The 278776-nt window shown below is 33.7% G+C and overlaps 6 protein-coding genes and 2 long non-coding RNA genes across 37 annotated transcripts; 2 read left to right on the forward strand and 6 right to left on the reverse strand.

Annotated features, from left to right (window-relative positions):
* Window positions 1-15895: 15895 nt before the first annotated feature.
* LOC143256808 (endonuclease/exonuclease/phosphatase family domain-containing protein 1-like) lies at window positions 15896-60156 on the reverse strand. 14 transcript variants are annotated; one of them, XM_076514516.1, is made up of 11 exons: window positions 60042-60156; window positions 54681-54759; window positions 51292-51668; window positions 34588-35604; window positions 30522-30573; window positions 29962-30066; window positions 28771-28896; window positions 27678-27792; window positions 26953-27006; window positions 22731-22856; window positions 17421-17629 (listed from the first exon to the last, which is right to left on the reverse strand). In XM_076514516.1, exons 4-11 carry the CDS (start codon window positions 35538-35540, stop codon window positions 17424-17426), a joined length of 1737 nt encoding a protein of 578 aa, XP_076370631.1. In that variant the 5' UTR covers window positions 35541-35604; window positions 51292-51668; window positions 54681-54759; window positions 60042-60156; the 3' UTR covers window positions 17421-17423. The 14 variants fall into 14 exon arrangements, with proteins under 14 accessions (XP_076370630.1, XP_076370631.1, XP_076370629.1 ...); XM_076514514.1 differs by lacking the exon at window positions 17421-17629 and adding an exon at window positions 18051-19133 and having other exon boundaries at window positions 22755-22856; XM_076514509.1 differs by lacking the exons at window positions 17421-17629; window positions 51292-51668 and adding exons at window positions 18051-19133; window positions 54038-54100.
* A 9258-nt stretch (window positions 60157-69414) lies between these two features.
* Window positions 69415-75507, reverse strand: LOC143256798 (protein unc-93 homolog A-like). Its single transcript, XM_076514486.1, has 3 exons — window positions 74435-75507; window positions 71269-71536; window positions 69415-69894 (listed from the first exon to the last, which is right to left on the reverse strand). The coding sequence occupies exons 1-3, from the start codon at window positions 75404-75406 to the stop codon at window positions 69668-69670; spliced, it is 1467 nt and encodes a 488-aa protein (XP_076370601.1). The 5' UTR covers window positions 75407-75507; the 3' UTR covers window positions 69415-69667.
* A 5122-nt stretch (window positions 75508-80629) lies between these two features.
* On the reverse strand, window positions 80630-129705 carry Fen1 (Flap structure-specific endonuclease 1). Of its 4 annotated transcripts, XM_076514489.1 has the most exons (13): window positions 129568-129705; window positions 117331-117400; window positions 111101-111203; window positions 99750-99852; window positions 95416-95479; window positions 92853-92962; window positions 92283-92419; window positions 90848-90914; window positions 87776-87907; window positions 82334-82420; window positions 81537-81601; window positions 81309-81426; window positions 80630-81160 (listed from the first exon to the last, which is right to left on the reverse strand). In XM_076514489.1, the coding sequence occupies exons 3-13, from the start codon at window positions 111175-111177 to the stop codon at window positions 81083-81085; spliced, it is 1038 nt and encodes a 345-aa protein (XP_076370604.1). In that variant the 5' UTR covers window positions 111178-111203; window positions 117331-117400; window positions 129568-129705; the 3' UTR covers window positions 80630-81082. The 4 variants fall into 4 exon arrangements, with proteins under 4 accessions (XP_076370604.1, XP_076370603.1, XP_076370602.1 ...); XM_076514488.1 differs by lacking the exon at window positions 117331-117400; XM_076514487.1 differs by lacking the exons at window positions 117331-117400; window positions 129568-129705 and adding an exon at window positions 115335-115576.
* LOC143256801 (uncharacterized) lies at window positions 129331-131646 on the forward strand. Its single transcript, XM_076514492.1, has one exon. The coding sequence runs from the start codon at window positions 129548-129550 to the stop codon at window positions 130007-130009; it is 462 nt and encodes a 153-aa protein (XP_076370607.1). The 5' UTR covers window positions 129331-129547; the 3' UTR covers window positions 130010-131646.
* Window positions 131647-137312: 5666 nt separating this feature from the next.
* Window positions 137313-165331, reverse strand: LOC143256802 (uncharacterized). 12 transcript variants are annotated; one of them, XR_013031493.1, is made up of 4 exons: window positions 165080-165331; window positions 164103-164193; window positions 156143-156358; window positions 148524-153456 (listed from the first exon to the last, which is right to left on the reverse strand). It is a non-coding gene; the product is annotated as an uncharacterized LOC143256802 (long non-coding RNA). The 12 variants fall into 12 exon arrangements; XR_013031487.1 differs by lacking the exon at window positions 165080-165331 and adding an exon at window positions 164855-165039; XR_013031492.1 differs by lacking the exon at window positions 165080-165331 and adding an exon at window positions 164780-164960.
* Window positions 165332-189503: 24172 nt separating this feature from the next.
* LOC143256803 (uncharacterized) lies at window positions 189504-190629 on the reverse strand. Its single transcript, XM_076514493.1, has one exon. The coding sequence runs from the start codon at window positions 190524-190526 to the stop codon at window positions 190065-190067; it is 462 nt and encodes a 153-aa protein (XP_076370608.1). The 5' UTR covers window positions 190527-190629; the 3' UTR covers window positions 189504-190064.
* Window positions 190630-202010: 11381 nt separating this feature from the next.
* LOC143256804 (uncharacterized) lies at window positions 202011-218534 on the reverse strand. Of its 3 annotated transcripts, none has more exons than XM_076514497.1 (3): window positions 218300-218534; window positions 212984-213043; window positions 202011-211230 (listed from the first exon to the last, which is right to left on the reverse strand). In XM_076514497.1, exon 3 carries the CDS (start codon window positions 211174-211176, stop codon window positions 204601-204603), a length of 6576 nt encoding a protein of 2191 aa, XP_076370612.1. In that variant the 5' UTR covers window positions 211177-211230; window positions 212984-213043; window positions 218300-218534; the 3' UTR covers window positions 202011-204600. The 3 variants fall into 3 exon arrangements, with proteins under 3 accessions (XP_076370612.1, XP_076370610.1, XP_076370611.1); XM_076514495.1 differs by having other exon boundaries at window positions 202011-211264; XM_076514496.1 differs by lacking the exon at window positions 212984-213043 and having other exon boundaries at window positions 202011-211264.
* A 354-nt stretch (window positions 218535-218888) lies between these two features.
* Window positions 218889-221137, forward strand: LOC143256805 (uncharacterized). Its single transcript, XR_013031499.1, has 2 exons — window positions 218889-219270; window positions 221075-221137. It is a non-coding gene; the product is annotated as an uncharacterized LOC143256805 (long non-coding RNA).
* The last annotated feature ends 57639 nt before the right edge of the window (window positions 221138-278776 follow it).

Here is a 278776-nt window from a genome sequence, read left to right on the forward strand (position 1 = left end):
AGACAAAACATTTTGGCATCAAATATGGTAAAGCTATATTAAAACTTTAGACTCATAAATCATCCCCTTCATGTAAAAAAAACAACAACAAAAAAGAACAAAAATTAAACATTCCCCCTCTGAAAAAGTAAAACAAGATAAAATAACCATCTTTTAACATTTAAAAATAAGGGATTCTAATCATGGATATATATGTATACCCAAGATAATTTTACTACAAAAATATATAAACGCATTTACATATTTACAAGAGATTACACGTGCACTGAAACAGAATTAACATTTTAAAGTCACAAATTACTGTTTTACATTCATAACTCCATCTCTTTAAAATATATAATTCACTTAAAAGTGTTTGTTTGTTTTTGAATTTCGCACAGAGCTACTCGAGAGCTATCTGCGCTAGCCGTCCCTAATTTAGCAGTGTAAGACTAGAGGGAAGGCAGCTAGTCATCACCACCCACCGCCAATTCTTGGGCTACTCTTTTACCAACGAATACTGGGATTGACTGTCACATTATAACGCCCTCACGGCTGAAAGGGCGAGCATGTTTGGCGCGACCGAGATGCGAACCCGCGACCCTCAGATTACGAGTTGCACGCCTTAACACGCTTGGCCATGCCGGGCCATTACACTTAAAAGTGATTCACAAAATACACTAAGGATGATGTACAATACACACTCATGTATCCAACTTTCATGTTATTGTTTGTTTTGTTTTTTTAATTTCGTGCAAAGCTATACGAGGGCTATGTGCGCTAGCCGTCCCTAATTTAGTAGTGTAAGACTGCAGGGGAAGGCAGCTAGTCATCACCCCCCACCGCCAACTCTTAAGCTAATCTTTTACCAATGAATAGTGGGATTAACCGTAAAATTATAACGCCCACAAGGCTGAGAGGGCCTGCATATTTTGTGCGATGGGGATTCGAACCCGCGACCCTCAGATTACGAGTGGAATGCCTTAACCCACCTGGCCATGCCGGGCCTTCATGTTATCATATAGGAAAAGTTTAGTGTCTATATGTACACCTAAATCTTAAAACTGATAAGTAGCAGATCATCACAACGAGTGATTATTTCACACGTTGTACATTTTGACACCAACACTCAATTCCTGAAATATAGGTTACAAAGAACAAATGGTAAAGTCACCTATTTGCATTATAATGTATAATAAAATTAAAGGTAGTAGAAAAAAAAGGCAGTCTAAACTGTCTACCACTCAGTTTAATTCAAACCAAACAACAGATGCTCTAAGGTGGCAGTGAACATTCAACTGATATTCATTGTATGGCAAATGATTTATTTTGCTTTTCACAAAGCTTCGTTTGTTCTGGCCAGCTTAAAACAAAGTTGTCGTACTCATTGTCCAGCTGTGATGATGCACCCCCCTCCACTTCAGTCTTACTCTTGTTTTCCTCCTTCAATCGACTTTATAACCTCAGTCCAGCAATACCATTTCACTACAGACAGTTGATGAGGCATGGATCAGAGAGACATGGTTCTTGATGTTTGGTGGGAAGCTTAATATTTGCTGACCATTTTAACCATGAATGAGTCTGTTTGGGAAGAAACTTTCTTACAAGCTTTATGAAAGCCATGATACATATGATCAAAATGTTACCTTTATCCAGGAAAGGAAAAATCATAACATTTAACTCTAACTTATTAATTCATAATCTATAAATGTAGTTTTCTGAACCCTCCTTTGATTCTTTCTTCATATAAATAACAATCTTCCAATCATTAATTTTTTTCTAAATGTTAGATAACTGTTCCAAATAACCCTTAAACACTCCAATAGCTTTTTTCTATGCTTCTTTAAGATTTAAGGATAAATTTCATTAAAACCAAAACTTTCGTTCTCTTCAAGTTTTCCGAAACAACCTTTATAAATTAGAATAGAAGGTGTAGCAAATCCTCCTCACCTTAAAGACGTTGGTCAGCTTGGAAAGTTTCTGTTAAAGTAAAAACTAGTTGCCATTTAAGATATGTCCCTTTCATAGATATTAACAATGTCACCTTTAGAATTTCTAATACGAACAGTAGTACCCTTGATACTTTGCAGATCACGGTAAGTATAAGTTATTTTCTTTTTTTACTACTCACTATGTTTTTCATGGCCCTTTTAAACTCTGCGAATCAATGAGATTTGGGTGGACTACAAAGGTGTGTCACAGTTTCCATTATTAAAGTGAGAATAATAATATATATACCGATAAAGAACTCGTTCTGTTAATTAAGTAATACACACAAGTTACTGCACAAGTAACTCAATAATGATTGGTTACAAAGGTATGATATTTTTGCCAGACATTGTCTATTTTCTAAAAAAATAGAATTGTTCATACTGGCATACCATGACTAGTCAAATAAGAAGTGCCCATGAATATTAGATCTTAACTGATCCACAACATAGCTAAAATCATGCTGGCGATGCTTCCCTGATACTACTGCTGTTGCTGTTTCTGCTATTAATGTTACCATTGGTACTATTACTGCCCTGCTACATCTACTGTCTTTACTTCTACAGCATTCACATACCAGATTATCTCCTGTAACTAATTTGGCCAGTATTTGCTTGCGATTCCAAGCAGAAGTAGTTACAACAAATATATAACGAGTGGACATACCAAAATACTACTTTTGCACACATTGGTGGTATGTAATGTCAAGAAAGGGGAACTTGAAACTCAGTATTACCAAAACATTTTATTTCACACTAAGAATTTCTCGTTGTCTAACAATATGTATCGATAAAACTGACGAAAACTACAGATAAAATGATTTTATGTACCTGAAGAACCAGGTCTTATATTCCATGATCACAATAAACCCACTTGAAGTAAAAATATATAATATATTCTAAAGACGTCTTGTATAGGTATTAAAACTTTAATTAGAATAAAGTACAGAACAACGTTCGAACCTTTTTATGTCATCAATAGTTGTTGTTTGTTGTTGTTGTTAACCTTAAGATGATCTAAGAAGATCTTTAATTTTAATTAAAGTTTTAATATCCATACCAGCCGTCTCTAGAATACAGGTCTTGTATTGCAAACAAGTGTGGCTATTACTGTGTTTTTTTTGTGTGGGGTTTTGAATGGGAATATAAGTTTTTCTCCCTCAGCCTGGAAAGTAGTGCATGCGACCGCACTGAAAAGCAGTTCAGGTTACAGATAACGCAAGAAGCTCAAATCTATATTCAGGATTTAAAAAAGAGAGAACTGGAAAGCTTTATTTGAGAATCAACCATCAAAAAATGTCTTTCTAACTCGACCCGGCATGGCCAGGTGGGTTAGGGCGTGCGACTCGTAATCTGAGGATCGTGGGTTCGCATCCCCGTCGCACCAAACATGCTCGCCTTTTCATCCGTGGGGGCGTTATAATGTGACGGTCAATACAACTTTTCATTGGTAAAAGAGTAGCCCAAGAGTTGGGTGTGGGTGGTGATGACTAGCTGCCTTCTCTCTACTCTCACACTGCTAAATTATGGACGGCTAGCGCAGAAGCCAGAAATTGGGGCAACTAGTAAAATTTCCATACACAAACTGGAAGAAGGCTGTTGAAGACTTCAAGACACATGAATTGAAACAGTACCACCAAGACAACAAAGAAAAAGCTAACAATTTTCTACAGGTCGTAAACACAAGTTCATCTGTTCACTTGCAGCTTGATGCAACTTACAAGCAAGAAATTGAACAGAATCGGCAATATTTAATGCCTATTATTTATACTGTATTGCTGTGTGGGAGACAGGGTTTAGCTTTTAGGGGAAAATATGATTCTGGTCCAATGTTTGTTGGTGAAACTGATGAGGAGCCCATCAATAATGATGGAAATTTTTGGGCAATTTTTGCTACAGGGCAAAGGGTGATGTAAAGCTTTCAGCAAGCCTTAAGAGTACAAAGAGGAATGTTACGTATCTGAGTCCTCAAATTCAAAATGAAATCATCAATGCCTGTAACACTCGTGTTCTTGATGCTTTGGTCAACAGGGTTAATGCTGCAAAGTGATTCTCAATATTAGATGATGAAACAACAGATATTTCAGGCAATGAGCAGCTTTCACTGTGTGTTAGATATTTGCACACCAATGACAACTCTGTTGCAATGAGAGAAGATTTTTTTGCAACTTATACCTGTTTATGATGTGACAGGCAGAAACTTGGCTGATGTTATCATAACCAATCTAACAAAATATGGTATTGACATAGCTTACCTGCGAGGACAAGGGTACGACGGTGCTGCCTCTGTGAGTGAGAAATTCAATGGTGTCCAGAGACACATAACTGATAAATTCCCACTTGCACCCTATGTACACTGCAGTGCCCATTCCCTAAACTTGGCAATTTCTGATGCTTGTAAAGAAGTTCCTGTGCGAAATTGCATGGGAGTAATTTCTAGCATTGAAAACTTTCTCAATACACCCAAAAGAAAGCACGTTTTAGCTATTTCGGTTGAGAATAAAGCACCTGAATCGGAAAAAGGTTTGAAAGGTCTCTGCCCCACCCGGTGGGTTGAGAGGCATGATTCAGTCATTGTCTTTCTATAATTAACCCATGCAGTTGCAGATGCCCTTGAGACCATATCAGGTTGGCAAGACAGAAATTCTGCCACGCAAGCCAATCAATTGTTGTGTTCTATAACACAGCCAGAATTCATCATCACTCTACTTACCATTGCTAAATTGTTTTCCTTCAGTTTACCTCTGTGCAACTTACTGTAGCAACAGAACATTGATTTAGGTGCTGCGATGCATCACGTAGAAATAGTGGAAGATTTAATCCGTTCACTCAAAAATAATACTGTGAATGAAATTAACAACATTTTCTGTGAGGCTCAAACTCTGTGTAGTGAGCTTCAAATTAACATCATAATGCCAAGGCAGACTAAAAGACAGATGTACCGTGCTAACTCACAAACCACAAGCCCTGAGGAGTACTTTCGTATTGTTGTATTTGTACCATTTGTTGATCACTTTCTTTCACAAATATGTGACCGTCTGTCCAGTCACAAAACTCTCCTTACAAACTTCGTGTGTCTACTACCATCAGGATATACCACAGAATGGTCAGAACCTACAGCACAACAATGTAACCAAATTAAAGAGTTGGTCAATATATACAAGGCTGACATTGACAGCACTTCATTAGCTGCAGTAGGTGACTTAGGGTTTGGTACAAATCACTTGCGAACAACAGACCAAAAAATGACATAGATGCATATACAATGTGCAATGCAGAAATGTTTCCAGTCATTTCTGGACTGCTGAAAATATTTGCCACGCTACCTGTGTCAACGAGCTCAGTGGAGCGTTCGTTTTCAACTCTCAGAAGACTCAAAACGTATTTGAGAAATACCACCACTGAAGATCGATTGAATGGCCTGGCCTCATTATACATTCACCGTGATATTAAAGTTGAGCCAAACTGTATTGTAGATGTCCTGGCAAGAACGAACAGGCGTTTGAGCCTTTCATAAATATTTGATTGTATTTCTCTAGTTCTGACAAAACTTGCTGTATTAAAAGTGTTCAATCTGAAATTTGCATTTGACTATTTGTTGTGTGTGAAATTATCTGCCATGCAATCACGGATCTTTATGAAACTTCACAGGTGGCAACTGAACTTGTCTAAAAAGTTTGGGTCCATGGGGTGAGTTACCCCTCAACCCCCATTGGCTACACCCCTGATAAAGACCATCTATACTCAGCCCACCATAGGTATCGAAACTCGGTTTTTAGCGTTGTAAGTCCGCAGACATGCCGCGTGCCACTGGAAAAAGAAGTGAAAAACGTACCTGATCCTCCCTAGTCCATAATGACCTAAAACATAATATTTTACATTCTTAATAGCATTTAGACACTTTTTAGCCCTAATAATAATGTCCAAAAATTTTGTAGAAATCACATGAAGAACAAGAATGAATAAGAAAAGCAGAACCTGTTTGTTTTTTGTATTAAACACGAAAATAAGTGGGTAGTTTATAAAATAAGCTTTCAATTGAAACAAAGGTTCTGAAATTATATTACATATAATTACATATAATTATTTTATTCAATATTTGTTTTGAATTAAGCACAAAGCTACATAATGCGCGAGTTGTACTCTTCCTGTAGTGGATATTGAAACCGGTTTCTAGTAGTGGGAAGCCGCAGACATACTGCTGTGCTATTGAGAGGTATATTATTGAATTTCTGAAAAATAAGAAAATTAAAAGTTATTTTGAAATTATACTTATCAATGAAAACATAAATTTTGCAATTATTTCCTAATTCAAGTTTAATTTATCAAAATTTACTTTCTTTAAAGCCCGGCATGGTCAAGCGTGTTAAGGCGTGCGACTCGTAATCTGCGGGTGGCGGGTTCGCATCCCCATCGTACTAAACATACTCGCCCTTTCAACCGTGGGGGCGTTATAATGGTACGATCAATCCCACTATTCGTTGGTAAAAGAGTAGCCCAAGTGTTGGCGGTAGAGCTGCCTTCCCTCTAGTCTTACACTGCTAAATTAGAGATGGCTAGTGCAGATAGCCCTCGAGTAACTTTGCGAGAAATTAAAAACAAACAAACTTTCTTTAAAATTTTCCAGGACTGATAGAATCGAGAAGCATCACTTTTAGGAAGTGAAAGTATAACAATCCAGTTGTATTTGAATTTTCATTTTTTCATTGTCTTTTAATTGTGACACAAGAAACTTATAGCAGATCAGTCAAATTAAAGATTTTCCACTGGATGTGTTGAGGCATCTGTATGTCTTAATTATAAATTAAAAAAAAAAATACTTAAACAGCTATAGTACATAGACTTTCTCTCTATGTAATCGCAGCATATATAAAACAAATATAATGATGAGTGATGTATTTACATTTCCAAACCATGTTCTGTCTGGTTAGATGTTTCGTAAACAAACCGTTGTGTCGTCAGAAAATGATTACAAAATATATACATAATTTGACAGGAATTGACTCCCACTAGAAAGAGAATGTTTGAGAAGAAGTTGGAAGAATGGATTTTCATTAATGCATTAAATAGCTCCCAGAGAAAAATGTGTGGTTCAGACAAGAACCATTTACCGCACCCCCAGAACAAACTTTGGAAGCCACTGATGACATCATATTCAGAAAAGAACATGGTATTAATATATGCTTTATTGGTCAATTACCATACCTATTTTCTGGCTTGCTTTTAAAATGGTATTAAAGACAAGGTTCTTATGTAAAACTGCATAAAATAAAAGTAAATGGAAAACAATTTAAAATTCTTTATTTGTACAAGATAGTAGAAAATGTATATCACACTTCTCTTTTATCCTCTGTTTCGGAATTTAGCTCAAGCGAGGTTGGGGTCCTTCAACTGATCTTTTTAGAGCTTCTGAAGAGTTAATTGTGGCATCCATCTACTAGTAGTATCTTCCACGTTTCGACTTGCCATTGCTATGGTGAGAATGATTTTTACTCCCACATGATGTCCAGAATCAAGACATTTCATGAATGGACAGGGCCCTACTGTGTAGTGAGATGGTATATTCACATTTTCTTGTAACAGGATCTGTCAGTGTACTATGAAAAAGGCATATTCTTGTAATTTTGTTATCCAAAGTGATATCGTCGTTTTTAGATTTTTTAAGATCATCAGCCATTTCACAGATACATGGTCCTCCTGGATAGCAAACCTATTATACACGTAATGACAATAGTGTTCCGTGAGGACTGCAATTGCAAGTAGTTTTTTCTTTGTCTTACAGTATCTGCACTCAGTAGTGATGAGCATAAGACTGATGTATGTTTATACACATTCTTCTCTGTTTCACAACTGTCACAGTTTCATCGTAACTAGTGTCAATTTCCAGCAGGAGCTCACTATCTCGTTGTGACGGCACTGAAGTATCTACTAAAGCAAGTTTTACTGATTGGAATACCTCGTCATATTCCTCATTTCATTCAAAAAGCATCTCAACTTCAGTGAGAGCAAACAATGTTATGATTGTTATAGAACTTGGCCACGACCCATCAGTAATAAGACACGAGATTGAGAAAAATGTGGACTTCTTGCTTGATTACAAGTTTAGGTTAATCTTTTACCAAAGTTATGCAAGATGGGCCCATAAAGCCTTCATTTCTTCCTACAATGGGACTGGAAAATTCCACTTCCACGGAAATGAGCACACATTTCCACGGTTTGAGTGAAAACTTTAATGAAAACTATTATGTCATTTACAAAACTAAAAAACAACAACAATTTTTTCTTCTTCAGGGCAAAACAAACTTTAAGTTCGACCAAATTTGTACCCATAATAACATCCTATGCTACATAATTTTGAATGAAAATTTCTCGTTTTGAAGACTTTCTAATAACTTCCTTTATTTAGAAGTCTATTAAACCTTACATAGCCAAAATTTTCACAACCAATAATTTCTTTAATATTGGTAATTTTATGAAACACTTTTCATTTTTTGAAAGCATACATTGAGTGCATCTTTCTAGTCCGGTAAATATCTAAACAGAAGTGTTACTAATTTTTTTTAAATAATGAGATAGTTTAATGAAAAAATGCTTTTTTTTTTAAAACACGCCAAAATTTACGTATTTTAAACCCAAGTTCAGTATGCAATCTCAGATTCTCTTAATTTCTTAGAAAAGCTTAAAAGTAAAATATAACGTCTTAAGTGAAAAAAGATTATATTGTTTCTAAACCAACAAATTTCTCTGGACCGGAATATAAACAAAGGTAAAGGTGAACTAAATTTCAAAAGTAGTCGTAATAGATTTCTAGATTTAATAACATTGAGTAAAAAAAATCTTTTTGAATCCGTTTTATTAACTATGTTACGTTTCGAAAATCGTACATCAAGTGTATTTTCTAGTCCATTAAAATCAAATAAGGTGTGTTTGTAGTTAAGCAAAAAATATACAATGGGCTAGCTGTGCTTTTCCCACTATATCGAAACCCGGTTTCTGGTGTTAAAAGTCTGCAGATGTACTGCTGTGCCATTGGGGTCCAAAATAAGGTTTTTCATGAATGTTCTGACAAATATTACGGTCATTGCCTTGATAGTTTTGAGGAAAAAAATTAATTTTTCTAAATAGGCAAAAAGCGTATTTTGATCCAACATTTATTGTGAAATATTTAATTCTCTTCATTCCTCAGAAAATTTGAGAATAAAACATATTGAATTTAATGAAAAACATTACATCATTTATAAGTCTAAAAAGCGAAAACTTCTCCTACACTGAAGAAAAACAAATGTTAATATGGCCTAAATTGGAAAGTAGCAGTAATAATACCATACATAGCCTGTATAATTGTGAACAACAATGCTTTTATTTAAACCCCTTCCATTAACTTTCCATTCACGAGAAGTATGTAAAAGCTTTCATAACTGAAATTTTCACAACCAGTCTTTGCTTTAATAGTTCAATTTTGATTAAACGAGTTTTATTTTGAAAAGCGTACATTAAGTGCATCTTTTTAGTCCAATAATATCAAGGTAATTTGTTTAAAGGTTTGTTGTTGTTTTTTCTTTGTTTCCACTGGCACAGGGATGTGTGGATTTAGAACGCTATAAACCGGGTTTCGATACACTTGTTGGACAGAGAACAGATAACCCTTCGTGTAGCTTTGTGCTTAACTTAAAAAAACAAACAAATTTATTTAAAAATACCAATAGTATATATACTTTTCCTAACCAATCACTACTAAAATATTAATAGTTTTGGTTAAAAAGAGTTCCATTTTTAAAATCTCTCAGTAAATGCATCTTTCTAGTCCAATAATATAAAAATTAGGTTTTCATGAATGTTTTTAAAAATACAGAGAACATAGCCTTCGTATTCTTTTATGAAAAATAATGATGTTTTGAAACGCAAAAAAGTATGAAATGTGCTAATTTCTCAGAAAACCTCAGGAGTAAAACATTATGACTTTAACGAAAAAGATTATGTTGTTTCTGAAACTAAAAAGTAAAAATTTCTTTTATTCGGAATAAAATTAAAGTCTGACTAAATTTGGAAAGTATCCTTTACAATCTTCTACACTGTATAATTATGAATAAAAAATGTATGACCTCAAGCTTCTAGAATCCTTATGATATTTTAGGCCTATCTTATCCTAACCAAAGCCATCTCTGATCCTTTCGTCATCTATACGCCATCGAAGCTAACAAACAAATCACAAGAGTACGAATGTGTGTGTTTTTCTTATAGTAAAGCGACATCAGGCTATCTGCTAAGACCACCGAGAGGAACCAAACTCCTGATTTTAGCGTTGTAAATCCGTAGACTTTCCGCTGTAGTAGCGTGGGGCACAAGAGTAAAAAAAAAAAAAATCTTTATAAGTTGTAGATATACACTTGTTCAAGGATTCCAGAAATTTCATGAATAATCTGACCACCTTCTTATAAAACTGACCTTTACCTCATAACTTAAATAATGAAAGGTTACTTTCTACTTTATTAAACAAATGTACATACAACGCTTGAATAACTATTTAAACTTTTTATCAATCTCCCAGGTAAAAAAAAAAAAGGTTTTACATATGAGTAAGTTTATTATTATCATTCAAGTGTCATTTACCACAAGGTTTTATTTATAATTTTTATTTTTAAAAATGTTGACTTGGTGTCTACTATGCTTTGAAAAGAGCATTATTTTTAAAGATACATCTCTGGGGTGTATATTTCACGTTATGCATTACCAAGCACTTTATTTTCTTAGGGTTTGGTTTGAATTTTGCGCAAAGCTACTCGAGGACTATCTGTGCTAGCCATCCCTAATTTAGCAGTATAAGCCTAGAGGGAAGGAAGCTAGTCATCATCACACACCGCCAACTCTTGGCTACTCTTTTACCAACGAATAGTGGGATTGACTGTAGAATTATAACGCCTCAACGGCTGAAAGGGTGAGCATGTTTTCTTAGGAAATTTAGTTGATACCCTTCCTTTTCGAGTTTAGCCATACTTGAGCTGTTGTAACGGAGTTGATATGTAACATGTTTTCATTTTTAAACCCGGTTACGATATCTTTATATAACAATAATTGTGATTCTCTTGCAAGGATCCTATATTATGGAGTAAACTACAAAAAATAAGATCTAGAAAGAATTCTTTGTGTGTAAATTTAGCACTAACAAAAAATCCGAATTTGTTCAATTTCAAAATTTGAGGCATTATTGGGTGTACGTAAATTATAGCAAAAAAAACAAACAAACAACAACAACAAAAACATATAAGCAGTTATGGTTTAATAATCACTGATATTTAACATGCGGGTCATTAAATGCCAACCCATCTAGGATTTCCCAGATCATGTCATAGACTTCCTTGAAAAAAAAAAAAGCAAAAAGTTCATTTTGGTTTATTCAGCCCCATAACACCATGAAAATGATGTGTACATGTATTTATTACACCATAACAGTCTTCGTTTGATAAAACTGATAATATAAGTAGGCTATAGACCACTATTGTACATTTCCAATCCCGGCCAGCCTGATAAACCCTGTTACTGGTGCAAAAGGCCTCATAAGCACTTGAAATGGCACATACAGTTTGGCTGATGTATTTTAACCCTATTCTTTATTTATACTTTTAAGGTATTAGAATTAGTACTTGATTTGAAGCTGAAATCAAAACTGTTCACCAACAGAAACTAATGATTAGGTAACAAAAGCAAAATTTAAGTGCAGTTATTGTTTATCACTTATTATGATAATGTTAAATCACAATCTCAGTACAATATCTTGTTTCTTTATGAAACCTATACTAAAAGTGAATTATACTTATCTCTCAGATGCTGTGTTGTACAGAAAAGCTTCTTATTGCCATTGAACCTCATCACTAACTGAAGTCTCTGTCACACACTTTATTTCCTTCTATGAGCAAGTCTTGCTGCATTGAATATTATTTAAACAGTCTGTTATGTAATACCCTTTAATTGGTTTCATACACATACACTAGAGGGAACTTTTTCAAAAATGAAACATCTGTCTTCATGTCATCTGAAATTTGATTGTACACATTTGGTTCCCATTTGCTGTACTCTGTACATAAAAACAATCATATTGTATTCACTTGAATAAATATCTGCATACAAAAAATATCTGTTTAAACTGTAAGAAAGGAAGGTTGATTTTTTTCAAGGCTTTGGCTCAATTTTACTTTGTTTACAATTACAAGAAATATCCTCACTTATTGTAGCAATAACAATTTCCACTTAATTGTTTAGAAGTGTCTTGTATCATTTAGTGAAATGTTGCTGAAATTTCCTAACAGTGTTTTACATTTTCATTAATTATATGAATTGTGATTTTGATTCCATTATTCAGATACATGTTTTGAGTTGTACATCAAGTAACAAAATATAACCTCATAGCAACAAATACATTCCCTCAACAGTATTTATATTTTTATTTCTTTATTTAGGCCCAGCAGACTCGTAATCTGAGGGTTGTGGGTTCGAATCCCCGTCGCACCAAATATGCTCACCCTTTCAGTCATGGGGGCATTATAATGTGATGGTTAATCCCACTATTCGTTGGTAAAAGAGTAGCCCAAGAATTGGTGATGGGTGGTGATGACTAGCTGCCTTCCCTCTAGTCTTACACTGCTAAATTAGGGATAGCTAGGGCAGATACCCCTTGAGTAGCTTTGCGTGAAATTCAAAAACAAACAAAACAAACTTTCTTTATTTAGATAGTTATGTTTTCATCACTAATAGTGTCAGTGAATTAACCAAATGCTAATGTATTCAATCTTTTGAAACAACTGACCAGAATGTTTTATTTTCTCACAAAAATTTTGCAAGTTTTGGCTCATAGTACTTTATTTCTGAGGATATATTTTAAGTAACTTACTAAAGCAGTTCACAATAGGAAGTAATTATTCTGGAATACTTTAGATAAGTTGCTCTGTTTTGTCAGATATTTTCCTTACAAGTGGGTAATAAAATTAATGTTTTGTTATTTATTATTCATCCCACTTATCTAAGGAATATTCCCCAATTTGGTATAATATATTTTACTGTACTTTACTATCATAATCCCTTGGTTTTTCTAAAAGACTGGAAGATAAAACTGTCTTTCAAAAATTTTATCTTTACAGGAAGGTTGATTTTATAAACAGGTAATCCGTTACCTCCATGTTATATAAACATTTCTAAGAGATAAAACTTGAAAAGTCCTTGTTCATCTCAGTGACATAATAAATGATGTAACTATTAGGTAAGATTCTTTTACTTTAGCTGAGAGAGATGACAAGGATTTAATTCTCAAGTCTTGTAACTAAACTTTAATTTCAGTTCTGTTTGCAAGTGTCTTTTTCTATCCTCCAATAGCAGTGTGTTAATGTCTTAAGACACAGTTACAATTCTCAGACTTGTGTCTTTTTGTATCATTGAATAACAAGTCTTAACAACTGTTCCTTATGTTGCTAAAAGCTCACTATCAATAGGTTCAACAATAACAGTCTATATTTTCTTGAAAATAGTTTCTTCAAAAAACAGGAGATTTTTCTATGAGTTTTTTTTTTATTCACTTGAAGCATCATAAAACAGAGGTACTCAACAAATTTACACAAAGTTATTCTTAATTTCTACTGAGTTTGAGAACTGGAAGTGTAGTAATTTATCCTAAGAACACAATTCTAAAACTAGTGGAAAAATTACAAACTGCTGGTGTCAAGAACCCAAAGAAGACAAATGGCATGATCAGAATTGGAACAATCAAAATAAAATGAGAAGAACTAAATTTCAAAATTTCTAACCAATCAAAAAGTTAGAATTTTGCATGTTCTGAGTCCAGAAGCTTTTGAGAAGACAATTTTGTTGTTTGGTTAGAGTTTTTCAAATTTTTTCATAAGACAAGGACAGCAAACATAATGTAACACCACACTTTAAAGTCAGACAAAGAGGTCGTAGAGTGATAATCCATTTCCCAAAGGTTACTTCCCTGATTATTTCAAATGTGTATGTGTTTACCTCATGAGAAGGGCTGTCCCACTCCCAGACAGCTGACATAAATTCAAGGTCATGTAAGCAGCAGTTTTTATGTGGAATAACTTTTCATGCACAATCTTTACTTATGCAAAAGGATTATCAGATGTTTGCAATCCTTCAATATCTGATTCCCAGGATCTCATATCCAAATGTTATACATATCTTTGGAGCAATATATCTAAGTTTGAGAGGCTTTTCATGAGTTTGAGGGATAAAACTGTACCATGTAGATGTGTATGTATGTGCAACAATTCAATTAGGTGTTAATTTCTCCTTATATAACAATTTTAGAATTGCTTTTATTAAGATATATTTCAGTAAATCTTAAAATAGTTATATAAGGATAAATTAACACTTAATTTAATTGTGGCACATACATACACATCTACATGGTGCAGATGACATCATCTGTTTTTGTTATATCACTTCAAAAACTAGGTTTCATTTCTCAAGCTCATGGATAGCTTCTCAAACTTAGATATATTGTTCCAAAGACAAATAATTTATATTACTTTTTCTGGACAGATAATTACTTACTTTTTCTGATTAAATTACAAGTTTTTAAAGTACAAAATTTAAGCAACTGCTCAAAAATGATCCTTTTTCTGACATTGCAGTGTTATAAAGCAAAACTACTGCTTTCCATTTCACCCCAAAATGATGTTTTCTACAAAAAATATTTTGCCTTAAGTATTAAAATAATGACTAAAGTTAGATTTCTATTACAAAATTAACCAGATACTTATTTTTGGCAGTAAAATTAAAGTTATAGTTTAACTGTTTATCTAAGTAGAAAAATGACAGTTTTATCTTCTCACAGAAACCAACATACGTAATGTGTAATTATTTTTAGTTCAGTTACTCAGCAACACACACCTTCCTAATTGTTACAGCTTTCCTAGTAAAAGGGGGATGCATTTGGCTACCAATATGTGAATGAGCCAATTTCCTCACCAAAGTCTGTAGAATTTTTTTTTTAGGCAACTCTCTGTTCAAGCAAAAATCTTGGTAATTCAGAAATTAGAGGGAAGAATGAGCTGCACTCTACTAAATTAGAGTTCCTCTATACAACCTTTGTTGATTCAAACCTTTTGAGTACAGTTATACAAAATATGGCCATCACAGGTTTAGACGTGATTATGTTAAATTTATTCATTTTTTTACTATATTTATGTACAAGTACATATATTATTAGAGAACAGTAAAACGAAAAAAATAAAATATATTAGTAATTATTTTACATAGATATACTTATATATATTTTATACATACAAATTTTCCATTCAAAACTATATTTCTGTTTCCTAAATAATAAAAGTCATGTGCCAAGATATTGTCATATTTCATTTAAAAGTACTTGGCTTCCATTTGTTTTTTGTAAATGTGACAATATTTATATGTTGCACAGTTACAAAACCATTCCATAACAAAACAACTACCTCAGATTATTCAACATTTTAAGTGCAAAGTTGAATAACAGTCAGTTGAGTCTGTGATCTAAAGAAATTACAATTACTTCACTTCTGATCTTTTTTGGGTATTATTGCAGTGAAAAAATTATAAGTTCTTTTCCTTTTAACTGAAACTTTCAAAAATGTATTTCAAGTGACCAGCTGATAGTTAAAGGCAACTACAACAATAAACATTTTACTGATTGACGGAATATTTGAATAAGAGTAATAACAGCTAATTGACATAATATTTTATATGGTTGTCATGTGTGAAATTTAACTCAAACCTCTTCAAGGGTTATCTCTAATTTTGAAGTGATAAACTAGAGAAAAGGCAGCTAGACAACACCATCCACTGTCAACATATGGGCTTATTATAATCAAATGGTGAAACTTGACCAACACTCTAATAATGTAACCATAACCCCAAGGTATGAAAGCATAATTTTTCCGCCTATAATGAGGCACAAACCAGAAAATCTCTGTTCCACAGTCTGACATATTATAATCATTGGGCCCTTCTTGCCCCACACTCAAAATGAAAGAAAAGAGGAAAAGTTCTCTTCAAATGCTTGGCATGAGATAATTGAACTAAGTCATTGATTTTGAAGAATTAATTTGATTGATAACTGGCTGAAGAAAAACTTATGGTACCCAAGAAAAATAATTATTAACATGACTAACATGTGATAACACAGAAACTGTATACAAATGACTAATGTTACTAAAATAAATTATCAGCACAGCTCTTTATCTTAAAAATGGTAACTTGGTTAATACTGAACAACATAAATGAATGGATTCTCTAAGAAGGACAATACATAAAAGTTGAAAAGCCTGACATTACTATGTAACACAAATTTTTTTTCTGGATAGTATGTGTTATTTCTTAAATGCTTATGTTGTAAAAGAACAGAATACAGCCATTATTCCCTTAAAACTTTGCTTTTGTGACTTGAATAATGAAATTTAGAAATTAACCTATTTTCTATGTAAAAATGGTCAAATTTGCACATTTTCATTTACATAAGGTCTGAATAAAACAACATATGAATCAAGATTTCATGTATTTATACAAAAATGTTTAGAAGTGAGTAGTTTTTTGAGATTTGCAACTGTAATGTAATTTACTTTCACCCATCAGCCCCCAAATATAGTTTCCCCGTCATGTTTTCGTTATACACTCCTTGGTAATGGCATTCAAAGTCCATTATATCTTCATGGAAGTACTCACATTGCTCCTCTAAGTATGCTCCCGTGTTCTCCTTGAATTTATCAAGTGTCAAGGATATGGACTTTCAGGGACATCCTGCAGCCTATTTTGCCATAGTTCTTCACCAGAGCCTCAACCAATTCCACATAATTTTTGGCCTTGTGATTGCCCAAGAAGCCCCAAACCACTATGACAAAGCTGCCCCAAGCTTTTTTTTCCTTCCTACTGGGCTACTTGGGGGATTCTGTGCACTCCAGAATCTTCTTTATTTGTGGTCCAAAGAAAACACCAGCTTTGACCTTTGCCTCAAACAGCTTAAGAAAGAACTCTTGAAGGCTGCAGATTCCTTATGAAGAGCTGTGACAAATTGTTTCACAAGATTCAATTTTATGTGCAATGGTGGGGACAACACCTTCTGGAGGTCCACTAGTGGCTCACACTTGACATTGTACTTCCCCACAAAGAACTTGGTCCATTGTGGCCAGTGCTTCCTGTTGTAGTGTGCTGCAGTGTTCCTGCTGTCCCAAAGGCAAAAATAACAAGGAAACTTGGTAAAACCTACTTGGAGACCCATCAGGAATGCCACCATTTTGAAGTCTCCAATAACCTCCCAGCCATGCTCATCAACTTCAAGGCTTATAGCAACATCTTGATGATGTTGCATTCCTCTTTAGGGAGCACCAAAATATATTTAAATTTTAAAAGGTCTAAAATTTGTATAATATAAAATCTTACTGTTCAAGCAAACAAATTTGTGTGTCTTACCTTCTAGAATTTTTTTGCAGTTCTCGCAGGTAAAATGAGGTGCCCAGGGTTTGTCTCAATCCCTATAGATATAGTGAAATATGTCTTGTAGGCTTCACACATTTCAGCAGACGCTGTTACAGAGTACTTTTTCGCTCTTGTCTTGATAAATTGGCCACATACATAGCAACATGCATCTGGAGAATTCTTGCAGTTTCTTGATGCCATCTCTGATAAAATCAGATAGATCTATGTGTTCACTTAGGCAGCTAGAACTAAACTGAAGTGGTGAGTCCCTATATATATATTACTATAGAAAGTTCTAGAAAATTCTAACTAAAAGGTTCTTGAAAATTCTTGTAAATTCTACAACATTCTAGAAGTTCTTGAGAATTCTTGTACGTTTGAGAAAATTCTTTATCAGCTACTCAGCACTGAATCTACCTGGAATGTTCTAGAAAATTGGTAAATTTGAACATTTCATTACCCAGGTTACAAAAACAAAGTTTGAAGAGAAAAGTATGTCTTTTCAATTTATTTTAGGCATACGCAATTGGAACAAGAAAAAGTAATAATTTTGTCCCATAGTGTAATTTAGAAAATGCAATACAATTAAATAAATTATTAAATTGTAAAGTGCTCAAAGACGAATAAATAATGCAGCTGTTTATTAAATAGACATGAATGAACTTTCTACAATCAAAGAAAACATCTCATTTAAACTTCAGAAGCAAAACCCTAAGTAAAAACCAACAATATACACAAAGCTAAAAAAACTGTCCTCAAAATATTGCATTTTTATAATTCTCTAAAAAATTGTATATTTTATATAATACTATCCACTACAAATATAATTCATATTTACAAAGTAACAAATTTGTCCTGTTAATTACAAATACATATCATATTTCATTATTTTTCATAATTTTCGAAAAAAATACTTTTCATGACAAAAATCATTTAGTGAAAGATAAAAGTAATTACTCTGACATACGTATTTAAAAGTATCTTTCGTTCAAAAATGTGTAACATCTGTTGCTAAAAATATTGATAAATGTTCAGCTTAAAAGTGTCAGAAATACATCTCTCATTCAATGAATATTTATTTTCACTAGTTAATTATAAAACTATACAAACCTGATTTTGTTTTTATCACAGGTTAAAACATTTTTGTAACTGCTTATAAAAGACGTAACTAAGAAATTTCATGAAATCCCCATAATAATAATAATTGTGTGTCTTAGACTATCATATTTATAAACCTTATTTCTTTTTATTGCTGGAACCAAATAAAAAATGATTAGAGAATTTAAGAAAAATATTTTCATGATTGAAAATAATCTCTTGCACCAAGAAAGAAAAATTACGTACTTTTTGCATTGGTAGCTATGACACAGATAAGATTATATTTCCATTTGTGTTTTTACATCATACTAAAATATTACTATTTTTATGATTTTTCTGCTTTTGAAAGCAACTCTTAATTCGTTTTGACTATTCAGCTAAAATTTTTTTTTCTTCTGTCTCTATTTATTGATGGAGAATGACCAGTTTTTCCAGATGATAGATGTTTTTTAACTTCGCCATTGGACAGCTGTTCATGCTTGTTTTCCAGATTATTTTGGACATACATCTCTACCCACAATGGGCAGTGCCAACTTACGAGCCCACCCAGCATCCATCCATTAGGTATAGCAGGGTGACACAACCCATCATGAACAACACCCCAGTTTCCTAACAGAACATTAAAGTAATAACGTAATAAACATTATCACCAAAATCAAACCATAAATAGCACCATACTACAAACATTTATCGGTACTTTTCTTTGTAACTACTCAAATTACTTTAATCGAAATACAAAAATGTTATTAATTACTTTAAACTGCATGAACTATAATCACAGTTGAAAAGACTATCAGCCACACCACAACCCTAATACAAAATGCATAATAATACAAGCAAGCAACCAGTAACTGAATAAAATATGATTAATGAATATAACTCATCACATTAACCTATGATCTATATATATAATGTAAAAAACAACAATGGTTTGACTGGCTACAACATCAAATTTTCATATGTTAAATTTCAGTTCATAAACTAACTAACACATTTCTATTTTAGCACCAGTAAAAGCAGCTTGAGGACAATCATGAGACTACATTTGAATTTACAAAATATGAATTAAACCTTAAAACAGAACAAATGTATTTGATTCTTCTTTTTCAGTCTGATCAACAGTACCACTGGTTATTCTGAAAATTATACACATTAAAATATCTTATAGTCTTGCACATCTTGGTGCCTTGTAGCTGAAAAATGATAGCCGTGTTTTCTTTTATGTGCTTACTGTTGATAACATGCAGTATTTTTCACAATATAATATGCTCCTAGCATTTGGATTTTCATTGTTGTAAGTCCAAATTATACTGTTAAGTCTAATTTTATTACTTAATGTCAGATTCACAATAGAACTGATAAGAAACAGATGGTTTTATTGCTGTCCCTGTAACACAAAATGAAAACAAGATTTATTTATCCAGGAACACAAAACTAATGTACATAGTTGCATTTAGACACTATGACATATAAAACAGTCAATCAGATGTCTTTCCAGTCTTTTAGTCCAGTATACTGTGTTTCCTGTATCAGCTAATAGAAGCTGTGTATAATTGTAACATGTTACACACTTACTGAGGCTTTTGAAAATTTTATGTGTATTATTTTACTGATGTTTTATACATTCTTATATTTTAGTCACTTTTGTTAAACATATATACATTAAATAAGAATTTGCAGCTTGCTGCATAATTCACCTAGTTTGCACTGGAGTAACAATTGCAGATGGTTTTCCATAAGCCTTGTTTAGTGTCAAAAATATAACTGATGTAGCTTTCAAGTATGCATTCTAGAACACAAATTATATATCAATCACTAGGACAGAATGTACCAAAACTACTGTAATTTACTCAACATTCTAATTAAACTATAAATGCATTACAATTACTAAAACACCTTAAATTTTCAGGAGAGAAAAATTATGGTGGCTAATTGTTCATGATAGAAGAACTTTAAAACAAGTCATAGAATTTATGTTGAGGAGAATGTGCTATATTAAGAGGTCATCATGAACCACTAGAATTGTAAGTACTGTAAACATGGATTCAAAAATATGGACCTACATGCTATTTCTAGCCTAATTTCTTTATGTTTTTATAGAGTCCCTAGTTGTAGGTTTGAAAATATAACCTTTGCATTTAAATTTGTTTCTGTATGTTTTAGTGATCCCTATTCCACTTTGTAAATTAATTACCTTGTGAACAGATCCCACATAGAGTTGATTACAAAGTAAATTGGTAGGTCAGAAAGAGAGACATGTAAGGGGTCTCTCCAATTCGAAAATTTTCATTTGTATCTCAGCAAATCAAAAAGGCAGGAGGTTCAAACTGTAAATTCTTTATTGTAATTATTTATAGTTTGTGTTTATAATTGATTGTGAATTGTAGAAGCTTTTAGGAATTCTAAACTGGAGAAATTGAAGCATAGACATGTCACAAGTCAAAAAATGAAAACTGAGGATGTGTAAAATAGTTCTTTTTTTAAATTAATAAGCCTAAAGATAAATAATAATTATATTTGAATTACACATTTAAGTTTCATGCAAAATACATTAACATCCATTAATAATAAAGTTGTTTTATTAAATTTAACACAGTACTGGTTCATAGCATACACACAAGAGCCAAGTCTAGATGTGAAAGGATAAAAAAATCTCATACACCACTGTTAAATCTTGCAGTGATTTAGTAATACACACATATATCAACACTATTAACTTAGTTATAAATCAAGGTTTTTGTTTGTTTGTTGAATTATGCCAGCCATCCTTAATTCAGAAATAACAGACAAGAGGAAAGGCAGCTAGTCAAAAACCACTTATTGCCAACATTAGGGCTACTCTTTATCAATGAATAATGAGATTGACTATGACATTATAATGCCCTCATGGCTGAAATGGCAAGCATGTTTATTGGAGAATTTCAATATGAAGTCCACAGAATGTAAATTGAGTGTTTTAACCACCAAGCTTATAAACTAACCATCCAAGGTATTCTAGCTTATGCTCACAAACATAGTGTTTGAAGGTTAATGGTTAAAAACAATCTACTTGTTTTGTTTCACTAAATATTTTGTAGTTTTATACATCCCACAACAATATTCTAACCAGTTTTTTTTAAGATGGCACACAAAAAAGTTATTTTAAAGGTAACCCACACCAACATCATACTTTAATCATAACACAATCCATTAAATATTTTTTAAATGTTTCTTTAGTAAGAAATGACAACATACTGATAAATCAAATCAAGACTCAACTCTTTTATTTCACCTTGTAGTTCATTGATGTAAACAAATGTATGATTCTGCACTCAAACTAAGAGTGAGTATGGGATCATTGGAATACAAATTCTACATATTAAAAGGTCATGCACAATGTGTATTTATTACCAGTAAATAGCTCAAGGGAATGAACAAGAAACTGGGTTAACCTATATGCTTATGTGACATAACAGGCCTAAATAGACAATCTGTCTGTGAATATCTTGGGAACCTATAAAATATTTTGCTATTTATATGACAGTTGGCCTAAACATTTTCATATATTTTTATTCATGCTGACAGATATCCCTACAGCTTTTTACCATGTTTTACAGTTGTCTAAGTGTCCCTAATCTTAATTTACCTTGTTCTATCAAATATGACAAGGCTTATTTATATAATCTTGTCCTCAAATTCAATTTAAAGTATTTTAGTTTGGTCTTCAGTGGTATTATTATTAAAACATTTAAAATTCTCAGTACAATTTATAATTACTAGTTAAGAAACAAAGAAGCTAATTTCATCCATCTCACCTGACCAATCTTAAATAAAAACTTCAATGCTGAGATAGTGCTTTTAACCAAGTAAAATGACAAACCTGCCTCTTAGTGTCTCAACAGTAAGTCTGGGGACTTATAATGCTAAAAATCAGATTTCAATACCTGTGATGGGTGTGGCACAGTACAGCCTATTGTGTTGTTTTGGGCTTAGCAACAGACAAATCCAATTTATTAATTTATAAAATGGAACAGTATTTGTTCCATACATTTGAGACCTCCAAACATTAAACCATTGTTTTAGCTTGTCATAAATATCCTTAACTTAAATATTTATAAGAATAAAAATGCAAGAACAGAAAAGAAGAAATTTCTTTCAGTCTGGAATATAAAAAGCATCTTTCAAATTTAATTGAGCTTAAGAACTTTAGAACCAAACGATATTCACCTGTAAAACTTCTTGTAAACTCACCATTTGCCCAACAGTGAGTGTCTTGCTTCTTTGTCTTTAAGTTGGTAACTGTGTTAGATGGAATCAACTGACTATAATGGTAGTTGGTCAAGACTTCTAGTGCTAAAAGAAGAAGTACATTTTTACTTATATTTCATCAAAATGGATTTAATTAACACAAAAAAAACTGCACAAACCATCCTATTTGGATGAATACCTAAACGCCATGAGAAAATAATGAGGCCCATATGCAGAATGTTTGAAAAGAGGATTATAATTTGTGAGATTAAAAGCATGCTAATACTATGTAGGCCTGGGGGCATGCCCCCAGAAAATTTGTAAAAAATGGGTGCTACAAGATTACTTATGCATACACAGATATATATTAGTAGAATAAAATACATATAAAAAACAAGCTAGTAAAGTGGTTGATTTTGTGTTCTGTAGCTGGGGGATTAACAATATTGTTGTAGTGCATTTTATCAATGGATATACTTTTTACAATTATTTGTTAACAATAATACCAAGTCCATTCCAAGTAAAGATAACAAATCAATTCATTTCTTCAATATAATCTTGTACAGGTTGCATGTTCACTCCCAGGACTAATTTCATAAATGAACTTTATGGCATAAACTCTGCAACTAAATGTAGGCTTAACTTAATCATAAAATTTTCAGTATAAACTACATAACATATGGCTAATTTAACTAAAACAGGTAAACAAGCATGTAACTCACCAAGTAACTGGACAGCAGAATAAATGCAATAACTCACAACTACTAACACTCACTAAACATATATTCTTAAACTAAACTTAAAATTATATTATACTCTTATTTCTACATAGTCCAGGAACCCTTTCATTTCTTAACTTATCACATTTTGACAATACTATAATGACAAGCTCCCTCTAAGAAACTTTTAAATTAAAAATATTGAAAATATAGCTTATGACAACATAATTGATTACCTACAGGCATTGACTGTATTTGTTAGTTACGTGTAAAATGATCAATTTATTGAAATTATGATTAAATTTATGAATACCACAAATATAATCAACTATTCTTACTGATTATTCCAACTATCCAGTAGTTGAAATTACAGTTAATTCAGTTAATGCTACAAAATAATCAATTAATTGAAATTAATGTTCCTAATTACTATTAATTAGTTTTGATTATTCAAACTATCAAACTAATCCAAATATTATCATTATGTTAATTTATCATAAAATACAAAGCTAACAGAAATGGCTATCAAAACAAAATTTTTAGCACTGCGAGTTGTTTTTTTAGCAATTCCACAAGAATAACAAATTAGTTGAAGATAATCAAATAATAAGTCCCCAAAATCAGTTGATTAGCAAAATCCAATAATCACCCAACTCTACGAATATCAATGGTTTGGAACTATGAATAATACCACACTACCTAGACTGCATACTGACAATGTGCTGTGACAGGACTTTATTACTAGAGGATGAAGAACCTAAATGTGCTTTGGCTTGTGCTATTCCTCCATTCAGATTTTTAATTTAAATTATTATAATGGTCCATAAGTTGTTGTAAAGGATCTTTTTTGGTTGTTTTTTTTAGTTTTATTAATAAGTACTAATTTACCACATGATTAGATACAGGTTTACCCACACATTTACCAACTACTAAGTTACACGTATAAGTAGAATACCTAAACATAAGTTTAGTTTAAGTGCACTGCAGACTGGGTTGAGAATGAGCTATTATGTTTAACTATAGAGTTAGTTTATGTTTTGTTTTCTTACTCACAGTGTCACTAAGTGTTAATTATAGCTCTAGAGTTAAGTTCTAATTACAATTAGAATTACTTTGAGTTGAGGGTAAGTACAAGTTCAGAATTATCACTAATGTTGGAGTTAGTTTAGTTTTAGTTTATGTTCAGGCATCAGTTTGAGATATAGGGAATAATCTATTGAAAATTGGTCCCAGTATTAACAATCTGGAACCTACTTGTATGCAATGTTAGGGTATTTGAATCTCTCATTATATGGATCAACAGCCAACACAATGTAGCTATGCAAGCTGTACCACAAATACCACACAGTTTTACAGATAAGACATTTTGCCACAGTCTACTAGTAGAGTATGTGGAAACAACACAGAGATGTCTAGTTGTCAGGTACAAACAAAGATTATCTATATAAAGTTCAGTAGCAGAATGCCTTCTTTGACAGTGGAAGAGTATTTTTATGTCCTATTGACCAGTGTTTGCTCAACTCAGAAATGACAACCTCATTCTACTAGGCTACTGCCCTGCCACTACTTGCCTACCCTGACAGGACTAGAAATACATGTTTTGAAGAATGAATGATTTATGTATTGCATACAAACAGTAAAAAAATAGTACCTACATAAGTGGCTGTGGGAGCAACTAAGATTGTATACTGTGTGGGATCCTCAACCATCTAACAGAAAATGAGCAAGGAAACTAAGGCCTAACACTGAGTAAATGATGCATCAAACTCCAAGAGTCTCACATTATGATAGGTTACTGCAATGTTAAGGAAATTAGGAGAAGTAAACACTTTCCTGAGAAGCTCCCTGAATTTTATCACACTGCACTCGTTCAAAAGATTAGACTCAGACTATAAGGAGTTCATTTTCAGTAGCTTTAACTTCATATCACATGCTGAACTAGAGCAGCAACTATTATGACCATTATGATAGCTTTCAGTGGAATAACCATAACTGACCATTGAGATGGGTCACTCAAAGTTAACCATATATGAATTAGAAACACCAATGTCTACATGAAATCTAAGTAGCAAAGCATATCATCTGACAATTGAAGGTTTCTTTCAGGTATATCTAACAATACTCCTATGTATTTAGCATAAGTAGCCTCCAGTGCTGAAAACCCATATCTGTGGCAAAAGAGAAAACACTGACAGCAAGGTTTGACTTCTGCCCTCCACAGTAAAGCCTACAGTATACAGGTAAACTCAGATAAACCAACAAGAGTTGTCAAGTGCCAAAGTGATAGTACCACACTTCATAAAGAAGAAGACAAAGGCAAGATTTTCATGTATAGATACATTCACAAATGTGACCACCATGACAAGCAGAAGAGCTCAAATTAACAGAAACACTAACTGAGCTACAACTACATGTAAATATTGAATTCATCTTTAGCTTACACAAATCACAAATAGATCTAAAGATGAAGCTCTAGATATAGATGATGTAAGAATCTCAACCCTCAAGAAACTTACAGAAACCACTCTATTGAACTTAATCTTGGGGTTTCAATGTCACTTGGTAACAAGAAGCATACCTGAAATATGAACTGATGCCTTTATCGGATCTTTACCCTACAAATCAGATTGAATCAGAATGATTAACGTCATCAGGTGGTTATTACACTAAAAGACAAACCTGGATCTCTGGTGATGGTACATAGGAAAGCTTTCAGTTATATCAGGAAGATGCCTGTAGTAAAGACCATCCATTAATTCTTGCTGACAAAAATCTTACAGCAGGCATCAGTGTAACATATGCAAGATGTGTTTTAACTGCACAAACTGTCAAATGAAGTATCATTAAACAAAGAACCTGGCTGGATCACCATCAATAGTGATTTCTACTCTTCAACATCTACACCATGGATCTAACCTACCTTGTTAGTCCATCAAGATACCATTCTAGAATACAGCAGAGGCTTTAACAAAGCTGAAATCAAAAGCAAGACCCAGCCATCCCTTAATAGGACGATCAAGTGTTGCAATTATACAGTAATGGTAATCAATTCTGCCAAAGCTACAGCTTTGTTTTGCACATTAAACAACAGACACAAAGATGAGGAAAAAACCATTATTGCAGGCAGTACTATCCCATCTAGAAGAAACGAGAGCTACCAAAAGAATCAATGACTTGAAAGTTGCAACAGGAAAAGCAGCTGAAGAATACCACAAAGTACTATATGTCATATCTAGGAAAACCAATAGTTGAAGAAGCAATAGGATGTTGTACAGCCAGTGACCATTAGTAACAATAGAAAAGCAACCTTTTTACACCTCTTGCAGTGCAATCAGTCTCCAAATGATAGGTCAGTGCATATTGGCAACCCATGAAAACGTCAGTTAATATTCAGCAATAATTTAAAGCATAATGAGATTGTATCGATTCTGGCTAAAACAAATTGTACAAATCAAAATGTGTATTTCTAGTCTTTTACTAACCAGAATTTGTTGTAGGAAGACAGAAGTCTCCAACTAAGGCAACACATTTGTGACCTGCAAAAGAAGACAAAATGTTCCAATTAATTTGTTTCAATACTCCTGTAGAATGTACATAAAATGAACATTATTGTATTGATTCTGTATGTTATTCTTTACAAAGCCACCAAAGTTCCAGATATTCAACCAGGTAGGATAATTAAAAGATACAATGTATGAACATCAACAGTTATGAGTCAGAACACCTTTGTATGTAATAGTGAATAGTTTTTCTTTTTGAAAAAAGCAACTGTGAACTTATTACAAAATTTATTTTAGATTTACTTGCTTATCAAAGACTACATTCAATACTTTCAAAGAACTTTCTCTAGGCTGTACTGAGAAGAGGGAATCAAGCTCTTTTTTCTTATGATCAATTAATCTAATGATGGTCATAACCAGGTGCTCCTTAATTATCAGATTTCATCTACTAATAAAATAAGTGTATTAATCTGTTAATTCAGTTGCACATTAAAAGCCTAAAATACCTTAAGAAATATTTTAAAATAGAAATGATTCTAGAAAGTTTTCAATACTCACATAATATTTATTAAAAAACAAACAAGATTTATAATGAAATTGTATTCTGTAAATGACACTAATCCCACAAGTTTTAGATGGTTGTCCATATAATATATATTTCATTACAAGAAAAAAAATGCTGTTGCATCACTCAAATAAGAACTTACTATTTAGTTCATTTGGAAAACACTCCATTAGTTCAGTTACTAAATTTTCTATTTGGTTATCAATACAACTATCCTTCATGTGATGGTTAACAAGTGTGAGCTTCATCCCATCCACCTACATATCACAAAGACATGTATATTAATGGTAAAAATTGTCTGATTGTAAACTCTAAATTATACTTACTACATGTTTTTGTCTCATATAAATACTATGTAATTAATTACATCACTGGAAGTCTTGAACTCAAACATGTACGGTACAAGGATCATAGTCAATTAAAAAGTAATATCTGGTATTTTGTATTTGAAAAGTAAATAATTTATTTTCCAGCAGCTTCATAAGGAATATAAAATAAATTTCCAGAGAAACATAAACAGTGTTGATGTACTGTAAAAAAGAAAACACCTTTCAACAACAAAACTTTCTAGAAAAACTCAAATGATATGGTTTTTAAATTTACCTAAGACATCACGTGACATGTTAAGTTAGTAGCTGTTATCCTGCCATAAAGTATTTTCAGATATGATGAAGATGGAATGAAGAGTTAAAATACATAGAACAGCAAACACTACTTATGTCTAAATTTTGCCAGTAATTTTATATCCCTATGATATTCTTTTTTCTAATTTATTATCATATAAATGATTCAGCTATAATAATTTTAAATAAATACTTCAACTTATGATTTACTTTTAAGTCATAATAAACTTGAGAAAGGTTTAGAATGTTGATATTTTCTTACAAGAATTTTGTGTCTAATACATAATATCAAATTTTCTCCAGAGTTTTATGGAATATGTTAAGAATTCCTCTAAAGTATTTTAAACTACAAATATAGACATTTATAGGAAAATATATGGCATCTTTGAAGCAATTATTCAGATATTTAACTTTTAAATAATGATCCACTTATTGGAAGGCAAAAAAATCTCGCATAATGAGTAACTTTTTTATCTTTTGTTTGTTACTCTTAATTGTTCTGGACAATGCAGTTACACTAAACATTAAAATTTAATTTTTACATCTATAAATTTCAATACAAAAAGCATATACATATTTGTATTTTGTTAAATACAAAAATAAGAAACAAACCACAAAGTTTCCTACACACACAGATGGAAGTGGTTGTAAATACTCATCATCTTCTTTTGGTATAATCAACAAACTGGCATCTTGCAGTTCAACACCGTGGCTTGTGTCAAATAGAAACCCACTAGTCTGGTTACAGATACAAATGTTTGTATTAACTCAACATTTACTCATTTTTATTATGCATAATTAATTATATCATTCGTTTTTAATTTTTGTTTAAAATCTTGATGTATAAACTTTATAGAGTGCAATAAAATCTCATTCAAGCAACTGATGTGAAGAATGAAAAAGTTATTTTGGAAAACATGGGATAAGTCTCTGAAAAAGTTTGTGTAAACTTCAATGAATTACATTATATTAGAAATCACATTAGCCTACTGGCATTTTCTACAAAGTAACTAAAAACTTGCTAAAACAAAGGTGATTTAGGTGTAATATTTTGACTGAGCTTTCTATGTATTTATCTTTCCATTTCTCAAATTTGAGATTTTTTAGATTCATGTTCAGTCATTTATAATTATGTTTAACAATGACATCAAAAAGGACTTAACATGAAGCTCCATAGATTGTCTCAAAGTTAAAAGACAGAAATAGAAATATTTCTACATGTGAGTAATTACTATATACACTGTTTAAATGAGGCAAGAAGGAAAATGAAATAATCATTGCTAAATATTTATGATCATTTTAACTTATGAATAAAATGAGTTTGTATAGTGACATTTCTGTCATGAACAAAGTCTAATTTTTCTGGTCAATATTGTATAAAATAAAGTTCCCATTTAATTTCAGTTTAGTATTGTTTTTAAAACACTTTTACTTAATTAAAATTTACAAATTGTTTTTTTTTCATTGGGTATAATACATATTAAGATGTTATTTAATATTAAATAATTAACAAATCTCTTACTGGTATATACTGTTTTACAGGTTTATGAACCAAAACCAAAAATTGATACTTGTTGTTTATTACCAAACATAACAATACAAATTATGTTGTTGTTTTTTAAAACACAGTTACTCACAATTGAATTTTTAATTACACACCAAGCAATACACGTCACTCAGTTGCCTTCAGTCATAATATAGTATAACAGAAATATTTATTCTTCTAAATAAAGAGAGAGAAAAAGAGAATATTATAGGATTCACAACTTTCATGGATGAGCTTTTTCAATGATAATAACTTACACCAGATCTTGGAGAAAGTTCAGGTATGACACTGCTCCATTTTCCTTTAACTCCCATCCAACTACGTACTAGCTTCTGTTGGGGATTATTTAGTTCAGTCACTAACTGTAAATATACACAAAGGACATTTTAAAAACCCTGAAATATCATATTATTGTATTCACTTCATATACACAATATCATCATGTTTATATCTTGATTATACATGCTTTACGGTATACAACTTCAGTAAAAAAGTTAACTTTTAAAAATATAAACTTGTGTGAGTTGTCTCACAATTTCGAATCTCTTAAAATTCAGATAAAAGTTGACCTTTATCTCATTTTTCTGATGTTGTTTTTTTCTCTCTGACAAATTCGCTTCATTGTGTTTTGTATCTGATTCATTATGTCCAACTGCAATTGAAAAGCCACATCACATCAAAATATTAAAGTATTTGATAGATCTTACTTAATGTATTTGTTAAAGAAAATGTTAACAATAATGAAACACACTATGACTATAAACAATTAATGTTTTAACAATGTTGTACTTTTTTAGTATCAAATTATAAAACTTACTAAGGTAAGTGCAACCTCTGAAGGCACATCTTGTAAGGCAATTATGGTTAAGCTATAGCAAAAGAAAATATAATAATGGCATTTTATTTTGTAGATATTTAATTATTAAACAACTTTATAATTATCAAGAGTTGAAAAACTATTATATAAAATGCAGGAAAAGTAAAATCACTATTTCTGTTACAAGTTTTCTTTTTCATAATAATGAAAAATATATTTTAAAATTTCAAATGCAAAATATCCAGTTCTAACAAGACAAAATATATAGCTATAGAATGTTTCTGCTTATTTATAGGCAATATTTTTGTTTAAAACTTCTTTGAAAGTTTTAACTTAAAAAATACTGAATCCAAAAAAACATTTGTAAATTGGTGACAACAGTCACTATAACCTTCTACATTTTCTGGTAAAATATTTTAGAAAATAATTGAATAATAAAGTTGTTACTAAATAAACATTTCATCTTCTGGTTTTGGATACAAAACTTTATCATAACTTTGCTAAAATGTGTAATAAGCTTTTAGCTTTAGTAGAGTACCCTAGTCTATTGAATACAATAGTAACTCCCTATGATATTTGAACTGAAAAGGAAATTCCTGAGCTGTGAATGGTTGGATTGATCCAAACCAAGTGTGACCAACATTAACATTTCAATGGAGAAATACCTTACCTTTTTGTCAGTATTAAAGTACTATTCTTAAGTTGCAATATTTTAGTATTTATCTAGATATAGAAACCATGATATTCCACAAGTGATATAATCATGAACTATTGCTTATAATTAAAACAGTTTTGTTTATTGTTACACTTATACAGACCTACATGCTTGCAACTCTGCCTTTTTTAATATAAATTTGACATCTGAAATTGATAAAATTGAATAAATGTACATGTACATGAACATACACATTCTTGAAGTGGACCAGTAAAATTTGATAATAACCATTTAGAAGTTTTCTGAAGCACCAACCAGAAATTTTGCAAAATTTTAATTGAGAAACCAACAAAATAAATTTATTTAAATGATTGCAGAATACATCATAAAATGCTTTACACAAGCTGATCCATGAAAATTTTTATAGTAATAAAAATAAACATGAGTTTGGGTCTGCTTGACATAACCTTTGATCTTAAAGAATTATTAAACCTTTTCACATGAGAAATTCAAAACTTCCATTATTGTATAAAAATAAAATTCACATATTTTCTTACGTATTAAATGTATTAATAAAAAATATACCATGTGGATAAATACATGTACTCATGTATTACATGTATTAAAAAAAACTTCAACTACTATGAATTAGTAAGTACACACCATGTGGATAAATACATGTACTTGTAGGTTTGAAAAAAATGTAAAGATAGGAGATGCCAAAAATTGAGAAAGGTGTAAAACAATTATACCATTTGGAGAGTTATATACTGAATATTTAGTCCATACCATACACAAACCTTTGGTTTTATTGTTTAATACATAAATTTAATTTTTTATTCAGCTATATTTTGTAAGCCTGTAATATGTTTCTTGTGCTTTAGTGCAGTATGCTTAGCAATAAAGAATATGCCAGGTCATCTATATACATATTTATACGTGACACTAAAGAAATGGTGTCGTTTAATTAACTCCCTCAGTACACACTATTTATGTAATATTTATCTTCTCTTAAAATATAATTTAAACTAATTCCATCCCAGTCAAAAAGGTACCTTAATGTTGATGGATTGGATTAGTCAAGTCCCAACTATAAAGTTTATGCTAGATATATATTTTCTGTTACACACCCATACTGTTCCTAAAACACTTTTAAAATAACTTTCTCATTTAGAAAAGTAGCAGTTAGAATTATGTAAATATTGATGAAATTGTGAAGAAAGTGATAATCAAATAAGTAGCAAAGGATGCTGTATTCACATTCTTAACACTTCTCTACAGACTTCACAATGTATCTATCACTCTCGTCTCTTGTTAAACTTTTTGTTACATGTAATATATGTTTATAAATTCTTACAAATTTAAATTTTGAATAGTTTAAAATAACTTCTGATCAAATGAAGTATATTATATATGTCAAACTGACTAGAATTAAATAGAATTATAAATCAATGCACAAGGAAACAACAGTTATAGTAATTGAAAAAAATATAATCATTAACAATATTTTTGGCAGGTATGGTAATGGAGTTGCATTTGCATTTATCTGAGATTTTGGCACTTGATATTAAAATTTAATTAATCATGGTAACCTTTTGTACCACACATAAACATACAAACATACATGCATGCAAATACTATTAATTACAAATCCAAAAATAATAGTGTGCATATATATGCAATACTGAAAATAAATATTGAAGTGGTGAACAAAAAAGTATAAAAAACAAATGCTGTGGAGGTAACAATCCTTTAACGTTTGAAAATGAGCTGCACTTAAGTGCAGTCACATGCTGTTAGTTTACACTGTGATTGGCTATTATTGAATCAATCACAAAACCACACCAATATAAACTCTTACAAAAATATGTGCTGTTATACTACACTCAGTTGTAGAGTAATTCAAGCCATGAATTCAGTATCTCAAACTGTATATGACAAATGTATAGAAATGAAAGTTATGGCTGGTGAATGAAAAATTGTGGCAAGACTGCATGCATGACAACAAAAATGGTCCATGAAACTTGCACTGTTCATAACAAAAGTAGTCAAAATATAAAACTGATACTGTACATTTGAGAGTATGTTCTTTACAAGATAAAGTAACAATTCCGTAAATGTAGAAGGAAGTGTTACCTCAAGAACATTAAGATGCACATTAACATGAAATGCAGTAACGAAGGCAACATAGCTGCTTGAAAACTGCTACTATGAAGATGTAACTATACCAAAAGTTTAAAATGGGCATTGGACCACAAAGATTGGAATGAGCAAAGCTAGAGAAATATTCTCTTTAAAGACAAATCTAAGTTTGTTTAGGTCAGTAACAGTTCATGATAATTTGTTCAACAGTAGAGAAGAGCCCAGTATAATAGCTAATGTCTAACATCTAATGTGAATGATGCTGATGAATTAGTACAAGTCCTGTGTTGCATCTCAGCCAATGGTATTCATGACATACACAAAATATGTGGTATCCTGATTGCTGATGGGCAGAAGCAGATCCTTTTAATCATGTCAACCTTCAGGAACTTGATTCACTGGCAAAAAAATCATCTTCTAATAATAACTCTCACATTTATAGTAAATGTGCAATGATGTCTTGACATTAAAAAGATCAATGGAATATCCAGAATCATGGCTTGACTTACACAAAGTCCCAGAATGAACATTACTGAGACTATAAGGACATGTATACAAACTGAGAAGATCAAAAGATGATGAAGCAACCTGGATGAACTATGGAAAATAACAACACATTCCGAACAATATTCGAAAATAATATCTTACTGAACTGTATGGTACCATGAAATAAAGGTTAATGTTTCATACAAAGCAAAGAGATCTCGTGCAAAATACTAAACCATTATACAACATTATGTTTTTTTGTAGTTTCTGTTTTAATATGTTTAACAATTATTAAATCCACCATTTAGTTGTTGTTATCACTTTTACTCCAGTATTCTTTTCATTTGTGTGTTTCTATATAATTATTTCCATTATTGTTGTTCACTCTTGTCAGAAAAGCCTTCTATATATTACTACTTTGTTCAATCACATGCAAGTCTATCAAAATTTGTTGTGTATACTGGAAGAATTTACACTTTTTGATAAAGATTAAGAATAAATGACCTTTATATTCCAAGTAAATATAAAATAATATATTTGTATTTAAACCAACAAGTTTGTTCTTAACTTTTATCAAAACATACAAGTAGTCAAAATTCAAATGTTTGGTCATATTTGTGTTATCTCATCTTCATGTAATTTTTATTATATGTAATTGTTACAACTTAAGTAAGTACTGTTAATGCCATATCTTTCAATATAGTTACAGATAAATAGCTTTTTTGTTAGTGTACTTATCACAACTTTCCACATTTGCATCACATATTAAGAAAGATAACTTACCCATTTTCAAGTATTGTTCTACAGATTATTTCCTGGATACCAGGGTTGCAAACTTTTTCTAGAGTCAGACCTTCTAGGTTCCAGACTCCAATACGTATCACTGGCTTACCATTTCTTAAATAATTAAAAGTTTCTTCTATAATTGGTCGATGGCAATGATCAGATAGGAAACTGTAGAGTTCTTTACTTGATTCATCTAAATGTCTAATTCTCTCTATACCATATTTACATGGTGCTGACAATGTCCTTCTGTGATTGCTGATTCCACTTATTCTTGTATTTCTACAGCCTAGTGGTGTCCCAGTTGGTAGAGACAAATTTTCTCCATTTAATGTTGGAGGGTTAATGGTAATAAAAACTCTAATAAAAGCAAGCTTTTGGGAGTTAATCCCTTTTACTTTTAATAAGTCATCCATTGATTTGAATGGCCCTTTTCTTTCTCGATAGTGGATAATGTTGGCTGCAACCTCCTGACTCACACCTGGTGCAGTCATCAACTGGAAAACATTAGCTGTGTTTGCATTAATCATTTTTGCTGAAGTTCGAGAGTAACGATAGTTATTCTCTGAAACAGCAAAAGAATCCAAGGAAATGTTGCCAGAAGACGCATTATTTCCTCCCTTACGAGAACCAACACAAATTTCAGGACGGATATGTTCCAGTGTGCTTGCTCCTACTCTAGAGACCAGAGCCAAATCTTCTACTTTCTTGAAACCACCAATAGCTTGTCGATATTCTATAATATTTTGAGCAATGTGACGAGTTATGCCTTGGAGCGTCATTAGCTCCTCCTCGGTGGCTGTATTAATATTAAGCAAATCCCAGTGCAAGGTATTATCATGAACATGAAAAGTTGCACTGAGAGGTCTACCTTTAGTTTTGTACATTCGACTACGTCTTTCCTCTCTCTCAGAGCTAACTACACTCTTAGAAACACTCTTGCACTGTCCCATATTCACTTCACTTCCTCATATTCACAAAAATGTGTGCACAAAACTTCAAAGAAACTTTTCCTCTCTATGAAATAAAAAGTTGGATAGGTCTTAAAAAAACAACAGTGACACTGAAACAAGTACAAAAGAAATGCAATAAAAGATTATATTTTAAAAGTTCCATTGTTCAAAGAAAAAATAAATAAAATCTTAAGTTACAAGCACAATTATTACTTTTTGTTGAAATGAAGAATGCTATGGAGGAAAATAATCTCGCGTAATTTGCATGATCGCATACGTAAGGACAAAAATAAAATGTAGCCCATGTTACGAAAGGAAAATACAGGTTACGGTTTTTAGGAGACCTGATGTTAGATTAACTTACAAGAACAAAAAGAAACTAATCTTTCTTTCGTAGCTGAAAACAATGGCATATTTCTTGTCTTACGTTCTAAAATTTCAATTATATAATATATCATGTGAATTCTATAAAGCCACAAACTAAGATAAGAATATATACACATGCACACACTGATTTGCATAAAAGAAAAACGAATCTTTCTTTCATAGTCGAAAACAAAGACATATTTCTTGTTTTATATTCTAAAATTTCAATTATATGATGTATCATATGTATTCTAGAAAGTCACAAATTAATGTAAACAGATAGAATCAAACTAATTTGTATAAAACATATACTGTTGAACAATGACATTTTCGTAATCATTCAATATTTTTTTACAAAGATTATTGACGACTTGTTTACGTAAATAAAACACCATCGTATGCACTACTGGATTAATGCATAAGCCACCTAGGAACTCACAGGTCACCAAAAAAATAAAAGGTTTGTACACTAGCAGAATAGAGGCAAGTTAGTATTATTATCACTCCCAAATGTTACTTGAGCCTAAGGCCTCCCTAAACATTAATCCGGCATTGATCATATGGTTGGATCAATATGAGCATGAATGTTACAAACAAATAAAATACTCGCGATAATACAATCTTCCTGGATAAAAGTGACACGATAGAGAATGAACCAGTATGTAAGCCATCCCAGTAGGTTGATTTGTTGTAGCTAATCAAGTAATTTGTTACGTTGACGAAGAACAAATTACGGCAGTGTGCAAGTGTTTACCTTTGTAGAAACGTTAATTATATGTTTCTTTCAAAGCAAAGACACAGTGGGCGGTTGTTTTGCTAGCCGTCCCTAATTTAGCAGTGTAAGACTAGAGGGAAGGCAGCTAGTCATCACCACCCACCGCCAACTCTTGGCTACTCTTTACCAACGAAAAGTGGGATTGACCGTCACATTATAACGCCCCACGGCTGGGAGGGCGAGCATGTTTATGCGATTTAAGGAATCGAGCATCAGATTTTAGCATTATACCATTTCCCACCAGGAAGAAAAATGTTAAAGGAGGAAATAAGAAATAACGTGATTTATTTTATCACATGGAACGAACATTGAATTATCACTAAATAATGTGAAAGAACAACATCATAATAATATTATAAGGTAAATATTAAACTAACAATACCAAAGAGTAAAAACGTAGGATAAATAAACTTAACAGAATTAACAAAGTAACAAATTTTACTGTTATACACTTGCAAAATTGTACATTCTTTAACGATACTTTAAGCTAGAAATTTTATTTAAACTTTTATCTTTTATCTTCCAATAAAAACAAAATACTGCTTTAAAAGTTGTTCACAAACATTTAAAAGATCAGTAAACAAATAAAAAACGTTTTTACCTTAATTCTTTTTATGTCTTGTTCCGTCATAAACCTAATCATATATTACTACATTCTAAACTACGTTTTTTTATTCAGATTATAATTTTATTCAAATTTAAAATTAAAAGTGTCCACTCCGAAGAATTGCATCTGTTCATGTAGGATCATTTACTTCTGATAAAATTTTGTATTTTTCCACTCACCTTCGCAATTTTTGACAAACGTAATACTTGATGCTTAATATATTAGCTAAAATTTTGTTTTCCGTTATAATTTACCTAACATTAAATCTGTTTAAAAAATACAATTCTTACAGTATATGTTCAGTCAACTATATCGCATCATTTGCCACCTTTTAAAAATTTTCTGTAGACTAAATGATTAGGTCTACCTTAACTAATTTGTGTAGAACGAAGATTTCAGTACCGTTACACGTAATATTATTCAGTTTTTGATTGTTCATAAAAATCTGAAAAACAATACACTGTAAAAGTATTCAAAAGTGTTACTGTGTGTTGTAAATGTAGGCCCAATTTATTACTACTATATCGTAATTTGTAACCTGGTTTGTTAAAGCTATTTTTCCCTTGTATTGTGTCTTTTATAATGATAAATTATATTTCTAATTGGTAGATCGGTTACGTACAGTTTAGCTTATCCCTACTTTTGCAGTTATTTCTCGGTGAGACGGCGCTATCTTTCAAATATTACAGTTTAAACGTCGAATTCTGGTGAAACATTAGATACCAATAGACATAACATTTCAGACAGAAATTATGTAAACTGCAGAATGTATTTTATATATATATCGCTCTTAATTTGTCCTTTTGCTGTCCTAAAATCAGAGGTTTGTAAAAGTAGAGTTTCAGAATTATATTTTTAAGCTAAAATAAGTTCTGGTACTAAAAGAACAGGTTTCTTGAGCAGTGATTTGTGGACGACAAAAGACAGATCTCGTATCCTATTTTAACTTGCCTATAATTTGGAATCCGTAATTGACAAATTCACATAAGTTTGATGTTTAAAAATGAAAGTGCAGTTTATGAAATTTCATCCCAAATTTTAGGCTCAGTAGTTTTAATAACTTGCAAGTTTTAGTTTTTTAACTCTCTTATTGTAAGAATGTCGAACACTGTTGGCTTATATTGCTAAGATAATTTATGGACACCTTTCTTCAATGCTTTAGGTGATACATCTGAGACGTAAGGCAAAAACAGCGTAATTATTTGTATTTTACTTATTAATATCAGATTCTACACAAAAATATTCATATGGTAGTTAAATATTAAATCTAATGTGAAAAGTGTGAGTACTGATGTATGCTTGTTAGTAATAAAAAGTTTAAAACTGAAACGTTGACTCTTAACGTACTGGAATTATAATGTTATCTGTAGTAAACTTCTGCAGGATAAAGAGAAAAAACAAATTATGCAACAAAAAACTTCAGAAAAGAGTAAGAGCTTAAACATGTTTAACATACAAAATATGTATATATCAGCAGATATTTCTCCGAAAAGAGATTGATGGCAGCCTAAAGGAGTCACCTGTTTTAAGCTATAAAGTAGTGTTGTCTGTCAGTCAGTAGATATTATCATGACGTTCCATAAAGGGTGCTTAAAGTTATTATTTGTACTATCGTGACGTCAGTAAAACGTGCGCATACCACAATTCACGAGAAAAATTATGCACGCTGTAGATTACAACACAGCATGACATATGAATTTCAAAAGCAAGAAATAAAAATATTTATTACTCTTAATTTTTAATACAAATTCTTGGATCTAAATGTTCTTAATGCGGGCCAAATCCTCGCCGACTTTAAACCCAGGTTTTTATGTGTAACATCGTAAATTCTAGTGAGACTATCAACTGATTTTCTTTGTGCTTTGGTGACAAATGCCTATCTGAAGTATCTCTTTTTATGAAGTAACATAACTTGAAACTCCTATGAGCATAGTTAAAAACATGACTCCTAAAACTTTAAATTTATCTCATCTTGTAGTCACTGTATGGATGAGAATGTGTTTATATCTGATAAATCGAAGATTTTTTTCATGAAAAGTTCAAATCATGATGGAACTGTCATTTTAGGAACAAGAACTGATTACAACTATCCGAGTTTTAGCTAGAACTGAACTATGTTGACTGAAACTTGAAAATCTGCTTCTTACAGATTAAAGACGGCACCTTCGACGGATCAGAAATAATGTCACGATCGTACAAGAACCGGTTCATATACCGCAAAATCACCCGGAAATGAAATTTTCAACATGTTCACGCAATCTAAAGTGTGAGGATAGAAATCTTAAGAAATATCTAACTTTGAAAAAATACTGATCGGATGGAAATTAGCCAACCACAAGTATTTGCCAGCACAAGGTCTTTGTCTTACTCTTTAAACCAAATAACAGGATGGCCTTTAAAGTTATAATGCGTTCATAACCAGCAGTGTAGAATACGTTCAGTAGCATTATGTATCACACATCGGCAACCGCGAGCCGCAGCCCAACACACTAACCACAAAGTTATGTCTTCCGATCAGGTGAACTTTCTCTTATTCTTTGGTCTCAGAAAATTTATTGGTCACGACAATAAGGTTATCTAATAAGTTACAAATTTATTGTTTAGGATGAAATCCAGTGATTTATTAACATGAATAATTAAGATGTAATGTCGGAATAGACTAAAAGGTAAAATTATCAAGTATTATTCATGAATAAATCTGGTGCGTTGGCAATTAAACGATTGAAAAGAATAATTTGATTTAGACAATAATAGCTGAAGCTAACCTCACCCAACTTTTACAGAAAGGCTTCTCCTATGTCATTATTTAATCATAAACACAGCGTGTTAAGACTTCTAACAGACACTGTCTAAGATGGTTGTATCCACATCAAAGATCAAGGTCTGGGTTTATTTTGGATATCACGCAAAACTACACGAGAACTACCTGCGCTAGCCTTCCCTAAGTTAACAGTGCAAGACTAGAAGGAAAGCAGCTAGTCATCACCACTCACCGCCAACTTTTGGGTTACTATCTTACCAACGAATAGTGATATTGACCGTGGAATTATAATGACCCTATGGCTGAAAGGATGAGCATGTTTGGTGTGACGGGGGTATAAATCTGCAACCCTCAGACTGCAAGTCGAGCGCCCTAATCAACTGGCTATCAAAGGACGATCTCTCCAACAAAGACCGCCTTATTAGGTTAGAAGGAATAAGTGAGAACATATTTTGTAAGTACTGATAAATCCAGCTTTACGTACGTCACTTTATAAACGCTTCCTAAGCTACAAAAAAATCTATATCTCTCTACTCGTTCAGATACTTATTGACTCAAGACAGGATATTTTTTGAACTAATCTATCTACTCGTTCAGATACCTACCGGCTCAGGACAGGATATTTTTTGAACTAATCTATCTACTCGTTCAGATCCTTACTGGCTCAGGACAGGATATTTTTGGACTTAGGTTATCATATTTGGTGTTTCAGCGTAAATCAGATATTAGCACTATCTGCATCGCAGGGATTGAATCTGAATCTAGTATTCTGGTTCTCAAGCTTCCCATACACTGAAATTGCTTAAATTCAAAACAAATATTAATGAGAAAAATACGTTTTTGTTGCCATGTACTGTAAAAGTTCAACCATAAAATATGTTCGATAAGTTTTTCCACATATATTACTTTATGCAACTTTTGTTTATAAATATGGAAGATGTCAAACAGAAACAGCGTTGTTCAATGTACTATACAAATGTAAATACTGTATATTATCAATATCATTAAGAATGGTGAAAATACATTGCTACGAATTCTTTGCTTTAACATTTCAATAATTTTTTTTGTTTGTTTTTTTCCGCAAAACTACGCAATGAGATAACTGCGCTCTGTCTACGATGGAAACTGAATCTCAGATTCCAGCGCTGTAATTCTGTAAATTTACCCTTGACGGATTTTAGAAATATTTTCATATTTTGTTAAATAAAATTACCTTAAATAAATCTGGTTCTTGAATAAATATTTTTATTTCTGTTTGTTTCAGCTTTCGGTCAAAGCTACACGAGCTCTATGTGCGCTAAAAGTGAAGGTAGCTCGTCATCACCACCTACAGCTAAATCTTAGGCTACATTTTTACCAACGAATAATAGGATTGAGCGTCACATTATAATGCCCTCATGGCGAAAAGAGCGGTCGTGTTTGGTGAGAGCGGAATTCGAATCTGCTAGTTGAGCGCTCTAACCACCTAGCCTTGTCAGGCCTTTTAATTCTGAAAAGCGATGGAATATGCTATAATGGCCCTTAATTTTGACGAGAAGTGATTTTGTGCTGACATAATTCATGTCAGAGAATTAGCTACTTATTGAATCGAGCTATTTTTGAATATTTCTTGTTTAATTTAAAGTCAGAAAATGACTTTTATTGTGACTGATACTGAAATTGGTTTTCAAAATATTTACACTTTGTACTGCTTTAAACATTCATCGTCGTATAGTTGCATACAATACTTTAAATACATATCTACTTTCTTGTTGTTGTTGTTTTTGTTTTTTAATTAATTAAATCGCATAGCTAAGTAACACTACAAGTCGGGATAATTCTTTTTCAGTGCCTTGTTCCGAGTATATAAAGTTCCCCTCTAGCGTAACACTAAGTGCTTGGAACTTCGTACAACCATGAAGCAATAGTAATTCCCTTCAAAATTCCAAGTGTTTACCCGTTTCAAGTTTAAGATAAAATATTAAAATAAGTGTTGTTATATCTAAAAATAATCTGACGCTGGGAGAGTTGTTTATCTATAAACATGGCAATGAAAGAGTTAAACGGTTTCTCAGAAATTTTATTCAACGAGTAATTGAGTAGTTTTAAACTAAGTTCCAAACCATCATGAAAAACTTGAAACAAAACAGACATATATTTATAAGTTTACTACCCTTGGCCACTAACAACAAAAATTTCCCGACAGACGTTGCGATGCAACGACAATATTGAAGTTCTTACACAAAATATTACCGTTTTTGTTTATAGCAAAGTCTAAGAGTTCGCATATGCTACAGTCCAAGTTAACCAATGAATTACGACCTTTAATCTTTAGTATGCTATTGCCAAGTCTCCACATAATTACTTCAGTACCGAGCACTTTGACCTTCCTCTATCCCACGCCTTTTCAAAACAGGTCCTCAAATAAGATTAATTTACATGTTTTTACAGTCGTGTGATCGTAACCAGTTAGTCATATCGCCTACTTACACGTAGGACAATTTTATACGAAACAGGAATTCATATTCAGCTGACATTAAAATTCAATATTTGAATTAATAATCGGTGCGGTAGTTTCAAAGATCCAAGTTTTGGACGTATACATTGTAAGCTTCATTATAAGATACTAGTTCTATAAAGTACGGGTTTCGATGTTAAAGGATAACCTAAATATGCAATAAAAAATCGGTATTTCTGTTTACAACACTAGTAACCTGGTGAGCAGAATGCAGATAATCCATTGTGTAGATTTACATTAAGAAAATGAGAACTTTCTCTTTACCTGTATAACAACGACACCAATAAAATCTTTATCCCGCATAACTCAAGTTGCATAGTTATATTTTGTTCGCATTCGCAAACTTTCTATGTATTTCAAATTAAAATCATTTTATGTTTCGATACACAGGATTAAAATAAGGAAGCGATTTTTATCTATCCCCAGCCAAAAGTGAAAAGAGAGTGGAAAACTAGGGCAAAATAAAATAATCTGAGGCAACAGTTGTACGCAAGTATATATTGCCTGTTATAAGTTTTTCTTTTGTTTGTTTGTAATTAAGCACAAAGCTATACGATTGGCTATCTGTGCTTTGCTCCACCACGACTTTCTAGCGGTGTGAGGTCGCAGACATACAACTGTGCCACTAGGAGGCTGAAAAGTTCGTAAAAATACAACAACAACAAAAACGTTATATCACTATATACATGTTTAATTAAAGACTGGCAGAAGGAAGTATACTTATAACTAATTTCTTATGGCCGATTTGTTTATAGTCTTCACTGTTTTTTATATAAAAAATTAAAACAATGTTTTCGCATTTTTGTTTATCTGGATAATTTTCAGACTAGAATATGAGTAAACGAAGAATTATTTATTCATGATGCCAATAAAGACAAATAAAACATGGAAGATCAAAAAAAGTTTATTCGGTAAGTACTGCCACCCCAACAAACGAGTTCAGAAATGCATTAAAAGTTGGCTTATGAACAACATTAAAAGCTCATAAATGATTATATTTTTTAAATGTCTGACAATAAAAAATACTGAGCTCAAACATATGTCCAGCGTGAAGATAATTTAGAAAGCATATATAAAGAGAGAGAGAAACACATAACTTGGTTAGTAGGTATTTTCAATCTGAACAGCAAATTATATGCAAGTGAACTAAACAGACAGGTCTTAGATGTCTAGGGTTCAGATATAGTAGCCCCTAATGTTGAACTATTGACCAGAAGAGAGGCAGCTAATCAGCAGAACTCATCGCCACAAGGGCTCTATATGTCTGTTTTTGAACCAAATAGCAAGATTGATTGTCACTCTTATAATGCGCTCACAACTGATAGTGTTGTATGTTCAGCGCTGTAAACTGATAACCTTCCAACACGCAGCCCAACTTGTTAATCACTAAGCAAAGAGATTAGTAATATAACATTCTATTATAAGCTTGCAATAGTGTGCATTTTAATCTACCGGTATGTTATACTAGGGCAAAGAAAGCTGGCAACGCCTATACATTGGGTACTGTTATTTCCTCACAGTTTTAACATAAAGTTAGCTATTTCTGTGTATCAATAGAATAAAATTAGAAGGAATATGAACACGCCCAAACAGCCTTGAAAATATCGTGACGCTAGAACTTACAATACATGATGTATATTCACATGCTATGTTATCTTTATTCTGTCATCCTTCTCATGAAAACAGAAGTTGTTTTCGAATGTGGATGAAAACTTGCGAGTCTCTGTCAACTTCAAATATTTAATTGTTATATCATTTCAGTTTCATTTTGCCGATTTCTTGGGTCGAAAAATTCTCTATCGTAATCATAGGGAATAGGAGTGTTGCTTCGGATTGGAGGGGATATAGTTTCAGAACCACTGTATCCCTAAACGCATTGCTGTGAAAAAAACAACAAAACAACCAGTTTACACTGAGAACACCGAAAGTTCCCTTCCTCGCAATGTTGTCCTTTGGCTATGCTTCTTTTTGCATTCTCGTTACATTGTATTTTTTTTGGGAAAGCCCTCCTTCCAGTTGTATGCCTGTCTTGGCCATATTGCACTATTAATCAGTAAAGAACTTGTGGTGAGATCGAAAAATATACCTGCTAACAAGTTGACCATGGTGCGAAGTACAATTAAACTTGTTTATATTCATCCGAGAAAATGCTAAAACTATTCTCAGTTTGCAAAAAATATTATTATTATGCAATCACTTTTTAAAGAGTGCACTTTTTGGTATTGAACCATATCAATATGAGCCCGGCATGGCCAAGTGGTTAGTGCGCTCACTTGATTTTCGGGGGTCGGGGGTTCATATCCATGTCACACCACACATGCTCGCCCTTCAAGCCGTGGGGGTGTTATAATGTGACAGTCAATTCTACTATTCGTTGGTAAAAGTGTCTTTCAGTAATAAATTAAGGACTGCTAGTGTAGATAGCTCTCGTGTAGCATTGCGCGAAATTTAAACAAAATCAATCATCCAGACAATTTTCAAAAATAAAGAAGTTGATTTGAAGATAAATGAATGGCGAAACGAAAAGTATATTGTATTCATATCCACATAATGAATATAAACTAGCAAAACACATTGAAATGTAAAATAGGCTAGTCTTACACTGTTCAACTAGGGTCGGCTAGCACAGTTAGCCCTCGTGTAGATCACTATTGTAAGCTTTAATTATTTTATTTAAAAAAATAACGTCGAAGAAAATAAAACTTTTCTACAATAAATTTTACAATTAGCGATTTAATTTTTTCGGCTGTTGAAGAGATGAAAATAAATAATAGTCACTCTACTTACAACTGATCAACTCAAGGTTACAAATACAGTGAACCTACGTACCTTAAAACAAAAAAAAAAAAATGAGCATATCTAATTTTTTCACCCTACTTTTGTAATCCTTGACATGAATATCAGCAAATACATATAAACCTCTTTTTAAACTTATGACACGAAAAGTGGACCGCACTTTGAATCGTTCCAACTTTGTGTGCTCAAAGCAAAAGAGAAAAAATGTACTATTAAACATATGATAAAGTAGTGCATGAGAGCAGCAGTTGTCACAAGGTCAGTCCAAATACGTGCACGTCCTATTTAATAAGACTGTGATATTTATGTATTATTCGAATTTAAAAATCTAATATATCAAGTTTCAAAGAAAGGGAAAAAAATCTTTCAAAATCATATTTATGAATGTTTCGTTAACAGTAATATTTAACGTGGTTAGGCTACGACCCCATTTTACTGTTCTTTATAGTTTGTCTATTTTAGAGAAGCTTTATGTGTCCATTGCGGTGAATCGAACCACAGATTTTAGCATTTAGAGTTCGTAGACTTATTGTTTCCTCACCGGGAAACAGGTTTTTACAGAAATAGTACTTTATTCACAAAAAGAAAGTTGTATTTGTCATTGAGGGACAAGGGAAGGCCATATCTTGATATATACATGTCAAACCTGCGCTATAAAACAGTTGAGGAAAAAAGTTATTTGTTTTGGAATTAAGCACAAAGTTACACAATAGGCTATCTGTGCTCTGCCCTCCACGGGTATTGAAACCCGGTTTTGGGTTGGTTTGTTTTGAATTTCGCGCAAAGTTACTCGAGGGCTATATGAACTATCTATCTCTAATTTAGCAGTGTAAGACTAGAGGGAAGGCAGCGCTAGTCATCACCACCCATCGCCAACTCTTGCGCTACTCTTTTACCAACGAATAGTGGGATTGACAGTCACATTATAACGCCTCCACAGCTGAAAGGGTGAGCATGTTTAGTGTGACGGGGATTCGAACCTGCGACCCTCAGATTACGAGTCGAGTGCCTTAACCACCTGGCCATCCCGGACCTATCCGGTTTTTAGCAGTGTGAGTTCGGGGACATGTCGCTGTGTTACTTGTGGGCTTCAGGAGAAAAAAAACAAACACTAAAAACGTCAGACCTGATTGTCAAGATTTTATATTATTTATAAATATCTGTGGCTTTTTTACAATTGAGATTTGTTAATTTTTCTTATTCTTATTTTTATTACTGAATTTTAGTTATTTGTTTTCTCATCTTCAGTTGTGGGTATACCATATTTTATATATTTTTTTCATTTGATTTACTTTTAGATATTCATCAATTTTAATGATTCTGATGTTCTGTTTTGTTGATTATTTGGTCAGTTTTAAAATCAAAACAGACTTCACAGAACTTGTATTAAATAGTCTGTTTCAGAACACACTAACATTGGGCTATCTGCTGTATCCACCGCAGGGAATGGTTTGTTTTTGAAATTCGCGCAAAGCTACATGAGGGCTATCTGCGCTAATCGCCCTTAATTTAGCAATGTAAGTGAAAGACTAGAGGGAAGGCAGCTAGCTGTTCATCACCACATACAGCCAACTCTCGAGCTACTCTTTTATCAACGAATTGTGGGATTGACCGTAATATTATAACGACCCCACGGCTGAAAGGGCGAGCATGTTTGGTATGACGGGGATTCAAACCCACGACCCTCACATTACGAGTCGAGTACCTATATGGCCATGCCGGGTCTGCGGGGAATGGAACCCCAGATTTCACCATTGTGAGTCAGTAAATCTACCACTGCCTCATCGGGGAACTTTGAATTAAGTACAAATAACATACTTAACAAAATCGTATGACGGGGATTCAAACCCACGACCCTCAGATTACGAGTCGAGTGCCTATATGGCCATGCCGGGCCTGCGGGGAATGGAACTCCAGATTTCACCATTGTGAGTCAGTAAACCTACCACTGCCTCATCGGGGAACTTTGAATTAAGTACAAATAACATACTTAACAAAATCGTATGACGGGGATTCAAACCCACGACCCTCAGATTACGAGTCGAGTGCCTATATGGCCATGCCGGGCCTGCGGGGAATGGAACTCCAGATTTCACCATTGTAAGTCAGTAAACCTACCACTGCCTCATCGGGGAACTTTGAATTAAGTACAAATAACATACTTAACAAAATCGCACTCTATAACTCAGTTGAAAAGTTCTTCGCTGACAGGGTTTACAGGTATAAATAAGCCACGTAAAAATTGTTCGACTAAACATTTTACAAAAGAGAAATTTGAACAGGTTTTTATCACATAAATACGACGTGATACGAATTATGATATTTTTTTGCTTTAGAGCTAGAAGACAGAAAGAAATTAGAGTTCGAGCAAATTAACAAACCAGGTTAAACATTACGTAGTAACAATATGGAAGTGCAGTTAGCCTTCACTGGGTCTGAAAAACGTAATTTAGAAAAAAATGCAAACGTGATATATTGTCAGTATAAAGAAAGACGTTGATTATATTTTTAACAAAAGGTTATATCTTTGATTTTATCTGAAATCCCGAACGATACAAGTCTTCGAGTTTTTAAAAGTAATCACGTGTATAAGCTGGAAACAATAAGAAGTCTTTACAACTTACAAGCGCAAATGATCCAACAAACAATAAAGTATACTGTACACGGACTTTAAATATGCCGCTGATCGTAAACACACGATTAACAACAATTACATATCCTTCTGTACATTGTTAACGAACAAATACACAAACATCAAGAAACACGCTTTAACAAAATGAATTTAACTGCAAAAAATATATTGTTAAAATATAATATGCCTTATACCAATGTCTTATGACGAGTATAATTAATCAAAACTTACGTAATTAAAAGGGAATCGTTCTAATTATATGAACAGTTCACAATTAATGTTTGTCCCTTTACGTTATATGAATTCAAAACTTTCCAAATTATTGATCACAAAGAAAAATAACAATACACATGAAGCTTCATTTATATTAATTTTCCCCCAAATATTTCATGGTATGACTTGTGAGAAAACGTTCATAAAGTTATACTAAAACACGTACACTTTAGTTTCAGTTTTAATGCAATCTCAAAAACCACTGTTCCATTTTCATGTGATGAAAACATCCTGACAGTTAAATAACTCTTCTCCATTTCACACTCTAGTTATCAGGAATACCAAGAGGGGGCTTAACGTCATTTCGCAGAAACACTGAACAGGTCAAATGAATCATTATTTTGAATTTTTTTTCTATCATCATAAAATTTCGTCCAAGAGTCATTACACTTGTGAACAATATTTTTCAACTATATGGGCGAGACATGGCTCAGAAGTTTAGCGTGAATCCGAAGATCAGTGATACGTGTCCCCTCATTACAGATTCACACGCTGTATTTTGTGGGCGTAGGTATGTTAAAACCTAATATTCAGTCAGAAAAGAGAAACGGTGAGCGTTGAGACTAGCTAGCTTCATTCGCTCCGGTGTGTCATATAAATATTATCTTCTAATTTATTTCACATATTCGCGCCAGGCTACGACAAACAACAGATATCACCTTTATTGCTAATAAAAAAAGTCCTTTTAAAATACTTTTGAAACATACACGTTAAATACTAAAGTATTTAAATACAAGAAATACTGACTGAAATAATAAATAGTGTTTGTTTTGAATTTCGCGCAAAGCTACACGAGGGCTATCTGCGCTAGCCGTCCCTTACTTAGTAATGTAAACCAAGAGGGAAGGCTAGTCATCACCACCCATTGCCAACTCTTGGGCTACTCTTTTATCAACGAATAGTGGGACTGACCGTCACATTATAACGCCCCCATGGCTGAAAGGGCGAACATGTTTGGTGGGACAGGGATTCGAACCCGTGACCTTCAGATTACGAGTCGAGTGCCTTAACCACCTGGCAATGCCGGGCCAGTAAATAGCGCAGAACATGCTTAAAAATAAGGTCTGTCAACATTTGTAAGCAAAATCATTTTATTTCACAAAATAAATGAAAATATTCATGTTTATATGTTTACAAGAATTCGTTTCCAAAACTCAGGCAACATATATTTACCAACAGGACGCTTCCCACCCGTGCTCTCAACAGTTGACGTTTATAAATTATTTAAGATTTCAAGTAAACATGCTGGCGTTAGTAATTGTTTCTGTAATAATCGCACCAGTAAATAATTATAGGTCCAGTAATAACGTGAAGCGAGAAAAATTAGTGCCATTTTTATCATCCCCCCTTCATTATTGCAAGTGCAAACGCCCCCTCCCACATTTAGCATTAATATCAGTGTTATCGAAGACGATAGAACTTTTATTGTGAACGTCAGCATTATTAACGGTCCGTTATTACTTAGCGCTAGATTTAACAGTTATCAAACATTAACCGTAACGAAAGGTTTAGCTCATTGAATAAGATTAGAAACACAAGTTCATAAAGTTGGTTTTAGTTTTGATCTATGCAGTTAGCTTATTTTTATCAGAAGATGTAGAAAAGAGCGAGATACAATTTACAAAGAAAATTGGCGTAAAACAAAAATAATTTAACAAACAGGATTTCATTATACAATTACGACAGCCAAGAATTATTTTCTCATTCATTATTTAAAACCTGTGAAAACATTATTTTTAACATTCGTCCTAAAACCTGTACCATGGAACAAACACATACAGGGAAACTATGAAATGTATACACACACACGTTTTCAATGAAGTTTTAGCATGCTGTTGGTATTATACAGCTGGTACTACAGAATATATTTCAGAGACAGCTGAAGTTAATCTAATTTTTGTTTGCTTCAAAGTAAGACGTCAGTAATTGTTCTACGTGAAACAACTGTACACTTAATTTTATTCTACCCTGTATAAGTGACAATCACAGTGATTTACGCTTATTATACTATTATTGATATCGTTGACGTTTCATAAACATAAAAACTTTTTATTTACAATTAATATATTAAAGGATAACCACCTGACTTATCTTTAAATCACAGGAAGTCCTACAATGATATAAGAGAACAATTACAATAAGTAAACGCTACAAATAACGGAAAACAAGCCCTTGGTGCACTGAAATTGACAGAAATATGTACTCTAATAAATGTAACAGACGATTTATGCAGCTGCTATTCCGAGATCAATTTACATACTTGTAAAATTGAGATTAAACAGCATACTTAATGATTTTCACAACGTTATGTAGATGACATTATTGACTTTAAGTCGAGAGCTTACATAAGTGAAAAATGCTCATATTAAATGTTTTACGTGAATAAGTGTGGGTACAGTCAGTTCTAAGTATCCTTTTAAATGTTATATGATAGAACGTGATCACGTGTCATTTGTTCTGGGGTGGTTTAATCCTGATTGAAGTATATGCGATATATACATTGTTCAAAAATAGTTCTATAAACATATGCTCTCGTCTGCTACATAACGTGCACGTATGTTCTATCTCGGATATCCTCCGCTTTCACTCAGTGAGTCTACAGTCTACACCTTTCTCAGTCAGACCTGTTAAATCTAAAGCGCCATTAAATACATGACAGAACTTTAGGGGCATTCTTAGTGTACAGTTATTTTTTTAGGTTTAAGAGAAAAACACAAAAACTAAACATTGCTCACGGATTAGCAACGGTTATTTTATTAACATAACAGTCCGTCTGATGCCATTTCTTTAATCACGTGTGGAACGTTTGTTTGTTTTTGACATACGACATGAACACTTATAAACGATAGATATTTAAGAGTACTCTTGTAAAATGTTACTACACAAAGAAGTTACCCCAGAAATAATGAAGATTAATTCAGAAGCAACTGGAATTCCAAAGAAATATGTCTAAAGAATAGGTATTGTAACAGATGATGAAAAGCGTAAAAATTCTAAAGTTTTACGTTTGTTACTTTTGTAATACATAACGTTAAATAGCTTACCATTCACCTATCCTGGAGGAAAAATCCTACAAAGTAGTAACTACCACTGTAAACCTACTTCTGTGTTTCAAGAAAACACTAAATTGATATAAGTAGATAACACAAAGCTGAGGTGATGCTTGATAAAGCACGTGAGCTACCAATTCCTGATACCTACACCCACAAGCCGTCCTCGCGCACGCCAACTAACACTAAACCACAAACAAGTTTATTTCTGAGGCAGTACTTACAGTCCAACTTCCAACACATATTGGCCTCCTTCCAAAACATGCAGGTTACTTTACAAGAAAAGTGTGACACACGAGCATGACGTGGTCATCACCATCCCCCATCAAGGAAACAGATCATTGCTTCGAAAACGCGGATGGTCGACCCACCTACTTTCAAATTAAACTAGTTAATAAAACATCTAAATAAATTAACCGTTAACACATTTTAATTTTCTTCAAGCAATACCCTTGAAAATTTATAACATAAATGTTCTTTCTGTCAATGAAGTCGATATATTAATGAAATTACACAGGTATTTATATATCAAAAACATAATTTCAAAACTTATGGTCATAACAGCTATTTCACACATTACTGTTATTTGTCTCTACATTATAACACGTAGGGTCTGCAGTTACAAAAACTGACATATGAAATATATCTATTTTTCACTGGATTTTTTTCTTTTGGATTAGTTTGTTTGTTTTAGATTTTGTGCAAAGTTACACAAGATCTATTTCTACTGACCGTACATAATAACGTCTCAAAGACTGAAAGGGTGAGCGTGTTTGCTAGGATGTGGACTGAAGCCCTCAACCCTTAGATCGCCCCTAACCACCTGGCCATGTCACACCAACTTCAATTTAAAAATAATGAGTCACTGTATTAAATATGTGAAGAAACACCTCAATAAGGTTTATCATCTGTAATATAAAAGGAGAACAAAGAAAAACTATAAGTCTCCTTGTTCGGGTACCATAATTTTACAAACAATGTTGATAACATTTATTCATGATGAGAGCCATATTATGAAATATGAATATCAAAAGTAGTTGAATAAGCAATCAAAATGTTTCTTCACATCTTGCTGAAATGTACATCTGGGGTTGTAAAGATTTTTCCAAAAATGTAACAAACCAAACATGTATCATAGTTGGCACTAGTAAAGACACTAGCCATTAATTAATCAGCCTCTTATGTGGACTTGTGTTAAGTTTTCACCTTCACATTTAAAAAAATTTATGATTTCAGAGTTTGCAGCTGAAATTATAATTAATATATCATCAAGCCGAGGAATCATCTTAATTATTCAAGCTCATTTTTTATCACTTTATGATATAAAATTTTGTGCAACAATACACTATAAAAACAAATATTCACTACAATTGTAAACATTCGTCTCGTATGCCTTAATAACTAATGATATGATGAAATGATTTTACGGCCATCAAATATTACATCTCGGGTTAAATGCCAGCTTTCAATTACAATTAGTTAATACCTTAGTTTTTGAGAGTAACTGTGTCTTAATCAAGTATATACATTCACATAAGGTAAAAAAATTGTGGAATTTATCAAATTTAATAAAGATATTCATATAGTTGTTAGCTTATATCTATCTATACAAGATCAATACAATATAAACCATGAAAGAAAAGATTTACAAATAATGAAATGCAAAATATAGTACTTCATTGGCTGAGTTATTTCATGTGTATATTACTCAATACTTAAAAGTGGCATTAAGATCATTTTTTCTTTCTCTAGATAGAAAAAGAAAATGTTTACTTTTCTAATTTCGATATAGAAAGTACATTTATAATGACACAAATAATTATATAATGCTTATGTAGAAACATTTTCAGACTGCCCTTTCTTATTGCAAGAACACGTTGAGCTATTTTCGACATAAACGGAAGACATGGTGATGTTCTCTGCCAATTACTTTCTTGAAAACAATTAAATTTGTTTACAAATAAAACTTCACTGCAAATTACAGTTTTTATCTGCTCTATGTGTGCATGCTCCTAACATACTACATACCCTCATATATGTGTATTCAATTTGATGCATAAAAAAGGCAACCTCATTACTATATGATTCAGTATAAAATATTTGTTGTAGTAAAATATTACTTTACTGACATTTGAAAAAGATATATGACTATATCAATGTCCTTTCATGATTTTATTATCTCTACAGAATATGGGTTAATACTGAGCATTAATACAGGGTGTTCGGAAAGTCACTGTGCACTTTTTTCTGTTAATAAATATATAAGTGCACAGTGACTTTCCAAACACCCTGTAGAATCATTATATCTGGCACACATGCAAACATTCTGTATATATGATGGATTTTAATCAATTGATGGTGCAATCTAACAAACACTATAGACTATAAGGTTACATTTACCACATTTCATAATTCATTAATTTAGAAGGGTAACTGTGAATAGGTATTATAGTAAATTCATAAATTTTTGGAATCATTAGCATTTGAACTAAGAATTCATTTCTTCTGAACATTTGTTCAAATAAAAAAAAACCTCATTGTTGAATGAACAGAGAAATTGTAATATTAACAAGTAAAAACACGTGGACTGTGAAAATTTCTCAGCTTGCACCAAAGTTCAAAAATAAAAGGATAATACTGGACCATTAAAGTGGAAAATTCAATGTGGAAAATTATAACATTATCTTAATCAACAGTATTTAGTGTTTTAAAAAATTTGAGAAAATATAAAGATATTTACCATAAATTCAATAGTTGGAAAGAGTTGTTTTGAACAATAAATAAAATGGTGCCATCTGTTGTGCTGAAATACATGTTAATCACCACAATTAAGGCTTATCAAATATGGCACCATCTGCTGAATGACACCACAAGGAAAGATCCATAAAAATGTTCACACTTTGGGTATTAAAAGAGTCAGATAATTAGAAAAATAATTACGGATGTGCAACAGCCATTTCTTTATAACAAAATAGTTTTAAATAGAAGTACTTTCTTCACAACTTTCACAAGGGCTGTGCATGAGGGTTTGATTATATATTTACTGATGTTTAAATGTAGTACTAAAACACTGGAGTTCTAAACATTTTTTTTGAAATAAAGAACAACATTTTTAATAAATAAAAACATTACAGTTTATATCAGTAAAATTTACAAATATTTTGAGTTGTGTAGATTGAATCATCTTGATAAAATGAGATGCATATAAATATAGAGCACAACCTAAACAATTTTTTTCATACAGTACTACCCAGAAATAAATCCTTCTATTTTTTTATACGAGATATGAACAGTACAGTTACTAATTACTAACAAAAATAGGCACCCATAGGGTGGTGTTTTTGCAAGTTGGAGAAATTACTGATGATTGGTAGACTTCTTACCTGATTCATATCAAGTTTTAAAAATGAAAGTCTGGTAAAAACCTAGGCAATTAGAAGTCTATCACATTGATTTCCATTTCTGAAAAGATGAAGAAAGACATTTTAATATTACCATGAACAATAATTGGGATGTTTTAATACATGGGTTTTCCCATCTTACTACAGAAATATGTAAGGGTGATATACTATCCTGTAATATTAGATTTTTTTCTGAAGAAATTAAAACTAAGTTATGCAGCTTAGCTTATAATGCTCAGAATCCATCTATTGCTACTTTTGTTTTTGAAACCATAAGCACGCTTAGGAGTGACACTTGCCTCAATAATTTCAACTATACTTGTCAAATAGTAACTTTGTTGAGGATATTAATATGCTGGGTACAACTAATATTTGTGAAAACATATTTTATTCAAAAAATCTGTATTACATAATTCAATAACAAGCAGTGAATTATGACAATGCAAACAATGATAAAAGCTATAAGCTTTTGTTTGAATATTTAAAGATGGTAAAATAAGAATAACAGTTTCAGGATATATTAAAAGAATGAACAATTAAAAAGAAACCATGCACACAAGGGATGTTAAAAGTTCAAACATAATAAAAAATTAAGTTAAAGCATTTATCATACTTTCAATACAATGTATGTTTGGATTTGTAAATAATCAAGCAGGTGCTAAGAAAATATCGCAAACTGAGTATCCAAAACAAATAGTAATAAACATGTTAATGCCAATACAAATATAACTTAAAAAGTAGGATATATGGTTATGTTTATCAAATCAAATTATATTTCCTCCTAAATGTAGTTACACTTGCAGTAGTTTTTACCTACTAATGTACAAAATCCCTTCAGAAGAGACTATGATGTCACAAGAGAAACCTCAATATAAATATGTCAATTTTAAAGCTATTCTGACAACAGTGCCACATCATAAGCCACAATTAATCAAGTCAGTCATTGATCATACTACTTATGCATTGAAACATTTAAGGTATGAAGAAAGATGCAAACAAAGAACAAAAGATTCCCCAAGTTAAATGTTTAGAATCAATAAGGACTTGAATAAAATACCCATGGGACCAAATGGTATTCTGTCATCTAGTTTTTGTTAATATTTGTAAAACAATTTTTTTTAACACAACATATTTTTGCACAATTATGATGTTATTGTTTAACCACTATGGGCCCTGAAAGTATACACATTAAGAGAGAAACAGCTTAATTTTCCCTCTTCAATTAACGTTTTCTAGACATAGTATGCTATGTAAACTTCAGTAAACCAGTTCTATTACTGATAACATTTTTCATACAGCAGTAGTGGAAAATACATGTACAGTTGATAATGAATAAATTATGATTATTACTATGTCCATTTGTTTGTGTGATCAAATATAAACTGAAATACAGAATTATTATTTAAACAGAAAATGTTTTCAATTATTCTGGATGTGATTAATGTGTGCAAGTTTTTGACATAACTGAATAGACAATTTTCAATCTTATCCTTATTAATCTCTTGAACTTATTACATTATTTCTCAAACAAAGCTCTGGTTAAGCCCTTTTAAAGTAGCATGTCCAGTTTTGGATTCTTTACTTTAAAAAGGATAATGAAACAGTGAAGGTGTTGCCTGTTAGCTGCTTCATCTTTAATATTTGGTAGTTTAAAAACCATGCTTATAAATGCAATGAGTGATGTTGAAATTGATTTTTCTGGCAGTTTGATGAAATATTCTGTGGAAAATTATCTTTTTTCACACAGTTCTCTTCATACAACAAAAGTACATTTTCTGTGCCAAACACACTTCAGAGTCACTGTCCTTTCATTAAGCATTAAACTTAACTTCTCCTATGTGATTATAAAATATTCGTAGTATCTCTTTTCCTTTTCTGTATGCTCTGAAACTAAGAATATGGTTTAAAAGTTTATTCTTGAATCTTGTTGTGTGGATTCTTTAGTCTGGTTTGAAACCTTGCTGTTCAAGTTTGGAGTGTCTCATATCAAGTCTGTCAATTTGACATAGGTGTATTTGGCTAATCTAATTGTGCATACTTTACTCAGGAAATTAGTTGACCTAGCATACTTCTGTAAGTCATTGTTTCACTGTCCTCCTGTAGTGACTAATGTTTAATCTTCTCTCTAGTATGGTAAAGATCAACTGTTATGAAGTTTCTTGTATCAAGTTTATCCAGATGTTTAGCATTTTCCAACTGAAGAGTCACAGACCAAACAAGTGCATGCTTCATTCAGATCTTCTACACATGCAACCTAATCACAGCTTGTTCCTTCTGTGCAATATCTTTCTTTGGAGCACTGAGTTGGCAGATGAGTCTATTTGAAGGGTCCCAGGAATTCTTTCTCTGGATCAGCATCTAGAATCTTTCTTTGCATCATTTCACATAAGTCTCATTTTATCATATTAATCTTTGCATGACTCATGTCATGGAGAACATCATTTGAGAAATTTCTGCCTCTTTCATCAAACTGGACTAATTTTAAAGTTGTTGGAGTAATTTCACTGACATTATGTATGCTTAATCCATTACAAACACTCCCAGGAATTCTTTCTCTGGATCAGCATCTAGAATCTTTCTTTGCATCATTTCACATAAGTCTCATTTTATCATATTAATCTTTGCATGACTCATGTCATGGAGAACATCATTTGAGAAATTTCTGCCTCTTTCATCAAACTGGACTAATTTTAAAGTTGTTGGAGTAATTTCACTGACATTATGTATGCTTAATCCATTACAAACACTGCCAGAACTACCACCATTTTGTTGTTTTCTTATAATTCTGGTTTTAATTACATTTTTTTCCTACTTTTGATACCAGTTTCGCATGCTTCTTTCTACAGGGTGTTCGAAAGTCACTGTGCACTTATATATTTATTAACAGACATGCTTCAATATAGAATACAGGAGGTAAATATGAATGACAATTGTAAACAATGTTGAAAGTGACCCCGTTGGCATCAATACAGACCTGGATCCTTCTTATTTTGTTTGTAAACACCGCTATCAGTTGCTAGCTTGAAATAGACTGAATAAAATATGATTACAAAACTGCACAGTGACTTTCCGAACATCTTGTAAAAGGTTTGGCTTCTAGTGTCTTGTTAAATCTCTTCTTCTGTGGACATCTTTAATCACAAGTCATAGTTAAAGCACTCTACTTGTTTTCGTTCTCTTCTAAAGTAATCTCTAGTAAAGCAGCCCTGTAAATGCAACTAAAATATTTTCTGCTTAATTTTTCTATATTATTCATGACAATTACCTTGTCAATTTTGTTTGTTTTTCTAATAAACTGATCTGGAAACACTTGGGACCACATACCAATTTCTCACTAAGCAGTTCTATTGTAGTTACTTCAAATAAATCTAGTGATGTTTTTCTTTGGGTGTTTTTCCATTTACAGATAACCCTATTAAATTACTAAGTAAACATTATCATTTAGATGTTAAGTCTTCTGAAACATCTGGAAAGCCAATTTCTTTGGACTCCTAAATGCATAATGTATGGTTTGAATATTACTGGATGTTCAGGTTCCCTTAACTGGAGCCTGTCATTAAGTGAGCTTTTCATATGAAACCATGAAGTCAACTTTAGACACCCTTAACCATCTTTGCAAAATGTGGAAATTTTCCCCACTTAAAAACAGAAAACCATAATGAATCAATATATTATCATCTTCAAAACTGGTAAGACACTGGTAAAGTGGAACTTTCTTACATCTGAATTATGATTTCCTTTTCTTTTATGTAAGAGCATTTGTAACCATTGTAGTTAGGTTTCAGATATATTTTGATCAATGTTTCCACATGACACCATGGTAGATAGGTGCTCTAGCAAGTTGTTATTGACTGTCACCTTCTTAAATAAACATGGCATGTTGGGCTTTTTTCATTGAAATTTGTCAAAATTTGTTCTTCTCTGGCATTTTTCTTATCAAATCCTTTGCTTTCTTGCCTAAAAATAAGCTGCCGTTACATATACCTTAATATTAAGAATTAAGTACATAAAATTACACAAATATACACATTACCTGGAAGTTTGTAATTAGCTGCATTGATTTTTGAGCTTTTCAGCCTCTTTATTATTATGTTTAAGTGTTTTAAAGTGATTATCTATATTTTCTTTTCCTCAACTGTTATATTTCAACTCAGTCTCACAGAAAAGGTACGATACCTTTCCCACATCATGCAGCTTCTGAATATATTTTCCAACAAAACCCTATTTTCTTCCGTGCCTAGTTACTTCCACTTTCACCTTTCCTTAATGTTCTTCTAAATTTACTTTATACTGACATGTTGGTCACTTTTTGTAAGTAGCCTTAGCATTTTCAAATCATGAAATGCCACTAGCAGAAACAAAGAGAAAGATTTTTTTTCTTTACACAGGTGTGCCCCTGCATATGGCACCCACAACACAGTGCACCAAAATTATCATTGCAGTTAGCAGTTCTATTCAATTTTAAAGGGGCAGGGGCATTTAACAAAAAGTTCACATGGGCCACAACTTTGCAAGAGCGAGCTTTCCATGCAAGAACAGATTATTATCTCAGGAAAAAAGAAAAGCCACAGACAATGTTATTAGTGTTTAAGATATGAATAAATGTTTTTCAGAGTAATACTAGGAGTCATCTTCAACTGAAAGTTTTATTTTTCTAACAGTATGATCAGCTTTTAGAATGGGATACCTTCAAATACAGGAGAATAAAGTTAATTTAAGAAATACATAAATATTTAAATGATAAGGGCTGACTTTGAGCATTGTATTTTAAAGTTTAGTGGGTATGACAGGTAAGATGGGTCATCAAGTCCATTGTGGTTAAATTATGTACTTTATTAAACTTATTAAAAGTATTATAACATGTTAAATAAGCATTTGGTTGTGCAATAATATATTGAACTTTAGGTTATGGGGTTATCTTGAAAATAAACTTCTATCACCTTTCTTGTCCTTATGGTCTCATTTTGGGATTACGAAATTAAAGTAAAAAGATAGTAAAACTTAAATTCTAAAAACGCCATTTATTTAATAATTGGTCAACAAATTTTGAACTTAAATATCAACCTGATTATGTACATGAAATTACATTATTATGACAGTTAATATTAGCTTATGTGAGTTTTGTTTACTACTTGGAAAGTTATTATAAAAACTCTATGAAAATTCAGTAAAAATAAGTTTACTTTAGCATAAGTCCTATATCACCTGTCACATAATATTTTCATTCATCTTCTTATTACACAGTTTGGTATGGTACTCTACTGACGATTGTTTATATCTAGCAGTAATACTGTCACAAGTGAGTCTAAATTCAGTATCTGCTACGTAATGATTATAACTTACACCGTAAACGTAAATATATACTTTCTGAAGATTTGGCCTACTAACAGTAACTAACTAAAGATCAAGGAACATCCTTCTATCATTCTTAAACTGTAACACATGATGTACTTTAGAGACATCTGGAGGACAAAAAGCAAAAGCGATAATTTAATGTAATTAAAGAGGCCTTTAATCTAAATTGGTTATATTTGATATACAACTAAGATGACATCAGTTAAAATAGTATAATTTTCAACAGTTATCGTAGACCCTCAAAATCTTGGTATTCCATTATTTTTATAAGAGCGTGTATCCAGATCTTTTTTGTAAACTTTTGGCAAGGCTTCTTTTAAAATATGTTCACTTTGTCCTTCTTATAATAAGGAAGTCTAGGTATTGGAAATTGAGCAGAAAAACAAACTATCAAAATAACAGTTGAGTTATTTATCCAGGTTTAATGAGTCAGATTCGACGTTCTTTGAACGGTAGAAAAAGAAAATGTAATGGTTCAGGAGTTATAAGGGACTGGATAAACTTTCCATTAAGTATGGAAAAAGACAGGGGCTCGAAGTATAGACTAAAATATTTTTAGGCTCGGCATGGCCAGATGGGATAAAGCACTCGACTTGTAATCCAAGGGTCGCGGATTCGAATCTCCGTCACACCAAACATTCTCGTCATTTCAGCTCAGGGGCGTTATAATGTGACGGTCAATCCTACTATTCGTTGGTAAAAGAGTAGCCCAAGAGATGGCAGTGGGCGGTGATGACTAGCTGCCTTTCCTCATGTCTTACACTGCAAAATTAGGGACGGCTAGCGCAGATAGCCCTCGTGTAGCTTTGCGTGAAATTCAAAAAAAAAAAAAAAACAACTTTGGAAACAAAGATCTGAATTTATTTTCTGAGAAACTTTAAAAATTTTTGAGTGTTTTGTTTCATGATTCAATGTGCTTTACTAGTTTCTATTCATTATATGGATATAGAATCAGCTTACCTTTGGTTTTGCTATTCATTTCTCCTAAAATAAACAAAAACAATTTATTTGTATTTTAAAATTGTCTGGATGGTTGATTCGGTTTGGTTTAAATCTCGCGCAAAGCTATACAAGGGCTTTATATACAAGCAGTCTTTAATTTAGTTCTGAAAGACCAGAGGAAAGACAGGTAGTCATCATCACACACCACCAACAAATAGTGGGAAAGAACGTCACATTATAACGACCCCATAGCTGAAAGGGTGAGAATATATGTTGGGACGGGAGATTTGAGTCAGCGATCTATAAACTGTAAATCGAGCTCCATAACCACTAGGCTATGCCAGGCCTTGGATGACTGAACACACGAAAAATAGTTATAAGGGTCTCTTTTGACCCTTCTAATTTCTTTGTTATTTGTATTAATGATATGGACATTTGAGTCATAGATATAATTTATCTAATTTTCTTAGTAATTACTGAAATATTAAATAAGGTTAACAACAGAAGGTTTCACATGTTATAAGAGTGACAATCAATTCCTTAACGTGGATATTGAGTGGTAGTGTGCTGCTCACTGGTTGCCTTCTTTCAGTTCAGCAATTGAATTAAGGACAGTGGCAGATAATCTCAATAAATTGGCCATAAATATGAAATACAGTATTGTGTTTACTGCTCACCATAGGTATCAAACATTGAATCTCAACATTATAAGCATTTAGTTCTATCTCTGAGCCACCAGAAAGCCAAAATATAAATAATAATACATGGAAAATTCATGTTTTCGTAAACTATCCTGAAAAACAATTGATAAATGTTTTATTATTTGTAACAATAAATTTTAGTATATATTTTTGTAATTTTAAACACATTTGTAGAACAAAAATACAACAGACTGATATAAGAATAAGAAAGTTGAATACGAAAAATCCCATACAAACGTTTAAAAATTTTAATTATGGAAATCTTCCATGGATATGCTTCTTCTTGCCATTTTAAAACTGTACATCTTAAGATTTAAACGAAGAAAAATAATTAGTTGTTTTCATGCAGGTGCAAACCATAATGTTACAACAACTATTAAAACTTACAAGTTTGTTTTAAGACAAATTCCTGACCAAGCAAAGTGAAATGCCATTCAAGGTTAGGAAATAATGGCATAAACTATTCTGAGAAATGATATTCAAATAACGAGATTTTTTTAGCTATGCAAAGCAGAAGGACACAAAATTCTAAATAGGAGAGTCTTCGGTATTACTTGTGGAAGCAGCGAATCTCTTAAAGTAGAGTATTTAGGTTAAGGCTGACATCTTTCTCTATAGCTTTTGAAAATGAAAAATGTGGTGTTGGGCAATGACCACCGGACTTAACCTGAGTGACGATGGAGAAAATACAGTTCTAAGAAAAGCATGGAATTTCAATATATTGTTATCATAAAATGTAATTAACTTTTAGTTGTAGAATATAACATGAAAGGAAGTTGAATTATCACACTGTGATACAATATCTCCCTCCATATTATAGTGAGGTTGTCCAATCTAATGCTATATTTTAGTCACAAAAAAGGCAAAGTCTTCCAGTTAGAAGCAAATTTCTATAGTTTATTATATTAACTAACACGTGGTTTGGGAGACAAAATCATAGTATTGTGTCTGCTATCCCATTAGTTCAAATATAAATTCAAAAGTACTGTCTTTTTCATAGTTCTCGTTTTTTTTATAATTTAAATATTACACCAATAAATATATAATCAAACTCTCACGTACAGTCCTAATGAAAATCGTGTTCCTATTGTGAGGAATGTACTTTTATTTTAAACTGTGTTATGTGATAAAGAAATTGTTGTTGCACTTACTATAGTTATTTTTCTAATTGTATAAATCTTGAATACACAAAGTATGAATATTTTAATGAATTTTTGTTTGTAGTGCCGTTTAAGAGATGGCGTTATATTGATAAGCCTTAATCACCACTTCTGGCATTGAGATCTTGTACTTTAACGGTATAGATGGCACTATAATATTTATTATTTCGATAACATAGATATATAGAAGATTACGCCATTGCTCCGTTTTAGTAAGATTACCAATTTTATTCAAGCCATTTACAAATCAAAATTAGAGTAAGGATTAATAACACAATATTATTTATTTATTTTAAACACCGATTATGTATTATTGTTTGTTATTTGAACCAATTTCACTGTGATTTACAAGAACTGGAAAACTAGCAACCTACTCTTCTTGTTCACACAGTAGGCCAAACAACTAGTGTCAATGGAGAAAAGCCATATTAGCATTTCTAAAAACTTATGAGTGAAAACAAAAAAGGATGTGTAATAACATTTCAACCACACGCTCAATACAAATAATAATAGCGGTTACAATTTCTCGTCTTCCTAATAAATAATAAAGAAATGCATATTTTTATTCTCAGTTTACAAAATATGTAACAATGACTTTATCGAACAACGCTACATGATTGTTAGATCTCCCAAAAAAATTGTTTTGGTTGTTGTCAAACGCAGATATACACAATTAACTGTCCTTTCTCTGCCTACCACGAATATCGAAACCCGAAATGTTAGCATCATGAACTCTTAAAATGTATATTTTTGTTGCAAATAAATTTGTGATGTAAACCAAGTAGCCATGGTGTACCCTCTATCTTCAGTTATTCACTAAAAATGCAGATGCTTTCAATCGATTATAAGGCGATTATAGCTCGCTATGTTAAAACAAATGTTTTTAAACATTCATTATCACTTTTATGTATTATTTTATTGCATTTTAAAATTAATTTTTTTAAATGATTCTACATCTACAGAGTAGCTGGATTTTGATTTTGATAAGCCACTATATACAACTGAATGCATACGTGTGTGTTTTATGAGATAGAATTAACGTTATTACTTCAACTAACTTGATCACATGCTTTGTAAAATGCGCATTTAAAACTTTTATAGCTTTTTAACTGTAGAAATTGTGTTAGATAATTTATCAAAACAAAAGAGAATTTGAATTTGACTAAAATATTTTGTTCTGATGCAGTTAAAATTAATCATTACTTTTTTACCTTAGTTCACAAAGTACAAACGTACCACAAAAATTTGGGCTTTCAGGCACCACTTAAATAAAACAAAATGACTAAATACTACTATTAGCTAAACTAAATGTGTGTGTGAAGTATAATGGCAAGCACAGATAAATTTTGTTGCAGTAAGGAAGAAAACCTATTTTTCCTTTCATCCTGATAAATTAAAGAAATTTATTAAAGGAGTAGTGATGGGTTGATGAACTTAAAAGAAATACATCAAAAAACAACAGAATGTCTTACTCCAACCAAACTGGAGATGCATTATCTTCAGTCATATACACAAACATATAGAAACAGATAAAAGCGTTTGTATATAAACAAGAAAAGAAAATGGAAGCATTAGTCCACAATAATGCACAAAGTATAAAATGTTTAATAAAACAATATATTAAACCAGTTTTAAAATGCTACTATTTAAATATATAGTTAAATTAATAATTTTCCTTTCAGGCTTTACACAATTCACTAAATGTTCAGGCATGTATATGTAGAACTAACTTATTGCTGAATAAAACTACATGTGTCTTTTATTGACATGTTACCTTTATATATAGCTGAATTTTGATACAAATACAAGGGTGGCTCATTCATAAAAGGATGGGGTATATTATCAACCATTCACAGTGTTATTAATACTTTCCACCTACGTTTTCTTAACACCATGGAATGCTTTAATAGTAAACACTTTGCATCTATTTTTTTGAGCTTATTTTACTAATGCGTTTCAAAACCAAAATATCGAATTATTTCTGCAAGTAATGCCTGATATTTTTGGCAAATACTGTACAATACTCAGTCAGTAATGATATAGTTGTTGTTGTTGTTTTGAATTAAGTACAAAGCTACACAATGGGCTATCTTTGCTCAGCCCACCACGGGTATCGAAACCCGGATTTTAGCGTTGTAAGTCTGCTGACATACTGCTGAGCCACTGGGGGGCAACGATACAGTCATCCTTTTAGTGTAACACGAAATTATATGCCTTCAAAACGACCATATTTTTATTGCATCTTTGGAATGAGTGATTTCTTTCAAACAAAATCATAGCAAAAATATCCTAAAGCTAATTTTATACGCATGGTCCCCTTGTCCTAACAATATATCAGGACTTCTATATAAAGTACTTAAAACAACTGTTGGTGAGGTATGGAATTTATTTTAGTACAACGTTTCATCCCTAACAATGAAACATGATCACGGCAATGTTCAAAGTATATCTTGTAATATGAATGTTGTATGTGACCATGTCTTAATATTGAAAGTGAACTGTTGTTACCAAATAAGTTTACTATTTCACCAACAGTTGGCTCAATAACTTTATAAATATATGCGTAGTGTATATATATGTGTGTGTATATATATATATATATATACTCGATAATTAAACTCGTAACTCTTTGAAAATAAATATCACACTTCTTAATACTTTTTCTCATATAAATGTCCTGTAATATGTCTTACAGTTTATTAAGTCTCTTCTATACTTTTTCTGACTTAATAGTTGCTGTTTTTTTCCAGTCCCAATATTTATATTGTTCATGTCCAGATATAGTGTGTGAATTTCATTCTGTTTCCGTTCAAAAAAACTTATATCAACTTGTGTTCCAGTTCTATCATGCATCATTTTAGTTTGAACATCCGTCAGGATACAAGATACACACGTGGTATACTCAGGCAAAACTGAGTTAACTTTAGAGGAAACAAATGGTTTAACAATGTATCTCAAGACTGCTGGTATGGGTATTAAAACTTTTATTAAAATAAAGTATAGAACCTGAAGATGACCTAAGAAGGTCGAAACGTTGTTCTCTACTTTATTTTAATAAAAGTTTTAATACCCACACCAGCTGTCTTGAGATACATTTTTACTTCAAATAAATGATTTAATCACTAGACGCTTTCTATTATCTTTACTTTTTAAAACGACAAAAACATATTTGTATCAGTTACAGTTTTCAACACGCAGTGTATGAACACGTTTCAGAAAATATTAGTCAGTACTGTGCCGATAGTCCTAAACTTCACATTCGACTTTTTTTTTTTTTTTGAGCAATAAATATGGAGACATTTCTCCTTAATATTATTTGGTCCTATTTATTATCAGGGTGATTAATATTCTAGTTATAAAGTACTGCATTTTTGGTTTAGCTAGCCTTAGAGTATGTCGTGGTCTACCACTGTGAAGATGCTAAGTGGATCTGTTGTATATGCAGAGAGGGATGTACGGAAGGAAAAATGTTAATTTTATTTAGGTTAATTTGTCAATTATTGTTGAATTAACACTAGTTTTAAAATAAATGATATTTGAAATAATTCAAACGTTACCGGATTTTCATTAAATTTATATAACAAAGAAACAAAACTAGGTACTTACCTTTTCACCAGAGTTGACGCTGTAACAATATGACAATATGTATCTTTACTGCCTTAGGGTATTTTCGTGTTTGTTTGTTTTTTAATTAATTCCCTCTGAAGGGAGAAAGTACAGAATGTTTAAGTACATTGTCAAGCATTGAAGTACCCCATATCTGCAAAATTCAAAGCAGACGAGAATTTTCTCTCGTTGTTAGGGTTCATCAAGTTGGGTGAGATACGACACACCCACACACACAATTTGTTTGTTTGTTTTTGAATTTCGCACAAAGCTACTCGAGGGCTATCTGTGCTAGCCGTCCCTAATTTTGCAGTGTAAGACTAGAGGGAAGGCAGCTAGTCATCACCACCCACCGCCAACTCTTGGGCTACTCTTTTACCAACGAATAGTGGGATTGACCGTCACATTATAACGCCCCCACGGCTGAAAGGGCGAGCATGTTTGGCGCGATGAGGATGCGAACCCGCCACCTCTCGGATTACGAGTCGCACGCCTTAACGCGCTTGGCCATGCCGGGCCCCACACACACAATAATGACTAAATGTTGTTTGTCTTATCAAATTGCGTAAACAACTTCAAGGTGTAAACGAGATTAGGCTGATGCATCGTGACGTTTATTAATTTTTATGAGTTATTCATGGTTTAGGATAAAGGAAAGGATAAATAACACAAAATTACTTATTTAATTTAAGAACATTTATTTAATCATTATTTATTTATTTTTACTTAAATGACTATACTCATTATTCAGGCTGATTTTTTTCTAAAGTGAGGTCTTCCAGTAGCACAGCGGAAAGTCTGCGAACTTACAATGCTAGAAACCAAGTTTTGTTACCCGTGGTGGGAAGAGCAGAGATCGCTCATTGCGTAGCTTTGTGCTTGACTACAAACCAACCCACTCAGAGTGAGTTAAGTTACCAAAGTGCCAAACTGGAAAGAACCGCACTAGTAATTTTAAAAACTTAAAGGAGGCGAAAGTAAAAAGAAAAACAAAAAGTGATGTCTACAGCGCTGTGTTTTCTCCACCTAGTGTTGACGAAGTCTTCGCCTAATATCAAGGCTGAGATAAAACAGACCCAGTATTGACTGAGACACTATATGTGTTATCAAACTTCATTAAACAACTGTTATGGTGTGAACTAGATTACGTCAGTGAAGAACGATATTTTATCAGTTTTAAGGTGTGTATGTTTTCTTATAGCAAAGTAGCATCGAGCTCTCTGCTGAGTCCACCGAGGGGAATCAAACCTCTGATTTTAGCGTTGTAAATCCGTAGACTTACCGCTGTATCAGCGGGGTACTTTTAAGATGGTGTAGGAGGTGTATGCTTTTTTATTGCAGACAAGTGTGTGTGTGTGTGTGTGTGTATGTGTTTTATAGCAAAGCCACATCAGGCTGTCTGCTGAGTCCACCGAGGGGTATTGCAAACAAACTATGTATAAATGGATTTTACAGTTGTTGTTTTCTTTTTCAAAGAAAAATCTCAGAATAGGAAAGATCATACTACTGCAAAACCATTTTTAATTTCTCAATGTCAAATTTTGAAAGTACAAATAAAATCAAGAAGCCTAGAAGTCAGCCAGAAGGTCAAAGCTCAACATAAAGAGTAAGTTTATTTTTGCATCGACTTTATTGTAGGAACAAAGTCATATATATAAAACACCAAAGTCATTTGAGTGTGGTTTCATATTAAAAACAAACAAACAAACACTAATCATGAGGAAATACTGACGTTGCATTAAATTAACAAATAGAAACAAGTCACTTAATGGTAGACCGTTTAGACATTTAATATTTAAATAATTTTCTAACATTTATTCTCATAATAATAATTAAAGGATTTGTGTAAGTTCAACACAAAGCTACACATTGAACTATCTGTGCTCTTACCATCACGGTAGTGGTTAAGGCACTCGATTCGTATTCTGAGGGTCGCGGGTTCGAATTCCCGTTGCACCAAACATCATTGCCCTTTCAGCCGTGGAGGCGTTATAACGTGACGCTCACTCCCACTATTCGTTGATAAAAGAGTAGCTCAAGAGTTAGCGGTGGGTGGTGATGACTAGCTGCCTTCCCTCTAGTTTTACACTGCTAAATTAAGGACTGCTAGAGCATATTATGTCTTGAAAATAATATACTCGTAGTAATAAACGACATCGAAATGAAACTACTCACCTAAATGCAAAAAAAAAAAAATGTAAAAACAATAATATCATAACATCAAATGCAAAGATGTTTCCAACAGAAAACATATTTCGTTTGTAAAATTCAATAAATTATACAGAAGTAAACCTGTATCAGAAAACGTAGTAAAATAACTTTACTTCTGCTTAAAAACAAATCACTTTCTAGTAAGGCATACTTCAGTTACACTTTACTGGATAATTTTATCAAGAAAAAATCTTATTAACAAACGTGGTTCAAACGACTAGGCTAAGAGAATTATTGTGGGATCGATAACATTCGTTTATACGTCCCGTTAGTTATATTTGAGTGAAGAAATACAGAACAAAAGTCTTAGAGAGGATTGAATTTATTCTATGGTGTGACTTATAAATGTGTATAAAAATTAATTTAATCGTGGTGCAGTATAATACATAAGCATTTCATTGTTTCAAATTAACGTTGTGAAGAGAAACAATAAACGACTTTTACAGATTATTTGGCCGTATTTTACTTATATTAAGTACATAATACTTTAATTTAATCCTTTGATCACTACGAAGAAAATCAACGATACAGTCAGTGCAACAATCAAGTTCCGTAGCAAATGTAGTATAACTGTATACTTCAGAGAATGGTGTTTATTTGGTAACATTATATTGTTGTTCTGTGACGCATTTGCTAACCCTTCATGGTTCAATAAATCGCGGTAAGAAGACCAAACAATTACCGAAAATACTAAGGAGCAGCAACCCCCTCTAGCAAAGTTCGAATCATGAAAATATAAAATGATTTAAAATTATATATTTTAATATCATAATCAGAGCTCCGACGTTGTTGAACGGTACAAAAAACAAAGTATATTATGTGTTATATCTACAAAGTATGTAATGGAATAGAGTGTTGTTGTTGTTGATAACTTAAAAGTCAATTCCACAGTGTACTCTTAGAAATAATGAGGACACCATTTAAAATTTAAATTAACTCGTGATCACGTATGCAAACACACGATGCACTTTCTTTTGCAACAGTAACAAAGTATCTAATGGTCTATAGAAAAGGTTCCTTTGTAGTAGCACATCGTACGAATATCGATGATCAGGTATCCTAGAATACCTACTGATAGAAAGCCTAGGAGGATATAGATCTTTATGTCAATACATAAGTAGGTACTGTAAGCAAATGCCATACTGAAACCGATAGATTCCCAAAGTCTGTAGTTGGAAAACGCTGCCTCTTCATCATTCTTGAATAAAACTCCATATAAAGCTGTTTGGAAAAAAATAAAACAAAATAAAAGGAGTTATATATATATATAGTTATATATAACTAAATACGTGGTACACGATTTTTTTTTTTAAATATTAGTTTAGCTACATATTTAACGACTGGTCTCATCCTATATCAGGACTTTTGAGTCCATTTGAGCAGCAGAAATAAATCGAAATAAACAGTGATGTCGAGAAAACCCACTTGTAGAGAAATATATATGTAAAAATACATATATAAATCGAAATAAAGTTACAGAAGAATGAAAGGAGAGTACTTATATATTTTTATATCTTATAATGAAAACTGTACGGCTTTTGTACATCGTTTTCTCATAATGCTGTTGTTAAGGCTTCGTTATTACTATGAACGTTATTGAAATGAAAAGTATGCTTGACTATTTGATATGTTCGTTCTGAAGATGCCATTCTATAATATATTGTACAAATATTTTACTATATTGCTTAATGCATTATTTTTAAATATTTAACTTCGCTATTAAGCACACTGAATTTGAATATTCTGTTTATTGTTCAATATATTACTTGATCAAGGTTCTTTTCTAGATAAATTACAAATGAATTAGACTGTTCCTAAATGCCCCACACCTCTAGTGGTTGAGATATAAATCTGAAGACTCCTAATATTATAAACTGGTTTTCGATACACATCATTGAGCCAAACAGCCCATTGTATTGCTTTGTGCTTGACAGAAAACAAAGAAACCATCTGTAATACATTAATACTGAAATTTCCATTTATTATTTAATATCGTTATATTTTTCTAACAAAACTACAGGTTTTTCGAATAAATATTTTATTCCAAATATCAATCATAGAGGATTAGATATAACTTTAGGTAAAAAGAAATAACAAAGTTTGAAACAGATTATAAAAAATCAAGCATTATATAGATGATAATTATTTAAATAATTCATGAAATACAGAGAAAAAAACAACGAAGTACTATGTGACCCGTCTTAAAGATAACTAAACGTTCTTTACTTCGAGTACAATAAATACATTTAGAGGTTTATCATTAATAAACTACACCAGGTAGCACTGTTTTTCTCTCTCTATCTCTTTCTTCAATTTATATATTTAACAGCGTTCATTTCTTAATAACACGTATGGAGACATTAACAAGATAGAAACAATATACTATTTAGTAATGCATCGAATTATTCATAATGACCTTCTATATTTTGGTAATAATAAATTTTATATCCTTTTATACATCTGTTAGTTCAAAATAAGATCGATGAATATATATAACTGAAAGAAATATATAATATTTTACACCTTAGCGTAAGCGTTAAGAACTGTCTGCAATTTTTCTTTATTTAAACATTAATTTTAAGTTTTGAGGCTTACCATTAATTTGAGTCTGCCAGATTGCATCACCCAAGCCCCAAACACCAGCCAACACCAACAAAATGATAGTTTGATCAGGGTTAGGTTGCCAGTAGAGAAGAGTGATAGTGACACCTAAATTTGCCATAGTACCCGTGATAAAAATAGGAAGTCGAGTGAATAGTCTTACAAGAGGCCCCGAGAGCAAAGAGAAAATAGCATTTACAACACCGAAACAGATGAGGACAAAACCAATTCTGTGAATACCCCACGAACAGGCAATGTAAGCCTGGAATAAGAAAAACATTTATCAGAACGATAATGATATATAGTATGACAGATTAAATTCATATTTCACCAACAACTTACATACTCTAATTTCTTGTTCACAATTCTCAGTTTGGCATATAAGAGATTGTAGAAATCTTTTTTTCGTCTACCATACAAATAAGAAATTTAATGTTTTATATTTTTTGTGTGTTTACTTCTGATGCATTATTATCTTTCGAAAATGAATTTCATATAAATTCATAATAAATACAAGACAGAAATTACTTGTATATTTAACCTGTTAGAAAATAAAAAGATGGTCTCAGAACTTGAGAAGTTATTAAATATTTATGATTTAATTCAAAGTAATTATGAAAGAGGAAATGTTAATATAATGAGTTTTAAAATTAAATAAATACGATTCATTAATAGTTGGCGTAACACTCCTTCATTAAACCGGTTTTAAAAGTTAATTCATTAAATTCTGAATAATCAATAACCTATTACCATTTTCGTAAGTTTTAGTTTAAGATTCAAATAAATTCAATGTATAATTGTAATTTTTGTGTTTATTGTAATAATTTATTGATGGTGGTTATGTGTGTATTCCGAAATGTCTAATAAATATGTTGTTATTCTTCATTTTAGCTTATTGTGGCGAAAATACAATGATTTGACAATATTGGCGACTCCACTTAAAGTTATCATATCGCTGTGGTTGGTGCTTATATATAAATTAATTGTTTGTTTGAAATTAAGCTCAAAGCTACAAGGTGGGTTATCTGTGCTCTGCCTACCACGAGTATCGAAACCCAGTTTCTGGCATTGTAAGTCAGCAGACATACCACTGTGTCACTGGAGGGGTAAAAATTAATTATTAATGAAAAAAAACACATAACTATATTGGACTGCAACACTTAGCATACAGTTAATATAATATTATTCAATATCATGCCTGTTGTCCCTCAGTAGATCAGCGATAAATTTACGGACTTACAACTCTAAAATCCGGGGTTTTCTGTAGTGAACAGAACGTAGATAGCTTATTGTGTAGGTTTGCGATAAAACATACAAACAAACAAACCACGCCTCCCATGTTATCAAAATAGCGATGCTAGTATAAAACCAACAATACATTGAATTGTAACACAACACTTACATCTTTTGCCTTCATTGGAAGTTGGCGTTCTTATACGTTGTGTTTCAATTACAACAGAATAATGAACTTGTTTTTAGCAAAGAAAGACTAGAGGGAAGGCAGCTAGTCATCACCACCCACCGCCAACTCTTGGGCTACTCTTTTACCAACGAATAGAGGGATTCACCGCACATTATAACGTTCTCACGCCTGAAAGGGCGAGCATGCTTGGCGCGATGGGGATGCAAACCCGCGACCCTCAGATTACGAGTCGCACGCCTTAACACGCTTGGCCATGCTGTGCCCAGAAATGATAGATTAGATTGTTTAAAATTAAGACCTAAACAAGGAGCTCGCCTAGGACCCCAAAAGAGTAGCTAAAATCTGCCAACAATGACACTCAAAGCATAGCAAAGTAGTTAAACGTCAAAGTACGCTTGCACTGCAATTGTTCAGTTTGTGAAACGAAATAGTATTATTATGCAAGTGTTACTACGAATAAAGCAACTTTTTAAAAAAATACAATGGCAAACAGCCTCCTAATTTTGTTCTATTAAACATTGCTGAAGATAGTTGTATAACAAAGTATGAATTGTTTATTGTGAATTTCGCGCAAAGCTACGCGAGGGCTAGCTGCGCTAGCCGTCCCTAATTTAGCAGTGTAAGACTAGAGGGAAGGCAGCTAGTCATCACCACCCACCGCCAACTCTTGGGTTACTCTTTTACCAACGAATAGTGGAATTGACCGTCACATTATAACGCCCCCATGGCTGAAAGGGTGAGCATGTTTGGTGCGACCGGGATTTGAATCCGCGACCCTCGGATTACGAGTCGAACGCCTTAATACACTTGGCCATGCCGGGCCCACGAAGTATGAAATTCCATAGAAATGCTTTATACATATTATACCTTTTAAACTTATATCCTTACTTCGTAGTATTCGAAAGAAATATAGTACTTGTTATGAAACACTTTTTACATGTAAAAAAGCAAAGAACTATAGTATTTGTACGGCAATAACGACGACACTTAGTGCAAGTCGATTATACTGTATGTCATGTTAGCACGTCCAAACGTTTAAGAAAATCTATGCTGTCCTACTTGTTTTATCACGGCTTTTAATAAACAAGTCGAATATTTTCCCAAATATTTATATTCTTTGCATCAAAACTTTATCACCGTATGTATATGATACATTTAAATTAAAAGATAGTTGACTTTTCGGCTGTGAAAGTTATTACAAATATTGCTTATTTATGCAGTTTTAACTATTTGTAACATCAAACAACGTATTTGGATAAACAAAAACAATAATCTTTTGGGATAAATATAGTTTTTAAACTAGAAGTGAGAGTAAAATTTATACAAACAAATAACACTAAAAATTATTATAAGCAGGTAATCGAGGTGGTGTTACAGTTAGAAATGAAAGTTATATATGCATGGAAGAACCATGTTAATAATATTTAACACCATCAGTATTTTAAAACAACAGTTTTTATTAAAACAATTCCGAAAGAAAAGTAATGTCGAAACCAGCAAACGAACTAACGAAATAAATTTTAATTCACTAAAAATTACTGTAATAAATGTTTAACAAAAAGTAATATATATAAATATATATATATTATAGTAATTAGTGAAAACTGCCGGCAACATTTTCAAGACGAATTTCAACTTTTAAGCTTTGAACCGCTTATATTATTTTACATAACTCGGAAATTTTCATTTATTTTTATGTTGCAAAGCCGGAATATTTGAGATTTCAAAAACACTTACCTTCGTATAATCACTAAGAAAAAATGCCTGCTCTAAACCGCTATAAACTGTAAGTGGAATGAGTAGAAGCTGACGGGGATTTTTAAGGTGTTTTAGTGTTGCAAGCAGAAGTCGAACACCTGTTAACCTCTTTCCATAATACACATTTTCTCGTTCTAGGGGATCAAGAAATAATCCCGTTAAAAGTGCACCGCAAAGAGCAGTGGAAAGATAGATTCCAATCAGCATGTGTACTTTCCAATCTTCTGGCTGTTCAAAAATTTCACTTTCAATTTGGTTACAAAAGTTTGACCCACAGAGTGAAGAATTGAAATCTTTACTGTTTACAATGAAACTGGTTTCATTTTCTGGCCGAAGAACATAGTACGATATCAGATTTCCCCAAATTTGAGAAGACTGAAAAAACATAAAAAAGACGCCAAAAAATCGAACAATTATCGTATCTTCAGCTGTCTGGGCAATGTCGGCATATTTAATGCTTATTTCATTCAAATACGTACATTTTGCGGACCATAAAGGAGCAGCCCCAAGGCCCAAGACAAATCCTCCTGGTATAAGCGTTCCCCAATGAGGATAAAAATTTGCTGCTATAAAAGGAACGTAGCACAAAATTGCCAATACTACTGTCCGTTTACAACCCAAATTTTTTATGAGAAAAGATGGGACGAACATTGACGATAGGATTAAAGAACCATAAATAACACTCTGTGAAGCCACACCAACTCCCTCTTCACTGTTTAAAGTACTCTGAAGGTTTGCAAGAGCTTGAAATGTGGTAAACAAGAACAAAAATCCGAAACATATGACTATCAAATTCTTAATCAACCTTCCCCTGCTGACGGAAACACACTTTTCAGTAGATAGGTTTACAACTGGGTTGCCATTAGACTGTGGCGTCTCCCCCGTTTCTTGTTCGGTTATAACAAAAGTAATGTTATTATAACCGTCACCTTTTATATCTGAATCCGCCATGACTGATTTTACCGTTTATAAATTACATAAAATCAACGCCTGACTGGAAGAGAAAGACTGAGTAAGTTGAACGATATATCAGTTTCGTAAGTAAGAGGATTTGTAACACACCGTTAGAATATAGTGGTTGTGTAATGCTGATAAGGACCTTGGTGTTATGATAAGAGCTTAACATGTATATATATATATATATCGCTGTCACACACTTGGTAACCCAATGGTTAAGTGTTAACACCTCGTTGTTGAGTTTAAGAAAATATTGGTGGAGGTAATCTCGTTAAACATTATAAGATGATTAAACCGCAGCAATAATTGTCTCCCTTGAGAACGAGTGAAAATTTTTATTCAAGGAGGAAAAATAAGTCTAACAAAATATATATATTTCTTTTATACAAGTTAAAAATATTTTCCCATCTAAAACTATCATTTGTTGAGAAGACGAGAACTGGTGAAGCATAGTTTTCTGAAAAAAATTAGAAAATGAGAAGTGAAGGTATGTTCTTACATATAACTATTGCAATTTTTTATCAATTCAAAAATTGCACAGCTATGAAAAGGGAACGGCAAAACCAAAAAGAAATGCGACCTAAGGATGTCAACTACTATGTCATCTGGAGCTAAATCATTAAATGATATGAACGTTTCATCTAAAAAAATTGAGTGACGTATTCCTTCACGCACGTACCTACCTGTTGTAGCTCTGCTTTTATCAACTGCTCAAGGAGTTATGAACCAAGTACGTAAACATGCCGGTAGCATTGTCATGCTTTACATCTTCATTATTCTATGCAAATATTTCAACTGAAGTTTTATTAACCATCTGTGTTCTTGTTTCTGAAGAAATACAATGTTCTAAGAATTACCTACTGAATGTATATGGTGGGTAGAAACATATGAAGATCAGGTCAAGGATTATATACAATGGAAACTCTACAAAATGAAAGACACAGTACACTATTTGAACAAATCACTAGTTTCTTTCTTGGAATATTCTAAATGAACTTTGTTTGAATATCTGGACAGCGATACTATTATATTTTGAAACATTTTAGATTTTTCTTCAAATTGAACTTTCATAATGCAAACTTTATGCTGAAGAACCACTTAAAAGTTGACCACTTAAATTATGTTTTGTCAACTTTCCTGGTAGTTATGACATCATAAACAAATATCTCACTACGTTGTCAAAACAATACTGAATTAACCAATAACAATTTGTATGCATAATAACAATTTTATTTGTGTGGAGAACAAACATTTCATCAGAATGTTAGTTTGTTTTCTTCAGGTATGTTATAAAGTAAGGAATATGTTAGTTTGTTTTCTTCAGGTATGTTATAAAGTAAGGAATATGTTAGTTTGTTTTCTTCAGGTATGTTATAAAGTAAGGAACATATTTCTACTTGAAGAAGACACACCAATGTTTCGTTGATGCGTTTCACACACTCCATGTAAAATTTATTGTATTTATAAATTGCTGTTGGTTAATCACAAATATGGTCAAACTAGGTACATCCTCACAGGAGTTTTGTTAGTTGTCGGTGAACATAGTAAGAGGTGAGCATTAAAATATCAACATATATGTACTGTGTATATATTATGTTGCTCCCTCTTTTTTAAAAAAACAAAAACATAATACAATGTTTCTTTAGAGAAATAAGTTACATAAACCATCATATGAACATTGCAAATAATTAAGTACGTTTTTCTCACTTTGTTTCAGTAACTGTGTTTTACTATTTTAGCTGTGCTATTTGTTCTACGTTCCTTTTAGAGAAGCTTTCTGCTTAATACTATAGCTACACAGCATTTAGATCATAAAATTATATTAATCAGATAGTGTCTCTAATATTATAACTGTTCATATCACTTTTGAACAGAGTTAATTCTACAAACTAGCACTTAGGGTGGTGATATATTACACAATGGAATACAAAAATGTTACTTTGATAGCATTCTGCATATTTATAGCAATCCAATTATGTCTAGAACAAAAAGGTAATGACTGGTTGTGTCTAAGAGGCTATAGCATAAGCACCTGAGTGCAGAATACTGATTCGTGAAAATAAATTTAAAACTAAGAAATACTAGATCTAGCAGAATTTTTGATACGCTACAGAAATATCATGTATCATGAAAAAATCCTATCTGTTGGAATGAAGCAACTCTTTTATATTTCCTTTTGTCTTTTTAGATAGGTTTTCTCATCAAACCTATATTAAAATGTAGAACTCGGTAAGAAGGTAAAACCAAAACTTAGATTATTATTATTACACCATGTAACACAAATTTTGTTATTTCTTAATTGCTTATGTTGTAAAAATACAAAAAATGGCCATTATACCCTTCAAACTTTGCTTTTGTGATCTGAATAATGAAATTTAGAAATTAACCTATTTTTATGTAAAACCGAGCACATCTTCATTTATATAAAATCTGAACAAAACAACATATTAATCAAGATTTACATGTATTTATACTAAAGTTATACAAAAATGTTTAGAAGTGAGTAGTTTTACGTGATTTGCGACTGTAACGTAAAATCACTTTCACGTATCACTCCAGAATTTTATTTATTTGTGGTCCAAGAAAGACACCAGCTTTGACCTTTGCCTCAGACAGCTTAGGGAAGAAGTCTTGAAGGTACTTGATGACTGCAGACTCCTTATCAAGAGCTGTGATAATTTGTTTCATGAGGCCCAATTTCATATACAATAGTGGGAACAACACCTTCTGGAGGTCCATTAGCAGCTCACACTTGACATTGTGCCTCCTCATAGAGAAATCGCTCCGTTGTGGCCAGTGCTTCCTCTTGTAGTGCGCTGCAGTGTCCCTGCTGTCTCAAAGGCAAAAATAACAGTGATGCTTGGTAAAGCCTTTATGTAGACCCATCAGGAATGCCACCATTTTGAAGTCTCCGATAACCTCCGAGCCATACTCATCATACTTCAAGGCTTCTAGCAAGGTCTTGATGCTGTTGTATTCCTCTTTGAGGTGCATCGAATGAGCCAGATATTTATTCCTGTTATGGAGCAGCACAGCTTTGAGGCTTCTGGATGAGCTATCAATGAAGAGGCACCACTCATTCGGGTTACAGGCAATTCCAATTGCCTTGCACAGACCAGATAATATATTGTGGCAGAAGCAAAGCCCATCTTGACGAGTGAAGAAACTTGAAAAATGTCGGTGACGCTTCCTCTGACTTGCGATTGCACACTCATCTAACAAATCCCACTCCTTGAGCCTAGATGTCAAAAGCTAGGCATTCGACTTTGTTAGACCAAGACCTCTGATCAAGTCATTGAGGTCTCTTTAGCAAATGCTGTCACAGAGTACTTTTCACTCATCTTGATAAATTGGCCACATACGTAGCAGAATACTTGAAGCTTCTTGATACCATCTCTGATAAAATCAGATAGGTCTATGTGTTTACTTAGGCAGCTAAAACTAAACTGAAGTGGTGAGCCCCTGTGTATATATATATATATATTACTATGGAAAGTTCTAGAAAATTCTAAAAGGTTTTTGAAAATTCTTGTAAGTTCTACAACATTTTAGAATATTCTTGTAAGGTTGAGAAAATTCTCTATCAGCTACTCAGCACTGAATCTACCTGGAATGTTCTGGAAAGTGGGTAAATTTGAAAATTTCATTACCCAGGTCACAAAAGCAAAGTTTAAAGAGAAAAAAAAAAGGTATTTTCCATTTACTTTAGGCATAAGCAATTGGAAAATAACACTTTCTGCCCAGGAACAAGTAAAAATTTTGTTACATAGTGTTATGGATATTTTTTTACATTTTAAGTAGAGGTACAATATATGCATTAACAAATATGGACATTAATAATTGTTGAATTCACACCATTTTGATAGTCCTCAGTAGTATATATTCATATATTTTTTAAATATACGAGTTCAAGAAATTCGTTAATATTTCTAATATTTGTTTTTCTTCCCAGATTTTACTTTTCTGCCCTCCATTTTTTCTTAAAACTCACAGTTTCAGTTGTCTTTTTTTTCTGTCTAGCCACAAATCATTCTTTATACATTTATATAAAAGTTCAATATTAAGTTACAAGTATTCTCAGTAAAGCTTTTCAGATCTTCTCTCTACTACAGCTTTTAAATTTATTCAAAAAGACATAGCTAAATGGTATTTAGGTGTTTGTAAAGAAGTCAAAATGGATGTACACTCACCAGCAAGAAAATATTTAATCATTGTGCAAACAAAAAAACAAATAATGATTATGAGAACTAGCACTAATAAATTTAAATATTTTACAGTTGAGATGTGAGAATTTTTTTCTTGTATTTGAGCAGCTCTTATACAAGTGGTTTTTCACTATGAGTTTCAAGATTCCTTTGTTACCAATGTATAACGTTATTCTACAAAAATTAAGACAAATAATTTTTATCTTATTAATATGTATTATATTTTAATTTAGAACAATTTTTATTAATGCTGAGCAAGATTCTTTCCCCATAGATATATAAAAGTGATATATATATATAAATTAAATATGTGATATATATATAAATTAAATATTCTTCTGCAGTTTACAAGAACCTTAAGATAGGACACTGTATCAAAATCTTCATTCAACCATAAAAACAAACAAGCAAGGTCTTTCATGCAATGAAGACAGTCTATAAAAACCTTTTAAATGACTGGAAATGCATTAATTTTTAATTTTTTTTAATTTTAAAGTACAGTTAGGGTCATGAATAAAAATCTTTATGCAACAGAAATATGTGCAAAGATTTTGAGTATAAGAACCTTCATTAGCCAGAAATATGTGAAAGCATATGTTCTGTCATATCAATACTGCGTACGAGAGCCTGTAATTCTGCTAGAACTGTGTGCAAGAGCCCGTAATTCTGCTAGAGCTGTGTACAAGAACCTGTAATTCTGCTACAAGGGCCTTCACAAAATCAATAATTTAAAAAAAAGTAAAATTAAAGTTGTTTTTTTTATTACGACATATGACTTTAGATTACCAGGAGACCTTTAATGCAAATATAAGTAACTATTCTGAACTAAAGGAAGCAGTAGTTAAATAGTTGGATATTATTTTCATTATCAATAACATTCTCTGGTAAATACAAGTCAGATGCACACAAGCTAGCTTTGCAAACGTTATTTAATAATACACAAATTACATCTAAATTTGTTCTTATTGTATGCTTATCAATCAACTTGAAAAATTAAAGAAACAAAATCTTCTTAATGACAATACAGAATTTTATTTCCCATTGAAATGTAGTAATTACATACTCACATAAGATGTTCCAATATAAAACAATGCTATGGAACATTAACACAATGCTAGGGTTACAAATTTGCATGATCATACTGATTTTTAGAACACCTTACAAAATTCTCATTTAAGTTGGAACAGTCCTATATTACAACTTTTAAAACATACAACAACCTATTTATAGATTTGTATGTTTAAAACATACAACCTGTATTTACATTTGTATGTTTAAATGTTGTTACTAGAGGAAGTGTAAAAGAAGCTGTAAAAAAAGGTGATAGCATAAGTAACCAATATTCTGAGGGCTTGTAAATAATCAATTATACTACAAACATATTTGAATTAGAGATGGAGAATTTGTAAAATAAAAATTACTGGTAAAAATAAAATTATATATATACAGGTGGATAGTATCTCATCTACTTTGGTCTTCTAAACTTCTTGTTACTTCCAACAGTTTTGGATTTCTTCTTACCAGATTCTTTTGTTTCATTTGCCTGAGGAGAAAATTAGAATAATAATTTATATAAATTTTTGAGTTATCTATGAAACATGTTTATTCTGAAAGTAAGTCATGGATGACAATTAATAATAATGAAAAACAGCTGTCCCACATGAAAATGCCTTCTACTAAGTTTTATTTACCTTTCTTTTCACTGGGCTATTACCAGGAATGACCTTGAAGAAGGAGTCCAGTCGGCCTTGTGTGCTACCTTGACGACCTTTAATAAGCTTCTTTGCTCCATTTTGTACTCTCTCTTCACTGTAACGTATCAGTAAAACAGATATAACCTACCACGTTTAATAAAATTAAACATTTTTTAAAACACCTTTTATAATATTTTGAAGACTTGCATAAATTTAACTATGTACCTAAATCCTTTATCTCCACACAGAAACTTCACAAGACCTTCTTCATCTGGCTCGTTCCACTTCAACTGATCAATAAAAAAAACAAAAAAACAATTAAAATGCAATCCCTGCTCCTAGTTATTTCTAAAGATAACTAAAAAACTGAAAAACTAAAAAACATGAGAAATTAATAATGTTTGTATGCGTGAAACACTAAATAATTATGTCAGAAAGTCATGTTTACCTTATTCATACCTTTATTCTTATTTAAGGTTTTAAAATCTTATTTTTAATTGCAGTAATTATGTCAAAAAATTAAATTATAGGACAATTAGAACAAACTGTTAATACCTTAGATGGCAAAACAATATTTTTAATAGAATGTATGTGTCTTAGAAAAATTAACTTAAACTGTCTCTCAAATATTTGTAGGTTATAAAAGCCTTTAAATTATTAAGTTGTATCCATGTTAAAATTTTCTTTTCAGTTGACTTTGGTATCAAATTTTTAACCACAAACATGCCACAAACAAATCAATAATTAATCCAACAGGTTTTTCTGCAACAGTTGTAGTGTTACAGATAACAAAGCACAAATCACATTAATAGTAACAAGGGTGAAAAAACTGCAATATAAGTTTTATTCAATACGTAATGAATAAGCCTAATACAAATTTTCACTTGAAGCATTTTTTATAGCAGTTATTATTATTAGTGTTCCATTTTCCTGAATAAATGAAACCATGCTATATACGCATACATAAAAAACTTAACTTTTATGCATAATGCATTTAGACGAGTAAACATTTATTAAATTACCTCAGGGATTTCCGAGTCAGCCACTTCAGGTTCTTTAAACAGTTTTCTTGCTTCATTAAACATCCAGTCAGAAGGTATGGTATATTTCTACATAACACAGTTGAACTAGAGATAACCATGTTCAAAACATACGCATGCAGATTCAAGTTACACTTAAATATAAATGTGATATTTCTGAAGAAGTTTATCAAACTAAGAAGTATTTCATCTATAAAACCACACTTTAAATAAGCTTTACAGTTAATTTCAAACAACAGTGTGTTACATAAAAGTAATCAAGTATTCAATTAAATCGCTTTCCGTCTTTATGAAAAACATTCTGCCATCAAAATTTTGATGAAAGTTAACATTTTCCTAAACTCAAAATGTGTCTTCAATGGATACTTATCTCCTCATGCAAAATTTGCTTGTCACTGGTCTTGACACTCCCACTTACCTTTGTATATTAACATGCAAGTGATTATAAATCAACCTTCCACCAATAAGAGAGACACTACTTCTATAGTAACTAATGCCCTCTCTTAATCTTGTAGCTATTAACCACTTCAAGACTGGCCAAACTACATCAAACCACACTGGAAGTGAGGGGGACATATGGGAAATGTGAGCAGAAGCAAATATCTATCAGAAATGCATTTTAAGTTTTGGAAACTTTTGACTTCTGATACAATATCAAACCTCTTCTCACAAAAAACTAAAATACCACTTTGAACTGCTGGAAGGTTGGAGAGAAGGCAATCCTCCTTTAGGAAATGCTCAAATGAAAACCATGGGCTGTGAGAAGGAAATAAAAACAACATATCCATGAAAGACCACACCACTTCTGAGCCAGGTATACTCTTCATCTTGTAGTAGAGTGTTACTACAGTGGGCAGAAACATGAAAGAACCACAAGAAAAGATTACAGAAATAAGATACCCTAGTATAAAAATATTATGGTGCAACAGATCATAAATGAGAGTTTGATTTTTCACCACCACCTGGTGGCAGCTAGAATTGCATATAAGGTCCACAGTAGAAAGAAGGTTCTCTACCTTCCAACAAGGAAGAAAATCTTCCATGCCAAGAAATCCACCTTCACAATCATGCACCTGCAACATCAAATCCACCAGAAACCAACATACAGCAGATGGTATGAAGGAGGGGAGTCTAGGTGGGTTTTTCTCTCCAGTCCGAAAGCAGGTGGCACTAAAAGTTTTGCCCTGTCCATGAGGAGGATACTCAGCCTTATACATACAAATTTATTTGCCTCATCTAGCTACAACCAACACCAGATTCAATATAAAGGGGATGGTAGGAAAGGGGACTTATATTTGTAGTTGCATCTCCAGTCAAAAACCTGGTAGCATTGGAAATTTATCATCCAGTCTGCAGTACAAAAAGTGTACCATCCAAAACACATGAAAGAAATTATGTAGCTGGTCCAGCTCCAACCAACAATCAATCCCCAATGAACATACATAAGGTGGACTGTATGATGAAAGGTGCCTCATCCACAGGGATCAACTACAACATCCAACACCTCACAACATCTAGAACTATATATCGGTTGTGGTAGGGAAAACATCATGCCATCTATACCAGCAAAATGCTACCACTCTACTCTGAAGTAAATTATATCTTGCACAGTCAGGAGAACAGGTCTTCATGGTTCATCATCCCACTGGCTACAAACTATTAAGTGGCAAGGACCACTGTACTCCACTAGAAGATGTAGAAAAAAATACATTGGAGCACAGCACTGCAATGAGCGACTACAACGCCCTACCTTGGAAAGCAGAGCAATCATGTCAACTGGCAACATATGTAACTGTATATTGAGAAAACAGTAAGGAAAGCCTTGATGTCACAGATCATCAGAGATAAGCAATAATCTGTCTGGTTTATTTATGTTAGTCTATTAGTGTACAATCTTGGAGGAACATATTTATAGAGCAACAAACCATAAAAAATACCAATCAGTGGTTCTGCAGAACTCCCCACCTCAGAGTGTTTGTGATCTTGTTTTGATACTGTATTTTGAACCACATATTACACAAAGGAGTTGATCACCCAACATATGGAGGCATCTGGAATTGTATATAAGATCTGTAGTAGGAAGAGCCTGAAAACTACAGTCAAACATGGTATATGATCACAAGTTGTACAGTACAGGTTCAAGACTAAGAAAACTTGGTCAGGTAACATTTTCCACAGAGTGAAATCCAAATATACAATAACAGGCTCTTGCAAAAAAAAAAAAAAAGAAAAAGAATACTTATCATCAACAAAAAATTGTTACAACACTGAAGATGTCTCCCCAAAGTGTTTGGAAGTGTTATGCCAGGGACAAGGTAAGGTGATGCATATAATTGAAACAAACCATGAAAAAGGGGACTATCATCTAGAGGAAGGGAAAAAAATCAAGCAAATTCAACCTTGAAGAGTAATTGAAAACATATCACATAAGATTTGAAAATTTCATGATTGAGCTAAATGCACTCAAAAACCATGAAAGTGAGTGACATGTATCATACACCAAACACCAGGATTCTCACTGGGCACAAAGGAGGAGAATGAAATCAAACACTCATAAAAGTGGGAAAAGTATCCTCTTGAGTAGCTGAACTCTTAAAGACATAGGATTTAAAAAATAAAATGAGTCAAACATCAACTGCAAACACATCAAAAGGATAACAAGAGCAGTAACAGGAACTTCAATGAATGATGATTTAATGACCATTAATAAAAAAAGTTTCAATGAAGACTGGGGAAGAATACAAGGATCACACAGAGGTGTAATCATGAAGGGAAGCAGAGCAGAGGATGGGATGAATGGAATGAAACAACATGGATAAGACTGATAACTGCAAAACACACACAAAGTCAGCATACCAAAAAGTGGCAAATAACACTGTCCGATAGCCCATAACAGAGGAGACAGAAAAGCTATGTACAAAAAATAGCAATAGGAAAAGGGATGATAACTCTTTAGAACAGACCAAAAGTAGTATATGTACCACATAGGTTTTCAATCATGGAGGAAGAAGAACAGGAAGAAAAATAGGCAACATCAAAAACTGGTGCAGCAATGGAAACATGCAAGCCAGCCAAAACATACAATAATCAGAACACTACACAGAGTGGTATGAAGTATATGTGGGAGGAGATATATAGGAAGATATGTATATGGATACCAATGTAACCAATCCCAACTGACAGCATTGACTGTTCAGAGAATGAGAAACAGGAGATTAAAATTGGGCAACTGGTGTATTGAAAAAAGTGGCAAAAGCATCCAAACCTGAAACAGCCAACAGAACACACAAAACATAACAAAAAACCACCAACAACAACAATGTAGGTAGATCTGAAAACCACTCTGGAATGGAGAATCATGTCAGGACAGATAACTGATTGATTTGCACCTCAACTGTGACATGCTAATAAAGTGATGGAGCAGCAATGGGCTCAAAAAAGAAGATCTAATGTATGATCACAGAGTTCTATCAACCAAACACCCCTTGCTAGATCTGTACAAGGCTATTGTAGAAAACTCTAAGTGAACCACCACTAATAGGCCCCTAGAATCCTGCAGGAAGCAAAGAAAAGCCCAAAAAGCAGCAATAATTTCAGAGGTAGATAGAGAGGATTCAGAATGAGGAATCCATTTCAAAACCTTCCATGTGGCAAGATACACAACTCAAAAACAAAAAAGAAAGCATCCATGAAATGTGACACTTTGGACAAGGAAAAATCATCCACAGTAGTATCATTTCAATCTAACCATTAGTCAAAGTCAGTCTGTAAGGGAAAGGAAAAAGAAAGATGGGCATACAAAGGATCCCAAACAAGGCTCCATTAATCTATCAAAATCACTGATGGTGATGTATATGTATGGAACTGAAAGGAAAAAGAGCTTCAAGAGAAGCCCGTGTTCCTAAAAGACAGACGATCTCTCATGCACTAGGAAAAGGAGAGGATGATATGCTGCATGTAAGGCATTCCACAGCTTACAGAGAGGATGATATGCTGCATGTAAGGCATTCCACAGCTTACAACTGAAGTGTAGCAGGTAGAGCCCAATGGAGAAAGGAGTTGAAAAAAAAACCTCCACACAATCCAACCCACTATGAGTGTCATGAAGAAAAATTGAGGATGTAGGACTGACTAGTCTTGTGAGGAGGCAAGAAGCAGCCATACATCCATAGAACAATGGGAATGAAGGACCTGCAATGAGACAGGCAGGCAAAAACAGGATCCACAAAGAAGAGAAGGAATAGACATTGTGAGAAAAAACAGGAGAGATGAATGGAAGTAGAGGGCCATACTTACTGAAACAACTTTCAGAACTAAAGGATTGAACACCAAAAGTTTCCAAATGTGGGCAAATTCAAGAAGTCTGGCTTCCACTAACCTTGACCTGAGAAGGGTAGTCAGAGTAAGACAAGAGAAAAGGTAATTAAACTACTGGTGTATGAGCCATTATAAAGGAGAAGTAGAATGAAGTGATGCGAGTCCAAACGAGATAAGTAGGAAGTATGATAATTAAAAGCATGATGTCCTGATGTCCACATTATGTGGGATTCCAAGCATACTGACCTTTGAATGTAAATGCTCCCCAAAACAACTTCTGTGAATCCTAATATCAAGGAGATGGGGGAAACACTAAAATAATGACCCAAAGGTTAGTCCCCAAGAAATGCAGGGGTAAGAGATCTGGACAAGACCTTCGAAATGACAAGTGACTGAAAGCTATATTCAGGAGGGTGAAAATGGTTGTCCAAAACCAAATCTTCCCAATCATTGATAATTTGATAAAATAATCATGAGTTTGTTTTGATTGATGCATGAAATTGGTCAAACCCCAAGGGACCAGAGATGACACTTTTTGACTTATCTGACTTGGTCTATAATTCCACTGCAACAGCTGTAGTCATGACTACCTGAAACTTCAGGTACAAAACTCACAAAATTGAAAATGGAGAGAAAATAAAATAACTCGTAACTTGCCACAAAAGAGAATAAAAATGGTAAAAAACAATGAAATTAAAGTAGAAAAATTAAGAAAATAAAAATTAGTGAGTAAGTGAATCAAAATGCGAGTAAAATACACCTATTTAATAAGACTGTGGAGGAATGATGTACATCTGAAACACGATGTTTGATTTATGAGAAATTAAATCCTAAATATTACTTTGCCAATATTACTATGCCACAAAGAAACTTTATATGTTTCTCTTGTCACTTTAGCCATTTTATTTTATCTTTATAATCAAAACAACCTGGAATAATAACTAACAACTATTCTACTTAATGTAATTCATATGACAGTGAAAGTGCCAAAACAACTTAAAAGTTAGGAATATGCCAATCAGGCAGTCTTAGACTCATTAGAACAATTAATATTTGTAATAAAAGGTTCATTACTACTGATATAATTTTCATTGAATTTACTACTACCTTTCCATCAAGATGCTTAATAATTTCTTCAATGTTCTTGTATTGTCTGGTAAGTTCGATAGCACGTTTTGGTCCAATGCCACGGATGCTCTCACAATAATCACAGCCCAAAAGAATACACAGATCAATGAACTGAAAATTTAAAATATTTTTTTATAATTAGCATATAAAAAATGCCAAGAGGAAAACTTTAAATATAATTATTCAGTTTATCTTTCTAACATGCTTTTATAGCACATGAATATTAAGATAAATGCACAATTTTACTGACACAGGGGTAAAAATATTCTAAATTTTCAGCAGGACACATGTCCTGCTGGACAGTGAAATCTGCCAGACATTTGAAATTTTAGCAGGACACCTCAAAATTGTCCCGGACAGTACTGAAAACATTAAATCAAGTAGAGACAATTATTATATAAAACAGAATCATTTTATTTATGGCACTGAAACATTATTTCAAAGCAGGTGACAACAAGCCTTGTATCCATTAAAAATGACACATCAATCAAACTGGTAGATTTAGTCATCCAGCATTAAGACATCAGCTGATGTAGACTCAGTATCTCTATTGTCTCTATGTGTGCGAGTTCCATGTGGACTCGCAAATTGTCTGGTTTTTTTACTATCCTTCCACCAGGATTCTACAGACTTGCACAGCAATTCTGTGCTTGCAAGATCACAGGTCTTATTCTTAGCTAATTTTATTGTCATCAAGTCATTAAGAGAATCATTTATTAGTTTGGACTGCCAGTCAACCTTAATAACTGCCATCTAGGAAAATCCACGTTCTGGTTCAGCAGATGATGTGGAAATCACCTGCATGAGGCATAACAAGGCCAACACTTTTGATCCAGAGAAAGGTTTACCGTCCTCAACAGTAATTTGACTTAACATGTGGGCCCACAGTCCACTTGCACTACTTGCCAGGGACTCATCTGATTTGCAAATCTTGTGGCTTTGAGCAGTGTCTCGTGTAAGTCAGCTTGGCAAATATCAGTTGCAATGTTGAAACCCTTAGCTTCTAGCAGAGCACCAAAGTGGTCCAATAGTGTCTGGAGTTCATTATGGCCATAAGATGACAATGCTTCCTTGCTTTTAGACCAGTTGCTTGGTTCAAAAATTTGAAAGGCACCAATAAAATCCTTATCAAATTCTTCAAATCTCTCATTGAGATATGTGGCAATTTTACCTATCAAGATGGCAGTTTCTTCAGCCACGGATTGAGTACCTGTCTCTTTTGTGGCACTTTTTGAGCCTTTGGACCTTGTCTTACCACTAACAGCAATCACCTTTCCTCTAAGTAACCACTTGCCAGTTTGTTCACATGTTGTGAGCTCTTTAACAATTTTCTGGGATCTCTCAACATGATTCAGATTGCCCAGCTTCTCTTTGCAAAGAGCAAGTTTGTCAAAAACAATGTTCACAGTAGCAAAATTGTCTTGCATTTTGAGACTAAGAGATGTCAAAACATGCAGAACTGCCAAGAGTATGTCCATGTACAGGATGAATTTAAGGCTTGTCAAAGTACTGTATAATCCTGCAGATTTCTGTCCACTTTCCCCTTTGTCATGCAGCTTTACTTGATACAAATGCTCTGCTAAAGCTGGCCAGTTATGAGAAACTGACTCCAGAGCAGCTCTTTGTAGGCCACCCACCAAGTTCCTGTCCCTTTTGTTGGCTTTCTAACAACAATGTTGTTGGCTTTACCAGCTTCTTTGAGGCCTGTGAAGCCTCATTGACACATCTATTGTAGATAGATGTATTATGACCACAATACATAAAACTTCCATAGGTTTTCTAAAAAGGTTTGGATACTATCAAGGTAAGGGATGTCCTTGACAATCTTAATTGCAAGTTCCAATATGTGACTAACACAATAGATCCCTATAAAATAAGGTTTTTGCACCTTCAATCTGCTAACAAGTCCTTTATTTGTGCCAAAATTGACAGCTGTCCCATCAGCTGTCAGGCATACAATTGATTCAAGCCAGCCGGGAAACTTGCCATATATAGTCACATATTGGACTATATATCAAGTTTGCCGGTCAAACTTCCAATAGTCACATATTGGAACTTGCAATTAAGTGGGTTACTGGATAACAGTCACTGTCCAAGTATCTTACACAGACTATCTCCTGCTCAATGTTGGCAGTGTCTGTTGAGCCGTCAGTTATAATGCCAAAGAATAATGAGGTGTGCAGACAAGATCTGACATTAATTCTAATTGTTTCTGCAATATTCTTCGTAAAGATAACTGCTTGTTTGTCATTGGCATAATGTTCTGTTAAGTTCATACCAAAGTTTTGCTCCTGCAGCAACAGAAGCTCTTAAAAATCGCTGAATGGTTTGGCATTCAAAGCCATATAAATGGCAGTCCTGAACAGTACAAGAAAACTATCTTTCTCGGTCTGGTTAAGTTTGCTCAATTCTTTCATCATGGGAGTTAAATCAGGTGTTTCTTTTGCTGTCTTAGCTTGACAACTTAAGACTGTGGGTTCAACTGTTTTCATTCTCCTTAACAGCACTTCCTCCCAGGTTGGAAGATCCTGTTATGAAGGTGTTCTTCTGCCTTCCACTACTTTGGTCATATTCCTGACAAACTGAGCAAAGCATCAGTCCGGTAGTGTTATTATACTCCAGCCATAGTCAGCCTCTGTTCCATTCATCCACTCATTATAGAAAATACTTTTAAGCAAAATCTTTGGGCTGTGCATAAAGCGACATAAAAGCATTTGTGAGCATTCATGACCTTTTAAATTTGCTTTTCTTGTCTTAAATTACATCTTAAATTTTGCATAGAAAATACTTTTAAGCAAAATCTTTGGGCTGAGGGGATGATGTATTTGTGTTCGATATGTTAAAAATATGACCACCAGTCACAATGTCCAGTGATAGATGGGAAAGTGCCGGTCAAACTTGATATTTTAAAGGACATGTCCGGCTTTAAATAGAAAATTTTGAACCCTGTGACAAAAAAACTGGTCAAAGCCATGCCTTTTCTGGTTTCTTCATAGAACTCAAACAATATTTTTATTGGTTTCATATTTAATACATCAAATAACTTCTCACCTCATCCATGTTGAGGTCAAGTTCATTTAAAACCTTCTGCAAATGAAACTCCTTGATTGGCATCTTTCTGAAACAAGAATTGAAAAACAGAACTTTCAGAGCTAAAATATTTAACTTATTAAAATATCCATCCCTATGGCACAAAGCTATAAACACAATTTACCTCATATGTATACAAGAGTAATAAAAAAATAAAAGAGGTAAGTAGTGTGAGCATATTCTACACTTTTCTAATTTACTGTCACTACAAATCTGAAAATAAAAAGCTGTAATATCAGTCTTTTACCTCCAGCTTTTGTAAAAAAATGTCAAGGCATAATTTTTTTTTTCTAAATGTACATAATAAGCTCAGTCAAGGTGTTTAAGAAAGGAGTGTTCACAATATCAAAGTTTTCTAGGATATTCAATTTGAGATTAAGAAAAGAAAAAGACAATGACTGGCAAGTTTCCACTTTTTCACCCAATACACTTTAGATATTATTTACATGTTTCAGTGTGTTTTAGGCTATCAAGCAACATATTAATTTGGCAATTCAAAATGTTTATAGCTTCACTTAAAAAAAAAAAAGCAACAGAAAAGTGAAGCTAAATAAACTGTTGAAACGACTATATTGTAGTTCCAGATTATATTAATTCTAAAACTTGAAATATAAGCAAAACTACAACTAAAACCAGTTCCACAAATAGATGACTCATGACTTTATGAAATAAAGTGCGTTTATTATTAGAGACACATTTTGATTTGTGAAAATTAATCACACTTTACAAGAACCCCATCACAGAATTCATACTCTTCTCACAAAAACTTCATTCACTGTCACTGTTGATGGCTATCAGCACATACAACTGTTATACACTGATACACTAATTTCCATTGTAAGAAAATTCTGCAAACTATGATGAAGTGAACCTCAGGACCACATACCTTGACAATCTTTCTACACAACTTCCACTGTAAGTGAACAGTAGGATCTAAGATCATCTTCAAGTAAATCAAATGCATACCAAAAGAAAAAGCATTGGTTCAGCAGCAGGGGACACAATAAATGAATGATCAAATGAGTTGATTGTGATGTCAGTTTCTGTGAATATCTTTCTCACAAACACACCATTGGTTCTGAGATGCGACTAGACAATTTTTGTTTGTTTTATGTGATCTTGTGTGTTATCTTTCTAACAGTACCAAGAGATATGTCCAGGTTCATCATAAGTTTTTTCTTTATAATCACAGCCTTCACTTTGTATATGGTGTTCCACAATAGCTTGATATGACATTTATATATTACTATCCTACAAATTGTTGTTAGTTTTTCTACCACCATGAAAAACACTAAAGGCTCTTGCTTTTTTTTTTTTTAATGTTGTCTTTGGTACATTTAGCAATTTTACTGTCTGTAAATTACAATTGAGAACAAAATCAAATGGCAGACTGTACCTGGCTTCACTAAAAGTCATATGTCTCAAGAGAATGTTAGATCCAAATGTCAATCCATCCATATCTTCTGTTGCTGTGGCATAAACCTTGCCAGATTTTACCAGAGCTGCACACTGTGCTTCAGCTTCACATGGAGCCTATTAACAAAATTAACAAGTTATTCAAATAGGTGTATAACTGTTTGAATAAAATATTTTGCTACTAAAACTAGCTCAGTGTTTCAGAATATGGAATTTTCCATAAAATATTTCAAATCAAATCCCTATCTGTACATCTCATTTAAGCAATGCTAAAAACCTGATAATTACACAGTTGCTGTAAATAATAGATAAAATATTGTCAAAATTTCCATATTAATGTTGCAGTAGTTTTTCATAATCCACACACTAAAGTAATGCTAGACATACTATTCTGTTTAATGTTCTCGTTAAATTGAAAATAAATCATAAGGTTCTATATTCTCCACTTTAAGGTTGTTTCTTTTATAAATCTTTTAAAAAACAATTATTATCACACTAATATGAAATAAGATAGTGTTCTACTTCTAAGCACAAGTTTTTTTAACTTTACCTCCACATAAGGGACACCCATGAGACGAAGTAATTCCTTACAGTCATCATTGTGCTGTTTCGTAACTTTTACAAGTCGTCGTGTGAACTTGTTCACATCTTCAGCAACACCTAATGTAACAGTATACAAGTCAACTACAGAATAACCATACAAGATCTTATAAATTTTTAAACTATGGCTCATTTGAATACCAGTAAAACAACTTTTTATAAATACTTTTTGATACCCCTCTTACCCTGGACAATGAAGAATACCAGGATAAACACATGAATTTTGATACATTTTCCTTCTCAATAACAGTAACAGTGTGAGGAAACTTTGGCTCTTTCAGGTAAGAAAAATATCACTTTTTCTTTGTATCTGCTTGTCAGTATCAAAGCTTTGAATATGATTACCCAGTAAACACTGTCAACAACATACATGTGTAACATTTAGGTATCTGGGTTAAATAATCTTGTTACTGCTTGTAAAAAATAAATGATGCTTTAATATATAATTTAACAATGAAGAAGTAACAAATACTTAAACTTTCCATAAAACACATGCATTAGTTACTCCTGTAAATATCTAACACAAAATAATATATTAGTATAAACACTCACTCCCTAACAGTACTATTTACTGACTGATACGATCTTTTCACCCATTTTACAGTCAACTATGTTTCACTTCAGTGGAAACATTTCATTCTTTTAAGATAAATAAATGTTCAGTCATGTCAGAAGTACACAGTCACTAAAAGTCGTTCCGGAAAGAAATATTTTCAATGGTAAGTTGTTGTTATTATTATTTTTTTCAAAACAATCATTTGATGCACATCTAAGTTATGCACAAATTGGACTGTCTTGAATGGCAGACTAGTCACTTGTCTAAAACCACTAATGAAATGAAAGACTGTGAATGTTTGAAACTCCACATATGTTCTGTGTTTTACAATAGTCAGATTCTTCAGAAAACTACCTTTAAACAATAGCACAAAGCATTAACTGTCTTAAGATGAAAATAAAAGTAATATAATGTGAAATCATAAAATTTCCTTTTCCATCATGGGTAAGTTACTGCTTATAGCTAATTATATTTCTATTCGGTTTTTCATAATTATTTTCATTTATTTGTATTACTTTATGCACTTGACTGCTTACAGTTATCAATAGCATTGAATGATGAAGAGGCACTAGAGCAAAATTTAAAATAACATTAAAGGAACTTTTTGCTTCATCTTGGCCATCCAATCTACTAAATTAGACACTAAAAATCTCAGATCTATACTCTATCATTCAAATATTTATTAAACTTTCCCTTAAATTATTTTAACTGTACCTACTACATCTGAATGCAATTTGTTACCAAAGCCAAAAACCATTTTTAGAAAAATAAAGCTGACTTAGCTGAAGATGATTCTTACCCTGCCAAAATTTATACTTGTGTTTTTAGTCTAAAAATTTATTTAACATAAAAGCTAAATACGAATCCTACAGAAAAAAGGAGTCTTAGTAACTGCAAAAGGTTAACTTGACAAGCAGAGCATACTAAAATGACCAATTATCTCTTCCAATACGTAGCACAAATTGGTAAGTCACAAAACTTAACATGCAAAGATATAAAAGCCACCCATATTCACAGCCCAAAAGGTAATAAATAATTCTGAAACCATAATAACATGTATACACTTACACTGTAGACATGCAAAATCATATTTTACCACACTGTCATTGAAAAACGACAGTGCAACAAGATTATGAAGTATTTTAGGTGCATACAAAAAATATTTAAAATGAAAGCAGAATGTATATCCAACAACATGACATTTCTTGATTATACACATTTCAGTAAGAGGTAACCAATTAAAAACCTTTAAAGAAAAAAAACAACTTAAGATAACATAAAATGTTAAGTAAACTTGCACAAATCGTGAAACCTTGAGAGTTAAAAAGTTAATTAAGTCATTAGCAAATATGTTAGTGTAGACAAATGTTAACACCTCATACAACTAATCAGGCTTAAAGAACGCAAGTTCAAATGACTAATTCCAATACTGTTAGTACAAATGTGATACAAATTTTAAATTAATATTTATGCACACAAATCTAAAATTATCTTCCTAAATAGTGAACTTTATAGATTGGTTTGTTTTGAATTTTGAGCAAAGTTACACGTGGGCTATCTGCTCTAGCCATCCCTAATTTTGCAGTGTAAGACTAGAGGGAAGTCTAGTCATCACCACCCATTGCCAACTCTTGGGCTACACTTTCACCTAATGAATAATTGGATTGACCACCACATTATAATGCTCCCACGACTAAAAGGGCGAGCATGTTTGGTGAGACCGGGGGAATTAAACCCACGACTCTCGGAATATGAGTCAAGTGCCTTAACCACCTGGCCATGCCAGGCCTAACATTAAAGATAATACAAAATGTTGTTTTGTCAGAACAAATTATGAATAATAATAAAAAACACAGAAATTCTGAGGCTTACTGAATGACTTATTACAAAATAAGCACACCAAATATTTCATCTGTTCATGTACAAGCTTAAAAGAAATAAAATTCAACTGATTCACCTGCTTCTTCTGCAGCTTCAAGTTGTTTCTGGGCTTCTTCTCTTCTCTCTTGCCTTTTTTCCAACTGGACATAGAAATATATATAGAAAATTAACACTTACACAGTCAAGCAAAATAAAGTCAATAGGAAGGATAGCATTAAAAACACAAAACCCACACCTGTGATAAATGTTATTTAAATGAACAAAACAAGCCCAAACATAAAAGCAAAGTTAAATAAAAAACATACAGACTAACAGTGTATTATACATTAATTTTACACAATTTATCCCAAACTCAATTTTTATTAAATGATGATTCTATTCTGTACAATTATTTTATTAAATTATCAGTGCAGTAATTTCAACTAGTCATAGAACTAAAAATAAAATGTGAATTAAAGGGTATAATTTTTTTAACATACACTTGCTGAAAATATTTTGCTCAATAAATGTGTGTGACAGTCAAATGTGAATGATTATACTTGAAATTTTGAAAACAAATCAGTTATCACAAATCTAAGGTTAAAAGTTGCCCTCTGGAACAATGAGAGTACAATTTAATTAACTCTTTTGCTATAGGCTTGGTATAACATACCAGAGTTCGTCAACACATATGCACACGTTAAGTATTTGCACTATAACCTTTGATACAGCATATATATCCCCAGTAAATTTGGTAGATTTTTACTAGAAATTACAAAGCATTTTGTGTACAAAAAACCTGATTTTTTAATGAAATATTTTCACTAAAGATTTGTTTATGAAACTAGAATTTGTTTTGTTACTAGTCTGAGTGCAGTGTCTTCATGTTATGATTAAAAAAACTATTCTTCGTCCCAAAAAATCTCAAATATTATTTGCATAACCTCTAAAACCTCCTAATTACATTTCAAATGTTTTTTTCAGCAAAACTTTACATTCTATGTTATACTCTAACTCTGTGGGATCTGTCACTTGACCAACCTTGTAAGCATCATAAAAAATTAAGAAATAAATATAAATTATGCTTTTTATGTGATAGAATAACTACATATAACACAAAAATACAAATGTTTAGTTTAAGTAGCTCAGGTTTCATAATGCTGTATTTAAATATATATTTATTATTTTTTTTATTGACCTTTAGTTGTGCCTAGCTAACATTATGTAACTTGCATTGAGACAGTTCACACAACTTATTATCCACTAATATAAAACTGACCTTTAATCTTCTGTGTCTGTGCTGTGTTTAAGTGGGATATAATTTAGTGATATACAGTCACATTTCAATTATCATACATTATATATACACATATATATAGATTATCACCATTTACAAATAAATTATTAAACATTTTTTTAAAATATGGAACGATAAATCAAGAAGTATAGCAAACAATTACCTCTTCTGACTACAACCTTTGTACTTGGCTGCTGTTGGACATAAGTTGCTATGTCTTTTAAAATTTCACACGTGAAGGATATCAATTGTTTTTTTAGGTTTTACATACATATATAGCTGAATAACAAAAATGATAAACTACACTGGTACCATTGAATTCCACTACAACTTATTAAGCTTAGTAACTGAAATGTATTTAATGTAAAAAATAAAACTTTAATCAAAAATATGTAGTAGCCTTTCCAAAGGTTAAAATGGCTGAGAAAACCACTGGGGACATTCTAAGCTGTTGACTGGTTATTCATGTGTCATATACTGTAGTACTAGTTTGTAAGTGACAGTTTCAAAACATGAGGTTCTAATTATATATTCTAGCTTGTCAATATCAGTAATTTGAGTTCCTAATTTGCACAAAACAATAGACTTTGTATTTTGACATTACAAGTATTTAATTTTAGAGTGCTGCATTCAACATACCACATGACTCACTAAAATCTATACTTCATTGTGTTCTTTTACTATTTACTTTTAAGGTAAGAAATTAACTCATATATTATTAAAGTTTGAATTATAATCTACAACTTGATTCCAAACTTTTTGACATCAATTCATAAAATAGTAGTTCAATAAAATTCTGAATGCAAGTCAACAAATGCGATGACACTGTCTTTGACTCTTGACCTGACATGAAAGGGTTAATACCTGGCTTTTTTGCACACAGATAACTTGTCTAGAATTAAACAAATCCTACATCACTGCTTAGTTGTCTGCTGACATAACACTGCTACATAATCACTAATTGGCACTAAAAATTAATGTGAAAATTCCTTGTCACTGTTTGGCAAAATACTACTATTAAAAAAAAGTCACTTACCAATAATAAACATAACTCGTGTAAACACAAATAAAACAAACAGATATATTATTTTTAATGACATAACCAATAAAAGTATATATAAAAGAAAGAATAAAATGTGCAATTTTTGTAATTTTCCATTATTCTTTTCTAATTAATTTTATCTCATACTTGGCTACTTTCAATGAACAATGGAGGATAAATCACAGGTGACACATCAAGATTTATTAATCTTCATATTTAATACAACAGAAACTTGTTGGAAGTGTTTGAGTTCAGCAAACAGTTAATATTTTGTGTCCCTTTTGTGAGTCAGGCATTGTTGCAACATATTTAGTGTCCTTTGCAATTTCACTCTTAATGTCTTTAACACACTCTCATAAAGTTTCTTTGTAGGTAACTTTTGATTTGGCAAGCTTTTGATCCATGAAATTCCAGATCTGCTTGATTGGGTTAAGATCAAGGTTGTGTGGGGACCATTGCATCATTTAATTGACTAGCAGCTTCTTTCTTAGCTAAGTAATTTCTGCACACATTGAATGAGTGTTTTCTTTGTGGTAGAATCATTTTTCAATGATATGCAAACCACTATATTTAGATCAGTCAGATGGTACTTGCACTGGTCCATTATTCTATCTATTTTGGAAATATCTCTTGTTGCATTAGCAGAAAAATACCCCAAAACTGATGAAGTGCCTTCCCATGCTTCATGGTATGTGCTATGCATTGATATAAGAATCCATCACCTTTCTTCTGCTGAACATACAATCTATGCTTTGAACCAAATATTTTAAACTTGGACTCCTCCATGTATAAAACCCTTTTACAATCATTAACAGTCCATTTTTTGTATGTTTTAGCAAATTTCAGTCTCTTGACAATATTTGGAGATTGAGGTAAAAGGTTTTTTAACTGCTACACAACATTCCATTCTTGTTGAGTCTTATTGATACTGTAGATGTGGACACTTTTCTATCATTTGATACATGGTTATCTCATGCTTGAGATCAGTGGCAGTCTTCTTTCTGTTCTTAAGGCTGCATGATTGAACATACTTAAAAACAGTATCATTAAGTTTAGATGTTCTTCCTCTTTTCAAATTTATCTGTCTCAGTCTCATGATCTAGGGTGTACTTGACAGTGTTTTGGAAACAATTTAACTCTGCAGCAATTTATCAGAGAGTCCACCCAGCATCCTGTAAAATCTTTATGTGAATCTCTACTCTACTGACAATTCTTTATGCTCTTTTTGACTGTGGCATGACAACAAGATAGATAGTTTTAAGCAATGTTTTATCAATGGTTTATTTGTGGAGGGGTATTATATTGACTTCTTTTAGCATATACCAGTTTCTTGTGAAGTTCTTTGTGCATAGTTAAGACAATGCATGAAATAAAATGACAGTTATTTTAGGCCCTAAATTTAATTAATATGTTCATTGAAGCAGAAATCTTATGGCATTCCCATGGTACAACTATATATGGGAATTTTAAAGAATGTGAAATATTCTCACCCTGGCTCATTCAGTTGTCAACAGGGTTCAGTGAAGCATTACCACAGTGATGAAATTTACATTCTGTAATGACACTGAACAATTAGCCTCATAAAACAGAAAGAATGACAAAATATGCTCTTGTCCTTACACTTTTGTACAGTACTGTATAAATAAAAAACTATGTGAAGGGAAACCTCTAAATGTAATTTACATCTGATAATTTAAATTGTATCATTTGTTTGCATAACTATTTGTCATGCTATGCCAGTTGAGGCAATCAAAACTTTATGACTTTATATATGTAAAAAACGGCTTGTTTGGGTTGAGAATTTTTTTTTAATGTAGAGGAGAGAACAACATTTCTACCTTCTTCGGTCACGCTACGAACTAAGTTTTCCTTTTTTTAAATTTACTTATAAATTAAGTAATTTGTAACTTACGGTTGTCTAATAGTTTAGTATAACCACCAACATACATATAGTGTGTAATCTTAGTGTTCAAAACCACGGTTTGTACCGTTTCTCCTTGAGTAAGATTGCATAGCTGTATAATAACATCTGATATTACTGCACTCTTTGTCCCATACATATCTGAATTAAAAAACAAAACTTTTTCCATACCTCTGAACTTTTCAATTGAGGAGGTTTTCCATCAAAAACATACACAGGCTTGATACCATTTTCTATCATACGGATTGTTCTATAAAACAACCCAACCAAGTGACTGAAAAAAAGATAAAATGACATTAGCAATTGCTTTCTTTTCAAATAATTTCATAGAAGTTCAGTTATACCAATTTATCAGCCTATTTTATGTCTTGTATATGCACATTCAGCATATTTCAAACATTCAGTTGCATGAACCTTAACACAGAAATAAGAAGAAACTGTTTGACAGAAACATCCAGTGCTCTAACCAAGTGCTGTAACTACTAATAATCTACAGCTCACCATCAGAATATTGCACTTAACATTTTAAAAATTAAATTGGACAAAGAAATAAAGTGCTTCTGAAAAAAATAAACAAGCCAATATTTTCCAATACACAATTCCACAAATCAAACATTCAAAATGAGATTTTCTCTCTGCAGATAGACTTCCAAAGCCTACAGACATGACATTTTCACATTTAAAACACCATTTCTTCAATCTGATGACACCAAAAATTCTGAGAAACTGAGTAAAGATCTTGTACAGGAGAGAAATTATTGACAGTTGGTAATGTGATACTCACTTAGAAAAAAACAAAAAGGTCTGAGAGTCTCAAAAATTAGAATTATTTTAGTTGCTAACCTATTGAATTAACACAAAAAATTAATTATTACAAATCTAATGAAATTAGTATAAAGGAAATACAAAACTGGCTAATTTATATCATAAATTTGAATTTTTCTGAATGCAAAAACTGACTACTGAAGATCTATCAGTGACTTGCAAAAAGTATTGAAGCAATGATAAAAAAAAAGATGTTAAAAAAGGCTGATTACATGGAGCAGTGGTGCCCAACCTGTGGTATGTATCTCCCCTGAGAGTACATGAAGACTTTTCCAGACACATGCAAGAACCTTTGAAAAATATTAAAAAGAAAACCAAACCATCCCACCTTAAAATTGTAGAGTAACACTGGTAAATTACTAATATATATCATTATGCAGCACTAAACATTTATGTATTGACTCACTCTTGCAATACCTGTTTTGACTTACTTATTTCTTAATAAAAATCATTCAAATTTACTTCTCAGATCATATGTTAGGGGTAAGCTATTGGTTCAAACATTTGACTAGAGTTATGCAAGATAGAAAGATTGGTGCTACACTAAGATCTACCTTAATTTACAAAGATTTGTAAAGTGATAGTAAGTTGGTAGTAATGTGGAAAACGAGTCAGCTTTAAAAAATTATAAATGATGCTCTCTTGTGTAAAATAAAAATGATTTAGGCGTGCTCTAAAAATGGATGAGAATAGCAAGTCTAACATTTGGCTAAATCCTGGATCCCACTAAATAAATGCCAGAAGACAAAGGAATCTATATGCCCTCTGGTGTATTCTAGACCAGTTTGAGGCACTAGAACCACATTATTCATTATTAGGATGATCACCCTTCAGTGGCTGAACATTAAAGCACTGAAGGTTGCTTATACTAGTATTTTTTTCTCTGGCCTCAGCTGCTCCACCTCTTCCAAGATTTTTCTCACCAGATTTAAACAATTAAATGGTAAAAGTATGCCAAAAACTAGCTACTTCTCATCCCTGGCTATATAGTTGATAAATAACTTAAAATATTTTATCATGTATTTGGTTACAGCTGAAACAATCAAGTTTGGTAATCAACTTTATAGAAGAACTGTAAGAGACTTAAATATTAAATATGGAAGAACTGTAAGAGACTTAAATATTAAATATGGGGCTTCGTTAAACTCTATAGAAGATTTGTACTATGTAAAGTAAAAATCTGAATTTTAAGATAAATTAAATGAAACATTATTTTGCAAGAATTATGTGTGTGTGTTAAGGTGTGTGTGTGTGTGTGTGTGTGTGTGTGTGTGTGTGTGTGTGTGTGTGTGTGTGAAGGTTAAAATGTAAATTATATGTGATTAATAATAAATGGACATCTCTTATGCTTGTTGGGCTTCCTGTCACCCCTTTTCAAATTTTCATATTTGTTTATTATTATTAAATTTAAAACATACTTCACAGAACCAAAAGCAAAATCTGGATAAGAAAGAATACTTGTCTATTTTAATAAAGTAAAACAAATCCCTTGTGTATCATTACATTTTGTTTAACTTACTTATCCAATTATTCTGCAAAAAAAATGTAATTTCCATAATTTAGTTTTTAAATGTTAATATTTTCCTTAGCTGAAAGTAAACACATTCTAACACTAAAGATGTATTTCTGTTACATACTTACTAACCTTGAGTCTCCCACATAACATTACATGTTTAGAATATGATATAGCTACACTGTAGCATGCAAATGAGAATGCACCAATCCTCCACCAACAGAAGTGCAACATACTTTCCTAGTGCAACTATCTATCTATACAGTAGAACAGAGGTTCCCAGATTGTGGTCCATGGCCCCTTGGGGGAAGTCAACTAGAATAGTGTGCATGTTACATTCCTACTGGTGGAGGGTTGTTGCATGCTACATATACCACATGTAAACAAGTGACGTTAGATATCAAAAGTGAGTTTCAGACAGATACCTCTCTATGCCATAAAGAGACATTACCTTGTGCAGAACTGCCATAAAATTTTCTTTACATTCCAAAAACCTTAAACAAACTCACATTCCTACACATGTCTGCATGCATTGTGCCAGCATATGATGTAACCATCGCAATGCTGTAGCCCTCCACAAGCAGGAAGGCCAACATAAAATCCACATGCAGTAATCCTGGTGAGTACTAGAACTTGATCATAACCTCCTTTGATGAGGTAAACTAAATGCACAAGAAGTATGGAAGAAGGGTAGAATCCTATACTGCAGATGGAAGGTTGTGTTACTCTCACATTGGTGAAGAGCTCCAGTATTCAGATAATTACATCAAAAGCTAGCTTAATTCACATAAGACTCTTGCCAGGAAAAGAGTATTTTTCAAGGCTCCTGGCATGCACAGGAAGTTCCACAGCAGTTGCACATGAAGTAATAGTTCTTAGTGATGTAGAAAGTAACATTTCTGAACAGGAATTTCACACTCATTATACTAACTCTTATTTTCCTAACAAAATTAAAGGAAATTATGATTGTTAGTAATGAGTTGCTCCAGCACAATGTTTCTAACCATTATTAACAGCTGAACTTAGAATTTGTTTTCTCCATTTTAGCAGATGTTAACACTTATTTGTTGAACAAAATTTTCATTTTTTACCCATCTCAGGAATGAGTTGATCATAATTTGAGTTACACAGATGTAGCCAGTTGATCATTCAGCTTAGGTGAATGTCACTATCTCAAACTATGATCAACCCATTGTGCCCGAGATGAGTAAAAAAGTGAAAAATGCATCCAACAAACAAGTGTCAATATCAACTGAACTTAAAATTGAATATCTGAAAGTATTTCCATAATTCATTGATTGATTGAGTGATTGATTTAGTGTTTTATGGCACAAAGCAGCTAGGCTATCTGCGCCAAACATCCGGTAAAAAGGTAAAAATAAAGTAAATGTAGTAAAATACATAAAAGGAAATGAAGGTAAAACAAAACATCATTGAAAAACAGAAAAAGTATAAAACCAATGTTGACACCTAGTCTACAATGTTAAGAGAGAAAGCAGAGTAAAAGAAGTTGTAAAGTACTTACTCTAGCAAAATGGTAATGATCATAACCCACCAGGAAGACTAACAGGTAAGTTCAAGAACCACCGTCAGTCACCTGAAGTTGGCCTTTCCAGTCCTGGTTCTGGGTTATGTGTCATAGCAGCCATTATCAAAATGTAAAATAATAGAAGTTTTAAAAGACACATAGCAAAATTGTAATAATGAGTAGCCAAATGTCCAGTAAAAAGGTAAAAGTAAAGTAAATGGAGTAAAATTTGTAAAAGTAAATGAAGGTAAAAACAAAACAGCAATTAAAACAGAAAATGGCGTAAAACCAATGTTGACATCCAGTCTACAAAGTTGTAAAGGACTTCCTGTAGCAGAATGGTAATGATCATAACCCGCCAGGAAGACTAACAGGTAAGTATAAGAACCACCGTCAGTCACCTGAAGTTGGTCTTTCCAGTCCTGGTTCTGGGTTATGTATCATTATGGCCAGAACTAAAAGGTAAAGTAATAAAAGTGTTAAATGACATGCAGCAAAAGTGTAATAACAACTACAAAGTTGTAAAGGACTTCCTGTAGCAGAATGGTAATGATCATAACCCGCCAGGAAGACTAACAGGTAAGTATAAGAATCACCGTCAGTCACCTGAAGTTGGTCTTTCCAGTCCTGGTTCTGGGTTATGTGTCACTATGGCCAGTACTAAAAGGTAAAGTAGTAAAAGTGTTAAATGACATGCAGCAAAAGTGTAATAACAACTTGCCAGGACGACTAACGAGTAGTTCAAATAGCAGCGTTAGTCACCTGAAGTTGGCCTTTCCAGTCCTGGTGTCGAGTTATTTAATGTTCTGGCCATTTTCCAATGTCAAATTGAGCTATAGAGAATGAAACTGTAAAAAAAGAACCACAATTAAAAAGGTGTAATGAATAAATATGCAACACTTAAATGAGGTTAAAAAGATTAATGGCCATTAAAAAACTAAAAACTTTATCAAGGTGGAGAGTGTCACCATCACCAATAACACTGTCCAATGTTACAGATAAACCCTGGGACAGAACATGTTTAAAATATTGCCGTCATTGAGAATTGTAATGATGGCAAGAAAGTAAAATGTGGCTGATAGTGATTTGAGTGTTACACAAACTACACACTGGTGCATCAGTTCCAGATAAAAGAAAATGATGAGTTAAAAAACTGTGACCAATGCGTAGTCCAGTTAGAACAACTTCCTCCTTCCAAACTTCATGGAAGCTAGATGGCCAAAGCCAAATATAGGGTTTTATTTGAAAAAGCATGTTGTCGCGTTGCTCACTCCAAGTGGACTGCCAGCTGGCATGGAGCCGAGCCTTGAATACAAGACTATAGTTCATGTATGGAATATGCACAGTGGTGATAGTGCCAGAGCAGATAGATTTAGCTGCCCTGTCTGCAAGCTCGTTCCCGTGAATACCAACATGGCCTGGTATCTAGAAAAACTGGATAGAAGTAGCAGTTAATGAGAAATGGGCCAGTCGATTTTGAATATCAGTGAGAACAGGTGTGACCAACGTGTAGCGATTCCAGGGCCTGTATAGAACTAAGTGAGTCAGTATAAATAGTGCAGTTGGAGTACTGCTCAGCTGCAATATGATCTAAGGCAAGAGATATGGCATACAATTCAGCAGTGAACACAGAAGCTGTAGAGGGGATTCTACGCGCAACTACCGAACTGCAGCAAACCATAGCAAAGCCCACTGAATTACCTGATTTAGAACCATCTGTATAAATGGGAACGGAATGATTGTTTAAAAAATGTTCATTAAATAAAAGATGATACTTCCAATCTGGAGTATCTGCCTTTTTCAGATGGCTGAAAGAAAGGTCACATTTGGGGGCTGTAATAAGCCATGGTGGGATGAGTTGACCTGTGGAATCTGCAATGTTATCCAAGGACAAACCAAATTCATCCAATTGCTCCCGGATGCAAAGGCCAAACGGAGCAATGGCAGATCGTCTGTTCTGAAAAAGTACGGCCCACCGAGGAAGGAAAACACATCCCCAGATGGGATGCTTTGTTAAGGAAAGAAGTTTCGAAGAATATTGTAAAGATAGTTGCAAACGGCGAAGGTGCCGAAAAGGTTCATGAGATTCAACGTATAGGCTTTGAACTGGAGAGGTACGGAAAGCCCCAGTGCAGAGTCGAAGTCCTTGGTGATGAATGGGGTCCAGCATCTTTAAGGCCAAGGGTCTGGCAGAGCAATAGACCATTGATCCATAGTCGAGTTTTGATCGAATAAGAGCACAATATACCTTTAACATTGAACATCGATCTGCTCCCCAACTGGTAGAAGAGAGGACACGGAGGATGTTCAGTGCTCTTGTGCATTTGACCAGAAGCTGCTTTAAGTGTGGTATAAAGGTCAGCTTACCGTCAAAGATAAGCCCCAAGAACTTGGTCTCAGGGTGAATACTCCGTTGGCGGCAAAAATGCGTGCATACGGTTTTAGAGAGAGAGAGAAATAAAAGCCGTTCGCCATAGTCCACTTCAGTACACGATTGAGGGCAGTTTGTAGTTGCCGCTCAATATATCTCATGTTTGACAACTGACATGAGATGTGAAAGTCGTCGACATACAGCCCATTCGCAATAGTGAGAGGGAGTTGTTCAGTGATGGTATTTATCTTTATACTGAAGAGTGTGACACTCAAAACACAGCCTTGAGGGACTCCAAGTTCCTGTACAAAAGAACGGGAAAGTGTCGAACCCACATGAACTTGGAATCTCCTGTTCATTAAAAATTTTTTAATAAATATGGGAAAATGGCCACGTAACCCATATGTATGGAGGTCTCGCAAAACGCCATACCTCCATGTTGTGTCATAGGCCTTCTCAATGTCAAAGAATATTGATACAACATGTTGGCGTTTGAGAAAGTCTTCTCTGATTGATGTTTCAAGACAAATTAGGTGGTCTGTGGTGGAGTGCTGTCGTCAGAACCAATACTAGGTGGGCGAGAGGAGGTTGTTTGATTCGAGGAACCAAACAAGACTAGCATTAACCATCCTTTCTAAGGTCTTACAGAGACAGCTCGTCAAAGCAATTGGACAGTAGTGTGAAGGAATCTTGGGATCCTTCCCTGGCTTAGAGAAAGGTAAAATAATAGCCTGCTCCAGGCATCAGGAAAAACATTCTCCTGCCAGATCCGGTTAAAGACAATCAGAATGACATCAAGAGAAGCAGGAGATAGATGGTGCAGCATGTTATAATGAACATCATGAGGTCCAACAGATGTACTGGCAGACCGATGAAGGTCCATTTTCAGTTCCACCAGTGTAAAGGGACAATTATAGTCAAAGAAACAGTCAGTTCAAAAGGAAAGAGGGGAACGCTCTGCCCGAGTCTTGATGGTCAAGAAGGTGGAGGAACAAGCAGAAGTGCTAGATACCCGGCAAAAGCTTTCACCTAGAGTATCAGCGATGCTTCGGACATCAGCCACCTCCTGACCATCAGAGAGTAAGATCGAGAGGGGAACAGAATTGTAGTGCCCATTAACCTTTCAAATCCTGTCCCATATGATCTTGGAACTGGTGGTAGAAGATATGCTAGTGGTGAACTTAATCCAAGATTCCTTCTGGCTTTGACGTCTTGCCCACCTAGCATGTGCACGGGCCAGTTGGAAAGCGACGCGGTTTGAAAGTGTGGGATATCTACGAAAAGTATCCCAGGCCCGTTTTTGAGCCTTCCATGCTAAGTGGCAAGCAGAATTCCACCAGGGACAAGAATATCGTGGAAAACGTGTTGAGGTTTTAGGAATACACTGAGCAGCTGCTTGTATAATACAGCCAGTCACCGCTGCCACACAGTCATCTATTGATGGCTGATTTACGATGGGAGGATCAAGTTCTACGAGAGCAGTAAAAGTAGACCAATCTGCCTGATCCAGCTTCCACCGGGGCACAGGGGTAGGGTGGCATCAACCACGGCCAGTCTCTCTTAAAAGGATAGGAAAGTGATCACTGCCTAGTGGATTACTCTCAACCCTCCATGAAAAATGAGAGAATGATGAAAGGGAGCAAACCGAGAGATCAATAGCAGTAAAGGACTGACTAGGTGCATGAAAATAAGCGGAAGAACAAGTATTGAAAAGAGAAAGATTGTGATCAGAGAGCATACGCTCTACAGAGTGACCCCTCTCATCAATAGCAGCACTTCCCCAGAGGGGATAATGTCCATTAAAGTCCCCCAGGACTAGAAAAGGAGACGGCAACTGTTCAACGAGAGCATCAAGGTCTGATTGATCATATGTCTCTCCAGGGGACAGGTAGAGAGAACAAACAGTGATGGTATGACCCAAGGAAACACGGATGGCTACGGCCTCCAAGGATGTGTTGAGTGACAAAGACAGGGTGGGCACATGCTGATCAACCAATAGTGCCACCCCTCTATGTACTCGTCCATCACACAGCCTGTCATTTCTGTACAGAGAAAACTGCTGAATGGTGACTGTATCAGCAGGTTTGAGAAATGTTTCTTGTAAGGAAAGACAAACAGGATGGTAGGAAGCAATCGGTGTTTTGATATCATCCAGATTAGAACGTAAACCTCGATAGTTCCATTGTATCAAGGTGGCCATTTTTAATGATGGGTAAGTGAAGTGGCTGGAGAACCCTTCTGTTTACGACCACGTCTTTTTTCCTTACTGTCCTTAGTCGGAGGAGGTCTATCAACCTCCATGGATCCTACCCTGGGTCGAGTGGGCAGGTCTTTGTTATTGAAAGGGGATTCCAGTGACTGAGGATGCGAACAAATGATTATTTTGCCTCTTGGGGTGGAAGAAAAAGATGTATCAGAAGAAATGCCTGTATTTGAAACTGAAGGATGTGGATCTTGAGGTTTGTTGGAATGTATGGGAGGAACAGAGATGGGTGTGGAAGTCAATTCATCAACCTTTTTAACCATGGAGGTCAAAAGGCTTTTCATTTGTTTTAAACACGATTCTCTTGGAGGCACAGAAAGATCTGTCTGCACTTCCACTGTAGTTGTGAAATGAAGTGCAGCAGCATATGTCCGAGATGGAGTGGTGGACAGCAATTTCCGAGACTCAGGATAACTAATGTTATGTATCGTTTTCAAACGTTGCACCTCTTTTTTCCTCCAACCATTTTGGGCAAGAACGAAAGTAGAAGGGGTGAGAACCATTGCAGTTGACGCAATGTGGGTCCATGTCACATTCATAGCCATTGTGGTCCTTGCCCCCACAACGAGCACATGTCAGGGAACCACGACATGATGTTTTTGATTGGCTGAATCTCTGACATTGGAAACATCGGAGAGGGTTTAGAATGTATGGCTGTACCCTGCAAATGAGATAACCTGCCTTGATGGTGGCAGGTGCATGTGATGAAGTAAATGTCAAAACGAGGGTATTTGTTGGCAGTGTAATTCCATCTTTGCGAGTGGAGATGTGCCTCACTGCAGAAACTCCTTGAGTGGAGAGACCAGCGAGAATCTCTGACTCTGGGACGTTCTTCAAATCCCTCTCAACAATAACTCCTCGTGAAGAATTCAAAGTAGCATGAGGTGTAACCTCAATAAGTATATCCCTGATTGCCTTTGAATTCAAGATGAGTTCACTGTGTTGGGATGTGGATGTTTCAACCAATATGTCTCCAGATCGAAGCTTCTTTATTGACTTTGGAGAGCCAGCAAGTCCCTCTAGTCCCTTCTGGATAAAAAAGGGGGACAATTGCCCTAAAGGTTTTTCCAAAGAGAATGTAATATAAGAAAATGAGGTACATGTGTTACAGATGTTGAAGATTGCTGTTCAGAGTTTTCAAGACGTGGTCCCTTACCCATTGACTGTTTTTTCACTATTTTATTTAAATTTTTGAAGGAGGATCCATAGGAAAAAAGAAAAATTTCGGTACCCACTGACCACACCCACCATGGAGCCCTACAAGGGGACGCACTACAAAGTCATGCAAGGACAATGCAGCAACGCCAAGGTTTTGTGAGCACTATACCCAAACACCAGCATCAGGCACAATGTTCACAACACCCGTCGAGAACTTCCAACACTGGTACTTGGTTGACTCTAGCCCAAGTGGACCAGCCGACTGACCCAAAGGCCGCCCGTCTACAGGAATTCAAGGCCAAAGTGGTGTGTTAGGGTTGGACCCCTCAACCACCAGGATCCTCTCCTCCCCTTCACGGGTCCCCACACACGGCAAACACGTGGGTGGATGTTTAGATCCCAGAGAAGGTAACCAGACAGAACAGAACCTTCCCTGGGAGGTCCCCTCACCACGTATAGGAATCCACACCGAGGGGTTTCCATAATTAACATTAAAATAATAGAAGGAATATATAAACAACTAATAACCTTATCAGTGTTTAACTGACTGAACTTCAGTCAAAATGCTCTCCACAGAACTACTTTAGCAACCTTAATAATTGTCTTTCAAAAAACCTCAGTCTGTCTATGAAATATGACTTGTTTTTTAAAATACTAATACTTTACTGATGTACAATTGTTTCTGCTTGCATAGTGAATCCAGAAATTTCCTTCTTCAAATTGCTGTCTTTCAGCCTTACTTCACTTAATAGTGTATCTGTATGACAATTTCCCTTCAGAAAAGGTTTTTTATATTCTTTCAGCCATATGTTTACCTTTGGTGCCATGACTTGCATTTGAGATGAAATTACAATGCATTATTATATACAAACTGTTCAAACACAGGGTGATTACCATGTAATTTTCAAAGGATTTGTTAAATAGTGAAACAGATAATATATTAAAACAAATAATGCACAAGCTTGTGTTTAGGTTTTTGGTGAGCCACAAAGTAAAACACCTTATTTATTCTTACAAAAGTTCTTTAGTTTCCTTAAATACCCTTCCTACTTCTTGATCAATTTAAGGAAAAACAAAACAGCATTTTATAGCAATTTCTTTGATTTATTGTATTAAGAAACTTGTATACAAGATTGCATTTTCAGTCAGAATAGTACCTGCATGTCAAAAATCTAAGAATCAGGCATAGCCATTTCCAATATAGAACTGCCAACCAGAAGGTGAACAAAAAGTAGTAGCATTTGCTGCCTTCATAACTACTCTTGACCAAATAGTGGGATTTACTGTCAAAGCTAAACTGCTGTAAAAGCTGAGCAAATGAAGCATGTCCAGTAGCATCATATGCCAAGTTGTGGATAAGATCTTAGGATTGGCACCGTGTATAGAAGTTTATCTGAACACAGAAATTGCTACCTAATAAAAGTACACATATATAAAGTTAAATTATTTATTTACCTGCCCCAATAAAGTGGGTAATAATGACACAACAGCATCTTAAAAGAACATGTGTGATGAATGCCACTGCCAACAAGGTCTTTCACTTAATATCAGAATTCACTAGGTCAGCTTGTCATGCAATGTGTCTGGCTAGTAAAGTAGTTTATATTATACTACATACAACACACAAGATTGATGACCCCGTAATAGCACAGCAGTATGTTTGCAGACTTTTTGTGCACAAAACCCAGTTTCGATACCAATGAAGGGCAAAGCACAGATATCCCTTTGGGTAGCCTTGTGCTTAATAACAAACAAGACTGATGAAAACTTGACAACTTTCTTTACTAATCCTACAATTTTCTAGTAAGAATGACATAAACCTAACATTTCAACATTAATATCCTGAGAAATTTTGGGTTCTTACCTTGTAGTTTCACCCTCACTATTTGTTAACACATTTGCTTCTTGTCTTACAGCTATAAGAAACTGGTATATACTCATTGATGCATCTATAGCTATTTTTCTTCCTGTAAAGATATGTTTCGAAGTAATTTTTAAAATGTTCAAGAAAACTAGTAATGTGTTTCACTTGAAATAATTATAAAAAAACATTCTCAGTACAGTATGTGTGTGTATATATATATATATATATATATATATATATATATACACACACACACACACAGAATGACATACATAAATGATTTTTTTATTTTTCAGATAACATTTCCTATATAACATCTGAGAAACTTTATATTCATGCAAATTAATAAAATATTTACTTAAGAAAATATTAAATAAAACCATTTGAAAGAATAAATATTCTATTCAAAAGCATTAAATAATGAATAAAATTCATCAGTAGAATGTTATACAGCAAAAATTGCCTTAGTTTGCTCAAGAGAGTGATAATAAAAGTACATGTTTGGTAAGGTAATGGGAGAATAAGGTTCAAGTGTTATATAAGTGGTAAAACCTTAAAATATTTTGCTAAATGTTATGTTGTAGTAAAAACACCAGTTTTGGCCCTGTTTACACTTTTAAAAACATTCTGATTTAAGAATAACAAAATTATTTGTAGAAGAGTCTGGTGAAATTTCATTTGAAATACTGAATACAGTTTAAGATCCTATTAAAGAAAGGTTCTTTAATTACACTGTTTGTTTGATTTGAATTTTGCGTAAAGCTACTTGAGGGCTATCTGTGCTAGTTGTCCCTAATTGTGCAGTGTAAGACTAGAGGGAAGGCAGCTAGTTATCACCACCCACCGCCAACTCTTGGGCTACTCTTTTACCAATGAATAGTGGGATTGACCATCACATTATAATGCCTCCACGGCTGAAAGGGCAAGCATGTTTGGTGCAACCAGGATAATTACAATATCTAACACAAATTTTGTTCCTGGATAGTATGTGTTATTTCTTAATTGCTAATGTTGTAAAAGTACAGAAAAAATGGCCATTATTTCCTTCAATCTTTGTGCTTTATGACCTGGATAATGAAATTTAGAAATTAACCTATTTTCCATGTAAATATGAGCAAATATGCACATTTTCATTTACATAAGGCCTGAACAAAACAACATGTGAATCATTTACACATATTTAAACTAAAGTTATATAAAAATGAACAAAAATGTTTAGAAGTGAGTAGTTTTTCTAGAGTTGCAACTGTAACATAAATCACTTTCAGGTATCAGCCCCCAAATATAGTCTCACATCATGTTTTCGTTATACGCTCCCAGGTCACAAAAGCAAAGTTTGAAGAGAAAAATAGGTCTTTTTCCATTTACATTAGGCATAAGCAATTGGGAAATAACACTTTCTGCCCAGGAATAAGAAAAAGTAAAAATTTTGGTATATAGTGTTATTTAAAATGTGAAGTACTGCATTTAGGTTACCATAATTTAGATCACACATAATATGGACAGGAACCAACTCAATAACATGACCGAAGAAAAGGAGTTTAGCACAGTCATGAATAAGTTGCTCAAGTCCTCAAAGCAGTGCTGTTGTCAGGATATTAAATAAAATTTTTGAGTATTTTTATAGACACACTAATTACAAGTAAAATGGGTAATTATCTCTCTGTACAAATGGGCAGTTAAGACTGACTTGGAAAAATGTATAGTTTCGATATTCCTATCTCAGAAAGTATACTGACTTTTTGGAAAGTGTTGAAAGTAGAGTAAGTGGGATTTTTCTTGGCATGGAAAGGTTAAGAGTACTTGACTTATTTTTTTCTTCAGAAAATGGTAAGAGTCTCTCATTTAAGTTTACAATATATCTGGAAGATAAATAAGATAAAAGCTTCTAATATTTTTGCTGTATTCTGTATACATTAAACTGAGGTAACACAACTTTAAGACAAGTGAAACACATACTTGGCTCCAACTAAAACATTTTTCTGACAGAGATTAGCTTATGATATGAATTTCTGTCAACAGTTGTGGAGAGCAGCATTTTCACAAAGTTTAAGAGAAAAATTGGTGACTTTCTAAAATATATATCAACATATTTAAATGTTTAATTATTATATTAATATGTTGTGTTGAAAGAAGAAAAAAATATATATATTTTTTTAATTAGGCATGACTATTAACTAAAACCTAAGTCTTTAACTCAATTATTTTGGTGAAAAAACAACAAAAACAACCAACAAATTTGGAATTATGAATGGATCTTTCACCAAAAGATGACTGAAAATGAGCCAAATGGCTCTTTGCCACTTTGTTATCTTGTAAGAACAAAAGAAAGATGGCAAAGATGATCCTATAGACTAATATACACTCTAACAAATTCAAAATATCAGTGGGTCATAATGAAATGGACTTGCATACATATGGATAACAACAGAACTACAATATAAAAATAATTTTAAGTATGACAATACTTATTCTTCAACAAGTTTTTTCTAGTTAGCTATAAACTTGTGCAGCAATTTGATTATAACATGTGGTCAACATAAAACTACTTCGTTTTCAAACCTCAAGAAAAATAAAATTACACCCAACATTTATGTCTTAGAAATCACTGATTTCTTAAACTCCTGTAAAGTGCCATCCTTCACAACTGCTAACAGTAATTCATTCCATAAGCAAACCATCCTTTACAAAAATATTAAAGAAGGGTGTATAAAGTTTTAACTTTTGTTGGAGTAAGTACATTGATCTGAAAAGCTATTGTTTCTTTGTTAGGGGAAAAGATAACCCCAATATACCAAATGGATTCTGTTAACTTAATACCTTAAATGTAAATCAAGTTAAACTTACACATTGCTTTTGCAATGTTGCACCTATTTAACAAATATTTCAACATCATAGTTCTTATATCTAACCTCTTTAAACATTACCATAATTATAGAAAGCAACTGCATAGAGTATTGTGATATCACTCTCGTAAACATGAGAAAACTTAACTTTGTATCTCAGAATTGGGTATTAAAACTTTCACTGATAAGGTAGAGAACAATGTTTTGACTTTCCTAGATCATCTTTTTTGTTAACCTGAGCACATCTGGCACTCTTCTTTGTTAAAGTAGAGAACAATGTTTAGACCTTTCTAGGTCATATTTTTTGTTAACCTGAGTACATCTGGCACTCTTCTTTGTTAACCTGAAGATGACCTAGGAAGGTCAAGACATTGTTCTCTGCTTTATTATTAAAAGTGTTAATAACCATGCCAGCTGTTCCGAGATATATTTTCATTTCAAGCGGGTTTCTCATCATCAAAAATCAAAAAAAAGTCTCACCAATCCCAAGTAAAGGTTATCACTCTTGGCTTCAAAATTTACAAAATACGTTCCAGAAATATACAAGCTCTTTTTGACACGTCTAAACGCTCAACTCATAGTTTTAGACACTAATATTTATCAATAATCACATCTAATCTTTTTTTTATCCACACAAAGATGAGTTCAATAAACTAAATTATTAATGACTTAATTTCTTCAGCATTTTGAATTTCATGTTTCAATTCTCGCAATTAAAAAATTAAGCCTGCTTCATATTACCCTTTGTTATTCATCACAGGCTACTTCTCTGTCACTTTTTAACTTTTCCACCAATTTCACAAAAATGTAGGTTAGTATTTAACTTTATAATAATATTATCAAACTTATTCAAATATCTTCCAAAAACTTGAATTTACAACATACAATACAATACTATACTATAAGCCCCAAAAATCCTCCGTCTTTGCTAGCAACAGCTATAAAACTAGAAATTTTCAAGTCTTCACTTCATTAACAAATCAATAACTATGTTTTGTTATTAGTTTTTCTTCTTCCAGATACTTTTCAATTGACCACCTTTCCTTCATAAGTTCATTTCTTGACAGACTGATTTGAAACTTCCTCGAATATATTCCAATACGTTTTTTATTTAAGTATTTTGTAGGGTTAAAAGTGAAACAAACAAAACATGTGGTCATATTTACAAGAACATAGACGAACATTGGCACAGATACAAATGCACCCAACACGTTGACATATTATTAAGAAAACCCTTAACATATCGTGATGCCGTGATTATGATGAGCATGAGAACATAGGAATAACTATTTAATGTACTAAACTACTATAACTGTTATAAGTCCTAATCGTTTTCTTTTGTTTATCTAATATTAACGTATGTGCCAATATTTATGTAATTTGCTTACCAAAGTAATTCTTTATGTCATTTTCCTTGACGGATGATGGAGCGTAGTCAGCAATTAACTTGGCTAACCCATGTATTCCCATTGTTCATGTGAAAACAAAACCATATAATACTAATGGAACTATTAATATGTTTTGAGAGTAGGACGCATAGACACCAAATATTGCTCCAAAACATCGACGGTGCAGTCTGCGACAGTTTTCCCGCCAAGTTAATACCAGGTTTTCCAGCGCTAAGAAATATTATATGTTTATGCTCTCTCTCTTTTTTTAAAAAATAAAATATAAACGTAAAAACAACAAAATATAATTAAGACGTATTTTATGTATATAAACATAATACTAATATTTAGTTATATATATATATATTTCCACAGCACATTTTTATAATCAATTGGGCATACCCGTAATTATCATATAATTAGCTTTATATCAAATAGCTTATTTTGATAAGATGTAAGGGATAATTAAAGAAATCCACTTTATATGGCCAATTTTGACAACAGAGCACAGAAAAATAAAAAAAACTGTTTATCTTACTGCTTAGAATCTGCAAGGAGGTGTCTTTGTATCAAATCCCATGCAAATTGGTCGAAATACAGCTAATTAATTGTCAAAAAACAAAACAAACAAAAACTAGTTTGTTTTCAGTGGCATCTTGCCCTCCCTATAATTACGAAAAATGAAAAAGTTTATTATTTTGTTTGTCAATGTATGGGACCTTGAAATGGGTAAATCCAACTTTTAAGAAAATGTGTTCGACACATAAAAATCTATATCTGTATGAAATTTCTTCTTGATTCTTGTAGATATGGCCCTAAAATATGAATTTTTGGGTTGTTTCACTTTTAACCTCATAAAATCCTTTAAAAACCTAAATTTAAAAATTATCTGGGCGTATTGAATCAAGTATCACCCTACCAAATTTCAGGTCAATCTGCCTAGAAATGAAGGAATGGTGGTCGACTGAAAAGTGTTTGGAAGAAGAAGAAACAATAGAGAAACAGCATTCTCTTTATGGAATCATAATTAACTGAAGACTCTAATATGTTTACTTACACACAGGCAGTTCGTCTAGGAAGGATTAAATCTGATAAAGTTTCTACATCATTACAGAAACATTGTCTGGGTATAATCTTTTCTAGACAGCTTGTCTTCTCAGAATTAAGTTTGTTTCTTTGTAAGTAAGCACAGAGGTACACAATTGGTTATCTGTGTTCTGTCCATCTTGGATATCGAACCCAGTTTCTAGCGTTGTCCTAAGACATACTACTATGCCACTAGGGGACCAGAATTAAGTAAACACCTAAAGTGATATCTGATAATAAAATTTAGAAAATAATGTGGACCATGAACATTTTTATAATAATTTACTCGTCACAGTAACCATGTTCTTTTCATCACAAATTTTAATTAAATTACTATATCTTTTATACTAGTTACCTGGACTGAGTATCATCAAGGTGTTAAAAACAAGATATGCATGCATGTAAGAATCGTAAGAAGGTCTAATGACACAGAAAAAGAAAAAAACTCGCAATCGGAGATTGTTGTGGAGACTGGATAAAAGAATAAGAGCAATATAAATGACATATTAATTTGTTAAACGGAAAAGATATAGAAATAACATGCAGTATTTGCCTTGTATAACTGCTGTATCAATACATTGACCACAAGAAGTTTCTGATTTTAGGTTTCATAGATGAGTTCTTAGGCATGGCACTGATCGCCTAAAATGATTCTGATAACTGTCTCCAGGTGCCCACCTTACCTCTCCCCGTCGCGCCAAACATGCTCGCTCTCCCAGCCGTGAGGGCGTTATAATGTGACGGTCAATCCCACTATTCGTTGGTAAAAGAGTAGCTCAAGAGTTGGCGGTGGGCGGTGATGACTAGCTGCCTTCTCTCTAGTCTTACACTGCTAAATTAGAGACGGCTAGCACAGATAGCCCTCGAGTAGCTTTGTGCGAAATTAAAAAATCAAACAAAACCACCTTACCTCTATCGCGAACGCCCTTTGAGTGCAGAAGAGGTCTGAATATCTAACCATACCACTTAGCCATTGATAGCTATGGGATTAGAAGACGAATGGAAAAGCTTAAGTTCAGAAGGTTGGTTTAGAGAGTAAGATATAATAGATAAAAGTAGCCGCAGACCCTAAGAACAGGCGAGGACAGCATGCTTGATTAATATTGATCAAAACATGCAATTTTATATCTAATTTTCAATTAATATTTTTGTAATTTGAAAAATTAAACAGTAAAATAATTTACAAATAAATGTTTTAAAATACAGATTTAAAATTTAGAATAAAACAAAATATTTGAACAGTTAGTTCCGTGGTGCTTAAATAATTGCCAAATTCAAATAATTAGAAGTTAAAACCTTTTGTTAATTAAAAATTATAATTTCAGTAATTTATTTGTATGGCATGCTGCTTAGTTTTTTGTTTTTTTATAGTGACGTCGTTTAATGGACTTCCTTTTACGTTATTGACGTGTGATATTCTCATGCTTGGTGATTTTTCACAGTTAAGAGTGATCTTCTAAATAATTAAAAATTAAAACGGAAAATGATGTACGGTATTAAAGTTGAACGTTTGAGTTGACTAGGAAAGCTACTCTAGATAATATTGAACAATAAACAGAATAAAATCAGTCGTTATCAACAAGTGACAATAACAGATGAGCACATTGGACATTGGACGGCGCTTCTAGAGATTCTGAAAGCATTTTGAATAATCATTTAGAGTTCTTAAGATATTCTTGAATAAATAAATTAAATGACATTCTGTTAGAGAATGAGAGAGTATGATGTAATATACATAGAACAATAACGCCATCTCTGTTGAAGGGCAGGTACTAACCATGTCATTGATTTTCCATAGGGAAAGTAGGGATAGTTTAATCTCCATGCATTTCTAAATACTAGATAATACTAGAGGACAAAAGACACATCTTCCTTCACATCATTCATGAACGATGAAAACCTCTAAGTTGGGTGTTCACCTTAACCGTGTATAACTAAGCACATAAAATAAGGAAATTTCTGCACACATATTCTTTATATGTGAAACTTAACAATTTCTTTAATTAAATATGCATATATCTTGTACGTCTAATTTAACTATGAAGCTAATTTTCCTAAACTAAAAGTTCTCTGCTGAGACAGCGGTAAATCTGCGGATTTATGACGCTAAAACCAGGGATTCGCTTTCCTTATGTGGACACAGCAGATAGCTCAATGTGGTTTTGCTATATATAAAAAAAAAGCACTAAAACTTTTTTACATACGTGTACGATATCTTACATTATTTTATTTTTAGGCCGTTCTTGGCTGTACTTAAAGTTAATTTTTAACACGTAATAAAATTTAAACAAAAGTAAACAAAAAATTGAAGATTCACAACATAAAATACGAAAGCGTCTGTACAGAATGAAAAACATGGTTTCAAGAAGAGAAAACAAACTAAAATCCTGGAATAAGCCTTTCAATAATAACAAAACGTAAAATAATAAACTTATGGAAACTCTAATAGAATCTTCAAAAATGAAAAGTAATACCCATACAAAAATTATTGGCATAATTACATGATATAAAACAAAATTTCATTTAATCATTAAATTTACAACACGTGCAGTTTTAAAATTTATAACACACACACACACTTTCTGTAACGAGATTCACATATATATAAGTAAATATATAAATATATAAGTTTATATATATATATATACATACACAGAAGTAACAGTAAACATAAAAACGAAGAATAGAAAGTAAAGAGATTTATCTTTTTACTAGTTACCTGGACTGAGTATCATCAAGGTGTTAAAAACAAGATATGCATACATGTAAGAATCGTAAGAAGGTCTAATGACACAGATTATATCATATACATGTATCATATACAGGTGATCACAATTTGCCATAAGTCTGGGTTAGCTGCAGGTGATCGTGCTTTTTACAAGAATTGAGCAACAGAAAGGCTTGTTTCTCGGACAAAATCAAGGAATTCTTCGTTGGTCAGTTAGTTTAAACAAAGCATGTCACAAATGGTCCCACTAGATTACATAGACGCTGGGATTTTGGCTATCAATAATATTTTGTAGGGTCCATTTAGTGGGAAAACGATGCCCACGAAAGATCCTCTTTTATAGGCTTAACTTCAGCTGCAGTGAGACAAGGATGCACCACAGAAGTTATTTGTGTTTATGTTTGTTGAACAGTCTTCCATGATGATCGTATAGGTGAGTTAAAGGGTAGAATGAATGTGAGTAAAACTTCCTAAAAGGCCGGTAAGAGACAAAGTCGCTAAAATAATAAAAAACTTAATCTTAGTTGGAAAAAAAAATCCAGAATAAACAAGCTTGGATAAAGTGGACTCTGAGTGACCAGAAATTCAGCCTAGTTACCACTACTAATTACTGCAATGGTGAAGCAACATTTCTACAAATGTAACATATACTTGTACTTATTTTGTTTATAGGAAATGTCTCCCCTGTACCTGTGGACATATCAGTCCATCATCTTCATCACGACCATAAAATTTATCAGTATGTTATTGTGATCCTACTGCATTATTACAAAATCACAACAGCCATCACAGCTACTTCTCACATGTGCATGAGTCTTCTACCATGAGTGGACGTTATAATAACTCAGCCTGGGTCCAGTTGGGATAGAAGTAAAACTGCTAGTGCTGCTTTCAACAGAAGTAACTGAATCTGAATCACTACTGTGCAAGGTCTGTCTTTTCATGCCTGACAAGAGATTTATTTCATACAAACATATTGTCTCCACATCATTTTGCTGTCACACAAGTGTAGTAAAAATTAAAGTGGCCACGAAACAATACTGTGCAGTTGTTACCTTCTATCTCAGGTCAAGCACTCTCAGTCCACATTATTAAACTGTATACTAAAATAAAAATGTAAAACATGTTTGGTAGAGATTTTATGAAACATTTAAATTTACATTATTAAAAATATTAATTTAAAACTGAACAAAACATTGCAACCATGTTTATTGTTCTTTTGGTTTGACTCATAAAGTACTTCCAGTTGGTTTCATTTATATAGATAATTTCTCTAACCCATGAATTTCTAAGTTATATTCAACTAAGTAACTTCCTCATGAATATTTTCAAAAGTATTAGGTAAAATCATGTTTTCATTTAAATGTGGTATGAGTCCCTCATTACTTTTACCTCCTAAAAAACTTCCATTTCAACTGATACTCACAAGTCATCACAGTTTCACTTCACATTTTGCACTCTTAACATTTTGCCCAAATCCTATACTAGTCTGTTAGTTGACAGTTGTGTTCTCTGTGTAATTTACTCATGAATTGAACATAATATTAATCAACTAACTCTTATAATGTCTGTATATGTGTGTGTGGTACATTATACACGTATAATAACTAAGGTAATGTCACGATTTACTTATGTGAGTTGTAACTCGATAACTACACTCCCAGTACAGTAACAAGAGCTACGAGTTGATCAACTCAACTCTCTCTTTCAGTATCAAGAAATAAGTAACCATAAACAGAATTCAGACAACCTAACACTTTTTAGCTAAAATGCCTTCAGCCAAGAATGATATTTATGCAGTCTACTTTCTGACTATAACATACTTTAATTAATACACACTCAACAAACACGTGCTGAATACAATACAAAACAGTAAAAATACATTTGCTGTCTTAAATAGTTACAAACAGAGTCGTTATAGAATCATGATATTATACCACAATATGTGTGTAGATCCAACTACCATAGCTGGCATAACAGAAATATAAATAAAGGTGAAATCTAGCAAAACCAGTTTTCAACTAAAATTATCAAAACCTTATTTATATTATATGATTATTAAGAATACAGTTTCTTCACTATGTATGTGGAAACCATGTACAATTCTCATACAGTTGTGTGTAAATGCTAGTTATACTTTGAACTTACTACATGCAAGTCATCTTACGTTGTATTTGAATAAAAAAAAGAAGTAATATTTATTGTAAAACTCCATCTTTATTCTTGGAAAGCAATTATTGAAGAAATATTTTAGTCTTGGGTTGCATTAGAAATCCTAATTTTCCAGCCTTGCCATATCAAAATATTCTAAGTATTTCATTTATTATTATCTCTTGTCCTATCTAATTATCTAGTGAGTATTCAACATTTTGCTCCATATAAATACTGCTTTTATTTTTGTAGAAAGCAAGGGTCACAACTCCTAGCAATCATTTCTAGTCGTGAAAGCTGATGATGATGTTCTAGTTATCCTTTGATGTAGTGTGCACACACTTTATAATAAAACTTTACTTCATAATTTGAAAAACAAGAAATGGTGTTTCTATTTAAGCTGTTAATTTACTGATTAACCTGCTATCCTAACTTCTGCTCTAGCAACTGATCTCAGCCATAATTACCAAAAGGTCTCTTTCAACATTTTGGTCAGTCAACCATGAGAGCTTTCACTAAGCTGTTTTAATCTTTTGATTCTCCTCTCAGACCTCTGGATAAATATTTCTGGCATCTACCTCCTCGTTAAGTTGATGGAAATGATAGACAATAGTACTTTTGCTATGGTCTGATTTAGCATCATTAGCCTCTGATTCCTGACCCAAATAGCTTTTGAAAGGGTTATCAGTAACACGTGATTTCAGTACAGGCCACTGGTAAACCACGTACATGTGAATGCTATAGCTCGTAATTTGAGAGACTGAATTGTTAGAAAATGAGATGTAGACCAGTCCAAGTAGAACCATAGGCTTGTAAAAATTCATACCTAGCTTCTGCACTCAGATTTTTGTTCCCTGAGTATTTTATCATTGCAAGTTTTCTTCCATAGGACAGTCTATTTTCGCTGCTGTTGTGCAAATATATATACATGAACCAACATAGATCTCAATTATTAAACATATTTTCATGAAAAAAATGTGGCAAGTGCAATATACAAAATGGGCCGTATTTACATCCACAAGAAGTTATATTTCTCAGCCTTATATAAGCATGTTCATTAAATAGCTAGTTGACTGCGGTTCTATTATATAATATGCAACAATGACATACAGTAACTTTTTATCTCAGTCACTTCAGTTGGCATCCGCTCGATAGTCTGCAATATCTATTCTACTAAGCTTTCATAGTGGGAGTGATATGTTGAAGTACATGCATTTAATGTTTCAACACTTTACAAAAATCGGGCAATGACTGGCTATTGAAATTATCCTTTTGGCCATGTGGCTTTTCTCAGGTTCTCTAAATCATGTTTTCCCTAAATTCCACCAACTGGCAGTGATGGGCTAAGTTTATGTATGAGCCAATGGCTAAGCATCAGCTAACTTGATGAAATAATTGATAATGAGCAGCACATACTGAATACCTCATTCTCTTCCACGGAGAACACTAGCTATACCCAGGGCTATATTCTGTAATGAAAAATCAACATCTCTGTGTTGGATAGATTTTACTCTGATCAGCGTGCATAGTACAGTGTTTACGCCATTGCTCAGCATCTTAACATGAATGTAGCCAGAAAAAACATCTTACATATTAGTACACGTGTCTGTAATATCCTAGTGACCTAAGTTACTAGTCCCTACAGTAACATGGCGGCATGTTTGTAGATTCACACCGCTAAAAACCGGGTTTCGATACCCGTGGTGGGAATAGCACAGATAACCCATTCTGTACCTTTGTGCTTAATTCTAAATCAATCGGTTAAAAACAGCCTAAGGTACTTACTTTTATCAAAGTCTCATTATTCTAGGCCTGGCATGGCCAAGCGCGTAAGGCGTGCGACTCCTAATCCGAGGGTCGCGGGTTCGGGCCCGCGTTGCGCCAAACATGCTCGCCTTCCCAGCTGTGGGGGCGTTATAATGTGACAGTCAATCCCACTATTCGTTGGTAAAAGAGTAGCCCAAGAGTTGGCGGTTGGTGGTGATGACTAGCTGCCTTCCCTCTAGTCTTACACTGCTAAATTAGGGACGGCTAGCACAGATAGCCCTCGAGTAGCTTTGTGCGAAATTCCGAAACCAACCAACCAACTCATTACTCTTGAAAACAAAAATAGACCTCTCTAAGTTTGTCGGTATACTCCTTACTCTATATATTGAGTTAGAAATTATATTCAGTTATTTAATCTCTAAAATTTCCACTTCCTTTAACAATTTTACTGGAATCTCATCTGCTTCCTTTAAATTCCTTTCCAGAACTTGGTTTTGGTTTTGAATTTCGCCCAAAGCTACTCGAGGGCTATCTGCGCTACTCGTTTCTAATTTAGCAGTATAAAGACTAGAGGAAAGGCAGCTAGTCATCACCACCAACCGCCAACACTTGGGCTACTCTTTTACCAACAAATAGTGGAATTGTCCATAACAGTATAACGCGCCCACGGCTGAAAAGGCGAGCATATTTGGTGTGACGGGAATTCGAACCCGCGGCCCTCAGATTACGAATCAAGTGCCTTAACCACCTGGCCATGCTAGGTCCTTTCCAGAACTAAACGACTGTAATTGAATTAATCAGTAGTTCTACAATTTTTTGTGCTGTTTTATCTTCCCTGACATCGTTTTACAATGATTTAACATGTTCTATTCACCTCTCTTTAACATCCTCAATTTCGAAAAATGTATGTCCATTCTTACGTTTGATGATTCTATTGGAAGACAAAATAATCATCTTATTCAACTCGGGCCCGGCATGACCAAGCGTGTTAAGGCGTGCGACTTGTAATCTGAGGGTCGCGGGTTCGCATCCCCGTCGCGCCAAACTTGCTCGCCCTTTCAGCCGTAGGGGTGTTATATGTGAGGGTGAATCCCACTATTCGTTGGTAAAAGAGTAGCCCAAGAGTTGGCGGTGGGTGGTGATGACTAGCTGCCTTCCCTCTGGTCTTACGCTGCTAAATTAGGGACGGTTAGCACAGATAACCCTCGAGTAGCTTTGTGCGAAATTCATAAACAAACAAACAAATTATTCAACTCGTCCTCTGTTGGTACAGCGGTAAGTTTACGGAATTATAATGTTAAAATCAGGGATTGGATTCTCCTCGATGGACTCAGCAGATTACCCAATGTGGCTTTGCTATAAGAAGATAAACACACACACACACACACTTATTTAACTCTTTCATTCTTCCATGTATTTCACGCGTGTTATGTACTGACTCGCACTTCTCTACTTATGCACATTTTTTTTTCAGATAGCCATTCTTTGATTGTATAAAATCACTTGATTTTAGTTATTAGTCTACATAACAATTTTTTTGGATATGCTGTTTTTCCTCAATTGCCCTGGGTGAAACCTCCTTGCTCACTTTCTTCAATTTTAATACTTTTTGTCAGATTACTGGGCTGTGATCAGAACCTCTGACAGCTTCAAGATGAGTTCGAACTATTTTAGGTTTTAGAAACGTTCTTTAACAAGAGTATAATCTCTCCGATACTTCACGCCCCCTCCCACCCCCAGTAGCATAGTGGCATATCTGAGAACTCGTACCGTGAGAAACTGGCTTGCAAAACCCGTAGTGGACATAGCACAGATATCCAATAATGTAGTTTTGTGCTTAATTCCAATCAATCAACCGATACTTTACTTTTTTTTTATATCCCGATGTGACCTAAGAAGCTACGAAAGTTAAAGGCGATGCTTAAGCGAAGTACTGCTTGTCACTAAGCCTTCATTTTCGCAAAACTTATGAATCCATCTCCTATCTTCTTGCGTTTTCTAAACCCATGTGGTTCAACTAATAAGTCATTTTAACCTTTGATTCAAAGTTAATCTGTTATCATTAGGAGGTTCGGCATGGCCAGATGGTTAGGCATTCTACTCGTGATCTCAGGGTCGCGAGTTCGAATCCCCATCATACCACACCGTGGGGGCGTTATAATGTTACAGTCAATCCCACTATTCGTTGGTAAAAGAGTAGTCTAAAAGTTGGCGGTGGGTGGTGAGGACTAGCTACCTTTCTTCTAATCTTGCACTGCTAAATTAGAGACGGCTAGCTCAGGAAGCCCTCGTGTAGTTTTGCGCGAAATTCAAAACAAACCAAACCATTAGGTAGTCTTCTATTTTCACTGCCTAAATATGTTCCTCAACGTCTTGATAAAAACTATTGATTTCCTCTTATTTACTTTAAAATATTGAACCATATATGAGGATGATGGTTAAAATAAAGGGTTTTGCTCAAAACGTGACTAACATATGTTGTATGAGATATACCAAAAGCCTTTTACACAGTTTCTGAATTCCTGTTTCACTAACACACCTATATCTCTGTGATGTTCATCTTCTTTTGAAATACATATATTTATAGCCTTCACTCATAAAAGTCACTGAATGAATCCACTCAATCCAACGTTATTACATTTCAATCTTTTTATCCCTTGGCATACGTTGCTTAAACATCTAGTTTAATAAAGAATTCTCAAGTTTCCATCTTTATCTTCACGTTGACATAAGATTCGATGTTGCTATTCTTATGGAATCAAACATCAGAACTGCGGAGTTCCATAGCATTGGACTTTGCCCGCAGTCCATCATCACAAAATTCATTACTTAGAGTAAAGCCAGAACTCTCTTCAGTTAGCAAACCTTATGATAGACTACCCAGAGGTTGCACATCTTTTTTCGAACTTCCAATAGCCAACTTGGACTACGTAGTACTGTTGAGTGACCAGACCCTTCTGCACCCGATGGATGTTATCAACACTACTCAAGTAGGTAGTAGAAGGAGTTTATCTAAATAGTTTCACACAACCAGTGGTACGCCTAAAAAACTCTCGGATGGAAGGCTCCAGCAAATATCCACCTTTCTATCCCATTAATTTTAAAGATACTCTTCAGAGTGATCTAACGTGTTAGAATATTTATTATACTTTTAAAATGTAAAATATATTGCGATTAAGAAGTTAAACTTCTTACCAAATTACGTGTAATTTGCCGCACAACATTTCATGTAACATGAATGATGAGTAATTACGAATATTTATTACAACCTCTGGTTTGATCATTATTACCTTTAGTATGTAAATACATATTCTGTATTAAGGCAACATTGTCATTTAATCCCTTTTTAAGTTTTGATAGTTTTTACTTATTTAATGAATTTTGCGGAAAGATACTTCAAGCCTAGCTGCACTCGCCTTTCGTAATTGGCCGTGCTCGGTCCAATTTAAACTGTCTTATATGTTTTCAGTAAAGTACGAATTATAATAATTAGATCAAAACTTATCATACAATTATGTAAGTTTCTAAGAGTTCAAATGTAGAGCAAATGCGTAAAAACTACATATGAAATGTATATCAATTCTCCTCGATTTAACGTATTTATAATGGCAATATAAGTTCTGATGATATACTGTTGACTAAAATCTTAAGGCCAATGAACATAAAGAAAAAATATGGATTTTGCATTGTTAGACCTAACCACTTATTTGAGTAGAGCTTCGAATGATGAAAATAAGAAGATGGAAAATAAAATAAAAACGTTTTTAGCATTTAATAGGGAAAATGTAAACACTATGAAATTAGCCTAAATACTAGCTGGTCAAAAGTTTAAGACCATACTAAAACGAAGCGTTAATCGGTAAACACGTAATGAAATTTAATCATTTGTGTTCAAGCATTAGCGTTGTCAACATCTCCCACTAATATCTTCTGTGTTAAATTGGGTAAAAACATTGCAAAGGCTAAAACGTTGGCAGAGTTTGAACGTGGCAGAATTGTCGAGCTGCAAAAGCAAGGTCTTTCTCAACGTGCCATCGCTGATAAGATTGGGCGTAGTAAAACTGCTGTTGCAAATTTCTTAAAAGACCCTGAAGGTTACGGAATGAGAATTTCAAGTGGTTGGCTTAATAAAATGTCGTCGGAGTTGAGCAGGAGGATTCGACAGGTTGTCCGGCAAGACACCAGCCGATCGTCGAACCAGATTAAGGCCCTTACAGACGCAGAATGCAGTTCAAAAAGAATAAGACGGCATCTTCGAGAGAAAGGCTTTAAAAACCGTAAACATCTTTAAAGGCCAAGCCTTCTTCCACACCCCGAAACAGCTCGGTTAAACTTTGCTGAGAAGCACAAAACATGGGACGTGGAAAAGTGGACGAAAGTTTTGTTCTCTGATGGTCCAGGTGGCTTCCAACGTTACTGGCACGATAAGGCTATCTCACCGGAGATATTTTCTACACAACACAGTGGAGGATGTTCCATCATGATCTGGGTGCTTTCTCCTTCCATGGAACAATGGAGCTTCAGGTTATACAGGGGCGTCAAACAGCAGCTGGTGACACTGGCATGTTGGAGAGAGCATCCTTATTGACTAAAGGCCTTCGCTTGTGTTGAAATGACTGGATCTTTCAGCAGGACAACGCTGCAATCCACGATGCACGCAGGACAAAGGACTTTTTTATGACGAATAACGTGAATTTTTTGGACCATCCGGCGTGTTCGCCCGAACTGAACCCCATTGAAAATGTTTGGGGGTGGATGGCAATGGAAGTCTATAAAAATGGACGTCAATTCCAAACAGTGCATGATCTTCGTGAAGCCATCTTCACCACTTGGAATAACATTCCAAGTAGCCTTCTTCAAACGCTTATATCGACCATGCCAAAGCAAATGTTTGAAGTTATTCGCAATGACTGCCCTGCAACTCACTACTGAGACCTCTTGTTGGGCATTTCCTACCCTATTTAGGACTTCTTTGTGGTATGGTCTTAAACTTTTCACCAGCTAGTATTTAGGCTAATTTTATATTGTTCAGATTTTCCCTATTAAATGCTAAAAAAAGTTTTTATTTTATTTTCCCTTTTCTTATTTTCATCTTTCAAAGCTCTACTCAAATAAGTGGTTGAGTCTAACAACGCAAAATGCATATTTTTTATATGTTCATTGGCCTTAAGATTTTAGCCAGTAGTGTATATTGACAAATAGATATGTTAATTCAATTCATTCTTTTGTTAATACTAGCAAGTGGTATTGCAATAGTAGTATCTCGTCAAATACTTTTCGCGCACAAAAAACAGTTAATTTATAACAAAGGGATAAGCTATGTAAAGATGGCTATCAAAGAGAATCAATTTATATTAAAGGGTATAAATAAGTACTTTAAAAGTTGATTATTTCAATTGCAAACAAAAAATGACTAAATTATTTCCATTTTTTTCTTGTTTAATTGATGTCCGCTTTTGCATTAGATCTTTACAAGTTTAGTCCTTTTGTATAAATTATTTTTTTGGGGAGTAGCACATTCAAAATGTTTTGATCAGATACATATAATTCTTTTGCTTTATTATCTTAAAATTTATTAAAAATGAAAGTATAAAATCGCGATTTTAGCCCCACCTATCAGAAAAATATATTAATACAGATCCATTGTTTCAGACTGTTTCTCAAATGTAGCATTTCTGTTCTTCCACCTACCCCTAGATTTTTAAGTCATCAGTTTTAACCTGGTGGTGGATAGCAATACACCATTAAAGTATCTTTTTTTTTCACAAAAGCAAGTAAAAATAAAATAATAATAAATGTATATGTTACAGTTCTCTAACCCAACTTAAGACTATTATTTTATAGTGTTTGGTGCCAGAGTAAAAATCCCGCCCTAATCACAAGTTATTATTATTCTTTAATCGCTGAAAAAAACTATATCAGCGTTGAATGCGTGTTCTTGAAATACATCGATTTGTTCTGTATAAAAATTCTTTATCGGTTGAATATGAACGTGTGTTGTTTTACAGAACCGTGTTTACCATTTACCAATGTACACGTAAGAAGTAAACACCGCGATGACTCCCTTGTATATTCTGACGAGACATGAGCATGCGCAGTAGAACATCTCACCCTGCTGTGAACTGAAGGCCATCACTTTTCGAAATGTATTCAAACGCAGTAATAACTTGATGACATCATAAATTAATGCGTTGAAAATTAATATGTTTTAGGGTTTATATATATATACATAGTGTAAAACCTATAATATAAAACTACTGTCAGTGATTTATCTACAGATCAGCTCGAAATATTTTATTAAATTATGTCGGATCTATTTTATTTTGGACTAAGTATACAGAGTGATTAACCACGCTGCCGGTTCAAAACAAAGTAACGTAATGCATTGATAACTTTCCAAGCTCGAAGGAAAGTTGTATGTATGAGAAGGTAGTATGTTAATAAACAAAGCTCGGAATTTGAATTTCAATACTTATTAACAATGCCATGCAAAGAAGTTACCTGCGTTGTGGATGAACGTATAAAGTCATCCAAAAAAGAAAAGTTCAGGCCAGAATGCGTGGAAGAACTAGTTGCAGCTATCAAGCACAATCTTCAGCTCAAAGCTCGTCCCTGCCACGTTTTGAATGGAAAACAAAGACGGTCCTCACCTTATAATGTGCCGTTGCGAACTATGAGTAGGCCTACTTCGTGTAATAGTATGTCTTCGCCAATGAATAGCTCAGAATTTCCTTACACTTGCAGGAATTGTGCCAAATCAGAGTCCACTCACTCTGCATGTGCTATTACAAACCCATACGATCTTTTGCAAGAACTTTTGAAAAATGGAAACCTGATCAAAGAAGCTGTAAGCAGATTAGCTTATCAACATAAAAAAAAGATAGACTTTTATGATTCCGATTCGGAAGAGTCTTGTCGATGTCCTGTCGCCTTCGATCTGTAAATATTAATATTTATACTGTGTTTTGACTTTCCCTCAAACTGCTCATCTTTGTTCTACAAGAAGTTTTATGATCAAGTATTTGTTTTTCTTAAGTCGCATGTTGAAATGTAAACCCTGTAAAATATTTAAAATATGTGTGCAAAAAGAAAAGATATTTGAAATATAGTAAAGTACTATTAGTACTAATCAATCAGCGAGAGTAGATTACGAATATAATTTGTGTAGTAACACTTCTCAATGCTTGTAAACTTCCCTTCAGCTTTTGTTTTATTGAAAACTGGAAATAAGTTTTTGAATTTTAATATTCTGTGAATTGTGTGACGTCTTTTCCACCTCTGTTCTGGGAGATACAAAAGTACTTTTCTCAGCATGTTGAAGGTAAAGAAATTTGTTTGAAAACGACACAACTGTTTATTGCTTTATTACACTTTCAGATGTGATAGTGTGTGCGGTTGATCGATTGTAAATTACGTTATTAAAAGTGCGTGTATTGAAATATGTATTATATTCAAACTGTACTTCTTTCAAAGTTTGTCATTTTTATTATTTTTGACATTTCATGCAATACAACGCAAAAACTCAACTTTACTTATTGGACTTCAGAAGGTAACCTTATATTTCATAGTGACATTCCATCAAAATGTTTTTCATTTATTGTTTCATCTTGTACTATTTTATCAGAATATTGTACAGTCCAGGAAGTTATGATATAAAGTTCGTTATATAGTAAATCACCTGCTATTGAGACAGCTTCATCCCCCAGGATTTCTTACTAATCTTTCGGGCTTCGCATCGTAACAGTGTATAACTTTATAGTAAAGACTAATAAACCCATTTAGTGTGACGAGCATAGATTGTATAATTAAACTTTTCACATTAATATCTGGTATTGAAGCAAACGTTAAGTTTAGCCAATTGACCTAATCTTTACGGACCATTAGTACGTTTGTGGAATATTTTTCAAAAATCGATATAATATGCTAACGTTTTGATTAATGTATGTATGTGTGTGTGTGTGTGTGTATGAAAATTGCTGTTTTGATTACATACTTATCATGTAAATAATGTTGTTATTAAAATATCTGCCCAGAAACTTTGGGAATTTCTTGGAACAAGACTCGTTAAATATGGTGATAAGTATACATACTTGAAATTAGACTATTTTTTATGTCGCATCTAAATGCTGGCAATAAGTAGTTAGCGTGTTAATCGTTAGACCTACCGTTCACCTAATCAGAACTTAGTTTTATGAATTAGTCGTCTTTAGGGTTATAAATTCTGTAGTAAACCATGATTCTGAAATTTGTGTGAAATTAATAGCATGTGTGATATGAATTTTTGCTTGAATGATTATTTTAATACTTAATACCAGAATTTTTGTGTGTTAAGTACGTACTTGTGTAAAACAGTTGAAGCATACTTTTAATTTTCAAAAGAGTGTAGTGTGTGTACCAATCCTAAGATAATTATGTAGGAAATATTTTGACAGCTGTGATACTGTGCATTTCCCAATAGTGAAGTACAACGTTTTTTAATCGTGAAGGGCATGCCATTTATTATGGTTTGATCTCGTGTAAATTTTGTCAAACAGTTTCCTTTTAAGCTTTCGGACACAAATAAATTCAAAACGGATGTTAATAAGTTGTGTGTTGATTACTTAACTAATTTAAAACACATTGACTAGAATGATCGTTATTGTTAATTACGCTAGCACTTCAAACAATTTCTAATTTTTCTATTTATATTTAGTTGTTCTGTCTGATAAGCACTTGGAAACGGGAAGATGCTTAATTACTGTAAATGCAACCGCGCTGATGAGAGTTGGGAAATTACGGCGGGACTTTGAAAGTGGCTTTAACATGAGTATGCTGTCATGTTGGTTTTGTTGAGCTATCATTTTATCTGATGATAAATTCAGTTTGAAGTGAAAAAAAAATAAAAACGTGAGTGTCAGGTTATTTTTGGAACAAAAAAATATTGTATACAAGATATCTGAAACATGGGACAGCTTTCGCAATAAATCATAAAGACAATACATACAAGTAGTACATCATAAGAACGTTAAAGTGAAAAAAATTAAAGCTCCGGGCAAATTCGGTATTTAAACTGTAGGAATAGAAATCGTGTTAAATTATCTAAACATAGATATATCAATAGTTGTTGTTACACTGAGGTTAAAGGTTACGTGAACAAGTCCAAAATAATTTATATGATGTTATATCGTGTTAAATTATCTAAACATAGATATATCAATAGTTGTTGTTACACTGAGGTTAAAGGTTACGTGAACAAGTCCAAAATAATTTATATGATGTTATATCGTGTTAAATTATCTAAACATAGATATATCAATAGTTGTTGTTACACTGAGGTTAAAGGTTACGTGAACAAGTCCAAAATAATTTATATGATGTTTTCACTTAAGTTGAAAATTACATGTGTGACGAATCATTAGTTTTCAATAATTTATTATATTACCTATATGGTCTGTCGTACTAAATCTAAGAAAACACCCTTCGCGCAGAAAACAAAATTAACTTAAAACTATAAATTAAAATTGTGTGGATAGAATGTCCTATTGCTTCACAAAATAAAATGGAAAATTCGAGTTGTGTCAACAGCTTTGGGTAGTAACTAACATCAAAATGCCATTGATAAATTAAAAATTCATATTGAATGTTATTAAGAAAAATTATAGTTCTTACTAGACAGCTAAGAAAGTATCATTGATGCACCAAAAACGTGGCACTGACAGTGTTAAAAGGAACAGTACAACCACTGTTTGTAAAAGAAAAAAAAGTCTGTTATACGAAAAATCGATTCTACTATTGTTGATAGAAATAATAGTCACTGACGTAACAACTGAGATAATATTGTTGGTACACCGAAAAGTTTCTATTGATTATTCTTGCTGGATTGTACTTCAAATAATTTCATTCGTATACCAAAACCTTGGTAACAAGACTCGCACTTCTTTTTCTATGTGGGTTTTCGCCTCATAAAAAGATACACATGAGTCCACGCACGTGCGTGTGATTTTTATTTGTAATATAATTAATTACTTCATTTCTATGTGGTTTTCTTTAGCTTGCCTCATTATGGGTACGTGTGGATAAGCAATAATACCCAGGTTGTGCACCTTATGGTCCACTTACCACGGGTGCAGGCTCCAGTGGCATGTCTGCTATACTGCTATAAACCGAGTTTCGACACTTGTGGTGGGCAGAGCACAGATATCCCTTCGTGTAGCTTTGTACTTAATAATAAACAACAACCATAGGTGCAAAATTTGAGATTTCTAGATTTTTTTCTTCTTGGAACTATGGCGGTTACATATTCTTTTCTATGTGGCTTTTCGCTAGCTTAGTAAGTAGTAATACCCAAGTGCGCACTGCGCACGCAATTGACTGTCTGTCTCTATGTGATTTGTATTTGTAATATACTACTTATTTAAGTGCATATGCACATTTCTTTACGCGAAAAATTACACAGCGAAGAAATGTGCCCGCCATAGCTCCAAGAAAAAAGAACCTAGAGATCTAGAATTTGCACTCAAAGTGGACTTGAGGGTGTGATCTTGGGTATTATTACTCATCAATGTGCATGCACACACGTGCAATTTTTAATAAGGCAATCTAACGGGAAAGAAAACGTATAGAAAAAGAAGTTATTATTTATATTACAAATAAAAATCACAGATAGAGAAATATGCACGTCCATGCGTGTGTGAACATCTTTTTAATGAGGCAAGCTAGTAAAATCCCATATAGAAAAGAATATGTGATCACTATAGTTCCAAGAGGAAGAACATCATACTTTTACGATAAAACAAGTTCAGAATCATAAGGGTCTGTACCTGGATATTATTAGATATATGTGTGTGTGCACTTTTTGTGCTTGGCTGTGTATGTGTTACCATCATATTTACAAAAGGAAAGAACCTAAAAACCTTAAGTTTTGCACCAGTTCTTAGTGGACCCTGAGGATTTGTGCATGGATATTAGAAAATAAAACGTGCCAACAACAGCTTCAAGAGTGAAAGAACCTAGAAACCTAAAATTTTGCGCCCGTACCTAATGGACTCTTAGAGTGTGTACATGGGTATTATTACTTATGTAATAAGTATGCATCTTTTTATGTGAAAAACCACATATTAAAGGAATGTGATTGCCATAACTCCAAGCGTAAAGAACCTAAAAACCTAAAATTATGTACTGACACTAAGTGGATTTTGAGGGTGCGCATCTTGATATTATTAGTTACCCTTGTATGTGTGGTAAAATTTAATATGGTAGATTACACACCAAGAGACAACATAGCATTCCTACTATCTGTAAGTGAATGAGGAAGAGGAAGCATCAACAGATAATAAAAACCCAAGTTCACAGTCTCAGGGTCTACTTAGTAAGGATGCACTATTTTAGGTTTCTAGGTTATTCCGCCAACGAGTTATAGTAGTCACGATTCTTTTCTATGTTGTTGTTTGTTTTTTTACATAAAAGATGCGCATGTGTTATGAATTTATATCATAAAGAATAGTTTGTTTATTTGTTTCTCTATACTGGGAGAGAGCTCAATGATACTAGCAGCACCAGTTTAGTGATGCGCTCAGCATAAGTGAACTCCTGACCCAACACACCCCACGAGCTGTCAGAATCTGCTATTATTGGAACAGGGACGTGGTGCTGTTTTACGTCTCTTTGTGGATGGAAGACAGCATGGTGCTGTTGGAGCCAACATTTCAAGTGCCATGCAGTCCTATGTGGCTTCTATGGTGCTAAGGGAAAAAAAAACTTCTGTCTATATAGTGTGGAAAATTCAAGATTCTTGCAATGGCAGGCGTGGGCGTCTGCAGAATTTTTTTCCAAGGAGTAGAAGATTAGTGTGAAATTGTGAATTGAATAAAAAAATCCATGTACATATGCTAAATGAATAAGGAAAGAATTATGTTTGTTATTTTCCAGGGACGTAAGTACCCATCTTGCTCCCTCTCCGGAAGCCCATGATAGCAAGCATAGACATACCAAGGTGGCATTCGAGTTGAGGGAAGGGGCTGTTGTTCAACGGGACATTATTCTGGTTTAAGTTACCTCAGAAGCTCAGACCTAAATACACCTATATATATACATGGAAGTAGAAGGGTATTGACACACAACATTTCTACCTCTTCCAATACCAACATTATACTCATTGTAGCTAATCAGGACTGCAATTCTTCTAACGACAGTGATGCAGATGATGACTGAAACGATTGGTAGAGTTGGGTAGATTACATGAAGCTAAGGTTCATTTTAAGTAATTACTGAGATAATACACAGCTAACACAAATATATTTATTTCTATGTTGTTGTTGTATTATTATTGTACGAACTGCTGTATTATTTTTATGTGCAATGATTTCTCCACAAGGATAATTAGTAAGACTGGTAGATGTGTTTATTTGCTGTTCTGAATTTCGCGCAAAGCAGTCCTTAATTTAACAGTGAAAGATTAGAGGGAAGGCAGTTAATCATCACCCACCGCCAACTCTTGGGTTTATCTTTTACCAACTAATAGTGGGATTGACCATCACATTATAAAGACCCCACGACTGAAAGGGTGAGTATGTTTGGTGTGGCGGGGATTTGAACCCGCGACCCTCAGATTACGAGTCGAACGACCTAACCACCAAGTCATGCCGGACCCAAGACCGGTAAAATAACAGTTATGTTTGACTGAAAATGTTTCACGAAATCACTCTGAATTCATTGACTTTGTATTAGTTTGATGAATGAAAAGAGACTTGATTCAATGCGTAACAAAATGAAACGACCTTTATTCGCAAGGTAAACGCAGTTAAAGTAAAAATATTATGTTTTGTGCACTATCTTTACTGAAGATGTGTGGTACTGTTAAATACGTTTGAATAATTGTTCCAGACTGAGAAAATATAGCGTTATACAAACGAAACAATAATGCTATTCCTCTCATTGCGTGTGAACTACTGTCGTCACCATCGGTTACTCCCATTAAAAACATAAGCGAGTTCCTATCCCCATGGTAACACATGAAGCTCCAATGGAAAATAACACTTTTTACTTTATGGTATAATCAATTAAAAACAAAGAAGGTGCATATGATTCCATAGGTGGCTGAAACAGAACAATGGATAGCAAGGGAGAAAGGAGCTCACTCACGTCATTGACCAACATTCAGTGTTAAAGCTACAAACACTACAAAATTTTGGAAAGATTTCAAATTAAATAAGAGGTATAAAACACGTAGTATAAAACATTGCCATGATGAAGTACGTTGTGTGTTAAAGTATGTACTTCAATGTATCACTATATATATTTTCAAATCGGTTAAACCTAATGTATACATATTCTGCAACTGTTTGATAAAGAATTATCATATAAAATATATTCTGAATAACAGGGCCTGGTGGTCAGGGCATTTGACTCACAATCTGTGGATTGTAGGATCGATATCTGTCTCCCGAACATGCTTACCTTTTCAGACATGGATCCTTTATAACGTGACGGTCAATTCCATTATTCTTTGGTAAAGAGTTCAAATATCCTAGACCTGTTTAGTTAATAAAACAGTGAAGATAATTTTGAATGCTATGAGAATAGAACTTTAAACACTGAAAAATAAACATATTGGAAAGTTGTCATTTCATGCACGAAATCTGTAGTTCTTTTACCCCTGATTTTCAGTTTTATGATTTATCAAAATATGTGAAGTTACGTTATCATAAGATTGGTAAAATTGCTATGTGCAATCATGTAGGTTATTTTTAAACGTTATATCTACCACGTATATCAAAACGTTTAACTTTTCAAAATTATTTCACAGGCAAGTGTATCTTATGTTTTGGTATCTATTAAGATAAAATATTGTTTTTTGTGTGCATAAAATAAAAAGTAATTAAAGTGAATGTTTACTACGTCTTTACTTACGTAGTGACAACTTAGCAAATTTTATCGGCGTTAATATTGAGCAAGTGTGTGTGGAATCGACCAGCTAGCAAGGAGGGCATTGACCTTGCATTCTGCCATTTCTCTGAAACTGTATTGCTAAAGCATTAACACGAATAGAACATTACATGGAAAAATAAATTTCTGCAAGAAAATGTTACAATCGTCATAACGTAATACTTCAGCACATGTATATATATATATATGTATGTATGCATTATGCATACATCAAGTAAAACAAACCTTGAATACAAAAATAAATTTACATATTCTGTGAAAACGTTTCTTGAAAATATAATTTTTACATAAAAACATCATTCACAATTACATATTGAAGATAGATAAAAAATTATATTGAATATTTAACCTTTTTTAAACCATGGAGTAATTTCTAAAATTCCTATTATTTTAACAAAAATCATGCAACGTTAGGGACATCTCATTTCAGCTTAAAGAAAAATACATATAGAATACAATAGGTTGTTCTACATGGTGTCTACCTGTCAAGATCTGGAGTCATAATCACTTTGAATAATTTTATGGAATGTGTTCAACATTCTGTCTTTGTAATTCGGAACAAGTCTGGAAACAATATTTCTTTTCCCTTTGAACACTGTGACATTGTCTATGGTCCGACGCTCGTCGTAAAATGTTGTTTCCAGCGTTCTGGGTTCCTGAACTTCTCTTTTCATATAAGTGCCTTGCTTGAGCAATTCCCATAAAAACAAATTTTATTAAATTCGGCAGCAATTTTCTCTGGAACCAAACTTCTCTGCCACTGAGTTGGATTAACTGGACATTCTCATACTTTAACAGCGTAATAATCAGTCACGTACATGTAATTTAGAGGACACCCTGTACTTGAAATAAATAATTTGATTTGGTCATGCACACATGGGATAAGATTATACTAAAACCACTGGAATGGATCAGCATTCAAACAAATACTTTAATAATACGATTGTTTTCTGAGCAAAACTGTTTATGTATATGTCATATTTGAATAATATTGGTTTATAGTTAAGAAAGTAAGTCATAAGCTGCATAATTTACCATATTTGTACACTTTTTCATACATTGCGACAGTTTCTTTATCCATGTAACATTTTAAGAGTTCATTATTTTGTTTATTCACTGATGATGCTTTAGGCACACAGTGGCTAAACTGCCATCTGAAAAACCGCTATGGTTCAGAAATAGCCATCTGTACCTTTGACCCGTGGACCAAAGGGGTCAACGGAAGCAGTTGGCAACATCTGCTGTATGAGGTGGCCACTCTTTTTAACGAAACAGCTGGATATGCTGTCAATCCTATAACGTATTTATGGCTAAAACCACGAGTCGTGTTTTGCATCGTAGCGTTGGAAACTAAGATACTTAAGGTCCCTCCCCCTTCTGATATTATTAACCAAACGTCGCTTGGACCTTAGCGTGTAAATAAAGTCATTATACTCTGTTATTGTTGTTTTATTCGTGCAAAGCTACGCAATAGGCTATATTCACTCTCTTCACCACAGAAAATTTTACTTCGGATGTTTGAGTTGTCAATTTGTAAACCTACCGCAGACCACACCCACCAGAGGACGTAAATGAAATTAATTTTTCTATTGTGACGTGTTCAGAAAAGTAGGAAAAAATAATAATAAAACAATGCTGCATCAAACAACGTACAAACACATTAAAATGTGAAGTGTGCAATCGTTTTCCGCATAAGAAGCCCCTCTGTGGCACAGCGGCATGTCTGCAGACTCACACTGCTAAAAACAGAGTTTCGATATCCATGGTGGGCAGAGCAGAGATAGCCTATTGTATTGCTTTGATACTTAATTGCTAAACAAACAAACCGAATAAGAAAGTTTTAAAACTAAAAACAACAATGAGCAGAAACACACAAATGTTGAACTCGATGTATTAGAAACATTTGTTTAACTAAAACATCTTCTATAATTACGTATTAGATTAGTCAAAGCCTTGATTAAACTATATCACTTTTTAAGTTGACATGAGTCATAGACGATTCTAAGAAGACGTGTTTTAGCTGGAAAGTGATTCTAAACAAGTTGGAGCATTATAAAATAGAAAAATGTCAGGTTACTGAAACATGTGAAATGGTAACTTAATTTATTTTGATAAATGAACAGTAGGTTAAGAAATGTCATTTAACTTTCATGAAAGTTATTTCAAGTGTTTGATAGTTTGAACCAAAATGAAACAGTTTTGATAATACTAAACTATTTAATATAACCATGGGTAGAAAAGTAGATCACCATTAAATTCAAACTGAAAGAGTTGAACGAGTTTTGCAATGTCTTCAAAATTGGAAATTCCTTTAAATTTAAGCATCTTATAACTTGACGTTTCCTATTCTCCAAGTCGAACCATTTCTTTAAATAACTGATGGCTGCATCGAGAAATTTTTTAGAATCAATCTCGTTTAAATTATTGCATTTCTGTATCAATTGCCGAAGCAAAAGTCAACAAAAAGTTTTAGTCTTTTTCTCATGTAACATTTGTAAAATATTACTCATAATTGTGTATAACTCAAAAATTATCACTTCATTTCATTGAAGATTTTTAAATACTGGCTGAATATTGGTGCAAAGGTTCATTACAAATCCTAGATAGACTTCTCATAGTTCATCATCAAAAACATTTTTAAAGCAAGTGGTACTCTCTGTCAAATAAGACAACAATCTTTCTATTGCTGGCAATTGAATGGGTACATGACGAAACAATTTGAACTTATTGGTCTCCAATCAATAGAAAAATTACTTTAGTTCGGTGATTTTTTGTAACTTTTTATGATGATTGCCTCTATATCATACTTTAGACAGTTACACACTTTTTTTAACAGCATTGTGTATTTTATGCAAATTAAAACCAGCTTTGATGACGTGTTAATTATGGTTTTACAACGAAGTAAACACAGTGTTTTTACTTCCATAATTTACAATGGTATTATTTACTCCATAAGCCACTATTTACTTGATCGATAATCCGTTTGTTTCTAACGTTTGCCAGGGTGCTGCAAAAATTGTGTCAAAATTAACAGAAAAAACGACAATAACGACGTCCCAATTTCTTGTGAGGTATCAAAATATCATAGAACTAACATGAACGACTTTATATTTCCTTTGTTGGAAGTATCAGTACAAAGATAAGATACATGACTACCACTCAAGGATTTAAGTGTAAGCTCCTAAGAATGTGGATGATCGCAATTTTGGTATCTCTAAACATACCTTTAAACAAATTACCACCCAGCTGAATTTTAACTATGTGAATGATAAACGGCGAGATAACAGTAAGATGCTCCAGCGAGAGTCACTTCATTTTCGTTTTGTGGATCCTTCCTTGCAAAAAAACAAGTCTGTGACTATTCGTGAGCTTCACATCTTCAATGTGTGCTTTGGACTTCAAATTTTGCATTACATCATTTTAACCACCGTGAGTTATTGTAAACGAGTGACTGTTGCATATCTTTCTTCTTACTGTGAAGTGATATCTTCCAGGCTGAATCCAATCGAATAAAAACGTTTTTGTCCAATCCTTACTGTAAGTCACTAGACTTTTTGTTTTTTGTTTTTTTACGAGGAGTCCTTAAACTAGCCATTTTCTTGGAGACAAAATAGTAACTAATAATATTACTATTATAAAAATAAAAAACGTGATTGTAACTAATTAATTCAAAAAGTATTTTAAATCTTATAAATAAAATCATGTGTGTGTGTGTGTGTGTGTGTTCTCATTTCACGCAATACAGTAATTTGCACGTGAACGATTTCTTATTAAAAGTAGAAATACTTTGAGATTTTACTTAAATTATATATCTAAAGTTGAATGGTTAAGCAATCGCAGAATTTACCATCATTCAAAGCTTACAGTATAACTACACGCGAAAACTGCCAACTCGTGGTCAAACACAGCAGTTCCTAAGAGTTATGTCGTTTCTAGAATCTTTTGGAATATTCAACATTAATCTTTAACATTTTAAAGGATCCTGCATAATTCTAGAAACTTGTAAATCAGTTCATCTCGAAAAATCTTGTCCCTAGTCGAAATAAATTGTTTTCATTGTCCTTCAAATGTATCCAACTGCTAACGTTATTTCATGACTGAATCTGCTAATATTAGCAGGTCTACCTATCTGATACTTCTAGGGAAATCATTTCACCTGAAAATATGTGTATTTTTATTTGAGCCTGTTTTTAATCAACGTATACATGTACTTTTCAAATCTCTTTAAACTAAGTTTTTATTCTTGGTGGACACTACAGAATTGCACTGACTAAAAATTAGGTATGTTTTACTGGAAGTCAGTTATCATTGTAAACTCAAAATATGCGAATTTACATTAAAATTATTAGTTTTCACAGAAAATTAATTATCACTGCATACCGAAATTGGCTTTTGTTTTGCGTTAATTTTAATCAAAATTTCACTTCATCGTTCTATAGAACGATGTTGTCTTTAATGTCCGACAGTTGATGTGGATAGTAGTTGTTCAATGCATGTTGTAGAAGCAGCTGACTACAGCATGACCTTGTTACTTTTGACACTTGCCAAATTTCCAAAGGTTCCCACCCACGGTGGCTCAGTGGCAAGTTGACGCGCACACAAAAATAAAAATTGGGTTTTTGGTACCTGTGGTTAGACAGATCACGAATGAGTTTGCGCTTAACAACAAAATACTGAAAGCTTTTTGAAACCGCATCAACTATTTTAACATTCTTTTAGTGTTTTTCAATAAACAGTAATAGATTATTCACTCCGCCAATGACTCCAGAGATAAAATTACTTTATTTTAAGCCTCGATTTTGAAATCTGTTTAAGATTTTGTATAACCATGAATTGTATTAACACTATCAATTATTACTTTCAAAAACTTCTGTAACAATAACAAGGAAATTAAAAGTCTGTTACAATCATGTTAAACTTCCAGTTTTTATTTTCCTTCTTATACCCATCCATTTTATTTAGGTTGTAATTATTCCTATCGAAATTTGACTCATACCATTGTCAACATACCAAATTGCTTTTTATTACACTATGTAACAAAATATTTACTTTTTTCTTGTTCCTGGGCAGAAAGTGTTATTTCCCAATTGTTTATGTCTGAAGTAAATGGAAAAGACCTATTTTTCTCTTCAAATTTTACTTTTGCGACCAGGGAGCGTATAACGAAAACATGATGGGAGACTATATTTCGGGGCTGATACGTAAAAGTGATTTACATTACAGTAGCAAATCTCAAAAAAACTACTCACTTCTAAACATTTTTGTATAACTTTAGTATAAATACACGTAAATCTTGATTCATATGTTGTTTTATTCAGACCTTATGTAAATGAAAATGTGCAAATTTGCCCGTTTTTACATAGAAAATAGGTTTATTTCTAAATTTCACTATCCAGGTCACAAAAGCAAAGTTTGAAGGGTATAATGGCCATTTTCTGTACCTTTACAATATAAGCAATTAATAAATAACATATACTATCCAGGAACAAAATTTGTGTTACATAATGTTATTGGTAATCAATAAAAAAGAGCCCTATACATAGATTTTGTTTCTTACAAGAACCATATTACTTTTTTCCTTCACCTCTCTCTCGATTTATTCATTCTCTCTCACGTCACTTGGTCTTCTTCTTGTTCAATTAACTTATATTTGTTATACTCATTTCTCAAACTCATGCTAAACTGATCCTTTCTTTCTGGTTTTGCAACTGTTTCATGTACATCTGATTATAAAATTTCATAGCCATAGAGGGTTCTTGTAATATTCATACTATCTAAACTTAGAAAGGTGACCACTATACTTACTCATTCCAATAGGTTTGTAATCTCTCTTCTTATTTACAAAATCACTCTACAGAAAGGTTTTCCTTACAATTCTCAGTAACTGATGAACCAATCTTATTTTGTTGTGTTTGATTTTAACTTATTTTACAGCCACACGTTTCCTTCTCAATACATATTCATCTATGTTAGGTGTGTTGGCTGGCTTCCTATCTTTTATCATGTTACTAACTGTGATGGTAATTTTGTCAAAATGTCTCTTGTAACATCAAATCTCTCTTGTCACAATCTCCAGAATACTTTAATACTTTAGTCCATTTAATTAGTAACTTACGCAGCTTTCTTCTATATTTTTGAAATGTTTTAACGATCTGAACTGCCATTTTTTTCTTTGAACTACCTACAATAAGTCTCTGGACTTAGCTCAGACATCTCAAAAATAGCTGATTTCACTACATCCTATTGTAATTCGTCACAATATTACTGTATGCTGCTATATCTTTTATTCAGTAATGCAGCTGGTAATTTCCTCACTGTATCCTATGATTACCATTCCTCTACCATGATCATTTTGTCAATAGCACAGAAAAATACATCTACATCACGTTCACAAAATTTAGGCAACTACGTGTCATGCTTGTTTTATATACGCCAGCCTCACCACCAGAATTACTGTCATGCTTGTTTTATATACGCCAGCCTCACCACCAGAATTACTGTCATGCTTGTTTTATATACGCCAGCCTCACCACCAGAATTACTGTCATGCTTGTTTTATATACGCCAGCCTCACCACCAGAATTACCTTCTACTCATGATCAACTCGAATTCTGTCTGCTTATGTCTCACTTCTTATTCTACCTTTAAAACTCAGCTTCTGTTTTTAAGCATTTATTCACAGCTTCCAAACATTTCGTTTTTAACTGCATCTTAGCAAGTTATAAATTGTTACCATGATAACATTTTGGAACACCACTCTCGGTTTATGTATTTTCGCAAAGTACAAGGTCATAAACCATCATCAACTGTAACTCACACCTCAACTGAAACTTTATTTATTTTCTAGTCACTACTATGTGTTATACCGAGTTCTCTATATTTATTTAAAAATTGACTTTTTGTTGGTAATTGCCAGTTCTCTTCCTTGCTAGCGTTTATTCTCTACATTTAAACAATCAACGCTCACTTTATAACCACTAGAAATTAACTGAACCACCATCAAAACCAATACAGGCAGGATAAGAACAGAAAGGAAACTTCTCTTTTCCACCTTCACCACTTCTTCCAGTTGACTTTCCTTTTCAGCTCTTGTTCACGTGGTTGCAATTTCAAATTCTTTTTTATTGAACTGATTAACTCTGCTTCTGATAACACTTTGTTACCAGTCGTACTTTAATTGCACGTTGAATTCTCTCCTTATGTTTATCAATTTTATTCAGATCGTACTTATTTCTATGAGGAGTTGGTTTATACTAATGTGTGTGTGTTTTTTTATAGCAAAGCAACACCGGGCTATCTACTGTGTCCACGGAGTGGAATCGAACCCCTAACTTTAGCGTTGTAAATCCCAAGACATACTGCTGTCCCAGCGGGGAACACATACCAATGTAAACATAACAACCTGCTATTTGAGGCACTGCATGGCCAGGTGGGTTAAGGCGTTCGACTCGTAATTTGAGGGTCGCGGTTTCGAATTCCCGTTGCACCAAACATGCTCGCCCTTTCAGCCGTGGGGGCGTTGTATAATGTAACGATGAATCCCATTATTCGTTGGTAAAAGAGTAGCCCAAGAGTTGACAGTGGATGGTGATGACTAGCTGCCTTCCCAAGCTACTTGTGTTGCTTTGCGCGAAATTAAAACAAACAAACAAACAAACTGCTATTTGTTACTGGTGGCCAAGAACACATCGATTTAGAAAAGGTTTTGTTTCTTGCTAGTGATATATTACTTTCTGCCTTCGCCTTTCTCGATTAATTGTTCTTTCTGACTTCTCTTTGTTTCCATTGAACTATTGTCTTTTATATTTTTTTCTCAAACCCACGCAGGATCAGCTCTTCTGTTTGCTCTTGTACCTATTTCTCGTATATTGTTTTATAACGTTTCATAGCTATAGGGGATCGTTCAGTCTTCATACTGGATAAACCTAGAAAAACGGTCGTTATACCCGATTATTCCACTCATTTTCTAAAGCCTCAGAGTACAGTAATTCCCTAATTCTTGAATTAAAGACTGTCCAAAGGCCAGCCGCTTTCCCATACTCTCTAAAATCCATAGTATGTGTTCGGCTACATGTGGTAGAACAAAACTGTTGTGAGTTGTACGCGGTTTCTTTTGATGATAAAGTACATTCTGAATTTTCTGGTCATATGTTATTTTGAAACTTCCATTATAAAATTTACTGAATAAAAATTATAATTAATAACATTCTATCTAAAAATCTGCACACCGGTGTTAAATGTTATTCCAGTTATTTATCCAAGGGCCCGACATTGCCAGGCGGTTAAGGCATTCGACTCGTAATCTGAGGGTCGGGGGTTCGAATCACCGTCACACCAAACATGCTCGCTATTTCAGCCGTGGGGGCGTTGTAATATGACTGTAAATCCCAGTATTCGTTGGTAAAAGAGTAGCCCAAGAGTTGGCGGTGGGTGGTGATAACTGGTTGTATTCCTTCCTGTCTTATACTGCTAAATTAGGGACGGCTAGCACAAATAGCCTCCTCGTGTAACTTTGCGCAAAATTGAAAACAAACAAACCACATTTATCTGAGCATCGGCTAAGCATAGCAGCAACAGCATGACGGAAAACTATTTAAATAGCGTCATAACTTCTTAGTGACGTTTACATTGACGAGAGTTGTCACTTCAACGAACGAATAACAACGATCTTCAATTTAAAGATCGAGATAACCAACGGAAGAGGGGAGGGGGAAAAAAAAGAGTGAGAGAGTCGTGTTATTTTGGCAAGTAGCCAAGAAAACGGTGTCACTTTCAGTTTCACTGTAGAAGGCATTGTTAAATACATTATTTTCACGTGTAATGAATTAATGTGATAAACATTAGTAGCTATTTAAGAACATTTAATTATTGTTTTCTAACACAAATATTGTTTTGCCCAAATTTAAAAATGTTTGACACGTTAGTTGTTGAATTATGCTTATATTACTAACATGCTCTAATTGATTTTAAAGTAATATCTGTTTAACTGTTCATTTGCACTATGTATGCAGAACTTTGATAACCATAGATATCCTTTTAAAGTGAAATGAGAAGAGAAAATACTGAAAGCGAACACTAGAAATATTTCACCGTTTATGTAATTCGATTATTAGAGTATAAACGAAATATACATTAAAATAAAGTTCTTGTAACTCTTAAGAAACAAAAGTTTACAGTTTGACTAAACATTTTTTTCACATCTGAGTGAAAACAAAACGCAACAAAAACCTTTATAAACTCTTCAAAAAAAGAAATGCAAAAGGCAAAATTTGAGACAAATTGTTAACAAGTTTATTCCGGGTAGTTTTGTATGACATGTGTGAAACTTTGCACATTCACTGCTGAACATCCAAAGTTTGCAAAGGCGAGTCCACGCTCACTAGTTGAAGTGTAACTTCACTCAACGTCAATAACGAGTATGCCCCCCGTGAGCATCAATAACTGCTTGGCATCTCCTGCCCATGGAAGCGATGAGATGACGAATCACATCCTGTGGATGGCTGTCCACTCAGCCTGCAAAGCTGCTGCAAGCTGAGGTAGAGTCTGCTGTTGAGGTTGCCGCCGTCGCAGACGTCGGTCCAACTCGTCCCAAAGATGTTCGATGGGGTTTAAATCTGGTGATCTGGAGGGCCAGGGAAGAACGTTGATGTTGTGGTGTCTCAAGAAGACAGTGGTGAGTCGGGCTGTGGGAGGACGGGCGTTGTCGTGTTGAAAACGTCGTTGACGCTCACCATGATGGGTTGCACATGGGGTCTAAGAATCTCGTAGACGTATCGTTGAGCCGTACGATTCCCTCGAATGTGCAAAAGGTCTGTTCTGGCATTGTAGGCGATGGCGGCTCACATCATGACGCTGCCACCACCAAATCTGTCAACTTCCTGCACACAGTTTGCTGCAAAACGTTCACCTCGGCGACTGTAAACACGGGTCCTTCCATCCTGCCTACGAAGCATAAACGTGATTCATCGCTGAACCAAACATGCCTCCATCGTCGATGAGGCCATACCCGATGTGCCCGAGTTCACTGCAGCCGTGCTTGACGATTTTGCTGGGTGAGGATGACGCCTCTGACTGGACGTAGAGGTCGGATTCCTGCATCTCGTAAACGGTTGCGTACGGTCTGATCGGAAATCCTACACAGCCCTGGTATGGTTGAGGCAGTAGACGTCGCAGTGGTGGTCCTATCCCGAAGGTGACGTAACCGGATGTAGCGATCTTGTGCGGGCGTAGTCACACGAGGTCTGCCAGATCGTGGACGGTCACGAGTTGATCCATGTTGTTGGTGACGATTCCATAGCCTTGTGATGATGCTTGGGTGGACATTCACAGCTCTGGCAACATCTGATCGAGATTCGCCTGCTTCCAAGCGACCAATGGCGTTGTTGCGTTGTGCTTCTGTCAGTCTTGTCGTAACTGTATTGCGTGTCGGTGACTTAACACTGAGCTACGGAAACCGAGAACCCGCCACTTTTATAGGGATTTTGCACATGTTGCACTTGCAGAACATGCAGATCTCTCAAACAAATTTATTGAACACGAATGCGTTTTGGCGAAAAATCCGATGTTTTCCTCCGTTTTCAAAGTGCACAACTTTTATTGTCATTTTGGTCTGACAATCAGTGCCTTAACACGTGTAACATCACATACTCTGAGCTTGTAACGTTATTACATATATTTCTCTTTAAAATAAAGAAAATATCCCTTTTGCGTTTCTTGTTTTGAAGAGTATATATCTAGACAGATATTTTAAGTAGACTACTTAATTAGTTATTGGTAGATGTTATGTTTTATTTTTTATATTTTTTTACAATGATGGAATTTCTACCTTTCAAGTATTGTATATGTTATTTGTAAACAATTAAGTTCGTATCAAAATAATTAATTATTTTCATCCCACACGTTACCGCTTCTAAAAATGTCCCAACCATTTAATTTCCAGCTCCGTAATTATACAAGATAATTTGAAAAAAATCTTAAGTTTAAAAAGGGAATAGGGGTCATCAAAAAAGTACAGAAAGACGTTGAACCAGAATACAAGGATTATATTTTTCAAGCCTACAACTAGAGACCCAAGAAGAATTACACAAACTAGGTTGGAAATAGTGTCTACATTATTTTATAAGACTACAAATCCCTATTTTGACTTCATGTCTACAATACTTACCAGTTTTATTGGATTCAAAATAGGGATTTGTAGCTCGAGTTTGTTTGTAATTTAGCACAAAACTACAAAATAGGCTATCTGTGTGTTGTCCACGAGGGGTGTCGAAACGCGATTTCGAGCGTTGTTAGTCCAAAGACATGCTGCTGTGCCACTGAGAGGGAAGGGGGGCTGGGGCTTGTAACTTGAAAAAATAATGGAGACACTATTTACAGCCTAGTTTGTTTATTTTTTTAGAGTCCCTAGTTGTACTCTTGAAAATAAAATGTTTGTATTTTGATTCAACTTGTCTCTGTACTGATTTGACGATTTCTATTTCCAATTTTTAAATTAACAACTTTTAATTATTCTGTTTCTTAGGTTTTTATGACCGTTCATCGCGAATAAATTTTAAGCTGCATACTGCACGTGCAATCAAGTAAATGTTACATATTTTTCAACAGTTTACTGCTGCGTTGGCTTTTTTTCCCACCCAACTTTTATTTACTATGTCAGTTGGTTTTGTGCCTGAGGTTCCGTGTAAACACGTGTTTAACAAGCGAAGTACGAAAATAAATAGAATAAATCACTACTCATAAGCGTCGATAAACTAACTACAGTAATCATTTATTGTTAGAAAACTCACTGAAATAGTCATAGAAAACCACGAAGAGACAAAGTACGACAGAGAACTTGAGAAATGATGGATCCTTAACAGGGCATTTTCTAACTAACGTACTAAGTTGTACAGTTTATTTTACAGTTAATGTGCATTGGTTAAACACCGAATTTTTTCAATGGTGGAAAAATAAAAACGAAGAACTTAGATAAGTTCTTCAGAGCGAAGATACAAAGACACTTGCACTAATTTTAAAGCTACCCTATGACATACTCAACACTGCATTCATAACTAGTGTCCAGATCTCAGCAAAATATTCTTGGCCGTTTTTGCTCTAACTATTTGTAAAGTTGTAATCAATAATATAAAGGCTGTAGGCACTGTTATAAATACACACATTGTTTATTCTAATAAAACAATGCTTTGGTGACAAGTATAGGACTAGCATGGCCAGGTGGTTAAAGCACTCGACTCATAAGATGAGATCGCGGGTTCGAATCCCATTCGCACCAATCATGTTCGCCCTTTCAGCTGTTGGGGCGTTATAATTCTATTATTCGTTGGTAAAAGAGTAGCCCAAGAGTTGGCGGTAGGTGGTGATGACTTAGTTGCCTTTTCCCTAGTCTTACACTGTTAAATTAGGGACGGCTAGCGCAGATAGCCCTTGTGTAGCTTTGCGCGAAATTCAAAAGAAACAAACAAACTGACAAGTATAAATGAGTATTTCCGAATACTCTAATGGTGTTATATGGTTTCTATTTTTCTGTGATGCTTGAATGACTTTAAGGAGCTTGTGGCGACAGCGAAGAATCAACTTAAAATTTTCCCTACAAGCTTCACGGGAGTTTTTTAAGAAGCTGTATATAGGTTTTGGCGTACGTAGTATAGCTAGCCGTTTTTGCTGCACACTTCGGTGCTTGAATAGCTTCGAAAAGAAACTTGGCTAATAGCAATGAAAAACTGATAAAATCTCTTTTTATATTTTAAGAAGCAACATAAAAATACTCTTGTGACCTACATAACTATTATTTTTGATAGGTTTTCCCATCTTTGAATAAAATATTCATAGTAATTGTTTCTATAGGTTTATGAAACAAAAATAATGTGAATAGTAAGTAATATGAAGAAGAAATGGGTAAATTTTTAATTTTGTGTATCAATCAGAAAATCAACTTGTTTGTTATTACCAATAATTTAGGAGCCTTAGCCGTTGAGATAAAAGGTATTGAGTGTTGTTTCAAGAACAAGTCTGCTCTTTAATATTGTAATTGCCTGTTTGTTATATTATAAATTTGTGAAATTCCCAGGTGAACCCTATTAGTATTATTAGTCATTATCGTAGTTCAAAATTTATAAAGATTTTTTAATAGGTTGTGTATGATACTCAGGTCTGATCCCTGGTGTGTTTGGATGCAACATGGATTGAAACAGAAGCCTGGTGCTGTTTGTCAGTTATTATATAGGTGCAAACATACTGAAAATGTTGAAGTAAATATGTATCTATACGTTAATAGCGAACCTATGGAATAGTGTTTATCTGCCTTTTTCGTTACAGAGTCCCTCCAACAAACAATGAGTTACTCCCTTCTAGTAACTTTTTAATACAAATAATGAAAATGGCTTCAAAAGAGATATGCTCAAGAAATGGACAAGAAGCATTGTGGTGGGCGTTGTTTGCGACAAATATACACACAAAATGATTTTGAAGCATTGGGGTGGGCGTTGTTTGCGGCAAATATACACACAAAATTATTTTTACTCAAATGTGTTAAAAGAAAACAAAAACACCAATTTTTATGGTTTAATTTCAACAAATATAAGTTTTAAACCCTAAAAACATTTCTCATGACACCCTCAAAGTTTATTGTCCCCTGAATTTAAACATTTCCACTAGGGGGCAATACTACCCATCTTGGGAAACTGCTTTAGAATGTCAAAATACCCTCAGCACGGTTAGCCTTTGGAGGTGTGAGACATTGACACTATCACAGACACAAGAAAATTTCCTTTAGGCCTAGAAGGCTATTAACTACTGAGAAGAGGTCGAGAGATGGGTAAGGGGGAGAAGCAACTCTCGTCTTTGTTTCAACTGAATTGAGAACACAACCTTGGCCTGACTGCGGGCAAACAGTGAACCTATCAAATGATTTATGAAACAAAACGCTTATTCTTGAAAACCTATGCAGGCATTATGAAAGAACTCATGAATGACCTCACATGTAGAAAAACAAGTAGGAGACTTGAAAAGTGCCCTCAGGAAACACAATGTTCAATACAAATTGGTTGTTCTTTTACAAGAGGAGAACATAAACAGGGGAAAGAAAAGACGTAGTCAGACGGTTAGAAATATACACATTTACAGTGACACGGTCCCTCTATATTCAAGTTTAAAAATATCTAACTAAAGATACCAAGAGCAAGTACCACTTACATATATGTTTTTTGTACAGCAATAAAAGAATTGGTGTGATGCTAGCTGACAGCAGCTTCATGAGGCGGTCAACGTAGTCTGATGATAAACAATACAACCACAGAAGTGACGAATAACAAAACTTTAATGAACATTTCGAAATATACACATCCTACTTTATGATTGGTTTGTTTCTTTTACATTTCGCGCAAAGCTAAACGAGGGCTATCTGCGCTAACTGTTCCCCATTTAGCAGTGTAAGACTAGAGGGAAGGCAGCTAGTCATCACCATCCACCGCCAACTCTTGGGCTACTCTTTTACCAACGAATAGTGGGATTGACCGAAACATTATAACACCCCCACGGCTGAAAGGGCGAGCACGTTTGGTGAGACTGGGATTTGAACTCACGACCCTCACATTACGAGTTAAGTGCCTTAACCACTTGGCTCTCCTACTTTAAGAAATTTCGTACATGAAACACAGAACTATAACTACAAATAGAATATTGAAGATCAGCGTTCTGTCAAAACATATGGTATGTTCTCAGCAAAATAAACCACTTCATTATACTTGTAAATTTTTGTTTGTCAAGTGACTGCTACGTTAGCATAATGTGATTTCATACCGAAATATAAACAAGAACCTGAAAATTAAATAGAAGCTTATGTACTGCGAAAAACATTTGGAAGGGCAATGATAGGACTTAAACCAGAAAAGATTGTAAAAAAAACAAAAAAAACAACAAGAAGAAACACAGACACAAAACACAGAAGACAAACAATAAATAAACTTGTTTGTAGACCCAAAATAAATAAATTAATGAATGTGATATCCAAATTAACTTTGGAATAAAATTAAAGTCGTTTTTAATTACAAGCCTGGAATTGAACAATACAATTACAATAGTGTCGAATAGCAACGTACAGTGTATTTGTGAACAAATATGTTTTTTTACTGGTCAATTACGTGATGAAACTTGACAGAGGCAGTGCGTAGGCATCTACATTTCTGTATCTTAACATAAGTTAACACCAATCAGTTCCTTTACCACATGATTGATAGTCACATATACCTCCTACAACTGCGCACCTAAAATGAACTTCTGTTACCATTGCAAAAAAACAACAACAGACGTGTCTGTGAAGGTACTGTAGGAAATGTTCCAGGTCAGTGGTCACACCTCAGCTTCACGAGCAATCAGAAGCACGTGGAAAGAATTCATGGATGACTTTGTGCTACAGTACTTTGACTTGTTTGTCGCGAGAAGCTTCGGTTTTCAATTATGCAAGGCCGTTTGATCAGGTGTTGTTTCAAGGTGGTAAAAAAAAAGCCTTTTTACTTTCCATGATCACCTTAGATCTATATAAGCCCCCAAACAGTAAGTGCTCCTATGGGCAGTTGTAGTAATAACGGTATATATCAGAGTGCTATAAGTCTACGCTTATAATGCTTGATAATTTAAAAGTATTTTCAAGCCCTACCTGGCATAATGATAAATATAATCAATTACATGAAAAATAGTAGTTTCTAGGGTTAAATAAACCTACCATAGATTATCTTCTAGAGATGGATGCATTTCTAATACGAAATACAACTAATTAGATATATGTAAAGTATGTAGTAAAGTTACACACATCACGTTTTTCGTGAAGTTATGCTGATAATTTAAAGAGCTTGTTTAGAATTAATTATTTTGTACATGTAAATGATAGACACAGGTGTACAGCCACTGATTTGATGCTAGCCAATGACGATTTAGTTCAGTTACATTCCTAATCAGTGAATTATGAGATGATTATTTAATTATCTAACCATAAGCCCAAAGTCGAAATGTTTATACGTGAGACTTAGAACTACGTATCTGTACTTCATGACCAAGTGATAGAATTCTTCTATAAAGCCTAGAAATTTGCTACTTATTTTGCATTTCAACTTTATCCTTATTTGCTAATCTATCTTCCATCATTTCATCTCTGAGGCATTTGTAAATGAAAAGTATATGATTTGTTCACATCATTCATTCACATCGTAAAATTAAACAGAAATTTCTACTGATTGCACACATAACTTATAATAGAAAACTTAGTGAAAGTAGTTTGCCACACCAACGATATGTCTGTTCTTGTTGTTGCTGATGGTTCACTTATCAATATCGAACAAAGCGACAAGATAGAAACTTTATTGGTCATATATACAGGTCTTTGGTGAAGCTAATGATGGCTGTAGGTTCAGATGGACATATTTACAGCATCTTGTGGTTCCTACCTTGCTGATGGCAAAACAATGATGCTTGCATCTGGAAATGTATGATGCCATTAAATATAGAACAACTTATTTATTATTAATTAATCTCCATGATAGCACACAATATAAACACAGGTTTTAGAGTTAATATGACAGATTTTCTAACGAAAAGACAAAGGCAGCATCCATAGAAGCGAAACAATCCATTTCATATGGATTGTTGAATCTAAAAATAAAATAATTTAAAAAGGAAAGAAGAGCTTTACGTGAAGTCTGTGACTCACTTGAAAACATCTTTTATTGTAAATTACCTAAGACGTGTGTTTTATATTCTGGCTAACATTGACAAACACGAGAAATAAAAAACGCTTCCACAGAAAAGGTTATTACTTTTGCCTTAATCATTTCAGCTGTAGGATAGAGTTCATCAGAATAGTTTAACCTCACAGAGTAAAGTGTGCAACTGCACACGGCTTCTCCTGCATCACTTGATATCCTCACACTTTACAAGCAACACCTTTACGATTAATCACTGGTATTTACCATCTCTAAAACACTTCTCACAAACTCTTCGATAATAAGCAAGGAATAATCTAATACGGATCAAATTCTAATTACCACATAGCAAATATCATCTAAGGTCTACTCTCTATGGATCTTTTGAAACACAACGTTAGTTGACCCCTCCATATCTGTCTGGTATTGCCACATGAAGCTTACGTTTGTTTTCAAAGTAGGTATCAGGAAATATTATAGGCAATATATGACATGTATTTTATCTGCTCGTTCCGTATTACAAAATGCCGCAATGAAATGTGAATATGTAAATGTCTCTATCTGTCATCATATGATTTTATATATGTTATATAATTCATTAATAAACATATACAACAGTGTCTGTAAATATTTCAGAAGTAACTAGCACAAACATAATGCTATTGTTAACATTTTTAGGACCGCACACGTTAGTGGTAACCATCTTGGAAATTAAGAAATGTTATGTATGTGTTTTCTTATAGCAAAGCCACATCAGACTATATGCTGAGTTCACTGAGAGGATTCTAAGAAATGTTAAAGACATAACACGTCATGAACAATAAACCATGTAAGACACTAAAATAGCTCAAATTTCTATTTTAATCTCATTTGATCCATTTCATGTTGTAACAATTACCAACCTTTCATAAATGTAACAAGATATTTCAACAACAACATGAAAGGACTAAAAATACAGAAAAGTTAATCGAAGGTCATGATATAACCCTATCTAAACCACCAGCATAAGCCTAAAATTAGCATGCAGAAAACTGCAGACGACCCTGTGAGCCTGAAACTTACCATTACTACAAAGTGTTGTTGAAGATAGTGTGAAGGAAATCAGAAATATATAAAAGTCACTGAGGCAAGGCTTTATGTTCAATGTGCCCGAATAGTGAGTCTCAGTTTTAATAGTTCGAGCTCAAAACTTTGCTCCGCACATTAGGTGTGTAGATACGTTACGAATAGTGACGGTTAGCTATTGGATAACAAGTAAAATCACATACATAAAATTTCTAATTTGTTATTATATAAATGTTGTAGTGCCACCAAATATTGATTGCTTTTGAGTAGAGTATAAAACAGCTCTTTCTGACTCAAAATATTCATACAAATAGGTCATAAACATGAGTACATATGTTTTAGAATTTCCTAGACGGGGATATTAGTCGCACTTAAAACCTTACAACTATGCCAGGAATATTTCTATAAACATTGAAAACAGTGACATGTGTTTGTTTGTTCTGTTCAATTTCGCGGTAACTATCTGCGCTAACTATATCTAATTTTGAAGTGACAGATTTGATTAAATTTAAAACAGCTAGTCAACACCCACAAGAATACTCTTGTCAACTCGAAATGAGGGATTTGACCGTCACTCTTATAACGTATCATCAGCCACAAAGTAAGGAAAACAATCTTTAATTAGCAGTAACGGGATGCGAACCTCGGGCTCACAGTGCGAAACCCTTGTCAAAGGAACCCACAATGCTGTGGAAATCCGGACAGAGTTGACCGGTTTCAAAACTAGCTAGCAAGTTGATCAATACAAAGTATATCTTTGTCAGTGCAATGAAATTCAACCACGTCACTGTTACGTTCTCCAACTCTGTGTTATTTGGAGTAATAACATCTTGAAATAAATTAGCCACCTCAAGATTATAAAGCTTAGATTTTGGTTTGGTTTGTTTTGAATTTCGTGCAAAGCTACTAAATGGCTATCTGTGCAAATCGTCCCTAATTTAGCAGTGCAAGATTAGAGGGAAGACAGCTAGTCATCGCCAACTCTTGGACTACTCTTTTACCAACGAATAGTGGGATTGACCGTCGCATTATAACGCCACCATGGCTGAAAGGGCGAGCATGTTTGGAATGAGGCTTAGGAAATAACTTCTACCTGTACGTGACGTGTATAATTCCTACAGATTAGGATGAACTAATACTGTAAGGAGAATGTAAAATGGCTTCGAGATTTTTTTTTGCAATTAAGTCGATTAAATTCTAGATCTCCACATTTATGTCTTACAGATTGGATTTGCCCTTACAAAAAAAAAAAACACACATTATAGAGGAAAAAGAAGTGACTGACAGTCATTCCTGTCTGGTGTTTTGAGGTAATTTAAAAAAGATTGTAACAACCCAAGTCCAAGAACAAACTAAAAAAGAAATCCTCTTAGAACTTCTCAACGAAATACACCTACTTGATTTACAACAAGTAATCAGTTCACTGAAGTCACTCAAGATAAAGATCGGTAGAAACTAATACATTTCAAGGAAAGGGTTTTCGACTTGCTATCAAGTTGTAATGAGTCAACTTTACTGATTGAGAAATCCCAATCCCTATAGAATAGCCGATGTCAATCTGGTTTATGACTTGGCAGAACACGGTGAATTTTCTCAGAACTATGTATCTAAAACTAGAAAAAAACAAGAAAAAACATGTAGCATTATAAATAGAGTATATTAATGTTTCAAATGTACAAATACAACATATTATACTTAAGACCACATTGAACAATATTATATGGTAAATTACACTAGCTGTGTCACTGACATCAGTATTGTAACCGACATTATTGCGTTGAAAAGTAAATTATATCGTGTAGCTTTGTGCTTAACTTCAAACAAACAGAAAATTGCTCGCGTTTGATGAGCTTTACCTTGAATTTAGACTGATAATAATGTAGTAATAAAGAAATATCTTTCCTTGTGAATGATATTTTTAAAGGTATTAAATAATGCAGATGAACCGAAGAATAATAACACATTAAACAGTGTAAATGAACATAAGAATCATTGGACTCTAAAGAACAACACAAGTATTTCAGTTTTCAACTACATCTCGCACTTGTATACAAAACCAATGTCTTTAAAGCTTTGTATGATGTCAGTAGAGTGTATATATACGCATCTATTAGCTCAGTGGTTTATTATTTACTTTACTGATACAAAGATACTGATGCATAGACGTTTTCTAAAAGAACAAAATCCACAGTATTTTTAAACTCGAAAGTAAAAGTAGTTAATGCAAACTGTAAACTAAATGTTTTATTTATTTGCTCATTTATTCTCATTTATTATTATTGCTATGTTTTGAAAATTCAAAATAATGTATTTATTTTAGGGTATTTAATAATACAGTAAACAGGTTTATAACTTCCGTTCATATGAACAAACATTGATTTGTGATAATTTCTCTAAAATGCAATTTTATCGCAAAGCCACAGTTTTTAGAAAAAAAAATAATCAAGTACATAATCTCATATGTTAAAGCGATAATTATTAGAAATAACTGGGTAAGATAAGCAGGATTAGTGACAGAGCGATTTTTTTGCACTACTTCGGTTTCCTTACCGGTATAATCTGGATCAATACATTACCACCACACATCACGAACTGCGTGCTGCTTTGCGCGTGAGTTTTCTCACGTAAGCACGATCAGGAAACGAGTTAGAAAAACTGAGATAAGCGTTTAAGACTTTTCAAAAAAATTATATAAACTAGGGCATGGGCATTTGGCTTTATGAACATCATAGTGTAGTGTAACAAAAACAAATATTCTTAAGTGGAATATTCCTATTTCGCGAAACCAGGTCATGCCCTTCCTTCAGTTTTGCTCCCTATGCGTTATTATGTATATTATACTAGCTCCACAAATGATGTCAAATTCGGGTAAAACAGGCTTAAAATCAGTGCGTGATCTTATTCTAAGTCCTACTGTAATATTCACAAGTATATGATTTAATTTGTTGTATTACTGAAACACACACTAACAACGTCACGATTAACAAAAACTCGTCATATAGGGAAAAATAACATACATCTGTTCAAGGTGTGCTAAATACAATACAATAGGTTTCATGACTTACTCTATGAATTATTCTAGAAAACCAAATACAAAACCTGTGACAAATGAAGAAAAAGCAACTGAAAATGTTACCCTCTTTTTTTTTTTCTTACTTTCAGGAATAGAAAATGAAACAATTTATGACGATATAGAAATACTCGAATCTAGTAGCGTTTCTAGTAATTTTCATTTGAGGAGAAGAAATTAATATTTTTCATGTTAGTAGAAGTCAAACTGCAGAGAATTTCAAAATCATATGCGTCAGATGGGAGCCAGATCTCTGGCATGGTTTGGTTTGATTTGTTTTGAATTTCGCATAAAGCTACACGAGGGCTATCTGCGTCAGCCGTTCATAATTTAACAGTGTTAGACTAGAGGGAAGGCAGCTAGTCACAACCACCCACCACCAACTCTTGGGCTACTCTTTTACCAACGAATAATGGGATTGACCGTAACATTACAACTCCCTACGACTGAAAGGGCGAGCATGTCTGGTGTGACGGGAATTCGAGCTCGCGACCCTCAAATTACGAGCCTTAACCACGTGGTCATGCCGGGCCACCAGATCTCTCCAACTCAGACACGCTCCTGCACAAGCCCACAGTGACATACATTTTAAAACTACTTCCTTATTTCTGCAGCCAAGTGTGGGCAAATGGTTACACATTAAAGTATTTTCTGTGTACTACAAAATAACATTGTCACCTGTCTGTTTTGACATGCAGATTTGATGTGACATTTTTCGAAGTGTGTTTTGTACATTTTAACTATATAGACAAAGACTAAATATAAAACTGATGTCAGCAAAATAATGGGTGGTCAATTATATTCGTGTCCCCATTTTGGGTAAAAAGTCCGAGATTGTTTTATATTTATTATTTGTTATTCCGTGGGGCATGCTCTGTCGAACAGCAATGGTAGAGACATACTAATAGTGCTATTTGATACCAACACTGCTATAACTGAAATAGTGCTGGTTTGAATTATTTAAAACCGTTGATATGATTTGTTATAATAATATGACCAATGACTCTTGGTCGCTTTTCTCTGTGTTTCATTTTTAGACCTTTGTTATATGCCTTACAAGTGAGCACTTGATAAATGTAAACATCTGACGCAGTGTCATCGTTGGATAGTGCTTCGGCTAAATCCTGCACTATTCCACTTGTTTATAAAAAGTCAGTCTATATCCTAATTACAGTAAAGCACAAGCAACTAGAACCTCGAAAAAACGAAGTCTGAAATACTGATGATAAAGCTCAGATTGATGACTAGTTGGAAGCTGCTTCTTTAGCCTTACGTATGCATCCGATAATTTGAGAAAAACTACACTTACTCTACCAGTTCCTTAGCGTTTTGACATGGCGTTTTCAAAACCCTTTCTCTACATTGAAGATGGGTTTGCCATTTGTCAATATCAATTTTCATGTTTAAAATCTGGATTTGATTGTTGACTACATTTATTTGTAGAATTTCGTCATACTAAACTATTAAAGAAATTGGGAGACTGTATTGTATCCTATTTTTTGTACCAATTGAAAAATCGTAGACAGATACTTTATTCTCACTTTTGTATCAACTGGAAGGCCATAGAGTCATAGACAGACACTGTATCCTAACTCTTGTAAGTCTCACTTCCCTTTTGATCTTCCCTATCTTTTACATCTTATTCTTTGGCAGGGAGTTTGAGAGTGATAGTGCACGTTCTAAATACTGATCTCAGTTATATTTGTGCTCCAGTAAACAACTGTGTTATATTGAAGAACAAATATCATACACTATATGAAACTATAATGTACATGGAATTGTTATTACCACCGCACAGTCACCCTGTTCAGCACGCTTTTCAGTGAAATCACGAAGCCTTTAACAATCCATACAAGACAGTTAGACATTACACGACAAAACATCTAAGTGGGCAGGAAGGTTGAAACTGAAAGACTATAAAACAACGCAATAACACAGAAAAGATGCACAAAATAGAACAATATTTAGCCTTGTGGAGATGTGTTAAATGACTTGATCCAGCCAATATCACTTCAGTTCAAAGATACTATGGCTGACAATTTAAAGTATCATTGGAAGGACCTCTACTACCACAGTGCTGTGTGACGAATACTAGTAAACTCTGACTGAAAAATTGAAGAAGAAACGCGCATGTGGGATTTGGCAATGCATCTAGTTACAGAAGCAGCAAGGGATTCTGTTAGCTAAACAATGAAAAGCGAAATTGACGGTCCGATAAGAGACCTTAATATTCTACCCGAATATTTGGATAGAAGTTACGTCTACTTAACTAATCCAATCAGATATCTCGTTTCTCGTGATGACCCTCTTTAGATCTGGTGAACTGTAGGAAATAAGAAAGTTATATTTCGAGCTCGTATAGGGGATATTCGCCTGATCAGAGTCTTCCGACTTTCTGTATATATTCGCATAATGGTATGGCCAGAGGTAAGAGACAGGCTGTGCAAATAACAACAAAGAAAAATATCACCTCATATAAACAAGGAGCCTCAAGGTAACAACACATTAAGCAATTCCTAAACTACACTCTCTTTTTTATTCCCTTTTAGCTATACGATTAACAGTGCCTAAGCAACTACATTTTATCTTAATTTGTTGTTTATATATTTCTAGTGTTTGTATAAATTATTCGACAACTCCAAGTAGAATTTGTAAAATTCTTTTTCCATGAAATTATCAAATCGCACCAAAGTCACGGGATCAAATATCATAACTGATTGAAATATTCAGGGAGTAAAACTAAATATGGAGTGATTTTCTCCCTTTACATAAACCATCAACAGATTAATCTAAAAACATCTTATTACAGATAACAAACAACAGCTGCAAATTCTTTTACTGGTGAAGCTGCCAGTTGTTAACATTCTTATTTTTGTTCTTTCAATGAAATAATTTATTATAACTTAATGTATAGTGAGTAGGCAAAAGTGTTAGGACAAGCTCAAAAATAAAATTTCAAACTTCTTTCGAAGAACAATAGAAGGTAAGTCAGGTTAAACATCAAAAGTTTGTAATCCTCGTATTAAGTACAACTGAAAATCGGTGGAAGTGTTTGAGTTCGGCAAACAGTTAATATTTTGTGTGTCCCCAATTTGCTTTATTAACTGCAGGCAGTCTTTCAGGCATTGTTGCAACATATTTAATCTTTGTAATTTTACTCCTGATATTTCTAACACATTACCATAAAGTTTCTTTGGAAGTAACTTTTGATTTGCCAAGTTTTTGATCTATCAAACCCCAGATTTGCTCAGTTGGGTTGAGCGTTCTGTGGGGATCATTGCGTAACTTGAATGACTCCAGCAGTTTCTTTCTTAGCTAAGTGATTTCCGCATAGGTTGGATGTGTGTTTGTGGTCACTATCTTCTTGGTACTAGAATCCTTTACAAATAATACATAAATCACTGGATATATCATGACACATCAGTATCTGATGGTACTTGCACTGGTAAATTATTTTATCTATTTTGCAAATATCTCCCGTCGTCTCAGAAAAAAAAAAAATCCCCTCAAAACCATCACACTGCCTCCCCATGCATCCAAAAAGGTGTTACGCATTGAGGTAAGTATTTTCCGCCGGACGTACAACCTACACTTTGAATCAAATATCTCAAACATGAACTAATCTGCACTTAACACCATTTTCCAATCATCTACGGTCCAGTCTTTGTACTGTTTATCAAAGTTCAGTCTCTTGTTAATATTTGGAGATTAAAGTAAGGTTTTTTTTGTGTGTGTTTGTTTTAATTGCTACAAGGTCAAATATTCCATTTTCACTGAGTCTTCTTGATACTGTATATCTGGAGACTATTCTGTCATTTGGTACATGGCTGTTTATCTCATGCATGATATTAGTGTCAGTCTTCCTTCTGTTTCATAAACGAAGATACTTAACATCAGTATCATTAAGTTTAGGTCTTATGTCTCTTCCTTTCCTATCTTCAAAATTATGTCTCTTGGTCTTACGATCTAGTATGTACTTGACAGTGTTTGAGGAGCATTTCAAGCCTGCAGTAGTTTGTCGGAGAGTTCAACTAGCATCATGTAAAGCTTTTATGCAAGCTCTCCGCTCTAGTGACAATTATTAACTCTGTTTAGGCCATGGCACGATAACGAAATTTAATATATGGTGTTAAACACTGTCTTTATCAAGGTTTATTCGTGGAATGCTATTAAATTGATTTTTTTAGCATATATCGGCACCAAATCTTTGTTAGCTTCTTTCTATGGGGTTCCATGACAGTTATTTCAGACCCTAAATTTGATAAGTATGTTCATTCAAACAGAGCACCACTGACATGCCGTTGATATAAGTACATGCATGTGAGAATTCTAAAGAATGATAAATATTCTCTCCCTGGTTCATTCAGTTGTCAACAGGGATCAGTGATGCATCACCATAGTGTTGAAATTTACATTCTGTAACGGTATGGAAAAATTAGCTCCATAAAATGGAAAAAAATGTCAAAGTACTGTGTATATATATATACTCTTGTGCAAATTAAGTGAAACAAGACGGAAAATTACGAGTTTTTTAATTTTTTGCGTTTTATTTCTGAGATTCTAAAAATTACTCACAAATTAATACATGATATGACCGACTTTATTTTTCAGAAGATCATTTGGATCAAAGAATCCGCTTTGGCATCGAGTTCACGAGTTTACTGCAATCTTTACTGATTTTTGAATCGCGGTACCACACCCCTCAATTAGCTTATGTTTCGTAGTACAGTCGTTTTTCTTAAAGACTTTCTTTACAAATCGCCCAAAAATTTTCAATAGGATTTAAGTCCAGAAAGTTTCCAGGCCAGTCCAGCACCTTTATTCGCGTTGTAGTCATAAAATTCTTCACAAGTTTCGATGTGTGGCACGGAGCTAGATCTTGCTGAAAAAATGCCAGATCCATCTGGAAATCTCTTTTTCAATTCTGGAACGACTCTTCTCTGCAAAACTTCGATATACTGTGGACCTTGCATTATACCTTCTACGGTATGTAAGCCTCCGACGCCATAGTAGCTGAAAAAGCCCCAAAACATCTTCTTCAAGGGATGTTTTATGAACTGATGGATGTGAGATTTTGGCCCGGCATGGCCAAGCGTGTTAAGGAGTTCGACTCGTAATCCGAGGGTCGCAGGTTCGAATCCCAGTCGCACCAAACATACTCGCCCTCCCAGCTGTGGGGACGTTATAATGTGACTGTCAATCCCACTCTTCGTTGGTAAAAGAGTAGCCCAAGAGTTGGCGGTGGGTGGTGATGACTAGCTGCCTTCCCTCTGGTCTTACACTGCTAAATTAGGGACGGCTAGCGCAGATAGCTCTCGAGTAGCTTTGCGCGAAATTCAAAAACAAACAAACAATGTGAGATTCTCAAAGTTTCTCACCTGGAGATCTGTGAACATGCAGACTTCTTTGACCCTGTACGAAGAAATGAGTTTCGTTACTGAATAACACCTTCGTCCATTGTTCTTGCGTCCAATTATTGTATTTCAGACCCCATTGATACCGTTTTTTCTTCATTGAGTTGATAAGAAGTTGTTTTTTGACTGGTCTCCTTGCCCTTCTAACGCAATTTGAATGACGTAATATTCCTCAAAATTTCGTCATATATTCCAAAAATAGATCGACCGTACAGCAAAACACAACTAATGACGCCGTCTGTGTGAAAAATTGACTATTAAAGGAAATCAGCGAGTCCAGCGAGCCTACACCGGCCGCCATGCTGAAAATATTGTAAAATGACCATTTGTTTCAATTAATTTGCACAAGGGTGTATATATATGAGGTATTAAAGAAACCTCTTACAATGTTTTCTGTTGTCTTCTTGGCCGATTTTCTTTACAGGAGCATGTAAACATATATTATAATAGCTGTCGCATTATCAGGCTTACAGGATAAATTACGGAGTGATGCTGAATTTCTCTGAAAATAACTGAGGTTGACAAAGAAAGACAGTGAATAAAAATGTATAAAACACAAGAAAATAATCTTTAGTTAAACTTCCAATCAATATCAATATATGTGTATAGAAGAAAGGACAATGACTTTACTCTACAGTTATGTCTCTGAACTCTCAGTCCCCGCCCTTCTCAGTGGCACAACGGTATATTTGAGGACTTATAACGATAGAAATCGGGTTTCGACACCTGTGGTGGGCAGAGTACAGATAACCTACTGTGCAACGTTGTGCTTAACTAAACAAACAAGCTGAGCTCTCCTAAGATATTATTACAATGTTAATTGAATTTCAGGCGAGTATTACTATTTAAGGAAAGAATTTAAACTTCACTTACCAAACTGATGGCCTGAGCTTTATTCTCAGGGTGCGTGCGCTATGTATGTTACTGTTGATCAATTCCACGGGAACATGAGAGATGTTGTAACCTGTAAGATGTACACAGAAACTATTCAATAAATCATAAAAGGAATTAAAGTTTAGGAATTAGGAAAACAAGAATAACAATACTAGACAACTTGTCAGAATACTATAAAAACAATAAGTTCAAATGAACAGGCTGTATACGTTTTTAATTTTGATCATTCCCACCTAATTATTCGAAGAGAATTCGAACCCGCGACCCTAAGATCATATAGGAGTTCAGTGCCCTAACCACGTGTCCATGCCAAGCCCACTTAAAATTAGTTAGTTTGTTTTTGAATTTCGCGCAAAGCTACTCGAGGGTTACCTACGCTAGCCTTCCCTAATTTAGCAGTGTAAAACTAGAGAGAAGGCAGCTGTTCATCACGACCCAACGCCAACTCGTGGGCTACTCTTTTACCAACGAATAATGGAATTGACGGTCACATTATAAAGCCCCACGGCTGAAATGGATACCATATTTGGTGCGACGGAGATTCTAACCCACCACCCTCAGAATACGAGTCGAACGCCTTAACCTACCTAGCCTTTAAAGTTAGTGTCAGATTTATATTTAGTGTCAACCAATACATATCATAGAGTACTTCCTACGTTTTAACAAACAATTGTCAGTTTTCTCAAACGACGAACTTCATCTATAAAATACGGTAGTCATATCCATCCCACCTGAACGTGCTGCTCAACCTCAGAACATCCGTTTTGGCTTAACGTATTACCTCTGGGGTTACAACTAGTTCTCCGAATCGGTATCGGCGTGATATCTGTTTCAAGGGCTTGAGTCACCTTTAAACATTGAGGTAACATTATCAGTCGCACAAAGTGAGAACTAACAGATGGCATCTTTAACCTTGTACATTAAAACGTCAGGTGCAACCACAGTCATCACAATACCTCTGCTTTCCCAGATTAAAAAAAAATATTCTTCTTCTGTTGTTTTCCTATAAATAAATAAACTCCATGTAGACCTTTATTGTAGTAGCTCTCATTATGTTCCCTGCTGGTATAATAGCAAGTCTACAGGTTTACAACGTTAAAATCAGGGCTCGATTCCTCTCGGTGGACTCAGCAGATAGCCCGAAGTGGCTTTGTTATAAGAAGACACCCACCCACACACAAACACTCTCATTATATATCTCAGTTTATTTTCTCTAATGGTGGGTGACACTTGTCTTACACCTAAGCTCCGGAGTTTACACCATTACATTAATTTAAACGATTTATCGTGAAGGCACTGCCACAACCTTTAAATCCCCTAATCCTAGTTTTTAACAAATATATTAAGTTGTTTTTGTGACAAACATTTAGCTGCCTTAATAATTAGAATGTTTTGTTGTAATATCTATACCAAGGTTCCGGATATACAAAAATATACATGTATGTGTGAAGAATGTATAACTTGTGTGGTCGTAGAGGACGAGAAACACAGTTAGTCTTGGACTGGCTTCAAGGTAACGTGAATGGTATTTGTCAAAGTGTTGTTATTTTCTCTGAAATATCCTAGAAAAAACATTACTGGAACGTTGCCGACAGTCTGATATAGAATGTTGAACCAAAATGTCACAGATAGATTTCTGACTATTTCCGTAACAGGTTTTACTTGCCGAATTAATAATGGCAGCTTCATACGTTCGTGCACATTTTACAAGAAGTCAAAATTAAAACTGGCATCTGCCATTGGTGTGTCTGTTACCTACTAATTTATTTCGCACATAAACACATGATAAAACAATGGACAACCACAATCTGCACGAGTAGTTCATGTAAGCTGCGTGGCCACACAACAACCAATGTTGTGCCCCGCACTTCATTCCAGGCTCACTTATTCTCAGTAATGTTGACGGCTTTAACGACCCTGACAGTCGACAGGCCTAAAACCCAAATAACCAGCCAGTAGCATTTCAAAGCGGCATACTGACCCAATAGGGTCGATAGTCTTAAAAACAAAACAAAAATTGTAGCACGTGTGCATGTTGCCTTTATACTGGTGGCCATGAAAAATTTGTGACTGACATGGATTGAGAAAATTACAGGGATCATTGATTAGGACCATTGTTTACAGAAAAAAAAAGAACTTTCGACTACACAGTAAAAAGTGCAATTTAATCATTTATAAGGATTGAAATTTCTGAACCTAACGGAAAATAACCAAGCTGGTTTATAAAGTTTGTTCTAAAGTAACGAAGAGTAATTGACAAGATTATGTGATACTGAGTATTTGTTGTTGTTTCCTTAGTACAAAACTACACAAGGGGAATTTAACCCTAGAATTTTGCGTTGTAAGTCCGTGAAATTACTGGTGATCTACTAGAAGACTTGGTGTTAGATGAAGTGTTATTACGGAAAATCAAGAACAAAAATCCCAGAACGTCTTAAGCTACTCGAGGAAGTTCTGAAGTAAATGTTTTGGAATTGTCTTTCAAATTATCTTTTCTTCTTAAGAGATTAATTATTTTCCAGCTTTCTGTAAAAGCTAAAAATAACGGAGAAAACGATATTCAGTGAGTCACGTACTTGTTTGTTGGATTTCGCGATAAGCCTCCAGTATTAGCTCACATGCTTTGAAACTAGCTGCAGTAAACTTGTCATAATCCGTACAATCTTCTAGAAAGAGACAGTAGCATAAGCTTCTTGTGCTTTACCAGTTAAAACAATCTGTAATAATAATGACCATTTTTCTGTGGGACATTCCATGGTTTGGGCAACTTTTTTCAAAATGTTGGAAATATTTATCAACTCCATTTTCATTAAATGGTTGTACTTTAACATATCAGTTGAGTTCAAAGTTGTTATTTTGCCATGGTCGATCAGAATTAATTATAATTTCCATTTTTATAAGCCTAGTTTCTTTCTCGGCCACGATAAGTTTACTTTCTCTTTCCGCTTTGATACGTGCTAGTTCTTGGTCTTTTTCGGCTTCGATAAGTGCTTGCTCTTTTTCAGCTTCGATGCGGCTTTGTTTAAGTTAAAACTGGATTTCTAAGTTATTTTTACCACTCAACTCTGATTGGCTAGTGGAGACACTAAAATATTTTCCTAATGCTTCCTTAGACAATAAATCATCATCGATTATTATTTCAATGTTTTTTAGTTCATTTTTTCTTGTTGATTTTTAACCCCTAATTTTGGCAATTTCGAGCTATTGACTTTTGTTATATATTTCTAATTGTTCAAGGGAGAGTGATTCAAAAAAATCTTGATAATCAGACATGATCAAATCTTATTGGCGCTGATGAATATATATATTGAATTATGATCTGAATTTAAATTTAGATCAAATATTGTTTCTGATTCAGATCTCGGACACATGTTCCCAATTTATCATATAACGTATTATAATTAATTTTGGATGAGCACCCCGGTATATTATTTTACATACTATAATTTATATCAAAAGAGTCCCTGATTTATTATTTTATGTACGTTTTGCATTACGATTTCAAATAGTTAGAAATTTCAATTTTAATTTAGATGTTAATTAAATGCCGATATATATCAAATTTATGATATTTGACAACAAGATTGATACACACTATTTTCTTTCTTAGTAGAAGTATACTTTAATATATAAACAATAATACAATTTATAATAACATTTATTACAAATTGTTATTACAAATAATGATTTATATACAACAGTTTTACAAACAAACAATAGTGAGTCTTCTATCTGGTCTGGAACAGGCATGAAGTTAAAAGTAGTAATACGAAATTATCGAACACAAGTAGAGTTTTACCGTTTATTAAACCGTAGTATATTCGGTTCCAAAAGAGAGCTTTTATCAGAAAATGTCTGTTTTGTTCTTATCTGTTTGATCATTATTTTCTCTTGGCAGCTTTATATTACTTTATACCTAGTCAGCCCATTGAGAGGGCGGATATACTGGGAAAAAAATTACCAGGGCTCGGAAGAAAGGGGAGACAAACTAAAAATAATAATGCAATATTATAGAGGTTATAATCCGTTGTCGACAGTTAAAACATGTACTGCCATTACCAGCGTTAGTCCAAAGACAAAAGCGCAGTATATGAGAAAATACTATATATGACCACCACTATATGCTCTTACAGTATTACGTCTGTAATCTACCCCACAAGCTCATAAAAACACTTGTATCTTATGTGTGAAATTATCAAAAGTTGACCATGAGAATATTTGGTAATTTATCCCTAAATCTTGAGACTTTTTAACACATTTTTTGTAATCTATTGTTTGTAACTCAATGAAGGGTTAGTTGAGTTTTCGATTTGAATAATCCTCTAATCATGTGATGGTCACAATACTGCTGTCCCTTTTGACTCCAAGTAAAGTTGTCCCACCGACGTCATTATACTTTCTTACGTATATATAAAGATCTTTGGATCGATATTAATACAGAACATTTGGATAAATTATTATATTATAAACTGAAGGTGAAAGCTGTTCAATTTAAAATTTTATTCATCAAGAGGGTAGTGAGAAAGAAATGGGATTACATTTTTCGAGTTTAACGTGTCTTGTTTTTCTCTAAAATGTTCCCATTAAGATTTGACCGACCTTGTGACCACCATAAAAATACGAAGTAACTCTAAATCACGGGTGGAGGAAGCAGCTGTGGATTAGTCAGAAAACTCAGAATAGTGTGCAAAGCTTGCAAGAGCTAGAATATCTAGGGGCATGCCCCTTTAGAAAAAGTCTGAAAAACAGGTGCTCTGAAATTGAATTATATGCTAACTTTATTATAATTTATTGAAAGTATTAAACATTCGTACTTGCGAATTCACAAAAATAAGTGCTCACTGACACTTATACTCACCCTAGATAATAAGCAAGTACAAGGATGTAAATTTGCATAATACACGTGTAATTTATTATGCATTATTATACTGATTCATACATACTACTGTAAATCTCTCTATATATACAGCAATCCTTCCCCTGGCCCGTGGCGGTTCTCGGCGACCCTATATGTAGTAGGTATAATCCCGCCCATTTATATAAATTGAATTTGTTTCGCCTAGTAAAAAGAACTGCGCATCCACAGGTTTGGTGCAAGTTTGAAATATACCCTACATATATACCAATATAACGCGACCACCATCCAAAAAATCGAGAACGAACCTCTTAACATAAACTATAAACAATCGCAAAGTAAAACTGTTATATATCATGCGCACTAATAGTGCACAATACAGCAAATTCGTTCGTTATACAAATGTTAACAGAGTAAAGATCGAACGAGAAGAAGGAATTTGTTTTTGGTAAATAACAGAAAATTAAGTTGCCAAGCCAAATATTCATATAATAGAGCCAGGGTATATTCAACCTAGTCCAGGGCCTCTAATAATTTTAAATACACACACACACATATATATATATATATATATATATTATAGTAATAACTGAACTTTTGTATTTAATTCTGCTAGCTAATCTACGTAATATATGTATAAATATATGGTATTATAGTGAATAAAGCTTAAATTGACCCGTTAGCAGAGTAGTCTAGGCCAATTAGGTTTGTAATACAAGCCAGAATGTAGGACCGCCGCTGAATGTTAGTGCTAATGATATAAAAGCACAGAAACAAACAGTTTGGTCTCAGATTTTGCCATCGTAGGACTGTTTCATTGTAGCCCATATTCAAGTGACGGGCAGTCACTCTCAATATAGAAGACGTTCACAAGACTGTCAAGTAACAATAATGATCCAAATGATAAATAAAGCTTGTGTGGACTGCTTTAAGTCTAAATTTTATGGTACTAATAATGAAAAGGTTTTTGTTGGGATTAAACATATACAGTGTCGGCTCCTATTCCTCTACTAATGCCTACACCCAAAGGAGGACACTTAAACTCCTGAACACCTGCATTTCAACTACTATGGAACTTTACCCGACAAATTATAAAAGCACAATACTTAATGATTAATAAGCAATACCGAAATAAACATAACAAGCACGATAATGAATGTAGAACTTTCCAGACATTCAATTTTAGGTGTATGACTGTGACGATGATTTACCTTCAATATCATGTACTAATGACCTATGAAAGAACTTGTAGCCTTTAATTATGTATTTTTATAGGAAGTTACGAATGCATTTGAATGACTGAAATAACATCACCCATTAAAATGTTTTATTTTTATTTAAAGTATAAATTTTACACTTAAATCTTATTACTCTTCTAGAAAAAGTTTAGTTATTTTCTAATTCCCTTCTTTTTTGTGGGTATTTGGGTATGTTGAATTTTTAAATACCCAGAAGGGTCAGGTGCATAAGACAAAAACAGAGAAATTAAGTCTTGTTTCAAGAGTTTATATGTTATGTTTGTTTGTTTTTGAATTTTGCGCAAAGATACGCGAGTGCTATTTGCGCTAGCTGTCCCTAATTTAGTAGTGTAAGACTAAAGGAAAGGCAGCTAGTCATCATCATCCACCGCCAACTCTTGGGCTACTCTTTTACCGACGAATAATGGGATTGACCACCACATTATAACACCCCCCACGGCTGAAAGGGCGAGGATGTTTGGTGTGACGGGGATTCCAACCCGCGACCCTCAGGTTACGAAGCGAACGCCTTAACCCACCTGGACATGCCGGGCGTGATGATAAGAAACCGGTAAAATGAAGAGCATTTTGGAAGAAAAAATTTTTTTCTGCGTATGTATACATATATATATGAATTTTGACTGAAACTTGATTGCAGTTTAGACACATGCACATTGCAAATATGTGTATGTAAATATACAATATTGATAAAAATGTGTATTATAACAAGTGCTTAAACATATCATCACAGTCACTATCAGGTTAATATATAATTATTATCTTCAATGGATATTGATGGTTTTATACACAGTAAAATTAAACCCAAACCAAAGTTTAAGAACACATCTGGATAAATATGCAAATGTACGGATATGAAGTTAAAGAACTCAAAATCAATTAATCAATCGATCATTGTATCCTCTAACGTTTTGAGAGCCAAAACCTATTGATCTCTTTCCCGCCTGAACCATGTTTTTTTTATTCAAGCTTCTTATCTCCAATTCATTTTCTAATGTTATTATCGACCCAAGGAAGTCTCTGCCTGCCTCTAGTTCTTGTTCCTTTGGCCAGTCTTCCCTCAGAATTGATCAATGACATTCAGACAAATTTGGTGCAAATACATCACCAAAGTTTGAATAACCAATTAGAAATACTTAATTATATCAGTGAGCTGTGGTATCCCAAGGAACCATTCAGCCAACAACCTGCAATAAGTAAAGCTTTACTGGCTTAAAAAAAGTTCATCTCTAAAGTAGCGCAAATATACATTTTAAGCTACTGAACATCTGGATTTCTGAACTGATGAATCGGCTTCTAATCATACGATACCACAAAATATTTTCCACTCTTTAAACCGCAAGTGCTTTATTACGAGTAGTAAACAATTTTTAAGCGTTGATCATGGATAGCATGATGCTGTTAGTTGGTTACCTTTCCTCTGGTCAGCAGTCCAAAATTAGGGACAGCACCAGATATCTTTAGCAACTTTGCCATAACATATAAACACTAGAAGTATATTAAATATTCATTAGGCTTAGAGTTCGATTCAAGAGTAATATTTTGTAAGATCATTCACATATATTTAAACAAGTTATACAACTAGGTAAAACTAGTCGTGAACGAAAGTTTATTAAATTTTTACCACTGAAGATACGTATTTTCTGTTTTTATTCGTAGAAGACAGCTTTAGCAAACTTAGTTGCGGAATTTATTAGTGGTTTCCTGTAATTATTCATCCAATATAAAATAAATGTTGCGGTTTATTTATGGTCTCATGCGAAGTGCGAGTTTTATAGACACGGAATCGTATTAATATGTACGGTAAACATTACTTCAAATCTTCTTACTATAACGGACGTAGCGTGTATGTCAGTATCTATGTATGCAATCAAAACTGCAGAAAAGTGTTTATACATCAACATATTAACAATATTGATGTACAAACGAAGTGCTAATTGTTTAAAGAATTTTCTGTATCCTTATGATGTGTTTTAAACTTATGAAAATTTTGAGTCCTTTACATTGAATCATATTCATGCAACAGGTTGCGTATAAATAAATAGAACAATTCGAACACTCTTCCCTTGCAGTATTTCCCAGAAAACAAAAAAAAATTTAGAAAATGTTCACTTAAACTTTTTTTTTTCCTTTTTCAGAATTACGTACGAATACTACGATGAGTAACTACTAGTACAAACAGCCGTCCCTAGAGCGGAGTTTCTACTAATTTACATACGCTCAGTTGATCTTTACAACTGATTGGGTTCTAAGGCTATGTTGGAAAAAATCGAAGACAGTTCTAAATACTCGAAGGTCCTTCAAGTAATATTCAAGCGGTCCCACACTTTTCTCTTGTTGGCTATTTGTTTGAATAGTAATCAAACACCTAATGTCACTCATATAAAAAATTCCATCTTTTCATTTGTATAATACCCACGACTTAAACCAAAGCTGTTTTATTAAAAGAATAAGAAACACAAACACGTACACATCACCATGAGCATCCACAGGAATTATTCCAAGGAGGTAGTGGTGGGGAAGTGTGTGAAATTGTGAATAACTTCACATACGTATACCGAATAAATAAAGAAAGAATTATGTTTATTATTTTCCAGGAGAGCAAGTGTCTACCATTCATTATAATTATAGTTAGCTGAACTTAGTACTTGTTTGTGATTAATTCATAGATGAACAACGAGGCCTTCGCGGAAATCGTAAAAATATTTCAGCTTTGTAAATCCTCGAGCGTCCCGCTGAGCCACAGTTGATAAAACTACTGCTACTCGCTTGTTAGAAACTCAAGATAAACTTTTTACAGTTTTAGAACATAACTTTCCGTTGACAAGTCCTTTTGACCGCAAAACCTTTTTAACAAAATAAACTACGAAAAGTAATTACACAAAAGGGTCATTAAAATATTCCTTCTCGCATAATTGAAGTATGGTTTTAAAAAACGTTCCATTAAAACTGTTTACATGAAAGTACACAAAGCATATAATTTCCCGCAAACTTACATAATTCTCTTCGAGAAAACTGCATTCTTGCAGAAATTTTTTTATCACGAGAAGACGACGTTTCACTTCTGTGTTAGTTGGTTTGGTTTGTTTTGAATTTTGCGCAAAGCTACTTGAGGGCTATCTGAGCTAGCCGTCTTCAATTTAGTGGCAAAAGTCTAAGGGAATGGCAGTTAAAAATACCACCCACCGCCAACTCTTGCGCCTATCGTTCAAGAACAAATATTGAGATTGATCGAATTATCATAACGTCTCCACGGCTGTAAGAGCGAGCAAGTCTGTTCGGACAGGCATTCGACCTCTTGCCCCTCAAACTTGGAATCAAGCGTCTTAACCAAGCGGGGATGACCCGCAAGGTTTTGATGTTACTAAATGACGTTAATTTAACGGGATGAGAATCACTAGTTTCCTACAGTTTAATAGGTATTCGGTTTCAGTTCTAAAGGATCCTAGGTTAAGACCGATACAAAATTAACATGCAATACGATACATCTGTGTGAGTCAGTAATCTTAATTTATACGTGTATGTTTTGGCAGTAACGTAAGTATGCCCCTGAAATTGCGGAAAAGGGAAGAAGGACATGACAAACTTGTTTTTTTTTTTTTTTTTTTAACTTCACGCAAAGCTACACAAGGGCTATCTGCGCTAACAAACTTAAGAGTTGTTGACAAGGGGATCTAATGTAAGGGTCTAAATTACTTTTATCAGGAGGGGCACTTTTTAAAATAATCTTTGATTTACAATGGGACAAAAATAAAAATTACTAAAAACTTACCATTCATTAATTCATTCGTGATCTGAAGAAAACGCATAAGTTCAAAAATTAAAGACCAAAATACGAAACCCTATAATTTGAAAAATTAATTAACCTTTTCAACCAAAGGAGCTGAGCTTGTCAAAATGCCTGAAATGTATAGTGGTTATCAGTTATGAATTCTGGTTATTTAACAAAGTTGTAAAAGTGTAATAAGTATCAATTTCTTTAAAACTCAGTAAACTGCAGATGCATTTCGGTTCAGTATTTCATAACATGCAACTGTGATAAACAACGCTAATATTTAACACCAAAACATGATCAACATATCACAGTTCACACGTGTACAAAACAAAACCAAAACTTTTGGTGTATATATTTTTGTTTTTCTAGTGACGCTTGTCTTTAAAAGGACAGTAAGTGATAAACATCTGCACATGTAGCAACTGTACGTCAGCTGTATAAACAGAGAATCCTGGTACGTTATAAGTAACTGTTAAACCTACTGCATGTCAGTAGATCCAAATCTTCCACCCCAGCACTCGCTATGCATCATAATATTCTTAACTGATTTACGATTTTACCTTTGACTAATTTTACACTTAATACATTGAATTGAGTTAAAATACTGCACGTGGGCAAGTAACCTTTAACTTCAGAACTGGAGGTCTTTAATATTCACTACCGTGCCGAATATATTTCCCATTCTAATTTTTACAAAAGTTAATAATTTTACAAACTTAATACTCTAATGGTGTCGTACATGAGACACAAACGCAGATAGTTTATAACTAGTCAGAAAATTATGTCCTATGGTTTGTGACAAGTTCACAAAATGAATCTTCTGGTCGAGTCGTACAATATATACTAAAATTTAAAGTAATAATCTAGAGACTTGTTAACAGACTATTTTCCCAGTTCAAAAATAGCCAGATGTTTGTGCGCTAAAAACCATGTTTTATTAGTGTTGTTGTTTTGAATTAAGTACTACACAAATGGGCTATCCACGATCTGCCCACCACGGGTATCAAAACCCGGTTTTCAGTTACTTTTAATGACACTCTGACCAGTGGGGGGGCCTGGCATGGCCTAGCGCGTTAAAGCGTGCGCTTCGTAATCTGAGGGTCGCGGGTTCGCGCCCGCGTCGCGCTAAACGTGCTTGCCCTCCCAGCCGTGGGGGCGTTATAATGTGACGGTCAATCCCACTATTCGTTGGTAAAAGAGTAGCCCAAGAGTTGGCGATGGGTGGTGATGACAGCTGCCTTTAGTCTTACACTGCTAAATTAGGGACGGCTAGCACAGATAGCCCTTGAGTAGCTTTGTGCGAAATTCCAAAACAAACAAACCTGACCAGTGGGACCCTTTGTACGAATAAAACAACTTGAAACGGATAGCGATCTTATCGTAGAAAAAAGGCAAGTGCTGAACAAAAAAAAAGAAAAATGTGTTATACAGCTCTTTTATCTAAAACGCCCTGTAACTTTCAAGAAGCATGCTTTTTACAATTGTCTTTTCATTTATTTATTCTTGCTTTTAATAAATAAAATATCTCAAGGGTGTCTTTATTTTTAAACCTGTTATACTCAACGTATCGCCATCTGTTAACATTTCTAAAAACTATTTGTCGATTTACTGGTTTTTACCATTTTATTTGAGAAACAATCAGTAGACATTTAGAAATTCACAGATTATTAGGCCACTAATGCAGTGTTCTTAATAAGAATTTCCCAGTGCTCCAGAAAAAGGCCCAGTCTCCTACTGTTTCCTTCCGTATAATATATATATTAAGAAACATCTACTCATAAAAGAACTGGTGAAATGAAAACATCTTCATGGTCTTAGTGGCAAAGACTTCAACCTGAAAAATAGACATCTGTGTTGCCAAATTTATCCAAAAATACATCTTGCACTCAAAAGACTAATAAAATTCTGAAAAAAATAAAAACCACACAAATTAAGGAAAGCATAGAATACAATATGTTCCATCACTATGGGTGTACAGTAACTAATGATATCTGGCAAAAAGATGTCCAAGGAAACACCAAAGAAAACTCCAGTAGTCCAACAGTGGGTCTGCCCAAAGTTACATAAATATATAAAAGAGTTCTTAGGGATTGTTTGATAAAGCATCTAATATTAAACACGATATATTAATACAGTAACCATAACAGACATTCTTCAATAATATAGAAAATCATGACTAAGAGTCTGTAAGATAAAAAAAATAAACACTGTGTCATAACTTGAAAAAACAGAAAAAGTATTCAAGATTACATCAAAATTAAAACAAAAAAAAAGAATACATGAAAAGTGAGGATCTTGCTAACCAGAGAAATGTGGTATTAGGAAAATTAAGAAAACAAAAAACTGGTTTTGTAAGTTTAATGTTTACTGTGAATATCCAAGAAAATGTAAATAGAGAATTTGGCAGCAAATTATTTTATAACTAGCAGTAATTCAAAAAATTGTTGAGGAAAGGAATTTATTTAACATTGTTCAAACCTAACATTTTCACACTTATATAAATGCAAAACCTTGACAATAGATAATACAAAAAATGGATGAATATATTGTATTTATCTGTATATTTATCAATCTACCACACATGTTCACTCAAAGAGAACTATAGAATATACAGTGTTAGATATAATCAAAACAAAAAACAATTTTTTCTTTCACACATCATAAAATTATAAAGTGCATCTTCTGAGGTAAAGACAGAATAAAAACATTTAAGATTGTTAATAATCATAGGGCTAGTTTGTGGAAGATAAACAACAAAGTTCCTGTGATTGAAGTGTTTATGATGACAGTTAGTGTAATGGCCAAAGCATTGACCACTCCAAACAGATGCATTCCATAAAACCTTCAAAATTAGTACAGCTTAACTAAAATTCCTTAATAAAACAAGTCATTACCTTCACGTGAAAACACTGTTGTATTATGTACACTGATAATGAAAGCCATGTTTGTTTTTGTTTTCTTTTATCACTACTGTGATCCATGTGTATTTATGATATATTTATATAGGTATTAAATGTGTATACATTATATTAAATATCAAAATGTAGAAAAATTTAAACATATTCTGTGAAATATAAAATTAATGTGGTATCTTTCATCAAAGAATAAGTATTACAAACATGAACCACCACAGAATCAATCAAAGCTCTTCAGAAAAGAATATATCTTTCACTAATCATTGTTTCACAATTTATTCACCTTCAAATACAATCTACAAAAACATTTTTAGCAATTTAGTTAACACTTATCATAAAGCAGTACTTAAATTTAACAGTCTGCAGTTGATTACAAATAATCATTAATATCATATAAACAAGATACTTTCCACATAACATGTATTCTGACTACTTATAAAATTGAAATTCAAGTTACTTATCTACGACAGGCAAAGAAAATCACATTTTTGCTTAGTAGTAGCTTGTTGTTTTTCTATTGTACATATCTTTAAAAGGCACTCTGAAATAACAAGGCAAAGAGGTATGCTTAAAAATTTTCACAAAACTGATACAAATTAATCTGAGCACCATACTATGATTTTGTAACAGAACTTTTACACATGGACTACAATTGAAAATTCATAACAAGTCAGTATATACATCACTAATATCTATTACTCAAATATAGTAGCTTTACAAGTGATCAAATGAACACATCTAAATGAAAACTTTTACAAGATTTCTTATGTACAACATTTCAAGTACCTTTTGTCAACAAGTAAAGACCATATTGCAATGTAGTTAGGCTCAAAATTCTAATACATTCCTCACTGCCTGAGAAAGAGCATCTGCCTGAAATGTCACACAAAACAAAACTAGAAAATATTTCATTTAGATATATTAATTTATTCTTTATTATCTGTTTTTCTTCTCATGCACATTGAACAATACTTATTCAAATTTCACAAGCACTTCACTTTACACTCACAATGAACCAAAAACTTTTATCTTTCATATTTATGTTCATCATAGATTCTCTTATTACATAACTTTTGGATTAAGTTGTTATAAATCTTTTCTGGCTCAGGACCCGTTTGTAAACATTGTTGGCCAGGAACAGACCAGTAAATATCTTTAGCACAAAAGCCATCTGACTTATTAAATAAATAAGTAGACGTAGCTATTTTAAAAAGTCTGTCCATGATCAAAGTTATGTTTGTTATCAATTGGTTGAGAAATGCTGTTGTAAAGAATCCTAACTTTTAAACAAAGCAACCTATTAAAAAGCACTTATGAGAATAAAGTATGGCATAAAGCATTATTTATTTATCTTGCTAAATATGTTTTACATTAAAAAGACAACCCCAGAATTACATAATGCAGTAAAAGAACATAGTTACTAGTACAAAATATTAAATAATTCTTATTACTTTATTCAGAAATAACATATACCTCAATATTTTCTTCTTTCCTCTTATAAAATGGACAATATCTTAAAATCTTGAACAATATAACATTTTAGTTATCCTCTCTTCAAATTTTGATGTGAAGTAAAGATACACTATATTATAATGACAGCTATAATTATTTTCAGATTATAAAGCTATTAACTGTAAAACAGATCTTGAGATAAGTCTTTCACCTTGTTCCCTAACAGTGGTTTGTAATAAAATTAGTTGATGCAGCTCAAAAAAGCTACAACATCAGCTGCCAAACTTTTTTATTGTGTAACTTGTTATAAAAATGTTTTAAATATTAATGCTTTAATAAACAATTAATAGTTAAGGTTTTAAAATGGAGGCATCACAGGATACAGTACTTGATAAGTTGTATCTGAAACCAAATTTCTTTCTCTCTTGCATTGTCTAATGAAACAAGTTCATAATGAATTTAACTGTCAGTCTGTATCACCAGAACTATTTTTCTTAAAACTGGTTCTTGTACTAGTCATACTCTTGAGTAAGTGAGATAAAGCATAGTTAAATTTGAATCATGCTTACACAATATATTTCTTGGTATTTCTAATAAAGCAAATTTATTAATTAACATGAGCAAATAAGTTTAAAAAATGTTCTCACTAGCAAATCAAGAAGAACATGAAAATCTCTCTGCACTCAGAGCAAGTTAACACTTTGATGCCATATACTCATGGATAAATCTTTAGTAAACTAGCTTTTTAAGGAATCTGATTCTCTATGTACATAAGACTTATAATGTTTACATTTATAAATCAGAGACCAGAACCTACATGATCTGGTAATTTGTTTAAAATACACTTCTATTTGAAATAAAATATGTAGTCAGACTGAAAAAAAAACTAAAAAAAACATGAAATACAATTAGCTGAATATTCTATACTTACATCGATGGGCATAGCAAGTTAGTCCAATTTTCTAGTTTATGGTTCCATAAACAAATGAGCTTGAAGGATGTAAACATTATACTTTGCCTGAGTAGTATCTATATTATTAGTATTTTATGTTAAATCCCTTACTTCTCAGACAGGTGGTAAATAAATTATAATACCTACAGAACAAATGTCACAATTCTCATACCAGGGTAGATTAAGGAATTTTTAAAATATTTCCTTATGGAAATAAGAACTGAAAACTTGTACTAAGATATGATTGATTACCTTTGTTTTGATGCCAAGTTTATTTGTATACAATAACAGTTTAATTAAATTTTAAATGTAGCACTAAAAGACATAATATGCACACTTTGACCTGCCCATAGTAAGAGTGTTAATACTTTTCATTGCTGCTGACTCGATGCAGGTTTAGAGATGTAAGTGTACCTTTCATGGCAATACTGATCACCAGACTGGTTCTAAAAAATGAACTGAAGAACAGTTAAACAGGTAAGGAAATAAAAGAGGCACTTATTTGTTAAAGATTCTGAGTAGACTGGAGAGTATTATTGGAAGGAGGCAGTATGCTTAAGTGGATGAAACTGCCAGATAAAGATAATAGAAGATAAAGGTGTTCAGTGTACTTCACATTCCAGCCTAGAAGATCTCATTCATGAGTCATGGAATGAGTGAGATACCAGAGAGTGAATAAAGAAGCAGATTTTCGAGGTGGAATGGATGATCTGTGTGAGCTGATGTATTCATGCATTATGTGGATAGGACCAGAGATCTTTAGAAGAGGGAGTATCATGGAAAGAGTAAATGAATGTGAGAATCCTAAAAATGAGGACTGTATGCCATGTAATAACAGGTTGCCACAACTGGACACAAAAGCTGATCACAGTCAGTATGATCCTACTGGGCCTAAACTGACAGAAGAGATAAGAAAGAAAAGGTATGAACTCCCTCTTAAGAAGAAACCAGTAGTTAGAGACTAAAGCAAAGTATTGGAACAACCAGAAAAAAAAAAGAAGGAAAAAGGAAGGAAAAGACAGAGCTATATCCACAAAGATGAAATGTAGTTGACAAGCCTGCCTAATAGCTTGAGATGAGAAAAAGCAACAATCCTGGTTGTACAAAGAAGTAAGAAAAGCTCAAATATGGGCAACAGTAGGATGGCCTAGTAGGTAGAGAGTGGTGTATTGAACAGTGGTAAAATAACAAAACATGCCACTTTTGTCAATATAGAGAGAGGAAAAAAGCAAAAAAAAAAAGGGATACAAATCCAGAGAAACCAGAACAGCAAGCAGGAAACTGGACAAACTCCATATACAAAGAAGTAGAAATAACACTCCCAGTTTAAAGAAAGACATATGAGATTGGAGAAAGGGTGATTAAAAAGGAAAAAAAGAGGTGCCTCAGACGACAGCTAGTAAAGAGGAAACCATGCCTGAGCCAGCCAAAAAGATGCTACCAATAGGACCCAAAAAAGATTGTTACAGATCAGTGTTAAAACATGTGAAAGAAGACAAATAGAAGGCAATATATAAAAAAGATTAGATCAATCCTATCCACAGCCTGAACTGCTGGGTGAAGTACCAAAACCAGAAGAATGGGAGTTTGGTATTAAGAAAAATACAAAAATATTGATCATTGGTACACCCAAATGGGAATGGATTCAACATAAGACTAGAGGATGGAGTGAGTCACTCCCTAGGAAGAATCCTGTGCATTTGTGAATTATTATGTCACTATGAGCCAGAGGGACATGGAAGACTGTCTTACAAACCCAATGTGATAGAGCCCAAAACAGAAAGTTCAACATCTCGAATAAAAGGTACTGATAGTGAGTCCCACCCTGACAACTCATAAGAGAAATAACTGAAGATTTACCAGAGTGGATCAAAACCACGTCATTCACAAAACAAGGTAGGAAATAGCAATATACACAAGTTCCAGAACACTGATGTGAACATTACTCTACACAAGAGACCAAATCCCCAAGGCCAATGAGTTTTCTAAAGATGCATCTAAATTCACAAGATGCATTAGTGATGGAAATCTAAATGAGAGTGACAGTGGGATATTGACAGTAGTATTGGTATGATCAAGCCACCAAGACAGATCCTCGAAAGGTGGTAGAAGCATCACAAGAGAGGACAGTGGACCTCAAGATTTTCCATTTGTCACTCAAAGACAATACAAAAAGACTCATGTGAGCCAAGCTTGAAAGGACAAGAGATAGAAAGTCTCACAGGAAGTATAAAAGAGGAAAATGTCGAGATTACTAGATGTTCCATGTTCTACATACTAATGACAGAAGACTCCAACATAGCTCAAAGTATTGAGTCAGAATCAGGAATGGCTTGGAAAACCTGAATGGCCAATCCAGACAAGCTGCCTCATGGAGAAATAACATGTCTAAGAAGAAGCAAGTCAAATGTTTTCATGACTCAGCTGAAGACATAAGAAGCTGATACCAAAAGGTAAACTCAAAACTGGTAAACCTAATTTCAGTGAAGGAAATGTTGAACCATTGACTTTGGTCATCTGTAGTTATGAGGAAAAAGACCAACAGAGAAGAAGAAACCCCTCCATCTTAAGCTGAGAATTCAATGATAAGATGACAGTCACTGATCTTTTTGGGAATAATAAAAAGACAAAAGGAAAAAACCCTGTAGATGAGCAAAGGATCCTCTTAATGGCTTCATGTCCAAAATATTCAACATTGTAGCTACAAGAAACAGAAGATTAGTAGAAGGAAAAGGAAGAGACAAGAAAGGTTGTGTGTAAGACCCTAAATGACCCACAAGTTAGCTGTAGAAAGGGCCCAAATGTTTTCAACCAAAATTAGCTGTGCTCCTACAAGTCATGAGATAACTGGGTATAAAGGGGAGTCAATGAGGTGTGAAATGGCCAATCCAATGGGGAGGGGAATCTCAAAAAGCAGTAGACACAAGAGAAAGAGAAGTGAAGGTTTGTGGGATTGAGGAATGGTAGGTTGTAAGAAAAAGAAACCAAAAATGAAAGCAAAACTCGTGTCACACAGCCTCAGAAGATGATGAAAGTAGTGGCAAAGAAAAGGCAAAGATGGAAGGACTGAGCACTAAAGAGTTACTAGAGACAGGGTGTCAGCACCTCAAGTAAACTGAAGGAATTCTAAGAATGTAAAAAGGAATGGCTATAAGCCATGGTTAAGAAATCCTGCAGTTAAGGAGAATGAGACATTTCAGAGTGGGAATAAAAAGCTGAACCAGGAATATTTAAAAACAGACACGTCTGGAGAAGGAAGAAAAACCAAATAATCTTCAACGTGAAAGTCAGGTACTAAAAATGGGAGGTATCAAAAGATATAGGTAAAGGGAAATAACAAACAGACCTACATAACACAACCTACAAAGAGATTTGGAAATGAAACATTTTCATTAAGAAGTAAAGAGAAGCCTTATCCAAACCTAGGAGGTGCAAAAAGCCAATAATAGTCATCATCATCATCATTGGATTCAGATGGGAAAGAACACACTTAAGGTGTAAAGATAAGGAGATGACATAAAGAAGGCATAAAAGGAATCTCAATATGATGGACTATGGTATTAATATCTTCGAGAGTCAATGAGCTATGAGTAACACAAACAAAGTAGAAGCAGTGTTAACAACATTGCTAGAACCTCAGGAGGAGGTAGAAGATTATTGTTGCAATCCTTCAGATCAATTTCTTCTTATGTAGTGACATTAAGAAGTTAAAACAATCTAAATGAAAATTAATTTAAGTTAACACGCAAGAAAGGCAGCACAAATCTCACAAAATTGAACGATATTAATCTTAGAGAAACATGTATAAAGGGCAGCACAAATGATATGAATGAAGTTAATTTAGAATGCAAGTGCTTATAAGGATCTACTGTGCATGAGGGATGTGCCACCCTCTTACTGGAAGAGAGCTATTGTTGTAAAGTGATTACATCATGTACTAAAGTAATTTTAAATGAGAAATAGCTCAAGGCTACTGGTATGCACAAAATTTCATAGGCAGATGTAAGAGAAATAAATACTGTGTGCAGATGCAAGTATATAGTTTCAAAAAAATTAAAATTTAAACGTAAAACTTTTCAATTATTCCAACTATCTAAATGATCAAAATACTCCCATTATGTTTACTGTTAAGTGCAAAACTACATAATATGCTGTCTGTGCTTTGATCACTGGAGGGTATCAGAACATGATTTTAGCATTATCAGTCATTGTATTTTTATTTCAAGCTTGTTCAACTTTGGGCCAGAGTGGATTGGTGATTTAAGTGTATGCATCTTGGGTCCAATTCCCATCACCTCCAACTTGCCCACCTTTTGTTATGGCAAAGTCGCTAAAGCTATCTGCCACTGTCATTAATTTTGAACAGCTCACTATAAGCAATTCTTTGGATATTTAAGTGTAATAATAAAATGGAAATTTACTATTTTTTGTTTAAAGATTTATGTTTATAATATACACTTTTGTAACTGTAATTTTCAATGTTTTATAAGCAAAACCAAATCTATGGGAAGGATTCCAAATTCCCCATGATAATTTTTTCAGAAATTAATAAATATTCACTAATGTTGTTTAAGCAGGTAAAACCTCTATGAAAGTGGTCTAGTTCCATTCATTTTTCCAGAAATAAATAAATATCCAAATTAGTACACTATTACAAAATATAAAAATGAAATAATTACATGAGAGTTTTTATTTGATTAGTTTATAAATTACAATAAGTTTTTTGATGTTTCATGAAATCAACAAAGCTGGAGCATACAATAAATCCATTCATAACTTCAGCCAATAACTAATTATTTTCAAGAAAATGTAATAAAATGAATATCAACTAAATGTTGCCATGGTAAATTAATGCTTTGGATTTTTATAGATACCTGAAGATACACCTCAAGATTTTAAAGATTTGTTAATCTCAGATTTAATATTTCTTAAGGTAATTGCAGCTCTTATAACAGGGAGTGGCTGAGGTGTGGAGGTAGTCAAGTGGCCATTTCAATATTCTAAGAGGTCTAAATGGTCCAATATTTTTTGTTGTTTTTCTTAAATGCAAACACTAGTAAATAATTTAATTCCTTAGAGTATAGAAGAAAAAATCAACATTTTGTTTTTGGAAGAAGATCCCCATACACCAATATGTGGGGCAGACTATGTCTCTATCTAAGTTTGTTGCAGAATCAATTTTTCATTGCTTAAACATTAGCATTCTTTGAGCAAAATGTTCAGAATAAGCAAAAATAAAACTCTACGACTGTAAAAGTAAAAACTTTTTTAAATATTTTTGATAAAAGTCTTCTGTTTATGAATGAACATTTTTTTTCTAAATGTGTTATAATAATTTTAATTATTTAATTTTCCTCAAAATATTTTATTTTCACATCAATCACATTTTTTTACATAAAAAATACATTTGAAATTGTTGGATTACAACTCAATTGAATTAATCATTCACAAAATACATTTGAATTCTGTTTGACTCTAGTTATTTTAGGATTATATGGTTAATGATTAAACCAAAATTCTACCTTACTACAGTAGAAACCTTTCATTTAAAAAAATATTAAACATTTGATTACAGTGTAAAGTAGCATACTTTTCAAAATTAATAATCATTGTAAAATTGAAACATAACAGCAAATAGCATGCATATCCACTCATGTACTAGGTGTACAAAATCGTTTCTTTGATAAAGCACAGTGTTAGAGCAAGTTTCCAAAGAAATGTGAGTGACAATGGTTTAAGACAATATTTGCAAGTTCCTTAAGGCATACTTTTTTGTTTATTCACTGTTGCTTTGATTGAAAATATTTAGTTTACTATTTAATACATTTAATGTAATTACTTTCAATTTTCATTTGTTGTTTACTTATATTTTACTATAAAGATTGTTTTGCATAGTTATCTTAGAGATTCTAGTTAGGTTAGTCCTCACGATAAACTTCACGAGATACTACTCGGATTATAGCTAAAAATATTGTTAACAGCAAGGGTGCTTAACCAATAAAACAATGCATGATAATCTTTAGTAAGTAAAAATGTAAGAATAGTATATTTAATTAGGTATACTGTAAGTAGCTTACTTTGAATGAGTTATTAATATTTGATTCTACACTTAAAATTACATTGTTTTCACTTTTCAAAGGATATATTCTAATGTTTTTGAGTTGCCAAATTTGTAAACATGATTTTTTGTTGTTGTTGTTTACCATGTAAACTGAAATCATCAAAGCAGATATTTTTAACTAGGTTTACTGAGAATGGTAAGTAATTGCAAAATATTCTGATGACTGAAGTATTTACTGAATATTATATTTATATTTATGATATTCAAACAATGTAAATGAACTGGCTAACTGGGTACTTACTTATTTCTAATTACAACTGTAATATGTTTTAAATTAAAACATTATTACACTTAATAATAAAGAAAAACATGACCATAATTCCATGAAATACTTATCAGACCTTTCAGAATCTACATAATTTCATTTTGAATAAGATAAAGGTAAAAAGAAATTTTCATCTAGCTTACTGAAAATAAAGTTCTGGATATTTTAAAAATTTAATAAGTGCTTCTTGCTTATTACATTTATTTTTGTTTTTTATTATTAAACTATGCTTTTTAAAAATTGAATCTATTATTATTACACTTACTGCTGATAGTAATACATGTTTTCATTATATATATTTTTTTTACTCGAGATCAGTAGGATTACTATATATTTTAAAAACAAAGAAAACAGTGACTGTGTGGTTGCTTATAGCTCACATTAGGAGTTCAATTGCCAAACAGGACATGCCCAGATTATCTTGGCCAAAAAAATAGGTTTTTCACAAGATGTGCAAATGGTAACCTCCAGAAGATGTCTACCACCTGTAATTAAGCATAATTAAAAAAAAAAATTACTTGAAAAAATCAAAGGTGAAAACACTAACAGGAAGGTTATACTGTTAAAATAATCCAATGGTTCACAAGATTATGAAGCCAATGTACACACCCCCTTTATTTTTTGCTCGACAGTATTTATCAATTAAAGATCTCATCAATTACCCAAATACCACAAACTGTCAAATTCTATGAAAATACACAGGTTAGTTAGAACACTATTCCATAGATTGATGCCTTTAGATACACTAAGGCCATTAAGTGCAGACAATGTTCAGATGGAGGTAGGGCCATTGAGGAATGATAAATCCATTTGTTTTGACTTAAAGTTATTAAATTTTACTTTTTCTCAGTCCTTTGTCAAGCAAATATGAACAATACTGCTCATCTGAATAGTTGCCATAAGGAAAGGTGATAAGACATGATTAAACTGATTCTGTAACTGTTAAGAAAAAATGGGAAGTTCAAAGAATGATTAGTCTTTTGATCTAGGAATTTCTCAAAGGGGTTTTAAGATGCATTAAGATTGGATATGTGAGACACTTTTTTTTTCTTTTAAAAGTCCTTGACTAGTGGGTATGTGCCAGATGATTGGAAGTTGACTAAGGTTACTTCCTTTTTCGAAAACAGGTGATAAAAACTCTGAAGTAATTCAATATAATCGCATTAGTCTTAATTAGTGAAAAAAAATTTTGAAAGTGATAAATTAAATTAGATATGCAAATTAATTTTAAAAAGTTTATTAGATAGTAAATGCAATTTCACTAGAGGAATGTCTTGCTTTACTAATCTTCTGACATTCTTTGAAGGGGATTACTCCTAATGTAGATGAGAATAATATGTGGATGTGGTACAGCCTTATTTTCAGAAAGAAACAGACAAGATACCACACAGAACTTTCATGGTTTCAGTTCTTCATTCAAGACTTCAGCAATGTCATACATCTTCCAACTTACTTAGCAGGTTCCTTCAAATTCAATAAAAGTCAAATCAACATGATAACCAACATTTTAAGACTGCAAAAATCTTAATTTAGAACAATTCCACAAGTTGGTGAGAAATAAAAAAAGATAAACAAACAAAGAAAAACAATTTCCTAGATATATATAATATAGTGTACAATTCATTTAAATTTAGCTTTTCAAAATCTTGAAATCAAAACAATAAGCACGAATTTGCCATGTTTGGCACGTCAGAAGTTCAATCAAACAATATTAATAGGTCTCATTCGGTAGCTGTACAAGTTTAATAAAAACATTCACAACCTAACAGTTACAAACCATTTCCACCTTAAAATAGATATCTTACCTTTCTCTTCTTTTTGTTATCGATTTCGGTCGTTGTAGACCAGAAAGGTCAGGTTTACTAAGGCCCCTTCCTACTGTCAGAACTGTGGTTATGTTTACAGGTGAATGTTTATAATGACAACACTAGGGTCGGAGTGAATCGAAACTGCTACAATCCCTGTCAGGACAATGTCTATGTAGGTATTGTATTAACAATCTTATGTTGTGCATAACGTCGCTAATGTTTGGTATTGTAAAATCTTACACTTAAAGAACAGTTCGGTATATACAAACAAATGTCACTTGTTCTGAACTAACATAAGTACATTTTACATATAATACCTTTTTTAATGTTTTTGTCTTAATCCAAAATTTGCGTGGGTTTTATGGTGTCATATTGGATAGCTTTATCAAATTTCTGACTAAAATATATGTTAGCAGACGAGAGTTACTTAGGTCTACTTCTAACATATTTGTAGTAGCGATCACGTTCGCAAAGCAGAACGTTCTTTCGCCAGTTTTTCTCTAAGTAATTGAGAATTTTGTAAGAGTTTATCAGTAAAGGTTTATTATGTTTGCATGCTTGTGCATTTCTATAATGTCCTACAGGGGACTTTAAATGCTATGGTAATTAAAGAGCTTTGCATCCATTGTAGTTTACGTGTTTGAGTGACGCGTTTATCCATGCTGACCGTGCGTATTCGATAATAGGGCACAATTTGTTTTTATAATGCTGACCAATGGGCTTCCTTTATTTTTGAGGGTTAGCATTAAACTTAAAAGTTTTGTTGAGGTTCTGGATCTGTAGAAGTATTTCATGTTTTACTTGTCTTGTGAAAGTTGGTATGCGATATTTAAATATGGTTGTAGATTTGTCGCTGCTATGCATGGAGTGAGGGGCAATTTTCCAAAGCGCAATAACATCCGCGAATTTTGATGTTAAAGTCTAGGCTTCAAACCGGGATAGTAACTTTTGTCATAGGTACCGGCACTGGTACAATAAAGAAGTTCTTTGATAACCTAACTCCCCTTAAGTTTTAATGCTGCCACACACACAAAAAAGGAATACTAGTAGTTTATATCTCTAACATTTATTTAAATTCAGCAAGGCAAAGAACATCAAAATTTCATTAATTTTCCACTGAATTTTTATGATCATTCGTATTTTCTCTTGAATGAACTTTCTTCAGAAAATCTTCATTAGTTTTTATTTTTTTCAAAGAACTCACTGCAACTTAAGTGAATATTGAGTTTACAATGCAACATTACTTTGCTGTTGATTCATTCATTAGACCTTTCTTGAAATCAAATGCTATTCATTATTGCAAATTCTCTTTCAACAAGAAAGTTCCTGGTAAATAAAAAATCTACTCCATAACTTTCCCGAGATTAGATACAGAAATACTTTGATCTTTAAAGTGATTGAAAAGTTCTACCGATTTTTTTCACAACCTATTTCTTTTGCTTTCCACTCATCACATTTTGATGGCCAGAAAGATTTGGCGAGAACAACTTCATCAAACAGATCATCAACATTGACTGCAGCATTTCCAAGAGCTTCATTATTTTTTCAGCAGCTGCTTCTACGTCAGGCCACACGAAAACATTTTATTCAAAGTATTTCCCACCACCAAAACTGTTTTCCCACAGCTCAATATAAGACATGCAACAATCATAAAAACTAGCAAATTTCTTCCTAATCAAAGTATACCCGATATCTTTGCTCTTCCTCTAGCACACTATTTTTTTTTTTTTTTTGCACCAAGGGGAATAAAGTTATTATCTCGTCTTTCTTTCAGGTTGGTTTCCAATTTATTAAGTTCTGCAACAATATCACTTGCAATTGCTTTTGTTTTCTCCATGGCTAAAATCACTTTGTCGAACAAGCCTAGTTGTCCATGAACAAACCATAGATACATTTCTCCACATTTACTCGCAAGAAATATTTTTTAAATCAATAATGGTCACTGTTCTTGTTCTTACTAACAAAAATGACTTCAGCCCTTCATAAATCTAGAGAATTCGCTCAATAGCTGGTAACAAAGACAGAAATTGTGTATTTCCATATTGGAGAACCTTATTGTATTCAATTTCTACAAACTCACAGAATTCTTTTAGGTGAGTGACATACACAGTGTAAATATAAAAATACTTGTAAATTTTTACCACCAGGCTTTCCACTTCAACAGGGAAAGCATCAGTTGCAGTTTGGAGGCAGTTACGTACAATATGAGCACCACAACAAACACTCACAATATTTCTGGAAAGTTCCTTCTTCAATCAACTATATACATTGTTTTTTTTTTCCCCCCCTTTCTCTTTACACCTCCAAAATTGTTATTGCAGCTGTCACCACAATAAGCAACATTTTTTTTTTGGTAAATCATGTTTTTGTTTTTTTTAAAGTGGACACCAAGCAATTCGTCAAAATTTCTGATGTCCCTCCAGGAACCGGCTGAAAGTCTAAAAGTTTTATTTTCACTCCTTCCTCTGGCAAAAAATATCGCACCATGACAGGTATAATTTTGGCATTTTTCGGTTTGAAGCATCTACTAAAGTGAAACGATTTATTTCTCCACTAAGTCTCTCTTCAATTCCTCTGCTGCTAAAGGAACATTCAAAATAATAGCCTCATTCTTCCTTCTGGCAGAACTAAACTTTGGTTCAAATAACTTTGCTATCAGTTTGGAATAGCAATCAGCTGTTTCAAAGATTACGTTATGGGCAGCACTGTGATAAGCAAAGGTTGCTTCTTTGGCAGCTATTAACAAGTCACTCTCTTCAGGCAGTTTTTTTTTTAAGAACACATTAATTCTTGAACTTTGAGCAGCTACTGAAAGACTAGTTGCATGTTTAGCACTTTTTAAATGATCTTTTATATCTAAGTAGCCACCATGTGAGACAGAGAACTCAAATGAACACTGCAAACATTTGACTCTGTCCTCCTTGCGACAAGGTTTTTTCAAGAAAGGATATTCTTTTTGCAATTCACTGTTAAATGTGCACTTTCTTTTACCAGCTTTGAACATTATGACTATGATTAATTTCTAAAATAAAAGAATGAAAATAATTCAGCATGTACATTATGATTAATATAATAAATACTGTAAAAATAAATCAACCATAAAGCACAAATACTTGCTCAAAGACAGCTTTGCATATGTTGGCTCGCTCGACTTGTGCAACTGCCGTTACGCTCATAACCCCAATACCAGCCAACTGATGAATAACTATACTTGTACAGGCATATATCAACTATCTGTGAATTTTGTCTGATGCAATACCTTTGAAAATTTGTATGCTATAGCACTATGACTCCCTCTAGCAATCAACTAATAAAATAAAAACTTAAAATTATTTTTTGTCAACACCAAGTAAGAACTCAATGCAGATTTTAACATTTTCCGTTTATCCTTTTTGGAGTTTATACCTTTTTCATCAAAAGCCGGAACATTCCGAGAGAATTCAGTATCAACCGGGATAAATTAGTAAACCGGACGGGACACCGGGACCATAATTCCTAATTATGTAACATCAATTTCGCGCCCTTCCTATACTGCTCCCGGGGACATATGTACCCCCTTAACCCCCTCCCCTAGCTACGCCACTGCATACATAAGGAATAAAATATGACCCTTCCCTTGGAGGACGCCTTCCTCTGTCGTACCTTTTTAATTCCACAATCAGACAAATTTAAAGTAATCACCACAAGTTGTCAGAGTGCGTCCTCTACGTGAACGAAAATCGGCTATGACTAAATAATTAACAAAATTTTACAGTACAAAAAACCAACAACAAAGAATATTATATTATTATATGTTTAATTCACTCTGACTTTTCAATTTTCATATTTTAAATTTAATTTTAGAGAACTTTTAACAGCATCAGTAATTAACATAAAAATTCTTATCGCAGTCAATTTGGCTAAATGAAGTTGTTGAAAACAGTATTGTTTGTTTGTTTTGTTTTTTTGAATTTCGCACAAAGCTACTCGAGAACTATCTGTGCTAGCCGTCCCTAATTTAGCAGTGTTAGACTAGAGGGAAGGCAGCTAGTCATCACCACCCACCGCCAACTATTGGGCTACTCTTTTACCAACGAATAGTGGGATTGACCGTAACATTATAACGCCCCCACGGCTGGGAGGGCGAGCATGTTTGGCGCGACGCGGGCACGAACCCGCGACCCTCGGATTACGAGTCTCACGCCTTACGCGCTTGGCCATGCGAAAACAGTATTGCATTTTCAAACTTTAATATTTTGGTGAATTATGGTTAATCTTAGGATAAGTAATTTTTATTGTTGGTTTAATGAATGGATTTAAATTTAACATTCTTTTCCTAAGTTGGTCTAATCTTGTGAAATGAGCTTGAAACTACCCTCAAAATATCAATAATGGGGTGAAGACACAATTTCTAAGGTAATGCAGTTTAATCAGTAGAAATTTCAAATACCATAACTGGTTTAGCACCCCTCAAGTCGCACAATGGTATGTTTTCGGATTTATAACGCTAAAACTCGGGTTTCGGTACTCGTGGTGAACAGAGCACAACAGCCAATGTGTAGCTTTGTGCTTCATTACAAACAAATCAACATGACTGGTTTATAGTGCAGGTCCTTTGCTAAGAGTGCTTGTGCGAGCCGTGAACCCCCAAATTACAATTTGGGGTACACAAGCTCATTCTCCTGGCTATTTAAAAATCATGATATCAGTTTTAAAAAACCGTATGATATTTCAAAAATCACTAAGAAAAGTCAACAAAACTTCACTGGTTCAACACACAAGTGAAAGAAGCTGGAGCCAGGCACTGTTATAGTTATATCATCAGTTTTCTTTTCCAGCTCTAGTAGCTAATCTTCCTGACAGCAATATAGTACTAAATGTACAATTAATTTACATTTCTATACTATATTTAGAATGTTTTTTATTTAATTGCGCTAGTAGTTTATTTAGGCAATTAGTAAAAATCAGAGGTAGCTTTTAAAATATTTTTTAAGAAGAGCCCAACCTCGACCCAGGAGACAGTTTAAAAAATTGCTGAAAGTAATTGTGCTGCTACGCGGAGAATCCATAAGTACACAAAAGATGCATTTCGTTTGTCTGAAGACATTTTAAAAGCTACTTCCGGCTACCTCTGACTTTTACCCACACCTGTTTATTTATACTCAGAAGATATTGTAATATTTAGTTAACATTACTGAAATATTTTCAAAGAGGATATTTATTTCATAAATTATGATAGTTTTGTATTTCCAAAAAATGAGAAAAAATTAAATAATTCAAAATACCATTAAATCTTAGAATCTAAATATCAGTATTGATAAATAATTATACCAAAAAATAGTCTCCAAAAAACATTTATTCCTTTTTCGGTGGCTAAGCATTACTTCGGTGGCTCATGCTATTAAAAACCGGATTTTGATACTTGTGGTGAGCACAGCATGATAGTTCCTTGTGTAGCTTTATGCATAGCAACAAACAAGCATAAAACAAACAGATATAGAGATATGTTTTAAATCCAAAACAACATCATGGACCATTAGTGATGACTTTTAGCGTCATACGTCTAGAGACTAATCGCTGAGCTACTGGGAGCAGATACAAAGATTCACGATCTGGCATGGCGGGCGCTTAACTAGAAATTGGCAGATCGTAGGTTCGAATCCCCATCCTCCCAAAAAATACTCCCCCTTTCAGCCATAGTGTGTTGTGATGTTATGGTCAATCCCATTATTTATTGATAAAATAGTAGATTAAGAGTTGGCAGTGGGTGATGATGACTACTTGCCTTCGCTCTAGCCTATCGCTGCAGATAGTCCTCAAGTAGCTTTGAGTGAAATTCCCTACAATCAATCAATCAACAGAGCTTCATTTAAAAAAAGTAAAACATATTAAAGTTATCAAGCAACATAGTTAATGGAGAGTATTTTGAAATTCCTAAAATGTTATGGTATACTTCCCAAATTAAGTTTTTGTTTAAGCTTTAAAAGTTCATCAAGACTATTTTATTAAATATTTAGGAGCCTCGTATTTATGAACAAGTTTTCATGCACTGTATTTAGCATCTTTGCCTTGTAAGCACTAGATATAGCAGTTGTACTGTGGTTGATATATTACATAATGCTTTCCTTCGTTTTAATTCATGGGTTCTAAGTATTGGCTCCAATGACACATTTGTGTGTGTGCAGACTTGTAATGCTAGAAATTGGGATTTCATGCCCGTGGTGAGCAGAGCACAAATACTCCATTGTGTAGCTTTGTGCTTAATTACGAACAAATCTTAAAATATTATCTCACAAACGTGAATTATGACCTATAAGTTGTTAAAAATTGTCCTATCGTTGGATCCAAGTTGCTTCCATGCTGCTGACACGTGTCATAATCAAACCCAATTTCCACACTGGGACACCATTTCATTCACCATGTGATAATACTACTTCTTCTGTCGTTAAGTGGCCTTCCCTAGATGTTCTTGGTCAAATGTCGTGCATGTTGACCATCATAGGCCTCATCCACTGAAGGACAATGAGGGGATATTTTCTTTAGACAGGCCCGTATATCACTTAAAACAAGTAGTAGGTTTTTGCCCAAACAATAGCGCGTTTGGTGAACAAGCTATAAATCTGCGTTTTCTTCATGACGAAAAACCCACTTGAAATAAAAATGTATCTCAGAACGGCTGGTATGGGTATTAACACTGTTATTGATAAGCAGAGAACAATGTTTCGACCATGCTAGATCATTTTCAGGTTAACAAAGAGAGAGTTTGCAACTAATTATTGTCAAACGCGTCTTAGGGGTGAGAGTATAAACGGGGTGGGATTGTAGGGACGTGGCAGATGAATGTTAGGTTATTAATTAGTACAGGTATAATGGTGTTCTTTTATATTGGTTTAATTTTGGTTTTAGTTGTTGTACAAGTAGGGCTTCTTTAATTTTACGTTATTATTTCTTTCCCTACTTAGTATCTGGGCGTTTTCTATGGTTATATTGTGTTTATTTGATTTGCAGTGTTCAAAAAGGTGAAGGTGTATTTCGTGTTCTTTGAATCTTGTTTCAATTTTTCTGCTTGTTTCTCCAATATAGAAGTCGTGGCAAATGTTGCATTGTATTTTATAATTTATGTTGGTGTTGTTAGGGTAGTTTTTACATAATGTAAACTTTAGTTTTGTACAGTTAAGACAAAAAGTGTTCCTACACCTGCGTCCCGAGTGGTTTTTTTGCTCATAACTTAAAATGTATCACGATTAGGCTAATAGAATCATAATATATTATAAATATTATATTAACACACATCTACATAAATTTTTATGTAAATTAAACGGCAAATAAACTGTTTATAAACAAATAACCAAAAATAGGAAGAGCAGAAGTGTTCATACAGTTCACAACGTTTGTAAAAACTGATGTTCTCGTAAAGCATCAGTTTTAAACTACATTCCAGAACTAAACACTGGATTCATAATTATTGGAATTTAGCTACCAAAAAATGTACTTCCGGCAATTTAGCACCGTCTTCGTCATTATCTGCTTGGTCATCATGGCAAACAGGAAACAACTGTCCAATGATTTAAAAAAAAAACCGAATTATTGTACAATACAAGTCTCGTGTGTCTCTTTCCGGTGTTGCTACAAAACTTAATGTGCCGAAATCTACTGTTCAAAGCATAATTGCCAAGTTTAAGCTTACAGGATCATCTACTAACCTCCCTTGTTCCGGACGCCCCACCAAAATTCCAGAGAGAACCAAGAGAAAGGTTCTCAGAGAAGTTAGTAGCAACTCTCGTTTAACACGTAATGACATACAAAAACTGGTAAGGGAAACTGGGGTTGAAGTAAGCACCACTACAATTACGAACATGTTACGCTCTTCTGGGTTCAAAGCATGCCGTCCTCGTAGAACTCCATATTTAAAGCCTGTTCATTTAGAAGCACAATTGAGGTATGCAAGAAAGCATGTAGATAAACCCTTTACCTATTGGAAGAGTATTCTTTGGTCAGACGAGACTAAAATCGAGTTTTTGGGCCACAATGATGTTCGCTATATTTTCCGTAAGAAGGGGGAACGAAATCTTCCAAAAAACACCGTCCCTACAATTAAACACGGAGGTGGCTCGATCATGCTATGGGATTCCTTCAGCTCTTCTGGTGTAGGCAGCCTTCACCGCGTCAACGGAATCATGAAAAAAGAAGATTACGTTGATATATTAGGCACTTATATCAAGAATGATGCTCGGAACTTGAGGCTTGGGCGTCGTTGGATCTTCCAGCACGTTGTGTTTTGTTATAAGTTTTTCCAAATCTTGGGCATTTTTTTTTACTGATGTCTGAAACATATGGTATGCAGCAGTGTAAGGTTTTTTATTTGTTGTATCTTGGGATTTATTATTGTTTGTTTGTTGTTGGTCTAGATGTGTGCGTATAATTTTTCCCACGGCTTTTGAAGGAAAGTTGTTGATGTTGATAAAGTGTTGCTTTCTTTTGTTGATTTTATCACTAGTTTTATTCACAGTTCGTGGCTGTGTTTATTTTTCTTAACATGTTGAGTTTTTGTTTTGTTTCATGTGCTAAACCACAGGGAATGTATAATCCAGTATGAGTGATTTTTCTGAGGATTTCTGTTTTCAGAAATGTCAGTGCGGGTGTGGATAATACCTTGGTGCCCTCCATTCGTTTGTCGAATAAATTGCCATAGGGCTTTGAGGACAACTAGATGCATCATAACTCTAAAAGCAAGGTCTTATAGCTATTGGCAGTATTATAGCACATCTTCTTACGCTTGTAATTGACCATAAAAATGTCACTGGCTACGGATATGGAGAGGAGTACCCACAGTAGATCAGGAGCTTTTCAGAGCATAAAATGTTAATTTTGGCACGATTAAAATTTCCTACTTCATCGTTTCCCTTTATTACAGCGAAAGTGGTTATCATTTCAACTCTCACATTTAAGTATCATGACATTCTGTAAATGAAAATCGTCTCACCATGTGGCTAGATAGTCCATCCATATTTGTGTGTCACAGGTCCAGACGAGATATTATGACAAAGCCATATACTCGCATTATTGTAATTTAATATGCTACAAACCCCCTTTTTAAAGTGTATTAACCACTTCATCAAAGCATGGTCCACTTGGATAGTAAATCTCCTACATTACAAGTAATGATAACAGTGTGTCACGAAAATGGTAGAAATAGTTTTAATATAAAAAAAGGTCCCATGCTGGTAAAGAACATAAAAAAAAACATATATTTGCACATATATTACAGTTCCTTACTTTCTTTTATATAAGGTGCAGCCAAAAGCCAGCGTGAAATTAAATATGTTTATGTGAATGTAGAATCAAGTGCAAAATATTAAGGTAATATGAATTATGAACAAATACAATTATTTATGGTTTAGTTTCATAATTTGGTTTTCTACTTTTTGAATTTGGATACAATCTTTATGATAAATTATGCCAATACCTGATATTGGTTATTTAAACAACGAAGAAAGATATTTAGTTCGTCTAAAGTCGACTGTTAGAACATTGTAACTGTTATTTTAATATTTTCTATTCTATGAACATGAAATTAAAATCTGTTTATTCCATACTGAAAGAAATTTTATTCTTGAATGCCGATTTTATATTTGACTGTGTACAAAAATTATAAGTATATATAATGTTGTTTACATTGGTCTTGAAAAGAAAGAGATCTTGGCCGGCGTTCAAAACATGCTGTTCCTCGACATTATTTCACTTTCAGCATCATGTTAACTTGCATATCATAAAAATGATACACAAAGATATGATGATATTTTTATATCATACTTCATCCTATATAAGTAGAGCAACAACTGCTGTTTTGAACATTACCAATCTTATTTCAATAAATAGGAAAACATTAAAATTTTAATGAAAGTTAGAGATCGTTGATTATTCATAAATGTGCTATAAGAAGAGCACAAAACAAAATAAATGCCGCAATAAAATTCACAAACAAGTATAGTGATACTAATTAGTTGATTTTAAAATCAATATCCAATCTCTGTTTTGGTTGGCAATTTCACACTGCTTCAATTTATCTGTAGTTTGGTTGACATTGTGATCAGTGTAGTTGAATGAAGCCATTCATCGCTTTGTAATGCCATCTTTCGGCTTGGAAAGATATTTAAGTATATTTATGATATTTTTACCATTTATTTGTTCTCGAATTTCGCGCAAAGCTACACGAGGGTTATCTGCGCTTTTTACCATTTATAAAGGTTTGGCATGGCCGGATGGTTAAAGCACTCGACTCATAATTTGCGGGTTTGAATCCCCATCGCAGAAAACTTGCTCGCCCTTTCAGTCGTAGGGGTATTATAATATGACTGTCAATCCTACTATTCGTTGGTAAAAGAGCAGCCCAAGAGTTGGCACTGGTTGGTGACGACTAGCTGCCTTCCCTCTAGTCTTACACTGCTAAATTAGGGACGGCTAGCGCAGATAGTCCTCTTGTAGCTTTGCGAGAAATTCAAAACAAACCAAACTATTTAACTAAATAATTTATGAAAAGCACATGGTTTAGGTAATAGAAAAGAAAAATAATATAAATTAATTAGTTCATATAATAAAATGCAAGAGCTCTTCACAAATCGAATGGCACCAGTTGTTCATAACGTTAAAGTAACAAAAAAAATATCTAAATGAAGAGAATGTATTGGAATGTAAAGTTACAATATTAAAAATCGGGTTTAGATACTTGCACATCACAGATAGCTCATTGTGCAGCTTTGTGCTTAACAACGAACAATCATAATTAAAATATTCATGAATTAATTGCATTTATACTGACATGACATGATAATCTCATTTTAGATATTTTGATGTCTTGTCAGTTGGAGATAAGGAATTCAATGCCAATATTACACTCATGTGGGTGAACGATTTTCTTCAGAGTGAACATTAATCTACATGTGATTTATATGTATTTATGTGTACTGAAACAAACGCACGTACTCATATAAAACATTAATACAATTAAAATGTTCCCATAGACTGTTAACTAAAGATATTAATTACGGGGGTCACTGTTTTCAAAATTTCACGCACCTTTGAACTTTCTCTTATTAGTGAGTAGATTTGCGAACGGTCCAGCACGGCCAGGTGGTTAGATCGCTTGACTCACAATATGAGTACCGCGAGTTCGAATCCCCATCATACAAAACATGCTCGCCCTTTCAGCCGTGGGGGCATTATTTGGTTACAATCAACTCCACTGTCCGTTGGTAAAAAGAGTTAAAGGTGGGTGGTGAAGATTAGCTTCCTTCCGTCTAGTCTTATACTGCGAAATTAAGGAGGACTAGCGCAGATAGCCCTCGAGTGGCTTTACGCGAAATTCAAAATAAACTATTTTTCAACTTAGCTCTTTCCAGTACATTGTGTAATAATGTTAAGAAATCAAATAAGCAAGTGAACAAAAATTTTTTATTTGTATTTATGGCGATCTTGCCGCCCCTAATTTTGAACTATTGACTAAAATGAAGACAGCTAGCCACCTACGGGAGAACTAAACCATGTTCTAAATTTCAAAAAAAAAAAAAAAAAAAGATTTTATTAAAAAATAATGTTCTCTCCTTCATTCCGAAAACATACAAAAATAAACTGTTTCCAGATAAATCGTTTTAACTAACTACAATCAATTACATTTGTCGTGTGTGTGTGTCTCAGGGGAGAAGTGTTACTGTTTTGTTTCAGCTTAATAAATTTTGGGTTCACTAATGGCTAATGGTGAACAAATAAACCTAATATTATATACACGTTGGCAATTTGTTAATGCAAGAAGCGACATCTCCATAACGGAGCGTGACATATACGAAGATGACATTAATAACACTTTACTGAACCTAAATATAAACCCAGTGCTGCTAATTTTAAAGGTCAAGGTAAATAAAAGTAGAAAAAACAGTCATATAATACTCAGCCCAAGTTAATTTGGAATGGACAAGAGGGTGGTAAAGAATAGAATATTAAATCTACAGTTGATATACTGGACATTTGGACCTTAATAAATGCTTGCGACAAAGCCCCAAATGTAAGAATATTAGTTAAAATGACGATCTAGAGAAGTTCCAAATAGTAACATTCAAAAGAAACAATGTCGGATTCGTCTCTAAAATATAAAAACTTAATGAATGTTTTAGATTTTATTTTAGGTGTGGTTAGCAAAAGTTGTTCATCAAACCAACGAAGGGAAACGGAAACGTGGTAAAAACATTAAAAAATACTACAAACGTGAGAAACAGTTTGGGACTTTGGTTAGTGAACCATAGGCCTCCTAGTTTAATGATATCTGTATTTAGATGTAATATTTGGAATTTTCATAAGAGAACACTTAGGTATTCAGATTTATCAGACTGAGATATTATGATGCATAATAATAAAACCAGTAACTTTTGCATCATGTTTATTGCATTTAGGAACTTGTCACAGAAGAAAACATCAGAAACAATGGGAATAAGATGACAATTGAAGAGAAAATGAAATCCGTTTAACTCTGGAAAATTGACGAGAAACTACAGCAGGAAAAATTGGCTCAAAGAGAAATAATCCATCCTCTTTAATAAACCATTCTAATATCTAACATTGTTCATCAGTGAGTTTGCAAAGGAAGTAAATAAGTGACAACGAAATATTTTGCCTGATAGACAACAAGAGCAATAATCTTAAGTACATACAGCATGAAGCTATGATACACAAATATATTCTTATTACTAACTGGACTAAGTTTTTGGCTGGAAAAGGTCAAGTAACACCAAGAATTACAAATCTAAGGCAAAGAGCAGACATATTTAGGAGTTAAGTAAAAATAAAAAAAGGTACTTATGGACAGCCCAGGAAGCGATTTTGATGTGTACACTGTGTTTGGGAGTCTGACTACTACCATGAATAAAAACATTTAATTCTGTGTATATTTTACGAAAGCTCAGTTTAAATACCTTGTTGTACTCATTTACAGCGAACTCCAACCATCGTGGTCAACAAGAGAAAAGGTGATAAAAGAGCGAAGATCAAACCGGCGAATTCCAAGAGGGACTTGTTTTAAATTTCGCGCAAAGCTATTCAAGAGTAATCTGTGTTAGCCATCCTTAATTTAGCAATAATAGGCTAGAGGAAAGGAAACTTGTCAACACCACCCAATGCCAACTCTTGCCAACGAATAATGATATTTGTTGTCACATTTCACGCCCCCACGGATAAAATGACAAGTATGCTAGGTGATGGGGATTCGATTCCGCGACCAACAGAGGATGCGAGTAGAACGCACTAACCGCCAAGTTCCAACATAGAACATGAGGATAATAACCCATACTATACAAAGGAACAGAACCTCTGAACGTCCACAAATGTTTTCCTTCTTCTAATCACTTAGTAAGCCCAAGATATATTTTTTGTGACCTGTTATTTTTTTCAACAACCTTGAAAAACTAAAAGATAAATTGTTTTATGCAGTCTCAACTGGATGCTCTAGGTATATCCATGTTTTTTAACTGTCAAATTAAATTTCGTTTTTACAAAATAAACATATCTTAAACAATTTAGTAAATCGTTTTTATCGAGTGAGCTCAAAGATTATTGCTGTGTACAGATAAATTCACACAACAGGATAACTGTTTGTATTATTTCAGTGCTTGATTTATGCCTATATGTTTCACACATTTTTAATCAGATTATTTACTAGTACTTTTAAAGTTCATCAACTAATTTGTAAAAAAGGAAATTAAATATAAGTTAAGAGGGAATGACATTCCATGAAGTATTTAACGATGGTAGAAACCTTAAATCACAATTAAATGGAACAGATCTAACGTGTTAAAGTGGTAAATAAACAGCAATGTAATCTGTATTTGCATATCCATAGCTGAATATGACAATGTTATGAATCAGCACTATTTACTCATGTTTTTCTCTAACCATTTACATATGTATATATACACACACACACATAATGCAATGATAATCATGTTTGAAACTAAATGGTGAAACTGTTATAAATACGACCATTAAAATGCATAAATTAAAGATAGTTTTACGCTTCTGTGTAATGTCTTAAGTGAATCTAATACTAAAAATAAACTAAATAATAACAAGTCTTTGTAATCAGGTCAGAATTTTAACTTGGTTCCATGGAAGCTATCCTCATCCTCTTGCCTTTTCTTCGTAAAATTTCTTCTTTACTGTTATCTATTTGGCATTTGAGACTCTGGTTTTGCATGTATTTTACAAGTCATGTATTAGACGGTTATGAATTTTCATAAAATATACAAAGTTCAGGGGAAATTCGATTTTCCTAGTTAAATTCCACTTGCCACAAGGTACCACAAATTTACTGATATACATGGCCTTAGAATTTTAAGCAAGTTTAACTTTACAATATAGTGTAATTCTTTAATGAGCCATTCAATTTTCACATCAGATTCTTTTGCAGTGAAACACAGAAAAATTCAAGAGACAAAAATGAACGTTTTCAACCCTTACTATGTACATCTTTCAATAAATAACTGTTTATTATAAATATTTATCTCAATGAGATTAAGACAGAATAAACAAAAAGGTTTACTTATGACAACTTCAGTTTGCACATTGTTTAAAACAAAATTTCAAAACAATATCAGTAGCCTTCACTGTATAAAGCAGGATAACTATAATAATTATCCAATTTTGTTTAGATGAGTCATTTTGTTTTATTTTACATCTTACACTGATCATAGCACTTCTGCTATACTTGAGTGCACAACACTTTCTCAAGCATATTCTCTATGCAACGTTTACCACCACCAACTGGCCAAATAGTAGGATTTGGCATTCACTCTTATAATGCACCTATGACTCCAAAGAACTAAGCACATTTTTGCATAAACTGGACATGAACTGGAAAATCCTCTGATTCACAATCTAAACACACTAACCACTAATCCACTTCATCACAGTAGCATAGATAAACCTCTGATCATGATCTGATGTAAAGCTCAAAATGTGACAAGACAACTTTTTATATTTCATTACCAATGAAACAACATCCACAAGACCATATTAAACTACAGATAATTTTATTTTCATCGTGGACACTTGTGTATCACTGGTTTAGGTAAATTATAACAAAAAAGTTTTCAAAGTGAATCAACATGTCAGCCAAAACTTTAGTGGAAAAGGTTGCATAAAACATCCTGTGCATCACATAATAAACACAAAGAACATCTGTACTCAAAATATATGTATGTAATAGATAAATTTCAACAAAATCACTATAATTAACAGCCTTACTTGAATGAAAAATATTTATGAAATAAAGCTCTACAACTGTAGTACCATTTCAAAGTATATTTGACAGGCCCATTATATGATAATAATCTGGGCTGTTATAATCGAATTACATATATTTACATATATATATGTATATAATTCTTTTAACATATTGACTATAATGAGGTTTAATGACAACTAGTGTACATGATCTCTAAAAGATTATTACGAATTTTACAAAATACAGGCACTGTCCTCCAACAGAGAACATTACAATTTTTTTTCACACACCTGTACAATGGTATTAATAACCATTTACATTGCAAAACTCTTAAGTTACTCCTTGACATTCTTTACCTGTTTCTTATGTCACATAAAATTGCTAACTATATACACATTTATGTAAAGTTCACACTATTTGCTAGTATTATGTTCTTCTGTACTTTCAAAGATATCTTTTATATGAAAATCTTTGAAAATATGGAGCAAACTATCTAGATTAAACTAACAAGCTCCAATGTTAATGAATGTCCGAGACGCAATAACAAAGTTTATTTTATACAACAATGTAACCTTACGTCAGCAACATACATTATTTGAAACTAAGCACATGCTAAAATTTCACGTACTACAACATATTTTTAAAAGATGCGTGTTTTTGAATAAAAACGTAATTTTTACAGTTTATGTCATTATTAAACATTTATTAAATTTATGCACTTCCTTTTCACACATTTTAAAACTCTTATACTTAAACTGGAACTAAATACTAAGCTCATAATTTAAAAATAAAAAGTCTGTTTTTATTTTTTAAGCTGTATTTCCAAAACAATTTCGATACTGGATTAACATAACCATCCTCATCAGTTGTTCATCATTGAGCTTTCACAAATAGCACAACTCAATCACCTTGAAATGGATGCTTTTCACAATAATATTCTTTTTAACTTGTAGAGGCACTGATTCCTTTGTTATTGATATCTGAGAGAAAGTTATTAATGTGTTGTTCACTTTTGATGCATTAGGGCTTATAAAAGATGAACAGATGGAGGCACTCTCATTTCCATAAACCATAGTTATGAATACCATTTACTAACTGAAATTATTTTATGTCATATTCATGTGGTGACTATTTCATATTTTTTACTGTTGGTGCTAAATGTTCTACTCATATTCAACTGAACAGATAGATAAGGTACCCCAAGCTCACCACTCTGAATATAATCAACTTCTACAGCTGACATGAAAGAGATACTGGAATCATCTGAGAACTTATTAATTATGCTGTTCCACTATATGCCTTTGACTGAGTCACAAAAGATTTTAACTCTAGAAGCCTTGAGGTAACACCAAATATTAAAGGTTATAATGAAGTGACTGTATTCATAGTGTTCATTTTTACCATTCTCAAAATCTTCTTGGAGACAATCCCAGCCAGCTATCATTTATTTTTTACAATTAAAACCCATTACATTTTCTAACAATACTGTCATAAGTTAACCCAATTTGTTCTGTTATTAAAAAACTTCTCAAGAACTATTGATTTCTTCTTATTTAAACATCACTTTTGATAAGGTTTTAATTTTTTTGTTGCAGAAGGTCAGTTTTAAACTTTGCATCAGTTTATAAAACTGATTGACTCTTAGATGGCAACTAATAAACATTCGCATCAGAAAAATTAAGATTTTCTTTTTTCAGTGTCTTGCATTCAATTACTTTAATATCTTCCTCAATTGTAAGGATTAATCCATCAAGAGAATCATCATATTCATCATGAATATTGATTTGTTCAGACATAAAAGTATTTTCATTACATTTTTGTGAAGAACAAGCTATGTTGTTTTGAACTCTTCAGCTTGAAAACTTGTAGATGGCAACAAAGGATCTGTTATACTAGAATTATTGGATAAGTCTGTTAATTTGTTTGCAAGTTTTTCAGCATCTTGACATACCTCCTGCATATAAACTTTGGTATCTTTTAGCTCAGACTGACTATATATTTCATTTCCTTGTAAATACAAGTTAAAATCTTTTTTATAATTTTCTGTACATTTTATATCATTGGATCCTTGGCTTACTATATTTTCACATTCATAACTTTCAACATTTAAAACCGGTTCATTAGCAATTTCAATTGATTCTAAGTCCATATCAAGTTCTTGTTTATTATCTTCTGCATGTTCTAATTCAGCCTGAATAAACACTTTTGCTCTTCCTAAATTTTCATTGTCTTCTTGTTTATATTTTACCCTATTTTTTACTTCCACCTGCTCATCTGGCACACCTGTTCTTTGGTTAATGCTATTTTCTTTGTGTGTATTCTCTTCTGCATATTCCAAGTCGAGTTGCTTATCTTTTTCTTCTAACTGCACATTTTTGTTGTGTTGTTGTTTCTCACTTTCTTTTTGTTCCAATTCAGGTTGATTTCTTGTTTTCCTAGATTCACAATAAACATAATTTGTTAATTCATAAATGTCTGTCTTTTTATCTGTTTCATTTAAATGTTGATCCATGCTGCAAAGTTGTTCATCATTTTGCATATGTTGTGATTCAGTGTGATAATTTTTTGCACATTTTGATTCCTGAAGCTTCTCACTTTTGCCTACCCCTTGTTCTATGTGACCATTTTCATTGTAATTTTCTTCACTGTTTTTTTTGTCACCATCCTTGTTTGACACTTCATATTTTTCTTTTTCTGGATGATTCATGAATACATTTTCCAAGACATCTGTTAATACAACTTCAAGTTTGTTGTGTTGGCTAAGGGCATCTTTAATAACTTTTATCTTGTTTTCTATTTCATTAGGAACAACAACAGTAAGAATGGATTTATTTGCACCTTCACCCTCTATTGGTAGATCCATCTTTATAACAGTTTCTTCTTCAGTAACAGAAGATCTCTCCCCTCTTATTTTTCCAACTTTTTTAACATGTTCTTCACATGATTCATCAGACTCCTTTATAACAACATTGCTATTTGAAGGGCTCTCAATTAAAGCTTCTTCAAAGGGAGATAAGAAGCGATTATCTGTGAAAGATTGTCCTCTATCTCTAAAAAACAAATCTTTGGTTTCCTCTTCAACAATCCAGATTTCCATACTGTCATACTTCAGAAAACTCTGTGCCTTCAGAAAAGATTGAGGTTGAAGATGACATTTGATGTGATCCCTCAAACATGATGGTTGCATAGTAGTGTAGTCACAATAGGGACAACTGACACCTGTAGCACCATGACGTTTCTGATGACTTTGGACAGCATCTTTACGCTGGTTGACATATGGGCATCGGTCACAATGAAAAAGTTTCTTTTCTCTTTCCTCAGAAATTTCATCCACTTGAAAACTGGTATGTTCTATCAGTGATGGCTGTACTTTAAGTAATTCAGGTTCTTTATTAAATAATGAGGAAACATTTTTAATACAAATTTGAGTATGACCTCTATCATGAACAGGCTTGTGCTTTTGTAAATTAGCAGCAAATTTGACAGAGTAATCACATTTATCACAAGTATATCTATTACTCTGTCCGTGTAAGGTGATATGACGTTCATAACGTGCTATTTTATTGAACACAGCAGGGCACTTGGGACAAGAGTGGATAGTTTGGGATTTTGATTCTACTTTTTTGAAAATATGAGAATCTTTAGAATGAAGCCTGACATGTGTTGTCAAATTGTCTATACTGTCAACTGCATAAGAGCAAGAAGAACAAGCAAGAGAACCATTTCCATCATGCAACTGCATATGAAATTGAAAAGTTGATTGTTTATAAAAATTGGCAGGGCAAAATAAACATTTATGAAGCTTCTCAGAAGACTGAATGTCATGTCTATTACAAAAAGATCTAGTCTCTGTCTCTTCATGTAACAGTAACTGACTAATAGAATTTGGATTTTTTCCCAATGTGCTTTTAGTATTGTCTACTTGTGATTCAATATGAACATTATCTTCTAAAGCCAATGTCTGCTCTTGCACAGAATTATTTTCCTGAGATTTTTCAACTGGAGGCCCATATGATGCTTCTCGCTTGGCTGCATAGGCTGGAGTATGAACAAAGAAATGCTTGTGAAGATGAGGCTTGTGCTTTGCCCGATAATCACAATGTGGACAGGAAAATGGATAATCAGACCCATGAAAACTCTTGTGTATCTTAAAATCTGCTGTGCTTTTAAATACAGCTGGACATTTGGTACAGAAATAGCTGAATACTTTCTTTCTCACCGTAAGAGATTCTTGAGAAGAGGCAGCTCCCAATTGATCAGAAGTATTTGCTGATGACATGTTTGTATCCATATGATTTTGAGTCAGTGACATATATTTTTTCTTGTTCCATCTTTCTACTCCTCTCGATGCTGAATTAAGAAACTGGTCAACTTCACTTTCTTGGTGAAGCTTTAAATGTCCACTGAGAACTCCCAAGCTATTGCAGTGATAGTTACACAATGGACAAGCAAATTTGGAAGGAGAATCTTTTTCATGCATTGCTTCATGACTAAGCATATTAGTCCTATGTTTGCTTGTCATTGGACAATAGCGACATTTGTACATTTTGATCTTGCCAGCCTCTGGTTTGTCATCTGATGGTTTCTCTGCTTGTTTTTCCTTATCCTTCTGATCTGGTTTAGTTTGAGATGGTTCAGAACTATTGTCATCTTTGTGAACTTTCATGTGTTGAATTATAAGATGCTGACGTTTTGCCCAATATGAGCACACAGTACATCTGTGTGGAGCAAGACTATTAGGACGATGGAATTGTTTATGGTATAAAAACTGAGATCTATTATCAGTTTTATAAGGACAGCCATCACAGGAATACTTCTTGAACATTGCTGCAATCCCAGTGTAAATGTGTGTTGCTGGTTTCCTTGGTAAACAACTCTTTGTTACTTGAACTACATTTTGGTTTATTTCAGTCTTATTTTTGCTATGTGTTAATTTAGTACTCTCATTTTCAAGACTATGGTGTTGTTGGGAAGCTTGATAGTTTTCAGAGGCCTCTGTATGTAATTTCATGTGCCGTCTGAGAGGTTTCCTGAACTTCACATAGTAAGGGCAATGCAAACATTTAAAAACAGCTCCTTCCCTTGGTTGATGTTGCTTCATATGAAGTTTCATATGGGAATGTTTCACACAGGTGTATGGACACACCTGACAACTCAGAAGTTCTGATGTAGGCTCATTTCGAAAGCTAAAATCTTTATCTCCAGAATGCACTTCTGACAAGTAGAGATTTCTTCCTTGTTGAGAGACAGTAATGCGTTCTTCCAAGTCTTCAAGATTTCCTCCATGCCTACTCTTAATATGTCTTAAAATGACATGCCGCCAATTTGAGACCAAGCCACAACTTCGGCAACGGAATGGCTTAAGACCTGCATGAACTGCCATGTGGCTAACAACAACCTTCTTTGCAATATGTTGAAAATTGCAATGACTGCAGTAAAAGTATTTGGTTTCTGGTGTAACTGTACTTTCAGTAGTTGAAGGGTCTACCTGCGATACTTGCTCGTTAAAATCCTCCACAGGAAATGGAATGTCTGGTGTTACAACAATATTAACCATATTCCCATTTAATTCTGGAGAGTCTTCATCACTGTTCACAGAATATTCATTGGCGTCAAAACTTTCTGTACTGTCAGACAAGACACAGTCTTTATTTTTTAAAGACTTCATTTCTAGAGGTACTTCTATCAAGAAGTCTTTGTATTTTTCATAGTTCCTTCTACCTGTTTCATCAGTTAATAAGCAGGTTGCTCCTTGGTGAGTGCCATCTTTTACCATTTTCATTTTGATATGTTTAGTAATATCCCACTGCCAATTAGATTTATAGCAGCAGGCCGAACACATGAATGGTTTTCTATTAAAATGCTGTACAATGTGAACATGAAAACGAGATGCCGTACGAGTTATGAATGGACAGTACGCACACTGATACTTTTTAACAATCTTAGTTTTTACTCCTCCTTTCACTTCAGTTTTTGTATTTTTTACTGAATCTTCACTTGCTTCTTCTGCATCTGAACATGTTTTCAGATACTTGCCAGGAACATTTTCTCCACTTGATTCTTCCTGAATTTTTGAGTTCAATCTTTTACTGCTGATGCTCAAATCTAAAGGCATGTCTTGATTTACAGAGATTTCTACATTTGACTTCTTTAAACTTGTAGGTTGCATATGAGAAACATCTTCTACATTAAATGTTGATGGTTTACCCTGGTCCTTATTTTCAACTGTTTCAGGTTTTGAAACATTTTCACTTGTAATGTAACTGGAAATTATTGGAAGAGAACTTCTAGGGTTCTTTATTTTCATCTTTAAGACAGGTTTCTTATTGACCAATGGCCCTATAGACTTTTCTGGGTGATGTTTTTGAATGTGCCTTGTTAAGTCTCCTCTCCATTTACACCTATAATTACAATAGGTACACTTGAAAGGTTTTTCTCCAGAGTGAACACGCCTGTGTTTTTCTAACTCAGACATCCACCGTGTTTTGTAGCCACACACACCACATGTAGGCATAGGCTTGTCAGATTTAAAATTCTGTAAAGATGCTGACATACGAGGATTTTGCATCTGCATCATATTATAAGATGAAGAAGGTAGAGAGTTTTCAGAGCTGTCTGATGCTTGCTGAACTATACTACTAGACTGCATTTCCTCTCCTAAGCATTCTGACAGCAAAGTTTTAAGAATTGGCATTTTTTTGTTAGCCTGTCCTGATGAAACCATTTCTATAACATAAGCAATACTGCTCGCTTGATCACTATCCTCATGTTGGTGCCTAAGGTGATGTGCTAAGGAAGAAAGTAAGTCAAATCCCATTCCACAGATAGGACAAGAATGCAATTTCTTGGAAATGTGACAGCTTTCATGTTTCTTAACATCTGACAACCAGGCTGCATGATAAGAACAATGGCTACATTTAAAATTCTTCTTGTACACTTTCCCTTCTTTTGCAGAAAAATTGGAATCAGAGGTGTCAATGTTTTTTTCTTCTGTCACAGTAGTTGAGGTATTTTTTTGAATACTTTGTGAATTACATGTTTCTTTTGAACTTCCTGGTTGCTGTTCTTCTGTGATTGTACTTTTCTCTTCTTCATTACCAGAATTGATCCTTGGGTTCTTTTCAATCACACTCATTTGATCACCTAGAGAAGAGTCATGATGTTGAAGTGTATGACTTTTTAAAGCTTGCTCAGAGTGACAGGTATAACTGCACTTTTCACATTTAAACATTTCATCATGAAGATGATTTTTCATATGTCTATCTAGATTCCACTTATAGGTTGTTGTAAAATTACAAAACTTGCACTTAACTTTCGGTAGGGAATGATATTTACAGTGCTTTGTATACCTCGCTTTTTCATTAGTAACATAATCACACTGTAAACAGCGAAAGAATTTTTTCTTTAGGTGAGATATTTTTTCATGTTGAATCAAAATCATCTTACTCTTTGCACGAAAATGACACTTAGAACATTGATAGTCCTCTTTTATACAATTTAAAGCTATACTTTCCATACGAACACCAGTTCTTTGTTCAGAATATTCTTTACTTTGTTCTGTTTCAACAGGTTTGTTCATCATTGTAAAGTTTTCCACATCCTTCAGTTTGTTTCCCACTAGAGGATTTAATACCTTCTGGTGGACCATACCACAGTGTCGCTGTAATTTCTGAAAATGCTTTGATGCATATAGGCAGTATGGACATTCGTACACAGTTATTCTTTCTCTGTGAACTTGCTGTCTATGATAAAGGAATTCTCTAGGGTTTATTGTGACTAGATTACAGAGCTCACATGTATATTTTCTACGAATACGAACAGGTCCTAATTCTGAACCTCCAAGACTACTTGCTACTGATGTTGATGGTATTGAGTCAAAAAATGAAGCCTCCTCTAAAAGTTCTAAAGAGTTTTCAAAACTTTCTGTTGCAGCTGTATTGTTTGCAGAATTACAAAGAGAAGAACCAAAGTCTTTATTCATTACCTTGTCAGATTTATCCTTTCTTTTAGTTGGTAAGGAAATTTGCAATGGTAAGGATTCTTTATTATTTACATTTCCACCTCTGCTTTTGTGATATTCTCCTTCTAAAAGGATTTCCTTCTGATTTTCATAATGTTTCTTCTCTTTTGCTACAACTTGTTGATGAAAGCTTTCTTTGTGATAGCACAGGGAGGCCTCATTTGGGGCTACATATCCACACAGCTCACAGGTAGAAGTGCGACGTATACCATGGATAACCCTCTTGTGTCTGTACAAGTTTGCTTGGTATCGAGAAACAAAAGGACAAAGTGGACAGCTGAAAACTTTGGCTGAATGAGCAATGGCTACATGACGGGCCAAGATGTGTTGACTTGCAGCTTCATAGTTGCACATATTACACAGAAACTTTTCTTCTAAACTAGACATGCTTCAATGATCAGTTACATGGAGATCACAGGTTGACACCAAATTTAATCATATCTTGAGAAGAGAAAGAACAATTCATGCAGATATTCTGAAACAGGAATTAAATTATATTCAATTTTTTAAAAGTATGATGAGCTTTAAAGAAACATATTTATCAAGAATAATACTTTATGGAGGGTACGAAGATAATTTCATATATATCATATTAATTTATACACAGTAAATTATATCACCTTATGCTTTTTATTATATTACAGTGAACAACTGAATTAAAAATGTTAACCATGTAAAAATGTGTTTACCCAGCTACAGTTCTTCCATACCCATATTAGTTTTTCTTGTAAAATCATCACATTATTTTAAATTACGGACGTACTACCATTTTTAGCCTCCAACTTATGAGTTCATTAAAAAAAAAAGTCAAAGAAATCCTCCAGATTACTGTTTGAGACAAAAGTTAGGATTATAAGCATAATTAATTAAATGAATATTGAATTATTACCTGGGTACAATACTTACAGCTTGCCAGAAACTACTATTACAGAAAAGTCAGTCATTCACTCAAAATAACTCCAAGGGTGTTATTTATAAAGAATTATTAAGATATCTGTTAGAAACAACTGAAATCCATTTTTAAGTAACAGAACTTTGTAAAATCTCTGCATATGAACTAGTAGAGAACAATAAGTAGACTATTTGTATTAACAGACATATCTTGATAATTGTAATTGTTGAAGATTAAGCAGAATGATTTAATATTACACCTTATATTTATTTTCTGATTTTATGTAGATCATTCTGTTAAGATTGGCTAAGGATTAACATTTCAACAGACTTGAATTTTCCAAAATAAAAATCCTGATTTATGAAAAGCAAAGAATGCTGCCTACGACAACTAAAAAGAACATATGTTAATTTGTTTGAATAAGCCTCACAATACAGTAACTAACAAAAATGTTCACAAAATATCTAATGTATTTCATTAGATCTACTACAGAATCCAAACTAAGAAGAAAAAAAAATTCTGCCATTTTTTCTTTTCATTAAATTGTTAAAATACATTTATAATTTGATCATAAAAGAAATTCCAATGTCTCAGATGAACTGAATTCCTACTGGTCTCAAGATTTTAGTGGGCTCTGGGTCTTAAATTCAAGTCTTAATAATGGTAGTTTGCTTTCCTCTCACTTTACAGTTGTTAAAAATTGGTATCCAAATCAAAAAGTACATACCAAAGGTTAAACATGAAATACACGTTCTGTCTTGGGTAATTATTGGGTTACGTAGTAGCTCAGCTAGTAGAACATCAGTCATAGTATACTATAAGCCATGTGCTCAAGTAACAATCAAAAAAGAATGCTTATCATCTGTTTCTGAGTGTTAAATTATTATTAAACTTCAGAATAATGTTGATTCACTGGAAAGCCACTAAAATGCAGAATTGAATGTTTAACATTTCAATCAGAGTTAAACGAAGGAATTTGTTTTTCACATGTTAAGTGTGCAAATATGAATAATTTACATCATCAAACCAAACAGATCCAGGTTTTGCTTTTCACTTTAATAATAATAATAATAAAAAAGAATTCACTATTTATGCAGCCATCCACTTATATTAATTATTGTTTACAAAATACATTTTCTTTATAGTATTCAGTCAGATATTAAATCTTTTATTTATAATTTTATAATACACAACCAGACACACACACACACACACACACACACAAACACAAGAGCTATCAGGAAATAACAAAACACAATCTTGGATGTAAGTTAATAGTTTTTAAACTAACAAGATCCTTACCTTTAGTTCAACTACAGATCACATTAGCTAGGAAAACTGGATATCATTTTCCACAAAATCCTGGAAAGCAGAATTTTAATTAAAATTTATATTTTAAATAAAATAGTTTGCTTTATTTATGATTTTTCATATCATTCTTTGTCAAGCACTTTACATGTATTAATAAACTTTTTGTCCAGCCTTTGTAAAAAAAAAAAAAAATTGTGTTGCTTGTACATATATGCATATTTGTCATAGCACACAGTTATTCTCATTAACTGGAAAAAAAATACAGAAATAAAACTAGACTTGATATTCTTGGTTAGCACAAACCCTGACGAAAGGCTTGTGCTGTAAGCATAAGTCTATCATAATACTGGGAGAATTAGTTTGGAATATTTTATCAGGAAGTTAAATAAAGGCCATAACCTTTCTCAATGTGTTCAATTTAAATATCCCCAAAAATTTGTAATGTTTTTACCCATTTCATTATTCATCAAAACTATAAAAAAATCATTTTTTTACTAAGACACTCTTAAATTATACCTTAATACAATGTAATGAATTTACAGGAGTACAGTTTTTGGTATCAGTATACAGGAAAGTGGATAGTCACTGCTACCCACTAAAACAATAACCAAATCAAATACAGTCTTCTACACACATATACCAACCTAACAATACAAAGAAATTCAAAGCAGCCCATACTGGATTATAAAGCAGATCATTCTACAAACTTACATGGACTTATAAATCTTGATCCTTAAATTCAAGTTTGTATATTCAGTGTTTCTGCTTTACCATTCAAATATATCAACTATGTGCAAATTACAAAACCCTTAAAAACATTAATTCACAGAATCAAGACCCTTATGTTTTTTTCCATACTCCAACAGAAACAAGATTGACACCTAAAGTCTTTTAAAGTATTTCAAATTTTCTAAACAAGATATTATTATAATAGTCTCTTTCCCAATTCTGCAACATGTTAATTTCCTTAACTTGTAATGTGTGGACCAAAACTATTCATGCTTCAAGAATGGAGACTTCATTAGTTTTACAGAACATCACAATAACCTTCTAGCTCTTAAATAATATTAAACAATCTTATAAATACAACCAAGAATTCTATCTACTTTTTTCACCACAGCTATATGTAAGTACCAGGCAGAACACTTTAGGATTTTATTAACAGTCAACCCAATTCATTCTTTTTTCTTTCTGTACAACTTAAATTAAGACCTTTCCCAATTTCCTTACTTCAAATGCAAAACTTTACATTTCTCTATGCTACAGTTCACATTTCACAAATACCATGTTAATAAATAAGAACTAATCATGAAAAACATCTCTAAAATGCATTATTGGAGTAGGAGTTAGTTTATATACATATTTATAACTGCAAAGTTAGAAACAACCATTACTACTGCCTGACTTCTACATTAGTTAAACTGTCAAGGAAAAAAGATACAAATTGATATTAAACTTGATGTTAGATGTACCTTTTTGTGACTACCTTATGAAAGAAGCTAAATGATATGAAAAATAATTTTTATCCTATGAACTTACTCTTTATTAATGAGAGATAAGTAATCAAGTATTTGTGACCATGCATGACTAAGTGATTTTTGTGTAGTATAAAAATGGGTGACCATGATTAAATTTTCTGTCCACCATTAGAATAAGTTGTAAAAACTGAAAGTACATTGCTTGTAAGTGCAGTCTTTTTCAAAATTATAACACCTTTACAATATGAATGACTACACTTGAGAAACTTGACAAAATAATTTTATTTTTTATTCAGTAATATAAATCTCACACAACTTTGTCTACCTATGTGATAGTTAGTCTTCTGGTTGAGTATGCTATGTATATGATAATTTTAGAATATTTTGTGAAGTTTTGATAATTCTATTTTGGGAAGGACATTGAGTCATTGGAGAAAGTTCAGAGCAGAGTTACTAGAACTATTCCAGAGATGGATGGTTTGTCATTCAAGGATGAGTTTAGAACTCTTTAACTTATTCTCTCCTGAAGACATAAATGAAGTATTAAAAGTTGCAATACTCTTTGATGTCCCATAATTTGTTAATGGATCTACATTTTTATAGTTAATATTTCAACTTCAATTATCATTATTGTTAAATTCAGTTTTTTAAACTTAGTATTTTATTTCCAGGTATTCTACAATCTACTTATATAATTTTTAGTCATACAATCAGATTTTGTAGTGTTTTAATATCCTTAACACTAAGAATAAGTGCAGTTATTATCAGTTATTAATACTAATTTTATAAAATCTACTCAAAACAATACTTTTCTATTGCTTTCAATGTTCTTCTATTATTCTTAGGTTTATCACAATGCTTAAATATATTTGTGATAAAATTGAGGTAACTGGTGGTTCTACTATTTTCATTTTTAACTTATATTCTGGGTCTAGTATATTAATACTCTTTTGGAACATTATTTTATGTCTTAACTTTTTCTTTACAAACAATTTCATATGAAATTTTATGCCATCAGTTTGTCATTTTAGGTATACAGTCTTTTTTTAAACCAAATTACATGATTTTGTGCTTCAATAATACTCTCAAATGATCTTATTAAGCTGTCCTATTGTTAAGTGGCACTATTCTTTATATATTGTTTTATCATGATTTCAAAATTATACCCACATGAAGAATAGCTATTTATAGACCAGTCAATATTTTCATTCTTTACATCTGGTTATCTAAATGATAGTTTATGGTCAAAAATCAAAAGTGATTTTGAATTCCATGAAAAAATTCATTATTAGAAATGTTTTGTTAATACATGAAAAAGGGTGCTCTCAAAATAATCAGAAAAACTAAGACTTGATTGCAAGAAAACAACTCTACACACCCCCTGGTAGTTCAGCAGTAAGCCTGAGGGATTCTTATATTGAAATCTAAAGTTATATGTAGATGGTAGTCATAGCCCATTGTATAGTTTAGTGTTTAACAATAAAAAATAAATAAAGACCAGAATGGTAAAAAGTTTCATTGTTCTTAGAATCTAGATGTTGAGTTCTGATTTTGTTTTATATGAATATATTTTCAGTTTCTTACATACTTCCCTTCATGAAATGTCTTACAAAATTCACCAGCAGTAAGGTTATTTATCAAATCTAATTATGTGGAGATCAATAATAAAAATATTTTTGATTCAAATTTAACAGTTTTTTAATAATATTGTGGTAGTTTTTTGAAGAAATTAATTTTTAAATTAATTATCAAATAACAGAGTATGTTTCTTTACTGCTCAGAAAACATTATCTCTATTCCCTCAAAAATATGCATTTCCTATTCAGTTTAATTAATTTCAATGAAATAACACCAACCACACATTTTATTTTATTTGTAAATTTTTCTTAGTTAACACTAAGTTAACCTATCTTTCCCATAGTTTACCAAAACTGTCAAAATAATGAGAATTTTGAATGGAATTATTTCAGTATTACAATATATTTGAGAAATAATAATTTATCTTAAAAACCTTTGTGAAATTTGACTAATTTATAATGACTGAAGGCCAATTTCTTTTTCAGAATGTATTACTTTTAATTATACTAAAGAAAATGAATTTTTTATTCATTTATATTTACCTGTTTTGTAAGACAACATATATTAACAATACACTTTGTTATAGTAGTTAATAATAAGATTGGCTTTATTTTATTTTTATAATTATATTCTCATCAAAACCACCTACATATAATTTCCTAATAACTAAACTTAAATGCTTTATAATAGTGTGTGTGTGTGTGTGTGTTTTTTTTTTTTTATTTTTATGGGAAAAGATGGCACTTGTACTATTTCTCAGATTAAGTATAAACTTAATCTTTTAAGCAATCATGGTAAATAAAATTATTAAAAAAATATTGAAAACAATTATTTTATTCTGAGCGGTATTAGTTGTAGCTGTTAAACTAAAGGATGATTACAAATAAAATTCCATATTTAAAATTACTATAGCATAAAATTTACTTGTTCTAGGGGAACGTTTCACTACAAGTATGACAAAAACCACATGAAGTTTCAAAAACTGTCACAGGAGTTAAATGTGCTTTCCATAATTCACAATCAGCATTTTAAGTCTAAAGATAATTTATTCTAGACAGTAATCATTGACCACTGAAAGTTGTAACAACCTGCACACTGACATACATTTTATTGAAATAACCACTCTTGTATTGTCGAAAAATATCAAAGTAGAAATAGTTTGAGAGAAAAATAATTAAGGCATACAAAAAAATAAAACACTAGTTCACACCACTACCACAATTAGTTGATACATAATAATTTTAAATATGGAATTTTCTTCAAAGTTACCCTGTATTTGAAATTTGAAGCTCTAGTTTACAGCTTCTCCAGTTCCACTCCAGAAAAAAAAAAAAAAAAAGGATAGTGAATTTTAATAGAAGACTTAGCTTCAAATAAAACTAATTCCAATTGTATCAAATACATTCAAACCAAAACGTTTCAGGTCGAATAAAAATATCCTCCTTTTCACAGCCATGACTTCTCCACTTTAAGAAAACAAACAAAATAAAAACAGCTGATATGCCAACTAACTGAACAGTTAATTAAAGGAAGCTACTACTAACGTAATCAGTAATACGCCATTGGAAATAATGGCAGTATCACAAAATTTATTAACTGCTACCGTGAAACAACATAATTTACACAGAGTATTAGTTACTATACAGCTCTACAGTTGTTTAAGTAATTTTGGTGTTTAATCGATCTTCCAAACTTCATAAATACTTAATGGCTAAACCGCTGCCCATTCACCATTGATGAAATAACTTTCAGTTAGAAACAAACACATTATAACACCTACTAACACTACACATTGAAGTGCCGGCTAAAGGTTGAACGCGTTATTCACACACAAAGTGATGACAACAACAACAAAAAACACAGAAAAATCAATATTTCAAATACAGTGATTTCATTAAAAGCTAAAAATAACTGAAAAAGTAATTGGCGGAAATTTCTAGAGATTATATGATTGAACAACAAACTTCAGTTGATTCTGTGTTTTGTTTTCTTGCATTTTGGATGGCTGTTCGCCATCTTGCCAACTCATGAAGCTTGCACTTGCAGCAAAACTGCTGGTTCTGGGTGGGACGAGTCGATAGACCACTGAGACACCGGAAAGAACTCTCGAAGAGTTAGTAATTTCAACATTAATTTTATTAACCTATTACAAAGACCATCGATGAATTACTTTCGTTTAACCTGTATTCACAACATTTGGATAATATTCTCCATGTCTAAATAAATCTATTTAGAATATTAATCAACTTACCAACTGTTGGCCAGCTCGGCTCACTGAACAGTTCGGGAACATAAGCCGTGTGGTTCTACAACCAAGGGCAGCTCTGAAAGCTGGCGAGGATTGGAGAGCAGGAAGGAAGGCTGTCACGTGACCGCGTGAGTACCATCCTTGAAGCACAGGTGAACAGCAGATCTTCAGCTATCAGAGTATGTAGTCTTTGGCTGACAGAACCCGTACCTAGTAGGAACCTACGGGTAGACAAACAGATAAAAAAGAATGTTTGCTTCCACACAAAAGATATATTAATATTGGATCTAATGTACTGGTATAACTAGTAGCACGTCAGTAACTTTGGAACCCACTACGATTGGTGTGTACTTTACCTTTGGCGAGAATTGATCTGAAGATTGAGAAAATACCCCATATGTCATGTCGTACCCTTAATCACATCTTTTCTGATGAATTTCGTATTTTTGTCATTTGAAAATCTGTTTTCAACTTGTTCACCCTTAGTTGGCCTGAATTTCCTTATATAATCTTCACTAATATCTTCAGTGTACACGTTTGTTTCCAAATATTATCCACAAGTAATGACATTTAGATCCCTGTTAATAAGTGCTTCCTCATTTTAAATGAATTTAAATAAAGGCCCTTTTGTTCACTAAACGATTTCAATAATTAGTTCCTAGCTGAATGTTCCGCCTAGCGACGTTACTTGTGATTGTGACGTCTAGTTTGATCTGTCGCAGCAAAGAATGACAAGAATTAAATAACATTTCTACAGTTCTTACTGTATCATTGTAGGCATATTACGATTAAAGCGTTAATATTTCAAATGGCCATCCAGTTTTCGACTGCTTGTCCCGCACATGTTTCGATTACTTGTAGCTTAGAAATCAACCAACGCGATGCTTTAAAACATAAGGATGGTTTTAAACCACACGTAAATAGCGTTACTACTTTCGGCTGAAAAGTTCGTCTTTTATCAACAAATATAATTGGTGAGTAGATTGTTAACTATTGCTTTTATGAATCAGGTATATGTTATTTTATCGTATGCATGATTTATCAAAGATTCCCGACTCGTATGTACTAAAACACCAATAGAATGCAGCCAGCAAAAAGAAAAATTGTTGATCAGTGCCAGTTATCATATTTTGCTTTGTGTACGCTTTCACCGCTCCTCGAAGCCATTTCTTCCCGTACTCAAGTCTGCCATACTGTAGGGTGCCCCATATTACAACGCATGCGTCATTCTGTTCCGCGCCAGATGTTTACTTGCATTCGTGGTACAGACCTAGACTATGTCCAAAGTTGAACTGCGACTGAACAGTTTTATGCCAAAACGCCCATTGTATTCAATTAGAAGTTTCTAGGTGTACGAAAGGGCGCTGAAATATGAAAGAAATCTGAGGTCTTTGAACAAAACCAGGGCACCAATGAACGTGTTTAAGTGACTGTTAGTTTCCTGAACTCAGTCAATGAATTATTTATATATAGAAACAACGATGATGTCTATATGCTTGATCTGGTTTATTATGTTTTCACAATTACGTATTTATCGGGTCTTATTAATGTTGTTTAGCCAATAAAGTTAAACCAAATTCTGTTTCATAGTTAACAGGCTTGGAATGAAAGTGAAAAGTTTTCGCAACATAATACTACTAAATAGACAATACTTTGTTTTCCTCTTTAAATATCTATCAAAAGAGTAATTTTTCTACACATTTTGCACCTTAATAATTTTAATTATCTTTCCAATTACTTATGGTCTGATAATATCAATAACAGAAACTATGTATATTATATGTGATGAAGTAAATCTTGCAAAAATAAATTCCGTAAACTTCAAACAAAAGTGACTATAAGTAGTGAATTTTTGTCACTTAAGAAAAAGAAACTTTTAAGTTAGTTAAATGTCTTATTTTGAAATACATATTACAATTTCAAATACAATTTGATATTTACTTGAACAGTACCTTTTGCAACATTTATAGTGAACGCCTTGGCCAGAGACAGAAAATTCAGGCATAGCTGTCTATAATATAAAAATGAAGACTGAAAGTAACAATCAATCAACAGCACTCACCTCTTATGTTGCTACTTCTAATCGGAAAGTGGGATGTATTTATCATTTTATCACGAAGTGCTTCAGTGAATATTATACATAGGCTCGAACCTTGAACATTGAGATTCAGTGCCTGGCTCGCTAATCAATAGGCCATCCCTGGTCTTTCAAATACAAATGCCCCCTAGTGGTACAGCGGTATGTCTACGGATTCACACCGCTAGAAACCAGGTTTCGATACCCGTGGTAGGCAGAGAACAGAGAGGCCATTGTTTCGCTTTGTGCATAATTCTAAACAGACGAACAAATACAAATTTAAAAGTGGAAACCGGAAAGAAAAGTCCTTAAGATGCTCCGTCATTGTTCGAAAGGTTATTCACTTCTTAATTTTTTAAAATTATTTCCTAACTTTATTTTTGTCATCTTAAGAATAATGAAAAAAATAAATTCATGATAAATAACGCTAGCCTTGTTGGTATTGTCTGCAAATGGCACGGTATCGTTACATTGATCTAAAGACTTTAATACGTTTATTGTATTGTTTTCGACAAAAAAACAAAACTCTACGTTCATACTCCTTAATCTTTCTTTAGGTCTGAACAATTCACGAATTCATCTTTTTTTTAACAATAATTAACTCTGAACTGTCAATACGCAAAATATAAACTATCAAATACATTCATAGACTGAGGTTCGCCCTAGTAAGTTTTTTTTGTTTTGTTTTTTTCGTTTTACAGTTGCTGAACATTATAAGACGACTTTGTATTCTCCAAGAAAACAGATTAAAGCATTTCAGAAATTTCGTGTCTGCTCATTTCAATCGTGACTGTTATGTTAGGCTAGTTTAGAAGCCATATTGACTGTTTGGTATAAATCATAACATTGAAGCCTATGGTAAAGAATGTCATATCAAAGAATGTGAAAGTAATATCACCCTGAAAACTTCATTTAGAAAAAGCTAATATTTGCTTAGTCAGGAAAGCTCTTCCTTTCCATTTCCTTCCTTCCTTTATTAAGATCATTAAAGGAATTAACTTTGTACATAATCAAAAATCGAGCTTAAATAAAAAGTCATTTTTTATTGTTGTTGTTTCTCATGAAATATGGCCGAGCCGAGGTTTCGAAGCAAGCCTAGAGTAGTTTTTTTTTTTTTTTTTTATCTTAGGTAGGGTGTGTTAGTGTGCTTACGTATGAAGTGAGCGACATTCATGTCAGCTATCCCAAGCAGGAACTAGCACGAGGCGTCAGCGTTTTGAAGGTGTAGGAATTTTTGTCTCGGAGTTAGCCTTCTTCAAGCCCGGCTAGTCTACAAAAGAACTGGAATCCACGCACCATATCTATGACATAGAACTATTGATCTATAATGTCATGAACAGCGGAATTCTGGGAGCGGAATAACATGAAACGAGTAAATGTATGTAGAGAAAACTTGCAAAATATCGTGAATATGTGGTGGAAGCTTTTGGTTTGGTTTTTGGAATTTCGCACAAAGCTACTCAAGGGCTATCTGTGCTAGCCGTCCCTAATTTAGCAGTGTAAGACTAGAGGGAAGGCAGCTAGTCATCACCACCCACCGCCAACTCTTGGGCTACTTTTGTACCAACAAATAGTGGGATTGACCGTCACATTATAACGCCCCCACGGTTGGGAGGGCGAGCATGTTTTGGCACGACGCGGGCGCGAACCCGCGATCCTCGGATTACGAGTCGCACGCCTTACGCGCTAGGCCATGCCAGGCCATCGTGGAAGCAGATGTACACCATGAAAATATTTTACATTCATAGATATCAGCATAATTATACTGGTTTGTAAGCCGGTGTGTAAAGATACATTCATTATAAATACGATATAAAATTTCCTATACAAGTACATTGGAAATCATGAGATCGAACCTGTATCACGATTATTCTAAAACCGTGTAAAAGTTCTTACGTGTAGAAGATATGAATCTAATCAAAAGAAATATCAAGTTAAAATAATCTACAGTAGTATAATTATTCTAATTCTCCTTGTTCCTTTACAGACAAGATGAAAGACAGTAATCACAAACTCTGATATAAATATGTTAACCAAGCTTTTCGACTGAAACAAGTAATAAATAATTTCGTAATCTTTTTATTTATTGCTCTTAATACACACGTTGCGCCTGAAAAGTCAGACAATATGAAGTCTATTTTTAACATATCACATATTGGCGGTCCCGGTGTCATGGAATACACCATAGCAAATTATTACTCAAGATTTTAAATCGTATACATTTAAAATTTACAGTATACATTTTGGCTACTTTTCTATACATATTTTGTTAGATGTAAAAGAAATATACCAGTTCAGTCCTTAGGCTTACAAAATGTTATAAAGAGACTTTAAGATACTTTACCTGTTTGTATGTGGGTTTTATTTTGCTTGGAGTTAGAGTTATAACTACACGTCTTATTTTGATGAGTGATACATCTTTAAGTGCAAATGGGGAATAAATGTAGTTACGAAATTTGCACCACCCATTCCATTGAAAAAACATCAAAATGGTAGCAAACACTAAAATCAAAAATGAAAAATCGATTCGCTTCTATTGACTGTTGTTATATGTAGGTAGATGGACAGGTTCGTTTGTTGTTTAATTTCGCGCAAAGCAACACGAGGGTTAGCCATCCCTAATTTACTAATTTAACAGTGTAAGATTAGAGAGAAGGCAGCTAGTCATCACCACCCATCGTCAACTCTTAGGCTACTCTTTTACCAACGAATAGTGGAATTGGCCTTCATAAAATAACGCTCCCCTCCCCGGCTGAAAGGGCAAACATGCTGGTATGACGAGAATTTGAACCCCCAACCCTCAAATTACGAGTCAAGCATCCTAACTACCTGGCTATGCCAGGCCAAATAAACAAGTAGATGTAACTTCCAAACAATTCGATAAGGGGTCCCCTTAGAGTAACCTGTTTCATTATTTTTTAAATTACCTTTCCGTTTTCTGTTTCATTAGGAGTAACTATGCTTTCCCACAACTGACTGTGGATAGTGAATTTTTATTTTAGATGCAAGGTATTGTGGGGTTAAAAAGCTATTCCTGCGCTTCAATTTCCATTAGTTCTAAATTATTCTCACACTCGAGGCTTACGAATATGGGTTAAATCTGACGGACGGTGTAGCTCTAATGCTGTTAATAACATACTTTTAGAATTTCCTCTCCTTCCCAGCGGCACAGCGCAATGTCTGCGGATTTACAGTGGTAGAAACCTGGTTTCGATACTCATGGTGGGTAGAGCAGAGATAGCCCTTTGTGTAGCATTGTGCTTAACTTCAAACAATCTTACTAGTAAGAGTATACATCGGATTGGACTGGGGCTAGTTAAGAATCCCCCTGAACCTTCTTCAGAAAATAGGAAATTTTTGATCCAATAAAGTTTGTATTTAGTTTTTGATTTCATAATATCAGTATAAATATTCTAATAATAATAATAATAAATTATAAACCTTTACTTTTGGCCTACTTTAGTAAGTTTTATTTCTGTGTAGTGTATATCTAATTGTGAATAATAACTGTTGACAATGTGTGGTGTCCCCCGCTAGTACAGCGGTATGTCTACGGATTTACAACGCTCAAATCAGGGGTTCGATTACCCTCAGTGGGCTCAGCAAATAGCCCGATGTGGCTTTGCTATAAGAAAAACACAAACACACACACAATGTGTGGTTTTTACTTTGTACTAAAGTTCCCTTAGTGGCAGAGGACACTGAGTGTGAGACTAAGAAAATTTAGGCTTATTTAGGTATTTTCCACCGAGGTCTTTGTCATTTGTCTGTGCGAATATGAGATATAGTACAGTAAATGAGCAATATTGTTTTGTTTACGACGACGTGATAATTACGACAGCATCGTGAGTCTTGAATTGAGTCTTGAATCAGAAAGCCAAGAAAGGTCAACAATGCAAGAAAGTCAGAGACAGACAATCACACTGCAAACTAATCTTCAGTTTCGGTATGGCTATTAAAACTTTATTTCAATTAAAGTTTTGATTCCCATACCAGCCGTCTTCAGAACGCATTTTTACTTCAAATGGGTTTCTCGTCATCATGAATGATCTTCACTCGTAGTTTCTCTTAACAGACCTACTTATTATCATGACGAATGATATTTAAAGTTTATATTTGTGCCAGTAGGTTTATTATTCTTAGATTATGGTATCAATATACCCCTAAAATGCCCCAGCTAAAATGTTATGGTTGCATTAATTAAAATTTAATTTTTATATTATATCAGACTTCCTAAAGTCTCTCTCGCTATATATAGGGCTAATTAGTAATGTTTTACACATGTAGGTTTGGTTTGTAGTCCTAGATTAGGCCTACGTAAACGGTGTGGTAATAAATTGAGCTGCAGGGGCTAAAATAATTTATAGCATATGATAGGAATAGACCATAGTCCAGAAGAAGATTTTCTGTGATAAATTGTTTATTTAATTAATAAATAACAGAGTTACACATGCTCAAACAGAGACAGTGGGCATATAGTATTATAAATAATAATGTTGAAACAGGTCGTGGCATTACAATACACACACACACATATATACATAATATATATACTAGTAAATTTTGTTGAAAAATATTAGAAGAATTTAAATCGTAAACTTAATGATACCATGCCAAGATAAGGCTATATATATTCAAGGCCTTGGATTAGGTCTATATAGCCTGAGCCTACAGCTTATATCAGGTCATCCCTTAAGCGATGTCCGATTTTAGGTTTAGAAAAATAGAAAGGATTTCAAACGCTTTTAATGTTATTTAATCAATAATGTATGTTTCATTATTATTAATTACTTCATGCCAACTATCCACAAGCTTTTGAATAACACTTCTATAAAATTCTTGGGATTTTGAGGAAAAGAATGTAGAGAGGGTAGTTTTGACATCTTCATGTGTTCCAAGCTCATTTTCGTCAAGATAGTTCCGAAAACTTTGGAATAGATGATAATCAGATGGGGCAAGGTCTGGAGGATGTGGAAGTTTTTCCAAGTCTAGCTCTTCAATCTTTCCAGATGTGATCCTTGCTGTATGGAGCCGAGCATTAGCCTAGTGTAACACAACACCTTTACGATTGATCAAAGCAGGCCTCTTTTCTTTCAGTGCAACATGCAAGCGCTCTAACTTGAAAATAGAGGTCTCATGTAATCGTGGATCACACCAACAATATCTCACCAAACATTTAACAAGACTTTCCTAGACTGGAGGTCCATCTTGGGCTGTGCTTTAGCCAGTTTACCTGCACTGAGCCATTGTCTGCGGGCGCTTAACATTTAAAAAAAAAACATTTTTCATCTCCAGTCACTTACCTGTCCAAAAATGGTGAGCTACATTCACGAGAGTGCAGGAAAGTGCAAATGTCTACTCTTGCTCTAAGGTTGGCTTCTGTTAAATCATGGGGGACCATTTTTCAAGTTTTGATACCTTTCTGAGCTGTTGCAGATGACGGTGAATTGTAGAATGGGTTGAATTAAGATTTTGTGCTAGTTTTTCAATTGTTACAGCACAATCTTCATTAAGTGCACCCAGCACCAAGTCATCATTAAACTCAACAGGACGACCTGAACATATCACATCACTTAAGCTGTAGCCACCTGATCTGAACTTTTGAAACCGCCTCTGACATTTTCTTTCATTGAAAGACTTCGCATCATAAACACTTTGAATGTTTCGTGTAGTTTCTGCTATACTATTGCCTTTTCTAAACTCATAAAGCATTATATGCCTAACGTGCTCCTCAGACACATCCATCTTCATAAGGGTTTATTTGATTAATGATCTGAAAAAGTGGTGTTGGGTTAGAAAAAAAAGTGACACAAAAGAATGAGGCATCACAAGTAAAGGAGATACACAAGGATCAAGAACCAGATGACGAATCATTTGAACCACCAGCAAAATTCGTAATATTTATTAACTAACATCCCATTCAACCTACTGGCGCTATGAAATGTGATGAACACCGAGTGTATAACAGGGAGTTGCCATATGGAAATATCCTCACACGCCAGTAGGTGGCTGTCTTATTCTTCTGAGTAGGAAAATTATTTTGCTATATATGTTTGTTATTTTGAACAAACAGAGGATGTTCATTTATTTATTACTTCACGTGTGATATCTGCCATTTATATTATCTTCTTGAAAGGCACGGAAAGAGTAAAGCTCATGATACTACAAAGAAGACGACAGGCACTAGAAAAACACAATTTCTTCAATACTTATCGAGAAATAGCGATGAAAAGTGAGATCTGTTTGGAGTATCAGATGATTTGGACTCATAGAACAGTAACTGTGGAAATATTTTAGCACTTATGATAATGATTGGTAAATATAATCCCCTACTTAGGCGTCACCTGGTAGATTCAATACAACAAAGTAAAACACTGAAGGAGAGAGAAAAAAAAAAGGAATCTCTCAGGGCAGAGTACCTCTGATCACTTTACCGTCTAAAACAACCGTTAACAAGCTAATCACGATTATTAGAAAAGTTTTGAAGGAAACTATATTAAAAGAAGTGGCTGAATGCGATAAATATGGAAATGAAAGAGTTTCAACACAAGATATCAGTGTTGTGTATCAATTGGCTGTATGTTTGCAATATTTTAAGTCTTGAATAGTTACTGAAAGATTGACTAGTATGTGTAAAGCTTCGTCAACCATTTCTACAAGAAAAACTGTCAAAGGAGGACTATTTTTTCTTGGATTGAGCTCAAAATGTATTATAGAGCAGTCTTACGATACAGCAGTTAACTGTATGGAAAATATTCTGGCCTGCAACTTCAAATCAAGAATGATGCTTTAAATCCTCTATTTACACATGTTATGCACATTATTTTAATATACTAATGAAGATTCGACAACTTGTTGTCTAGAATTAGAAAGGTTTTACAGAGTTTTAAAAGCAGCTGAATTGTTATTGAGAGACTCCTATAAACGAATTAATGTGTGAAAAGCTCTTGCACAGAGTATCATTGCCTGGGTTTTGTGAAAACAATTGAAGAGGCAAGATGGACAAATAAGGATCAGGCACTGGAAGCCATAATTAAATCATTTGGAGTATTGCAACCCGAACAACTGGTGCTACTGATCCGTGTATTTCATTAAACTACCACTTTAGAAGTAAAATTCGTTCGAGATAAGGAGATTGTTTGGCTTTTCTTTCCTTTTCGAAAAGTAATAAAACGGCTTGCCATATATATATATATATATACACACACACGTATGTGTATATATACATATACATATTATATACATACATATACAACAATTTATACTGAATTAGAAGGACTTAGAAACCACTTGGTTTGGTGGAGCCTCATAATTTTCTGGTTCATATACACGCTCGGGACTTCTTCACACACAACAAATAGAAAACATGTCTTAGAGATAGTACGTTTTAAACGAATTCTGTAAATACATAATCGTACAATTTTTTTTTTAAATATTAGTATAGCATGGTTTGTTCAAAATGATACAGAACACCAATAATATAAAATCAACTTTAATATTCAAACAAACTGCAATTTTGGCGTTCAAGCATTTGCAACTTAAGATTATTCTTGTTTATAAGTGTAAAACTACTAAAAGCTGTGCTCGCTGACTGTATTTAACTCTGATTTGTTTGTATTAATGACCATTAATCTCACTTTTGGTACAAAACTCATTTTAAATAAGAATACGTGGTGAAAAGATTGGGCAGAACCTGAAAGAGGAATTCGATTCTTGAACAGTTAGGACTGACAAGAATCATTTAAATATTATAGATGAGAGTAATTTGTTTTGAGACCTTCATAATGTGGTTTGTTCGCACTGGCAAGAATTAAGTCGTATTTAGCTACAGCTTAAATCTTTAAAGTTAGTAAATTATTTGAATAATTTATGTGGGGAAGTTACTTGCGTTTCGAATCTTTCTTTAAAATTGTATTAATTGAAGTATGGAGGAGAAATCTTAAAGATGTATATATATGTATATTAATATGAAGAGTTTATGGTGCTATATTTATCCCTCTATTTGCACATTGTAAAACATAGGCAAGAAACCTATTTTTGTTGCTATACAAACAAATATTTCTATTCTGTAATTAAATACTCCTACCTCTGGGTAATAGTCTAAATAGACCATAGAATTATTTTTGTTAGTTTCTCAATTGAACAATGTTACTTCTATTTATAGTTTACCAAAATATATTTCACAAAAACATATTTTCTTTGAAATGTAAACCTCTTTAAGTAAGGAATTTAAATAAACTTTTTTTCCATCATGTTTTCATAATACGTGCAACAGAGAGCTAAGAGATATTTTGTTATATTACCAATGAATACAACACCGTGTCTCTTTATTTAATTTCTTATGATATGGAGACGATTCGAATTAAAATGCAACAAATATTTTCATCAGGCCCAACTAAGTATATAAACGCTGTCTTCAAACATGAATCAATGTTTAAGGCTCGTTTCACGTGCATAGTTTGTTAGGCCCTTTTTTATTTTTGCTTATTAATCAAGTTAACTAAGGACTGTTACTTGTAGCATTTATGTTTTCATGTGGCACACTGTTAAACCAATCCTTTGACAGCTTATTCATGCTTGTTGTCCGAAAATTGTGAAACTCTAAAATTATCAACCAGAGTCAGTCTTATTGTTTTGAATTAAGCATGAAGTTACACAATTGGCTATCTGTGCTTTGCCCATCACGAGTATCGAAACCCGTTTTTTTAGCGTTGGAAGTCCGCAGACATACCACTGAGTCACTGGGGGACCACAGTCAATCTACTCTTACACAAAATTAGAAATATCAAAGTTTCAAAGTTCGATTTGAACGGGTTCTTTAGCCTATATTTTGAGCAATTTAGGGAAGTTGCCCGTTTGAAAAGAGAATAATTGAAAAATAACTTATGTATAAGTATTATGGAAAGTTGTTGTTCCAGTTTTGAATTCAATTGTCATGATTATTATAACAGTATCTCCAATCGTTGCTGCTGCATTCTACAATTCAAAAATGTTTCTCCACCGATAGATTTGGCTTAGTTTTTGCAAGATCTGTAATCAAGAAGAAACCATCTTTATAAAGAAAACACTGAAATTTTTTGGATTATCAATAATAATTTTCTTGGTCGATAAAATGTGGTAATATAATTAATCAAAGATTTATTTTAAATAAAATGAACAAGCATTTTCTTACTTCCATTAATACCCGATACTTCCAGTACAAATGTCGTGAAGAGTGTCTGAAAGTACCACATAATCTTTCAATCAGCAAGGTGATATTTCCTGTATGCATTGTTTTGCTCTTATTTTTTATCTGTTTTATTTATTGTTCTTCTCTTGCATGCTCCAAGGCTAAATCAAGGTCAGCGGACAGCGTTTTAAAATTAAAGAGCATAATGAACAATAGAGGTTGCAAACATATTTAAACTTGGGAAGTAATTTAATAGATTGCTATAGCTTAGGTTAAATGTTCACAGGTAATCTTTGGTGTGTCTGTTTTTAATCAAATCTCAGGCGTTAACTTGATGACTCCATTGAAAGAAGTTAAAATTTATGGGCAACGAACCTGATTTTGGTGACAGCATAAACAGTTTTAACTTAAGGTCACTGAAAAACAGAATTCAAGAAGCAGAAGCTTAGGTTCGATTTCAGCAGTTTATTTTTGTCTGATTTGTCTTATTGCTTTCCAGTCGATTGGAGCTGAAAGACGGGTAGAATAAACGAAAACATAACTTAAACGAGAAATTATTTTAAAAGTCTCTGACTGTCAAAGCGTACAGCAGGCGCTAATGGAAGAACCAAAGAGGAAGGAAAATACATTTTTAAAGGGTGCATTTTGTACCTTTTAAAAAATAAAGTAATAGGTCAAGGTTAGCGCAACAGTGCAACTCTAACGTTTTCACCGAATGAGAAAATACACTGTTTGTAACAATAATTTGTAATTCTATTTTATTTTTCACATAAAAACCCATAAATTGCGCCATGATCGTTGCCTTTTGTGACTCGTTCTGTTCGCGTTAACCTCATTTTCAATGGGAAATATTTTTCTCTCTTTCCTTGTGTATGTGATATGAGCATAAAACAAACTTGAATAACACACAAGACACACGTACAGAATTACTTTTGGTTATTCCTCTTCTGCTTTTGCGGGAAACACACGTATCTTTATGGCAAAAAATAGATTTTACCAAGTTACAAAAATACCAGCAGGGCGTGGAATGTTAGCGTCTCTGACTGTGAATTCGAGGGTTAAGGATTTGCGTCCCGTTGTAGTATGTAATTAACACACTTCACACTTTGAGGTCATGGGCGCGTTGTGAAAATGACGGCCAAACCCAAATGACCAATCAGATGAAAGAATCCAAAGACCTATTGGTAGACGCTGTTGACTACAGGTACCCTCTTTCTATTGCTAAAAGATCAGAGTCGAACGTAGCCCAATTGTTAGTGTGCCTGGCTATGGGTCTAAAGTTCGCGTCTAGTTATCGCAAAAAAAAAACAAAAGCACTCCATGCTTGGGGTTGTGGGTTTGTCATTACGGTGAAGGTCAAATACAATAACTCAGCCGCACAAGTGTATTCCAGGAGTTGACAGTTGATGCTGCTGACCATCTGCTTTCCCTCTAGAGTCTAGACTATCAGTTGAAAATTAGGGCCAGTTAGCGCAGATAGTACTTGAGTATCTTTGCTCGAACATCCTAAAATAAATAGTCAATTAAACACTATATATAGCTCACTTGTGTAGTTTTTGAACAGAAATTCTAAAACAGTAAATAAAACGTGACGTTGGTTGGTATACGGTGGATTTAAATGGATTAGAACAAGAAACACGTTACTGAGCAATGTACAGCTTATTTCGATGGGTTACAACGTTAACAATAAATGCTTTACCGAACAGTATAGTGGGTGTTGCTAGATTACAATACTACACCTATAAGCTAATGTAACTATTACTTTAATAACCTACAACAAGACATCTACCGACTAAAAGAATACTTGGATAAGTTACGACAAATATAATATATTTACTAGTTAGCATAGAGTCAATAAGAGCGGATTGCAACAGGATATTTATCGTTTGCTATATAGTAATACGACAGCGTCTTACAAAAGTCGGTATAAACAGGTTAAGTAACATTAAACGACAAGGCAAATGAGCTATTGGCTTAAATCTTTAAATGTATGCATTTACTAAATATGGCTTCCAATCATACACTAAGATTAAGATAAATTAATGCAGTTCGTGTTATGTTATTTACAGTTTTTTTTATTTGTTTGCCGAATTTCCCCCAAAGCCACAAGAGGACTATCTGTATTAACCGTTCCTAATTTTTAATTAATAGAATAAAGAGAAGGACCTAGTCAACACCACTCACCGCCAACAATTGAGCTAAACTTTGCCAATGAATACTACGACTGACAATCTCTCATACTATAATGTCCCCACAGTTAAAAGGGCGAATATGTTCAATGACGGGTGTCAATCCGTGACCTATAGACTATGAATAGATTGCTAAGTTTGTTTTTGAATTTCGCGCAAAGCTACACGTAAAACCATTTCACCATTGTTGTTGTTGTTGTTTTGAATTAAGCACAAAGCTACACAATGGGCTATCCGTGAACTGCCCACCACGGGTATCGAAACCCGGATTTTTAGCGTTGTAAGTCCACAAACATACCGCTGAGCCTCTGGGGGGGGGGCACTACTCACCAAAGAGAAACAAACAATACTTAAATAATCGTTTTATGATTTTACTTTCTATGTAAAAAATTATATTTCGATACTTCAATGTCAAACTATAATTAATAGAGCTGTTTTCTTCAATAGACAGTGGAAGTAAGATCAATATCAGATTACTTATTTTGACATCGATGCAATAATTTGTGGAATGTAAGGGGCAAGAGATTGACTGTACAACAAGAAGCAATACGATAGTATACCTCAGCTAATAATGTAGGGCTTACAAAAGTCAGCGGCAGTTTGGAGTCAAAATACTACAACGAAAGGAGCTCACGACGTTTTCGAAGAAAGAACAGTTAGTCGGTGTACCATTATTGGAATGAGAGTCCAAAGCATTTCACCTCGCCTATTCATAACCCAATCAATCACCCGTAGGCTATACACTAAATACTTAAAGGCTACTGAACATAATAATGTCGAATTTTGGAATAACCACCCAAAATGAATCTCTTTTCTCTCCATGGGGACTTTGAAATGAACCAAAGGATTTACTGAGAGTTCAGATATGCAAGCACTTACAATAATTACTGTATACAATAAGATGTTATTGAGTTTTAGTAATATTCTGTAGCCTATAAGCAGCTCATCAAAGTCATGAATCCAAGGTTTTAGTTTTCATGCCTTAAAAGTCGAAATTGTGGAACAAAGTGCATAAACACTCCATCACGTGGAGTGTTGGACCTCCGTTACATAGCGTGTGATTTGGATGGATGAGTTTGAGACTGGCGACATCACGATAATATTGTGGAAAGTGTTGTGTTATCCCCTTTGTAAGAAGCGAAAGAAGTAGTGATATTTTCTGATCCATTTTAGTTTGGTTCTTAAATGAAACAAGAATATCTTGTTGACTGTCTGCATTGAGGTAATTACTCCTCCTTCAGCATGATAACTTACCATGTAAATTGTGACTGGCAGAAAATTTGAATAAGTAACGTCCAAAATCTCCCTTGGCAAGCACGCATCTCCAAACGTTATGGAGAGTTGTCTGGTGAAAATAAACTACAGTCTTATTACAGTAAGAACTACTTGACGAAAGCTGAATCTGCAATAAATGGGCTTGATCTAGTGTTTCAGTGGGGAAACATCGTATCTCTTTTGGCTTGGTTTGAATTTCGGGCAAAGTTACACAAGGGCTATTTGTCCTAGCCTTCCATAATTTAGCAGTGACAGACGAGAAAGAAAACAGCTAGTTAACTTCCCTCCTAAGCCATCTCACGGGTTACTCTTTACGAACGAATAGTAGAATGGACCTAACAATATCACACTCCCATGTTCGGTGACTCGTTTTGCGGAATGTCTTCCCATTACTTTTGTTCACAGTGTGTACAAACTCCCAGTTGTTCAAACAACAACAACAAAAGCCATAAATAAGTTACCAAACATGCACACATGAACTTGAAATAAACAGCTATTGAACTGAAATCAGTATGTACATCAGGATATAAGGGTATTGCCACAAAAATAAACACGAATGCCTTGCACGAACATGAACTTGAAGTTATACAATATCAGGGTTTTCCTTTTTGTTTATAGTTAAATACAAATCTACACAATAAGCTGTCTGTGCTCTGCCCACCAAAACTATCAAAACTCGGTTTCTAGTGTTTTAAGTCCGCAAGCAATAGCACGAACATGCATTGTAAGCATACATTAACACGAATACGCATTGTAAAGCAATCAATAGTACTTGTGACGGACAGACATTACTGACCCATTAAACGTGCATTAAACGCTTAAGTTCTCAAAAGCTTTAAATTTGAATTCATAAATACCACTTTCTGTTCTTTTAATGACTGCTTTTACTAGTTAATAAAAAGTTGTGATACACTGCCAGTGATTGATAAACCTACTCACCTATGTATAAAAGCATGCAGTATACGCTGTTAGATCGTTTTCCTATACAGCCAAAGACGTAAAAAGTAAAAAAAAAGAAGCTGTTTACGTAAATAAACGTACATCCGAGAATATAAGTATCTTTGTCTTTACTTATTAAATATAGATTTATGCGAAATTCGTTAAATAAACTTATCAAACACAAGTTGATATCCATTGGTGTAAATAAGCACGTGGATAACTGTTTTTCAAATTAATTTTGTTCTTTCAATCAGGTCCGGCATGGCCAGGTGGATTAAGGCGTTCGACTCGTAATCTGAGGGTCGCGGGTTCGAATCCCCGTCGCGCCAAACATGCTCGCCCTTTCAGCTGTGGGGGCGTTATAATGTGACGGTCAATCCCACTATTCGTTGGTAAAAGAGTAGCCCAAGAGTTGGTAGTGGGTGGTGATGACTAGCTGCTTTCCCTCTAGACTTAAATTAGGGACCGCTAGCGCAGATAGCCCTCGAGTAGCTTTGCGCGAAATAAAAAAAAACAAACCAAAAACAAACAATCTTTCAATCGTCATTTGTTGAAAACATATAACCTTACCGATGAGCACCGTTGTATGGTGACGGAAGTCAAACGTTCAAATTGTTTGACCAATGTAGTAGAAGTATTAATGTAACGAAGACATATTAAGCGAGTTCTTTGTCATTTATAGTTTGAGAAAAAATCATAACTTTTCCTACCGGTAATTTAATACTTTACTTCTGCCAAGTTCCTATTTAACCAACTAATGAAACCATAGAAAATCATTCCCATTTATTTTAGGATTACCACACTTGTATCTGTTGACGTCAATAGAAATGTGCGAGTCTAAGCTGGTTACGTTGCAATATTGTATTTATTGCAATAAAATGCAACCTGAGGGAGTCTGACCTGGCGTATTACGTCAATTTATCAGTTCAGTTAACTTTTCTTTGAACGCATACGGCTCATACTAAAACACGAATATGTGAAAATAAACAGAAAATACAATGAAAAAAAGTAGTAATAAGATAATACCCGATATTGTTTTTTTCTTCATGATAAACGTGTTTTCCGGTGACATAAAAGCACTACTGTACAAAAATGGTAAGCTTATAATATAGGTGATATTTTCTATAAACATGTGAAATTGGTCATTAGTTTCACAATGCAACTCTTACTTTACTCATTCTGTACGGCCAGGTGGTTAAGGCACTCGACTGATAATCTGAGGGTCGCGGGTTCAAATCCCATCACACCAAACATGCTCACCCTTTCAGCCGTGGGGGCGTTATTATGTTACGATGAATCCCACTATTCGTTGGTAAAAGAGTAGCACAAGAATTGGCGATGGGTGATGATTACTAGTCTTACACTGCTAAATTAGGGACGGCTAGCGCAGACAGCCCTCGTGTAGCTTTGCGCGAAATTCAAACTAAAGGACTTCTTAATTGAAAGTTTTTCTTTTTTCATAAAACCAAGTATGAATTGAGAGCACGACTAAGTGCAAGAATATTTTTGATTTAACTCATATTTATATAATTATTGTAGAGCGATATTACTTTAAAAACACTTTAAAACTTAGACCTTCTGATTGGTTTTCCTTGGAATTATATATATATACTTTTTACACAGAGAGATCAAGTTATTTTACACATGCACACAAAAATAGAGAAATTAGTCTTGTTTGTTACTACTGTCAAAATCAAAGGTAGAGAGAGAGAGAACGGAAGAGTTTACATGTAATATTTGTTTGTTTTTGAACTTCGCACAAAGCTACACGAGGGCAGCTAGTCATCACCACCGACCGCCAACTCTTGGGCTACTAGTGGGATTGACTGTTACATTATAACGCTCCCACGGGTGAGAGGGCGAGCATTGTTAGTGTAATCGGAATTCGAACCTGCGACCCTTAGATTACGAATCAAACGCCTTAACCCACCTGGCCATGCCGGGCTATATGCTACGTAAAGAGTTCTATACTTACAATTACTAATAAAAACAAACTTCATAAAATGGTCTAACTCTGAGTTTCGTAAAATAACACTCAAGAGATCATTAAATTTGTTTTGATCTAAGCGTGATCTACACAAAAAGTAACCACGGTCAAAAAATAAATTTGATATATCTTCTTTTTTTTCTCGAATAAAAGAAAGTTAACAAATTGGATGTTTTAAGCTCAAGGATTTATTTAACGTTCATTAGGATGTTTTACGTTTCACCAGTTGATAGTCCTGTTGCATGGAGTAAGATCAACATGTACATGTTTTGCACACATCAGACTGCCATTTGGGGTCAGACTCACAAGACCATTCTTGAACTTTATTTCCAACAACTTATTTATGTTCTGTTATCTATGCCAAAAAGTAAATATACGTAATTTTCCTGCTTACGTTCAATTTTTTTATAGTTAAATTCCTGAAGACGTTTATTGGTAACATGAGTGATATTACGATTTGTTTGGAATTCAGCACAAAGCTACACAGTGGGCTATCTGTGCTCTGCCCACCAGGGGTATCAAAACCCGGTATATAGCGGTGTGAGTCCGAAGACATACTGCTATGCCACTGGGGGTCTGGTGTTACGTAGAATGAATTTAATACAAACGTACCTAATCATCTGAAACAAACTACAGGTTTAATCAGTCTATTTCAGGTTCTACTAGTTAAGATATTCCTCTTTATATTTAAAAAAATAAGTACGTTGTCGTGTTCGATATTAGTTCATACCTGGAATCATTCTAATGTTCTATGGTAGCTATTCTCAATCACCTGAAACAAACTATAGGTTGAAATGATACTGTAGGTTCAATCGTGGAATGATATCCTTGGTGTATGGTATCTGTTCTTCAAGAAGTTAAAGATCTTTAACACACCTTATAACTAATCATCGTGGGTTCGATACTATAACAAATGAAAACAAAACTCCTATTGTCTTTAATAATTGCTACATTGATTAGGAGATAGTTAAATGTATGATTTTTAAACAGGTAAATCGAGATCCTTTTGTATGTCATGGGACGAAGTTCAATATAACTGATTATGCTCTGTCATATGGTGCAAATCGACTAGCTTAAATATCCAAAACAAAAGGCACAGAAACGCATATAAAACAACAACAAAACTAAAAATGAAAGATGAATGCTCAATACGCTATCTTTCTTTGTTGAATTTGTATAGAAATATTTTAGTTAGAAATTTGGTACTGATCACCGCTATAAAATGTTTAGTTCTCCATACTGTGTCAATGTTTCACATAATACAGTCTAACCACTTCACGTAGGTGTCAGAAATTTTTCCACATTTTGTAAGAAGATAGAGGAACACACATAAGTTCAAGACACTGCTCCACTCCTGATGCACGACTGGTAAGTGTATGAATCTGAAAGACACGGTGAATTCGTGGAATCCAGGGATGTTGGAAAAGAAATATTTACCATTATTTTTTTTTTTACTTTTGAAAGGTGGAGAAAGAATTTTTTTCATACAGGTGTTCAAAATTTGGATCACAATGAGTCTTTATTTATACCTATTGTTTGAGAAAAACTACGTAAATCATTCTGTCTGTTATGTGCATGCAAGCTTATATATATATATTTACCCATCTGTGGTTGAATATTAACCTCGTCTGTTCCAAAAATATATATGCAAGTTATATTTCTTCCATCATTTTTTCTTTGATAAAAGTAAAACGTAAGTTGTGCTATATTCTTTCTTATTACTTATTTCTTATATTATTTCTTATTACTGACGAAGTTAGCGTCAGTTGTATAAGGTAGCCAAAATTAGCGACGCACTAAGGCCATCGTCGTCACATACCTTGAATGAAAATAGTAGGATTTATTCCTAACACAAACCTTACACAACGCCTTAACATATATATTAAAAAACAGGATTATTGTTAGTTTTGTTTCATCACCCTTTTATGTATGAAGTAATAATCACTCTGCTGTTATGCGTGAAACACACATAAAAGTATGAACATACGTGTACATTACGAGTTAAGATCCAACTGATATGAAAATTAGGGCCTCCCAAAAAAAGTGCCTCTTACAAGTTGTAATCTTTTAGAATGCTGCTAATAGCTCATTTGTTAAGAATAAAGATAATTAGAAACATAACCCTTGAGAATCATCTTTGGTTTGGTTTGAATTTCGCGCAAAGTTACACGATGGCTATCTGCGCTAACCGTCCCTAATTTAGCAGTGTAAAACTAGAGGGAAGGCAGCTAGTCATCACCATCAACCGCTCACTCTTGGGCTACTCTTTTACCAACGAATAGTGGGATTGACCGTCAAATTATAACGACCCCAGGGCTGAAAGGACGAGCATGTTTGGTGCGACCGGGATTCGAACCCGCGACCCTCGTATTACGAGTCGAACGCCTTAACTCACCTGGTCATGACGGACCAATCATCTTTGGATAAAAGGAATAGGCTAATGATTGAGAACTTGACTATTCAACCCTCTGTGTTGCTATTAGTCTTATAAAATATATGAAGTGCAACATATATTTTCGTCTATAGTTCGAGGTAATACTAACAGCAGTCTAAAAGCGAAAGAAACAATTTATTTTAATGTTAGCCTACATGAAAGTGTTGAGTCCGCTCATGATTGTTAGACATATTAAGAAACTAAGATTAAACTTTAATTATTCTAATTTTTAAACATACGTCCTACTAAGTAATTACTTGTTTATTTAACATTTTTTAACATAACTGGTTTTAATGTTAATAACTTAATAGTTTGGTTACCGTTTGGTTTTAAACCTTTTTGGTTCAAGTGCATTATATGTAATTGAAATTCAAGAATGTGTAATTATATTTTTACATTTATTATGGGTGTAGCCATCATTTATGGTAAACTATACAATTTCCTTCTTGTGTGTTTAACATGCGTTTCCTGTTTCTGGTTAGACAAAGCTTGAAGTTTTAAAACATGAAGTTTATCGGAGAAACCCGGCTTGATTTTATTTTGGTCAACATTTGGAGATTTTAAATATTGTCTTTGGGTATATAAAAGGACGTAGGACTAAATACATCTTTCAAATAAATTAAGTAAAAGCCAAAAAGCATTTATATACCAAGATGTATTTTGTTGTTTAAGTTTTATTCTCTTTCAGAATAATTCCCTGCAGGTACAGCGGTAAATCTACGAATTTACAACGATAACATCAGGAGTATGATTCCTCTCGGTTGACTCAGCAGATAGCTTGAAATGGCTTTGCTATAACAAAACACACGCTCTCTCAAATACTCTAAGTTTCTGCTAACATAGAGCACTAGGCAAATACGTTTTTGAGTGATGTCTGTTTTATTCATACGTTTTTTTTTGTACTGTTTCAAAGACGAAGGATATGGAACTACCTAACTTTTCAAGTAGATTTAGTGATAGATTTTGTTCACCTTGGGGCAGTAGCGTTTAAATTTTTTTTTCATGTAGTATAACAAATATGCATATCTTATTTAGGTAAAGGCAAGGGTCTATAATATGGAAAAGTTTTCTCATCGCTCGAGAATCTTTATTTACATATCTTGTATCACCTTATTCCACAGATTTTGAAAACCATAAAAATGTGTGGAAAATCGCCTTTGACGTTGCAACGCACACTTACCAGTTTTCAATGTGCAACTACGTGACATCTAAACTAGGATCGGAACAATATTGTTCCCTTCTGCTAAAATATCCCGTGCAAGAGGACGACTATGACTGTATATCAGTTCTTGGTAGTTGATCTATACTTACTAAAAGATAAAAATCACTACAAAAGCAGTTGTGGCTAAATGGTTAACGTGTCCGAACAGTGAATGTTAAAGTTCACGGTTCATGTCTCTTCAACCAAAAAAACGCACTTTGCTTTGAACTCTTAAAAAAGGTGGGTGCACCATAAATATTTGCGGTAAGATACCACTGTTCAATCACGCAATAATATTTCAAGAGTTGGAAGTAAGTGACGCTGACTTTCTGCTTGTTTTCCCTGTAGTCAACCAGTCCTAAATTAGGGACGACTGTGCGCATATAGCCCTGGTGCAATTTTCACGTAAATTCTAAAACAAACAAATAAACTCACTAAAGCAGAACGAGCAGAGTATATTGCTCTCTTTACAGCAAAGGTATTTTCCAAATCCAGAATTGTGGACATACTTCTTTAGGGTTACTCACTAGGGAGTTTAATAACGACAACTTCCAAACAGGTTTGCAGAAATCTTAAACGGATATCTTTTCAAAGATGGAACCTTGAAAGACGGTTTATTAAACTGAAACTTTGTCAACTCATTTAGATTAAAGTATTCATCATCAGTTAGTTTGTTAGGACTATCAAGGTCTATTCCACCTAATGATATTTTTTGTTTGTTGTTTTTTTCCACGTGTTTTCTTCGCATGTTCAGCTTCATTGGTACTTTCTTACGTCTCTATATTCATAACTTGGAATAAGTAGAGTAAAACTTTGTTTCGGTCGGTGAGTCTTAAAACATCGAGGTTTAGCAATGACGATAACTTCATGCTGTTTTTGTTTTTGTTAAATACAAAGCTACAAAAAAGTCGATCTGTGCCCTGTACATCACGGCTATCGAAACATGATTTTACGCGTTATTAGCGCTCATAGTTACTGCTGAGCCACCTGGGTAGGAAAACTATATATTAGAAATATTTAGTTTCATGTTTTAAATTGCACAATGTTTACATGAGCGCATTTTAAGCAAATGACACATTTGGCATGACTGTTACTCTTTTATCTCACGTTCAGTCCTAAACACATACATATTAAACGCTTGCACAATTCGTTTTCCTCAAGGGTGTACCAGAAGTGAAATGTTCAAGAGTGGCCTAGCTTGGTTTATTTTTATCAGTTTCGTTATCATCTGGAGGTGGATTTTTAATCTTAAGATGCTTGGAATAATAGTATTGTTGGCACAAACTATACCATCTTCTGCAGATTTTTTCCTTTTTCACTGTTTGTTTGTTTTGTTTTTTGAATTTCACGCAAAGCTTCACGAGGGCTATCTGCGCTAGTCATCCCTAATTTAGCTGTGTAAGACAAGAGAGAAGGCAGTTAGTCATCACCACCTACAGCCAACTCTTGGGCTAATCTTTTACCAACGAATAGTGGGATTGACCGTCACATTATAACGCCCCCACGGCTGAAAAGACGAGCATGTTTGGTGCGACGGGGATGCGAACCCGCGACCCTCAGATTACCAGTCGCACGCCTTAACTCACCTGGCCATGCCGGGCCCAATAGTGACAAACCATGGTTTCAACCATAGTAAAAAAGTAAACATACTCAAAATAATAAACAGTAAAAATGGTATTAACTTTACACTTTACAACACATTTTAAGATACTTCACACCATGATAAGTTGTAGTCTATCTCAATAAGGATACATTTATCACATGACGATATGACTGTAAGTAAAAGCAGCTAATAATAACCACCCACCGCCAACTCTTGGGCTACTTTTTTTACCAACGAATAGTGGGATTGATCGTCACATTATAACGCCCCCACGGCAGACAAGGCGAGCATGTTTAGTGAGACGGAGATTCAAACCCGTGACCTTCAGATTAGGAGTCGAATGCCTTAACCACCTGGCCATGCCGGGCCTTCTCTGTTTGAAGATATATTCATGTTTTCCATTATGTGGTCCTGATATGGCCAGGTGGTTAAGATGCTCGACTCGTAATCCTAGATTTCGCCTGGAAGCCTGGTTGTGTTATTCATTAGTTTTTACGAGGAATACAACTGACAAACGTGACTACATACCAAACTAAATCTAAATTGCACAGTTAGGTAACGAAGTCGGTCTTCATTGGCTACTCGCTGTTGTTTGGGAAAGCTACAATGAAATTTTATTTTTTTACAGAAACAAGACATCAGTGTATTTCTGTGGATAGGTGGTTAGTATGGTTTTGTTAATGATGTGTAACCTTCTTTATTTTAACTTTATTGTACATCTGTGAAAGATGTACAACACTTCTATTGATGGATGAGCACCTGTCTGGACCTTAAAAATTAAGAAACTCGTGTTTTAATGAGTTTTATAAGCAATGTTATTGTTGTTGTTTTGAATTAAGCACAAAGCTACACAATGGGCTATCTGTGCGCTGCTTACTACGGGTATCAAAACCCGGATTTTAGCATTGTAAGTCCGCAGACATACCGTCGAGCCACTGGGGGGCTATAAGCAATGACCTATTGAATTTATATATATTCAATTTCAATAATATTACTGGTTACAATATTGTAAAATATTTTGGACCATTGGTTTTAATCTTTACACTGATAAAAACTGTTTTATATTTTTGGCCTAGTATATGATTTTTAAGATTAAACTAAATCTTGTCATATTATCGAGATTACTGTAGAATCTGTCTCTAACAGTGGGAATACATAACATATAATTCAATGTGTTACAGTTATTATTTATCAGTGGTTCCACGGTACGCCTGTGGCTTATAATGCCAACAATATGCTTTCAATATCTATGGTAAGCAAAACAGAGATAGCTTACTGTGTAACTATATGTTTAACAACAAATCAACTTTATAACCGTTAAAGAATTTAGTCTTATCTGCGTAATTTATCTATAACATTAAGAACATTTTGCCAATTTTTTACATAAAATTGAAGACAGGAATGTGGTAAAAGGAAATTATTAAGATTCCAGATTAGCTGGACTTTTTTCCCCCATTAAAACAGCCATTGGTTATGAGGTTGGGTCTGAAGCTTGTGAACTATTGCCAAATTTAAATCCTTGTTAACGGCATTAGGAGATATGTCTAGTTTCTTTGGAATTACGTAGTTTTTCCGGTTAGGTTTAGTACTTTCCTTTACGAATATCTTTTCTTTGAGAAAATTATGATATCATATCTAGACATAAGTACTTCCGTGGCGGCATTGCACTTGGAACGGTTGAGATTTCACAGTGAACTAGGCCCGGCATGGCCAAGCGCGTTAAGGCGTACGACTCGTAATCCGAGGATCGTGGGTTCGCATCCCCGTCGCGCCAAACCTTTCAGCCGTGGGGGCGTTATAATGTGACGGTCAATCCCACTATTCGTTGATAAAAGAGTAGCCCAAAAGTTGGCGGTGGGTGGTGATGACTAGCTGCCTTCCCTCTAGTTTCACACTGCAAAATTAGGGACGGCTAGCACAGATAGCCCTCGAGTAGCTTTGTGCGAAATGAAAAAACAATTCACAGTTAACTAAATATATATTTATATAATATTAAACATTAAGTAGCACCAAGGCAATACACCATACATTAGTTTATCCAAATACTTCGTATTACGTGCGGCTATCCCTTTGTTTATTGTTGAATAATTCAGCCACGTTTGGCTTTGCATTTATCTCTAAACAGAAGGAGAAACGTTGAAATGTGTTGGGTTACTATTTTTACATATTTTTTATATTATCTTTGATTTATATTTTATAATTAGATACTTAAGAAACACCAAATATTAGGGATGTTTTACGTTTGTTCTTACACTGTAAACCAGCTTTCACTACGCACGATATACTGTTTGTGAAAAAATCTACAAATCAATGACAGTAAAAATTTATGTTCAAGAGTGGCTCTGCTTGGCTACAGCTAAAATATTATAGATTTCAATTATCCTTTACTTTTTGCAGTCTATAACATGCTTTTACGCGCACACATATCAAGAAATAGAGAATTGTTTATTCTACATCCTTCTCAGCTTATAAACTGGCGAAAATTATCTGGACTTTTGTATTTCGTAAATGAATGCATGTTACTAGCTATGTATCATATTCAACAGTATTTCGAGCACACTGTATTCATGAAACTACACATATATTCAGAGTACGCTTAATATAATATTTTTCGAGCGTTTAAGAACACATTTTAAAGTACAACAATGTACAGGGTGAAAGTATTTTCTTTTTAACGCAACTACACAATGGACTATCTGTGCTGGGTTTATCACGTGTATCGATACCTAATTCTTAGCGTTATAAACCTTCATACTCACTGCTGAGTCAATGGGAAGTTAAGGGAAAAAGAAGTAAGTTAGGCTATTTATTACACTCTGTAATAGATATATAGTTGATAATCTGTAAAAAGTGTAACTCAAACCGAAAACAAAAGAAAGTAAAAGTTACATCTCAGTTCGTTTCTGGTTTCTCTACATAGAGTAGAAGAGCACGCCATTTTTGACTGTAACTTAGATAACCAATAAATCCGGTTATTGAATAGACGAAGACGGTTTAGTCTGGAAGAATACGGAAATAACTGCTCGTTCTTTTACTTCATGGATTCTTGACTTTAATATTAAAGATATTCCGAGCTATTTAATTTCAATTGAATAAGATAACAAAAAGAAAGAGAGACTGATAGATCAAACTGTGGATTTGTTTGATGTGTCATTAGAAATTAGCGATTTTGTAATTGTAATAAACACTGAAATATCACACAATTGTTGTACTTTCATATTTTTAATTTTAAAACCTTCTTGTTAAGTTGCCTACTTTTCTTTCTGCTTTATCCTAACGGTGCTTAAAATGAGATTTAGTTTTACTTTCATCACAATCGCGCCGTATTGAATAAATTATTTTAATACTTTCTTTGCCTTCATCATCGCAGGTGCATTAAGTGAAAACTTTTCTAAAGAAAAAAACCTGTATAGATGAATGTCGTAGCAGTATCTACGATGGAATGAACAAGAAACTGACTGATCTTTACCGAAGGCTCAGGTGGAGTTTATTAAAAATCATTTATTGAACTATATCCTCTTCAAGAAACAAAAGAGAGAATATGGCATACCAAACATTATATATAACTACTAACTCGATGTTTGCAAATGGAATTAGTGAAACATAACACCATCAGGTGATTGGAGAAGAACTGGCATATAATATAATTTATGAATAACTTCTTGCTGTCGAAAAGTAATTTAACACCTTGTTCATAATAACATAAAAATTAATAAATATAATGTATTTTTCTTATAGTAAAGCCACATCAGGCTATCTGCTCTGTTCATCGAGAAGAATCGAACCCCGATTTTCAGCGTTGTAAATCCGTAGACTTACCGCTGTCCCAGCGGGAAATAATAAATAGCTTTTGTTTGGTTTTGAATTTCGCGCAAAGCTACACGAGGGCTATCTGCGCTAGCCGTCCCTAATCTAGCAGTGTAAGACTAGAGGGAAGGCAGCTAGTCATCATCACCAACAGCCAACTCTTGGGCTGCTCTTTTACCAACAAATAGTGGGATTTACCGTTACATTATAACGCTCCCACGGCTGAAAGGGCGAGCATGTTTGTTGTGATGGGGATAATAAATAGAAAATAAAACAAAATCAACCAAATATAAAAAGCAACAACATGTAAATATTTACAATTTATCATTTAATCTATTGTAAGGAGTTTTATCTAAACAACGAAAATACGCACCACAGGAGTTAAAAAAAACGTATGAGGTTTCGTTACACGCATTTATATTTCGACAAAATCATTATTAAAATGTTAAAGTATTGATATTTTCAACCTAAATGACACCTTATGCCACATCTAAATGACTAGGTGATAGATTCACATGATTCAAGTAAAGGTGTCTCCATTGAGCTACTGAAAAGAGAGAAGACATCCAGTATGTAGCACCCGCTGCCACAAAGACCTTCTGGCTTTGAATCGAGTAATGGGATTCACTATTACTCTTATAACACAGTTACCTACACCTGAAAGTGTGAAGCAAGTTCAAAACCATCACTGCGAAAACCTGACATTCTGAAACGCAGGCCTGCACGCTAATCTCTGGGCTACGCCCTTTATAATAGCCTTAATGCTTATTTATGGCAAGAGAATGACAATGAAAAGTGTATTCACGCCAGTCATTCAAAGAGGACTGTGTAACATAAAAACTGTGAACTAATGGTTTTTTTTCGTTTTTTTAAATTATTGCTGGATATAAATCACAAATATATTGGTATTAATTTTCAACCAGGAGAATTAAGACAAACAATACTGTTCATAAGGATATTGTTCCTTGTAACTTGCCTGACAAATGGACTTAAGGCTTGCTAAAAATAAATGTAAGATAGAGTTAGTTTGGAAACATACATTTCTTGAGTTATTCTTATACTTAATGAATCAAAACGTAAATATTTTATTGTTTTCCATTATGCTGAGGACATATTGCCTATTTCAGCAGAGGAGTTAATACCTTATGACAACTATAAAAGTAGTGATACTTTTGTCTTTTTCTTTTTGGAATTTCGTGCAAGAACACACTAGAGTTACATGCGCTAGCCGTCCGTAATTTAACAGAAACAGATTAAGTAAGGTAGCTAGTTCACACATTCCACCGCCAATTGTTGGCCAACATTTTTACCAACGACGAGTGGGATTGTTCGTTACATTATTATGCACCCACGTTCAGTGAGAGGATTAGAACTCGCAGCGCTGTAACCATCAGGTTTGTTTGTTGTTAAGCGCAAAGTGACACAATGTACTTTCCGTGTTGAACCCACCAACAACCCAGCTAGGATTTGTTGATAAATAAATCATCTCATATAAATGTTGGTTCTTAAAAATGGCTTAAGAAGACTGAACGGTTTGAATAGAGTTATATATATATATTCGACATAGTTTGTTATATTTAGTGTAAATACAAATCTATATTATTATGTACAGTCTTCTTCTAGAATGAAAGATCAGCACAAAAAGAAGACATTTTTCAAGCGTATTTATTTTTAAGATTATAATAAATCTGCAATATTACTCAAAAAGTTGACAACTTCAAAGAATCTGGGACAAATCCCTTGTGTTTCGTTAGACGACCATTATACAACGAAGTACATGTAAATGTTAAATCTGAAACCATCATGGCGTCTCCAGGCGTGAAATAAGAGAGTGTCTTCAAATGAATGCCATAACGACACTGCTTGCTGCAATCGACAACGTTACCACAGCCCCAAGGACACTCTTTTTCCTGCTTGAAATTACCATGTACTAGTACCCACAGTCACTGCTTGGAACACATCAGTTTTCTACTCCGTATCAAGGGGCTCTTGAAGCCAATGTTCGCTTGACTCAGTCTTTCCTGCAGAATTTCTTCTGGAAGAAACCCAATCAATGACTATAGACTTGACGGAGCCGGCTTGGCTTCGTCTGTCGCGAGTCGTTCTACAGTTGCATTGATACTGATGCATGCTATTCTTTGTTAGTCCAACCGGAGAAGTCGTGTTACAAGAAGAAAGAAAGTACATTATAGAAAGACAGATTTCTCAAGGAGACTATATATATATTTATATATCCGTAAGACATTACAGGATTTCGTTCCCAACAATCCATATCCATTCTAAAAATCATTTGTAGTAATTTGTAGATAATATAATTATTAAACTTAAAAAAATAGGGAAAGTATATATATATATATATATACATATATAGATATAGATATAGATAAGAATGGGCTGGAAATAATTTCCCTGTACATTGTAGAACATCAAATTACAAAATTGACAAACAAATCTGCAACAGGGAATTTCTACTTTCGAAAAACAAACATTACAGTGAACTTAAGGGTAGGTAATATATTTTGTGGTATATTATTTATAATGCATAAACAAATATCTATAACAATGCGTCTTAAGTTTATCATTAAGTTGTACCATTAGTATTGCAATTGCAAAATAATTGGAATTTTCAAACCAGGGCGGCATCTTAAGTGCTCTGACCAGGTAAATACGTCTTGGGTTCGGACATAGTTGTCCATAATTTTAAACTACTGGTCAGAGAGAGAGAGAGAATGTAGCCAAGCAGCAGAACCTACCGCCACAAGGGCTTTTTTCCGATTGTCTGAGTAAAATAATAGAACTGGTTGTTATTTCATAACGCGCTAACAGCGAAGCGTATTCAACAGTATCATATATTGAACCTTAAGCCATTACAACATGAACTCATAAAGTTAACCTATGCACACTCAGCCCTGATATAAGATAATTATTATCAGTACATCAAAAGCACACATGGTTAAGGGGTTTATTACCGTTATAACTGAAGATTACGACAGAAGAATATCATTACCAGTCCATCTGAAGTGAAGATTAAGGATTGTCGATATCACTACACTTGTAGTTACTGATTGGAGTGCATCATGGTCATTGCCTTCCCTCTACCTTTTCACTTCAAAATCAGGGACTGACTGGCGCAGATAGCCCTCGTGTAGCTTTGCGCGAAATTCAAACCAGACCAAACCAATCAATGAATAATGGGATTGGCTGTCACGTTATAAAGCCCGCCATGGCTGAGAGGGTGAGATATTCGATGACAGATTTTGATATCACAATCCACAAATTGCAAGTCGATTGCCATAATCAACAGATCTTGCCAGGACCGTAGTGTTTGGAATGGATGTGTGAGGATTAACACTAAAACTGCTTTTGGAACTGTTAATTGAGGATAATAATTATTAAAGTATTTTGAACTTATAACCACAGAGTCTCATTTACATTAAATGCTCAACTCATTATTGTTAAATTACATTACCGGTGCATCATACAAGTTCTCAGTACGTATGTATAACGATATTTGATGTTTACAATTATCAGTGCATTTGGACTGAGAAGCATTATTTTACGTGAAAACTATGGTTAAATGTATAATTATTAGTACATCTGTAGCTATCATCCGGAGTTATCATTTTCTGTACAACTAAAACTAATGATTGGCAAATACTTCTTTCATCGCATCTGGAGCTGACAATTAAAAAAAAAAAGTCACCTTCAGTAAAGTGAGTTTTACTTACTGGTGCTTATTTGCGGATTAATACTAATATACTTAGTGTAATTATTGAAAACATTTTTTCAAGTTGGTGACAGAGTTATCATTATTCATAAACTAATCGCTCATAACTGAGAAGTATCAAAAGCTGTCTATGATAAATATTGATTAGTTATGGTATAAAAATTATTCTTGAAAAACGGATTTTGTAATATGTATCAACGAAAAGATGTTCTCCGTTCACTTCTTTTAGAGTCATTATTATACCAGGTTATAATTTCTCGAGAGACTAAAGAGAAAAACATTCTGAAGATTGAGCAATTAATTTTACATATACCACAAATCAGTCAGGATGAGAGAACATTCTTTCCACCCTACAAGTTGACTGATGGGCGAGACCCATGAGCTACTGTACGATGTCTCTTTTAGACATCCTTTACCCAGTCTCGTGATAACACTCTTAATGTGACGTCAAAATTTGACAAACCTTTCTTCAAGTGTCACAGACAGAATGAGCAGAAAAGCTCAGATCTGAGCTGTCTCAACGCAAAACTGTCAGTTCAGTGTAAAGTGCAGGTAGGATATACATAAGTCTGTGCAGACAAAAAACAAAAACTACATAACTCACCAAAAATATTTATTACAATCTACTAGCAATATACTTTACAATCTAAAATACGTAATAATTTAATTCTTACTTTACTAGTGCCCTTCATCATTTCGTTTGCTTTTCTTTATTAAAGTTTTGCTATTGGCTGTGAAACTAATGTTATAAATGTGATTCTCTGCACATGAAACAATACTGTTTTGCTTGTCTGAGCTACACCTGTTCTGCTCACTGGAGGTTTCGAAACCCGATTTTTAGTTTTATAAGCCCTCATATTTACCGCTGGGCCACCGGGGTGTGTATGGGCAAATCATACTATAACAAGTACATAATGAAGCTGCTACTTCGACTTTTTTTAAATTTTGCGTAAAGCTACATGAGGGCTATCTGCGCTAGCCTTCCCTAATTTAATACTAGAGGGAAGGCAGCTAGTCATCACCACCCTCCGCCAACTCTTGAGTTACTCTTTTATTAACGAATAGTAGGATTGACCGTAACTTAATAACGCCTCCACGGCTGAAAGGCAGAGCATGTTTAGCGTGACGGGATTCGAACCCGCGACCCTCGGATTACGAGTTGATCGCCCTAACCACCTGGCCATGCCAGGCCTATCCAAAGAAGTAAATATATTGCTGAATTTATTAAGTTTTCTACATTTGTATTTGTGAACATGACAAACAAGCGAGATAAGCTGATGATTAGAGTCCACCGAATAACACAAGCATTATGTCGATAAGACACTGTCATTACTCTCCGAGACAAAGCGAGAAGGTAAATATTTAGTACATTAGAAGAAACTTAAATCATGTTATCTGATGTTTCTTCTTTTTACTATATTATTCCACAGCTTTGTGTAGGAAATTCAGTGTTTGTATACCAATATTCTTTGACAATCTGATCTGTCAGTTCGGATAATTATTTGCTTAAAAAGTGATCCTGTAAGCCTTTAGGTATTAGAACAACAACAACATATTAGAATACATAAGTTCAGTGTTTTAATAAAGTTCAAACAGTTATATTGTTATCGATACCACCAAGTGTAATATGCGTTTGCGAATTAGTATTAATGGTACAGACAAACCATTATACACATTACTCTTTTCGATTTAGGTTAAAAAAAAAGTCACCGAACTTTATAGTATAGAGATGTCTAATACAAAAAAATTCGATTATAAAGGTTTTTCATTTCATAGACACAATAAAACGTTCCCTAGAGGCTCAGCAATATTTCTGCGGGTCTATGACTCTAAAATTCTGGTTTCAATACTGGTGAGCAAACATAGAGAACGCTTTATGTAATTTTACGTTTAATACCAACCAATTTTATCGTGTGTTATATACTCCTTCAAAGTTAAATGGAACTTCAAAAATTATATAACTAAAATTACGATCGGACATAATTTTAGTAAACAGGTTTTTAAAATGATATAAACGTAATTTTCAGTAGCAAAACAGAAAAACAGCACTAAAACAAAAAATTAAGGAAGTTATCTTTTCTGTTGGTTGTTAGTTGCTTCTTATAGAAAAATACTCAGTATTGAAGAAAAAATAATATTAATTGGAAAGTTAATACACCCATATTTTCAGTAGGCTACTTATTATGTTGATAATTTGTATATACTATTGTTCGGACATGGATTTGCTGGACAAAGTTTCGGTTTCTCTTGAAACTTATTCAAGTTAGAAACGGCTCTGAACATATCCAAAAATAAAAGGAAATGGTCTGATAAAAATAAAACTTTCAACATGCTTAATAAGCTATCAATAATCTTGTGTTTACGAAAGCACAAAATAGAAAATTCACCTTTCTTTACAAAATTTTGATTCAGGTTTACTGTTGCTCTAAAAGGATGCAGTCGGCTTATTCGGAATTCTAAAGCCGAGTACACATTCAAAACGAAAAACTTCTCAGTTATCCTTTTTAATAAAGCATTTACTTCATTGAACTTTATCTTAAAACTGATAGAATACGAATGACAATCAACATAGCCGTATGTTTGCTCGAAAACATAGATTGTTTCTTCCCTGTCTTTGTGGTACAAATGGGAATATAATACAGTGAGCTTCTGAAGAAAATCTGGTTGATGGTTTGTTTATAAAAACGTTTCCAGCCGTTTAACGTAAGGGGTATAATAGTGAAGAAGAAGGAAATCCAAGTTCAAACTTTTTAAATTGCCCATAAATAATGTACAAAACGTAAATATAAGACGAAAAAACAAGATAAAAAATATGAAAATCCAAAATAAATTATTTAAAAATATTCAACGTAAGAGAACTTCTTCACAAAACAGGAGGTTATTATAAGATTGTGGCTTATTTATTAGGTTGTCTGGAAAAAAATGTCGTTTTTGAACAACGAAGTTCGGAAAAATATAAACCAGTGTCGTAAAACATGATTTAATCAAAGTAAGCGCCATTTACTTCAACACACTTTTGCTGACGTGTAACGTTTTGTTTATGCCCCTGCTGTAGAAATAAGCGTTTCTATGGCCAATGAACTCCCTGAAAGCTTTTTCTGCAGCTGCCTGGTTTTGAAAGCGTTTATTGTTCAACTTGTCAAGGTGCTTGAAGAAATGCAAATCTGTAGGAGAAAGGTCCAGAGAATAAGGTAAAACCTTGATTCTCAATTCGTTCAACTTTGGGGCGTCAACCTTGACAGGTCTTATAACGTCGAATTTGTTGATCTTTAGTCAGCTCATGCGGAATCCACTTATCGATTTTTTTTCTTTTCATTCGTACTCAGGTGGTTGGCAATGCTTGATTTGCTTGTGTCTAATATTTTTACAAGCTCACGTACTGTTGTGCGAAGGTCTGTTTCAAGTGTTTCTCTTTAAGACTTTCATCTTCATGTCGAAACCTTTGGAAAAAACGTTCAGTAACAGATCCAAGGCCGAATGCCTGGTTGATGTTTCATGTAATTTTTCGTCCACGTTTGAAGTCGTAGAGGAAAATCAGACGAAAGTCCTGCTTGTCCATGGTACCTTGGGGTTGCGAAACTTACCCTGAGTAGAGTTGAAACAGCAGACAATTAAGACACCTTGTAAACGACAAACGTTGGATTAAACCAACCAAATAACAATAAGTTACTTAATATTCAACTTCTAAGTGTCATAGTGAGAATTCCGACATTTATTTCTGGACAACCTTATTATAGTTGAGTTTCAATGTGACTAAAAATTATGAAAAATGGCGATGCGTGTGTAATCAAATAATTTAAAACTAACCTTATGTATATTCGAAAAACAAATCAACCAGCTATCCCTTTACAAATTGGATTGACAAATAATATTGCGAGACATTTTTTGAACACCTAGAATATTGTATAAGCTTATAAATAAATGTTTCAGGGAATACTGATTACCATTCTTTTGAATTATCATTTTCACATAGTCTTAGCATTAGTACAAATCATGAAATTTGGTTATAATACAATGCAATTTCTCTATTACTTTTTAAGTTATTTTATCTATTCGTTTTTAAGTAACTCCAGATATTGGACTATCTGTGCTAAGTCTATTGCAGGGATAGAAAGGTAACTTTTAAAGCTATAAGCCCTTAAGGTTATCGCTAAGCCAATGCGGGTGAAGATTTTTCAAATTTTTAACCAGTTTCAAAATAACGGTAAATGACCATTTAATGTATATGACGTAATTCCATCAGTCATATTGATGAAAAGGAATGTATTTTATATGTGCCTAAACTTTGTTGTTGTTGTGTTTTTCAACTATTAATTCATAACAAATAAATGTTGAATATTTTGTCATCAAAACAAATTAAATGACAAATTGGATAGTAGCGTCACCTATTGTAACTTAAATACACAAAATATGAAAAAGACACTTTTTTTTTTTTTTTTTTTTAAGAAATGAGCAATCGCAAATCCACTGATTGATCAGAAATATCTTGGCGGCATTTCCCCATAATCCCATTGTAATTTTCTTGAGTGTTGGTCCAAGTTCATTAAAAACATAAAAAAAAAGTGCGGGGAAAGATATGGTGGATTTCAATTACTTTTTATAATTCTCTTTTATGATATTTTACGAATTCATTTGTAAAACTCCTATAAATTTTGTAAACTTTCCAATAAATCTTAAAATGCTAATTTCAACATCGTTCCATGTTGAATTTTTTTGTCGTTGTTTCAGATTTTTTTGCGCAAAACTACATTAAGGCTATTTCTAAAGAACCGACCCTAATGTTAAACTTATAGCTGAAAGTGAGGAAACATGTTATTTTGTTTCAATTGTTTTTGTTAAGCACAAAGCAACAGAATGGGCTGTCTGTGCTGTGCCAACTCTTGGGTTACTCTTGTCTGATCGATTAGTTAAATTTGACTGTCACTTTTATAGTAGGCACGTCAGCCACTTTAAAAGATGGATCTTAACTTGTAAATAAATCGTAGCATTGTTCTCGTACCTACAGACAACTTTGTAGTGAATAAAATGTTATGTACGTCTGTATATTTCATGAAACACAAAGCAGTCACAGATCGGTTACACTGTTTCAATGAGGATACTCTTTGTTCTCGTTGGCCTTTACCACACCATACACTGATCACTTAGTTGCGACTGGCGCTACGAAGTACTGCACATTAAAGAGATACCGCCTGCCAAGCATTATAACGAAAAGTCAAGGTTCTCTGGATGTCTAGAAATCCTTCTTCTGCTAAATTAATATACATCTATACAAGTTTACTGCTCTCTCCTTTTCAATAAACCATTTTTAACGAGTATACTTCCAATAAATATATATAAATGCATTTACATACGGAAAAATAAAGCAAGTACATAGATAAAAAATAACAATAATACGCAATATTTTGGGTTTCCTGAGTGCAATGTCGCTCGAAAATTATAAAAGATAAAATATCGGGACGTGACGTCAATATTATTGTAACCTCATGTAATTTGTTAAAATTCGTATATTACGAGCTGTCCAGTGGGAAATATGATGATTAGACAAAGTTTTCTTCTTTTTATTAAACTACCAATATTTTGTAATTATTATTATTGAATTCACCCCACCCATTCAGTTGGTATTAAATATTAACTTCGAAAAAAGCACGATATTTACTTAAAAGTAAAAATCAACCCAGAAATTAGTATAGATTGTTATTAATTAAAATTAAAATGCATTGTTTCGTCAGTGTAATATTCCCACTGTTAGCGACATTTTCGATTGTTCACTTACTTATTAAGGTTAGTTAGTAATTGTAAGCTTAGGTAAGAAAGTAATTTAAGTTACTGTATTATTGCGGATAATCAACCATTTCATTTAACAAAGCAAAACAGCAAGAAAATGATTATGAATTGTCAATTTTTTTTAACTTGATGATTGCTGTGCAATTATTCGAAAAGGTTTGTTTGCTTTTGAATTTCGCACAAAGCTACTCGAGGGTTATCTGTGCTAGCCGTCCCTAATTTAGCAGTGTAAGACTAGAGGGAAGGCAGCTAGTCATCACCACCCAACTCTTGGGCTACTCTTTTACCAACGAATAGTGGGATTGGCCGTCACATTCGAACCCGCGACCCTCAGATTACGAGTCGAACACCTTAACCCACCTGGCCATGCCGGGCTATTCGAAAAGGAATAAATCGAATTGTACAGGGTAACCCAAGATTATCTATCCTATTTTGAATTTTAATAATTAAATAACTAAAGAAATACAAACACGTAGTTTTAGACAACTTGTATCTCAGTTCAAACAGCTTTAATTGTCGTGTTTTTATGTTGTTGTTTTTTCACTTCAGTGAATAGTATTACCCTGTAAAATGGCAACTGTGCAATAAAAGATTCACTGTGATGGCTTGATCGAGGTTGGCCAGTTCCGTGGCTTCTGTGTTCACCAGATATTCTATTAGGCGTATCTCTTTGGGGGTATGTTAAGGACATCATGTATCGCACACTTATAGTAAACATCGTAAAGCTAAAGACCAGAATAATGGAGTCAAGAACCTTAACCACCTGGCCATTCCGGACCTAGATTAGAAGGAAAGCAGCTACTCAACATCACTTACCGCCAAATCGTGGGTTCTTCTTTTACCATCAAGGACTGGGATTGATCGTATAATTACAATGACCCCACGGTTGAACGGGCGAGCATGTTTTGTGACGGAGATTCGAATCTATGACCCTCAGATTGCAAGTCGAACGCCATAACAATCAGATCATAATATATAATAGAAATACTAAGTTTGTAAAACAGAAATTAAATCACAACCACTTCAAAGCTAACTAAGTATCGACGCGTTTTCTATCCAAATGAAATTTTAATTAGGCAGGTAAAATAATACCGTAACGCTGAAAAGTATAAAATAATTGTGAGCTTTCACAAACTACATTAGTAAATTATTTGACTCATTTTCAATTATAATATCGCTTTATAATCTTAACTAATTTACATTAAGGGCAAAATATGATGCTTCATTCAATTACTCTACAATTTCTCTCAGCATGTTGACAGTTACATAAATTTATAAGGAACTGAAAACTACGAACATTTTCTTAGTGAAAATCCCAGCATAACCAGTTGGTTAGGGCGCTCGACTCGTAATCTGAGGGTCGCAGATTCGAATCCCAGCCATACTAAACATGCTCGTCCTTTCAGCTGTAGGGGCGTTATAATGTGACGGTCAATCCCACTATTCGTTGGTAAAAAAAGTAGCCCAAGAGTTGGCGGTGGTGGTGATGACTAGTTGTCTTTCCTATGGTTTTACACAGCTAAATTATGAACGGCTAGCGCAGATAGCCATAGTTTAGCTTTGCGCGAAATTCAAAACAAACCAAACTTCGCATTGTCTTATTAACGTTAAGCCTATTTAATTTTTAGAAAATATATATTCTTAATCTTGTACCTTAGGGATTTTCAAAAATTAAAACAAAGTGTATAATAATAGTCTTTCCCACACTATATTTGTCTTTTTCATTGATGACGACGAGTTTCACTCAATCCAGAGCTCTTCAGGCCCGCTGGAATACAACAAACGCAGTGGTAAATGAAGAATTATTTATACAACGTAAAAGCAATTTGATACAACAATAACTGTTATGGGGAATACACCTTTTACAAGGCGACGAAGAATTATTACAATTTTACTTGTCATAAGACATACGTATTAGGCCTATTTTATTTTTAACCACTACATTGATAATCTCGTCAATTAGGCACTTTTTTAAGAATTATAAAGTATATAATAATGGCATTCCAACCAAACTATGTTTGTCAGATCCGTTTCCGATGACTAGTTTCGCTCAATCCAGAGCTCTTCAAGAATGCTTTGGTGCAATCTGTAAACATCATTACTTTAGATAAATTGATTTTGAAAGCACTTTCTATTTGAAAACTCTCACGTATTTTAATTAAGACCTTTTGAATCAATTTAGCTTTTAATCCAGAAGATTACTAGTTATTTCCTTTGCGCCAGTAGTGGGTTTTCATATTCATGTTTGTTTACAGATAAGCAAAAAGCCTCACAGTGGGCTATCAGTACTGTGTCCACCACTAATATCGAAATCCGGTTTCTAGAGCTAGAAGTTCATAAAAGTACCGCTGTGCCTTTTGAGGGACATCGTATCCAAGTACAAATATTATTCGATGATTTCAGATGTTAATTTTTGGTTCCAAACTTTGATCTTCTAACCTGTTAGTTATCACGCATAATTGAAAAATCTGCTTCCTGTTGATATAATTTCAGATGTTTTTTTAAAGTTTTTTTTCTCTAATGGGCTGAAGAACGACACTAGTAAGTAATGAAACCGGTATCTTTTAAATACATATAAAATTCCAAATTTAATTTTGTGTTGTCTGATTTATTAGTTTTATTTACATTAGATTACTACAATATTTCTGTACTGTACTATGCTCTGCAAAAGTACTAGGACAAGAGAATATTTTGTTATTATTTCTATTTTATGGGGCTAATTCTTCCATTCTATTAGAGAATGTAAATTTCAACACTGTGGTAATGCTTCACTGATCCCTCTTGACAACTGAATGAGCCAGGGTGAGAATACTTATTATTCTTTAAAATTCCCATATACTTGTACCACGAGCATGTCATAAGAGTTCTGCTTCAATGAACATAGTGATCAAATTTAGGGTATTAAATAACTGTCATGGTACCCCATGCAGAGTCTTAACCGGATAGAAAAAAACAAACAAAAATGTTGTACCGATATATGATAGAAAAAAAAGTTTAATAGTATTTCACAAATTGGCCGTGATCAAATCAGTGTTTAACACCATATATTAAGTTTTATTGTCATTCCACGGCCCCAAAAGCGTAGAAATTGTCAGTTCGCATAAAAGTTTTACGTGAAGTTAGTTGGACTCTCTGACAAATTGCTGTAGATTTGAAATGCTCCCTCTTAATCCGTAGCACCTCCCATGAAGCATAGGGAAGCAATGTGATGGTTTTGTGAATTTTCTGTTGAGGCAACGGGAGATATTTGCGAAATAGATGAAACAATACCATGCGATACTGATCCGTCATGGTATATCAAGTGGTTTGGGTATTATTGGTAAGTGATTCTACTACAAAGAAGATAATGTCCCTAAACACTGATTCAACCTGTACATAAATAACTCAGCTAAGAAAGAAGCTCTGGAGTTATTCGAATGAAGCAATGGTCCCCACATAGCCCCCCTCTCAACCCAATTGGGTAGATCTGGGATTTGATAAATCAGGAACTTGACAAATCAAAATTACTTGCAAAGAAACTTTATGGGAGTGTATTAGAGGCATTAGGAGTAAAATTGGAAAGGACACTTTAATTAATTATGTGCAACAATGCTTGAAAGACTGCCTGCAGCTATTAAAGCAAAAGTGAGAAACACAAAATATTAACAATTTACTCAACTCAAGCACTGCTACCTAGTTTCTATTATACTAAATATGAAGATTAATAATATTTTAACGTTTTAATTGCGATTTACCTTCTATTGTTCTTTGAAAGTAGCCTGCTTTTTTTTTAATATTTTCCTGACACTTGTACACAGTACTGTATATAATACATGAAAGCATGTACCTACGATATGGGTTTTTACGTAATATGTCTACTTCAATTTAAAATATTTTGAAACAATTTTTTGACATCTAGTGAAGTTAAAATAGTTGAATAGGTAATAAAACGTATTTAAATGCATAATTAATTTTAAAACGCAAGTAGTCAGATCCTGTATTGGATTAAACATCCGTGGAACGTGTAGCAGTTTTATAAGATAGGGCTCTTGTCTGTCCAATTTGTTAAAAATCTTATTGAAATACGTTACAAGTTTCTTATTACGGGTGCAGGGCCCATAGCATTTGCTGATTATGCTAACAGGCTAATCCGACAGTGGTCAGATCACTTAAGTTCAACATTCATTCATCTGCGTATTGTATTTGGTCTACATTTAGAGTATAATTCACTCGGTTTACAACTAGGTATCATAAAAAAAAAAAGTTAACTACCATCTTCTTACTACACAAATATTTTCCAAGTATTTTCTGCCTATAAATATAATTTACACTGTTTGGATTAAGCCAAATATGAAGTTTTTCTTACATCAATTTTTATCTCCAACCAGGAAATAGAAAAAAGCACAGATGAAGATAATTTATTCTTAGATATTTTTAATGCTTTATTTAGTGAATATTCAAATTTCATACTGAGTTTTCTCTTTAATTTTTAACTGGGGTTTAGTGTGGAGATAATTTGTTATTGCACTATTTAATGAATATTTACATTTCATGATTACCCCTAGTTTTTAAATGCGGTTGAAAAATGTAAGAATTTCCTGAAAAAAAAACAACTTTAAACTTGTACAAACAATTTTCTGTTCAAATTTTTATAAAATTGCCACAAAGAATAGATGAACCTAAAAGAAAGATTTCAAGCTTCAAAAACACAGTTTGTTTGTTTGTTTCTGTATTTCGCACAAAGTTACACGAAGGCTATCTGCGCTAACCGTCCCTAATTTAGAAGTGTAAGACTAGATAGAAGACAGCTAGTCATCACCATCCATCGCCAACTCTTGGGCTATTATTCTACCAACGAATAATGGGATTCACCATCACATTATAACGTCCCAACGGCTGAAAGGGCGAACATGTTTGGTGTAACGCGCATTCGAACCCGCGACCCTCAGATTACGAGTCGAATGCCTTAACCATACAATGCCGGGCTTCAAAAACACATGATTCAGACTTCTCTTAATATTTCAATACATTCACTATTGACTTCAAAAACACTGAAATCAAACTTTATAAAAACTTTTTTGTGTACATTAAAACTTTTGTCTTGGATACTTTCTGTAGAAGACTTATTCTTAACAACTTAATTCAACATCTTACACCTATCCACCTACTTTCCATAGGGTTTGAATTTTTAAACACAGCTTACTTCAGAACAATTGTGCAGACACAAAATGTAAGTCTAAAAACACTTATTTCAGTTTAACCTGCATTTTAAATAAAATCTTTAATAAAGCCCCCACTAGTGCAGCGGCAAGTCTACGGATTTAGAACGCTAAATTCAGAGGCTCGATTCCCCTTGGTGGGCTCAGCAGATAGCCCGATGTGGTTTTGCTATAAGAAAAACACACACATTCTTTAATAAAATATATTATGGTTATTTTAGTTGTTTGTGGTTATTCTTCTAAGAAAAGATGAGACCAAGATTTCACATCTTAGTTTGTATATTACAGTAGTTTCTATGTTTCAGATTACTTAGACGCATATATATAATAAAACTCAGTTAGGGACAACTAGCTCAGATAGCCCTCGTGTAGCTTTGCGCGAAATTCAAAATTCTAACAAACAAACAAACCCTTCATAAGAAACGATCCTCGAATTTTAGCGTCATAAGCCTTCAAGCTTATCACTGAGCTTTCAAATATTTATAGAAATTTTTAAATTTATTCACTTTATCAGATCATTTCTTTCTTTCTTTCTCTTTGTTTAAGGTGTATGATGTAATTTTGTTTGCTATTTAATGATTTCAAAAGTCCTCTACAGAACTATGATAGCAAGTTACTTTTGATACTTTGAGAAGAGCTTGTAAAGGTGTATAAGTACTCACGCTGTACAGAAACAAGCAAATACGTGAGCGATATTAAAATACGTGTTTTCTGAAATATGATTCTTCAATGACATGTCTTTGATAAGTTAACTATATGTCTTATTGCACAACCTTGTTGAGTTTGTTACTGTAAATATCACGTACTAAGAATATAAACGAAGTTGTAATTTCTTATTTTTTATTAACAAAATATTTTAAATAGACCACAAACAGGAAAGTTAGTAAAACGGTTGCATGAATAAATGGGAAACATTTTACACCATAATAAAGAGATATGTGTAAAACACTGACGTTATGGGGGTGAAGAGTGCATAATTGTACATATTAATTTAATCATGGTAAGTTAGTTATTTTCCGTAGTGATAAATACAAACTTCTAGGTGCATCAGGGCTACAGGTAAGTGTGTGTGTGTGTTTTCTTACAGCAAAGCCACATTGGGCTATCTGCCAAGTCCATCGAGAGGAATCCAACCCCTGATTTTAGCGTTGTAACTACGTAGACTTACCGCTGTACCAGCGGGTGTTTGGTTTGGTTTGAATTTCACACACAGCTACACGAAGGCTATCTGCGCTAGCCGTCCCTAATTTAGCAGTGTGAGACTAGAGGGAAGGCAGCTAGTCAGCACCATCCAGTGCCAACTGTTGGGCTACTCTTTTACCAACGAATAGTGGGATTGATCGTCACATTATAACGCCCCCACGACTTAAAGGGCGAGCATGTTTGGCGCGATGGGGATGCGAACCCGCGACCCGCACGTCTTGACCCACCTAGCCATGCCGGGCCGTAACAGTTTGGGATCCAATACCTTAATAGTTTGGTTAGATTTTTAAATAGAGTTCCTACTTTCCTGGAATCACTTAAAACTATTAAGGAAAATCTGGATAAATTATATGATGACAGAATAAATTGGTTGAGTGATGATGTGAATACAGTAACACAAGAAAGAACCAGTGTTTTTCAATAGTTAAAAGAAAGAAAGGATAAATTTTGCATACAAAATTCAATTGCTGATCGCAAAACTCTTATCTGGAATTAATTATACTGAGAATGAGGTTTATCTTTTAAAATAAATATCTGCATGCTTATCAGGAGAAACAAAATTAAATACAAGCCCACCTTTCTTTTCGATGCAGAAAGTTTTCAACCACATTAATAGTTTAACTTCAGACAATTTGCATAATCTTAATATACTTCCTTCCAAAAGTTTTCTAAGTTCTAGTCTATCAGCGGTGTTAAGTTGATTAGTATCTTCAATGGTGCTCTTGAGAAAGGGTTTCTTTCCACTTCCGTTATGAAAGCAGCTTGCGGTGTAAAAGAAAAAAAAAATGAAGGATTGCTCTGATATCTTACTAACCTTAACAACACTGACCACAAAATAATTACAAATATTTACACAATTGTCTGGATAAGTTCATTGCTGTGATAATAACCTCTTGCCAGGCTTCTGGTCTTTAGCGAAAATATATTAATTTCAGTAATAATACGTTTCACAATATCATTTTTATTGTTAACAATCTAAGATCTCCTGCTTATGTCATGTCTTCTAAATAAGAGAAAGCTTTCTATAGAGTTAATTAAGACATATTACCTTAAGTCATCAAATTTTACTGACTGGATTAAAATTGTTTACACTACTGTTGAGACGAACGTCATTGTTAACAATAATGTTTCGCAGAATGTTGACATGGAACCTAATAGTTCGGCTAGGCTGCCATCTTTCTACTACACTTTAAATTCTTATTCTTAATTAACGCCAAGCCTAACATTGATATTCTGGTTTTAAAAATCAGCATTTTGCAAAAGCACTTAAATTACCTTACTGTTGACGAATTTAGATTGTTAAGTTTAAAAAAATTTAAAGTATTTTTGTAAAGCCAGTGAAATTAAAATTGGTAAAAATAAATCCAAAGTTTTTGACAAAAAGATCAGTCAACAGATTGATTAATCTGGCAACTTAAACTGGACTGAAAATCTCGTTAAAGCTTTATAAATCTGGTTCGTTTGTTACTGGAAAATGTTTATTGAATAGCTTGAAAATGCTATTTCATGATAGTGGGTTTGTTTTTGAATTTCGCGCAAAATTACACGCAGGCTATCTGGGCTAGCTGTCCATAATTTAAATTAGAGGCTGTTAGGCTACTCTTTTACCAACTAACAGTGGGATTGACCGTACCATTATAACACACATACGGCTGAAAGGGCGAGCATGTTTGGTGTGAAGGAGATCAAACTCGCGACCGTAGACTACAAGTCAAGCGTCCTAACCATATGGCCATGCCGAGCCCATCTCTAATTATAGGCTTGAAAATACAATATTTGAATTCCTGTAGTACTTTAGTGACTGTCTCTTATTTCCCCATTTTTATACAGTAATTCTTCCTAATCTTGTCTATTAAGTTTTTATGTCTATTTATGGAGAATAATTAATTAATTAATCTAGATACGTGCATATACTTAAATTAAATTAAATTTCAATTAAATGTTACCCGTTTTTCAGTAATTTACTGATGCAATTTTTTTTTCACACCTAACTACAGGAATGAACTTTTTTAAAAAAACAAAACAAATGTACAACAAAGAATAAATAAGTGCACTGAGTGGCAACTACAACACTATGTAACACAAATTTTGTTCCTGGATATTATGTGTTAATTCTTAATTGCTTATGTTGTAAAAGTACAGAAAATGGTCATTATTCCCTTCAAACTTTGCTTTTGTGACCTGGATAATGAAATTTAGAAATTAACCTATTTTCTATGTAAAAACGAGCAAATTTGCACATTTTCATTTACATAAGGTCTGAATAAACAACATATGAATCAAGATTTACGTGTATTTATACTAAAGTTATACAAAAATTGTATAGAAGTGAGTAGTTTTTGGAGATTTGCGACTGTAATGTAAATCATTTTCACGTATCAGCCCCAAATATAGTTTCCCATCATCCCAGGTAACAAAAGCAAAGTTAGAAGAGAGAAATAGGTCTTTTCCATTTACTTTACGCATAAGCAGTTGGGAAATAACACTTTCTGCCCACGAACAATAAAAAATAGAAATTTTGTTACATAGTGTAATAAACAAAATGTAAAGTTGTTATCAAAGGACTATCTTGATGGCAAAGATTACATTGGCACAAGTTTAATGACTGGCTTCCATCAACGTTACAGCGTAATGTCACAAAAGATGAACAACAACAAAATCTGACCAGAACACAATAATGTTTATTTTAAGATAATCCAACACAGACTAATGCAATGTAACATAATTACCTTGTTACGTTTATATGACACATATACACATTTTTATAAACAGCATGCTTTGCACAAGTGTTTGCCAGAATAAAGCAACACAAATAATTCATGCAAAATGGATAACAGTGGAATATTTAGCCCAAGTCGCCAATTACCCCCCGCTAGTACAGCGGTATGTCTTCGGATTAACAGCGTTAAAATTAGGGGTTTGATTCCACTCGGTGGGCTCAGCAAATAACCCCAGGTGGCTTTGCTATAAGACAACATACACACAAGTCGCCAATTATCTACAACATTTACATTTTAACACCAACTATTTAAAAACAGCGAAAGCTATATGACATAATGTTGCATGCAGTGGTAATAAATACTAACTACACACTCAAGATTTTAGTTAATTATAAGAAACAACAGAAAAAATAACCACTGTCGTCTGAGTAGGAAAATATAATTTTATAAAAAACATTAAAAAGAACGACCACTCTGAGTAACAAAGTGTACTATGGCAATCGTCCATGAAATATTACCACGGAAATTCAATTAGAGACAGAAAACTCGAGTAACGATATGCAATAGCTAAATTTGGAACCTTTTACGTTGTAATTTCCAATTACTGCGCTAAGAGATGAAAGAATTGTAGTTCCAAACAAACGCGCACACTACGAATACGCCGAATTTTATAATGACAGACAATGAAGGACTACAAAGTTTCGCAGCGTAACAAAATCAAGAGGACTCAATTTAGTTTCAATTACTCTCTTATATTTTTTTGCAAAATTCATGAGAAATCTCACACTACAGTAGAAAGCACTTGCATTAATTTTATAGTGTAGTCATAACAGGAATTTGTAGCAAACTGTCAAGAGTAGAGATCCAGTTTGTTTGCTTACGGTGTTTTTTTTTTTTGTTGCAATTCCTAATTGTAAGTTTTAATTTTCTTGTACTTTGGCACTTTTAATACATAGCAATACGCAAATGTATGCCTAGAGTAAAACACAACCCCCACCAAGCAGCATCCCAGTAACACAGTACTACATTAAATACCGGGTTTCGATACCGGTGGTAGGCAGTGCACTGAGAGCTCATTGTATAGCTTTGTGCTTGATGTCAAACAAACTCACTGAGCGCGTTTATACTTTCACTAATAAAAAGACAGCCTTTTAAAAAATATATTCATAGAAATCTTCGCTTCAAATAAAAGTTCGTGTCACTTAAAAGTATTCCCCCCCTTCCATTGCATAGCGGAATGTCTGTGGACTCGTACCACTAGAAACCAGGTTTCACTACAATTGGTTGGCAGAGCACAGATAGCTAATTTTTTAGCTTTGTGCTGAATTCCAAAAATATTAAACAAACTATCATTCAATTTAAAATAATTTGTATAATAGAGCCAAGGTTCTTCGTGCCTGAGGTTTCATGTAAGCGTGCGTCGAATACAAAATCATCGCTCAGAACAACATCACATCTGTTATATATTTACAACCACTTAAAACAGCTTTCAATAAAAAGATCAACTTTTAACTAGGTCATACACATTAGCAACGCTCCATATAGTATTTCTGTCTAAGTTTTGTGAAAAATGCCTATCTAAATTTGACCATTTGTTCATATTTTGATTTTATTTAAATAAGCGTCAAATCTTTAGTTTCCTTATTATCATTATTTGGATGGTCTTAACTACTGGAAAGGAAAATGTTAAGTGTTGTTTAAAGAATATCTGATTTGTAAAGTGGTTTTCCCCAAATGTTCTATAGAGTTTTAAGCAAATTATTGTGCTACCCTTATTACGAACCACTATTGTGGTTCTTGATATTTCACTTTATATACAAGAATGGAACTTAACAAGAGGTGGGCCCCGAAAGTGTCGAGTGTGGTTCAAAAGGATTGATACTTTCTCGACTTGAAGTTTAGAGTGATGAATCGTCGAAGCAACACACTAAAGTAGGCTTCAAATAGACGAAGGGCGAGACGGATCATGGGGGTCAACGACACTTGAACTTGTATACCTTATCAGATTTGTGTTTATGTGCACTGTGCTGGATCTGTGAAGGTTATGGAAAACAAAACAAAAAAAGTAAAAATCGAAGATTTTCACTGCGTAGCCCATGCCATGATTTCTGACAAACCATCTTCCCCTTAGAGTATGTTCATAATCTACACGAGAGGAAAATAGTATCACGAGGAAATTATTATTTGATTTACAAGTTTACAATCAAGGAATTTTTATGTGTTTTAGTGTTTAGGTTTTTTATATGTGTGTTGAGGGTGAGCACATGTTTATCACTCCTCATTTACATAGTAATGGTTCCATTAGATTAATGAAGGTTTACATATTGGCTGTTAGGGTAAAACGTAATAGCTTAAATTTCAACTTTGAAGTCAAATCGTAATATTTTAAAGTTGCTTTCACACATTAAAATGAATACTGGAATAAGGCGTATTTCTACCTTAATACTAATGGTGAAAACGGTAAAAAAGTATCTTGAAAAATGGTGTGGTTAGGTTAGTTTATGTTGCCCACAGGAACACAAAATTGGAAACCGCCACTTTGTGAACTGGAAAGTTTCAAAATTGTTAATACATATTTTTGTGTTTGGTTTTATTTGTATCCATGTTAAAATTATTATTCGGGTAAATGGTACTGAACCAGTTTTATGTATATTTTTTGATACTTGTTGGATATTTACATAGCTGATTAATAAATTCTCACAATTAGTTGCCTCTACATGACTTTCCTGAACGTTTCATGGTGCACTTCTGCTGATATTTTTGTGATTTGTCGAACACACTGAAAATCAAGTATTCTGGAACATCATCGGTTGCTTCTCTAACACATTTCTTGAGCGTCATTGCGATCAACACTACCAATCAGAGTAGAGTAGAGCCACAACTTATCATACATCCTTCCAACAGTAGGAAAACAATGAATTTCTGTCACACCTAACATGCTCGCCCTATCAGCCTTAGGAGCGTTATAATGTTACGGTCAATCCCACTATGCGTTGATAAAAGAGTAGCCCAAGAGTTGGCAGTGAGTTGTGATAACTATCTGCTTTCCCTCTAGTCTTACACTGCTAAGTTAGAGATGGCTAGCTCAGATAGCCCTCGTGTAGTTTTGCGCGAAATTAAAAAAACAAAGAAACCCTATTGTCTCATACGGCTAAATTGTTATTGTTATTTTGAATTAAGCGCAAAGCTACTCAATGGGCTATCTGTGCTCTGCCCACCACGGGTATCGAAACCCGGTTTTTAGCGTTGTAAGTCCGCAGACATACCGCTGAGCCACTGGGAGGCACACACGGCTAAATTAGGGACGGTTAGCTTTGCGCAAAATTCAAAACAAACCATGCCAGGCCTCGAGCAGTTGAAAATTCAACTATATAAGTAAGTTCAACTGGATAAGTATTAAGAAACGTTTTTAAGATAATAAAATTACATCCCAGAGTTGATAAGTAATTGTATTCACTGAAATTTTTTCATTTTTGGATCATTTTGTTACAAGGCTTGGATATACGAGGTGCAATAAGGAGTGCTATATTAAAAATTATGATGTTAAAATATAATTGTGCAGTTGATGAAAATCCTTAAGAAAAGCTCTGGCCTTTTCTATGTCGGTAAAACATTATCATAATTAATTATGCTGGTCAACAGAAATAAATATTGAGTCTATTAACTTTTCAAACAGTATATTTTGAAACTATAAGCTTTCAAGTTGGAAATAAGTATGTAATATTATTTAAATCTCACTATGTTTATCAAATCCATTACCGACGACGCCTTCGTTCTGTACAGAGCTGATGAACTCAGCTGAAATGCAACGAACAGAGCAGTGGTCAGAAAAATAAATGTATATATCTGTTACAACAGTAATTCTTGTGATGTAAACGCCTTTCCAAAATGGCGAATCACGATTATAATTAATCATTTGTTATTAGACATACATACTACCTCATACAGGTAGGCGGACATAATGTGGTTGATATAATATTACTCATTTTTTCCATGAAAAACCCAAAAGTAAAAATAATTAAATGTGGTGTTAAAAATAAACAGGCCTAATATTCCTGTCTAATCACAAATGTAATCTTGACTTAATGGTAAGCACATCTCGAAACAATATTAAGTCGCAAACAATAATCAGAGAAGCATCTGCAAGTACCTATTTATTTTAATAATCAACAAATGTATCTTATATTTTTGTATTTTATTTCTAAATCCTCTTTACAGTCTCACTTAACTTCATATCATAGGTTTTATGTTTATTTGTCAGAACGCAAAATTATATATTACATGGCAAACAAGATACCAGTTTGCTTACATAATTACAGATGAACTCAGTATCCATACTTTACCACTAGGGGAACCTTTTGTCAGTTTCATAAAATAAAAATGACTAGTACTTAACATACACTAGAAGGCAGGTGAGATAAGATTTTTAAGCAAATGAAAATATAGCTGAACTAAAATAGTAAACGAAAAAGTACATAAACAATAAACAAAACCATAATTGAAAATAGAACATAAACAGCTACCTCAAACAGAGAGGACGTCCCTTTTTATGAAATATGGTAAGAGACTTGTATTTTCCTTCTAAATAAGACTTGAAAGTCACCTCACTCAATGAATTGGTAATTGGATAGCCAAATAGGTATTATTCAATTCTGGAAGGCCAGGCATGGCCAGGTGGATAAGACACTCGACTCGTAATTCGAGGGTCGCGGGTTCGAATCCCCGTCACACCAAATATGCTCGCTCTTTCAGCTGTGGGGCCATTATAATGTGATGGTCAATCCCACTTCTCGTTGGTAAAAGAGTAGCCCAAGAGTTGGCGGTGGATGGTGATGACTAGCTGCCTTCCCTCTAGTCTTACGCTGCTAAATTAGGAACGCCTAGCAAGATAGCTCTCGTGTAGCTTTGCGCGAAATTTAAAACAATTCTGGAAAGGAATGAAAATATTTTTTGCTCCCAGAACGTCAAAATGTATTTTTCTTAATTCAGCATTCCCAATTTAACATGTACACACAAATGTCAGTTTGAAGATCAGTGAGACTGGATGAGTTCTGAGTGACCTTATCTCAACTATCTATGATAACAGGAAGCCCGGTTACTAGTTTTGCTACTTTTTGTAAATAGTTTGTTGTTTTGTTCCTGTTATGTCTGATGCCAGCATAACTGCAGTCTCTACTGAGTTATCTGTTTCTGGAATCTTTTGGAAACACTCCAAAACCTTCAAACATTTTCCAGTTTATCTCAGTTTTCTCTCTTTTTTTCGTAAAACGGAATGAAATTTCCTCCAATAAACATACAGCTTCCTCAATTACTTTCAGACCGTATGTTGTACCATTTATGAATTACTGTTGTTTTTGTTCAAAATATATACATTGAAGTTGTTGCAATAATCTTATACTAACAAACAATTATTCTATAATAAATAACCCTACGTTCAATCTTGGTTAGCATAATTTATTTAATACAGTATAGTTGACAAATTGTCATCAACTGCTGAGACATCTTAACAAGTGAAGTTACAAATGCTGTTAATTATAACAAATGTATTATTTCACCCATTTACTATAGGATGTTGAAGGCCATTAATTTTCAGGTTCTTAGAACTTGAAGTTTTTCATTTCCAACATAAAGTTGTTTCTCTTGGACTCCCATTGTTCATTCTTATTACTTTCAGTTACAATTTCTATCTCTCTTGGTACGCCCTCTTTCTGTAACACCAATTCCTAAAAAATACGATTTTCCAACATATTGTACGCTGAACTTTTCCCAGTTACAGTTTTTCGTCTTTTTCTTCAATCATTTGCTTATTTTCTGACAAATTGCAGCACCATGTACAACTGTTACGCTCGGGAAATAACCAAAGCAGAATATTTGCGAAAACACTTAGCACTGTATATTTGTTTCACAAAACATTCGACCCTTGTCGCTTTAAGCAGTTTGTTTTAAAATCCAAGTACAACTGATGTGTTGTGTATAAATTTCAACATATTACCCGAATTTTTCCCAACAGCAATGTTTCGTCTTTTGCTTCACTCAATTGCTTATTTCACATCAAACTGCCCCATCTCCCCAGTGACACAGTATATTGGACTCACACCGCTAGAAACCAGATTTCAGTACCGGTGATGGGCAGAGCACAGTTAGCCATTGTGTAGATTTGTGCTTATTTCTTTACAAACAACACACTAAACTACAACTCCATGTACAAGCGTTACGTTCGTGAAATTACCAAAGCAGAATATTTGCGCAAACTCTTCCACTGTAAAGCTGCTACATAGCACGTTCGATCCTTGTAGCTTTAAACATTTTGTTTTAAAGTCCAAATACAGACACTCTATTTTCTATAACTTCTTTTAAGGTCACCACTGCATAAAATGTTTGAAACTGAGAGCAGTGCTGTTTATAACGATATCTAAATGGACTGTAACAATAACGTAAGAGTGTTGTCCTCTTTTCTAGTTCACAAATAACTTTAAGTCTATTTTATTCATTTTAGACAAGTTCTTAATTTGTTTTACGACAGTTTTAGACATCAGCCCATTATATTCTTGAGTTACAATCTCTAGAGGTTATACGTTTCACATTAGTATACTTAAACGTATGGAATGACAGCTTGCCCGTTACAACTGTATTCAGTGCAATGTAATGTAGTTAAGTTCTTACATAACAAGTAGATTTATAGCTTGTATCGCATCTACTTTGCCGAAGCAAGGGACATAATTGAATGGTTTTTAGTCAATTACACTATGTAACAAAAGTTTTACTTTTTCTTGTTCCAGCTCTTGATAAAGAGTCTGCAGCAGCCTTCAAGTACCATCGAGACTTCTTCCCTAAGCTGTCTGAGGCAAAGATCAAAGCTGGTTTCTTCGTTGAACCACAAATAAAGAAGATCCTGAAGTGCACAGAATTCCCCAAGAAGCTCAGTAGGAAGGAAAAAAAGCTTGGGGGAGCTTTGTCGCAGTGGTTCGGGGCTTCTTGGGCAATTACAAAGCCGATAATTATATAGAACTGGTTAATGCTGTGGTGAAGAACTACGGTAAAATGGGCTGCAGGATGTCCCTAAAGTTCATATCCTTGACGTTCATCTTGATAAATTCAAGGAGAACATGGGAGCACACTCAGAGGAGCAAGGCGAGCGCTTCCACCAAGATATACTGGACTTTGAACGCCGCTAGCAAGGAGCGTCTAACGAAAACATGATGGGAGACTATATTTGGGGGCTGATACGTGAAAGTGATTTACATTACAGTCTCAAATCTCGAAAAACTACTCACCTCTAAACATTTTTGTGTAAATAAACGTAAATCTTGATTCATATGTTGTTTTATTCAGACCTTATGTAAATGAAAATATGCAAGTTTGCCCGTTTTTACACAGAAAATAGGTTAATTTCTAGATTTCATTTTCCAGGTCACAAAAGCAAAGTTTGAAGGGAATAATGGCCATTTTCTGTACTTTTACAACATAAACAATTATGAAATAACACCTACTATCTAGGAACAAAATTTGTGTTACATAGTGTTATTTTTTGTGTTTATTGGTATGCAAAATATACGGTAACAACAATGTGTATGTATTTTTCTACTGTATCATGTTATTTAGTAGTAATTTTTCTACATTTTCATACATTCGTGTACGTTGTTTTAACACAGAATGTTGGTCACAAAAATCTCTAAGTTCATTTCCCACTAGCCACTTATTGTATTGTAGCCCATTCACTTGTCGTGTCACATGCACTTTCTCGCGGGAAAAATTTCTCTAAGGTTGAGCTTTCTATACAAAAGTGGTGAATGATCTTTTCCATAAACCTATTAGTATTCAGTGGATATTATCCATATATGTGAAAACAAGCCATTATTACCATATTACCCAAAAATACAGACCAGTAGATCCAATCCAGACAACTTCTGCCTCATTGGGTTGCTAAGCTACCCTGACTAGTTAATGAAAAAATCATATCGAACAGACTTTTATATTTTTGCAAACCGAACAATGTACTATCAAATTTTCAAAATGCTTCACGAAAAACCAAATAAACAATAGGCCACCTTACACGATTGACCAAATAATAATATAAATCATTTAATAAATAATTATATATAATCAGTTCACAACAGATATATATATATATATATAGATAGATATTAAAAAGGCATTTCACAGTGCCTGGCACAATGCCATAAAATATAAATTACACAAGTGTAAATATTAATGAGATAAAAATCAAATGGATGTCAAATTTTCTAACCAATCGATCAACTAAAGTAGATGATACACTATAAAAAACATTCAATGTAGCGACAGGAGCTCCGCAAGGATTCGTTCTTTCGTCTCTCCGATGACCAGCAGCCTGAAGCATATCTAGAGACCCCACTCATAGCTCCGGCATGCGTCCAAAAATTGCTGAATCTAATTTTCAAATAGTGTAAGAAATGGTGTGACAAATGGTGAGTGATACTTAATCCAGCAAAGACATAAGCCTTTCACAAAATGGTAAACGTATGAAAACTCTCAAAAGCATGAAACTAAAGCTGGTAAATACTCAAATAAATATAAATAATAATGCCAAATTCTTGGGCATTACCTTCAACATTCGATTAACAAACAAATTTAGTTTGTTTTGAATTTCGCGCAAAGCTACACGAGGGTTATCTGCGCTAGCCGTCCCTAATTTGGCAGTGAAAGACCATCCACCAGCAACTCTTAGGTTACTCTCTTACCAACAAATAGTAAGATTGACCATAATATTATGCATCCCCCATACCTAAAAGTGTGAGCATGTTTGTTGGGACTGATATTGGAACCCGTGACCCACATACTGCAAGTCGAGGGCTCCAACTACCTGACATTCTAGACTAACACATTTAGAACATACAAACTAGCTAACGCGTGAACTACGTAAGACTTAATTGCAGGTAAACACATGAACTGCACACCCGCAACATCCCAGAAAATATACGAAACATTTGTTCACTCATTTATAGAATATGGCTGTCAGAGCACAGTGAAATGCCTGCGGACTCACATACCTAGAAATCGGGTTTCGATATCCGTGGTGTGCAGAGCACAGATAACCCATTATGTAGTTTTGTGCTTAATTGCAAATAATCAATCAATCAAATAACTTGCAATATGTCAAAAAATTACAAATTCAACAAAACAAAGCAACAAAATTAGCCCTAAAGATCCCAAACTTTACGCAAGAAAAATACACATAAAACCTATAATATTCCCACTTTAAAGAGTAAACTAATCAAATTATATTTCAAACATTACAAAACAGCGGGCAAAAAAGAAATAGTCTGACTGCTATATTACATAACATCTCGAGCTCACCTACTTGACATACCTCGCCATACAATTTACTTTGCGAACAAGAAAACAAAAAACAAGACACGCACACAAAAAGTTGATCATTATGTTATATCTGGTAATCATGTGTTACTTTACAGCCAAGGCATAGGAAAGACAAGTTATTCGGCATATGTTCTGTGAAAGTGAGTTTTCTCCGGATAAACCTCATGTAGCTTTGCCCAAAATTCAAATCAAACAAACAATGAAACAACCAAACACAACACTTTTCTTCCATTTTTCTTTTATGTTTTGCTTCTACAAACCACACAGGTATTGTTTAGTTGGCTTACAAAGAATAACCATAGATATTATATAGTCCTCACTTTCTTATCTCCAAGCCTAAAATAACACTATGTAACACAAATTTTGTTCCTGGATAGTAGGTTCTTAATTGCTTATGTTGTAAAAGTACAGAAAATGGCCAATATTCCGTTTAAACTTTACTTTCGTGGCCCGGATAATGAAATTTAGAAATTAACCTATTTCATGTGTAAAAACGAGCAAATTTGCACATTTTCATTTACATAAGGTCTGAATAAAACAACATATTAATCAAGATTTACATTTGTTTATACAAAAATGGTTAAAAGTGAGTGGTTTTTCGAGATTTCCAACTGTTATGTAAATCACTTTCAGGTATCAGCCCCCAAATATAGTCTCCTATCATGTTTTCGTTATACGCTCCCAGGTCACAAAAGCAAAGTGTGAAGAGAAAAATAGGTCTTTTGCATTTACTTTAGACATAAGTAATTGGGAAATAACACTTTCTGCCCAGGAACACGAAAAAGTAAAAATTTTGTTACATGTGTATAAGTGTAATGTACTTATTTTCAGCGTTTCATTCTAAGAGAGGAATTTAATAAGAGAAAATACAAAATAATAAACAGTGAAGATTATTCAGTATTCTATTGTTTCAGGAATTACGAAGTCACAGAACCAGCTGAATTTCACTCAATGTGAAAAAAAATGGATTATTAAAATAAGTGAACGTGTGTTTTCTTATAGCAAAGCGACATTGGGCTGTCTACGGAGTCCACCGAGGAGAATCGAACTACTGATTTTAGAGTTGTAAATCCATTGGCTTATCGCTGTACTAGCGGGGGACAATCAAAACAAATCTGCGTGAAATAAAACTGTTGACTATCTTTTAATTAAAATGTTGTTTTATAATATACACGTGATATTTATTTTTAATGCAACGATAAACAAAGTTTTTGAAATTGCTGCGAGATTATAATTTTAAAATTCATTTCTAGCTGTAGAATTTAGCCTGTATTTTCTACTATATACCATGTTATTAGTTATAGTGCACACATTGGCTCTTAGTGCGTTTTGAGTTTATCCATGTAATTTGAATATAATTATATGGCATATTGGACCAAAATAATTGGCATAATAGTTACGACGCTCGACTCGCAATTACAACTAGCGAGTTCGAATCCCCTTCACCGAATATGCTTAACCTTTCAGCCGTGGGTGCGTTACTGTGTTAGGTCAATTCCACGACTCGTTGATAAAATAGTAGCTCATGAGTTAGCGGTAGGTGGTGTTGACTAGTTATATCCCATCTAGTCTATTAGTGCTAAACCAGAGACGGCAGGTGATGGATTATACGATCGATAAATGTATCAAAAAACATAATGATCGAAAGCTTAATGTATTTAACACGTTCGATGTGCAAACAAATCTGTCTTTTTTTTTCTAAAATGAAAATGTAAATTGACAACAATACAGATAACTCGTGGAAGATAGGTAATAAAAGTTTCTGTTATCCATTATTTCGAAATACGAAAATTATTTCAGTCAGTTGCTTATTGTTCATTTGTTTGCAGTCAAGCAGAAGCTACTAGTACTATGCCTACCTCGTGTATCGAGTTCCGGTCTTTAGCGTCATAAGCCGCCAGTGGAAGACTTTGTTAATGATCTCGGTAGTGTTTATAACACAAACAAATGTAATGATTTTCCAGGCAGTTTAACTCTTATAGTCGCTGTTTAGTTGATTTCTTAGTAATTGCACCGAGACCTGAAGACATTAATTTTTAACTTAGGTACCAAAAAAACCCTGAAAACAGAAAAAAATTTTTCTTTCTGTGATCCAATATATTCTCTTCATTCAGATATTTTCTTTGTCGCTTTAAAGTTATGAACAACTGGTGCCATTCAATTTGTGAAAAGCACTTGCATTTTATTATATGAACTAATTAATTTGCTATGTATTTTTTTTTTTTCTTTTCCGTTACCTAAACCGTGTGCTTTTCATAAATTATTTAATTAAATAGTTTGGTTTGTTTTGAATTTCTCGCAAAGCTACAAAAGAACTATCTGCGCTAACCGTCCCTAATTTAACAGTGTAAGACTAGAGGGAAGCAGCTAGTCATTACCACCCACCGCCAACTCTTGGGCCACTCTTTTACCAATGAATAGTGGGATTGACCGCACATTATAACGCCCCCACGGCTGAAAGGGCGAGCATGTTTGGTGTGACGGAGATTCGAACCCGCGACACTCAGATTACGAGTCGAGTGCCTTAACCACCTGGCCTTACCGAGCCAAACAATTAGTAATAGCGCCTTTTAATGCTTCTTACATTAAGATTCTTAAACTATACTTGCTTGAACATTCATTAAAAGTATTATGCACAAAATTCAACACAGTTCTTTAAATACTGTTTTAAACTTTTCTCTATACAAATGTACGGATTTTAGCCCTAGATTAGATAATATTTTCATTGCTTTTATTATTATTATCGTCATTTTTAATATGTATATTGAAATTCCTGAAATATGTTTATAGTGCGAATTTCCTAGTTGTTAGTCGCTGTATAGATTTAATTTCATTGCAAAATTATTTACAATTAAATAGAACCTCTGCTAATATTGACATTATTTTTAATTTTATGGATTTTACTAAAACCTAATATAATAAATTTACTAGTATTATACTTTTATAATAACAATGTTATCATTTTCTCCAATCATGAATTCTAACGTCCGTGATTGGTTTGTTTCAGAATTCCGCACAAAACTTTCACAAGTGCTATCTCAGAAGAACTGTTGCCAATTTCGAGTATAGATAAAGCAGCTAGACGACGGAATACACAGCTTTAGGTATTCCACTACACCTGTCTGATCGAACAATGGTATTCGACCATCATTCTTATAGCGCATCCATCCACGGCTCTTTGAGTGCAGAACGCGTATTTCCGGTAATTGGTCAAGAGAATTGAATCCCTGGATTCACAGTATATGGGTGTGTTCCATGAAAGCAATCTACATGCGAGGACTCGTTGGCACAATGGAGTTTTTTTTAATGGATCGCGCATTTTCCAGTGAAATCTGTGACTAGTTGAAAGCAACTGCGAGAGCTGTTTTTACCATCACAAAGCGAACTCAACATAAAGAGACTTTTGAAATGGCGCTAATATTATTTCATCGTCATTGTTACAGTTAAGAAATTAAACGGGAGAAGATGTTTAGGGATCAATTAAACCATTTCGATCATCATAATGATTATGAATTAATAGCTTAATCCCTCATTGGAAATTATAAACCTCAACAATTGTATTTACAATTACTCATGTATCTTTAACAATGTAAGTTAATAAAAAGCTCGTATTAGACATAAATATAACTATATTTTCCAATATATTCATCCACTCTATTTACCACTTAGTCGAAACCAATGTTAAGCTAACATGGCGAAAAGTAAAATAACATAGAGAATTTTGTTGTAGTATTTCCTCCTGTTGGTGTCCCCACCCCCAGTGGTACAGCAGAATTTTTAAGGGCTCACACCGCTAGAAACCGGGTTTCAATACCTGAGGTGGGAAGAACACAGATAGCCTATTGTGTAGCTTTGTGCTTACTTTCAAACAAATAAACTCCCATTAGCGTCCCTTGGTGGGACGGCGATAAGCCTTCGGATTTACAAAACTAAAATTAGGACTTCGATTCCCCTTTATAGACAGAGCAGATAGCCCGGTGTGGCTGTTCTATAATAGACGCACATAAAACTTCCTTTGGAGGGTTTTTAAATATTAATTAGTGCAATCAAAGATCTGGCAAGTTTTGACAAAGTGTAGCTCATTTAAGTTACACACAAACACACATGCGAGTTAGTGTCTTTGTTAACTTATGAAAATAGGACTTTTTAAAAAATGTTTGATTTACCCCTTTAAGAATTTCTCAGTGGTTATTAACAAAGAATAAATCTGTAAATTGCTGATTGGTATTATTACGCCTCAATAAGGGATGATTCTCCTATGGGTCATTGGTAAGTATACCGACGTACAAAATCCGAGTCCATTTTACGCAGTGGAATTTCAATCCGAGACCGTCAGATTGCGAATCAAGTGCCTTAACCACCAGGCCATGCCGAGCCTAAGCGAAGTGGTAGCATCAGAAGGGAATTAACACAAAACTTGTATCTATGGAAAGTGTATGTTTTGGCAGCGTCTAGTCTGACTGGTCAGCAGACGACGTTAGATTGTTAGGATGATTATTTCAACTTAAATGAGTTTTAATATTGTTAACTTTTTAAAGTAGAACCTGTCAAACTGTCATTCCAGTTTATGTAAGTAAAATGTCTTTCAACAGAAAAATGATTCGCATGTATATACTTTCAAACGAGATGTGAACATCGACGTCAATTCGACATCGCCACTATATCCATGGCAATGTCGCCCGCTGTAACTTAACATATTATACAAACAAAAAAGTTTTATTAACTTGTGAAATGTAACATCATCAGCCTTCAGCTCTTGGTTACGGTATGTGTAACAGTTAATGACATAGCCCTATATTCCTTTTGTTATTTCTTTATTTCTGGTCGCGACTTAGACAGATGATTATCACTCTCAATTATTTTACATTGTCTACCAGTTTGAACAACACATAGGAATAGCGGCCGCAAGCGCACATGACCCCTCAATGATGAAGAGTAGTGACTGGCCAATCTAGTATTATTTACATCTATGATCATAACTTATCAGGTCTGCTGGACATTCAAAACATGAATCATACAACAAGGATAGAGCTGACTTGATAATTCCATTACTTGCTGATTTTTTATTTAAAATATACTTCTATCTTCATTAAAACACAAAATAACTGTGTACAGCAATGAACTAAATCATACACTGGTTATTAACTAACTCCTCGTCCTCCAGTATGTCTGCGGACTCACATCGCTAAAAGACCGATACCCATGGTGGGCAGAGCACAAATAGCCCATTTTGTAGCTTTGTGCTTAATTTTAAAACAAACAAACAAACTTACTGCTCAACTGACCCATTTATATAAATGGCTCAAATTGTTTCTCAAGCTTTCGATAAGGCACTAGTTATAAAGCTATGCCGCTCATATTACATTAGCCTTTCTCTGGCTAAGTACAAATATACAGAAATGTTTGGATTAAAAAAAAACACAATAATTGTAATCCTACTTGTCCTATAAAGAAAAATATACATTATCGGTCTAATTGTGATAAGACAAACTACAGATATATTCAATAATTCATTATGTACTGGTCCGGCATGGACAGGTGGTTAAGGCACTCTACTCGTAATCGAGGGTCGCGGATTTGAATCCCCGTCACACCAAACATGCTCGCCCTTTCGGCCATGGGGACGTTATAATATGACGGTCAATCCCACTATTCGTTGGTAAAAGAGTAGCCCAAGAGTTGGCGGTGGGTGGTAATGACTAGCTGCCTTCTCTCTAGTCTTACACTGCTAAATTAGGGACGGCTAACGTGGATTGCCCTTGAATAGCCTTGCGCGAAATAAAAAAAACAACTTGAAAAATTACAATGAA

The sequence above is a fragment of the Tachypleus tridentatus genome, chromosome 7, assembly GCF_004210375.1.
Source record: "Tachypleus tridentatus isolate NWPU-2018 chromosome 7, ASM421037v1, whole genome shotgun sequence".
In the NCBI taxonomy this organism is placed as follows: Eukaryota; Metazoa; Arthropoda; class Merostomata; order Xiphosura; family Limulidae; genus Tachypleus; species Tachypleus tridentatus.

Bases quoted from the DNA above. Each gene is read 5' to 3' on its own strand.
- LOC143256798 (XM_076514486.1), bottom strand. From the start codon at position 75,406: ATGGCGGATTCAGATATAAAAGGTGACGGTTATAATAACATTACTTTT. The intron at 71,537-74,434 runs GTAAGTGTTTTT...TTCTTATTCCAG, and splicing joins TTCTTAGTGATTATACGAAG to GCTTACATTGCCTGTTCGTG. The intron at 69,895-71,268 runs GTAAGCCTCAAA...TTTTCCAAACAG, and splicing joins CTGGCAGACTCAAATTAATG to CTTTATATGGAGTTTTATTC.
- LOC143256804 (XM_076514496.1), bottom strand. From the start codon at position 211,176: ATGTCTAGTTTAGAAGAAAAGTTTCTGTGTAATATGTGCAACTATGAA.
- LOC143256808 (XM_076514506.1), bottom strand. From the start codon at position 35,540: ATGGGACAGTGCAAGAGTGTTTCTAAGAGTGTAGTTAGCTCTGAGAGA. The intron at 22,857-26,952 runs GTTAGTAAAAGA...TTCTTCTTTTAG, and splicing joins TCTTCCTACAACAAATTCTG to CACTAGAAGTCTTGACCAAC. The intron at 19,134-22,730 runs GTGAATATCGTT...ATGTTCTGTTAG, and splicing joins GTTTACAAGAAGTTTTACAG to GAAACTGGGGTGTTGTTCAT.
- LOC143256803 (XM_076514493.1), bottom strand. From the start codon at position 190,526: ATGTTCAAAGCTGGTAAAAGAAAGTGCACATTTAACAGTGAATTGCAA.
- LOC143256801 (XM_076514492.1), top strand. From the start codon at position 129,548: ATGCCATGCAAAGAAGTTACCTGCGTTGTGGATGAACGTATAAAGTCA.
- Fen1 (XM_076514487.1), bottom strand. From the start codon at position 115,416: ATGGGAATACATGGGTTAGCCAAGTTAATTGCTGACTACGCTCCATCA. The intron at 92,963-95,415 runs GTGAATCAGTTG...CTGTTACATTAG, and splicing joins TGAAGCTGCAGAAGAAGCAG to GTGTTGCTGAAGATGTGAAC. The intron at 81,427-81,536 runs GTACATAGTTAA...GATACGTTACAG, and splicing joins TGTGGAGATAAAGGATTTAG to TGAAGAGAGAGTACAAAATG.